We start from the raw sequence: 288,358 nt of genomic DNA on the forward strand, positions 1-288,358 counted from the left end.
TTTAGGGAATTTCCTCCTTCCAAATGTTTGTATTATCTTATATACATTGAGTCCAGTGATGTCACGTATATATAATTAATAATGCAAATTAGCATGGCCAGGTTTTTTTTTTTTAAAAGGTTGCAACCCTACTGTGTGTGTGTGTGTCAGTGTGCATGTATATCAGTGCATGTGTGTGTGTATATATATGTGCATGTGTGCCAGCGTAAATATATGTGTTTATATCTGTGTAGGGCATATACTAAGACCCTGCTTTGTCTCAGTACATCGTTTGACCACGTTGGAATTTCAGTGACATTTCAACATAGTAAACAAGCATTTAATTAAGGTTTTATCTTTAGAATTACTAATTAAGGGTTACACAGCCGGGAATATGCCATCGGATACAGTACATTTGTCTTCTCTCAACCAATGTACTTCCGGGTTCCTAAATCTTGCCTCCACTTCCTTAACAACCAGACATGGACGGTGTTAAAAATATATTTTATTTAATTACGTGGATTGCTTTGGCTGTTTTTTGGCTGTATGGTAGTGGGTTCTTGTTTATTATTTTCATGTTAGGATTTTTTGCATCGTTACTTATCTGCAACAAAAACCCGGAGGGCAATGGACATGTTTGTGTGCTGGTTCTGGGAGACTTGGGTCGCAGTCCACGGATGAATTATCATGCCTTATCACTGGCTCGACACGGCTTCAGCGTCACATTAACCGGATTCCTCGGTAAGAATACTATTGTTGCACGTAGAATTCACACAATTCCACGTTATTGGAGACCTTCGCGTATCCAGTCTTACTTTCGCATTGTGTCTCTGGTGGGTAGTACTCGTTAAGTTGTATGAGCGTCTCTGATGTTTAATACTCCATAAATGGTTGTAGTAGAGAATTTTATTTTGATGTTGCAACGTCATTAATTCGAAAATAAATACATAAACCATATTATTAAACAGTCTCAATTTCTAAATTGTAGTTGTCATTTGCGTGGAGTATTAAAATATTTTCGATCATTATGGTAATTCTACTGTTCGCATTCAATCGACTCTAAAGGTTTATTCACTTAACAATTAATAGAAAACTATTGAGTTCGATCTTTAGTTCACCACAATTAATTATTAAGAGAATAAACTTATTTTGAATGAAGAACTCACCTTTAGATACCTGGATGTTAACATTCATAATGTGTGTCCATAGATCATAATGTAGTATGTAGAAGACATGTAAGGGTTACTATATCCTCTATGAACACTTTTGCATTTAGAAGTGGTCATGGGGCAAGGAATCTGTATGAGCTGTGTTTCTACCTGAAACAATGCGCATATCGCGATATGAGCAGTTTTGTCCCCAGGGTCTAGTACAGACCTGCACAACTTGGCAGTTGGTAGGGCCAAAATTAGAAAAAAAAATTAAACGTTTTTGGTCCACAGATAGGTTTTTAGTGCCTCACTTTTCAAGTAAAGGTATAATTAAAGGGACACTATAGTCACCTCAACAACTACAGCTTAATGTAGTTGTTCAGGGGAGATCTATAGCTCCCTGCAGGCAATCTAATGTAAACACTGTATTTTCAGAGAAAATACAGTGTTTACATTGATTGATAGGAATACCTCCAGTGGCCGTCACTCAGACGGCCACCAGAGGGACTTCCTATCATGCAGGGCCCTAAAAAGGCCATGTACACGTCAGACGTATTAAAATACGTCTGACGTGTGCAGGAGAGAGAAGGCACTGTGTGCGCGCCTTCTCTCTCCAGCCTGTCCGCAGAGGAGGGGGGGTGGGCAAAGACCGCGAGCTGAGCTGTCAGTCAGCTCAGCTCGCGGCCGCGCACACCGCGCGCATGCGCGGTAGTGCACTCAGGACTTCAGAGGGCGGCATGAATGCACACAAGGGAGCAATGACGCTTCCAAATGGAAGCGTCTGATTGCTCCCTGCTCGCGCCCGCCTATTTCGTCATTTTGACGAAATAGGGGGCGCGGCTTCACGAGGCTCCCGGCGCTGGAACCAGGTGAGTAAAGAGGCTTGGCTGGAGAGTCCCTTTAATGAGTAAACTATTTTGCAAATAAACCATGTTATAAAAAAAATACTAAGCTTGAATAAGCTTTTCAGGTTTTCATACTGTTAATGAGTGGGAAAAGTTGAATGCTATTTTTTTAAGACGCATTACAGCAATCAATTTATCCTGCTCCGGAATCATGTTAGAAATCGATGTTTTCAAAATATCTTCCCCAGCCCCTCCATTTCTCTTTGTCCCCCCCCAGCCCCTCTGTATCTCTTTCCCCCAGCCCCTCTGTGTGTCTTTGCACCCAGCCCTTCTGTGCCCCTTTCCCACCCACCCCTTTTGTGCACCTCTGTCTCCCCTTCTTAACCTCTCTGTGTATCTTGTCCCCACAGCCAGGGCCGCCATCAGAAATTGTTGGGCCCCTAACACAGCTCATGGTTTGGGCCCCCGGATGCCCATCTCCAAATCCCGCCAACAGGAATACACACACACAGACACAAAAGGACACAGACACACACACAGAAAGAAACACACATACTAATAGACACATACAAAGACACATACACATGCATAAGGAGATACACACACTGACGTACATACATACTTACACACTGACACATACAGACATACATACATACATACACACGCATAAATACATACATACATAATGGCATACATACATATACATACTGACATGCAAACATACACACACACACACACACACATACAGATAGATATATAAATACACAGATACATACAGACATACTGACATATATACACACACACACACAGACATACACATATACATACTGATAGATATATACATACTGACATACACACACACAGACATACTACATACATACTGATACACACACACATATACATACATACATACATACTAGGGATCGACCGATATTTTTTTTAGAGCCGATACCGATAATCTGTGAACTTTCAGGCCGATAGCCGATAACTTGCCGATATTCCATACATTTACCATTTTGAAAAAATAAACTAATTCTAAAGGTAAAGGTACAAAATATACATGCCACATGTAGTGGATGAAGTGTGTTTAGACAGGGGAGCTGTGTGTGTTTGTGTAGTGTGTGTAGTGGATGCAGTGTGTATTTGTTTATTGTGTGTGTGTATATAATGAATGCAGAGTGTGTTTGTGTAATGTGTATAGTGAATGCAGAGTGTGGGTAAAGTGAATGCATTGTGTGTGTTTATGTAGTGTGTGTGTTTGTTGTGTGTGTATATAATGCAATGTTTGTGTAGTGTGTGTGTAGATAATGCAATGTTTGTGTAGTGTGTGTGTGTGTAGATAATGCAATGTTTGTGTAGTGTGTGTGTATATAATGCAGTGTTTGTGTAGTGTGTGTGTGTTTGTATAGTGTGTGTGTGTATATAATGCAGTGTGTGTGTTTGTATAGTGTGTGTGTGTGTATATAATGCAGTGTGTGTTTGTGTAGTGTGTATATAATGCAGTTTGTGTAGTGTGTGTGTATATAATGCAGTTTGTGTAGTGTGTGTATATAATGCAGTGTGTGTGTTTGTGTAGTGTGTGTATATAATGCAGTGTGTGTTTGTGTGTGTGTGTATAATGCAGTTTGTGTAGTGTGTGTGTGTATGTATAATGCAGTTTGTGTAGTGTGTGTGTGTGTGTATAATGCAGTGTGTGTGTGTTTGTGTAGTGTGTGTGTATATACATGCTGTGACTGGCAGTAGAGGAGTGCTCCCCTCCTGCTGGCAAAATAGATTCTAATAGTAGCACCGGCACTGGGACCTTACACACTGCATGGAAACTATTGCCAGGCTACATGTTGTGCAGGCCTGGTTTAGTAGTTGCACCTCTGGAACATGTGACTTAGGCAGTCGAGAATTCTATTCTTGGCTGCCTAATGTTAAATCTGTGCAAAAAGTACATCAGTTGTCAACGGGCATTGTGTGCTAGCTACATACTCAATGAGCTTCTATCCTTGCAGGCAGCTCTGGGAGCGTGCCAGGAAGGAGAAGCTTGAATCACCCTTTTCCTCAGACAATAAGATTCCAGCTTGCATGTAGGCTGGGGTTGAGGAGGGTAGCAGTGCCCTGTGGAACCTAGCTAAAAAGGCAAACTTGTCTAAACTGTTGAAGTGGTTATGGGGCTTGAGATTGTTCGTTTAGGACCTTTGACTTTTGAAAAGTCTTCATGTTCGGCATGGTGGCTGTGTGTAATATACGTGTGTGAATGCTGGGTGTCTGCAGTGGTACTGCTCTATATTTTGCCCCCTCTTGCATACTCTTCTGGAGGTAGGTAGCAATGATCCCCGGTCTTCCATTGGTGATCTATATTCCTGGTGATCTAACCGAGGTCTTCATTCCCTGATGGCCAGTGCTAGAGCGTGTGATGCAGCGTTTCTGGCAGGTATAGGCCCCAGTGATCGCACTTTCTGGACCTGGTACTCACAGGGTTATTCATTATAGTGAGCATTAAAAATGCATTTCAAAATTTAAGGTCTAAATAGGTAAACTAAATATATGATACCAATATACACCCCAAAAGTGCAAGGTGGAAAAGAAAAATATCAACTTCGCTTAAAGCGGCACTGTCATGCCGAACTTGCCTTTCCTCAATCTCTTCCTCTTCTCCCCCTTTCTCTGGATCTGTTATTCTTTTCTTCCTGTCTTCTTTAGTTTTCTTTAAAATCATAAGACAAAGGAGGGACTCTTTGCCTTATGGAGGATTCCTCCGCTTGACCAGCTCTGACCAGCGGAGGAGCAAAGTGTTCTTCATTTCCGCTGGTCAGAGCAATTTTCCCATGATCCCACAATGCTTCCTGTCAGTATTGCCGAACGTCCTGTCACTTAGACAGAACGCCGGCAAAACTGCCGAATTGCATCCTAACAGAATGAGAACAGTTTCTCCATTGGTGTTGGGATGCAATTCGGTACTTTGTTCGTATCGGAATTTCATTCTAATGAATGAAACTCCGATCCTATTCATTGCCGCGGCTGCATCTTGCAGCCGCTTAGTAGATAACTACCTAATTACCACGGTATCAGGGAGCTATCTACTAAAAGGCTGAAAGACCTAAATTGGTCTTTCAGCCAAATTTACTAATACTATGTAAAGATATTTGTCAATTTTACTTTAAGCAGTTGCATAACATTTCTACATGAAGTCCAGCATGAATTATAGCTGCAGGTTCCAGTGTTTGAAATATATCTAAAGGTCAAAGTGTATTGAGAATTAACGCTGATGTTAATTAACCCCTTAAGGACCAAACTTCACCCATGGGCCGAGGCCGGCAGGGGAGGATCTCCCCTGCCGGTCTATGCAGGACCGGCACTATCCGAGCGCCGGCCCCGCTGTTTTCCATGGCGGGCCGGTGAGGAGAACAAAGCTCTCCCTCACCGGCCCACTTAAATAGACCTGCGGCTGGGGAGGGAGAGGACCCGGCAGAGCTCTAACTTGCAGCTCCGCCGGGTTCCTCTCGCGAGATCCGGCACATTGCCATGGCAACGACCGGATCTCGCGAGAGTGAAGGCTAGAGTTCACTCACTCACTGGACGTGCCGGTCCCCCCTCCCACTCACCAGCGTGCCGGTCCCCCCTCCCACTCACCAGCGTGCCGGTTTCCCCCCTCCCACTCACCAGCGTGCCGGTCAATGCATGCTTAATTTTATTTTTATTTTTGTACCCCCCCAAACACACACAATCCCTTCTAATATTCACACATAGCACTCTCACACACAGCACTCTCACACCCATCACACACAGCACTCTCACACCCATCACACACAACACTCTCACACACAGCACTCTCACACACAGCACACTCAGCACTCTCACACCATCACACTCAGCACTCTCACACATAGCACTTGAACACACCCATCACACACAACACTCTCACACCCATCACACACAGCACTTTCACACACAACACTCTCACACACAACACTCTCACACATAGCACTCTCACACCCATCACACACAGCACTCTCACACATAGCACTCTCACACCCATCACACACAGCACTCTCACACATAGCACTCTCACACCCATCACACACAGCACTCACACCCATCACACTCAGCACTCACACCCATCACACACAACACTTACACCCATCACACATAGCACTCTCACACTCAGCACACTCACACCCATCACACACAGCACTCTCACACCCATCACACTCAGCACTCTCACACCCATCACACTCAGCACTCTCACACCCATCACACTCAGCACTCTCACACCCATCAAACACAACACTCACACCCATCACACACAGCACTCTCACACATAGCACTCTCACACCCATCACACACAGCACTCACACCCATCACACACAGCACTCTCACACATAGCACTCTCACACCCATCACACACAGCACTCTCACACCCATCACACACAGCACTCTCACACCCATCACACACAGCACACTCAGCACTCTCACACACAGCACTCTCGCACACATCATACTCAGCACTCACACCCATCACACACAGCACCCTAACACCCATCACACACAGCACTCTCACACCCAACACCTTTACACACATCATACACAGTGTGACGGTAGTAGAAAATATCCCCGTCAAGCATTCCCTTCTTCCCATAAAAGTAAAATCACCCAATATTCCACAAGTAGAAATATCCCTGGAATCGCCGAATAATCCACACATGAGCCAAAACTTAATGCTGGAACAAGACTGATTTACTGGCACACAGAACTCACAATTTATGCAACACAAAACTCCTCCTCTGGGCCAAGCTAGATAATTGAGTTTTAGCAATATACATAGCTCAATTATCTGCTGGCCAGAACATTTACAGTTTAACATACTTTTTACCTAACATTCATAACTCTAAAACCATACATCACATTCACATAAAATTGCATATTCACAATCAATCCATTCAGGGGAACAACATATTAAAAAATGGCATGAATCAGACCAGGGGTTCAAAAGTTAGTAAAAGTATATTTTGGTCCCTGGCTGGTAGCATGGCAATCTGTTTTAAGCAGGTTTTACAGAGGCCTCTATCCTGGAGACAAAGGGGAAAGTAATCCAATTATCCAGGGCTAGAGGCAGACTCCATTGAGCACATGGTTGCAAAAAGACATAAAACACTTTAAAATACATAAAGTCCCCTTTTACACATAACACACAGACATTTGGAACCGAACAATATAGACCTTAAAATAGCAGGGAGAGAATTAAACTGAAGCATATAGGCAATTGCATAAAAGTCCTTCACAATGGCCCCCCTTTTTCTCCCTGCTCCGGCAACTCGGTTGGACCTTTCCTGGTCCAGTAGGGTTGACGGGTTCAGAGCTTTTAGTCCGAGGTTAAATCCGTTTGGCGTGACAATCCATCGGCATTACCGTTTTGCTTGCCTGGGCGATAATGAATCGTAAAGTCATAGGGCTGTAAGGCCAAGCTCCAGTGTAGCAACCGGGCGTTGTCCCCTGAAACCCGGTTAAGCCACACAAAGGGGTTGTGATCGGTGATGAGAGTGAAAGCCCGGCCATAAAGGTAAGGTGTGAGTTTTTTGAGTGCCCATACTAAGGCCAAACACTCTTTTTCAATGGTGGCATAACTGACCTCCCTTGGTAACAGCTTCCGACTCAGGTATGCCACCGGGTGCTCTCCTCCATCCTCCCCGATCTAGCTTAGTACTGCCCCAAGTCCAAACATTGAAGCGTCTGTTTGGACAATAAATCTTTTGTTAGGATCTGGGGTAACCAACCCCGGAGCATTAACCAGAGCAGTCTTTAGTGCTTGGAAAGCCACCTCGCATTCCGGGGACCACAGGACTTGTCGGGGTAGCTTCTTTTTGGTCAAGTCGGTCAGAGGTTTGGCCAGGGCGCTATAGTCGGGTACAAAGCGTCTGTAATAGCCGACTGTGCCCAAGAAAGCCATGACTTGTGTCTTGGTGTGGGGAGTGGGCCAATTGGCAACGGCCTCGATCTTAGCCGGCTCCGGCCGTTGCTTACCACATCCTACTCGGTGGACCAAATATTGTACCTCCGCCATACCCAAATGACATTTGTCGGGTTTCAGGGTCAGCCCGGCGCCCCCCTGATCCTATCTAATACTACCCCTACGTGCTCTAGGTGCGCTTCCCATGTATCGCTGTGAATGGCGATGTCATCCAGGTAAGCGCATGCGAAGCTCTGGAGACCCCCAAGTAACTGATCCACCATCCGTTGGAAGGTGGCCGGGGCGTTCTTCATCCCGAACGGCATAACCCGGAATTAGTATAGACCGAACGGGGTGATGAAGGCCGACTTGGGTATGGCATCTTCTGATAGGGAAATCTGCCAATATCCCTTGCATAGGTCTATTGTGGTCAGATACTTCCCTGCAGAGATACGGTCAAGCAGCTCGTCCATCCGTGGCATCGGATAGGCGTCCGTACCTGTCTTGTCGTTGAGGCGCCGGTAGTCTACACAGAAGCGGGTTGTCCCATCCTTCTTTGGCACTAAGACTACCGGCGAGGCCCAAGGACTTTCTGAGGGTTCGATTACGCCTAGCCGAAGCATCTCATCTATTTCCTTCCGCATCCCTTCCCGGACTGCTTCGGGGATACGGTAGGGAGGCTGTCTCAGGGGTGCCTGTCCTGGAGTCTCTACCTTGTGTATGGCTAGGAGTGTGTATCCAGGCTCCTGAGAGAATGTGGCCTGTTTTGTTTTTAGTAAGCGGACAGCTTGAGCCCGCTCTTGCGGCTCCAGCTGTTCACCTAGTTGGACTTTCTCTATCTGGGTCATCCCTTTGTTACTGCCCAATAGGTCGGGAAGGGGTAGGGTCTCTGTGTCTTCTCCTGCTGGTGCACAGATAGCAGCTACCTCCTCTGCCCGTTCCTGATAGGCCTTGAGCATGTTGATGTGAAAGGTTCGTTTCACATCTTCATCCTCGCAGCTGGCTATCGTGTAGGTAGTGTCGCATATCTGTCCTATAACTTTATAGGGGCCCTGCCAGGCGGCCTGGATCTTGTCTGTTCGGACCGGCCTTAATACCATGACCTTTTGGCCTATCTGAAAGCTCCGGTGCCTAGCCCGTCGGTCATACCATACCTTCTGGCGCTGTTGGGCCGCCTGGAGGTTCTCTCGCACTGTCTGGGCTAATTCCTCCATGCGGTCCCTCAGCTCCAGGACATAAGGTACAACCGGGGTCCCCTCGATCTCTGTCCGCCCCTCCCAGTGATCCTTGATGAGATCTAAGGGCCCACTCACCCGCCTCCCATAGAGAAGTTCGAAGGGTGAGAATCCGGTCGATTCCTGCGGCATCTCTCGGTAGGCAAAGAGAAGGTGTGGCAGGAATCGCTCCCAATCCTTGTACGCCCCCGTGAACGACTTCAACATTTGCTTTAGTGTTCCGTTGAAGCGCTCGCACAGGCCGTTAGTCTGGGGGTGGTATGGGGAGCTAGTCAGGGATTTAACTCCACAGGTTTTCCATATCTGCTGGGTTATCTCGGCTGTGAATTGGGTACCTTGGTCGGACAGAACCTCCTTGGGAAAGCCTACTCGGGAAAATACTTTAACTAGGGCCTCTGCTACGGTCTCAGCCTGTATGTTCGAGAGAGCTACCGCTTCGGGGTAACGGGTGGCGTAGTCTACTATGGTGAGTATATACCGCCTGCCGGAACGGCTAGGTTGGGCCAGGGGCCCTATAATGTCCACGGCTACCCTTGTGAACGGTTTTTCAATAATGGGCATGGAAACTAGTTTAGCCTTTGGGTGGTCTCCCTTTTTACCTATACGTTGGCATACCTCGCACGTTTGACAATACGCCCTGACGTCGTCGGATACCCCAGGCCAGAAGAAGTTCTGGGTTATCCGATACCCTGTCTTGCGTATTCCCAAATGGCCTGCCAAGGGTACGTCGTGCCCAATCCTCAATAACTCCTGCCGGTATTTCCGGGGAACTACCAGCTGGCGTTTTTGCTTAGGCCCAGGTGCATTACCCCGGGTCTCGGTGAGCCTGTACAAGCGGCCTTTCTCCCAGATAAATTGCTCCTTCTCTAACCCCCCTTGGCCCCTCCTGGCTTTCTCTCGATACTTTCTGAGGGAAGGGTCTCTGGTCACCTCCCGCCCAAAGTCTTCTGGGGTGTCCCAGGGTAGGGGTTCTACAGTCAAGGGTAGGTTGGGTTGGCTTACCTGGGTCTCAGTAGGAAGTGGATGGCTCTCGGCAGCGCGATTTTGTGCTCTGGTGGTTACTGCGTGGGCCTCCTGAGCGGGGGTAGAGGCGAACGCCGAAGTCAGGGGGCCAATGTCGTTGCCCAAGATGACTTCAGAAGGTAAGTCTTTCATGACGCCCACATGAACATTGCCAGCTCCTGCACCCCAGTCTAGGTGTATCTGTGCAGTAGGAATACGGTATACTGCCCCCCCTGCCACTCTCACAGCAATTGATTTCCCCGGTCTCTCTGATGCCTTAATATGGTGTCTTTGTACCAACGTGATGGTCGCCCCACTGTCTCTTAATCCCCGGGCGTTTTTTCCGTTAACCATGACCAGCTGACAATGGTGTTTCCTGTTGTCCGTAATAACAGATTGTACCATGAGGGCTTCGTAAAGGGTGCCCAATGGTTCTTCCTGACCCAGCTCCTGGGGATCCCAAGCCGAGTCTACACAATGGGCTGCTGCTGGTGGGCGGTACCCAGGTCGAGACCAATTTGACCTGGTGTTGTTGTCCATGGAGCAATTCTGCTTGATGTGACCCAGCTGTTTGCACCGGAAGCAGCGTTGTTCCTTGTCCTCCTGGCGTGGATAGCGAGGGTTAGATGTCACCGGTCTGTTAGGAGGTTGGTATCTAGCGGCTGGTGGGTGGGAGGGCACCGTTGGTCGTAGAGGTTGTACCCGTGGTGTGACTGGGTTCGTCTTGCGGGTATCCGCATATTCATCCGCCAACTTAGCGGCCTTTAGTAGAGTCATGGGCCTGCGATCTCTCACCCAGTCTTTGACATCCGTCTGGATGTTATCGTAAAATTGCTCCAGGAGCATTAGTTGCAAAATGTCCTCTGTGGTGGTGGAATGGCTGCTGTTAACCTAGTTAGAGGCCGACAGGGATAACTGGCATGCCCATTCCACGTAAGAGTCTTTTGTGGTTTTGCGTGAGTCCCTGAACTTTTGTCGGTAGGACTCTGGGGTTACTGCATAACGAGCCAGGAGCACTTCTTTAACCCTGGCGTAGCTATGGATCTCCTGCTCTGGCACGGTCCGGAAAGCATCAGAAGCTTTGCCTGACAGTTTGACGGACAATATTGAAACCCACTCTCCTCTATCTATTCGGTGCAGGTTACATTGTCGCTCAAAATCTGCCAGGTAATTATCAATTTCACAGTCTTTTTCATTAAAAGCGCTAAACGGAATCTTCCTTGTGTCTGCTGTGCTGTACTCACTGTTTGGAGAATGTGTGGCTGCTTGTTGGACTGCTGCCAGTTTTAACTGTAGTTTTGCGTCTCTTATTTGTTTAGCCTCCTCCGCTAACAGGTTCATCACTTTCAGCACCACATCCGCCGTTGGGTTCGGACCGAACCATGCTAGCTTCTCTCTCATTGCCTTGTTGGCTGGTGATTCCTCCTCCTGAATCACTGGTGTCTCCATCTCTTGTACTGCTGGCGTTGCTGCAACCAAGTTCTCCTGGTCTAGCTCCATTAACTCTGCTATGATGACCCGCTTGGTTTTGTTGCTAGCAATCCTTCCACGGACTTCCAGTAGTTCTTTCAGTGTATTTCTTTTAAGCAGGGTGTACCAGCCTTCCATTCACTGTTCCCAGTGTCTGCTTGGAATCCTGGTGTAAAGGAAAGTAGAAGGGAAAATCCCGCCGCTGCCAACCAGTTGTGACGGTAGTAGAAAATATCCCCGTCAAGCATTCCCTTCTTCCCATAAAAGTAAAATCACCCAATATTCCACAAGTAGAAATATCCCTGGAATCGCCGAATAATCCACACATGAGCCAAAACTTAATGCTGGAACAAGACTGATTTACTGGCACACAGAACTCACAATTTATGCAACACAAAACTCCTCCTCTGGGCCAAGCTAGATAATTGAGTTTTAGCAATATACATAGCTCAATTATCTGCTGGCCAGAACATTTACAGTTTAACATACTTTTTACCTAACATTCATAACTCTAAAACCATACATCACATTCACATAAAATTGCATATTCACAATCAATCCATTCAGGGGAACAACATATTAAAAAATGGCATGAATCAGACCAGGGGTTCAAAAGTTAGTAAAAGTATATTTTGGTCCCTGGCTGGTAGCATGGCAATCTGTTTTAAGCAGGTTTTACAGAGGCCTCTATCCTGGAGACAAAGGGGAAAGTAATCCAATTATCCAGGGCTAGAGGCAGACTCCATTGAGCACATGGTTGCAAAAAGACATAAAACACTTTAAAATACATAAAGTCCCCTTTTACACATAACACACAGACATTTGGAACCGAACAATATAGACCTTAAAATAGCAGGGAGAGAATTAAACTGAAGCATATAGGCAATTGCATAAAAGTCCTTCACACACAGCACCCTCACACACAGCCCCCACACACACATCACACACAGCCCCCACACATCACGCACAGCACCCCTCAAACACAGCATCCATCGCACACACATACTGCACCCTTCACATACACACTACATCCCTCACAGACACCCACTGCACCAAACACACACAATACTTCCGAACATATTTATATTTTATATATATATACTACAGAACCCCTCACACACATAATGCACTCCTAAACATATTACGTTCCAGACACACACTAGATCCCTTACCCAACTCTGGATCATATACGCACACTAGATCCCTTTATACACTCTGAATCCGTTATATACACACTCACTCACTAGATCTCCTACACATTCTGGGTCCTTCAAACACACACACACTAGACTCCTGTATACACACACAATGCGCCATCTACACACATTCCTACAATACACACTCTGGATCCCTTATAAACACACTAGATTCATTGTAAACAAACACATACTACACCCCGAAACACACACACTCTACAACCCCTACAAACACTACATCACCTATATACATACACACACACACACACACACACACTATAGCCTGTATGCACACACTTACTACATCCCCTATACACACATTCTCTACAGCCCCTAGCCATATATGCATTACATTACACCAAAAACACAACACAACTAAAACCGACCTTATTACACAATACCACACCACAATCAGCTCACTCTACACACACACACACAATCCCACAAGCAGGCTCCAAACACATGCACAATACTCTTTCCTGGCCCTTTTGTCTCCGGGTATCCATTTTCTCTTGCTAGAGCTCTTTAGCAGAGTTCTGCGCATGGTCTGCCCTGGAAGAGCATTGAACCAACATGCTCACTTTGAGAGGGGGCGTGTTTGTCATTGGTGATGACGAAACACACCCTCTCTGCCCCTCCCCCTTCTTAGTGGGCCGCTGTGATAAAAAAATGCCCGGGTCTAATTTTTCTCCCAGTCCGGCCCTGTTTGCACACATAACAAGTTTGCACCGTTTGCACACATAGTTTTAACAAGTTTGCCCTGTTTGCACACATAGTTTTGTCCCACTCCTCTTTGCAGATTCTCTCCAAGTCAGGTATCGAGGCTGACGTTTTGCAACTCAAACATTCAGCTCCCTCCCTTGGACCTTAATGTGCTTCTTCTCGAGCCACTCCTTTGTTGCCTTGACTGTGTGTTTTGGGTCATTGTCATGCTGGAATAGCCATCCACGACCCATTTCCATTGCCCTGGCTGAGGGAAGGAGGTTCTCGCCCAAGATTTGACGGTACATGGCCTCATCTATCGTCCCTTTGATGCGGTGCAGTTGTCCTGTCCCCTTAGCAGAAAAACATCCCCAAATCATAATGTTTCCACCTCCATGTTTGACAGTGGGGATGGTATTCTTGGGGTCATGGGCAGCATTCTTCCTCCTCCAAACACAGCGAGTTGAGTTGATGCCAAAGAGCTTGATTTTGGTCTCATCTGACCACAACACTTTCACCCAGTTGTCCTCTGAATCATTCAGATGTTCATTTGCAAACTTCAGACAGGCCTGTACATGTGCTTTCTTGAGCAAGGGGACCTTGTGGGCGCTGCAGGATTTCAGTCCTTCACAGCGTAGTGTGTTACTAATTGTTTTCTTGGTGACTATGGTCCCAGCTGCCTTGAGATCATTAACAAGATCCTCCCTTGTGGTTCTGGGCTGATTCCTCACTGTTCTCATGATCATTGAAACTCCACGAAAAGAGATCTTGCATTGAGCACCAGACCGAGGGAGACTGAAAGTTATTTTGTGTTTTTTCCATTTGCGAATAATCACACCCACTGTTCCACCTGGAAGCTAGAAATCTTGCTAAGTGATAGGGGATCAAATACTTATTTCACTCATTGTCAGGATTCCCCCTATTATTTTCTGTCTGATCGGCGTTTACCTGTATGACTTCCGGGTTCTTACCGATCCAACTCCGCCTATGCGTCTGAAGTCACGCGTTCCATGGTAAAAGGAAGCCGTGGCCGATATCACATTGATCAATTAATTTGTTACCTAATTGTTGCCAATTACCGATGGAGCTCCTTCTTATGTTCATCCGTGTAACGAACCTCTCTTACCTGATCCTGGCTACGCTGACTTCTCCTCTCCCAGACTCGAAACAGACTTCACTACGATTTCCTCTAACCCTCAATATAGTTCAGGGAACCATAATCCTCACAATTTTGGAAAGGACCTCCATTCTCAACATCCATGGAAAGCAAGCTAAGTACTCCAGTTACTGGGATTAATAATTGGTTCATGCCTTCATACATTGTTACTGGAGTCTAAAAGACTGTGATATTTTTTTTACCAAATCAGGATCTACTTATTTTCAACATTTGTTGTTGAAATCTAAAGGACTGTGTAATATTCCTAAAACAGGAATTGCGTATTTTCTTATTCATTATTTGAAGTCTAATAGACTATATTATCTATTCCTAATTACCTTGTTTATTTATTTCTGCTGAACTCTATTTTCTGTGAAGCAATCCTAAACAAGATTTACCATTGCTTAAAGGGGGCTATTATTTTCAATGTATATTGCTGCAGAAGATTGTTAACCCCTTAAAACCGGAGGGCGTACTATTACGCCCTATTCTAAGCGGCTTTAAACGCCGCAGGGCGTAATAGTACGCCCTCCGTTTTTTTTTTTTTTTGTGGCAGGCTTGTGGCAGGCTTATGCAATGTATGATCATATAATGTAACTAAATCCCCATTATTGTTTTTGCCTAGATTAGGTGTTTTTAAAAAAACTTTTAAAAACTAATAAAATCTGTCAACATTGAAGTTGCTGTTTAGTAGATAGGAGAGTGCGCTGGATCTTGTGTATTGTTTATTGTAAAATATGGCCCCCAGCAGCACCCCATTTAAGCATGTTCAGGTGAGTGCAACCATCCCCCATGTTTCACACACATATATATATATATATATATATATATAGGAAACATGGGGGGATGGTTGCACTCACCTAAACATGATTACATGGGGTGCTGCTGGGGGCCATATTATACAATAAATACACAAGATCCAGCGCACTCTCCTATCTACTAAACAGCAATTTCAATGTTGACAGATTTTATTAGTTTGTAAAAGTTTTTTTAAAAAAGTTTTTTTAAAAAAGCTATATATATTTGGGAGTCTAGCCAACTCCTTGGTTCTGCACCCCTCCCTGTTACAGGTGCCTCATCTCAGGTCCCTATTTAGCCTTGTACTGCAGAGAGCCTCAGATGGAATATTTTCCCAAGTAAGTGGTTAATCTCATAAGAGCAGACATTAGACTGTGAGAGTAGGACCTGCCAAAGATGGGGTACATTGACGTTGTGGCAGGCTTATGCAATGTATGATCATATAATGTAACTAAATCCCCATTTTTTTTGCCTAGATTAGGTGTTTTTAAAAAAACTTTTTTAAAAAAACTTTTACAAACTAATAAAATCTGTCAACATTGAAATTGCTGTTTAGTAGATAGGAGAGTGCGCTGGATCTTGTGTATTTATTATATATATATATATATATATATATATATATATATATAATAAAAAAAATGTAAATACGTTAAAAAATAAAATAACACCTTAGCAGTATATTAGACCATTACCGAGTGAGAAATTCTCATAAATTCTAACCTATATCAGTTACCATCATCTTAAGTTTACTTTTATTTATGCGGTGACACAAACAATAAATATGCATCTTTTATCCTTCCGTTTGTTAAATCAAGTATATCTAACTATTTTTGGTAAAAAAAAAATAAAAAAACCCTAATACAAAATCAAGTGGCGATTATATTATCCAGACCTAAACCTCGTCTTATATCATAATTCTTATGTAATACTGTCGTTCCCAAAAATCATTAAAGATTCTTATTGTGTCCGATATCAGCTTATTATTTACCCATCACTTTATAAGAATACCATTTAGTGTAAATCTTATTAAATCGTAACCTAATTAGAAAATAAGTTATCGATATAATATAAGTTCCCCATAAGCCCATATATAAACCCACCCTAACTGTCTTAAAGAATAGTGATAAATTTACATTTCATAACGTGATAGATGTCTATCAATTTTTTGGATGTAAAGCGTAATACAAAATTGAGTGCAAATCTCATTATTAATACCCACAACACATCATATATCAACATCCTATACTCGTTATAGTGACTATAAAAAAAACAAAAAAAAACCCTAATACAAAAACAGGTACAGATCATATTATCCAGACCTAAACCTCGTCTTATATCATAATTCTTAAGTAATACTGTCGTTCCAAAAAAATCATTAAAGATTTTTTTTTTTCAATGTCTTGTTTTTATTGACATTTGTTTTAAGTCATACATAAAGTAACGGGGTACAGAAGGAAAAAGGGGGAGAGGGGAACATTTCAACGACATTGACAATTGACATCAATTTGTTTAGTAGACATAAAATTGACACGAAGTTGACGTTACAGTGCTCCCAAACCTGGCCCTACAAGCACCTGAATCTTTGTATGCCCGGCATTGACCGCTACTTACCCCCTGCATTAATACTTCTACCATTTCAGTTGGGTGGAAATATGGGGTTTTCTGATGGGTGGTTAGTTAGTTAGATGGTGAGATGTGTGGGTGACCTTGGCTAGAGATTTTGATTACCTCAGTGGTTACGGCCGGTCTGTTTAGACAACTTTGCCAGATTAGTGTGTGTTTTCCCATCTGTCCCTTGAGTTTGTATGCTAGCCTTTCATAATCACATGTCATGTGTACCTTATCTTTCACCTCTTGGATATTTGGCGAATACTTTTTTTTCCATCTTCCGGCTATACCGGATTTAGCGGCCATTAGTAGATGGCAGATAACCACCTTGTGTCGTGAGGACAGTAGCCCAGCGTATATGTGTAGTAGGCAGCTTTCTGGGCGATTTGGGATGTTCACTGCAGTTACTTTGAGGATCAGCTTCCTTACTTGTTGCCAGTAACGCTCTAGTCCTGTACATTCCCAAAATGTATGCAATAACGTGCCCTCCCCATCCCCGCATCTCCAACAGGAACGTGTTGTTGATGGATACATCTGGGCTAGTCTTGTGGGAACTAGGTACCACCTCATTAGAAGCTTGCAGTATGCCTCCCAATGTGCTAAATTATGAGAAGACGAGCGCGTAGTTTGCAGTGTATGCAGCCACATAGGGAGAGGGAATGTGGTGTGTACGTCAGTTTCCCATAGCAACATGTAGGGGTGTTTTTTGGCGCTGTCAACATTGTTGAATGCGTTATAACAAAGGGATAACGTTTTCTGTGTGTGGCTGGGGAGGATACACTGCTTGCCGAAGGCTGTCAGTTGGTCGACCTCGCAGTATTGTAACTTCATTGAAGCTAAGATGTGTTTAATCCGTAGATAGGAAAATATTTCCTTGGTGGGGAGTGCGTATTCAGTAATTAGCTCAGGGAATGGTTTTATGCCCTGTGGCCTGATCAGGTCATCTATGGTGGAAATCCCACTCGCTATCCATGCCTTTAACTGTAGATTGCTCGTTAGATCGAGTAGACGGGTGAGGGGGGCAAAGAATAGTGGATGTGCATGGCCGAACAAGGCCCCTGCCCACCTTCTCCAGCTAGTAAGCAGGAAGTTGGTGTTGGGCAGACCGGGTGAAGTTGACTTCCTTGGTACATTTGAGGACCACAAGTTTTTGCATAGCGTGTCAGGGTTGATGCATGCATCTTCCAGATGCATCCACACTGGTGATTTGGGGCGTGTCAGAACCTCTAGACCTTGTGCCAATACTGATGCTTTATAGTAGGTTTTAATGTCTGGGGTTCCTAGTCCCCCCTTTGACGGTGGGAGCCATGTGAGTCTACGTGGGATTCTGGGAGTTTTTTTCTTCCAGATATACGAGTTGAACGTGGATTGGAATTTTTTGAGTAAGGTATCTGGTAATGCAATAGGTAGTGTTCTGAACAGGTATAGGACGTGTAGGTATAGGACATTTCTCCAGTTGCGTCTGCAATTTGTGCAACATGGGAATGTGATTTTCCCTAGTTATTTTAGAATAAGAAGCTGTCAGGTTGACCCCCAGATATTTTAGTGATGATTTCCTCCAGTCAAAAGGGTAGTTGTCCTTCAGTTGTTGGACAATCCTGTCAGGTAGGTTGATTGGAAGCACCTGAGTTTTGTTGACGTTGTTTTTATAATAGGATACCTGGCCATATTGTGTTAGCAACGTTATCAGAGCCGGGATTGATTTGTCTGGGTGTGTGAGGAGTAAGATGATATCGTCCGCGAATAGGGCTAATTTTTGCGTGCCAGCTGGTGTATTTAGACCTAATATTCCTGTATGATTTTTGATGCTGTGAATTAATGGCTCTAGGCAGAGGATGAAAAGTATAGGCGACAGTGGGCATCCCTGCCTTGTACCATTACTTATTTCAAAAGGTTCCGATAGGAACCCTGTGTTAAATATTTTGGCAGTAGGAGCTTGGTATAGAGCCATAATCGCCCCCAAAAATGATTTGGAGAACCCCATCCTCAGCAGGGTAGCCTCAAGGTAGTTCCAATTTAGCCGATCGAATGCTTTTTCAGCATCGAGCCCCAGAAGCACGCCCTGCTGGAGTGTGGAGTTCGCCCAACTGACCCAATTCATGCAGTGTCTGGTATTATCACCCGCTTGTCTCCCTGGGACAAACCCGGCTTGTTCCGCCGAGATTAAGTGTGTGAGGAGTGGTTTTATACGGGAAGCTAGGAGTTTGGCGTACAGCTTAACATCCACATTTAGCAGCGATATAGGCCTTAAATTTTCACATTTTGAGGGAGGTTTACCTGGTTTGGGGAGCGTTATCACATGGGCTTCTAGCATTTCTTTTGGCATAATCCCAGTGACTTTGATGGTGTTAAACAACTTGGTGAGGAAGGGGGTCAAGATACTCATTAGTTTCAGGTAGTAGTATTTGGAGAATCCGTCTGGCCCAGGGGCTTTGTGTTTTGGAAGGGAAAGTATAGCCCTAGATACTTCTTCTTCTGTAAATGGACTGTCTAGTGAGTCTTTTTGCGTGCGTGAGAGATGCGGAAGCACTACCTTATCAAGAAATAGTTTTATAGAGTCATGTGATGGTTGGGGCGTAGTGGGATCGTCTTTCAGGTTGTATAATTTTGTGTAGTTGGTAGATAGTGTATTTACTATATCTGTAGGATTATAGATTTTTGTATTTTGTGGTGAATCAATATACGGGATTTTCGACTGCAGCCTTTGGGCCTTCAGTCTGCCGGCCATAAACTTGCCTGCCCTATGGCCCTGTGTGTAGTATGACAGTCGTAAGGCCCTCATTCTTTTTTCTATGACCTGTAATGAGAGTACATTCAGGTCTTTTTGAGTGCGGGTAATGAGTTTCGTTAATTTATTGGATGGGTTAGCTTTATTTTGCTCCTCCAGAACTGTGAGTTCATGGGTTAGACGAGCTGTGTCTTTGTTGTGTTTCCTTTTTTTGCGGGACCCTAATTGTATTAGAACCCCCCTGATTACCGTCTTATGTGCGGCCCATTGAGTTTGTATAGTGGTGTCTTCCGTTGCGTTTTCTTTAAAGTAATCAGTCGCAGTCTGAAGGATTTTTTGGAAAGCTACCTCGTCATCTAACAGTTCCTCATTTAGTCTCCATTTCCCCCTTCCTCTTGCTGGGTATAAGCTATTGAAGGTGGCTGTGACTGGTGCATGGTCCGACCAGGTCCGTAGACCTATTTCTGCATCAGCTAAGTTCGTAAGCGTGAGCTTGTCAACCATGATAAGATCGATACGGGAGTATGTGGAGTGTGTCGGTGAGAAGTATGTATAGTCCCTACCCGTCGGGAATTTATTTCGCCAAGTGTCATATAAATCTAGTTCAAACGCTAGAGAAGTCAGCGATTTACTATGCCCGCACGCGACAGCTGTGGGATTTTTGTTCCTTTCGCGTTTGATATCCAAACTGGGGTCTAGACTGCAGTTAAAGTCACCCCCAATGAGAACGTGGTCTTGTTTAATTGCGTCTATTTTCTTGAGCGCTTTCCGGAGAAAGTGTGTTTGCCCGTCGTTCGGAGCGTAAAACGACGCTACTGTCATAATGATGCCATTTAGCTTGCCCACCAGAATTAGGAGTCGCCCTGCGGTGCCGGCATATTGCGTGTCCAGCTGGAATACCCAGTCCGCGTGGAAGAGTATCGAGACCCGTTTTGGTTTGGGAGTAGGCGTGATAAGCTTGGGGATATTTTTTGGATGTGAACTTTGGAGGGTTGTGGGTGCAAAGGTGGGTCTCTTGGAGGCAGACGACTGCTGCTCGGGATTTGTGCTGCTCGGGATTGTGTCTCTGATGGCTAAACTTCGTTTATGCGGACTATTCAGGCCTTTGACGTTCAGGGATAGGACTTTAAAGGTAGATTGTGCCATGATTAGATTTATGTTTGTGACTGCATGAATGCAAACTATGGTTACTACTTTTGACGGGATCCTGTGTCAAAATTGTTGCGGTACTTGGATTTGGTCTTTGTGTCTGACGTCTGAGTTTAATATGCTTCCAGCGCTTGGAGAACTGTGACGTGAAATGTCGTGGGGGGTAGAGGGGTAGAGGGAATGGGAATAACTGGGGATCCCACAAAACTAGGGATGAAAACGAACTGTCTCTGCGTCCAGCAGAGTGTATTGCCGAGACAATGGTGAGGCTCATCCTCACACTGGCTCGGAAAGTGAGGTGTGGAGTAATTCCCACCAGTATAAGGCCCGTTACGTTCTTTCATTTCCCTGTCTGACTTATAGGTGAGTGAGTACTTGCTCTCCCTATAACTCTTATCTGCTGTTCTTGCCTGATTTACCAAGTCTCATGACTTGGACTAATATTATACCCTGATGTATTACCCCCTTCGGCTACTTGTTGTGCCGCCCGGGACTCCTTGTCCTAGTTTTAATGCTGTGGAGTTAGGGAAGTTACTTGCTCCTCGGTAATGCGCCTTGGGAGACGACAACCGACTGACTGTCCCTGAAATTCGCTATACCTAAAATACTTCTAACAAACAAACCAAAAAAAATCTTTTTTTTTTTTTTTTGTGTGTGTTTTGTTTTATCTTTTTCTCTATGCATTTCTCTCTCCCTTTTTTTTTTCTCTTTTTTGTGTGTTTTGTTTTATCTTTTTCTCTATGCATTTCTCTCTCCCTTTTTTTTTTCCTCCTGACTTTTGCTATATTTTCTCTTGTTTGCTGCTCAACCATAAGAATATTCGTCACATTGTACTTGGGATCTATGTGGATAGTGGGCCGCCTGAGGCCGCAGTAACAGGTCGGGGGATGGGAGATTAACTTGTGTGATGCACCCTAGGCTCGCGTCCATTCGAGGGGCTAGGAACTAGTGTAATGGCGGAGGAGGGTTCTCCCAGAATCCCCTTGCTAAAGCGGGTTGCCCCATTTCCTATCCTTATCATACATTCTCCCCCTTAGAAGCAGTCCCATTCTAAGTACACCTTATTCCAGTTTTGAAATTGACAATAAGTAATAAACATTAAACATGTAACCTGTATTCAGCTAATAGTATATACATTTCGCCGAAGCGGACTGCGTGAGGTCTTAGGTCTGTGGGCCAGCAGGGCCCTTGTGATAACGTTCGGATTAACTGAGTGCATTGGATCAAACCCTGCCAGGGAGCTGAGCGCTGCGTGGTGTGGGGGGTATCCCCTTCTAATGTGGCAGTGGACTTATGGTGTAATGGGTCTGATGGCCTGTCAACGGCCGCCCGTCCGGGCTACACACATAGCCCTCAATACCCCCACGCAGTCCCCCCAGCACTACTCTTATGGCAATGCTTCTACAACACATAGTTTTAACAGTCCCAACTGGAGTATCCCTACCCCTTCTCCGTAAAACAGAAAACATTAAAACATTTGTGATACTCAAGTGTTCGGTCGTTAGGCGGGCCCGGGCATGCCACAGACTAGTCCTGTGAGGTGGGTTCTTTGGCGGTCCCTGCCATCCTCCACTCCGGTAGCATTTTCAACGGCGAGGTGCGCGCAGGAAAGGCCTGGCCTCGAGCATGATCCAGGCCCCATTCCTTCAGTTTCGCCAGACCCACCTCCGGTTCCAGAATTTGTTCCTCTGTACCAAATCAGCAGTTTAGTGGGATAGCCCCACCGATAGGAGATGTTATTTCTCAAGGTTTTGGTGACATCTACGAATTCCCTCCTTCTTGCCATCGTTGCTGCTGAGAGATCCACGTAGATCTGTATATGCTGGTAAATATCTGGAAGGCTGGTGAGCTTTCTCGCTGCCGCGAGCAGTTGTTCTTTGGAGCTGTAGTAGTGGAAGCGGGCTATGGTGTCCTTGGGCGTGTCAGCAATGAAACGTGCCGGCCGCGGTAGTCTGTGAATCCGATCCAGTTCCCATGCGGAGTCCTCTAAGTCCGGGACCAGCGACTTACAGAGATTCTTAAGGTACATAGGGAGTTCGTCCGTGCTGACGGAGTCGCTGATACCTCTGAATCTTAAATTGTTGCGGCGCAAACGGTCCTCTATGTCAGCCAGCTTATGTTTTAGTGCAGTATGATCCTCTTCAAGCCTCTGCAGCTTATCGACCACATCATTGTGAGCCATACAGAGCTCCTCCGTCTTAGTTTCTAGGTGACTGGTGCGGCCGAGTAGATCCACTATTTCCTTTTTTAGGTCGCTAGTGAGCTGACGGAAATCAGAGCGTAGAGATGCCTTCAGGTCTTGGAGCATAATGTGTAGGCTTTTATTCGTGACCGGTACATCGTCTGGTACCTGTGGTTCACTGTCCGGGTCGCACTCCGGTGAGGGTGACATATCCACGTGGCCGTCGCCATCTTGGACCGGTTTTGCGCGGTCCTTTTTACTTTGGCGGACCGGGTCGGTAAGTTTGGTTTGTTTAGATGGTGCCATGGGGAGGTTGTAAAGACTCCTTTCTGTTATCTGCCGTGTTTTACGGGAAAATTGCAGCTCAATTGTCGCTAATGGGCCCGGCGGGTTACGGAGCTAACACAGCATGCGACTGTTCCCGTCGGCGGTTGGCCACGCCCCCCATTAAAGATTTTTAATGTATCCAACCTATATTCGTTATAGTGACTATAAATATAAAAAAATAAAGATTTTTAAATAAATAGATAAATAAATAAATTAAACCTTTTAGGCTACTTTTTAAAATCTGCTATAATATTTTCTTAATCTTCATCCATTCAACTAGATTTAAATTTGAATCAAAAGTCTCTCTTTTATCCTCATATGTCAAAGATAATTTTAAGGGGTATAACCACCTATATCTTATATGCAGGGGCGTATTTGCCGCGAGGCAAACAAGGCATTTGCCTTGGGCGGCATTTTCCAGGGGGCGGCAAAAAAAGCCGCCCCCAAACGCCCAGGGCAAATGCCTTGTTAGCCTTGCGGCTAACAGACATCCTGGGCTGGTGGCTGCTGGGCTGGTTGCTGGGCGGGCGGGCGGCTGGCGAGGGAGCCGCAGAGTGAGGCTGGGAGCCGGAATATGACGTCATATTCCGGCTCCGCCTCCCAGCCTCACTCTGCGGCGCGCGAGGGAGCTGAGCAGACAGCTCAGAGGAAGTGCTCCCTCGCCAGCCGCCCGCCCGCCCAGCAACCAGCCCAGCAGCCGGCAGCCCCACTAGACCCCAGGGAGAGGGAGAACCCCCCCAGCATTCCCAAAGGTAAGGAGGCTGGGGGGGTAAATAAAAAAAAATGAGTTAATGTGAGTGAGTGTGTCTGTTAGTGTGTGTGTGTCTGTTAGTGTGTGTGTGTCTGTTAGTGTGTGTGTGTGTGTCTGTTAGTGTGTGTGTGTGTGTCTGTTAGTGAGTGTGAGAGTGTGTGTGAGTGTGTCTGACTGTGTGTGTCTGTTAGTGTGTGTGTGTGTGTGTGTGAGAGTGTGTCTGTTAGAGTGTGTGTGTGTGTGTGTGTCTGACTGTGTGTGTCTGTTAGTGTGTGTATGTCAGTGTGTGTGAGTGTGTCTGTTAGTGAGTGTGTGAGTGTGTCTGTTAGTGAGTGTGTGAGTGTGTCTGTTAGCAGCTAACAGACACACTCACACACTCACTAACAGACACTCACACACACTGACATACACACACTAACAGACACACACTCACTAACAGACACACTCACACTCACTAACAGACACACTCACACACAGACACACTCACACACACACACTGACAGATACGCATCCATTAGCTAACAGTTAGCTAATGGATGCGTATCTGTCAGTGTGTGTGTATTTAGAAGGCGGGGGAAGGGTTGGGTGGGGGTGGCGGGTGGGGGTGAGGGGGGCGCCTGAGTTTTGTCCTGCCTAGGGCAGCACAAAACCAGGATACACCCCTGCTTATATGTATTCTTTAAACTCATATGAAAAAAGCAAGCAATGATATCCCTTGGCAGATCATTCTGAATAGGTTGGGGTTTAAACAACCTATGACCCCTTTCTATTATCTGGTCATGTGGATCGAAGGAAATTCCCAAGACTGCAAAAAAGTCCAGCAAAGTTTGTTTTAAGTCTTCTTGTGTGTCTTTCTCCGGTATATTTCTGAAACGTAAAAATTTTTCGGCGACTACGATCTTCCAGATCAATTAATTTGAGTAAGAGGGCCGAAATCTTACTATGGGCCTTCTGGCTTTCACCTGTAAGAAATTTTACTTGAAAATCCATTTCTTTAAATTGGCCTTCAATTCTCTGCATGTTAGCAGCAAGGACATTTATCTCTTGTTTGATTTCTGATTTAATTTCTGCTGCAATCGTAGCCAATTCAATCTTTATTTCTTCCAAGTTTGATCTTAGACTAGTATGCAGTATAGAAGACGTTATTTGATCCTTTTCAGTAGTAGTTTTCCCCTCGGCTTCCAGCGTATCAAGACTGGAATCGCTATCATTCGTTTTCTGTTTCAGGTTTTCATGGTGTTGAGGGGAGAAATAAATATTAATTGATTTATCTTGAGAGGCATCTTTTTATCATTTCTTGCTGAGGATTTAACATCATTGGGTTTTCTTGAAGCCAGAGTAAATAATGTTGTATTTCCAAACCCACATGTATTTAATTAAATTAGCCAATTTGGAATTATAAAGTCGGGTTTAGAGTTGAATTTGCACACTTATTTTTAGGCTTGCCCTTTAAATATGTCGGTAAACCAATTTTTCATGTGTGTCTAATAATATAAGAAATGTCTGGAAAACAAGAATATATAGATTTTCTTCTTGGTAAATACACAATTTTTGAGGATATGTTGTGTAGAAGTTAGTCTGATCTATATGCTTGAATTATCATACGAATTTTTAAATCTATAATATCAGATAAGTTGAAAACATCTTACGGATCCTTGAGAGACACGTGGGCAACGGCATCCATGAAGTCTCATAAAGTTTAGCGTGTCTCCCAGCAATCAAAATTTTCCTTCGATGAGATTGGTGGTCTATAAAAAACCGAGGTAGCACAAGGTATAATTCTACCGTCGAGGTTCTACCGTCGAGGGAACATTGAATCTATTTAGCAGTAAATGATAACCGCAGTAATCCCTCAAGGCTGGGACGGGAACAAAAACGGATCATCGGAGGACGGCTGCATCGAATCCCGCCATCGCAGGCGGCTGCCTCTCCTCTTCCGTCACAGCGGCGTCGCACGTAGGTGCGTCAGCACGTCATGACGCCCGTATTTTTTTTTTTTTGTTCATTCTCTGCGAACTCCGCTAGATTTAATTGTGAACCTCCAAGGTTGTGTCCTGTTTCCCTGGATGGTTAGCCCCTCTTTGTGTAGTGTTACTACACTGTTTCCGTCGATTTCTACGGAAATCCACGGTTTAATAGAACTATGTTCTTTCAAATTTGTTTAATGTTGTTCGTGAGCGTCGGATCTGTGCAGATCCATCTCCTCAATATTATGTGTAGTATGTTTGTTTTTCTGTTATTTTTTTTTCTTTTCACTTCAGAGCACAAGATACTTTTAGGAAACTGTTGACAATAATAGATGTTAAAATGTTTTTCTATAAATGTCCAGGGTTTAAATACAAATAAAAAAAGGAGTAGACTGTACAATTCCCTTATTGAACATAATATACAAGTGGCATTCTTACAAGAAACTCATTGGCTTAAAGATTCTAAACAAAGATGGGGGGGTGATAAATTTACAACTATTGTTCATGCTTCATTAATTGATAAAAAAAATAGAGGAGTTGCGATCATTTTCAATAGTAATATAAATCTTGAAATCCAACATATTGAATTAGATCTAGAAGCCAGATTTATAATTATGGTTTGTGCTATTGATAATACGATTTATACGTTAGTCAATGTTTATCTGCCTAATGTAGACCCTACGGCCAAACTCTTGACAATAATGGAGCGAGTTGATAAGGTATATAAGGGACATTTAATCGTAGCTGGCGACTTTAACTGTGTGACCCTATTTAATCGTAGCTGGCGACCCTGTGACCCTAAATTAGATAAGATGCATATATCTCATATTTCAATTGATAAAATAACTGTTAAGCAGGCTAAAAAAACTCATAATATTTGTTAACAATATATCTTCATGATATTTGGAGATAATTACATCCTTTGGATAAAGATTATTCTCATCAATCTTGTGCACATGGTTCATATGCACGGATTGATTTTTGTTTAGTTGATGCAAATTCGATTCCTTTATGCAATTCAATAAAAATTAAAGAGAGTTGATGGTCAGATCACAGCTTCATATTAATGGATCTCGGAAATAAATCTCCCCCGGCCCGTACGACTTGGAGATTAAATTATGCTCTTATTAATGATCTAAAGAGTAAGGATGAACTAACTCAATTACTTAAATATTTCTGGTTAGAAAATAGTTCTTCCGATACATCCCCAGCAAATAATTGGTGTACACATAAATCGGTTATGTGAGGGTATTTAATTAAATTAGATCATATAATGAGGATAAAGAATGGTAAGACTCTAATTGATCTGTATATTGAATTTTCTAATCTATCCAAATTAAATAAACAGAACCCCTCTGCAGAAATAAAAAACTATTTAAATGCTTTACAAAAACAAATTAATTTAAAAGTCGAACAAAAAATGTAATTAAATATTCACAAATTAAAATTAAAAAATGATTACACAGGAAACAGAGCAAATAAAAATTTGTCTAAAAGACTGCAAAATCAATATGCAAAAAACAGAGTGGAACAATTGATTGATGGTCAAAAGGTTTATTCAACACCTTCTTTAATAGGGGAGAGATTTAATCAATTTTATGAAGATTTGTATAATCTCAAATTGTCTCCCAATTTAATCGATATTCAAAATTATTTCGCTAATACGCAGATTCCAAAAGTCCCATGCCAGGATTTATTAACTCTAAATAAAAACATTTTGCCCGATGAAGTTCAATCTCAAATAAATAGACTACCCATTAATAAAACTACGAGTCCTGATGGCTTCTCGAATCTATATTCTAAACATATGCAGTCTTTATTAATCAATCCTCTAACAGAAATGTTTAATCAGATAGCATTAAATGAATCTTTTCCAAGTGAATTATTGCAATCTAATCTTATTCCAATATTGAAACAAAATAAAATCAGCTCTGATCCCAGTAATTATAGACCTATAGCGTTAATTAACGTGGATATGAAGATATATGCGGCTATCATTGCTGAGAGAATTTAGACTATTATACCGAATCTGATTCACCCGGATCAGATTGGGTTTGTCCCGGGTAGGCTAGCTTCTAATAATACTAGGAGAATAATAGATATTGTAGATTTGGCCAATAGAGACGGATTCCCCCTCCAGGCCCTGTCATCAGACGCTGAAAAAGCGTTCGACAGGGTCGGGTGGGGTTACTTGAGTGAGGTCCTAAATGCTTTTGGGTTTATAGGCTGGATACATAATGCTATGTACTCTTCTCTTTCCGCTCGAACCGTGGGTCCGAACATTACGGCGGGTTGGTTTGCACTTAAAAATGGTACGCGCCAAGGGTGCCCCCTCTCTCCTTTGTTGTATATTTTATCTATTGAGCCTTTGGCTATAAACATCGGGAACAATCCATTGATTAAAGGTGTTCATATGAAACTGGTGGATGTTAAAATATCACTTCATGCGGATGACGCGCTAGTTATTCTTACATCTCCAGAGTTTTCTTTACGATCTCTAATGTATGAAATCGATAGATATTCCAGTATTTCAAATTTTAAGTTCACTATTACTAAATCTACAGTATTGTTCTTGAACATGAACAATGACCAGATAAACACCCTATCCTAGACTTATAGATTTATATGGACAGACACAGAAATAAACTATTTAGGATTGGTTATAACTGCTAATGTTTCTAGTATTATGGAGAGGAATGTTTGGATTCTCATGAGAAATATGAATCTCAAACTTAAAAAGTGGAGAAATCTTGAAACTTCATGGCAAGGTAAAATAAATATTATTAATGCATATTTCCTTCCTAAGTGGTTATACTTGTTCTCCATGATTCCACTTAAGGTCCCTAGACCCTGGTTAGCAATGATTCAATCAAGCTTTAATAATTTTATTTGGAACGACAAAAAACCTAGAATCAGACAGAAGATTCTAACTAAAAAATTGACTAATGGTGGCCTAAACTTTCCTAGCATTATCTATAGTTATCAATCAAATATTATTAGGCATATATATACCTTGCAGGACCCTAAGCAGGTTTCCGAACCATGGTTTATTATTGAGTCTGAAGTGGCCCATATAGAAAAATTACAACATTATATTTGGACAGTTACAAGGAACATCTTAATGAACTCTTCTTTAACTAGTTTGACGACATTATCCCAAACTTTGGAAGAATGGTTAGAAATTAAGAAAAAATTAGGCCTTAATAATCTTATACCTAAGTCGTGTACACTCGATATATTAGAAATAATGATAAAAGACTTCTCGTTAAAGTACTGGGCCAATGCCGACAAATTAAAGATTGCAGATATTATGCAGGGAGACAATGTATTGCCTTTTTAGTGCATTACAGACACCCTTCATATTCCACGGAGAGAAATTTTCACCTATCTTCGGATAAAAAATTTTATTCATAAAAATTTTATTAACTCTTCTTCTATATTTGCTAAAAAATTAGAATTTATATTTAGTGACCAATCTATTAAAAAGATCACGTCTGTTGCAGCATCCATGTTGGAAGCCCTTAAAGGAACACTATAGTACCAGGAAAACATACTCGTTTTCTTGGCACTATAGTGCCCTGAGGGTGCCCTCACCCTCAGGGACCCCCTCCCGCCGGGCTCTGGAGAGAGGAAGGGGCTAAACACTTACCTTTCTCCAGCGCCGGGCGGGGAGCTTTCCTCCTCCTCTCCTCCTTCCTCGCGACGTCATTGGCTGAATGCACATGTGCGGCAGGAGCCGCGCGCAAATTCAGCCGGTCGCATAGGAAAGCATTTACAATATTTCTTTCAATATTTTTACGTCTATGACTGCAAACAGAATTACGGAAAATGCTGTCTCTGCTCTTTTGCACCTTAATTGGAAATTTAAATCACAAAAAGATATTTGTTTTGCCACTCATTGTTTAGTTGCTGTCAAAATTATTATTGCGAGACAATGGAAATCATCAAAGCCGTTTCATAAACGGTTATTGATTGATCAAATTATGTTTAAAATTTCGATGGAATATGAGTTGATCAATAATTTGATTTTTATCTCCAAGAAAAAAGAATGGCATTGTGAATGGTTAAAAAAATATAAGGGATTATTTGGACAGTCGTCTCCTTCGATAGATTCTCCTTATTAAACTAATACTGGACATATTTATTATCATATAAAATAATATTGATCTCTTGCTCTGAATATGGTGATGGGTCTTTTCATTTTATGCTATATTCTATGCTGGTCATTATGTGATCATGTTTTAATTACCGTATATACTCGAGTATAAGCCGGGTTTTTCAGCACATTTTTTGTGCTGAAAAACCCCAACTCGGCTTATACTCGAGTCAATAGTCTGTATTATGGCAATTTGCATTGCCATAATACAGACTGGGGCTGTGGGGGCTGTGAGAGAGCGTTACTTACCTCTCCTGCAGCTCCTGTCAGCTCTCTCCTCCTCCGCGCCGGTCAGTTCAGCACCTCGGTCAGCTCCCAGTGTAAGTCTCGCGAGAGCCGCGGCTCTCGCGAGACTTACACTGGGAGCTGACAGAAGAGCTGACCGGACGGCGCGGAGGAGGAGAGAGCTGACAGGAGCTGCAGGACAGGTAAGTTACAGCTCTGCCAGCCCCCCTCTCCCCCCACTGAACTACCAATGCTGGACCACCAGGGAAGGAGAGCCCCCCTCCCTGCCATGGATCAAGCAGGGAGGGGGGATGAAAAAAAATAAATTATAATAATAATACAATATTAAAAATAATAATAAAAAAAAATAATATAAAAAAAAATTAAAATAATAATTACTATACAATAAATAATATTATAACAAAACATGATCAAAATAATAATAAAATAACAATCAAAATGCCCACCCCCCACCAACACATACACAAACACACTCTGCATCACACACACTCACACTGCATTCATATACACACACTGCACTCACACACACACTGCACTCACACACACACTGCACTCATACACACACTGCACTCATACACACACTGCACTCATACACACACTGCACTCATACACACACTGCACTCATACACACACTGCACTCATACACACACTGCATTCACACACACATTGCACTCATACACACACTGCACACACACTGCACTCATACACACACACTGCATTCATACACACACACTGCATTCATTATATACACACACTGTAAATAAATATTCAATTAATATAATTTTTTTAGGATCTAATTTTATTTAGAAATTTACCAGTAGCTGCTGCATTTCCCGCCCTAGTCTTATACTCGAGTCAATAAGTTTTCCCAGTTTTTTGGGGTAGAATTAGGGGCCTCGGCTTATATTCGGGTCGGCTTATACTCGAGTATATACGGTACTCAGTACACAGTATTATGACATTGACAGTTAAAATGTCATGTAGAACTAAGAAATAACAACATTTCTTATTTTCTCCCATTTTTTCATATTAAATATTTGATATTAAATGAAAGCCCTGTTTCCCCTGAATAAAATGATATATAATAAGGGGGGTGCATTTAATATGAAAGAGGTGAATTACAGTTGGACAGACATGTAGCGCAAATGCCAGGTTTTGTTTACGTTTTGTTTTGTTCACAACGTGTACATTTGGCTCAGTCCTTAACCCCTTAACGCCGTTACGGCGTGCTATGCCGTCACGGGTTAAGTGGGCTTTAACGCCGTTATGACGGCATAGCACGCCGTAACGGCTTGCAGCCCCAGGAGGTAAGTTATACTTACCTCCGCCGCGATCCGCTTCGGGAGGACTGCCTCACAGCCCAGGCAGCCCTCCCACGGCAAATGAGGCCCCCGGGGGCCATGTGATCGCTCTCAAAGAGCGATCACATGGCCCCCTATAGCTGGCTGTGGATATGCCAGCAGGGGGACTGTTTGAAATATCAGACAGTCCCCCTGCTGGTGGGAAGAATTAAAAAAAATAATTAGACATGTGTAAAAATAAAAAAATGCATTTATATATATATATAATATGTATATATATTATATATATAATATATATACATATTATATATATGTAACGTCATACAAAGTGTATTTTAATATTAATATAAGTATATATATTAATATTAAAATACACTTAGAATGACATTACATATATATAATATGTATATATATTATATATATAATAGATGTACATATATATATTATATATAAATACGTATAATTAAAATAATAAATAAATTAAATAATAAAATAAATAAATAAAATATTGAAACAAAATTTAATATAAATTATATATGCATATGTAATTTCATTCTAACTGTATTTTGTTATTAATATATATATATCGGTAACAAAATACACTTAGAATGACATTCTATATATATCTATCTATATATAAAATGCAAATAACCGCAAATATATATATATAGATAAATACATATAATTACATAAAAGATTACATCAGTATACACGTAGAATTTAAATACCTATAAATGCATATATATTAAAATTCTACATGTATATTTAAATAATCTTTTAACGTAATTATGTGATTTGATTAATTAAAATTTGATTGACATGCATGACAACACAGGGAGAAAGTGCAGAGAATTTAATTTGCAAGCACTATATTTGACCCTGTAACTCTCCAAGACACCATAAAACCTGTACATAGGGGGTACTGTTTTACCCGGGAGACTTCGCTGAACTCAAATATTCGTGTTTCAAACTGGTAAATTGTATTACAACGATGATATTTTAAGTAAAAGTGACGTTTTTTGCATTTTTTACAAGCGAACTGCACTTTTATGGTCTATATTATTGTTGTAATATGTTTTACTGTTTTAAAACACTAATATTTGTGTTTAGTGAAGTCTCCCGAGAATAACAGTACCCCCCATGTACAGGTTTTATGGTGTTTTGGAACGTTAGAGAGTCACATATAAGGCTTGCATTTCATTTTTTTCACATTGAAATTTGCCAGATTGGTTATGTTGCCTTTGAGAGCGTATGGTATCCCAGGAATGAGAATTACCCCCATGATGGCATACCATTTGCAAAAGTAGACAACCCGAGGTATTGCAAGTGGGGTATGTCCAGTCTTTCTTAGTAGCCACTTAGTCACAAACACTGGCCAAATATTCATTTTTTGCTTTTTTCACACAAAAACAAATATGAACGCTAACTTTGGCCAGTGTTTGTGACTAAGTGGCTACTAAAAAAGACTAAACATACCCCACTTTCAATACCTTGGCTTGTCTACTTTTTCAAATGGTATGCCATTATGGGGGTAATTCTCATTCCTGGGCTACCACACCGTCTCAAAGGTAACATTACCAATCTGGCAAATTTCAATTTGAAAATGTAATGTTCTATATTTGACCCTGTAACTTTCCAAAACAACATAAAACCTGTTAATGGGGGGTACTGTTGTACTCGTGAGACATCGCTGATTACAAATATGTGCATTTTTTTTGCAGTAAAACCTAACAGTATTATGACATTCACAGTTAAAATGTCAGACGGAAATGCAAATTTAAAAAAAAATCTTATTTTCTCACATTTTTTTTACTTTTATTCATAATAAATGATGTTCCATATATGAATAGTTAATGATTGATTAAAGCCCTGTTTCTCCTGAACAAAATGATATATAATAAGTGTGGGTGCATATAATTTGAAAGAGGGGAACTACGGGTGAACAGACACATAGCGCAAATTCCAGTTTTTGTTTACGTTTTGTTTTGATCAGAACGTGCACTATTGACTCCGTCCTGAAGGGGTTAACCCCTTAAATCCGGAGGACGTACTATTACGCCCTGCAGGAACCGGCTCTAAACGCCGGCGGGCGTAATAGTATGTCCTCGCCATAATGGCCGCCCACGTGGCCGGCGCTAATCGCCCGCTGCAGATCGCGGTCTGGGGGGATGCCTGGCCCCCCAGGCAACCCCCCTGTGGCCGGTGACCGCGATCTGCAGTCTCTGATCGCAGTGACAGGCTGTCACTGCGACCAGTTTTCAGCATGTGTCAGCCGATTTCAAATCGGCTGACACATGCGGCCGGCGGCTTTCCCCTTCTGCAGATCGCGGTCGGGGGACTTACCTGGCCCCCCAGGCAGTCCCCCTGGGGTCAGTGACCGCGATCTGCTAGGTCTGAGATCGCAGTGACAGGCTGTCACTGCGATCTCAGAGCTCTCTGATCGCAGTGACAGCCTGTCACTGCGATCAGTGTTACATGTGTCAGCCTATTGGCTGACACATGTAACTGGCACAGTGATCCCCCTGCAGATTGGAAGGGGGGAGTGCTTGTACCACCCAGGCACTCCCCCCTGTGGTCAATTACCCAATCTGCAGGAGGTGATCACAGTGACAGGCAGTCACTGTGATCACTGATCCTGTGTGTCAGCCAGTGATGTGAAATCACTGGCTGACACTGTCATTGCCCCCTGTCCTGTAATAAAAATAAAATATTAGTTAAAAAAAGAAATAAAAAAAATTACAGTTACAAATAAAATATACTTAGATCATATATATTATGTATATATGATCTAAGTATATATATATACACATACACACACACACACATTTACACATACACGACGTGTATTTAAATATTAATAAATATATATATATATATATATATATATATTAATATCAAATTACACGTAGACTGATACTGATTAAATATATATATAATTATTGTTATATATATATTTATATATAATATATAAAAAATATATGTAAATACGTAAAAAAAATAAAATTAGAAAAATATTTAAAAATAAATAATTAAAAAATATATAGATGTGTTATTTCGTTCTAACTGTATTGTGATATTAATATATATATTTATATCAAAATACACGTAGAACAAAATAATATATATATCATAATATATATATCTATATACATAAATATATACGTATATATCACTATATATATACCTATAAAAAAATAAAAATATTTTAAAAAAATTATATATATATATATACGTATATATACACATATGTATATATATACATATATTAATTCTACACATATATTTATGTAATAATTTTACATAATTAGGTATCCTAATTAATTACAATTAGCGGGACCTGCCTGACAACCCATGCCGAAAGTATAGGGAATTTAATTTGCTAGCACTATATTTAACCCTATAACTTTCCAAGACACCATAAAACCTGTACATGGGGGGTACTGTTTTACTCGGGAGACTTTGCTGAACACAGATATTAGTGTTTCAAAACAGTAAAATGTATTACAACGATGATATTGCCAGTAAAAGTGACGTTTTCTGCATTTTTCACGCACAAACAGCACTTACACGGACGATATTATTGCTGCAATACTTTTTACTGTTTTGAAATACAAATATTTGTGTTGAGCGAAGTCTCCCGAGTACAACAGTACCCCACATGTACAGGTTTTATGGTGTTTTCAAAAGTTACAGCGTCAAATATAAGGCTTGTGTTTCATTTTTTTCACATTAAAATTCGCCAGATTGCTTACGTTGCCTTTGTGACCCTATGGTAGCCCAAGAATGAAAATTACCCCTATGATGGCATACCATTTGCAATAGTAGACAACCCAAGGTATTGCAAATGGGGTTTGTCCAGACTTTTTTAGTAGCCACTTAGTCACAAACACTGGCCAAAATTGGCGTTTTTTGCATTTTTCACACACAAACAAATACTAACGCTAACTTTGGCCAGTGTTTGTGATCAAATGGCTACTAAAAAAGACTGGACATACCCCATTTGCAATACCTTGGGTTTTCTACTATTGCAAATGGTATGCCATTATGGGTGTAAATTTAATTCCTGGGCTACTATACAGTCCCAAAGGCAACGTAACCAATATGGCGAATTTCAATTTCAAATGTAACACGCTATATTTGACCCTGTAACTTCCCAAAACACCATAAAACCTGTACATAGGGGGTACTGTTTTACACGTGAGACATCGCTGAATACAAATATGTGTATTGTATTGCAGTAAAAGCAAACAGTATTTTGACATCCACAGTTAAAATGTCACATAGAACTAAAAAAAATTAAAAAATTCTTTTTTTCTCCCATTTTTTAATATATTTTTTATATTAAATTATGTTCAATACCTAAATATTTGATGTTAAATGAAAGCCCTGTTTCCCCTGAATAAAATGATATATAATAAGGGGGGGTACATTTAATATGAAAGAGGTGAATTACGGTTGGACAGACATATAGCGCAAATGCCAGGTTTTGTTTACGTTTTGTTCTGTTCACAACTTGTACATTTGGCTGCGGTGTTAAGGGGTTAAGGGGTTAAAGTGACAATTCCTAAATTCAATAAATCAAACTTTCTTAAAGTGACAGTATCAAATTTATTGCTTCACTTGCAGTTGAGTTCCAAATTAAGTTTTTCTAAAAGTATTACACTCATTGATATGCAAATCAATAACTTTTTTGACATGCGTTTTTGTTTTGGATTTCTGGATCAAATACTTTTTTCCCTCACTGTATACCTACAGAATAAACAAAAGTTGGTAGCACTCACAGACTTTTAAAAGTAAAAAACTTTGCTTCATTTTTCAATCTCAAAAACATCACATTGTGTGCTTAAAAAAAAAAGTTGGTCAGTATTTCAATCCTAGCTTGAGACTTTCCTCAGGTCCCTGAAACCATTTCCTAAGTATGTCCGATACATGGCACCCAGGAATCTTAACTGTATATATATACATTGTGGTCAGGGAAGAAGGCCGTATACTGCAACTTATATCTATAAACATATTAGAATATACTAAGTCGGTTGAGGTGTGCCGAAACCGACGTACGGGTTGGCCTGTAAATAAAGAGGGCAAAAAGAGAATTTATATTCCACACTTTATTACGTATGCACATATATCATTAACAACGGATTCATCATTTAGCCAACTGTGTGAACGCAAGCCTCAATTCTTTCTCTGGTTGTGGTATGTAACGATGGTATGCCGAAGATTTCCACCGTCCAAGCCTTTTAATAATGTGAACTGGTATGTTTTGGCTGGAGGCGGATGTGGCTGCTCCGATACGAAATGAGTGGCCAGTATAGGCTGCAGGATCGAACCCGATTCTTGTGAATAGTAATCTAACGTATTTGACGAACTTTGAGGTAGTCAATGGTTGACCGTGTATGGTGAGGAGAGGAGCTTGTTTAGGCTGGTCCACTCTACCTGCCATGTATATATTGAACAAGTGTACGGGGCACCACTGATTGCCGGTTGGGTAGAACTGAATGTCAAGAGGTGGTCCTACTTGATTGGTTTTTGACTGTTTTAACGATAAGGTGTAGTGATCACCTATTTTATTTAGGTGTGATATCCGCAGCATTTTTTCCTTGTTATTGATATTATTAAGTGTGAGTTCGTTAGGACGCATAAACCCATAAAAGGCCAAGTATATGGCTGTTTTAAGTGTGTTGTTGGTTTGACTGTCGAAGGGTTTGGTGTCTAACATGTCTGATAAGGCCCTGAATTTTTCTGCGTCAATTGGTAACCGTGTAGTGGGTTTAGGGCTGTCTAGGCGTTGTATGCCTTTTAGCATGTTTTTTATGGGATGTGCGGACAGGAAGTTTTTTATACCAGGATATGTGTTACTTACATAATGCTGTATTCCTGTTAAATAAAGTTTTATGGTGTTGTGTGCCAGTTTCAAATTAAGATGGCAAAAAGAGGTGAATGCCACTAAGGTACTTAAACAGTAATGATTCGTGATACCATATTCGGAAATGAACTTATGCAGTAAGATTAAGGCACGGTTGTATGTGCGTCTGGTGTTTGGGGATAGTGAGGCTTGTATTAGTATTTCCCCATGTTCCATGATTGTTTTTAGTCCAGGATGAGGTCTCTGAACTGCGGTGCCTTGCTTGGCCAAACCTCCGCTGTTGGGTGTAGCTGTCTGAAGACCTGCAATTTTGAACGGGATAGTGCGTCAGCTGCTGTATTTTGGTGACCTGGTATGTGTATGCAAGTCAGGAAAAAATTGTGTGTGGCTGCCAACCATGTAAGTCTCCTGACCAGGCTCATGATGATCAGTGATGAAGACCTGCCTTTGTTCAGAATCTCGCAAGCCGCTGTATTGTCGGAGTAGCATTTGACAGCTTTACCACCCCATAAGTAGCCCCAGACTTTTGCTGCTGCCACTATGGGGTAGATTTCAAAAAGTGCCGAAGTTTTAGTAAATGCGGGTAAGCCTATTGCTTCGCTAGGCCAAGCATCCCTTAACCATCTATTCTCGAAGATGGCTGTGAACCCTGTTTGACCTGCGGCATCTGTCCATAACACTGAGGACTCTAATGTTAGTGGTGGGATGAACAAATTCCTCCCATTCCAGTCTGACAGGAAATGGTGCCACATAGTCAGATCTGCCCTAGCCTGACTGTCCAGTGTAACCCTGCTGTCATCGTTGGGTAAATCGGGTAATAACCTGAGGAGACGTGATATGAAGGCTCGTCCCTGTGGTATTATTCTCATGGCGAAGTTCAGAGAACCCAGGAGTGACTGAAGATCCTTCCTCGACGTTGTGCCGTTATCGAGAAATGACCCGATCTCTACCCGGATTCTCTGAACCTTGTCTGCTGGCAGGCTGGCTTGCATGGCTGCTGAATCTAAATCAATACCTAGGAAGGTTAACTTGGTGGTGGGTCCCACAGTCTTGTTCTCGGCCACGGGTACGCCTAATGTCTTGAATAATGCCACCGTCTTGTTAATGCTGTGTGGTATCGTGTCTTGTTTCTCTACTGTAAGGAAGTCGTCCAGATAGTGTATCACCACTGGACAACAGCAGATATTCAGCAGTAGCCAACACAGTGTCTCTGCAAAAACGTCAAATAATTTGGGGCTACTTTTAGCCCCAAATGTCAGTCGGTTAGCGAAATAGTATAATCCCTTCCACCAAACTCCATGCAAATGCCATAGAGAGGGGTGCAGAGGGAGCAGTTTAAATGCATTAGAAATGTCAGTTTTACTTAGCCACGCTGCCCTTCCTGCTCCCAGAATGGCCTGTATTGCATTATCGACTGTGGCGTACTGTAATGAAAACTCGGATGAAGGTATGAGTGAGTTTAGGCTTGGTGTGGTGCTTGAATGAGGTGCTGACAAATCAATAATCAAACGTGCTTTATTGTTGTATTTGCCCCGTGCCACGCCTATTGGGCTGGTTCTCCAACAAGTGAATGGTGGCCTCGTGAATGGCCCTAACATGAAACCATTCCCTACTTCGGCTTTCAACAGTTCGTCTACTGTTGTTGGATCTGTAGTGGCAGATTGTAAGTTCCGGCATTCGATAGTGCCTGAAGGCAGTGCTACCAACCCTGTGTGAAACCCTTCTGTGAAACCCGTGATTAGAAATTGTACCAAGTCCCTGGATGGATGTGAACTAAGGTAAAACGCCAGTGTATCTACATTAACCTCCGTCAGTCATTCCTTAGGGAATAAACGGTTGGGGCACATCGTTTTAGCGTGAGCTCTGTGGCAGATGGTGCAGACATGTAATAACCTGCAAGCGCTGAAGCTGCATCCACCAGCATTAAAGTTATTACATATCTGCGCCTTTCCTAGGAAAACTAATTTATCCTTGAATGTCCTTTGGTCCGTATTATTGGTACCTGGAGCTGCATAGCTGGTAGTAGGAAGACTTGGTTCGTTCGGGCACAAATTGGTGGAATGGGAACTGGATGCACAAATTGCACAAGACGGTGGGACGAGCCCAGCAAAATGACGGCAAAAAAGTTCCGTATCTAAATGCCTCCAGTCTGTCCTTATGTTGAACTGTACCAAAGCTGCCGCTGCTTTAGCCGAAAAGGACTTGTGGTACTCAAAGAAGGTATGGCCACCGTACTTGTGTCCCAGATCCACCAATTTGTGTAGATACAAGTCCAGTTCTTCCCTACGATGTGGAAAACTGGTGCATACCACATCTCTATAAATCCCGAAAGCTAGGACAAACTCCGGTATGGTTAATTTTTTACTTAGTCTGGGGTCTCTTGCTTTCATTACCACTGACAGATCCCCATAATTAAAGGTCTTATTCTCTATCACGTCTTGGGATGCTATAAGAAGGGAAATAAGGTTGACATCTTTCCCTTCTAAAATGTCTTTCCTAATGTTAGGAGGTACCAAGTGTGCTGGAGTGATGACATGAGTGGTAGGATTTTGTGCAACTTGTGCCCCTGCCACATTACCCTGTGCTGCTATGTGTTCAACCTCTGGCGTGAGATTGATGTCTGGTGCCAAGATAACTGGTTCGGGTGCTTCCAGCCTGTCCATTCTCTGGCTGATATTACTAATTGACGCTAGGATCGAAGTCATGGTGACTTGTAGTCCAGCTAAAGTTTCATTCATATTATCCTGTGAGCTGGATCCTGGTTGAGGGGCCTCTGGGGTTGTCATCATGATCCTATACAGTTCAGCTTTCCTTGCCGTGGCCGTGTATGGTACACCCCTACGTCTTAGTTCCGCCGCAATTTTCGGAATAGTCCATGACCTCAATGAACATGGACTGTCTGAGTTCTCGGCTGCTGCTGGGGCCATCAAAGGGGTGGGTGGCCTAACAGGCGTGCTGGGAGGAGAGACGTCTTCTGCTATGTCAGATGCGTGAGACATCCTATATAAATGACACAAGTGTTTGAAGCGACTTGTCAGTAACTAGTAGTAGCTACTGAAGCTGTTAACGTAATGTTACTTGCCGATGGGACGATTGGCCTGTTATTTAGCGTTTGTCGTATGTATGTGCCACCGAAGCGTTGTGGCAGGAAGGTGGGCCTCGTACGTCGTATTACGTGATCTGTGAGTGACTTGTGGGGCCCTCTCTGTACTTTGGGTTGAGTACCGTGGAATCTATCTAAGTGCTATGGCTAACGAAATTACCACCGTATTGAGTGTAATTTAGACGTTAATCGTCGTGAGGTTTATAAAATTATCAGTACATTATCTATACCCAACTATCGTGTTAGATTCTATATCGTGTAGTAGGTATAATATTTGACTAATACGTACCTGATGCGTTGATGTTTAGGTTACGGCTGTCCTTGTATATGCCTAGTTTGCTTGGCCTATGATGAAAATATTCAACGTAAAACACCCGTTTAAGCATACCCCTTCCCCTTATTGAAATAACCTGTAAATACCTGCTTATTACCTGTCTCGCACCTAAGCGTTTGGTCCTATTTATTACACCTATTCTGGCCAAGGTGTAATATGTACTACGATTCTGCCGACTCGTAATAACCAGCGTTGGTCTTGAAGATTCTGTAACGTATGAGGGTAATTTGTAACGCAGCGTCCCTTATAGGTTTGGCATAATTATCTTGAATATCTGGTGTGTAAACTTTAGGACAGTAATCCACTATTAATGTCACCAGAGTTATATTCCGTGAACGTACCGTATTTATCAGATTTCCTTAATACTGAGTCGCTCCCGTGTAGTAACTGTTAGCAACCCGCCTGAAAGGACATGATATTATCTAGTTTAAATTATTATTCCCGTTGTAATCGTATGTTGATGTATCCGTGCATTTATAACAATTATTACCATATGTCCCGTATTATATTTTAGTAATAATGAAAGGATTATGCATGGTGACATAATAACATATAAATCTATTTTATGTGACATACTATTAAAACTTCATTTAACCTTAACCTAGTTTAACATACCGTCATTTCACTTTTATTATTTACGTGGTGACTGGTGTGACATAAAAGGATTATGCATGGTGACCTAATAAAATATATCCATTTATATGACATACTTTAAATTTCCTTAACCTTAACCCAGTTTAAATACAAATTACATTATAAAGTTTTTTTTTTTTTTTTTTTCCATGTTATATCGCTGCCTGCCGCTAGATGGCAGTATTGAACCGTATTGACATTGCTGAATGAATTTGTGCGGTAGCCTGATTTATAACCCGTATGATTTGGTACCGTACTGTTGCTTGGGTCAGACAGTAATTGTACCCGCCGTATTGTATGCATTTTTAGTAATGTAATTATGCCCGTGCCCGTACTCACGATTTACCGGCCAGTTAACCCCGGAAGTGTAGTTAACCCCGGAAGTGTGACCCGTCTTTCCGGCAGTCGAGATGCCGACACCGCTCTGTTTACCCGCCGAAAAAGTTACTCCCGCCGAGTACCTGCTACCGCCGTTCAGTGTGAGTGGGACTCGCCGTCTGGACCGGAACCGGAAGTGACCAAGCGTTGTCAGCAAGGTATGAAGGTGAGTAGTGGATTTAAATAGGCCGGCTGCAACCCCTCCCACGACTCCAGGCTCCGCCTTCTCATTTACGCACACTTCTATACAAAAATGTTTTTAGTCAAATAGAAATTGTTATCTTTGTGCTAACTGTTCTGTAGATATTGTTATTGTCATTAAACTGAATCTATATGCACATTTGTTGATTATAACAATGTTGTCCTTGTGTTTTTAAGAAACCAATCCCCATCATAATGTCCTGAATCATGAGAAGATAAAGATTTGCCCCATTTCGAACATCAAAACATTGAAAGGTGAATTGTTTCTTTTCCATATTTCTATATTATTCAGCCAAAACCTTAACTTTAGTAACATAATGCATGTAGTAACAGAAGTATAAAAGCTTCCGAGCAAGTAAAACCCATTTGTGATGTAAATATAAACTGTAAAATGTGTTACCATTTTGTTAAAATGTCTTCTTCTTTCTTCAGTCTTCTAAACTGTTTAATAATTAGTCCACCAGAATGAATTAATCATTTATATTAGCACTCAGTTGCTGCTTAAAGGATCACTGGAGCGTTAAGAATACTACCCTCCTCCCCCGCAAGCATGAAAGGGTTAAAAAACCCTTTTAACACTTACCTCTTTCCAACACTGGGGTCTCATATTCCCCAATGTCATGCTGATGAAGAAACTAATGAGCATGGATCCACAAGACGCTGAAGGCCCTCATGCAAAGCGTGAGGATGTCCAACATCATTTCACAGAGCTGAACTGTGTTAGAGTCCAGGAATCGCCTCTAGAAGTCTGCGACTAGAGGTTGTCTTAACCCTGCAATGGAAGCATTGTGTTTCTCTGAAAATGCAATGTTTTACATTGCAGGGTTAAAGGGACAGGGGCACTTTACCCTGACCACTTCCCTGAGATTAAGTGGTCTGGGTACCTAAAGTGCTGGGGGGTAAGTGGGGCTTGGTCACCAATCGAGCAGATCACACGTATGGGGAGCTCCTGGGAAATCAACTGTTCATAAGCTTTTCATTTGAGCTAATTTAATATTTTTATCTTATGCCTGACTCTTATTACTGGGTGAATACCCTACTGTTGCCTGCTGGAAGTTTGCTGACATTGCCGGGCGGTTCCAGTAATCGTGCTGCTTGGGGTCTTCGGCGGCCTTTGCCTGGAGCCAAGCTATACCTGGTTTTCCCATTTATCCCCCCACTTTAGAACGACGGGGGTTATCCTGGTCCCCACCGGGGCAGTATTTACAGTTGTGCTTACTGCAGCTATTTATCCCAAGGCCTCATGGAGTTGCCAAGATGGCGTCTGCACAAGCTGAGAAGACCTTGCAGTAGTGGGCAGAAGAGTTCAACGCTAAATATTAAAGGACCACTATAGGCACCCAGACAACTTCAGCTTAATGAAGTGGTCTGGGTGCCAGGTCCACCTAGGATTAACCCTGCCTGCTGTAAACAAAACAGTTTCAGAGAAACTGCTATGTTTACATATAGGTTTATCCAGCCTCTAGTGGCTGTCTCTTGCCGCACATGCGCATTCAGCCGATTACATCAGAAGAGGGAGGAGAGTCCCCAGCGTCAAGGGAGCCCGGCGCTGGAGAAAGGTGAGTGTTTAAACCCCTTCCACCCCCACCACGAAATAGCTCAGTGGGCTAATGCATCAGCAGAATCTGTTCTAACCCTTGGGTCGCAGGTTCAAATCCCGGCAGGGTTGACTCAGCCCTTCATCCTTCCGAGGTAGATAAAATGAGTACCATTAAATTGGGTGATAGTAACAACCCCTGGATGTTGGGCTAAGGTAACATCCCCAGGACGTACTTGGAAACCAGAGTAATCTGAATGTACCTTTCCTGGTTAAATACTTTTTTATTATTATTATATAGAGTCTTAGATTTACGTCAATAACCAATACCATGGGTTACAAAGCCCTGATATTACAGCACTTAAATCATAAATCAAACATTCTCAATATAGTAATGGGCTAATGGTAATCTTTCTGCATGTAGAAGATTTATGGTAAAATAAGAGAAACAAGACAGAGCTAAAAAGTCGGGATATATTTTGTAGGTGAGAAGCAACACAGCACAATTTAAAAGTATAAGGAGACCCTCAAACATAAGAGGTGGGGCGTCAAATAGTAGGATAAGTGACAGCAAAATCTCGACACACAAGTACCAAGACATACTAAACAGAGGAACACGTCCCAACAGATATTGAGTTGTACAAAAGGCATACATATCTGTACCTTAAACATACTCAGTATGAGAAGCATTACTCTTTAGTATAATGGTGATAGAAATACAAAGGGTGAGCTATATTTTATTCAAAACCCCTCAAGGTAAATGGATATTTACCAGAATAGTAAAATAATAGAAAAATATTAATAAAAAAAAAAAAAAGAGTGACAGGACCAAAAAGTAAATCATGTGGAGCAATTACATTACCAAGGGCTACCTAATAACTATTTACAGTGTCTAATATGAACTTCTCATAGCTATGCCGTCCAGGTGATCGTGAGGTCCTCACAAGGACCTCACGATCACCAGGTAAGTGGGAAGGACGACGGGGACATGCTCTAGCACGCCCGCCGTCCTCAAGGGGTAAAACAACCATGTTGAAAGACACATCCCGTGGAAAAGATGTTAGTCTGTTTGAGAAGGGTCAAATCATTGACATGCATCAAGCAAAAAAACATCTAAGGAGATAGCAGAAACTACTAAAATTAGGTTAAGAACTGTTCAATGCATTATGAAAAACTGGAAGGTTAGTGGGGATTTACCCTGTTCCAGAGTAAGATGAAGTGATGCACCCATCATGCCTAGTGCCTACTGTACAAGACTGTGGGGGCAGTGCTATTATCTGGGGCTGCTGCAGTTGGCCAGGTCTAGGTTCAGCAACATTATGTGCCCAAAAAATGAGGTCAGCTGACTACCTGAATATACTGAATGATCAGATTATTCCTTTTTCTTCCCTGATGGCACGGGCATATTCCAAGATGACAATGCCAGGATTCATCGGCTCAAATTGTGAAAGAGTGGTTCAGGGAGCATGAGACATCATTTTTCACACATGGATTAGCCACCACAGACTCCAGACCTTAACCCCATTGAGAATATTTGGGATGTGCTGGATAAGGCTTTGCACAGTGGTCCGACTCTCCCATCATCCCCACAAGATCTTGGTGAAAAATTAATGCAACACTAGACGGAAAAAAATCTTGTGACATTGCAGAAGCTTAGTGAAATGTTCAATAAAGAGTAGAGTATCTCTGGTAAACTCAATATGACAAAGTCCATTTATATTAAGAGCAGGGCACAACAGCATGGAGTGAACTGCTTTTAATTCAGAAACTTTAAACAGAACTGATTTCAGAATTTAAATGATCCCTATAGTCAACATATAAAAGCAAGAAAGACAGGTCCCCTAGCCTTCTTCCTTGCTTTTATATGATCCTCCTCTTATTAAAAATTATTTTCGAGCCCTTTTTATGATATAAACTTACCTGCGTTCCAGCGCCGAGATCCCTGTCAGGCCGCGCCCCCTTTTTCGTCAAAATGACGAAGTAGCAGGGCTTAATCAGACGTTTCTCTTAGCGATCTGGTGCGCATTGGGCCATTGAATACCGCCCTATGAATGATCACTGAGCGCTCTACCGCGTCTATCTCTATATCTATTTCTTTCTATCTATCTGTCTTTTTCTTTCTATATATCTATTTCTCTCAATCTATTTATATCTATTTCTTTCTTTCTATCTATATCTACCTATCTATCTATCTGTCTATTTCTATTTATCTATTTCTATCTGTCTGTCTACTTATTTCTATCTATCTATCTATCTCTGTCTATTTTTTTCTATCACTCTATTCTCTCTCTCTCTCTCTCTCTCTCTCTCTCTATATATATATATATATATATCTATTTCTTTCTATCTCTCTTTCTAAATCTCACACTCACTCTCTCTCTATCACACTCAGTCTCTCACTAACTCACTCTTTCACACTCACTGTCTCTCTCACACTCACTGTCTCTCTCACACTCACAGTCTCTCTCACACTCACAGTCTCTCTCACACTCACAGTCTCTCTCACACTCACAGTCGGTCTCACACTCACAGTCTCTCTCTCACACTCACAGTCTCTCTCTCACACTCACAGTCTCTCTCTCACACTCTCACTCTCTCTCACACTCTCACTCTCTCTCACTCTCTCACTCTCTCTCACTCTCTCTCACACTCTCACTCTCTCTCACACTCACTGTCTAACTCAGTCTCTCTCACACTCACCATCTCTCTCACACTCAGTCTCTCTCTCACACTCAGTCTCTCTCACACTCAGTCTCTCTCACACTCACTGTCTCTCTCACACTCACTGTCTAACTCTCTCTCACACTCACTGTCTCTCTCAAACTCTCTCACTCACACAGTCTCACACCCACCCACCCACACTCACAGTCTCACTCACACTCTGTCACACGCACTGTCTAACTCACTCTCACTCATTGTCTCACTCACACTCACTGTCTCACTCAGTCTCACACCCTCCCACTCACTCACACTCTCACACTCACTGTCTAACTCACTCTCTCTCACACTTACTGTCTAAATCACTCTCTGACTCACTGTCTCACTATCTCACTCACTCTCGAACACTCACTCTCTCACTCATAGTCTCACATTCTCTCACACTCACACTCACTGTCTCTCTCACACTCATGGTCTCTCTCACACTCATGGTCTCTCTCACACTCATGGTCTCTCTCACACTCATGGTCTCTCTCACACTCATGGTCTCTCTCACACTCATGGTCTCACTCACACTCATGGTCTCACTCACACTCACTGTCTCACTCACAGTCTCTCACACTCACTGTCTCTCTCACACTCACTGTCTCCCTCACACACTCTCTCACACTCACTCTAAATTTTTAAAATAAGTGTCTTACTGTCTCTCTCACTGTCTCTCTAACACTCTTACACTCAGTCTCTCTCACATTCTCTCTCTCACACTCACTGTCTCTCTCACATTCACTGTCTCCCTCACACACTCTCTCACACTCACTCTAAATTTTTAAAATAAGTGTCTTACTGTCTCTCTCACTGTATCTCTCACACTCTTACACTCAGTCTCTCTCACATTCTCTCTCTCACACTCACTCTCTCAATCACACTCACTGTCTCTCTCACATTCACTGTCTCCCTCACACACTCTCTCACACTCACTCTAAATTTTTTAAATAAGTGTACTTACAGTTTGAAGTCAGGAGATCTCTGCATCCTCCTGCCTTCAGCCTGTCAGCTCGAACCGACTCCCACGCGATGCTGACAGCCTCAGGGAGACAGGATGCTCGTGCACAGTGCCCTGTCTGCTGACAGCACATCTGAGTGGATGGATGCGAATTACGCATCCATCAACTCGGAATTCCCTCTGGTGGCAGTCTGAGTGACTGCAACTAGAGGTGTTCCTAGCTTTCAATGTAAACTTTCAATGTAAACACTGTATTTTCTCAGAAAATACAGTGTTTACAGTGTTTACATGAGAAAGGCTGCAGGGAGCTATAGTTCTCAACTGAACAATCTCATTAAGCTGAAGTTGTTCAGGTGACTATAGTGTCCCTTTAAGTAACTTTCAATCTGCTCGTTATTTAATTCTTCCAATATGTTTGAAGGTAAAATATCTTCCGTTTTATATTTTTGGGAATAGAAGCCGTAGGTATATATTTGCAGAATGTGTAGTTTTATGTAACATAAAACAAACATAGAAAAGGAGTCTCGATTTAAAATGGTAACAAGTATCAATAAATGATACAATCATGCATTGTCGTAATCTGTTTTTGAAACATAAATATAAGAAACTTTAAACAATTATAGTAATATGGAAAAAACTGACGATCAATCAATCTAAAATGGTAAATATCATATACAGAAAATAAAATAAAATACGGATGGATACATCAGTTTACAAAAGGTGGAACTATCGATTTGTATACCGTAGCTAGCAAACTGTCACGTATTCATCTGCACATAAAAATGTGATTAATGGCATTTACTGTCCTGACAGGAAAAGTTGTGCCGACTAGCAATCAGTCCACAGGAGTGTTTGTGCTGAGCAGCAATCATGCAAATAGGAACCTGGTAACTGCCTTTCGGGTCAAAGGCCGGTTACAACCAATCAGATCCACAGGCGGGGTATTTAGGCCCAGTTTTCCTCTTGCTCTGTGCCCTGTTGTGGTTTCCCTTGTGGTTGTCCGAGAGCGCGTTATTGATTCTGTTTTTTCTGGTTATTTGACTTTGGCATTGATATTGACTTCCCTGTTTTCTGGCATCCCTGACCCCTGGCTTTTCCTTATCGTTGTATCGCTTTCTGTATCCCTTGACCGTGGCTATTTCTGACTATTCTTTGGTACGTTAGTCCGGCCATTCTAAGGTCCTGTATACTTTACCTATGAGTCCTCTGTGTTACACAATTCTACATGCTGGATCATACTGTAATGATCCTGTAGAATTGTGTAAGCTGCTTGTGAAAGGTAACTTGAGGATAATGATCACCGCATGGATCAATTTGCCCAGGCCTTCAGTACGCTTTTTACCCGAACAGCGCACCTGCAACCTGCGGCATCACCTCCACCTTATGTACCTCCACCTATAGTACACAAGGCACCTACTATCTCCCTTACTCCTCCCCTGCATTTTGATGGTAATATTCAAGAATGCCGGGGATTTCTTAACCAAATGGAGTTTGAGGCCTCATCGGGATCTTTTCCCACAGACAGAGCTGAAATTGGTTACCTGATGAATCAGTTAAAAGGTAAAGCTTTAGCTTGGGCCAATCCATTATGGGAGAGTAATAGGAGTGTGGCACACAATTACCAGGAGTTGCTTACGGAATTCAAACTTACGTTTGAACCGTTAGGCAGAGAGGATGGAACTGGTCTATCTCGGAATATGCCATAGAAATTCAAACCCTTGCCTTCCGAAGTAGACTGGACTAATAGTGGGTTAATCTCTGGATTTAAAAAGGGACTAACTGAAACTATGCTAGATGAGATTGCCGCCAAAGACTTACCCAAAATGCTTAATGAATTTATCACTTTTGTCATGCAGATTGATAATAGATTGAGAACCAGAGAGGCTACTCTCAACAAGAAACAAGACCAGACGCATGACTATGCCTTTAGCTCCCCGTTTCTCCAGACCTATTGTCCCTGAAATTCCTGTACAGTCCGAACCCGAACCCATGCAGTTGGGGGTCTCTAGACTGTCTGAGGCAGAAAGACAATATAGGAGAAGAGAAGGCCTATGTTTATACTGCGGTAAAAAGGGACATATGAGAAACAATTGTCCCATACGTCCGGAAAACTACCGCACCTAAGCACCTTAAGGGGACAGGTCTTAGGTATAATGGAGACGTCCTCTGGAAAGAATAAAAATAGATTGCTCCATGATATTTCTGTCGCCTTTGACAAAAATAACTTTTCATGCAAAGCCCTTCAGGTGCTGCTGGAAATTTCATTGACGTTCAATTTGTCAGGGGTAATACTATACCCATCAAGGAGAGACTATCACCCCTAGCTGTCGAAGCTATTGATGGGAGACCACTCTCACAACCAATGATAACGCATAAAACCTTCCCCATTAATATTTCCATTGGTGCCTTACATAAGGAAGAGATTACATTTCAGGTGATTGCATCTCCTTCTTGTCCTATCATATTAGGATTTCCATGGCTTAGCAAGCATAACCCTCACATTGACTGGGCTAATGTGGAGATATTAGAATGGGGTAAGGAGTGTAATGAAAGGTGTATATTTCATGTCACCAAAAGAGTGGGCACTATTGAATTACCCACTAGTACACCTCAAAATCCTGAGATCCCTATACAATACCGAGACATTAAAGAAGTATTCAGCAAGACTCAGTCTAATACTCTACCTCCTCACAGACCATATGACTGTTCCATTAACTTACTACCCGGCGCTATGCTACCTAAGGGAGCAGTCTATGCTTTATCTCTTCAGGAGAGTAGTGTAATGGAGGAATATATTAAGGATTCATGCGAAAAGGCCATATGCGAAAATCATCCTCGCCTGCTGTTGCAGGATTCTTTTTTTGCATCTAAAAAGGATGATGAGTTGCGCCCATGTATCGATTACAGGGCATTGAACAAAATCACCATTAAGGACGCCTACCCCATTCCTCTTATTGCTGAATTATTTGACAGACTCCAGGGCGCTGAAGTGTTTACTAAGCTTGACCTTAGTGAGAATCAAGGAAAACCACGAGTGGAAGACTGCATTTAATACCAGAAGTGGACACTATGAATATCTAGTGATGCCATTCGGGTTGTGTAACGCTCCAGCGAGTTTCCAAGATTTCATTAATGATGTACTCAGGGATTACATTTACTCGTTTGTCTTGGTCTATCTGGATGATATCCTTATTTATTCTCCTGACCTCCAGTCTCACCACTATCACATTAAACAAGTTCTGCAAACCTAGTTAAAAAAACAACTTTATTGTAAATTGGAAAATGTATCTTTGACCAGTCTGAAGTACAGTTTTTAGGATATAATATTTCTGCCTCAGGGTTTCAGATGGATCCTAAAAAAACTAGAGTCTGTTTTACAGTGGCCTTTACCCACTAGGTTGAAAGCCATTCAAAGGTTCATTGTTTTCGCCAGTTATTACAGAAGATTTATAAAGGGATTTTCTTCAGTAATAGCCCCCATCACCAATATGACACGCTAGGGAGCTAGTAGTACGATATGGTCTAAGGAGGCTATTGAAGCCTTTGAAACTCTCAAACAGCGGTTTGCCTCTGCCGACATATTGATACATCCTGACACCAGTAAGCCTTTCATACTGGAGGTTGATGCTTCAGAGACAGGGGTAGGGGCAGTTCTCTCCCAGAGGGCGAGCCAGGAAACTCTGTTACATCCTTGTGGTTATTTTTCTAGAAAGTTGTCTCCTGTTGAGCGCAATTAAGATATTAATAATAGAGAATTGTTGCCCATTATTTTAGCTCTCAAGGAGTGGCAACATCTCTTAGAGGGTTCCAAGGACCCCCTTTTGATCATTACTGATCACAAAAACCTGGCTTACATAGGAGATGCCAAACGATTATCTTCTAGACAAGCTAGGTGGTATTTCTTTTTTTGCTTTAATTTTCTTATCACTTATAGACCTGGCTCTAAAAATGTCAAGGCCGACGCCTTGTTCAATACTGAGGCTATACTAGAGCAAGAAACGTCCCATATCATTCCCCTGGAATGTATCATTGCGTCCACTGTCCTTTAATTGTCCTCTCCACTGCTTGGCTCCATCATGGAGGCTCAGTCTCACGCGCCCTGCGGTAAACCTCAGGACAAACTGTTCGTTCCATTGGGCGAAAGGGTTAATATCATGAAGGTGTTTCACGACAATGTGTCTGCTGGTCACCCAGGTATTAATAAATCCACTTCTGCTATCATGAGGTAATCTGGTGGGATTCCCTCAGGAAGGATGTTAAGGAGTATGTGCAGGCTTGTTCTGTTTGTGCGGTTTCCAAATTGCCTCATAAACTCCCTTGTGGGTTGTTGCAAACTTTTCCTATTCCTGAGGTCCCATGGTCCCACTTGTTCATGGACTTCATTGTTGAACTTCATAGTTCTAATGGTTATACCACGATTCTCATGGTTGTGGACCGTTTTTCTAAAATGGCTCATTTTTTTTCCTTTCAAGAAATCTCAAGACCTGGTAATAATCTTTATATGATAAATTGTCCATCTGCATTGCATTCCTTACAATATAGTATATGATAGAGGTTCTCCGTTCGTGTCCCGGTTTTGGAGGGCCTTCAATAAACAATTAGGGATTGAATTGTCTTTTTCATCCTCTTACCACCCCCAGACCAATGGTACAGCTGGGACTTAACGAAAGACTCCATCTGGATACCAATTAAAGATCATTACCATCTAGAGAAAAGATTGGTAATTATCTAAGTAAAAGGAACAAGACCTGATTTAACCTGATTTAAGACATGAGAGTAAATTAATTGACGGAGCTCCAGGTGAGAGTGTCCGTCAATTTTTTTAACGTGAGATCATATGGAGGTGTGAACCATATATACCATTTATACATATATATTTCGGTTCTATACCATCAACACTATGTTTTATTATCTATAGGTACCTATGGTGCTTTCTAAGTGTCACCTAAAGTATCAACACTACTATATTAAAGGTGATTATTATTCTGTTATTACCTTCTGTTTTAAAAGTGCTACATTTGGGGGCGGAGCCAAGCTACCATGCTGAGAGGTCGCACAGGAGACAAGCTCCGTGCAAAAATGCTCTAAATAAGCCAAAATTGGGGCAAAAACCACTAATAAGACGGTTGGGCGACCTGGGGAAATGAGTACCAAACCGTGGAGCCAAGACTCAGGTATCCCGACCGAAATCGGAGGCATCTAACCACGGATAGATCCGAGGCCTACTCAGACCAAACGAGGGAAGCGGCCGATCTCCACACCGCCTGCAGCCACGCACCTGGAGGTCTCCTGGTAAAATTCCTCCCCCCCCTGCCGGTGAGGGATATCCCGGTACCTAAATCTTCAAGCTTGAGACACAGCAGCAAATCCGAAACGGGATCTGCCCCACACAGCCGGACCAGCACCGGCAAATATTAGGCCACTGGGACGCAGCTAAGATGGCCGCCCAGCGAAGGCCCCAAAAGCGGAGCACGTACACCCAACCACCCACGCACCCCCTAGGGGAGTTCGACCGGCTCTGCAAGAGCCTTTGGACCATGCTACACAACCGTGGAATGACTTACCACCGGGCAGCAAGACTAGTGGCTACATGGATTCGGCCAGTGACCCGTCGGCGCCATTATAGGCACCCGCCACAGGCACCCAGAAAGGCCGCCAAACTACGCAATCACCGCCGTTCACACTTTAATGGGCGCGGGACAACTAAATCAGCCTGCCATGCCGGCTACACACCTGATCCGAGAAACGGCGCTCAGCAGAGCTCGACCCCATCCCTCCAAGATGCAACCGCAAACTGGGGTACCACACAGTCTCACAATCCACTGATTACTGGAGACAGACCTCAAAACAAGGCCCTGAACACGACTGCAAGGAGGAAGAGCAAGGCGACTGGGCAGCAAGGAGCCCCGACGCAAAGCTGGTGGAGATCAGCGACAAAGCTCACTAAGGAACAATCTTCCTGGCCACTGGGACTGTACCCGACGGGCATGGGCTGAACCACTGACTCTCCGCAACCTACCAGCCACATTGAATAGACTTCCACGGACACACCAAATCATTTCCGACCAGCGGTATTTCTCACTCCTCACGTTTTTTTTTTTTTTATATGCTATCTAAATTTTCTGGGCCCTGCATGCATGTATTACCGGCCCAAAGGCTGCCTCACGCTGAAAGGAGGGCTAACTTCCGACTATTCCCGACACCAGCTAATTGGACTCCGCAAACTCGCCAGACCCAAGAAGAGAAACAAGTTATTAACATGTTATATGCTACACCATATTCACTCTGTTTTACCTACTTAATGCATGATATTTTTTGTACCACACGAAACAGCCAATGCCAGCGAACTACCACACACACAACTCCCATCCCACCACTCGCTTACTCCATAATTGAGCTGTGCATCATATATACACACAATGAGAGCAACGACACTCACCTATGTTGTCTTTAATGTATATAGATTCCCCTTGCATGTACAGCAGGCTACGTGTTCCAAGCACCTTGCGTTAGTTACTGTTCTTAAGACAACCGGTTCCCAGTGGTTCTATATTATTTTAGTTCTATATTATTTTAGTTTTTATTGTGTTAGCTATATTTTGTCAGTGCAAATTATATATAGGCATCTTTATATACTCACTCATGTAAGGGAGCGACTGGAAGCTGGCTGCAATTAATCATATGATCCTAACCACCTAACATAGCAAACCCAGCAACGTTAAGCAATACCTGATCACACTTATTTCATGTATTTTCACTATGATGTTTAGGCTCTCTCACAATAGAGATGTAAAGCAACGATAACAGATATTGCTGCACAGGAGAATAAGCAACCTTAAACGTGACAATGCTGGCAATGTCAGAACCTAGAGTTAAAATGTATCTTATGTAACCTAATTTTGTTTCTACAAAAAAAAAAAAAGTGTAAGGTTTTTTGGAAGCTACACTATTATAATTGCATGTTTCCTTTATGTTCGCACCAGCTGTTGTGGCAGTGCAAATTTGTCTGTTTACTCTATGCACAACTAAAATAAAGAATTATAAAAAAAAAAAAAAAAAGTGCTACATTTTCTATTTATTTGTACAACTCAATAACAGTTTTATTGTCTCTGCAACTTATTTATTAGTGATGTAAACAGTAAGGCAACTCTTTTACCATATGCTTCTTTTTTAACTTTTCTGTTTTTTAAATTTTGTTTTTCAGTTGGACCACGTATTGGTCAGTATATTATAAAGGTGATCATTCAAGCTCTTCAGCTTTTTTACGTGTTGTTGAATATGGACACACCTTCCTATATTCTCCTTCAGGTGAGAAACGCTTATTAATGCATTCGCTTTTTAGAAGTAGAACATTTTGCACTTAAAGTAACTATTTTCCATATTCAACACTTTCAGTTTTATAAAATTTTATATTACTAGTGGAAGATTGCTGTGCGCAGTATGGCATGTGGCTAACCTCCAGGCAGACCTGAATTATCTTTTTGGGTCACTGCTGCCCCACTCAGTTTAACCCCTTAAGGACTGAGCCAAATCTACACATTGTGAACAAAACAAAACGTAAACAAAACCTGGCATTTGCACTATATGTCTGTCCAACCGTAATTCACCTCTTTCATATTAAATGCACCCACCCTTCTTATATATCATTTTATTCAGGGGAAACAGGGATTTCATTTAATATCATATATTTAGCTATGAAACATAATTTAATATGAAAAAAATGGGAGAAAATAAGATTTTTATTTATTTTTTTAGTTCTACATGACATTTTAACTGTCAATGTCATAAAACTGTTTGCTTTTACTGTAATAAAATACACAAATTTGTATTCAGCAAAGGCTCACGTGTAAAACAGTACCCCCTATGTACAGGTTTTATGGTGTTTTGGGAAGTTACAGGGTCAAATATAGCACGTTACATTTGAAATAGAAATTCGCCAGATTGGCTACGTTGCCTTTGAGACTGTATAGTAGCCCAGGAATTAAATTTACACCCATAATGGCATACCATTTGCAATAGTAGACAACCCAAGGTATTGCAAATGGGGTATGTCCAGTCTTTTTAGTAGCCATTTGGTCACAAACACTGGCCAAAGTTAGCGTTAGTATTTGTTTGTGTGTGAAAAATGCAAAAAACGCCAATTTTGGCCAGTGTTTGTGACCAAATGGCTACTAAAAAGACTGGACATACCCCATTTGCAATACCTTGGGTTGTCTACTATTGCAAATGGAATGCCATCATAGGGGTAATTTTCATTCTTATGGGCTACCATAGGGTCTCAAATGCAACGTAACCAATCTGGCGAATTTTAATGTGAAAAAAAATGAAACACAAGCCTTATATTTGACGCTGTAACTTTTGAAAACACCATCAAACCTGTACATGAGGGATACTGTTGCTGAACACAAATATTTGTGTTTCAAAACAGTAAAAAGTATTACAGCAATAATATCGTCCGTGTAAGTGCTGTTTGTGCGTGAAAAATGCAAAAAAAATTCTATTTTACTGGTGATATCATCGTTGTAATACATTTTACTGTTTTGAAACACTAATATTTGTGTTCAGTGAAGTCTCCCGAGTAAAACAGTACCCCCCATGTACAGGTTTTATGGTGTCTTGGAAAGTTATAGGGTTAAATACAGTGCTAGCAAATTAAATTCCCTATACTTTCGGCATGGGTTGTCAGGCAGGTCCCGCTAATTTTAATTAATTAAGATAACTAATTATGTAAAAATATTACATACCGTATATACTCGAGTATAAGCCGACCCGAATATAAGCCGAGGCCCCTAATTTTATCCCAAAAAACTGGGAAAACTTATTGACTCGAGTATAAGACTAGGGTGGGAAATGCAGCAGCTACTGGTAAATTTCTAAATAAAATTAGATCCTAAAAAAAATATATTAATTGAATATTTATTTACAGTGTGTGTATAATGAATGCAGTGTGTGCGTATGTGTGTGTGTATGAGTGCAGCGTGTGTGTATGAGTGCAGTGTGTGTATGAGTGCAGTGTGTGTGTGCATGAATGCAGTGTGTGAATGCAGTGTGTGCAGGACCGGTGCAAGGATATTTGCCGCCGTAGGCAAAAAAAAAATTGCCGCCCCCTCCCCCCCCATATGTCCTGACTTCCCCTCCTCCTCCCTCAGTGGTCCTTACCTCCCCACCCCCGTGTTCCTTCACTCCCCCCCCAGTGGTCCTGACTCACCCCTCCCCTAGTGGTCCTTACCCTCCCCTCCCCTAGTGGTCCTTACTTCCCCCTCCCCTCCCATAGTGGTCCTTATCCCACCCCCTCCCTCTCATAGTGGTCCTTATCCCCCTTCTCCCTCCCATAGTGTTCCTTATCCCCCCCCATCCCTCCCATAGTGGTCCATATACCCCCCCCTCCCTCCCATAATGGTCCTTATACCCCCCCTCCCTCCCATAGTGGTCCTTATCCCACCCCCTCCCATAGTGGTCCTTATACCCCCCTCCCTCCCATAGTGGTCCTTATACCCCCCTCCCTCCAATAGTGGTCCTTATCCCCCCCCTCCGTCCCATAGTGGTCCTTATCCCCCCTCCCTCCCATAGTGGCCCTTATACCCCCCTCCCTCCCATAGTGGTCCTTATCCCCCCTCCATCCCATAGTGGTCCTTATACCCCCCTCCCTCCCATAGTGGTCCTTATACCCCCCCTCCCTCCCATAGTGGTCCTTATACCCCCCCTCCCTCCCATAGCGGTCCTTATACCCCCCTCCCTCCCATAGTGGTCCTTAACCCACCCCCTCCCTCCCATAGTGGTCCTTATACCCCCCCCCTCCCATAGTGGTCCTTATACCCCCCTCCCTCCCATAGTGGTCCTTAACCCACTCCCTCCCTCCCATAGTGGTCCTTATACCCCCCCCCTCCCATAGTGGTCCTTATACCCCCCCTCCCCCCTCCCATAGTGGTCCTTATACCCCTTTTTTATTATTAATTTTTTTTTTATTATTTTATTTCTTATTTTATTTATATTTTATTTTTTTCGTCCCCCCTCCCTGCTTGATATATGGCAGGGAGGGGGGCTCTCCTTCCCTGGTGGTCCAGTGGCAGTTCAGTGGGGGGGAGAGGGGGGCTGGCAGAGCTGTACTTACCTGTCCTGCAGCTCCTGTCAGCTCTCTCCTCCTCTGCGCCGTCCGTTCTGCTCTTCTGTCAGCTCCCAGTGTAAATCTCGCGAGAGCCGCGGCTCTCGCGAGACTTACACTGGGAGCTGACCGAGGTGCTGAACGGACGGCGCGGAGGAGGAGAGAGCTGACAGGAGCTGCAGGACAGGTAAGTAGCCGCTCTGCCAGCCCCCCTCTCCCCCCAGTCTGTATTATGGCAATGCAAATTGCCATAATACAGACTCTGACTCGAGTATAAGCCGAGTTGGGGTTTTTCAGCCCAAAAAATGGGCTGAAAAACTCGGCTTATACTCGAGTATATACGGTAAATATTTATGTAGAATGAATGTGTGTGTGTATATATATATATATATATATATATATATATATATATATATATATATATATATATATATATATATAAAATGTTTAAAAAGTATTTTTATTTATATATAGGTATATATATATAGTGATATATACGTATATATTTATATATATAGGTATATATTATTTCGTTCTACGTGTATTTTGATATAAATATATATATATATATATTAATATCACAATACAGTTAGAACGAAATAACACATCTATATATTTTTTTATTATTTTTAATTATCTTTTTAATTTTATTTTTTAACGTACTGACATTTTTTTTTATATTATATATATATATATAGAATCCATTGGTGCCCTGCACACACACTTTCAAGTATATTTATTGATATAATGCCGGGTGCATCAAAGCCATAGCCAAAGATAATAATAGAATATACAAAAGGAAGGCTTGCACTCACGGTCTGTATAATTTAGCACTGCTAAACTGATCCTGATGAAAGCCACAATAGATGGCTGAAACGTCGATGACTTATATCATGTTTTAAAATTTTGGAATAAAGAAGATATTTCATTATACAGACCGTGAGTGCAAGCCTTCCTTTTGTATATTCTATATATATATATATATATATATATATATAACAATAATTATATATATAATCAGTATCAGTCTACGTGTAATTTGATATTTATTATATATATATTAATAGTAAAATACACCTAGACAGTGTATGTGTGTGTGTGTGTGTAAATATATATATATATATATATATATATATATATATATATGATCTAAGTATATTATTTTTATTTTTTTTTACACTTATTTAACTTTATTTTATTTTATTTTATTTCCAGCCAGCAGGGGGACTACCTGTCATTACAGGCAGTCCCCCTGCTGGCAATGCAGAAGGCAGCTAACCCGGCCATGTGATTGTGAGGTCCTTGCAAGGACCTCACTCTCACATGGCCGGGGGGGCTGCAGGAGGACGGATCTGGCGCGGGGGGCTCCCTGGGATTCCCCCCAAGTTAATGAGTCTGCCTGTCTATCTATATTGATTAGCAACAACATGAAAGCCACTGACAATGACAAAGGTGGGGAGGTGACCTATATTCAAAAATTATTCATGCTTCTATGGTTGATAGGAAAAAAAGGGGTGTCGCAATTATATTTAGGAATGATCTTAAATTGGAAGTTATTCACTGTGAATTGGACAAAGAAGCTAGATATATTATTCTAGTTTGTAATATTGACAATAAGATATACACGTTGGTGAATTTGTATTTGCCTAATGTTGACCCAATGACTACTTTCTCCCATATAATGACTAAGGTTGATAAAATCTCCAAGGGAATATTGATCATTGCTGGAGATTTTAATTGTGTACTAAATCCTACTTTGGATAAACAATCCCATGCACTGATCGGTATAGACCAAAAACTACACAAACAAGCTAAAAGATTTAGCAATATATGTAATTCGTACAATCTTTTTGATGTATGGCGTATTTATAAACCCTTTGAGAGAGATTACACTCATTACTCTAATATTCATGGTTCATTTTCAATAATTGATCTATGTCTAACGAACGCAAACTCCCTAAAAACTGTCCACACAGTTAAGATTAAGCAAAACTTATGGGCTGATCATAGCTTCATTATTATGGAAATTGTTGCCCATCCAGGAACCTCTACTTGGAGACTTAACAACCTACTAATTGAAAACGAAAAAAACAGAAGTGATCTATTGTCCTTAATAACCCTTTTTTTTTTTTTTAAGAAAATCATTCTCAGGATACTTCTTGTGCGACTAATTGGTTCACACAAAAAGCTGTGACAAGAGGTTACCTGATTAAAATGGGACATATTTTTTAAAAAAATAACGGACAATCTCTGGCAGACGTATACATAGAATTTTATAGGCTCTCAAATTTAAATAAAAAACAATCCTCTGTGGAATTAAGATCTTTATTAAAACTAACACAAAATCTAATTAATCTTAAAAAAGAACAGAGAATTCTAAACTAAACTAAAAGTGAATCATTATCATACGGGGAACAGAGACTCTAAAAATCTGACAAAAAGATTACAAATTCACCAAGCTAGAAATAGAGTGGAAAAATTAATTGATGGAGATAATATCTATACTACTCCATCTCAAATTGGAGAAAAATGTAATCAGTATTACAAACAACTATATAACCTAAAGGATATTCCTTCTCACATTGATGTCCAAAAATATCTTGAAAATATTCAGATTCCAAAAATCTCCTCATCAGAATTAGCGTTTTTCAATTCCCCATTTACTTATGAAGAAGTACAACAACAAATTGAAAAATTACCATGGAATAAAACTCCTGGCCCTGATGGCTTTACAAATGCTTTTTATAAATATATGATTTAATGGACATGTTTAATGAAATCATTGAAAATAATTAATTCCCCAAAGAACTTCTTCAATCTAATATAATTCCTATCTTTTTTTTTTTTTAATTCTTTATTTTTGTCGTGCAGGTGATAACAAAGCATAAACTTACGCCACAGCAGCGTATGTGAGTAGTTAAGCATAGGATTAACAGTGGCACGAGAGGTTTGCACATTTTTGTTTTGTTTTAACAGAAGAATAACTGACTTTTTAACAATATTATGATGGTATACACGCTAGGCTAAACAAGCTTAAAAACGGTTTTGTCTCGTTCAGGCTTTTGGTAAATGGTATGTCATATCTATGGTATCGTATGTCTGAGGAGGTTAAACGTTTACTCTTATACCAGATTTACAACTGTCTAGAATCTCTCTGGAGTAATGGGTCTAGAGGAGCTTGGCATGAAAGAAAAGACAGAGGAGAGACATAGAGTGGGAGCACTGCATTTGTAGACATCATAGCATAGGGCTACACTCGTTGTGTTACATACTCGGCTGTAGGAAAGTTAAAGCAGTGAGTTAACTGGCGGTTTCCCTCTACACTAGCAATTTACTAAACATTGGTATGCAATAGCTAATAACAAGTTAGGCTCATAGGTTGTGCTAGTTATTTCAGGCGGCATTATTTATACGGCATTCAACCTTGCGCTCTCGCTTTAAACTGTATAGGACGGGCCCTAGTGCACAATCTATAGTTTGCAGTACCATATTATGTGGTAGGGGTAGTCTGATACATCAAAAAATAATAAAAACAAGACATAATATAATAATAAAACATAATATACTAATAATAGCAGGTGCTGGCATGGGAGCCTAAACTGTGTGGAGTAAGCATTAGATCACTGTATCTGGGTGTCTAGGAGATGTGAGAGTTCAGGACAGTCCAGGCTAAGAATAGCCTTGTGGAGTGGTGTGGCTGGTGGTTCAGCCTATACCTAGTGCTGGTAAGTCCCATGTGCCATTACTGCTTATCGTTCCGCCATGGCCCCCCCAACCTGGGCGTCTCTGCTTCGGAGGTCTGCTTTGGTGTTGCTGTGCAGGGTGTATATCCTCACCGCCTCATGCGTTGCGGCGTATGCCGGGAGGATTTGGAGCTTGCTGCGTTTGGTGTCGGGGTGTTGGACGATGTGGGTACTCGTGTGCTTGGGTTGCTGAAAATACCTGGTGTCGCTTTCTTGCGGGTTGTAGCGTGCTCCCCAGAGGTATGGCGCCCTTTCCCGCCTCGAGGCCCGCTGGAGTCTGCATTGCCGGATGGCCTCCCTGGAGGCTCGTGGTAGTTGCACGTATTGGCTACGTCTCGTTGCCGGTCTTATCCACGAGGCCACCATGGTATACGCTTGGTGGGGGGTTGCTCCCCGGCTCTGCAGAGCATTCCTGAAGCCCGCGCAGAGCCGATCGAAGAGCTCCAGCGGGGACACGGGTGGCTGGGTGCGGGTTTTCCGCCTTCTTTGTTTGTGCCGGGCGGCCATTTTGGCTGTGTCCCATGTGCCTGGTAGTATAGCGTTTCGTGTAGCTGGCGTCTCTGCTTTCAAGACTGGTCGGTGTGTCCAGTGGGGACCGGGATTACCCCCAGAGGGGGGGGGGGGTAGGCTGATGCAAATCTGCTTGAGGACTCTTGCGCTGAGGGGAGTGGCCGTCTCCCCCCAGCTTCAGCCCCGGTAGGCCGCATTCGGATCTCCGCTTTCCTGGTCCTGACGGGCCTCGGGGTGGTATCGTTTGGTGCTGTGGGCCACCCCCTACGCGGGTGGTGCACCCTCGGGCGTCTTTGGGCTCTGAAACTGCCGCTTGTGTCCCGAAATCTGCCCGCCAGGCAGGAGCTCGTGGCAGACACGTTTGCACGGCTCAGCGGTCAGGCTCCGCCCATATAATTCCTATCTTAAAGCCCAATAAAGACCCTAACGATCCAAAAAATTATAGACCCATAGCCCTAATAAACGTGGACATGAAGATCTATTCCGCAATTATTGCTGCTAGAATAAAAACTGTTATCGATAATTTGATCCACCGAGATCAAATTGGGTTTGTACCTGGTCGCATGTCTTCTAATAATACTAGAAGAATAATAGACATATTGGATATGGCTAGTAGACATGATATTCCCCTCCTGACCCTGCCTTTAGACGCTGAGAAAGCGTTTGACAGGGTCGGTTGGGGATATCTGCTAATAGCGTTTGGTTTGCAGGGCAGAATTTGTAACGCAATTATTGCACTATATTCCAACCCTTTTGCTAGGACAGTGGGTCCTAACATTCTAGCTGGATGGTTTTTACTTAGAAATGGCACCAGACAGGAATGCCCACTATCCCCACTTTTATATATTCTAACTTTAGAGCCTTTGGCTATTAGTATAAGGAATAACCCTAACATTAAAGGATTCCCCATTGGACATACAGAAATAAAAATATCTCTGTATGCAGACGATGCTATGATTTCACTTACCTCCCCAGAAACATCTCTGCCCTTTCTTATGCAAGAAATCGATTCCTATAGTCTGGTCTCCAATTTCAAGTTGAATATTTCGAAATCGGTTGCCATGTATATCAATCTATCAAAGAATGTGGTTAAGAGACTATCGGACACATATAATTTTATTTGGTCCAACAAGGAAATAGGATATCTTGGGATTGACATACCTGCACGTATAGAGGATATAATGGAGATTACTATTCTTAGAATGATTAAAGATATGAATTATAAATTACAAAAATGTATTATCTTCAAGACCCACAATTCTTTGACGAACCTTGGTATATTCTGGAATCACAGGCCGTTATGCCTAACAAACTGAAATTCTTGATGTGGAAAGAACTACAGGGTAAATCTCAATTTTTACTCAGATTGAATCATATATACTTAGTCAATCATTAAATACTTGGCAAGAGATTAGAAAATTGTTGGGCTACGCAAACAAGATACCAAAGACTTGTTCTTTAGCTGTAATTGAACAGAATGTAACTGATTTATCGTTAAATACTTGGATCAATCATGGGATAAACAGTATATCTGATATTATGATTGATAATAGATTAATAACATTCCAACAGATCGTAAATACCTACAATCTACCATCTAGAGAAATCTTTACCTATCTACAGATTAAACATTATTTACACTCTTCTATTATTGATAATATATCCCCAATTTTTAATCACTTAGAAATTATATTTTGTAATAGATCTAAGAAAAAAGTTACATCATTAGCGAATGTCCTGCTAAAAGAAATAGGCCAGATACCTATTAAGAATATAGAGTTTTGGGAAAAAGAACTAGATATATTAATATCAGAAAAGGGATGGCGTTCTTCTATTTCCCATCTGACAAAATGTGTACATGGCTTAAATTTGGTTGAATGCCATTTTAAATTAATATATAAATGGTATTATACTCCTTCAAGACTAATCTTGATCTAATATGTTCCACATCTTCAGGATATATGCTGGAGATGTGGCTCTTCTGTTGGGTCATATATACATATATGGTGTGCCCGATTGTGAAAATATTATGGTCATGGACCTTTGATATTCTGTATAAATTGTCTGACAATAAATTGGAACAAAATCCAGTCTTAGCTCTACTACATTATAACTGGAATTTTGATACAGTAAAAACTAAATGTAAACTGAACTAAATGTATAGCATTGCACTGTTTTGTGGCCGTCAAAATTATAATCGCTAGAAACTGGAAATCATCTATTCCCTTTCAAAAAAGGCATCTTATTAACCAAATTAAATTCCAATTAGTGATGTAAAATAATCTTATAAGTAACATGCTCAAAAAAGGTATTTATAAATTGTGGTTTGATAAATTAATATCAATATATGAATGAGAATAGATGGTTCCCAAGTTTATGCCAACTGGAATGAATAGTGAAATGTGTCAAGGTTAACGAAATATGGGAAATTTTGACATACTCCTATCTCCCAATTTAAGCGAACTAAGAATTATGGGATTGTTTGCCATCTATTCTTCCACACCGGCTGATCCCCTGTACAGAAATATTGTTATATCATTGTGTAAGTAAAAGTTGTACATATTCATGATGTTATATAGGACAGGTTCACAATGGCATTTGCCTAAAGGTATGATCATCATAGATAATTCTTATTCTTAATCAAAAACAACTCAAGACTCAAAATGTTTAATTGATATTAGTGAGGGCTGTCTGTCTGAATACTTACTACTCATATTGAATTAACATTATGGATATGTTTTTTTCATGATATATATTTTTTTTTGGTTTATGACAATGTGCTGTGATGTATCTATCTCTCAGTCTGAATGTATGTATGATTGTATGGGTGTTATAAATATCTTTTGGAAGGCTAGCGATTGCATGATATATTGTGATTTCAACCGATATATTTATTATATTAGGGCAACACATTTATGAATTGATTATATTGTAAACTAAAAGCAAATTTTATGAATGTTTTTGTTATGTTTCTCAATTCCCTTCCAAGATATTGGTTGTCTGTAAAAACCAAATAATAAGAAAATAAAGATGATTATATAAAAAAAAAAGAAAGTCACTGACAGGTGAAGAGAATAACATTGATTATATTGTTACAATGGCAACTGTCAAGGGGTGGGATATATCAGGCAGCAAGTCCGTTCTTGAATTTCATGAGTTAGAAGCAGGAGAAATGGGCAAGCGAAAAGATATGATTGACAAAATATTGATGGCTAGACGACTGGATCAGAGCACCTACAAAGTTACAAGTCTTGTGGGATGTTCTCGGTATGCAGTGGTTAGTACCTACCAAAGATGTGCAAGGAAGAACAACCGGCGAATCCTTGTCAGGTTCATGGGTATCCAAAGCTCATCGATGTATACAGGAACAAAGGCTAGCCCATCTGGTCCGCTACTGTAGCTCAGATTGCTGAAAAACTTAATTCTGGCCATGATAGAAAGGTGATAGAAAGGTGTCAGAAAACGCAGTGCATTGCAGTTTTCTGCATTTGGGGCAGCCTAACCGAAGACCAATCAGACTATCCATGATGACCACTGTCATCACCAAAAGTGCCATCAATGGGTACTTGAGAGTCAGAACTGGACCATGGAGCATTGGAAGATGGTTGCCTGGTCTGATGAATCACATTTTCTTCTAGATCAGGCCGATGGACGGGTGCGTGTGTCATTTACCTGTGGAAAAGATGGCAGGAGCTGTCAGGTTAAGAGTATGAAACCTGACGTGCAGTACTTGCTGTGATAGACAAAATGAGTCCAAAGCATAAAACTCCAGAAAGGGCAAAGCAAAAGCAGTCCAAAGCTCATATATCCAGGCAGCAAAGGTTCAGAAGTGAAGAAGCAAGCCAAGGTCAGGTAACCCAGGAGAGTAAAACAATAACACAGGTAGTTGAAGGGAAGTAGCACAGAACAACTGAGCAATGATAGTTCAGCTGTTCACAGTTTAAATAGGGTGCCTAACTATTAACACATCTATTCTGACAGGCCTCCTGAGTACTCTATTGGTATATGGACTGTCAGTAGTCTGGGGTTGTCTGTGGAGGTAATATGTCATAGCTGCACCCACAGGGCTGTCCTACTATTGGTCCTATTGGTAAATGGCTGACATCACACAGGTATTCTGTTTTGCCAGGAGGTTAAGGGCTTCAGCTGTCTCATTGGTTATAATCGCAACCACCACCTGTAATCTTATGATGAGCATGTATATGGGGGTTCGGTAACCATAATTACCATCTTCAGCCCAGGTAGCAGGTCCATAGTAATTAATAATTTGCTGCGGTGGCCATTCATCATCTTCTCAATTACCTATATTTAATGGTTCTCGCTTCTTCCTAAGATTTACATCCTAGACCTTAACTCGCAAGGTTTCCTGTTTGGATTGGTAACAAAAAGAAGGATGGTTTGAGTATACCTAGCACACATTTCCCTGCCCAATCTTGTGGTAATTCTGAATATGCCTTCTTACCACAAATCCAGTATAATGTTTCTGGGGCTCTCCAGTTAGATGTAGCCGATAGATCAAACCATACCTCTCTGAAATTGGTGTAATTAACAAAAAGATTGGTAGGCTCTGAGACATTTGAAGCTGACCACCAGGTAGTATTATGGCTACTAGCATTATATGCTTTCCTCCCTAGACAAAACAACTCACATACAGGTGTGTTATACAGGGAGTGCAGAATTATTAGGCAAATGAGTATTTTGACCACATCATCCTCTTTATGCATGTTGTCTTACTCCAAGCTGTATAGGCTCGAAAGCCTACTACCAATTAAGCATATTAGGTGATGTGCATCTCTGTAATGAGAAGGGGTGTGGTCTAATGACATCAACACCCTATATCAGGTGTGCATAATTATTAGGCAACTTCCTTTCCTTTGGCAAAATGGGTCAAAAGAAGGACTTGACAGGCTCAGAAAAGTCGAAAATAGTGAGATATCTTGCAGAGGGATGCAGCACTCTTAAAATTGCAAAGCTTCTGAAGCGTGATCATCGAACAATCAAGCGTTTCATTCAAAATAGTCAACAGGGTCGCAAGAAGCGTGTGGAGAAACCAAGGCGCAAAATAACTGCCCATGAAATGAGAAAAGTCAAGCGTGCAGCTGCCAAGATGCCACTTGCCACCAGTTTGGCCATATTTCAGAGCTGCAACATCACTGGAGTGCCCAAAAGCACAAGGTATGCAATACTCAGAGACATGGCCAAGGTAAGAGAGGCTGAAAGACGACCACCACTGAACAAGACACACAAGCTGAAACGTGAAGACTGGGCCAAGAAATATCTCAAGACTGATTTTTCTAAGGTTTTATGGACTGATGAAATGAGAGTGAGTCTTGATGGGCCAAATGGATGGATTGGTAAAGGGCAGAGAGCTCCAGTCCGACTCAGACGCCAGCAAGGTGGAGGTGGAGTACTGGTTTGGGCTGGTATCATCAAAGATGAGCTTGTGGGGCCTTTTCGGGTTCAGGATGGAGTCAAGCTCAACTCCCAGTCCTACTGCCAGTTTCTGGAAGACACCTTCTTCAAGCAGTGGTACAGGAAGAAGTCTGCATCCTTCAAGAAAAACATGATTTTCATGCAGGACAATGCTCCATCACACGCGTCCAAGTACTCCACAGCGTGGCTGGCAAGAAAGGGTATAAAAGAAGAAAATCTAATGACATGGCCTCCTTGTTCACCTGATCTGAACCCCATTGAGAACCTGTGGTCCATCATCAATTGTGAGATTTACAAGGAGGGAAAACAGTACACCTCTCTGAACAGTGTCTGGGAGGCTGTGGTTGCTGTTGCACGCAATGTTGATGGTGAACAGATCAAAACACTGACAGAATCCATGGATGGCAGGCTTTTGAGTGTCCTTGAAAAGAAAGGTGGCTATATTGGTCACTGATTTGTTTTTGTTATGTTTTTGAATGTCAGAAATGTATATTTGTGAATGTTGAGATGTTATATTGGTTTCACTGGTAAAAATAAATAATTGAAATGGGTATATATTTGTTTTTTGTTAAGTTGCCTAATAATTATGCACAGTAATAGTCACCTGCACACACAGATATCCCCCTAAAATAGCTATAACTAAAAACAAACTAAAAACTACTTCCAAAAATATTCAGGTTTGATATTAATGAGTTTTTTGGGTTCATTGAGAACATGGTTGTTGTTCAATAATAAAATTAATCCTCAAAAATACAACTTGCCTAATAATTCTGCACTCCCTGTACATTGGGCTTCCCCTAGCTAAGCATACATGACCGATTATGGATGTTTTTAATTGCCATTCCGATTTTCACGTATGGTTGCTTGATTACTGGAGTGGGAAGGCATCTGTTGCTCATTTGTCTCAGAACCAGGGTACCATATTTCTCTTGCTTCCCATGGCCATTGGTCTCCCATATTTGTACCTCCACATACAAAGCAGTTAGTTATATTAAGACTACTTGCAAAACTCTCAGCCAGATCAATGAACAGGTTCTTAACAGTGTGGGGAACTATATCTTCAACACTCATCTCCTCATAAAAGGAATGGAATACCTGATGAGTTTGGGCATTCAGGGTCTCGGTTTCAATGCCTATATATAGGATGGCTCCTGGGTCTGTCCATGTAGCATATATTTGGTAACCGAAAAGATTCCTAAACTTATTAATAAATTGCTGTGGATTAGAAATTGTCATGTGTACAGGATACACTCCATTGATTTTAGAAGGAGGAGTAGTAGGTAACCTCTGAATTATCAGATCTTGGTCTACTGTTTTTCCCCGGGTCGCCCACCCTACACATGACCAATATGGGCAAAAGTTGAAGTTCCTATTTGGACAATCAGGGTCAATAGGTCTTCTACTAGGGCATAGATATTAATCATTAAACCCATAGGTTCATTCCCACTTAAGATTACCACATATGTTCCAAGGTTTTCCACTACCAGAAATTGCTTTGCATGCATCGAATAGTAGGATGCCTAAGGAAGAAGTGGTACTTAACAAAGTTTTATTTATCAATGCCCCCTGAGAGTAGCTATTTCGAAGAACCAGCCAGATTGTACAGGGTCAGAATTGGGGATCAAAGCACTTTGGTTCACCTGACACTGGCTGACACAAACTAGAATAAGTGTCTAAGTATCTACATTTAGACAAAGATCCTTTACATTCATAATGCGAGTGCCAAATAAGAGTTTGGGATATCTGGTTACCTGTTTTTGTAGTCGACTATCACAGCCTTGTATGCCGTCACCTTTGCATTCCGTATATATAATAAAAACACTAAAACACACAAAGAAATACATTATAATGGAAGTCTTCATCCACATTTTCAACCGTGCGACGGCACCTCAGCATCCCACTTGTGAAGGCTGCAAGGAATGTTGTTCATCTGATCCTCTCTTCCCTTCACAGAGGTCTCTGCAAGACACTCTGGCTAGGAAACGTTGGTAGGTGGTCAGGCTTTATTATGGCCGTCAAAACATCTACTTGCTGCTCTGTGCTATGTTTCTCAACCCACGGTTTTTGAAGATCGTCTCGTACTTCCTTATGTCACTTTAATCAAACTTCAGGTACTACTTCTTTCCCAGTAGCTCCTATTACAGTAACAGTTTTTTCCAGAGGGAGGGGCTACTAATTAGGTCACAACAGAGTGTTCAGCACCCGTATCAATCATGAAGGGACTTTTCTTTTCCCCTATTGTTACTTCGACCATAGACTCCGCTCGGCCAAGGGGGATGGAGCCTGGTATGTATCAATAGTCCTCCATGACTGTATCAGCCAGACCCACAAAGTCCCTGATACGGTTGCCTCCAGGCTGGCTGGAAGTTGGACCGTAGAATGGATGCTCCTAGCGCTCACCAAAGGACCACCAGCACCGTAGACACCATAACTACTGCGTAGCCACCATAAGTAATGCATACTCCACGAACCACCGCTGCTGGGCTGGTATCTCGCTGTCTACTCTGCGCCCTGGACCTATGACCAGGCTCCAGTAGGTGATACTCTTCCTTCTGTAGAGTGAAGCAGGATCAGGAACAAGAGCTCTTACAAGAGCTCAGTCGCTAAGGGAGTATGAAGAGCATAGCAATCCCTGTAGTGATTATAGCTGTCCCCTACAAACATGAGTCAAGGCTGCAAGTTAGAGGGTCAAGTCATTCTGTTTATTGGCACCTTCTTTTATGCAGGATCCCCTTAGATTGGACCACCCACAGGGTGTTACAAAATAACCAATCAAACTCGTACATTACCGAAAACACTCCCAGCAATTACACACAAAATCCTCCCCTCTGCCTGTGATATAATTATGTTAACATAATTATCACAGACAGTAAAAATACAGTTTTTACACATACCCTGTAACTTTAAAACCATACATCCAATCTCCATGAAAATTACATATTTAAACTCAGCATACTTTAAACATAAACACTCTCAAAAATCCTCCAGTGGATAAAAAGATAGACGGAAGTCCTTTATGACCGACCACCAGCACATTTTCCTGCCCAAAACAGTTCCATAGATTTGGGCTGTGCGGTCGGTCAATTTCATGCAGAAAAGCGACTAGTCCCATTCAAACGTGCGTTCAAATCTTCGAACGGGACTTAGTCTCTGCAGCTGAAAGTTCAGTAGGGGAGAAGGTAAGGGTCAGCGGTGTTCGCGGAAATGTGTAGCCGATTTTAGTTCCATGAATTTGGCTACACACACCGCTGACCTCGTTCGAATTAACAAAGACGGCTGCCGCCACATGTTCGTTTGCACGAACAGCGGCCACCCAGCAGTCGGCAATTAACCTGCAGCAACCTCACAGCCTGGGAGGTAAATTGCCTGCACACTTCCACTTCTGGGTGGTCTGCCTGTGTAATACTTGGTTCAGTAAACCCCTATTTACTGAACCAAGTGGGAGAAAGCCAGGAACACAGTATATTAAAGGTTTGGGGACACCGTCTTAAAGGGGCATTGTTCAGCAAAGTCACAATATGTCCCCAGACTGTTCTTAAAGGGCCATACACACCCAATAAAAGTCCATACGTTTTCAGGGGCACAATCTCCCAGGGGCCATAGTCATGAGGAAGGAGGCTGGCAAATAGGCTTCTCCACAACCCAGGGAAGCAGGGCAATTTTTCATTTAAAGGGCCAGTTTCAAATGACAGTTTGTAACAGTCCCTATCGTCCCTATCCCTTGGATACTATCTACCTTCCTGGACGTCTCCTCTGTTACTACTGTTGCTCCCTCCAAGACTTCCTTTTCTCCTATAGTCACCTCTATAACCATCTCGTCCCCTTTTCTCCTCTTGTCTAAATCATGCTTTATATCCCCTCTGTGGGCAGTCACTTTTCCAATGTCCTTCCCCTCTGCAATATGCACATTGATTTCTGCCTAATGGTAGCCTGTCAATCCTATTCTCACCTTCCCTTTTTATCTCCCTGTCTACCCACACCTGTAATAGCAACTACTAACATATCTACTTTCTTTTTCATCCTTCGTTCCTCCTCACGCTTCGTTTTAGCTTCCCTATTCATATAAACCCTGTTTGCGATTTTCATTAGCTGTGTTATGGACATCCCTGCAAATCCCTCTAACATTGCAATTTCCTTTTAATGTCACTCTGGGCCTGGCTGACGAATGCCAAATTAATCATATAAGAATTTTCAGGGGCTTTGGGATTAAAATGGGTATAAAGTCTGTAGGATTCAAGCAGTCTCTCATAAAAGGCACTAGGAGATTCATCAGTTTTTTGTAATACTTCAGCTGTTCTTGACATGTTTATAGCCTTTTCCCACCTGCTTTCATGCCTGTAATAATGGCTTGTTGGTAAGCTTTTAAATGAACCATATCAGCACCGTTTATATTCCATTTAGGATCCGTATTGGGAAAATGAGCAGTAGTCCAAGCTGCTGAATTTGCTTGGTTTTGGGTACGGGCAGTCTCCTCAAGAGCTTTAATGGCCGCTTGGTTAATACGGGTCCTTTCCTCAGAATTAAATAGAGTTAATAATAACTGCTGACAATCAGCCCAAGTACAGTTGTGGGTTTGTATGATCGATGTGACCAAATCAGTCATAGCTTGTGGTTTTTCCGTGTAGGAGGGGTTATGGGTTTTCCAACTAAATAAATCAGTTGTAGGAACGTATACAAATACAGGGTCTGCCAATTGCAACTGGCCCTTGCCATCAATGTGTGTTGGGCCAGGAGTAAGTCGGAAAGGCATCTGTAAATGCCGAGGTTGGAGGGTACCAGTCGTTATATGTGTTAAAATGGGACTGCGAACATTTATAGAGTGATGTGTTTTAACAGGTTCCGGTTGGGGAGTTGTCAGAAGGGTAGAAGAAGGTAAGTTAATCATGTCAGTCGGTAATTTCGTTAATAAAATATTTCAGACATGGCTGGGAGGAGCCTGACCAGTAACTAAAAAGGGTAAAAATGTATTCCATTCCATTTCGGATTTGAAATCACTGTTTAGTTAATAAGCAAGTGCACTGGTTTGTGTATTTTGTATTTTGGTCCCAGTAGCACCCTGTAATATATGCATGTTTAGGTGAGTGCAGCCCTTTTGAATATGCAGCCCTTTTAAGAGAGAGAGAGAGATATAGCCAGATATTATATCTATATAATATATATATACTATTGTAAAGTACAAATAATAAGTAAATACAAATAAATGAAAACATGTAAAAATACCGTATTTATCGGCGTATAACACGCACTTTTTCTCCCTGAAAATAGGGGGAAAATGATGGGTGTGTGTTATACGCCGATATCCCATATTTACTTACCCCTTACCCCTTGTCCCATAGTGCACTTTCCCTTGTCCCATAATTACTTACCTGTCTTGAAGCGTGGGCCGGTGTTCAGCGCGCATCGCGGTACTGGAACTTCAATTTCAGGTTCCGGTTTCCGGCGGGACTGAAAGGAAGTGTGCACACTTGTGCACACTTCCTTTCAGTCCCGCCGGAAACCGGAACCTGAAATTGAAGTTCCTGTACCGCGGTGCGCGCTGTGAAGCCGGCCCACGCTTCAAGACAGGTAAGTAATTATGGGACAAGGGAAAGTGCACAATGGGACAAGGGGGGGGGGGGAATACTATGGGAGGAGGGGGGAGAATACTATGGGAGGAGGGGGGAGAATACTATGGGAGGAGGGGGGAGAATACTATGGGAGGAGGGGGGAGAATACTATGGGAGGAGGGGGGAGAATACTATGGGAGGAGGGGGGAGAATACTATGGGAGGAGGGGGGAGAATACTATGGGAGGAGGGGGGAGAATACTATGGGAGGAGGGGGGAGAATACCATGGGAGGAGGGGGGAGAATACCATGGGAGGAGGGGGGAGAATACCATGGGAGGAGGGGGGAGAATACCATGGGTGGAGGGCTGGAGAATACCATGGGAGGAGGGGGGAGAATACCATGGGAGGGGGGGAGAGAATACCATGGGAGGAGGGGGGAGAATACCATGGGAGGAGGGGGGAGAATACCATGGGAGGAGGGGGGAGACTACTATGGGAGGAGGGGGGAGAATACCATGGGAGGAGGGGGGAGAATACCATGGGAGGAGGGGGGAGAATACCATGGGAGGAGGGGGGAGAATACCATGGGAGGAGGGGGGAGAATACTATGGGAGGGGGGGAGAATACTATGGAAAGGGGGGGGGGGCACTATGGGATGGGGGGGGGAATTTCCTGGAATTTCCTTCTTAAAATGAGGTGCGTGTTATACGCCGGTGCGTGTTATACGCCGATAAATACGGTAATTAAAAAAATATATAAATATATGTAATTTTATTCTAACTGTATTTTGATATTAATATATATATATATATCAATACACTTAGAAGGAAATTTTATATATATATATATATATATATATATATAAATAAAAATAATAAAATGTTATATGTATATATATATATATCCATGTACAAAATTACATAAATAAATTCAGAAATATACACGTAGATTTTAAATATATATATATATATATTCAAATTCTACTTGCATAGTCATGTAATATTTTTATATAATTAACCCCTTTTTGACAAAAGATGGAAAATTTCCATCATTTACTAAAGTTAACCCCAGATCGCCGCAATCCCTGCAGAAGTGAGCGCTCTGACAGGCTGTAATAAGTAAAAAAAAAAAAAAGGTTTAAAAACGAATTTTAAAAAGTAAAAAAAGTTTTACAAGTAAAAAAATCCTCATTACCACTACACTACCACTACATAATAGCGAAACAATGATCCCACGCTAAGGTTCAAAATAAGCCTTTTGAATTACCCCGGGGTGTATTCTTTAATAAATAGTATGTGTTTGTGGGGAAGTTTGAATAACCAGCCAGCTAAACTACTCCAAAATGGAACATGGACACAGGGTAAAACTTCAAAGGTAGAAAAAATTTGAATGGCTGCGTCTCAAATGTGCCCCATCAACATCCAGACAACATAACTGAGCAGCTTATGAAGTATTATACAGTCGTAGCACGCATAAGGTTTGCAAAATATACTGTGCAAACTCACTGTGTGTCAAAAAGGTAGAAAAATGCTTATTACCACTACACTTGGCACAAGCTAGCGGAAAAATGATCCCATGCTAAGGTTCAAAAACTGCCTGTTGAAATACCCTGGGATGTCTTCTTTAAGAAATGGTATGCCTGTATGGTGTAGTTTGATTATATAGCCTGCTCAAATACTCTGAAATGGGACATGGACACAGCTTACAAATTCAAAGTTTGAAAAAAACTGTAATGGCTGTGTCTCAAATGTGCCCCTTCAATGTCCACATATACCTGGCAAAGGTACATACGGGGATATTGCTGTACTCAGACGACATAACTGAGCAACATATGCAGTATTAAACAGTCGTAGCAAACATAATGTTTGCAAAATATACTGTGCAAACTTACTTTGTGTTTCAAAAAGGCAGAAATAATGCTTATTACCACTACACTTGGTACAAGCTAGCGAAAAAATGATCCCACGCTAAGGTTCGAAATATGCCTTTTGAAATACCCTGGGATGTCTTCTTTAAGAAATGGTATGCCTTTATGGTGTAGTTGGAATATGTAGCCTGCTCAAGTGCTCCAAAGTGGGACACGGACGCATCAAAACCCTCCATAAAAATTCACGCTTCAAAACCTGAACTTGTCACGTCTCTTTTACAGCACTGTAACTTCACAAACTAGTATCTAGGTCAAGCATTCCAAACTCAAAGTCTGGCAAGGGCCAAATAAACAAGGTTTAAAGGGACACTACAGGGAGTGCAGAATTATTAGGCAAGTTGTATTTTTGAGGATTAATTTTATTATTGAACAACAACCATGTTCTCAATGAACCCAAAAAACTAATTAATATCAAAGCTGAATATTTTTGGAAGTAGTTTTTAGTTTGTTTTTAGTTATAGCTATTTTAGGGGGATATCTGTGTGTGCAGGTGACTATTACTGTGCATAATTATTAGGCAACTTAACAAAAAACAAATATATACCCATTTCAATTATTTATTTTTACCAGTGAAACCAATATAACATCTCAACATTCACAAATATACATTTCTGACATTCAAAAACATAACAAAAACAAATCAGTGACCAATATAGCCACCTTTCTTTGCAAGGACACTCAAAAGCCTGCCATCCATGGATTCTGTCAGTGTTTTGATCTGTTCACCATCAACATTGCGTGCAGCAGCAACCACAGCCTCCCAGACACTGTTCAGAGAGGTGTACTGTTTTCCCTCCTTGTAAATCTCACATTTGATGATGGACCACAGGTTCTCAATGGGGTTCAGATCAGGTGAACAAGGAGGCCATGTCATTGGATTTTCTTCTTTTATACCCTTTCTTGCCAGCCACGCTGTGGAGTACTTGGACGCGTGTGATGGAGCATTGTCCTTCATGAAAATCATGTTTTTCTTGAAGGATGCAGACTTCTTCCTGTACCACTGCTTGAAGAAGGTGTCTTCCAGAAACTGGGAGTTGAGCTTGACTCCATCCTCAACTCGAAAAGGCCCCACAAGCTCATCTTTGATGATACCAGCCCAAACCAGTACTCCACCTCCACCTTGCTGGCGTCTGAGTCAGACTGGAGCTCTCTGCCCTTTACCAATCCATCCATCTGGCCCATCAAGACTCACTCTCATTTCATCAGTCCATAAAACCTTAGAAAAATCAGTCTTGAGATATTTCTTGGCCCAGTCTTGACGTTTGAGCTTGTGTGTCTTGTTCAGTGGTGGTCGTCTTTCAGCCTTTCTTACCTTGGCCATGTCTCTGAGTATTGCACACCTTGTGCTTTCGGGCACTCCAGTGATGTTGCAGCTCTGAAATATGGCCAAACTGGTGGCAAGTGGCATCTTGGCAGCTGCACGCTTGACTTTTCTCAGTTCATGGGCAGTTATTTTGCGCCTTGGTTTCTCCACACGCTTCTTGCGACCCTGTTGACTATTTTGAATGAAACGCTTGATTGTTCGATGATCACGCTTCAGAAGCTTTGCAATTTTAAGAGTGCTGCATCCCTCTGCAAGATATCTCACTATTTTAAACTTTTCTGAGCCTGTCAAGTCCTTCTTTTGACCCATTTTGCCAAAGGAAAGGAGGTTGCCTAATAATTATGCACACCTGATATAGGGTGTTGATGTCATTAGACCACACCCCTTCTCATTACAGAGATGCACATCACCTAATATGCTTAATTGGTAGTAGGCTTTCGAGCCTATACAGCTTGGAGTAAGACAACATGCATAAAGAGGATGATGTGGTCAAAATACTCATTTGCCTAATAATTCTGCACGCAGTGTATAGTCACCTGAACAACTTCAGCTTAATGAGGTTGTTCAGGTGAGTGCTACAGCTACCCGGAGCTTTTTTCTTGTAAGCACTGTATTTTCTGAGAAAATGCAGTGTTTACATTGAAAACTTGGAACACCTCTTGTTGCAGTCAATCAGACGGCCACCAGAGGGACTTCCGAGTTCAGAGGCCCTAAAAAGGCCTCTCGTCCGATGCATTCTGGGTGAATACATCAGACGGGCTATCAGCACACAAAGCACTCTGAACGCGCTTTGTGTGCTGATAGCCTGTCAGCACTGCTGTGGGCGTGGCTTCAGCTGACAGCTGAAGCCCGAACCCACAGGGACGCTTACTGTCCACAATAGTGGTTGAAGGGGGGGGAGACCTACTCTCCTTCCCCCCCCCGGCCCCCACCCCTGAGCGGCGGGTGGGGGCCCTAAAATTATCAATGAGGGGGGCGGGACCTACTGTCCCCCCCCGGCCCCCACCCCTGTGCGGCGGGTGGGGGCCCTAAAATTCTCAATAAGGGGGGGACCTATTGTCCCCCCCGGCCCCCACCCCTGAGCGGTGGGTGGGGGCCCTAAAATGATCAATAAGGGGGGGGACCTACTGTCCCCCCCCGGCCCCCACCCCTGTGCGGCGGGTGGGGGCCCTAAAATTATCAATAAGGGGGGACCTATTGTCCCCCCCGGCCCCCACCCCTGAGCGGTGGGTGGGGGCCCTAAAATGATCAATAAGGGGGGGGACCTACTGTCCCCCCCCCCCGGCCCCCACCCCTGTGCGGCGGGTGGGGGCCCTAAAATTATCAATGAGGGGGGGGGGACCTACTGTCCCCCCCCCGGCCCCCACCCCTGAGCGGTGGGTGGGGGCCCTAAAATGATCAATAAGGGGGGGACCTACTGTCCCCCCCGGCCCCCACCCCTGTGCGGCGGGTGGGGGCCCTAAAATGATCGATAAGGGGGGGGACCTACTGTCCCCCCCCGGCCCCCACCCCTGTGCGGCGGGTGGGGGCCCTAAAATTATCAATAAGGGGGGACCTATTGTCCCCCCGGCCCCCACCCCTGAGCGGTGGGTGGGGGCCCTAAAATGATCAATAAGGGGGGGGACCTACTGTCCCCCCCCCCGGCCCCCACCCCTGAGCGGTGGGTGGGGGCCCTAAAATGATCAATAAGGGGGGGGACCTACTGTCCCCCCCTGGCCCCCACCCCTGTGCGGCGGGTGGGGGCCCTAAAATTATCAATAAGGGGGGACCTATTGTCCCCCCCGGCCCCCACCCCTGAGCGGTGGGTGGGGGCCCTAAAATGATCAATAAGGGGGGGGACCTACTGTCCCCCCCCCCGGCCCCCACCCCTGTGCGGTGGGTGGGGGCCCTAAAATTATCAATGAGGGGGGGGGACAGTGTCCCCCCCCCGGCCCCCACTCCTGAGCGGTGGGTGGGGGCCCTAAAATGATCAATAAGGGGGGGACCTACTGTCCCCCCCGGCCCCCACCCCTGTGCGGCGGGTGGGGGCCCTAAAATTATCGATAAGGGGGGGACCTACTGTCCCCCCCGTCCCCCACACCTGAGCGGCGGGTGGGGGCCCTAAAATTATCGATAAGGGGGGACCTACTGTCCCCCCCCCCGGCCCCCACCCCTGTGCGGCGGGTGGGGGCCCTAAAATTCTCAATAAGGGGGGGACCTATTGTCCCCCCCGGCCCCCACCCCTGAGCGGTGGGTGGGGGCCCTAAAATGATCAATAAGGGGGGGGACCTACTGTCCCCCCCCGGCCCCCACCCCTGTGCGGCGGGTGGGGGCCCTAAAATTATCAATAAGGGGGGACCTATTGTCCCCCCGGCCCCCACCCCTGTGCGGCGGCTGGGGGCCCTAAAATTATCAATAAGGGGGGGACCTACTGTCCCCCCGGCCCCCACCCCTGTGCGGCGGGTGGGGGCCCTAAAATTATCAATGAGGGGGGGGACCTACTGTCCCGCCCCGGCCCCCACCCCTGTGCGGCGGGTGGGGGCCCTAAAATTATCAATAAGGGGGGACCTATTGTCCCCCCCGGCCCCCACCCCTGAGCGGTGGGTGGGGGCTCTAAAATGATCAATAAGGGGGGGGACCTACTGTCCCCCCCCGGCCCCCACCCCTGTGCGGCGGGTGGGGGCCCTAAAATTATCAATAAGGGGGGACCTATTGTCCCCCCGGCCCCCACCCCTGTGCGGCGGCTGGGGGCCCTAAAATTATCAATAAGGGGGGGACCTACTGTCCCCCCGGCCCCCACCCCTGTGCGGCGGGTGGGGGCCCTAAAATTATCAATGAGGGGGGGGACCTACTGTCCCGCCCCGGCCCCCACCCCTGTGCGGCGGGTGGGGGCCCTAAAATTATCAATAAGGGGGGACCTATTGTCCCCCCCGGCCCCCACCCCTGAGCGGTGGGTGGGGGCTCTAAAATGATCAATAAGGGGGGGACCTACTGTCCCCCCCCGGCCCCCACCCCTGTGCGGCGGGTGGGGGCCCTAAAATTCTCAATAAGGGGGGGACCTATTGTCCCCCCCCGGCCCCCACCCCTGAGCGGTGGGTGGGGGCCCTAAAATGATCAATAAGGGGGGGGACCTACTGTCCCCCCCCCCGGCCCTCACCCCTGTGCGGCGGGTGGGGGCCCTAAAATTATCAATAAGGGGGGGACCTATTGTCCCCCCCGGCCCCCACCCCTGAGCGGTGGGTGGGGGCCCTAAAATGATCCATAAGGGGGGGGACCTACTGTCCCGCCCCGGCCCCCACCCCTGTGCGGCGGGTGGGGGCCCTAAAATTATCAATAAGGGGGGACCTATTGTCCCCCCCGGCCCCCACCCCTGAGCGGTGGGTGGGGGCTCTAAAATGATCAATAAGGGGGGGGGGACCTACTGTCCCCCCCCCCGGCCCCCACCCCTGTGCGGCGGGTGGGGGCCCTAAAATTCTCAATAAGGGGGGGACCTATTGTCCCCCCCCGGCCCCCACCCCTGAGCGGTGGGTGGGGGCCCTAAAATGATCAATAAGGGGGGGGACCTACTGTCCCCCCCCCCGGCCCTCACCCCTGTGCGGCGGGTGGGGGCCCTAAAATTATCAATAAGGGGGGGACCTATTGTCCCCCCCGGCCCCCACCCCTGAGCGGTGGGTGGGGGCCCTAAAATGATCAATAAGGGGGGGCTACTGTCCCCCCCCCGGCCCCCACCCCTGTGCGGCGGGTGGGGGCCCTAAAATTATCAATAAGGGGGGGACCTATTGTCCCCCCCGGCCCCCACCCCTGTGCGGCGGGTGGGGGCCCTAAAATTATCAATAAGGGGGGGACCTATTGTCCCCCCCTGCCCCCACCCCTGAGCGGTGGGTGGGGGCCCTAAATACAAAGGGGGGGGACCCTAGTTAACCCTCCCCCCCCAAAAAAAAAAAATTATCTCCCTACCTACCCCCCTCACCCTAAAAATAATGAGGGGGGGAACATTAACTAAAAACCTGTAAAAAAAAAAAAATGAGATAAAAAAAACTTTCTTCTAAAATCGTCTTTCTTCTGCCCCAAAAAGGGCAAATAAAAATCCATAATAACCGACATCGCGATGACGCTTATCTGTGAGAAGCGTCCTATTGGGCCCCGCGATTTCGGCATTTTGACGAAAAAGGGGGCGCGGCCTAGCGGGGAGCTCGGCGCTGGAACGGAGGTAAGTTTTTAATATAAAAACACCTCGAAATTTTTTTTTAATGAATGAAAGTACATATAAAAGCAAGAAGTAAGGCTGGGGGACCTGTCTTTCTTGCTTTTATATGGTGACTATAGAGTCCCTTTAAGTTTATGTGGGCCGCAAAAAAAAAAAAATCTGAAATTTTCATTGAAACATAGGTTTATTTTGAAAAGTACAGTACAAAAAAAAAAGCATCCCACTCTACTAAACTACAGCACCCCCCATATACTAAATCCCAGTCCCCCCTCTACTAAATCTCAGCACCCCCCTCTAGCCAACAAGCAGACTCCACTCACATAGCCTCTACCAGTATGCGACTTCGGAGCCCAGCCTCTGGTATATCCCAAATGGTGCCGTCCGCACCCTGTGAAAAAGCGGTTCCTCCCGTTACTTCTTGACACTCTGTGAAGGTGGAGCACGTCAACTCCCGTTGGAATGTGACAGAAGATATAACTGAGCATAATTTGGGGGGTTTATGACAGTGGTACATATCAAGTGTAAGAAATACTCAGCAAAAATGCAACATATATGTAAAAATGCTATTTTTTTCCCCCTCACCACAAACATTGACATAAATTGATTAAAAAATGGTGACAAGTTAAGGCACAATATACACCATATAAGATACCCTGGGGTGTCTGCTTTATCAAATGAAAACCCTCTGTGGGGTTATTCGAACAGTCACACTGCTATAATATCCTAAAATGAGACATGGGCCCGTCAAATCCATCTACGAAAATTCTAACTATAGAAACTGAAATAGTTTGTCTATTATATAGCATTGTAGCTTTACAGAATAGTGCCAAAGGCAGATGTAGCTGAACACAATGTGGGGTTCTGTGCAGGAATAGCACACACCAGCTTTACGAAATAAACATTACAAAAACCTTGTGTAAATGCCAAAATAGAGAAAAACACAATTTTACTCCAATATTTAGCAGAGATTGGAGATTAAATGGTTACGTAAAAAGTGTCATACTAACCTTAGGTAAATAGCCTGTGATGTCTACTTTATATAAATATATACTTTTGTGTGGAAAATTTGTTTTCTGTGATGGCTACTAAACCTACAAGACAAACATACCAACTTCTAAAATTGATTTACATTAACATTTTATTTTAGTCCTTGCATTTTGTAAATAAAATTAGCTGAAATCCCATACATATTATGTATTCTATAAATCAAGACACATAAATCAATTTATTTTGAATTACTTTTTCTAAGCTGGGAATATAAGCCACACGCGATTATTGCCAAAACTGTAAAAACAATATATATATTTTTGGCATTTATTTTTTATAATTAATGAGAATTTATCTATGTATATGTGACATAAAATTAAAGCCCTGTTTGCCCACTGAAGAACAGTATATAATATGTGTTGGTGCACTATTTATTTATTTATTTATAAAATATTTTACCAGGAAAGATACATTGAGATTTCTCTCGTTTTCAAGTATGTCCTGGGTCCACAAATCATTGCATTGTTACAGTTAGTGTACAAAAAAATACAAAAACAATATTAATACACAATATATACAAAATGTAACATAGAACAGGTAGGAAATATATAATCAACCACGACAGGTGCATTCTGTTTTGAGGTATGTAGAGAGGGATCTCTTAAAGGACTTTAAGCTTAGGGGAGATTTTAAATTGCGCGGGAGGTCGTTCCACAATTGCGGTGCTCTGTAGGAGAAGGAGGATCGGGCTGCTTTCTTTTTGTATTGAGGTAGACTAAGTAAAGTGTTGGTACTGGATCAGAGGTTATAGGAAGTGGGAACAGCCGGGGAAAGCATTGTGTTCAGGTAGGGCGGGAGTTTCCCAGAAAAGCTCTTAAACACAAAGCTGGAAAGATGAAGGGTGCGTCTGGATTCCAGCGACAGCCAGTTTAGTTCTTTTAGCATGTCACAATGGTGGGTCCTGTAATTACATTGTAGCACAAATCGGCAGAACGAGTTATACAATGTGTTGAGTTTATTAATGTGGGTTTGGGATGCAGATGCATATACTACATCCCCATAATCAATGATTGGCATCAGCATTTGCTGTACAATCTTTTCCTTTACTGTAGGGCTTAGGCAGGATTTGTTTCTGTACAGGGCACCTAGTTTTGGATAAAGTTTAGATGCAAGCTTTTCTATGTGCAGGCCAAAAGATAGATTGGGGTCTAACATCATACCCAAGTATTTGAAAGAGTGGACTGCGGTCAGTGTGCCATTTGAAATTGTTTTGATGGATAGGTGGGAATTGTGTAATTTGTGTAATTTAGGTACTGTTCCAAAGATCATTGTGACAGTTTTGTCAGTGTTCAGGAAGAGTTTGTTTTTTTGAGATCCACTTTTCTACCTCTGTAAACTGGTCTTGGAGCACAGCCTCAAGCTGCGGTAGATTTGCTCGCATGGATTACCGTGTCATCTGCGTACATGTGTACATTTGAGGATTTGCAGACATTAGGCAGATCATTTATAAATAATGTAAATAGTAGGGGGCCGAGAATGGAACCTTGGGGAACACCACACGTGACTGGGAGAGGGAGGGAGTCGCTGTCAGAAATGGACACATATTGCGAGCGATCCGATACATACGATCGAAACCAGTTTAGCGAATGATCACCAATACCTTAGTTTTTGAGTTTGTGCAGTAGAATGTCGTGGTCTACTGTGTCAAATGCCTTAGCAAAATCAAGGAAAATAGCTCCAGTTAGGTCTCCTTGTTCCATGCCAGTTTGGATGTAATTGCAAACTTTTAAGAGGGCAGTTGTAGTGGAGTGATTCTGGCGAAAGCCCGATTGATCAGGGGTCAGATAGTTTGATTGTTGGTAATACTCACATAGTTGCGTATGGGCACATTTTTCTAAGGTTTTTGACAATACCGGGAGCAATGATATAGGGCGATAGTTAGAAACCAAAGTAGTGTCACCACTTTTATGGATAGGCACTACTCTCGCAGTCTTCCAAAGTTTGGGTATGTATCCAGACGAGAGAGTTGCGACGGGTTTAGCAATTGCCGGCGCACTGAGCTTTAACAGCATTGCTGGGATTTGGTCAGGTCCGGACTGGTTTTTAATTTTTAGATTATTAAGATGTTTTTCAATGACACTAACAGGTACAGGTCTAAAAATTAACTTGTCTATATTGGGACTTTGCAAATTTAGTGAGACCTGATCCACATTTGTAGTTTCAGGATGTGTGCCATTTATTAGCTTGGCAATCAGGGCAGTAGAGCATCTGACAAAATAATTGTTAAAGGCATTTGCTACATCTAAGGGAAGTTGCAGGGTTTGGTTATCCACTTTGACAGTGGAGGGTTGGGAGTGGATTAGGGGAGTTTGTAGTTGATTTATGACTTTCCAAAAGTTTCTAGGGTTTGAGATGTTATTGTTCAGATTTTCATAGAAATATTGGGCCTTGGCCAATTTTGTTTGTTTTGTGCATATATTTCGCCATTGTCTATACGCACAGTGATCATTCATAGAGCCAGTACGCTTAAACTTTGACCACAAAGAATCCCGAAACTGGTACATTTGGATGAGGTCAGCTGTGATCCAGTTCATATGTGCTCCTTTTACCCTCACCTTACGCAGCGGGGCATGCAAATTCCAAATTTGTAGGAGTTCAGACTGAAAGAATTCAACAGCACAGTCTAGATCTGGGATAATGTTAAATCTGTGCCATGGGAGGTTCTTGATGTCCTTTAGAAAGGATTCAAGATTAAATTTTTTTGAAGGACCTAGTTATTTTAACCTTGGGAGAGGATTTAATAGCCTTTATTTTGCGCACACAGTACACTAAACAGTGATCACTGAAAGTGTTTGGGAGAACACCGGCCTCCAGGAGAAGTGGAGAGAATCCAATCTAGCAGGGTATGGTTAAGGCTTTTAATGTTTATGCGAGTTGGGGAGGAGATTAATTGCGTTAGCTGCAAAGTCTTAAACAGTGTGCAAGAACTATTATTTTTAGGATTCAGCCAATCAATATTAAAATCTCCAAAGACCAACAGTTCACCTTTAGGGTTTTGAGCTATGGTTTCACTAAGGAGATGGGCTATGTCAGAAAGGGAATGCACAGGGGAGCTAGGTGGACGGTAGATTCCTGCAACAATAATTGATTTACTGCACGGGATCTCAATTGTGCCAGAAAAGAAATTAATGGTGGCAGGAGGGCTAAGGTTTTGTAAAGGGGTAAACTTTATGGAATTGTCAACATAAATAACAATGCCTCCTCCTCTCTTTGATCTGTCATTTCTAAAACATGAATACCCCTGTATTGCAATGGCGGTGTCTGGTATTTTAGTTGTTAACCAAGATTCTGAGAGCACAATGATTTTTGGTTTGTAATGGCTTGCAGTGCATCCAGTTTAGGGAGTAAACTACGGATGTTGCAGTGCACAAAAGAGAGGCCTTTTTTAGTGCGGAGATTAGGACTAGAATTAGCTGGGGGACCAGGGTTAGACTCCACATGATTTGCAAGGGCAAGTAACATAAGGAATAGGAATTTGGACATCATTTTTGTTTGGGCATATAGTGAATGGGATACTTTATAATTTTGTGAGGTTGGGATAGGAGGGCTATTTTTTAGAACTCTCCACCAGCACTCAGCAGATAAGTTACAGGAGCAGAGCATGCCATGGTGTATGATAATTTGTGTTCCAGTTTGAGGTGTGTGCTTATGCTGGTAGTGGTGTGAACAAAATTGGATTGAAAAAAGGGTTATTAAGAATATCAGTATGGTTAAATTTGGATTCATGTTAGTGGCATGAGGTGTGTAGTTGAAAATGAAACAGAAATTGTGAAAAACAAAAATTAAATAAAAAGTATATAGTATTGTTGTGTGATATATCTATTTGTAGGGAGAGAGGGTATGTGTTCTATAGGGTTAAGAGATTGGAAGGATGTGCTGATCAGTGTTTGCACCTTTCATTTCAGGAGATTGAAAGTTGTGTGGGAGACTATCTATAAATGAGGAATTAAGCATGGGGTAGGTGGGCGAGGGGCAGGGTGGGAGGGAACCGAGTCTTCCAGAAGGCTACCTGTTTCAAATGGCCATGGAACAGCTGATGGAGCTCTGAGTTCTATGCTGGACTGGGTATGTTTAAAAATCATACTGTGGGAGAGAGATGCATATTAGGGTCAGATGGGTTAAGAGATGGGGGGGGGGGTGCATAGATGGACATTTGATTTAATGAATGTGTATTAATATTGTTTTTGTATTTTGTATGTAAATGTGTATTAATATTTTTGTATTTTATTGTACACTAACTGTAACAATGCAATGATTTGTGGACCCAGGACATACTTGAAAACGAGAGAAATCTCAATGTATCTTTCCTGGTAAAATATTTTATAAATAAATAATAAATAATAAATGACAGAGATGCAAATTGCGTTTGAACCCAAACAGCAAAAAATGCAAAAATAGCTTGTGTCCTTAAGGGGTAATTTTATTGACTGCAATTTGAGGGACCTGTCTGACAACCCAGGCCGAAAGTCCAGAGAATTTAATTTGCTAGCACTGTATCTAACCCTGTAACTTTCTATGACACCCTAAAACCTGTAAATGGGGGGTACTCTGGAGGCTTCGCTGAACACAAATATTAGTGTTTCAAAACCGTAAAACATATCACAGTGATGATATTGTCAGTGAAAGTGATGTTTTTTTTTCATTTTTCACACACAAACCGCATTTTCACATTTTCACTGATGATATAATTGTTGTGATACGTTTTACTGTTTTGAAACACTAAGATTTCAGCGAAGTCTCCGGAGTATAACAGTACCCCCTATGTACAGGTTTTATAGTGTTTTTGAAAGTTACAGGGTCACATTTTTTCACATTGAAAATTGCCAGGTTAGTTATGTTGCCTTTGAGAGCGTATGGTAGCCCAGTAATGAGAATTACCCCCATGATGGCATACCATTTGCAAAAGAAGGCAACTACTAAAAAAGACTGGACATACCACATATTGAATACCCTGGGTTGTCTACTTTAAAAAATATGTGAGGTGTGATTCAGAGATTAATGACAGATAACAGTGTTACAATGTCACTATTGATACATTTAAAAAAATATATATTTTGAAACAGCAATATACTACTTGTACTTAAAGCCCTATAGTGTGCAAAAAAAAAAAAAAGCATAAAAGCACCTAAACACTGGGTGTTTTTAAACTCAGGACAACATTTTTAATCTATTTAGCAGTTTTTTTTTCATTAGCTTTTGTAGATAAGTAAAAGATTTTTCAAGTAAAAGTAAAAGAACATGTTTTTATTTCAATTTTTCACCATATTTTATTATTACTTTTTAAGTAAATTATATGACATGATACGAATAATGGTATGTAAAGAAAGCCCTTCTTGTCCTGAAAAAAACAATATATAATTTGTAAGGGAACAGTAAATGAGAGAGTAAAATTACAGCTAAACACAAACACCATAAAAGTGTTAAAACTGCTCTGATTCTTAACGTACAACATGGTCAAAACAGCCTGGTCCTGAAGGGGTTAAGGCAATGATTATACTCACCAGAGCAACTACATCATGCTGTAGTTCTTCTGGTGACTATAGTGTCCGTTTAATAAACAGACAGAAAAACCCCTGCAGTCAATCTGAAAATGTATTTAACAATCCACTTAAAAGCAATGCACAGAAGGAGCAGCAGACAAGCAGAAATGAACTTAAAACAAGAGTGTGGTTCCATCTTACACTGATGTCCATGACTTCTTCCTCCTCTCTCACTTGCTAGCTCAGGTCCTGTTAGCATCACATTTATCACATTCAATTCTTCTGTGAGTTATGCAAATGTTCAAATTGACTGCTATTGTTTTCTGTCCGTTTATTAAAGTTGAAAGTGGAAGTCCGGATCCACCATTCTCAAGGGGTTGATCCTCCCACAGTTTGAGTGGCAATCAGCCATTCATCTTTTTTGAGTTGATCTAAGGCTTTATATTAAGGGGAAGATTGACTTAATAGTGTTTAAGTTAGTATGTGCTATGTATGTAATTATTTTATGCGACCGATGGGGAAAAGTACAAATACCTGTATAAGTACTTATGTTGAAGAGTAGACAAAAGCCATGGAAGTATATTTTGCTCAACATATATTTTGTTATTGGTTTTCCGTTACTGTGGTTGGTGTTTGCACTATTTATGGTTGCTGCATTAAAAATATTGATTGCCCTATTTCTTACACATTAATCTGATTGTTTCAAGCATTTAATTGAGAAATAATTGTACATGCATTTTTTTAGCTTATTAACACTATATTTAGCACGTGTATTAAATAGCATTTTCTCAAATAGCACAAGTGCAGTTTATAATTACCACCTATGCATATCACCCATTGTACACATATTAAAATTCAGAAAGCTGCAAAACATGTATTTTCTTTTTACAAAGTAATTCAGATGAACTGCTATAAAATACTAAAAATGCATACAAGTTGTATTTATGCCTTATGTATATGTTTGTTCTTCTGGATAAATGCTCTTATATATGATTAATTACTATCTTTAGCACTCTATTCAGGTACTGGGCATTTTTATTTATGCAATGTAGTTGATCATGTATTTTTCTATTAAATCTTAGAATCCTCCAGGGCTGCCTAGCATTGCCGTTACCCGTCTCTTTTGCTTCCTGAGAAAGAGCCAACTAATAATTGACTGGCACAACTATGGATATTCAATTTTGAGTCTTACAAATGGACCAGAGAGCCCAGTTGTGCACATTTCAAAGTGGTTTGTATAATTTGAGCTGTAATTTCCATACTGGAAATTATATAGAATTGTAATGTTTTTTGTATTTTTTTCTTCTTGTTTGATAGTATTATTATTTTGGTGCACAAAAAGGCCCCTATGGCTATGTTTTTATTGAATCCGCCTTTATTCGTTTATTAATGTTTGAAATAAGTAGTAATCTTAGTACAATTATTTTTTTCTGGTACTGAACTAATGTCCAGTGTTATGTCCAACTTTGTAATTTATGTTACATGTTCATGTGATGATATACCCTGGCTCAGGTTACACCTACTAATAGTGTACAGGTCACCACAGGGATGTCGTGTTGTCCATATTGTAGAACATTTGCCATATAACTTGAAAGACTGCTAACTAGATACGTATGCTTGTAGTTTTGGATTGGAAATGGTAATCATTAAACCTCTTTTCCATGGATCGGGTCCTCATGCGTTTTAATATTGTTTATTACTAACCTGGGTAGTGCCTGGCACCTGTAGCAGTAGCCTCTGCTTCTGTTCTCTTCATTTAAGAGAATCCAGCTAGCTTTAATGAGCTAAGCAGGTCTACACATGACAACAGTGATTGTTGGCTCAGCCATAGAGAGCAGTCCTGTATTGTCCCGGGTTTACTCTGCTGTAACTTGCGGTTCTCCTGGAAACAGGAAAGACCAGATTCAGCATGGGCATCTGGGGTACAAGGTAAGATGTCAAACCATAAAAAAATGATTTGCCTTTTTTTGGACGCTGCCGGCTGTAGTGGTTATGCTGCTTGGAGAGTTCCTTTAAAGCTAAAGTATTTGCTAAAATATTTTAGGGATTAACAGAATTTCCCCTCTTTTACTCATTATAAAGAGAAATATGCACTTTTATGAAAGTGCTAGGTAATACAAATCTAGATATAGTTTAAAACACTCCAGTATAAAATCAATGCTTTTATTTGTAACTTAGGAGTGTTTCTATAATACATGCCTTGATTACATTCCTACTGATAACATTTATTGACTCCTTTTATCTGTTAGAATTTATTACATTACTACTGTTAAAGGCTTATAAAGAGGCAATAAATATTGCTTCAAATAATATTGATTTTGGAAAACTATTGAAAATAAATATTATACTTAGCTTTGAAAATATTAGATTTTGGGTGCATGGTCTGACTGCAGACCTGAATGGCTGCATAGTCTGAGAGTTCCTGCAAAATTTCGTAAGAAACAGCACTAGCCATAAGCATACGGTGATCAAGCCGTAAGCCACGAAAGAAAAACGCAGCTAACAGACACACTGTGGCAGAGATGTTTGCCGTCTTGAGTGCCTCACAGGCCTCCCAACATGATAGCTGACTTGAGCCTGGCTCATCATCCAGCAAACTGGAATCATCAGAGACTCATAGAGGAGAGACAAGCCAGATTCTCCATCAATTTACTGAAGTCAATTGAGTCACCATAATCCGCTTCCATTATTACAACACCAAGGAGGCCATAATGAAGTACACCTGGGAAGCTTACATCCGATACCAAGGCAAACAGATTTTCATTTTCCAAGAACTCTCGCCCACGACTCTGCAACATCTCAGGGAGTGGAAACCAGTCGTGGAACAGCTCAAGGCTCATTCCGATTCACATGAGGCCAACCCTTCAAAATAGTAGCTTTCAAAGATGGCTCATCCTGGGAGACAATCCTTGCAACTTTCTTGAGGGCTTTAGAGTAGCGATCATGGTGCCGTGATGCTGTGTCAAGAGGCATCAATGCTATCGTTCCTCCCTTTTTATGAGGTCAGAAACGGATTTGCAAGCCCGACATGAAGTGACATTTTCTGACACCACAAGGATCATTCCAGAGGTTCTGTAACCGACTCAATGGACAATTGTGCTCGCACTGGGAATCAAGATAGGTTCACTTACCCTTCCAGAGGACTGTACATATTACCCACTCTAGTTTAACTTCTCACCCCACAGGCCTGAAGGGTCCAGTGTTTGGCCAGCGAACTACCCAGCACTTCACACTGATAGCTTGAGGACTCTGGGTTAACCAAAACCCAACATTGGCCACAAGAAATCAGATTTTGATCTTTTGATTTGAGTTAACAGTATACAGTTGCCGCGGTAATCTCATACTCCGGACTGAATTAAGTACTGCCTCCTGAACTCCTGATCGGGAGGTGAATGCAGTTCAGCATTTTGATAAGTAGAGGACGCTCGCAGTGCCCTATTTATAATAAAATAACGCCTAGTGTAATTTCCGATATGGGCAGTGCCACATCATCTCTGTGACCCCATTCAAGCACTTTTTGTGGTTGCAGGGGTGCCATAACGTTTTAGCGCTATGTGTTATTACCCTGGCATGGTTTCCTCTTTGGTTTGTTATACGGACTCTTCTAACTTCTGTAATCCTGACTTGACTAGTTATATTGTATTTACATATTTCCGGTACCCTGATCTTGGCTTGTTTTCGCTCTCCCTAATTTTTTACCTTAAACTTGTCCATTCTAAGGGCTCCTAATAATTAGTTTCTGTATATTTATTCCTGACCTATACATGTACGTATATAGTTAACTTGGGTTTTTTATGTTTCTAACTATGCTACGAATAGGGCAGAAAATGTGTGTGGGGGCTGGGGGTACTGTTTATGTAGCCATGAGCACCACCTCACATTAAGAGTGGCATGCTTTAGGGGGAATATATTAAATGCTTCCAAATCAGTGATTTAATGTTCCCCATTTGTGAACAGGACTGTGAGTTTTCCAAAGCACAAAACATATACATTATGACAGCTAACTGCAATTGATGCACTCAGGATGCCACAACGATACATTCATACGAGATACTAGACCAAATTCTGATTAGATTTCTTCATGCGATCTTACGAATCAGACTACTTCACATATATAAAGCCCTATAGTAGGCACCCCCTAGTGCTCATACTCTGTGACAGTAGATAACAACACTGAGTTCATAAAATCAGAAGTGTTCCACACAACCCACCGATGACCTGGAAGGGAGAACATCAAAACACGTGACAGTGGTTGAAGTTACTACTATGGAACCAGCAATGGTCTCTAGGTACCATTGTCCTGCAAACCTATAGGTGCAATGCCAGTTCAAAAATATAGATATCTGCCAAGGTTACTTGTGTTTTTAAATGTTTGTTAACCAAATTTACATTACACCTTGACAACTAGTGTAGATGGGCAAGTGGCTATTCCTTTCTCTACTCCGTGGATTCTAGTTATCCAGTGAGAGAGGAGGACATGCCACTCTGGCAATGTGTAAGACCAGATTGTACTATTCAGATAATGTTTTAGTGTTTTTTTTGTTTTGTTTTTATTGTTTCCAATTTTGATTGTAATGCCAAGGGAAAAGGGCAGACCCACATACCAAACTGTCCCACTCCAAGAGATATATGAACCCATAATAAGAGCTAGAATACAACCATGATACCTATAGATCATAGATCTACCTATAGCACAATGTACCTATGTCATTCTAAATGGCCCTAAATGTTACCCCATTAAATGTTAAGAGGCTCAAAACCCCAAACAAAAGAAGACATCTGCTTAGAGAGCTTAAAAATGAAAAATTCAAGAGATGCACCTGCCCAGGCACTGCACCATGGTACAGGAGTTGCTATCCTTATACACAAACTCTTCCCACTGCAGATCAGAAACGGTCAGACTAACCAAGCTGGTAGATACAAACTCATCATCGGCACACTTTATAACACAACATACCTCTTTCTTAATGTTTATGCCTCAAACAACCCTGACCAAGGATACTGGGATTCCCTGGAGACAATACACTATCAAATGGAGTAGTACTGGTGGGGAGCAATTTCAACGAGGTTCCATATTCAGCAGTTGACAGGAGTTCCTGACCGGGGATGATGTGGTCGCATGGGATGGGAAGACAAGACACGCTTGTATATTGATTTATCCGATGTACAGGCGTTCTGAATGCATGGCAATTCCAACATGCCGATACGCTAGATTACTCATTCTACTCCGCACCACACTCCACCTATTAAATAATGTAATAATATGTATTTGCAAATGTGTTTTTTGTTTCTTTTTTTTTTTTAATACCAATTTATTTGTCACAGGTATGAGCACATTTTTGGAAGATTTTCAAAGTATAATTTTTGTGTGACAAATGCAATGAAGGAGGACTTGCTGGTCAACTGGAGAATTAAGTAAGAAAGTCACAAGTTACATTTTTATGGTTTGAGTACAAAATAAATACATTTCCTTGATAACAAAAAACAATTAAAGAGATTTGTATCTAGCAAGAATTGTCCATAATGTGCTATAGCAGGAGTGTAATAATGCATTTCTGCCTTACTAACTATCAGGTAACCTACTATAGAAAAAAACAAGATTTATTGCAATATTAAAAGAACATTATATGCACCACAACAACATTTAGCTCAATTAAGCAGGTTTGGTGTATAGATCATGCCCTGCTGTCTCACTACTCAATTATCTGCCATTTAGGAACGGCTAGGGCTTATTTTCAGGGTAGGGCTTATATTATGAGCATAACCCGAAAATAAGCTAGGACTTATTTTCGTGGGATGTCTTTTTGTCGGGGTAACACTGTATACATAAACATTATATTAGAAATCATGGGGAATTACAGCTTCCCTTTAAGATATAGTGATTTTTGTTCTTTGAGTTTCCTTTTAGACATATCAGATTGCCAAATGAATTCATGATGTCATGGCATATGAGGAAACTCTATACAAAAACATGCTTTCATTCAAACTCACAAACACAGCTCACAAATAATACCCTGCAGGGATGGGTAAATGGTAGATCTCCAGCTGGCATAGCATTGTGGGAGTTGTACGATAGCTGGTGATCTACCATTTGGCCACCCTTGTGCTAGAGAGGGGCCCAAAGCAATTGATATTAATTCTGCCACTAGTCTGACCAACACTTTGAACTTTCATTATAGCAAACATATTTTTTTTCAGTTTTTAAATGATATAGGATGCACCTATACGTACAGTTGCGCGGTAAAGTGAAATAAACAATAAAAAAAAAGGGGTAACTTATCCCGTGTACATATGAGTATGTGCAGAAGATGATATCCTTCACATACAAACAGAAAAAAACTGTTTACAGTGCAGATGGCAATGAACAACAATGGTGTATTTTTCTTTAAAATTAGTTCACTCACATGTAATGGAGCCTATATGTATTGGGCTGGTATGCTCTTAGGGCAGCATCACACCACTTCCTTATAAGGATATTCCCTCTGGTGGAGAGAAAAAAGAAAAAAAGCATCCAATGGGTAGTATATCTAATAAAAAAACTCTAAAATATGACTATTTTGCTCACCTTTTTAAATAGCCTTAAAATCCCGGCTCTAAGCTATATAGGTATGATGCCATTATAGAGGGGGTGACACTTCCCCAATAAAGACTAATGAGGCTTAAAAATACTATTATATTTATTAACAAAAAAATATACATGTATATATATAAAAAAAAGTATAAAAACATAAATTACTGTCCACAAATGTATAAAATAGGTCCTTGTAGCAGCCAAAACGGGTTTCACTCCTTTCCTGAGCTTCTTCAGTCAGCTGTGAATCAGTCTCAGAGAATCTTCCTTATTATGTGTGTTATGTAAATTCCTCTTGGATCCCATGTGCAGTTGAACCAACCAATCATGATGAATTTTGTCTTCCCGCCCCTTTAATTATGTATGTCCACCTGTTTAAGTGTAATACTGTTCATTGGCATTGTTCCCGCCATATTTTAACTTTAAATACATTAGTGGTTAGTGGTAACAGATACGGACCTGCGGCATTCATTCCGTGGTTGATGGAAGTGGCACAGCGGAATCTTTTTTTTTTTTTTTCAGTAGTAACACTGCTGAAGATCAAGAAACAGTGATTACCATTGGGGCGGAACCATTTTCTTATTCTGGCCAAGCATTGCCCAAATATAAAATTAATCTATTTATTTTTTTGTAATTGTAGGTGTTTCTAAAACAGCTTGCAAAAACTGCAGATGACCTTATCTGAAGCTTTAGCAAGCTCTCCACTTTGAACCCAGCCCACGTTTTCTGTGACTGTCAAATTACAAACCTCAGAATGCAGCTCAATGAGAAAGCTTTGCAAGGCAGGTGCAATTGCCTGCTTCTTGAGTTTAGCTCCACTGAGCTAAACTACTAAGACATAACTGGTCAGTTGTCTGATTGACAGCCAGGGGGTTAACTTTTAAAAAGCAAGCAGCGATGGAATATAAAAAACAAACAAATAATAGAGTACTATCACCACAAATACGTGAAGAATAGTATTCAATATACTTATCTAAACAAGTCAAGTAGGCAGCCTCCTTAAGATCACCTCCCAGGTGGTGATCCTATTAGACCAGAATATAAGCAACAAACATGTGTGAAACAGCTGTGATTCTAAAAAAGAACATAAACTTAACATAGTGTTATTAAGTTTAAACAATCAAATGTGCTCTGTTAATGGTTGCACTCATAAGATGTAGACGTATAAAGCGCTCAATGGGTGCCTCACCTGATGTAGTGGAGGGCTCTGAATCCCTTCTCCTTAGTCTGCAAATGTAGCAGGAGAACATGACTCCAGATGAGAATGTATAGAAAAATGGCTATTTTATTGTATAAAAATTGTGAAAAAAACACCAGAATAAATGCTATTAAAACAGCAATACTATTGAATCACAGCCGTTTCCCATATGTTTGTTGCTTATATAGTGATGTCCTGTAACGCCATACTTTTGTGCATAGAAATATGCACAGAATTGACATTAGCCAGCTTGGATTTCTTGTTCTATATGCAAAATGGGTAAACTCTGTATGTGCAGCTTTTCTTAGCAAAATACACACATACAGACTCCAAGCACCATGACCACTTCAAAATACTGAATTTGTCATGGTGCTTTGAGTAATCCTATGAGTGCATCACCTCGGTTTATAATTTTAAATGATTATTCAAAAAATATAGTTAGTTGAATTTGTCAGGAACTGGCTTATTTTTCACCACAGCTATTCATACTGACTACATTATTCAAGCTTTACCCAGATATTATCTTTTAATAATAATCTCCCACTGCAAATTTTAATTGATAGGTTTAAAATATTCAGGGTTTAACAAATAAACAATATAAATAAATATATAATATGTATCCTAAACTTGGAGATGGTGTTAACTTTCTATAAGCACCACTGTAGTTTTTGCACATGCACCCTGAGTCTCTATGAGAATCATTAGAATCCCTACAAAATCAGCAGTACCAGAGGTGGAGAAGAGGTTCGTCGAAGAGACCCTTTTGCCACTGGATTAGAACTGCTTCATTTTTAGTCCAGGGTATACTAAAGGGTCCATCAAACACTCCATTATAAATAAATGTAGTTATGTAAAGTGCTGGAGTGTTTTTTTAAAATGGCATTGGCTTGAACTCAGGAGTTACATAGTTACATAGCTGAAAAATGACTTGCGTCCATCAAGTTCAGCCTTCCTCACATATGTTTTTGCCGTTGATCCAAAAGAAGGCAAAAAAACTAGTTTTAAAGGACCACTCTAGGCACCCAGACCACTTCAGCTTAATGAAATGGTCTAGGTGCCTGGGCCTCTAGGATTAACCATTTTTTTTTTTTATAAACATAGCAGTTTCAGAGAAACTGCTATGTTTATACTGAGGGTTAATCCAGCCACCAGAGCCTCTAGTGGCTGTCTCATTGACAGCCGCTAGAGGTGCTTGCGTGCTTCTCACTGTGAAAATCACAGTGAGAAGACGCCAGCGTCCATAGGAAAGCATTGTAAATGCTTTCCTATGCGACCGGCTGAATGCGCGCGCGGCTCCTGCCGCGTATGCGCATTCAGCCGATGATGTCGCGAGGAAGGAGGAGAGGAGGAGGAAAGCTCCCCGCCCGGCGCTGGAGAAAGGCAAGTGTTTAACCCCTTCCTCTCTCCAGAGCCAGGCGGGAGGGGGTCCCTGAGGGTGGGTGCACCCTCAGTGCACTATAGTGCCAGGAAAACGAGTATGTTTTCTTGGCACTATAGGGGTACTACTACTTTAAGCGCTTCCAATTTTGCAACAAACTAGGGAAAAATTCCTTCTTGACCCCAAAATAACAGTCAGATGTCTCCTTGGATCAAGCAGCTATTACCCCACTAATTATATTTTCATCCCGAGAATTTATGCCCCTATTTATACATGACAAAACCTTAATGGTCTCAGCAACTGCAGATTTACATTGTATATTGCTGCCTGATTTGTTGTCTATAACAATTCCCAAATCCTTCTCATGTGTGGATATCACTAATTCACTAGCATTTAAGGTGTAAGGTGCTTGTGCATTCTTGACCCCGAAGTGCATAACTTTGCATTTCACTACGTTAAATTTCATCTGCCATTTTAGTGCCCAGTCCCCCAATCTATCCAAATCCCTTTGCAGCAAAGCAATATCCTGCTCACATGTTATTACTTTACAAAGTTTTGTGTCATCTGCAAACACTGAAATATGGCTTTCAATGCCTAGTTCAAGATCATTTATAAATATGTTAAATAGAAGTGGTCCCAAAACAGAACCCTGAGGGACACCACTTACCACTTTTGTCCAGCTTGACAATGACAACTCGTACTCTATCCTGAAGCCAATGTTCTACCCAAGAACAAGAATAATCATCTAGACCAGTGGTTCTCAACCTCTATTTCACTTAACTTATTTCACTTAAGTACCCCTTGGCAGCCCTTTTCCATAAATTGTACCCCTCACATGTTGTAATTAATATAGTTAATAGCAAAATGTTGTAATTAATATAGTTGCATTTATTTCAAAGTTATTCATTTTTCTCTGCCCTAGGCTCCCCCTGCTTCTCCTCCGCCCTCTGCTCTCCCTGCTTCTTCTCTGCCCCCTGCTCTCCCTGCTTCTTCTCCGCCCCATGCTCTCCCTGCTTCTCCTCTGCCCCATGCTCTCCCTGCTTCTTCTCTGTCTTACACTCTCCCTGCTTCTTCTCTGGCTTAGACACACAAACTGTCACACATGCAGACACACAGAAACCAACACTGACACACATATAGATACAGATACACAGACACACCCGCAGATATGCACACTGACACATACAGATGCACAGACACACAGATACAATGATACACAAACATACAGATACAAACACTGACACACATACAGATACAGACTGAATAAAACACTGACACACATACACACACACAGATACATATCCTGACACACAGATACATGTCCTGACACATAAGCAGATACAGTGAAACACAAATGTATACACTAACACACATGCAGATACACAGATACATATCCTGACACACACATGCATACACTGACACCCATACAGACAAAGATACCCACACTGACATACATATACGAACACTGACACACAGATACAAGCATTGACACACATGCAGATACAGACACTGACACAGATTTAGGCACTGACACACATGCAGATACTGACACAGATATATAGGCAATGACACACATGTAGATACATACCCCGACATACAGATACATACTCTGACACAAATGCAGATACACACACATATATACACTTAAGGATACACGCACTGACACACAGATACACACAGACACATATAAATACCCTGACACACAGACACACAGATAATTACCCTGACACTCTTTAGGATACATACCCTGACACACATGCAGATACACAGACACATACCCTGACACACATACAGACATACAAATACACTGACACACTTAAGGATTTATTCCCTGGCACACATATACACACCCTGACACTAAGATACATACCCTGCCACAAATTCAGATACAGTGAAACACAGATACATCCACTGGCACACATGCAGATATATAGATACAAACACTGACACACAAATGCATACACTGACACACATACAGAGAAAGATACCCACACTGACATACAGATACAGTGACACACATACAGATACATACACTGACACATATATAGGCACTGACACACATGCAGATACATACCCTGACACAGATATAGGCACTGACACACATGCAGATACATACCCTGACACAGATATAGGCACTGACACACATGCACTCACACACCCTGACACACATTTAGACGCATACCCTGACACACATACAGACGCATACCCTGACACACATACAGACACATACCCTGACACACATACAGACACATACCCTGACACACACAGAGACACATACCCTGACACACACAGAGACACATACCCTGATACACACAGAGACACATACCCTGATACACACAGAGACACATACCCTGACACACACATACAGACGCATACCCTGACACACATACAGACACATACCCTGACACACATACAGACACATACCCTGACACACACAGAGACACATACCCTGACACACACATACAGACGCATACCCTGACACACATACAGACGCATACCCTGACACACATACAGACGCATACCCTGACACACATACAGACGCATACCCTGACACACATACAGACGCATACCCTGACACACACATACAGATGCATACCCTGACACACACATGCAGACACATACCCTGACACACACATGCAGACACATACCCTGACACACACATACAGATGCATACCCTGACACACACATGCAGACACATACCCTGACACACACATACAGACGCATACCCTGACACACACATGCAGACACATACCCTGACACACACATACAGACGCATACCCTAACACACATACAGACGCATACCCTGACACACATACAGACGCATACCCTGACACACATAGAGACACATACCCTGACACACACATACAGATGCATACCCTGACACACATACAGACGCATACCCTGACACACATACAGACGCATACCCTGACACACATACAAATGCATACCCTGACACACACATACAAACGCATACCCTGACACACACATACAGATGCATACCCTGACACACACATACAGACGCATACCCTGACACACACATACAGACGCATACCCTGACACACACATACAGACGCATACCCTGACACACACATACAGACGCATACCCTGACACACACATACAGACGCATACCCTGACACACACATACAGACGCATACCCTGACACACACATACAGATGCATACCCTGACACACAGAAACACACTCTGACACACTTTCAGATACACACACACTCATTTACAAACATGCAGATACACACATACCCTGACACATATGCAGATATAGTGAAACACAGATACATCCACTGCCACACATGCAGATACAAAGATACAGTCACTGACACACACAATGACACACAAATGCATAGAGAAACACACTGACACATTTGCAGATACGGACACCCATGTAGATACACAGATGAAACACAGTGAAACACAGATACATCCACTGGCACACATGCAGATACATAGATACAGACACTGACACACATACAGACAAAGATACACACCCAACACTAATATACATACCCTGCCACAAATTCAGATACAGTGAAACACAGATACATCCACTGGCACACATGCAGATACATAGATACTGACACACAAATGCATACACTGACATACATACAGAGAAAGATACCCACACTGACATACAGATACAGACACTGGCGCACAGATACAGTGACACACATACAGATACAGACACTGACACATATATAGGCACTGACACACATGCAGATACATACCCTGACACAGATATAGGCACTGACACACATGCACTCACACACCCTGACACACATTTAGACGCATACCCTGACACACATACAGACGCATACCCTGACACACACTATGGCCCGGGAAGATGTGGCCCTTTAATTACAAGAGCTGGGCATTATGGATGGTGGATTATCTTACTGGCCCTTTAAGAACCAGCCAGGGACATTTAATATTGCAGGAACTTCTGACTATATAAAACTATACCACCCAGGACATTGAGCTGGCTAGCCAAATTCGTGTATTTTAAGATGCTTTCGTGTATTGCTATTTTTGTGTATTCGTCTGATTGTTCGGTAAAATCTATACTTCTACTCACTTCTTCATAGAATGCAATTAGGTTAGTTTGACATGACCTATGTTTCATAAAACCATGCTGATTATTGCAAATAACAAGGTTCTTCCCAATCCTCCGGTACAATACCTGACACAAAACAGTGTAATATTTATTAATCCCAAGCAGACCTTGACATATATGTCCTGATTTTAGCTTTGTTATTCATATAAAGAATATTTGCAGTCCAAATGAAAATCTAAAAAGGTAGTTAAAAAAAACAACATCTTCTTTGTTGCGGTCCAAAAATACTAAGTATAACATGTTATTAGTAGGAAAGCTAAATTAAAATATTTACTGACCAAGGGTTTGGGGAATTGATGCTTTCTTATCAGTACATTTTTTCATACATCTTTACTGTCTGCTACACGGTATATATTTTTGTGTTTTTGGATTACAATAAAGATGGATTTTTTTTTTTTTTACCGCCATTATGTAGTTCTCATTTAGAGTGCAATGATTCTTGTGAATGTCTGAAACTTTTGAAGAGGTTTTCTTGGATTACGCAGGTGATTTTTTGGTTTTAGTTCTGGTACTCGACTGCTGAAGTGGATCTGCCACTAAACTGATCTTGAAAAATAAACAACAAATCTTACTTTTGTCAAACAACTTTGTTGACTAATGTAACTACTTTTTTTGATTACTTTTATTTTTTGCAGAGCTACAACACTTTATGACAAGCCACCATCTATGTTTCAAGAGACTACACTGCAACTACAGCATAAATTATTTATGAAGCTTTCTGTGGATTACCCTCAATTTAAAGCTCCGTGAGTAATGTCAACTTTCAGTACACCAACTTTATTTTAGAACACACTGTTCATTAATATATTTCATTAGACAATTTTCCAAAGTGATCCTTAACAGCAAGTCTGCAGATCATAACCTATTTAGTTAGCATTAACATTGTATAATTAGTTTATCATTGTGTAAATTGGGAAGAAGAGAAGAAAAAAGTATTAAAAAGATGTTCTTCTGGAGAAAGGTGGGAGTTAAGATACTCTGAAATAAGTATGAAATGTATATTCGACACAATACAACAGGACACAACAGGACACACCAAGCAGCAAAACTTCTTTCTCCTCAAAACCTTCTTTCTCCTCAAAACACTTCCCTCAGTCCACCCTGCTTTAACTGCAGTTATATAGCTGCTCACAGTCCCTACAGGGGATGCTAATAATCTCGTTGGGCAGTGAGCCAGAACTCCTTAGAAAACCTGGGCTGGACTCATGCACAGCCACTCTGACAGTGGGTGGAGAATCGGCCTACCCTGCTCTTCCGAATACTTCACCACAGGGACCCAAATAACAACAGAGAAAAAACCTGGGCATTTAACCCCTTCAGGACCGCTGACGGTTCAGGATCGTCAGCGGTAAAACGTACGTTTGGACCGCTGACGGTCCTAAACCGTCATAGCGAAAAACGGGCTGCAGGAAGCGATCAAAGATCGCTTCCGCTAGTATAACGCTGTAACTATCTGCCAGACATCCCAGGCAGATAGTAACAGCCAATTGCGGCGTGTGAGCGATCCGTGATCGCTCACAATTGGCTGCTGTCAAAGTGGGTGTTACAAACACTCACTTTGACAGTGTTCTCTGCCCCTCTCTCCTCTGTAGCGTTTTGTGAGGCGAGAGAGACAGAGATCGTGATAGTTTGTTGCAGCAGAAGTGTTCCAGAGCTTTATACAGTATCTAAAGTGAATAAAAAATTATTTTTAATCCCTTCCCTGCCAGATCTGTTACAGCAGTGCATTTGTACTGTCTGTATTTTTTTTGCCCTTAAAGGGTTAAATTTGTTTTAAAAATCTGTGTCTTGGTCTGTCTTGGTCTGTCTTAGTCAGTCAGTTTCCTTCCCCCAAATCTCCATTAGATTTTTGTGACAGGAGTTAGTTTAGGGATTGCTGTTTAGTCTATTTTAGTAAAAAAAAAAAAAGTATAAAAAAAAAATTGTGTGTTTGTAATTTGTTTTAGTCGTGTGTAAAACACGCAGCGTATGTATAACTTGCAGGAGGCATTTGCCTTCCTGGCGTCAGGCTCTGACGCCACTGACACTGCGTCAGATTTTGACCCAGGTCAGTTTTCTGACACGTCTAGTCAAGACGAAATGTCATCTGTGTGTGAGCCGGCTGAAGAAAGAAGCTGTGCCCTGATTTATTTATATTTATTTATTGATAACTTAAAAAAATCTTAAAGCTTAAAGTCTGGGAAGCAATCTCCTCCCAGATGGTATCCCCTAAAAATAGTTCTACATACTGCATTGGGGAGAAGCCATCCACATTAACATTAATGCTTGCGTTGGCACTAAAAGGGGGGACGTTGGGCTCGGCTAACTGTGGAGGTATCCAGTCCTCCTCCACAATTCAGGATAAATTTTCGGATGTTTATATGCAGGATGTCAACATAACATATGGCCAACTGAAGATAGACCAAGCATACCTTTATATCAAATTGAAAAACTGACATGTATAAGTTCTGATTGTTGCCTTTTGGCCCCCAAACAGCCCAGCAACCCTATACATGGGGGGTATCACTGTACTCGGGAGATGTTGCTGAACATATTGGGCAGTGTTTGGCAATGACACATAACAGGATCTGTTAAATCATGCCTAAAGTACAATGTGTGTGACAAAGAAACAAAAAAGGATTACTACCCAAAAGTTTGACAAAGGCTGGTGGTAGAATTCAGTGCATGAAAAGTGTTAAAATACCACCATTTAAAATACCCTGAGTTTTCTACTTTTCAAAAATATATGGTTTGATGGGGGTAAAATACATTGGCTCAAATGGCACATAGGTGCAGGTTGATTACATGTCAAAATTCCAAGTTGGGAAACTGATGAGTGCACCTGCCAAACGTGGCCTTTTAGCCCCCATAGAAACCGACAAGCCTATGCATGGGTGGTATCACTGTATTCAGGAGATCTTGCTGAATACATATTGGGGTGTTGTTTGGCAGTGATACATAACAGGATCTTATAATTCATGCCTAAAGTACAATATGTGTGAAAAAAAACAGAAATAAAATTACTAACTCAATGTTTGACAAAGCCTGGTGGTAGAATTAGTGCATGGGAAGTGTTAAAATACCACCATGTGAAATACCCTAGGGTGTCTACTTTTCAAAAATATATGGTTTGATGGGGGTAAAATACATTGGCCGGCTTCAAAAATGTCCCAAATAGGATATGCATGCAGGTTGACAACATGTAAAAATTCCAAGCTGGGAAACTGATATGCGCACCTGCCAAAAGTGGCCTTTTAGCCCCCAAACAACCCAACACACCTATACATGGGGGGTATCCCTGTACTCGGGAGATGTTGCTGAACACATATTGGGGTGTTGTTTGGCAGTGACACATAACATGATCTGTTAATTCATGCCTAAAGTACAATGTGTGTGAAAAAAACAGAAACATTTTTACTAACTCTATGTTTGACAAAGCCTGGTGGTAGAATTAGTGCATGGAAAGTGTTAAAATACCACCATGTGAAATACCGTAGGGTTTCTACCTTTAAAAAATATATGGTTTGATGGAGGTAAAATACATTGGTCGGCTTCAAAAATGTCCCAAATAGGACATGCATGCAGGTTGACTACATGTCAAAATTCCAAGCTGGGAAACTGATATGCGCACCTGCAAAATGTGGCCTTTTAGCCCCCCAACAATCCGACACACCTACACATGGGGGGGTATCCCTGTACTCGGGAGATGTTGCTGAAGACATATTGGGGTGTTGTTTGGTAGTGACACCTAACAGAATCTGCAAATTTATACCTGAATTGCAATGTATGTGAAAAAAAATAAACGACCTATGCAAAGTTTGGCAAAGGTTTATGGTAAAATGGCTGCATAGAAAGTATCAAAATATTCTTAGAGGAATACCCTGAGTTATCTAGTTTAAGAAAAATAAATACATGCGGGGTGTTTTTTGGAGATTTATGACATAACAGTGTTACAATGTCACTATTGATACATTTGAAAAATGTACATTTTGAAACAGCAATTTCCTACTTGTACTTATAGCCCTATAACTTGCAAATTAAAGCAAAAAAACACATAAACATTGGGTGTTTTTAAACTCAGGACAACATTTTGAATCTATTTAGCAGTTTGTTTCATTCGATTTTGTAGATCAGTAAAAGATTTTTTAAGTAAAAGTCCAAAAAACATTTTTTTTAATTTTTCACCATATTTTATTATAATTTTTTTAATTAAATTATATGGCATGATGGGGGGTGGAGCCTGACCTTCAAGCGAGATGGATGTGGAATGCCGGAGCTCCCAACTTTACCGTGTAATCAAGCTCTTTAACCCAGCGGACACGGCTGACAAACGAACCCATGCGGGTGACTAAGGTCAGGGGGACCCAGGGAAGCTGATAGACACCGCACCCGAGCGTTTACCCTGCCTAGAACCTGGGATCCCTGCTGCGGCCTACCTGGAACGGGACCGGGGGGAAGCGGCCGATTCCCTTGTGCCCCGAGAAGGGGTTCAGATCCGTAGCACTCCTTCCCCCCCCCCCGGACCGGTGGGGGTCATCCCGGTCCCCCCAGAGATTACCCAATAGACTCGCACTCACCGGGCTGCTGGAGGAGGCTGCCTCCTTCCCGCCGACTAGCAATGGCAGATGCCAGTCACTCGCGACCACGTGGTGAGGGCCCAGTGCCAGGACAGCCGTGCGACTCCTCAGCAGACCCCCGGCTGAGGCTCGACAAGATCTTTCAGCGCTTCTGGCGGAAGTTACAGCGCCTATTCTCGGCTACCACAGCCGGTTCAGAGCCGGGGGGCGGGAGAACCCAAACTCGACCGAGTAAAGGGCCTTCTAACAGAAAAGCACAGACCGGGAAACCTGCACGCATCACAGCGCACCCAGCCTCAGAGCCGCGGCACACTACGGGCCTCAGCAAGCGCCGTCAACCCACGACGAAAACCTCCAAACCCGCAGAAAGACGACCTCTGAAGCACACAAGGAGAAGCGCAAAACGCCAAACTGGACCCACGCTACGGACCTTCAGGGCCCATCAGCCTCTACCACTGGGCCTGAATCGGAGCCTTAATGGGTCGCTGGCCCCCGTCGGGGGGATGCAGACTCTGCTAGGGATGCTCTGGTGGTCGACTGCTGCCTTCCCCCAAAGGGGCATTGGATGACTTTGCAAATGTCTCCCACTGGGACCCACGTTGCCCTACATGGGAGGCCTCCTGGGGACTACCTACATTGCGCAAGTTGGCATTACACATAGCAATCTTTATCAATCTTCTTAGGCTACGCTAATCACAAGACGGTACTCAGTTAACTTCACCTATGTGTTAATGACTAGACCTGTCTATTGCCTTATTTTGCATTAGGATACCTGTCTAGCTCCCCAGGGGCTATATTATGATATTTTGTTTTACTCTTTCGTGCATTCTGTCTAGCAATATAACACATTGATATCTTGCATACTGTTCTATTCAGCACCCTTGGGAATAACACCCATGGCGTACACATAAAGTTAATGTGTTCCTGTTATACGCACTAAGCCTACCGAGCCTGATATCTAGCAGGACCTTATAAGCATTCACAGGCAGTTCTAGCATCACCCTGTTTTACCTACAAATAGTCAAACCTGTTTCTCTTGCATTATCACCATTTATTTTTCTCTCTTACAAAACTAAAAATGTGCTGTATACTCAAATGCCACGTTATGTTTCAACTGTTCGCTACATCACTGCTTGTGACTGCTATTGTGGCTGAACAAACCTATTGTTATACCATGCACAACAAAAATAAAGAATTAAAAAAAAAAAAATTATAATTATATGGCATGATAAAAATGATAGTATGTAAAGAAAGCCCTTTTTGTCCTGAAAAAAAATATATATATAATTTGTATCGGAACAGTAAATGAGAGAGCGGAAAATTACAGCTAAACACAAACACCACAAAGGTGTTAAAATAGCTCTGGTCCTTAACGTACAAACATCGCAAAAACAGTCCGGTCCAGAAGGGGTTAAACTTAACTTTCCCTGGGGCTGCATGTGCTTAACCCCTTAAGACCGCAGGGCGTACTATCACGTCCTTTTTTAAGCGGCTCTAAACGCCGCAGGACGTAATAGTACACCCTCCGTTTTTTTTTTTACTTACCCGGTCGCCGGCGATCCCACGCCGGCGATCGCGGTTGGGGGGACTCTCAGGGAGCCCCCCGCGGCACGTCTGCCCTCTTCAGCCCCCCCGGGCCATGTGAGAGTGAGGTCCTTGCGAGGACCTCACAATCACATGGCCGGGATAGCTGCCTGGTGCATTGCCAGCAGGGGGACTAACTGTAATGACAGTCCCCCTGCTGGCTGAAAATCAAATTAAAATAAGTGTAAAAAAATATATATATATACTTAGATCATATATATATATTATATATATATATATGATCTAAGTATATATATACACATATACATACACACACATACACTGTCTAGGTGTATTTTAATATTAATATATATATAATTATATATATATTAATATCAAATTACACGTAGACTGATACTGATTAAATATATATATAATTATTGTTATATATATATTTATATATAATATAAAAAAATGTAAATACGTAAAAAATTAAATACAAATAATTAAGAATAAAATATAAAAAAATATATAGATGTGTTTTATTTTGTTCTAACTGTATTGTGATATTAATATATATATATATTTATATCAAAATACACGTAGAACAAAATAATATATATCTATATACATAAATATATACGTATATATCACTATATATATACCTATATATAAATAAAAATATTTTTAAAAAACTATATATACCGTATTTATCGGCGTATAACACGCACCGGCGTATAACACGCACCTCATTTTTAGAAGGAAATTCCAGGAAATTTCCCCCCTCCCATAGTATCCCCCCCCCCCCTCATCCCATAGTGTTGTCCCCCCCTTTCCATAGTATTCTCCCCCCCTTTCCATAGTATTCTCCACCCCCTCCCATAGTATTCTCCCCCCTCCCCCCCCATAGTATTCTTCTCCCTCCCATAGTATTCTCCCCCCCTCCCCTCCCATAGTATTCTCCCCCCCTCCCCTCCCATAGTATTCTCCCCCCTCCCCTCCCATAGTATTCTCCCCCTCTCCCCTCCCCTCTCATAGTATTCTCCCCCCTCCCCTCCCCTCTCATAGTATTCTCCCCCCCTCCCCTCCCATAGTATTCTCCCCCCTCCCCTCCCATCCCATAGTATTCTCCCCCCTCCCCTCCCATCCCATAGTATTCTCCCCCCCTCCCATCCCATAGTATTCTCCCCCCTCCCCTCCCATCCCATAGTATTCTCCCCCCTCCCCTCCCATCCCATAGTATTCTCTCCCCTCCCCTCCCATAGTATTCTCCCCCCTCCCCTCCCATAGTATTCTCCCCCCCTCCCCTCCCATAGTATTCTCCCCCCCTCCCCTCCCATAGTATTCTCCCCCCCTCCCCTCCCATAGTATTCTCCCCCCCTCCCCTCCCATAGTATTCTCCCCCCCCCTCCCCTCCCATAGTATTCTCCCCCCTCCCCTCCCATAGTATTCTCCCCCCTCCCCTCCCATAGTATTCTCCCCCCTCCCCTTCCCTCCCATAGTATTCGCCCCCCTCCCCTCCCATAGTATTCTCCCCCCCTCCCCTCCCCTCCCATAGTATTCCCCCCCCTCCCCTCCCATAGTATTCTCCCCCCTCCCCTCCCACCCATAGTATTCTCTCCCCTCCCCTCCCATAGTGTCCCCTAGTGTACTTTCCCTTGTCCCATAATTACTTACCTGTCTTCAAGCGTGGGCCGGCTTCACAGCGCGCACCGCGGTACAGGAACTTCAATTTCAGGTTCCGGTTTCCGGCAGGACTGAAAGGAAGTGTGCACAAGTGTGCACACTTCCTTTCAGTCCCGCCGGAAACCGGAACCTGAAATTGAAGTTCCAGTACCGGCGGGACTGAAAGGAAGTGTGCACACAATAGTGTGCACACTTCCTTTCAGTCCCGCCGGAAACCGGAACCTGAAATTTTAGTTCCAGTACCGCGGTGCGCGCTGAACACCGGCCCACGCTTCAAGACAGGTAAGTAATTATTGGATATCGGTATATAACACGCACCCACGATTTCCCCCCTATTTTTAGGGGGAAAAAGTGCGTGTTATACGCCGATAAATACGGTATATACGTATATATACACATATGTATATATATACATATATTAATTCTACACATATATTTATGTAATAATTTTACATAATTAGGTATCCTAATTAATTACAATTAGCGGGACCTGCCTGACAACCCATGCCGAAAGTATAGGGAATTTAATTTGCTAGCACTATATTTAACCCTATAACTTTCCAAGACACCATAAAACCTGTACATGGGGGTACTGTTTTACTCGGGAGACTTCGCTGAACACAAATATTAGTGTTTCAAAACAGTAAAATGTATTACAACGATGATATCGCCAGTAAAAGTGAAGTTTTTTGAATTTTTCACGCACAAACAGCACTTACACGGACGATATTATTGCTGCAATACTTTTTACTGTTTTGAAACACAAATATTTGTGTTCAGCGAAGTCTCCCGAGTACAACAGTACCCCTCATGTACAGGTTTTATGGTGTTTTCAAAAATTACAGCGTCAAATATTGTGTTTCATTTTTTTCACATTAAAATTCGCCAGATTGCTTACGTTGCCTTTATGACCCTATGGTAGCCCAATGAAAATTACCCCTATAATGGCATACTATTTGCAATAGTAGACAACCCAAGGTATTGCAAATGGGGTATGTCCAGTCTTTTTTAGTAGCCGCTTAGTCACAAACACTGGCCAAAATTGGCGTTTTTTGCATTTTTCACACACAAACAAATACTAACGCTAACTTTGGCCAGTGTTTGTGACCAAATGGCTACTAAAAAAGACTGGACATACCCCATTTGCAATACCTTGGGTCGTCTACTATTGCAAATGGTATGCCATTATGGGTGTAAATTTATTTCCTGGGCTACTATACAGTCTCAAAGGCAACGTAACCAATCTGGCGAATTTCAATTTCAAATGTAACACGCTATATTTGACCCTGTAACTTCCCAAAACACCATAAAACCTGTACATAGGGGGTACTGTTTTACACGTGAGACTTTGCTGAATACAAATATGTGTATTTTATTGCAGTAAAAGCAAACAGTATTATGACATTGACAGTTAAAATGTCATGTAGAACTAAAAAAATCAAAAAAAATCTTATTTTCTCCCATTTTTTTCATATTAAATTATGTTTCATAGCTAAATATTTGATATTAAATGAAAGCCCTGTTTCCCCTGAATAAAATGATATATAATAAGGGGGGGTGCATTTAATATGAAAGAGGTGAATTACGGTTGGACAGACATATAGCGCAAATGCCAGGTTTTGTTTACATTTTGTTTCGTTCACAACTTGTACATTTGGCTGCGGTCTTAAGGGGTTAACCACATGTCAGGATAGTGGCTGCGCACAAGTCTGGGTGCCAGATATACATCCTTGACCACCATCCTCAACACTTTGTCACAATATATATATATATATATATATATATATATACATACATATATATATATATACACACATATATATGCAGGACATTGTGTAAAGTGAAAGATATGTGCGTATGCATGGACAAATGATGATTTAATATAAATATAGGACTATCTATAGTGTTCAGATAAAGCCATAAAAGAGGCAGCACATTAAATAACAGGGGTGTTATGAAAATAAAGACACTGATAAAATAATTTATGATAAATGTAGATATGCAGGGTACTTGTATATTTATATGTATATAGGATATATGTACATTGTTAAATTTTTCATTGTTAATATATATATATATATATATATAAACCAGGGGACTGCACTCACCTGAACAGGCATAAAAGGATGCTGCTGGGGCCAATTCATACAATACACAAGATACCATGTTGTCCCCGAAAATAGTACAAAATGCTTCTAATATATGCCCTACCCTGAAAATAAGCCCTAGTCGTTCGCTAATCTATGTTCGGGGAATTTTCTTCAAACATAGATTCACAAGATTTAATTCGCGAGTGAACTATAGATTTGTGGTATTCTTTTAGTGAGTAAGCTAATCTATATTATGGAAAGTTTCCCTGAGCATAGATTTGCAGGGCTCCATGCCCTAGTGAATTGGTCTATGTTCGGGGGAATTCCCCCCAACGTAGACCTGCTTTCTAGCACAAGTTTTCCAGAAATAATACCTTCCTCGAAAATAAGCCCTAGTGCGTTTTTCATGGGAAAAATTAATATAAGACCCGGTCTTTTTTTCGGGGAAACACGGTAGGATTCACTTATCCACTAAACAGCAACTCCAAAGTTTACAGATTTTATTTTATTTTTTTTAAACAAAAGACACATAATCTTGCCCTCTTCCCCACACTGTCTCATTACCCTCCTACTCACACTGTCACACTGCCTCCTCACTCACACTGTCACACTGCCCCTTCCCCACACTGTCACTGGCCCACGCTAACACATCCCCCCTCTCACCCACACTGTCACACTGCCCCCTCACCCCCACCCTGTCACACCCCCCTCACCCACACTGTCACACTACCCTCTCACCCACACTGTCACACTGCCCCCTCACCCAAACTGTCACGTTGCCTTCTCCCCCACACTGTCACATTCCACCCTCACCCACACTGTCACATTCCACCCTCACCCACACTGTCACACTGCCCCTCACCCACAATGTCACACTGCCCCCTCACCCATTGTCACACTGCCCTCTCCCTCACACTGTCACATTGCTCCCTCACACACTGCCCTTCGCCCACACTGTCACATTCCCCCCTCACCCACATTGTCACACTGCCCCTTCACCCACACTGTCAATGGCCCACACTACCCCCTCATCCACACTATCACATTGCCCCCTCCCCACACTGTCACACTGCCCTCTTCCTCACACTGTCACACTGCCCCCTCACTCACACTGTCACATTGCCCTCTCCCTCACACTGTCACATAGCTCCTTCCCTTACACTGTCACATTGCTCCATCACCCACACTGTCACATTGCCCCCTCACTCATACTGTCACACTGCCCCCTCACTCACACTGTCTCATTGCCCCTCCCCCACACTGTCACACTGCCCACTCACCACACTGTCACTGGCCCACGCTAACACATCCCCCTCTCACCCACACTGCCCCCTCACACACACTGTCACATCCCCCCTCACCCACACTGTCACACTGCCCCTCACCTACACTGTCACACGGCCCCCTCACCCACATTGTCACACTGCCCCCTCACTCATTGTCACACTGCCCCCTCCCTCACACTGTCACATTGCCTCCTCACACACACTGTCACACTGCCTTCACCCATGTAGCGGAGAGCTGATTTCTCACAGCTTAACTCCACCAATATATCCAGAGGATGCAGGAACAAGTAATAAATCCAACAGGGTAACAAGCACAATCAGCAATATAATCCAAGGATATCCCATCACCTTTCCCAATAACTGGACGACACACACTATCAGGAGTAGAACTGGCATTTATTGGCAACATTCCTGCTTTTATGAGATTCTCCCATGCAAGGGAGGGATTTACAGTAATTACCCATTGCACCAATCATAGAGTCGTTACCTCCCACACATCTCCTCCCCTTGGCTTAACAGATGATATAATTATACTGTACATATTTTTCCCCACTTTCTGGACGTACCCCAAATATGTATGCTATACCTTTAAATATGGCACCCCCTGGTAGCCCTGATCTGGGTGAAAAACATATCCAAAAATCACCCAGATCAGACCAGGGGTTCGGGAGTTATACGAAGGTAAAGTTTTGACCGACCGCATGGAAAAAGATCCCGAAAATAGTTCCATAAAATCTGGCCCTGTGGTCGGTCTCTGTTCGTGCCCCAAAAGTCCTGAAATGCTATATCACACATAATGGGGTCGGTAACCAGATGAATCCCCTAGTTCGTGGGATTCATCCTACCAAACGACGGGCCGTTCGTGGGTTTCTTTCGGTACTTTGTGCCGTCCTGGAGGTCTTAGCGTTGTTCGGCTAGTCGAGTGTCCGTTTTGCGTTCCAGACACTCGACGACCAAACACCGCTGTTCGGGAGTTTAAGATGGCCGCCACTACGTTTTCGGCTAACGAAATAGGGGCCACTCAGGAGACATGCAGTACATTCGTATGAACCAGGGGAAATAAAAGAAACGAACAGGGAGGTAAACTACATGCATAATGTACATCAGGGTGGTCCGGGTGTTCGGTACTTTGTTCGTTTCCGAACAAAGTATGTCCATAGATAGTGCAATGTAACTCTGTGTGCTCCCGGCATGAAAAACCTCTGTAGTGCCAACAAATAAAACAATAGGGTGGACAGCAAAACAGGGGTTCCGCTACAACCCACACTGTCACTGGCCCACACTGTCACATTACCCCCTCACCCACACTGTCACACTGCCCCCTCACCCACACTGTCACTGGCCCACACTGTCACATTGCCCCCTCACCCACACTGTCAATGGACCACACTGTCACATTGCCCTCTTCCTCACACTGTCACACTGCCCCCTCACTCACACTGTCACATTGCTCCCTCTCCTACACTGTCACATTGCTCCCTCACCCACACTGTCACACTGCCCCCTCCCCCACACTGTCACACTGCCCCCTCCCCCACACTGTCACACTGCCCTTCACCCACACTGTCACTGGCCCACACTGTCACATCCCCCCGCCCCCACACTGTCACATACCCCCTCCCCACACTGTCACATACCCCCTCCCCACACTGTCACACTGCCCCCTCCCCCACACTGTCACACTACCCTCTTCCCCACACTGTCACACTGCCCCCTCACTCACACGGTCACATTGCCTTCCCCACACACTGTCACATTGCCCAATCACCTACAATGTCACAGTAAAACCACTTCCTTATTGTTCTTACAGTAAAAAAAAAACTTTCCTTTGCCTCAGACAAAATCATCTTTATTCCAGTCTAAACGCATGACCTTGTGTCCTATGTAAAGTCTGGTTTTTGAATAGATTTCCACACAATTCACTTTTACTGGTTTGTATTGGCCACAAATATATTTGTATAATGTTATCATATCCCCTCTCAGGCAACGTTTTTCTAAACTAAATAGGTTTTAATTTGTTAACCTTTCTTCATAGCTGATATGTTCCATTCCTTTTATTAATTTTATAACATGACAGGAGGCTTCGTATTTGCTTAAGTCACTCTTTACTAGAACTCCGCAGCAGCACAGAAAAAACAACCAATCAGAAAAAAGTTAGGTACTATAAAACTCCCCTCCCCATACATCATTTCCTCTTTCTTTGCTGCTCCGCAGTCAGTACAGGTAGTTTTTTCTGTGCTGCTGTGGAGTTCTAGTAAAGAGAGACTTAAGCAAATACTCGCCTCCTGTCATTAATAAAATTAAGATTATAGGTACACTAAAGCTAGCATAATCTATAATTTTGTAGCCTGCATCTGCACTTTTTCTAGTGCCAAAATATCCTTCTTTAGAACAGGTGCCCAAAATTGCACAGCATATTCAATATGTGGTCTTACCAGTGATTTATAAAGAGGCAAAGTGATATTCTCTTCCCGAGAATGAATGCCCTGTTTCATGCATGACAATACCTTACTGGCCTTAGCCACTGCTGATTGACATTGCACATTGTTGCATAGTTTGTTGTCTATAACAATTTCCAAGTCCTTTTCATGTGTTGTTATCCCTAATTCGCTTTCATTAAGGGTATACGTTGCTTGTGTATTCTTTACGCCGAAGTGCATAACTGTGCATTTTTCAACATTAAATTTCATCTGCCATTTGAGTGCCCAGTCGTCCCCCAGTCTATCTAAATCCCTCTGCAGCAAAGTAATATCTTGCTCTCATTGTATTATTTTACAGAGTTTTGTGTCATCTGCAGACACTGAAACATGACTTTCAATGCTTTTTTCAAGATCATTTATAAACACGTTAAATAGAAGGGGTCCCAGAACAGAACCCTGAGGGACACCACTTGCCACTCCTGTCCAGCTTGAAAATTTACCATTAATGACATCTCTTTGCGCTCTGTTTTTAAGCCAATGTTCTTCCCAAGAACAAGCATTTTCATCTCCTTGAGTTCCTTGAGTTTGAACACTAATTTCCTTCAGTGTGAACACTAATCTATTGTGTGGAACTGTATCAAATGCCTTGGCAAAATCCAAATAGATCACATCCACTGCAACACCCTATACTTCTACTTACTTCTTTGTAGAACGCAATCAAGTTAGTTTGACATGACCTGTGCTTCATAAAACCATGCTGATTTTTGCTGATAACCATGTTCTTCTCAAGGAATTCTTGAATATTATCCCTTAATAACCTTTCAAATATTTTCCCAGCCACAGAAGTTGATCTCACATGTCTATCATTTCCAGGCAAGGATTTCAAACCCTTTTTGAATATAGGAACCACATGTGCCTTCCTCTAAGCCTCCGGAACACTTCCTGAAAGAAAAGAATCTTGAAAGATTAAAAACAGATGTTCACTTAGTTCCTTAACTACTCGTGGATGGATACCGTCAGGCCCTGGAGCTTTGTTTATATTAACTTCCTTTAGTTGCTGCAGCACCTTGCCTTGAGTTAACCAATTACAATTATTCTGCATGTTTTTAGTAGCAGTCATTGTGCATGGGTTCTTCCTTAATATATACGGAGGAGAAATAGTTAATGAAGACCAGGAAAAGGCAGGAATTTTAAATAACTAACACCCCCATTTCAGTGTTAAGTGTACGTACACTTTCATTTTTTTTGTTTTTTTAGAATTTATGTACTTAAAGCGGCACTGTCATGGCCGCATTCTCTTTTTTTTTTTTTTTTTTTTTAAGCTGTTAACATTAATAAACCCTTAAGCTTCCCCTTAATGCCATTTAAATATTTCTAAATCCCTTTACTTACCTTTTTTGGAAGGTTTGCTGGTGATCCGGTTCTATTTCCAGTAGGTCGCCATCTTCCTCTCGCCGGATAACACGTGTCCGCGGCTCCTTCATCTTCCCATACTCACCCGCGCGGGAAATTCCTGCACATGCCCCTCGACGCTATGGTGTATTGCTGTTTCTTCATCCGTTAAAAAAACAACCGAATGAAGGAATAGCAATTTTAAACGAACGAGCAACAAATATTGTTCCTCGTTCATTTTTTACAAGGAGGGAGCTGCGTGTCGGGTGGGGGCCCTTGGCAGTAAGAAGGAGGGGAGACCTCTTGCCTCCCCCCTGGCCCCCACCCCTGAGTGGCAGGTGGGGGCCCTTTACAGTAAGAGGGGGGGAGACCTATTGTGTCCCTCCCCGCCCCCACCCCTAAGCGGCAGGTGGGGGCCCTTAGCAATAAGAGGTGGGAGAAAAACTATTGCCTCCCCCCTTGCCCCCACCCCTGAGCGGCAGGTGGGGCCCTTAACAGTAAGAGGGGGGGGGAGACCTATTGTGTTTGTCCCCCTGGCCCCCACCCCTAAGCGGCAGGTGGGGGCCCTTAACAGTAAGTAGTAAGTAGAAGTAAGTAGAAATATAGATCAGGGTGTTGCAGTGGATGTGATCTACTTGGATTTTGCCAAGGCATTTGATACGGTTCCTCACAATAGGTTAGTCTTCAAACTAAAAGAAATTGGTCTAGATGAATATTCTTGTTCTTGGGTAGAACATTGGCTTAAAGATAGAGTACAGCGAGTTGTCATAAATGGTACATTTTCAAGCTGGACAAAAGTGGTAAGTGGTGTCCCTCAGGGTTCTGTTTTGGGACCGCTTCTTTTTAACATATTTATAAATGATCTTGAAATGGGCATTGAAAGCCATGTATCAGTGTTTGCAGATGACACAAAACTTTGTAAAGTAATAAAATGTGAGCAGGATATTGCCTTGCTGCAGAGGGATTTGGATAGATTGGGGGACTGGGCACTAAAATAGCAGATGAAATTTAACGTAGAAAAATGCAAAGTTATGCAATTCGGGGTTAAGAATGCACAAGCAATTTACACCCTAAATGATAGTGAACTAGGGATAACCACACACGAGAAGGATTTGGGAATTGTTATAGACAACAAATTAGGTAGCAATATGCAATGTCAATCTGCCGTTGCTAAGGCCAGTAAGGTTTTGTCATGTATAAATAGGGGCATAAATTCTCGAGATGAAAATATAAATTTGCCTCTTTGTAAATCGCTGGTAAGACCACACCTTGAATATGCTGTGCAATTTTGGGCACCTGTTCTAAAGAAGGATATCATGGCACTAGAAAAAGTGCAGAGACGAGCTACAAAATTGATAAAAGGAATGGAGCATTTTAGTTATGAAGAAAGGTTAAAAAAATGTAAATCTCTTCAGTTTGGAAAAACTGCGCCTTAGAGGGGATATGATAACATTATACAAATATATTCGGGGCCAGTACAAACCATTATCTGGAAATCTATTCATAAACAGGGCTATACATAGGACACGAGGTCACACATGTAGGCTTGAAGAAAGGAGATTTCATCTAAGGCAAAGAAAAGGTTTTTTTACAGTAAGAGCAATAAGGATATGGAATTCATTGCCGGAAGAGGTGGTTTTGTCAGAGTCTATACAGATGTTTAAATTGCAATTGGATAAATACTTGCAAAAACAAAACATACAGGGATACAATTTCTAATTAGTGGGCTAATAGCTGCTTGATCCAAGGAGACATCTGACTGCTATTTTGGGGTCAAGAAGGAATTTTTTCCTAGTTTGTTGCAAAATTGGAAGCGCTTCAGACTGGGTTTTTTGCCTTCTTTTGGATCAACAGCAAAAGCATATGTGAGGAAGGCTGAACTTGATGGACGCAAGTCTCTTTTCAGCTATGTAACTATGTAACTATGTAACAGTAAGAGGGGGGAGACCTATTGCCTCCCCCCTTGGCCCCCACCCTGAGCGTCGGGTGGGGGCCGTTAAAAAAAAAAAAAAAAAAAGAAGTGGGGGGGGACCTATTGTCTCCTTCCCCTGTCCCCACCCCTGAGCAGCGCTAAGTATTAACACCCCTACCCCCCTTCCAATGACTAGGGGTCCCCGAGCCCCTAGTCACCTTCCTTCCCCAATAAAATGAAGCCCTACCTACCCCCCTCATCCTAATAATAGTGAGGGGGGAGTCAATAAAGCTAAAAACCTGTAAATAAATAAAAATAAACTTACCATTAGATGTCTTCTTTTTTTCTGAAATCTTCTTTCTTCAGCCCCCAAGAAGGCCAAATAAAAAGCCAATATAACCGTCGCACTTTGAGAGAAAAAAAAAAACGAGCGCAAAAAAAAATGAATCCTTGTTCACCCTTCGAGGGCACGCCGCGTACTGAGCTCCGCAGGGCGGGTCAAGGCTTATAAAGCCTTGCCCCGCCCTGCAATTAGGCTTAGAACACTCTGATTGGTTGGTTTAAGCCAATCAGAGTGCTCTGTGTCATTTTACACAGCGTGGGAAAATTCCAAAGAACTTTCCCACGCTGTGTAAAATGACACAGAGCACTCTGATTGGGTGGATTTCAAGCTCGTTTTTTTTTTTTCTTTTCAAAGTGCGACGGGTATGATGGCTTTTTATTTGGCCTTTTTGGGGGCTGAAGAAAGAAGATTTTAGAAAAAAGAAGACGTCAAATGGTAAGTTTAATTTTTCTTTACAGGTTAGTTATTGTATTCCCCCCTCACTATTTTTAGGGTGAGGGGGGTAGGTAGGGGATAGTTTGATTTGGGGGGGGGGGTGACTAGGGTCTTGAGACCCCTAGTCACCTTGATTGGGGGCGTGTTTCAATTAGGGCCCTCACCCGCCGCTCAGGGGTGGGGGCCGGAGGGGTCAGTAGGTCCCCCACCTTATTGTTTTTTTAGGGCCCCCACCCACCGTGCAGGGGTGGGGTCAGGACAGTAGCCCCCCCTAATTGTTATTTAGGGGCCCCCACCAGCTGCACAGGGGGGGTGTTATTAGGTTGTTTTTTTTTGTTTTGTTTATTTACAGTGAGCAGCCATAGGCTGCTCACTGCTTACTAGACATGCCCCTACTCGCGATATAACGAGTAGGGGCATATTATTTACTAATACTAAGTAATCTTTACTTAGTATTATTAAGTGGGGCTGAAAGACCAATTTAGGTCTTTCAGCCTTTTAGTAGATAGCTCCCTAATACCGTGGGAATTAGGGAGTTATCTACTAAGCGGCTGCAAGATGCAGCCACAGCATGAATTGAATCGAGTTTCATTCATTAGAATGAAATTCCGACACAACAAAGTGCCGAATTGCGTCCTAAAACAAACTAACATACTGTTCTCATTCAGTTAGAACGCAATTCGGCAGTTTCGTCTAAAAATGACAGGAAGCATCGTGGGAACAGGGAGGAAAGGTAAGGATCGTGGGAAAATTGCTCTGACGAGTGGAAATGAAGCACACTTTGCTCCTCCGCTGGTCAGAGCTGGTCAAGCGGAGGAATCCTCCATAAGGCAAAGAGTCCCTACTTTGTCTTATGATTTTACAGAAAACTAAAGAAGACAGGAAGTAAAGAATAACCGATCCCGAGTGAGGGGGAGAAGAGGAAGAGATTGAGGAAAGGTAAGTTCAGCATGACAGTGCCGCTTTAAAGAATGCTTTGGGGTTGGTTTTGCTCTCTTTGGCTATCATTTTTTCATTTTGAATTTTTGCAAATCTAATCGCCTTTTTGCACGGATTATTGGCTTCCTTATATATTTTATAGGATGCATCTGATTTGTCCGATTTAAATGCTTTAAATGCCCTTTTCTTATTTTTAATCTCTTGTTTTACTTCTCTACTAAGCCACATTGGTTTTAATTTGTTTCTTTTATATTTATTACCCAGTGGTACATACTGAGAAATGTACCTTTCTAATATTTGTTGGAAGATGTTCAATTTATCCTCAGTGTTTTTTTCACTAAAGAGTTTATACCAGTCAATATATTGTAAAGCTGCCCTTAACTTATAGAAATTAGCCTTTTTAAAATTATATGTTTTATTATACCCCATGTGCTTTTGCTTTTTTGAGTTTATTTCAAAGGACACTATATTGTGATCACTATTTCCCATGTGCTCACCTACTTGAATATTGGGCCAAAAGATCGACGTTGTTTGTTAAAACCAGGTCCAGACAAGCGTCCTTTCTAGTTGGTGCTTGTACAAGTTGTGACATGAAGGTGTCATTTAACAAATTTAAAAACTTAATTCCCTTTGCTGAGCTATTAGTCCCTCTGTCCCAATTTATGTCTGGGTAAATAAAATCTCCAATAATTAAAGTGTTACCCAGATTTGCAGCTTTCTCAATTTGCTCAAACAGCTGTTCTTCCTCATCAATATTAACATTAGGTGGTTTATAACATATCCCAACCAATAGTTGATTTTCCTTCTTTTCCCCCAAGCAGATATTTACCCATAAAGCTTCCACATTTTCCTCATCACATTCCACTTGCTTAAAATTTGTCTTTAACTCATGGTGGACATACACACATACCCTACCACCCTTCTTGTTTTTCCTATCCTTCCTAAACCACAAACACATGTCAACCATAAGGAAGAGGCAAGGAGGATAGCAACATCCAAGTACCTCCAAAGAGTAAGACAGGTCCTGAAGTCCCAGCTCAATGGCAAGAACAAGATCCAAGCCATCAACACATATGCCCTACCGGTAATCAGGTACCCAGCTGGACTAATAACCTGGCCAAGTGAAGAACTGGTCACCATGGATGTCAAGACCAGGAAACTACTCGCTATGAATGGAGGATACCACCCGAAATCCAGCACCCAGAGACTGTACACCTGCCGGAAGGAAGGAGGTCGGGGCTTGATGCGTGTCAAGGCCACAGTCCTGGATAAAAACGCAAAGCATCCACCAGTACATCATGAAGATGGCTCCCAAAGATGAACTGCTAAGGGAATGCCTGAGACTTCCACAGATCGAAGATGCAGACAAAGAGGAGGTTCTTTGGCAAGACAAACCTCTCCATGGGGTGTCCCACTGGCAGCTAGTGGATGTGGCTCACATGACAAAATCCTACCAGTGGTTAGAAAAGGTAGGACTGAAAGACAGCACTGAGGCACTAATCCTAGCAGCACAGGAGCAGGCACTCCGCACCAGATCAATAGAAGCTGGAGTCTACCACACCAGGCAAGACCCAAGGTGCAGACTGTTCAAAGAGGCCTCTGAGACAGTCCAGAAGCTAGTAGCCAGATGCAAGTTGTTGGCAGGAAAAGCATACACGGAGAGACACAACCAGGTTGCTGGGATTGTGTACCGAAACATTTGCACAGAATATGGATTGACTGAAAGAAGAACTAGAAAGGATGTGGAAAGTGAAGGCAGTAGTAGTCCTAGTTGTGATAGGAGCACTCTGGACTGTGACTCCCAAGTTGGGGGAGTGGCTTCAACAGATTCCAGGTGGGATATCTGAGATCGCTGTCCAGTAGAGTGCAGTTCTAGGAACAGCTAAGATACTGCGCAAAACCCTCAAATTCCCAGGCCTCTGGTAGAGGACCCGAGAATGAGGACTAAACAAACCACCCAGGAGGGGTGAGAAAATATTTTTTTTATATACATATATGCTATGCCGTCCATGTGATCGTGAGGTCCTCACAAGGACCTCGCGATCACATGGCCCAGGGGGGCCGAAGAGGACGGAGGGGGACTCCCTGGCTCCAGGTAAGTACAAAGGACGGTTTGGGCATTCTATGCCGCCCTCCGGAGTTTAGAGCCGGTTCCCTAAGGACTGCATAGCCGTCCTTAAAGGGTTAAACACATTTATTGATACATAGACATAATACAATCTAAATACTTTAAGAGGACATTTTATCAAAGCTTTACGCATCTCTTGTATTGGTTGAGGAATGTAGGTTGTATAAGCTGATGACTTCCAGCGACTTAGCGGTTTAATGATATGAACTGGAACACCCTGGCTGGATGCCGTAAATGCGGCCCCTATTCTAAATGAGTGTCCTGAATAACTGCTAGAGTTCAGGCCAAGCCTTATTAACAATAAGCGGATATAAAACCTGAATTTGGATGTAGTGAGGATAGCCCCGTGCAGTGACAGAAGCGGCAGTGTGGCGTGATTTTGTAGGGTGAGAAGGTAGGAATCGAAAACTTTTACTGGGCACCAGGAATTGTTCGTGGGGTAATAAGGAATGTGGACAGGTTGGCCTAGCTGGCTCGTTTTGGTCACGGGTAGAGTGAGTATGTAATGATCTAGGTGGTTCCTTAAATATGAGACGCGGAGGCAGAGTTGTGCGTTATGTTGTCCACTTATGGTGAACTCCCGTGGTCTCAGGAAGCCGTAAAAGGCCAGGTATATGGCGGTTTTAATGACTGAGTTAGTCTGGGGTTCAAACGGGGCTGAATCTAGTACCTCTGACATGTCTTTGTTGATGGGTAGCCTTTGTTGTGGGGTAGAACCGTCATCCTTGGATATGCCCTTACTAGAGTTATTGGGGTAGGCGGTGTACATATGGTATTGTATGCCTGTCTGGTATAACTTAATTGTTTTGTGTGATAACCTTAACTTGAGGTGGCAAAAAGTGGTGAATGCCACCAGGGAGATAATATCAAACAAGTTATCTAGTTGATGGTCCGCCATAAATTTCCTGTATAAGGAAAATGCTCTGTTATAGGTAGTACGAGTGTTGGCGGATAGGGCCAGTTTTGTTAGAGTCTGGCTGTGGCATAGTAACTCGTCTAGTCCATAATTAGTTCTTGGACCAGGGGAGCTGTTGTGGCCAGACGTGAGGTAGTGGGTAGGGATTCTCAGAAAGCCTGAAATTGAAAGCGAGACAATCAATCAGCTGCAGTATTTAAAACTCCTGACACATGGCAGCACACTAAGTAAAACTAATTGCAGGCTGCCAGACAAGTTAGGCTTTTGATGAACCTCATTATGATCAGAGAATCCGAGCGGCCTTTGTCAATAATGTGGCAAATTGTCTGAAAAGCACTGTACCATTTTGCCTGACCACAAATAGCCCCATGTTAGATAGTTACATAGCTGAAAAGAGACTTGCGTCCATCAAGTTCAGCCTTCCTCACATTTGTTTTTTGCTGTTGATTCAAAAGAAGGCAAAAAAATCCAGTTTGAAGCACAATTTTGCAACAGAGAAAACAGGGAAAAACTGAACTGTCCAGTGACCACAGCAATAATTAAAATATAACTTTTAATAAATGTTAATATAAAAAGAACTGGAAAAATATCCAGAGCTAAGCGAACAAACACCAAAGAGGAAGAGAAAAGAGAAAGGGAGAGAGACCCTAAATAAAGGGTAGTATAAATCCCTAAGCACTCAATGAAGTAATCAAACGAAAATTCTCCTAAGGAGTAGAAAACAGGGAGAATAATCAGATATAGATAAAGTAAAGTCTAAGAATCTCCTACCGGTATGACAGAGATAGCTAGATGAAATAACCTGCATGAAAGATACAAAGTTTCTACACGGAGAGAAAAAGGGCTGTTTAGGTAGAAATAAATAAATAGGAGAAAAGATACATCTAGGAAGTAACAGCAAAGCTGTTACAATAGTAGCAATCAATAGGAGAGAGAGAAAAAATGAGTGCTTAATAGTCACGTATACCTAGTCTAGCGAAAAATCCCTGCTGTGACTACAATCTGTGATTCATCGAGTAGGCACTAAGCTTAGCTAGCAATCCCTAGACAGAACACATAGTCCTTAAGAAGCACAGTAGCTAAATCGTGGCTTCTAACTGTCTAATAGGTACTGGTCCGCGGTAACTATCCCCCTAATGTCGGACCTAGTCTTTTACAGGAACAGACAGACACACGAAAATATCTGACTAATGCTTTTCCAGGACTAGCTAACTAAAGGTGCAGCTTTCCGACGAACAAACCCCTTCAAACCCCTTGAAAAGCCGCTCACAGGCGAAACGCGCGCCGGGGCTGTCTGACGTGTACCTTGACTCTCTGTTCGTCGGAAAGCTGCACCTTTAGTTAGCTAGTCCTGGTAACTCAGCATTAGTCAGAATCTTTGATATTTTCGTGTGTCTGTCTGTTCCTGTAAAAGACTAGGTCCGACACAGTGGCGTACATACCAGGGGCAACCCGGTATGTACGCTCTGGGCCAGCCTCTTCTCCTGGGGGGCCCAGGAGCCGGCCACCTCCGGGCCCCCCCGAGGTTGGCCCTGCTTACACCCGGCGGGCAGGCAGGCTGGCCGGTGCGCGAGGGTGCACTCTCCCCTGAGTGCTTCCTCTTCAGCTCCCTCGCGCACCGCACTGATACCGGCGCCGGAAGATGACGTCATCTTCCTGCGCCAGTATCAGTACGCGGCGCGCAAGGGAGCTGAAGAGGAAGCACTCAGGGGAGAGTGCTCCCTCGCGCGCCCGCCAGCCTGCCCGCCTGCCCGCCGGGTGACCGGCCCCCCAAGAGCCCAGCAGCACCACTGGACCCCAGGGAATCCCCTCAGCACTCAAAAAGGTAAGGAGGCTGGGGGGGTTAAATTTTAAAAAAAATGTGTTAGTGTGTGTGTGTGTGTTAGTGTTATTCTGAGTGTTAGTGTGTGTGTTAGTGTTACTGTGTGTGTTAGTGTGTGTGTTAGTGTTACTGTGAGTGTTAGTGTGTGTGTTACTGTGAGTGTTAGTGTTAGTGTTACTGTGAATGTTAGTGTGTGTGTTAGTGTTACTGTGTGTGTTACTGTTACTGTGAGTGTTAGTGTGTGTGTTACTGTTACTGTGAGTGTTAGTGTGTGTGTTAGTGTTACTGTGAGTGTTAGTGTGTGTGTTACTGTGTGTGTTAGTGTTACTGTGAGTGTTAGTGTGTGTGTTAGTGTTAGTGTCAGTAAGTGTGTGTCTGCTAGTGAGTATGTTACTGTGTGTCTGTTACTGAGTGTGTTTGTGTTAGTGAGTCTGTTTGATGTGTTTGTCAGTGAGAGTGTATGTTTTGTAAGTGAGTGTGTATGTATGTCTGTCGCTGAGTGTGTCTCTGTCAGTAAATGTGTGTGTCTGTTAGCTAGTGTGTATGCGTCTGTTCGTGAGAGTGTGTGTGTGTCTTCAGCACTTAACTTTCTCCAGCGCCGGACTCCCTTGGCGCTGGGGATCCCTCCGCCGCTCAGCTCTGAATGCGCATGCACGGCAAGAGCCGTGCGCGCATTCAAACCGCCCATAGGAAAGCATTACTCAATGCTTTCCTATGGACGTTCAGTGTCTTAGAATCGCGGAAGCTCCTCTAGCGGCTGTCAGTGAGACAGCCGCTAGAGGCTGGATTAACCCTCAGTGAAACATAGCAGTTTCTCTGAAACTGCTATGCTTTTAGCTGCAGGGTTAAAACTAGAGGGACCTGACACCCAGACCACTTCATTGAGCTGATGTGATCTGGGTGTCTGTAGTGGTCCTTTAAGTGTGTGTGCATCTCCATGCACTGGTGTACATACTGCGGTCGCAGGGGTCGCAACCCTGCAACCCCTGCGACCAGGTGCCCGCCGCCTTGTGTTGCGGCCCCGGCCTGCGCAGAGTAAGCTTGCGGGGGGGGGGGGGGAGGGGGCCACGGATCAATTTTCGCACCGGGGCCCCATAGGTCATGTGTACGCCACTGGTCCGACATTAGGGGGATAGTTACTGCGGAACAGTACCTAGAAACTCAGTAGATTGACCATAAGGGCAGTCCAGATCTGGAATGCTGCAAGTTCCCTCGGCACAAGAGATACAGCAACCCTGATTGTTTCAGCCTTCCTTGGGACTCGTTAGCGAGGTGTAGCTGATACACCTCTAGACACAGTGAGCACAGGGTCCACACCTGAATTATTCTTTCAACTTAAGTAGAACCTAAGCAAATGCAGTTTAGCAAAAACAGAGAAAACTCTCAGAATGGACACAAATTAAGACAACCTTAATAGCTTTTCCCTTCAGTTAATAACAAGTCTGAAAATAGTTATATCGTTTTTGTTTGCTCATGTTTTTAGTTTGGATCCTTCCGACTTCAACATAGAAAAATCGGCTTTTACTGAACTGAACAAGAAAAATGGAATTGTTATTCACACTAAGGGAAGACCAGCCCTACTAATAAGCAGCACAAGCTGGACAGGTTAGGCTTTTGTTCTAAGAAATTCAAAACAGTTTTTTAATAAATTAAATATTTACTGAAATTTAACAAAAAGTATGTATGTGTATTATGTGGCTTTTTTATTTTGGCTTTATTTTTGTTAAATCAATCATGACAGTGCAATATTTCATGTGTTATTGTTCATCTGAGGTTGTTTTTACCTAATGTTAAGACCTGTTAAAGAACAGATGACTGTTATTATGATATGTAAAACCATAGAATTCATAGAGGGTGTACTTTCTTTTCCCCATGAGTCTATCTATCTATCTATCTATCTGGGCTCAAAATTTTGCTGCGACTAGTAGAAATTCACCCCTGGTGATCATGTTTTGACTTGCAGTGGCGTCATTTTAAAGGGCTCCCTAGTAGTATAGGAATTAAAATTTAAAGCAGTATGTGAGTGTTTGTATGGGCACTCAATGAACCTTTGAAAATTAAAATGGTGCGCGACAATGAAGTTTTGGACCTCTCAGGTTCTTGAGAAAGGATCCTGTGAGGTCGTTAATATTGATGCTGCACACCATTATGTACTCAACTTCACTTGTTTTTTCCAGTAATGTACTCAGTAGAATGTGTTTGTTTTTATTTATATCTTTAACTACATTCGTTCATAAAATGAACATATCTGATTTAGATTTTTGTTTTTTTGCTTCCACCTCACAGAAGATGAAGATTTTACAGTGTTGTTGAGAGCATTGCAAGGCAAGTTTATTAATGCCCGTTTATGTGTGTATAGAAGTATTACACTGCTACTTGAGAGGGGGGAGATCTTTACATAATTCACTGGAACTTTAATTACATATTGTGATATTTAAAAAAAAAAACGACAATAGGTGCACTATATCTTGAAGTGCAAAACTATTAAAGCAGCACACAATATATAAAATGACAGTGCAGTGGCATACAGTGCTAAATGTTTTGGAAAAAACACTTATACACACTTGTAACAATCTGTGTAAACCTTCATATAAAGTGCTTCAATCCAGTGAAAATCACTAATATATATATATATATATATTTCCACTGGCTGGGGTGAAGATCTACTTACTAAGGCTGTCATAGTTAGAGCAGACTCATTTGCTCTGCGTTTGTGAGTTCATTACTTACCTCACTTATATTTTCATATTTCATAAGTGTTTTTCACAATATTTAGCACTGTATGCCATTGCACTGCCATTTTATATATTGTGCTGCTTTAATAGAATTGCACTTCAAGATATAGCGCACCTATTGTCGTTTGTTTTTTTTATGGTTTTAGGAGTGTTCTTTTGGGCTACACTTTTTTTAGGTGCTGCTTTCACCTTTTTAGTTTTTCTAATTTTTTTATAATTAGAGCGCCATCTATTCACTTGTTTGTGTTTGTACGCTGATATTTTTTTAAAACTACAGTATTTAGACAGTTTACATTTCTAGCTTCCTGGTCTGCAATAAAAAGAACCACAACCATTCTTCCAATGTAAACTGGTTTGCTCCTTAGTTATTGTCATAGTAAAATGTAAAACACCAAGTAAGGTTTGTTTCCTTAATTTTAATATAAATTCCATGTTGTGTATATTTATACTCATGCTCTTAATATCTTAAAGGAAAACTGTTAAATTTGTTATTTAAAATAAAAGCTTGCAATGATAGTCTCTCTACGCATTATTTTGTAATCATACATAATTTTGGTGTCTCTCATGAGTTACCCTTGCTATATGGAGGCAGCCACCTTTAATCCAAGTTTCAGTAAAGGGGCATAAGATGAAAGGAGCTCGAGATCAGGTTTTGTGCAGCCATTGCCTTAGTGATTAGTTTTGAACCCGACTGAAAAACCTAAATTTTTGTTTCCTACAAAAACAAACAAGGAGAGAAATCTAATTTAATAAACTTGACATCAGAATTATGAAGTCTGGTATGCCTTTGATTTACTGTTTGCCTGATTTTATTTTTTATTAGATTATGAAGAGTTAATCAGAAATGGAATTAAACTTCCACCTTTGGTCTGCGTTATAACAGGTAACACTAGTATTTAGATGCATTTTGTTAGAAGCAGAACATACATATACATATTTGTTGAATATTGTGTTAGGCAAAGGTTTGTGTGTGTGTATATACAGTGCTGCACAAAATTACCTTTCAGAAATCTTGCTAATTATATCATAAATATTTATTAATCCTGATTGTGGGAATAATTTTTTTGTTTGTTTAATTCTTTATTTTTGCGTGTTGCAAACCCACAATAGGTTTACCATATGCATAATAGCAGGTATTAACAGATTTCAACAAAGATTATACAATGCATGTGTCAGAGCTTAGCACTAATTTTTCTTTTAGTTATAACAAGCAGATAATCCTAGGTGGTGAATAAGGTTTAGACTATGTGTAGCTAACGTATGAGATTGTGGTTTTGTTACCTAGGTAATAGGTCGGTTGCGGAGGTCTGGCCCAGTGTTAGTGTTATCAGCGGGCTGGTCGTGGTTCTGGTTCCTTGCTTGGGCCAGTATGGGTTTGGTAGATGTTGCAATGCTGGTTGTTGAGTCCTGTTCAGTATGCTCTACCTCTCGGTAGAGGTGTAGTTGGCTTGAGCTCAATAGAGGGCTGTCGGGGGTGTGTGTTCCGTCTTGTGCCGTGATACGTGTTCTGTGGACGCGGTATTGTGTGTCAGTGCCTTCTCTAGCAGGCTCTTATAATAAGCATTAAACTAGTGTCGTAACTTGTGTAACAATAACAAGTATGCGTGTGCAGTAAATGGTATATAGGCATTTTATAACATGGACATTTTGTATCGCCTTTGAACAGGCAGGGGTAGGAGACTTCTCCCCCCCTAGCTGTCAGGTGGCCTGTGTGTCCAGTCTTTGCCTTCTTGGAATTAATATTTCTGCGGTTGCTGGGTTCCAGGCTTGGGCGGTGTTTTGGTCGGGTTTGTTCGGTAGGCCCAGCTTCGTTAGAAGTGAGGGTGCTTCAGTCCCCGAGGAGAGTTTGTGTGTGGTCCCTTTGTGGGTGACTAGTAAGGAGCGTGGGTTACCCCAGTGGTATGGTATCCCTGCTGAACGCAGCTGACTGGTGAGTTCTCCATTGGAGAGTGGTTTTGGTTAAGTCCTGATAGAAGGTTAGTTGGGACTCTTCGAAATCCAGTGGAGTCTTGCCTTTGATCACATTCATGATGTGCCCCTTGTCTTGGGGTAGGACAAAGCGGACGATGACATCTCCAGCAAGCGTGGTGGCGGCTCTGGGAGGTGTTGGTAAGCGGTATATCCCCGCGAATGTGAGCTTCCTTGCCGTTGCGGGTGGTGGTAGTGATTGCATGAGTCTCCTAATATAGTGTGGTAGGTCCTCTTTGTTTACTGAGGCGGGTATGCCTCTGATTTTGATGTGATTCGGTGATAGGTTTTTATCCTCTTGTGCTGCCACTTGTACTGTCAGGAGTTGGTGGCTGTGTTGCAGCTGGAGGAATGACTCCTTCAGCGTGGAGATTTCTCCCTGGAACATTCTAACTTCACTCTCTGTATTGACTTTCTCTGTGATCTGTTGCATGCTCGTTTTGAGCGCAGGTAAGTCTGCTGCCAGCAAGCGTTGTATGTCCTGCAGCATGGTTTGCAGTTGCTGCAGGTCCTGCTTGGTAGCCAGATCTGTGGTTCCCTGCTGGGGTGTGGGTTTGGGCAGCGTGGTTTGTTTAGGTTGCATGGCCCCTTGTGTGACTCCCTGGGAGGTTTGATCTGTGGGGGTAGCCGTGTGTGGGAGGTCTGGGCCTTGTTCGGCCGCCATTTTGGAGGGTGCCTGTCGTTGGAATAGGGTGCCTATGTCAGGCTGTGCTGTGGCAGTACCTTGATGTGATCTGCATCCTATCTCCGTGCTTTCGTACTCTGAGTCCTGTTGCAGCTCTCCCCCGGCGTTCCAGGCGTCCTCTCCGCCCAGCAGGTAGTCCAGGCCACGGCTGCTCGGTGTGTAGTAGGCCCAAACTTTGCTTTTCGGCTTGGCCTGCCTTGGGGTAAACCGGAAGGGCATCGGGTGATGCGGGATGGTCTCCCCTGTTCAGTGCTGTGGGTTTTGTGCCTGGATGGCATTTAGTTTTTGCGATATCGAGCGGATTGTGTTTGTATTTTCAGGAGCTGCCAGATATGGCATCTGGCCTGTTTCACTGCTAGGCTCCGCCCCCCGGGAATATTTTGTATTTCATTTCTGTTTTGGAAATTGTATGGCAGATATTACAAGGAGTGTGTTATTATTTTAAAGGTGAAGTTAGCTAAATTTAGTATGCTAAGACTGTATGTTTAATATAAGTCAACAAATCCAAAGGTGCTGCACAAGTAAGTGTGACAAAGAGTTCAGCCCATCCTAACCCTATATATAGCGCTCTCCCGAGTACCCATACACCTCTTTCACACTGTTAACTTTCTTCTCTGCCTTTGCAACACACTTCACTGAGAAGATTTCTGTGATCAGGAAAGAGGTCTCTAATCTCTCTTCTACCTCTGCCATTACTTCAATCTCACAACCTCCTCTGTTTTATGCTCACTCGCACCCGCTACACCAGCAGCCCTGACCCTCACTAGAATATCTCTCCCTCTAATCTAGCATATTATCTTCACCCATCAAGCATGCAATCATCACCTAAATTCTAAAAAAACTAAATCTTGACCCCAACTCCCCATCCTACTATTGCCCTATTTATCTACTACCATTTGCCTCCAAGATCCTTGAGAGAGTTGTGAATGCTAGATTGACCGAATTCCAACTCTCTGTTCGACCTGCTTCATTCTCGATTCTGTGCTTATCACTCTGTCTAAACGACCTTGACCAAAGTATCCAACAACTTGATTGCTGCTATGTATCTAATGGTCGCTACTCTCACCTAATTATCATTGACCTGTTGATCAACAGCTTCTTCTCAATCTCAGTAATCTTGGCCTATGAGACTCTGCACTTTCCTGGTTTCCTCCAACCTCTCCCAACACCCATTCAGTGTTTCTTTATCTGGCTCTTCCTCTCCTCCGCAACCCCTCTCTGTCCTTGGTCCCCTACTGTTTTCCATCAATACTGCCTCCCTTGGTAAACTCATCAGCTGTCTTGGCTTACAATATCATGTCTATGTGAATGACACACAAGTCTATCTGCCCTCTCCTGATCTGTCTCTGTTCCTCCTGATTCTTGTCACTGACGGCCTCTCTGCATTTTCATATTGGATGGCTGCTCATTTTTTTTAAACATAAACTGTCCAGAATAGAGCTTCTCATCTTTACTCCCTCGAGTGTTGCTACTCCTGTGTCTCTCTCCCTCCAAGTCAATGGCATTACCATCAGCTCTACCTCACTGTCTAGATGTTCTCTTTGACTCTGACTTCTCCTTCACCCCTGCAGTCCATTCACTTGCCAATCCTGCCACTTCTATCTCAAAAACATAGCTCACATCCCCACCTATATAATGCTGGATGTGGCCAAGCTGCTGGTCCATGTCGCTTTCATCTCTCGCCTTGACTACTGCAATCTGCTTATCAGTGGTCTTGCATGTTTCCAGCTGACCACGTTACAGTCTATAATTAATAAGGCATGGAGGCTCATCTTCCTGACCGCCTGTCCAGGGCCCTATGCTCTGTCGAAGATTTGCATCTATTACCTGTTCGTACTCGCACCTTTGACGCCCACCATCAAGACGTGAGCTGTGCCATTTCTATGAAACTCTCTTCCCTGCTCTATTTGACTCTCACTAAGTCTCAGCGCTTTTAAAAGATCAAAAAAAACTGTTAATAGCTTTACTTCCCCGCACCTTTGTTACCCACCCTGCTTAATCTCCTGCAACTGTGCCATCCAAAAAACTAATTCTTCCCTTACCTCTTGCACAACTTTACCCTACTCCCTCTAGAACATAAGCTGGTTTGAGCAGGGCCCTCAACACCCTCTGTTTATGTGCGTCCAGCTCGTCATGTTGCAAATACATGTCTGTTAATCCACCTATTGTACAGCGCTACACTAATAGTAATAATATTGTGGATGTATACCTTAAATCACAGGCAATGTTCAGTGTTTAAGAGAGAAATAAAGGCATATATAGATTCAGTATGTGAATATAATTAAACCATACATTTTAAAACATTAATTAAGCTTGTTGGAACAAAAAAAGTCACAATTGTAATAGCTTGATTTATTAAAATGTTTTTTAAATTGAAAATTACATAATTTAACCCCTTCAATACCAAAATTGAATATTAACATCTTTCTTTTCATTTATTTTGAAGTAAGATATCTGGTCTATAAAGCCTCACTTAGCCTCATTTATATATATCATTACCATTCTGTAAACGTACAAATTACGGAAACTACTAGTCATTATTATTATGCCTGCAAATATGCTGAAAATGTTTGCTCATCCTCTGCTTTTAAACAGTGCAGGAAGTTTCAATGGATCATTTTATCTCTACAGTCACGGAGGGGGTAGGAGTGAGTAAACTCCACCATTTCACTTCTGGCATGACATTAACAGTTCGGAGATTGATAAAGATTGGTATAGACGTTTTAAACACATTTTTAATAGAAATATATGATTTTACTGTATGTGCGCATTATGCTCAAATGCAGACATACTTTTTTTCATTCTGTTGCTATTTTTTAGTAAGTCATACTGCTAGTAATGACTTCATGGTCCTTGTAAATACCTTAAGCAAATAATTTTTTTTGTATATTTTTGTCACATCTGCTGTATGTAAGAGAAATATTTTTGCTTTTATACTAAAATGTTAAAACCTGTGTAAAATATTGAAAGATAAAGGACACTGGATACTGTCTAAAGCTTTTTATAAAGTGTGAATGAATGATTAAGTGAAAAACAAATTTTTTTTACAGTTGTCTGCAAAGCAAGCCAAACGCAAAATTGCTGCTTTATGATATGCTTATATGCTATCTTTGCATACCTTACTTCAAAATATTATGTTTAAAAAAAAAAAATGTGGTGAAGGGGGTAATCCCTATGTTTTGCAAATCCAGTGTTGTTTTGTTGAAAAGTTTGTGCTTTGTAGGCTACTTATAAATGTGAGTTGTACTTTGCTGCTATGAACAAAAAGAAAAAAATGGTAAACCATGATTAATCTATGTAGATATTTTTTCTAATCTGTTCATTTTGTAATGGATCATTTACTGACCTCTTAAGTGCCTGGTTTTCACTAAGGAATTGCAGATATTTGGCCAAAATTGCTGTGTTGCAAACATGAATGAGACTTACAGGGTTATTTACTAAAGTCAGGAATTCAAAGTGAGTTTCAAATTTAGGGCAAAAAAAGTTAATTTGGAAAAATTCTGCAAGCCACTTATCCTTCCAGGCTGGTCTAAACTGTGAAATTCCCTTTTTCAGCAGTTTTCACTTTAGTGAATAACAGTGTTAGAGATTTTTGTCCAGCAAAATATGCAATTCCACAGCAAATAATTCTGTGAGGGACAAAGAGAAAAATGAAAAATAGTTTTTGTATATACAGGGAGTGCAGAATTATTAGGCAAATGAGTATTTTGACCACATCATCCTCTTTATGCATGTTGTCTTACTCCAAGCTGTATAGACTCGAAAGCCTACTACCAATTAAGCATATTAGGTGATGTGCATCTCTGTAATGAGAAGGGGTGTGGTCTAATGACATCAACACCCTATATCAGGTGTGCATAATTATTAGGCAACTTCCTTTCCTTTGGCAAAATGGGTCAAAAGAAGGACTTGACAGGCTCAGAAAAGTCAAAAATAGTGAGATATCTTGCAGAGGGATGCAGCACTCTTAAAATTGCAAAGCTTCTGAAGCGTGATCATCGAACAATCAAGCGTTTCATTCAAAATAGTCAACAGGGTCGCAAGAAGCGTGTGGAAAAACCAAGGCGCAAAATAACTGCCCACTGAGAAAAGTCAAGCGTGCAGCTGCCAAGATGCCACTTGCCACCAGTTTGGCCATATTTCAGAGCTGCAACAATACTGGAGTGCCCAAAAGCACAAGGTGTGCAATACTCAGAGACATGGCCAAGGTAAGAAAGGCTGAAAGACGACCACCACTGAACAAGACACACAAGCTGAAACGTCAAGACTGGGCCAAGAAATATCTCAAGACTGATTTTTATAAGGTTTTATGGACTGATGAAATGAGAGTGAGTCTTGATGGGCCAGATGGATGGGCCGTGGCTGGATTGGTAAAGGGCAGAGAGCTTCAGTCCGACTCAGACGCCAGCAAGGTGGAGGTGGAGTACTGGTTTGGGCTGGTATCATCAAAGATGAGCTTGTGGGGCCTTTTCGGGTTGAGGATGGAGTCAAGCTCAACTCCCAGTCCTACTGCCAGTTTCTGGAAGACACCTTCTTCAAGCAGTGGTACAGGAAGAAGTCTGCATCCTTCAAGAAAAACATGATTTTCATGCAGGACAATGCTCCATCACACGCGTCCAAGTACTCCACAGCGTGGCTGGCAAGAAAGGGTATAAAAGAAGAAAATCGAATGACATGGCCTCCTTGTTCACCTGATCTGAACCCCATTGAGAACCTGTGGTCCATCATCAAATGTGAGATTTACAAGGAGGGAAAACAGTACACCTCTCTGAACAGTGTCTGGGAGGCTGTGGTTGCTTCTGCACACAATGTTGATGGTGAACAGATCAAAACACTGACAGAATCCATGGATGGCAGGCTTTTGAGTGTCCTTGCAAAGAAAGGTGGCTATATTGGTCACTGATTTGTTTTGTTTTGTTTTTGAATGTCAGAAATGTATATTTGTGAATGTTGAGATATTATATTGGTTTCACTGGTAAAAATAAATAATTGAAATGGGTATATATTTGTTTTTTGTTAAGTTGCCTAATAATTATGCACAGTAATAGTCACCTGCACACACAGATATCCCCCTAAAATAGCTAAAACTAAAAACAAACTAAAAACTACTTCCAAAAATATTCAGCTTTGATATTAATTAGTTTTTTGGGTTCATTGAGAACATGGTTGTTGTTCAATAATAAAATTAATCCTCAAAAATACAACTTGCCTAATAATTCTGCACTCCCTGTATATATATGCTCCTTTTTCTATATTGATTTAAGATCAAATGCATTTTTCTTTCTACATTTGCAGGCAAAGGCCCATTAAAAAAATATTATACTCAGTTAATGGAGGAGATGCACTTTAATCACATCCAAATTTGTACACCATGGTTGGAAGCTGAAGATTATCCACTTTTGCTAGGTAATATAAACAGTGAAGAACACTGTGTAGTCAAAAGAATGTCACGTATATTTCAGTCATAATCGGGTTAATTTATTGCCATATATAGATGCATTTAATCCAGTCTTTTATGCCTAGGTTGCCATTTGATCAACTTAAATTGGTTTTGGTGTATAGGTCATGCTCCTGCTGTCTCACCGCTCAATTCTCTGCCGTTTCAGAGTTAAATCAGCCCTTGCCTCCCATAGCCTCCCGATTACACAACCCCCCTACACACTTCCTTTAAAGAAATTTAAAATTTTTAAACTTCCTTTATTGGACAGTGTGTTTATTTTAGAATTTATTTTGTGCTCTGGTTATCATTTGCTAGAGCTTGTACATTTAAAAACAATTAACAGTAAAGGAGATAAGAACATATAAAGTAAATAAACCGTGCTGTAAGATCTGATTGGAAGTTAAACCTTTTTTTTTTTATTGTTGGCTGTGTGAGTCTCAGCCGGAGGAGGTGGCTAGTGCAGCAGGACCAAAGCGATTTAACTACATGGTGGCAGAGAATTGTGCAGTGAGGACGCAGGAGCATGATCTATAGACAAAAAAAATAATTGCATTAAACTTTAACCCCTTAAGGACCAGACTGTTTTTGCGATGTTGTACATTTGCGACCAGGCATCTTTTTACACTTTTGTGGTGTTTGTGTTTAGCTGTAATTTTCCGCTCTCTCATTTACTGTTCCCATACAAATTATATATTGTTTTTTTTTCAGGACAAAAGGGGCTTTCTTTACATACCATTATTTATATAATCTCATGTAATTTAATTTTTTTTTAAAATGAAAAAATATGATGTTTTTTGACTTTTATGTGAAAAATCTTTTACTCATCTACAAAAGTGAATGAAAAAAACTGCTAAATAGATTCAAAATTTTGTCCTGAGTTTAAAAATACCCAGTGTTTACATGCTTTTTGCAATTTTTTTGCATGTTATAGGGCTATAAGTACAAGTAGGATATTGCGGTTTCAAAACATACATTTTTAAAATGTATCAATAGTGACATTGTAACACTATTATCTGTCATAAATCGCTGAATAACACCCCACATGTACATATTTTTTTTAAAGTAGACAACCCAGGGTATTCAATATGGAGTATGTCCAGACTTTTTTAGTAGCCACTTAGTCGCAAACACTGGCCAAAGTTAGCGTTCATATTTGTTTGTGTGTGAAAAAAGTAAAAAACTAAATTGAACGCTAATTTTGGCCAGTGTTTGTGACTAAGTGGTTACTAAAAAAGACTGGACATACCCCATTTGCAATACCTTGGGTTGTCTTCTTTTGCAAATGGTATGCCATCATGGGGGTAATTCTCATTCCTGGGCTACCATACGCTCTCAAAGGCAACGTAACCAACCTGGCCATTTTCAATGTAAAAATATTTGACCCATATATTTGACCCTGTAACTTTCAAAAACGCTATAAAACCTGTACATGGGGGTACTGTTATACTCAGGAGACTTTGCTGAACACAAATATTAGTGTTTCAAAACTGGAAAATGTATCACAACAATTATATCATCAGTAAAAGTGCTGTTTGTGTGTGAAAAATGCAAAAAAAGTCACTTTCACTGACAATATCATCGCTGTGATATGTTTTACTGTTTTGAATCACTAATATTTGTGTTCAGGAAAGTCTCCCGAGTAAAACAGTACCCCCCCATGTACAGGTTTTAGGGTGTCGTAGAACGTTACAGGGTAAAATACAGTGATAGCAAATTAAATTCTCTGGACTTTCGGCCTGGGTTGGCAGGCAGGTCCCTTAACCCCTTAAGGACATATGACATGTGTGACATGTCATGATTCCCTTTTATTCAAGAAGTTTGGTCTTTAAGGGGTTAAATTGCAATCAATAAAATAACTTAATTATGTAAAAATATTACATAAATACGCACGTAGAATTTAAATATATATGCATATTTATATATTTGAAGTCTACGTGTATATTTATATAATTATTTATGTAATTTTGTATATGGACATATGAATAGTTCGTATTCTTTTTATTTACCGGTATTTATATATACATAGATATATATACAATTTCATTCTAAGTGTATTTTGATATAAATATATATATATTAATATCAAAATACAGTTAGAATAAAATTTCGTATAGATATATAATTTTTTTTTTTTTATTATTATTTTTACATGTTTAATTTAATTTAAATTACTTATTATTTGTATTTTATAATAATATATATATACAATATATATAGTTATTATATATATTATATATATACGTGTGTAATTTAATTATAAGTGTATTTTTATATTAATATATGTACATATTAATATAAAAATACACTTAGCATGACATTATATATATGATATATAGACGTATATTATATAGGTATAATATATGTCTATATATCATATATATATACACATATATAATAATAATTTTTTTTTATTCACTTTAACTTTACATTTTGTTTATGATTTTACAGCAGCAGGGAGACTGCCTGTCAGCACAGACAGTCCCCCTGCAGGCAGACACTAGGACACCTATTGTGACCATGTGGCCGCCCAGTTGGGCGATCACATGGCCACAGGGGTCCTAATCCGCCATGGGGAGACTGTCTGGGCTGCAGGCAGTCTCCCCACAACGGGAGCACCGCCGATCGCCGCCAGGGGAACGACGGCGATCGGGTAAGTACATCTTAAATTTAGGACGGTTCAGGACCGTCGTCGGTCGGCAATGGAAAAATGCCGATGACGGTCCTGAACCGCCCAGCGTCCTTAAGGGGTTAAGTACTGTAATGGTAACTCTGTGAACATAACAAACTTTTTCAACTGCTGTGTTTGACATTGAGAAAAAAAAAATAAGTGTGTTTTGCTCAGAAAGCATACATTCTCAGTTAAAGTTTTCTTTTTAGTTCTGCTTTATTTTTTCATTTCGGACTTTTTAAGTTTATTTTCTTGATTCATTTTTTTGCCATCTCAAAGGGAGGTTGGACATATTTGACATTGATGTGGAAGTGTGGAAGAGGACATCTGTTTGTTGTTTCCATTTCACATTCATGTTCCACTTTGTGGACAAAATAAACTATGGTATAGTTTCAATTGACTCTCTGCAACATAAACACTACACTGAAGTAGTGGTTATGATACATGGAGTGCCACTTTAAATATACTCTGCAATTTTGGACCCTAGTTTGAATGAATATAATGGGACTGAAAAATACAACAATCGATAATATTATAGCTAGATTTTGTCACTGGTCTGCACAAATGCAGACTATTTATTTTATTTCTTGGTGATAATCTCCTAAAAATGCACAATTGCGTATTTTTCACTATATTTTTTTAAATTTCAGGATCAGCAGATCTAGGAGTTTGTCTACATAAATCATCCAGTGGTTTGGACTTACCTATGAAAGTAGTTGATATGTTTGGTTGTTGCCTTCCTGTGTGTGCAGTTAATTTTAAGTGGTAAGGCTCATCATATATCTTAAAATGTTTTATACAAAGCAATGTATGTGTTGCATGCTAAACATTATTGCTTCTTTGGGTTAATAGTGTACTCTACAAGTCCCCAGGTGCTCACCCCACATCCGATCTTGTCCTGCAAGAGTTGTCTGCACTGTGCTAAGCTTGATTATTTCAGTAATGTGCTCATTGGCTAAGAAAGTCCAGCTGACACTATTGGCCAATAAGCACATCCTTTTTTAGCTCAGTGTAGCTCACTGGATGTCCCGTACTACCATGTTAAATTTCCAAAATGTTGGAAAACAGTTTTCAAAATTATACTGGGAGGGTGGAAAGCCACTCACTCCGACCACCAAAATCCATACAATGGACTTTAGTGAGTATGGTGGTTGGATTGTTCCTTTAAGATTTGTACATGTGAGACTGCTTTTGATGAATGTATTCTATTGAAACATGGAGTCTCCTGGTATTATAATATTTAGGCCATTTGTGCAATTAAAGATGAGGGATGAAGATATTTTCAGATGTCTAGTGGTTATTCTTGAATGGTTACGTGTAACAAAATATTTCAGAATGATAACACGTTTTACTAAAGCGTGTTTATATGTATACAACACAGAAATGGGGAAGAGAAATCAAAATCAGGGTGGTTAAAAAAACAGAATTATTCATCTTTGACCAAGGAGTTTAGCATTTAGCCCTTGAAGATTTGTCCTTCTGCTTTGACATCCAAGCCACTTTTTTTTGTGTGTGTGCCAATCGAGATATCAGCACAGTTTTTAAATATATAAACAAGTTTAACCCCTTAAGGACACATGACATGTGTGACATGTCATGATTCCCTTTTATACCAGAAGATTTTTCCTTAAGGGGTTAAACAAGATAAAGAATACGTCCGTAAACATTATAGAAATGGCTTAACTTTCTGCACAGCCTGTGCCTTATCTGCAGAGCCACAGGAGTTGCATGCAAGTGTCCAGTAATGCCAGAACCAGAACAAGGTTTAGGAAGGTGAGTGTTGTAATTCCACTCTGCAAGTATCCTGGCTGCACAAACTCGGCGGCGTCAGCAAGGCAGAGGAAGGAAAAGTAAATGGCTAATGTATAGTCGTCAGCCTGGTGATCTTCTACTGCGACCATCTGCATAAACAATGGAGCAGCAAGCTTGTCAGTCAGTTCTTCAGACTCCAGAGAGTCAGTTGTCGATAGTCCGATTGGGATTTTCTCTCGTTCAACAACAGGTAATGTATGGGCAGTGAGGGGCTCCGGTGTCTCTCTGGTAGTCGAGCCATTAAGACTGTAAAGATTTCTTGCAGCTGCTGGAAAGTAGACCGTAGCTGGGCCACTTCAGGAGGCCTGACAGTGATTGCTGCCATAGCAGGGGCAGATCTATGCTGGTGTTGCTGACCTTGGGATGGTCTCCAGGGACCGGGATGACCCCCCCCACTGGTCCATAGTTGGGAGCAATCCAGATTCAAGATTTCAGACAGTTGTGGCAACGGGAGAACAGCCACCTCCCCTGCATCAGTCATGCTTGTAGGCCTCAGATGACAATCAGATGATTCTTGCAAAAGTGGTGACTTATTTGGTGTCATTGTGCACGTCGTTATCACCTCACACCAAGTGGCCAGGTATGTTGAGTTATAGCTGATTTTCGGTAATTTACCGTTTCATTAGCGGTGCCCCTTCATTTGCAGTGTTAAGCCGGAGTAGCAATGCTAGCCTCTGTACAGCTCGTTGGTCAGGCCCCGCCCCCTATTTTAAATGTATTTATTTTATTAAAATTTACTAGGAATTCTGCTATCACCCTGTATGGATGAAACTTTAAAATAAATGCAAACTGTATTTTAAATTTAAGTCACACTGGAAAAATTCTCTAAGTCAGCTATGTTTCCAGTTTGAGTACCTGGGCCTTAAATTTGAAATTCACTTACAGTGTTATTCACTAAAGTTCAAATTTAAAGCCAGAGTGGCTTTAGCTTAGCCTGCATTAAATCAAAATGGTTTCACTTTCAATCAGATTTAGCTTACTTTAAATATTTTTATTTCCTGCTCTGTAAATTGAACAGTAATTACAAACAGAAGGTTCCTGCAAGGCGTAGTAAGCTATTAGTGTGCACTCTGGAACGCCCGCTCCATCTGCAGAAATATAAAATTAACAGCCATACAGGACCTCTTCATATGAAATTCTTTCACACTTCTTGCTCTCACTCCTGACTGTCCCCCTCTGATACTGCTACTCCTGCTTCCTTATGTTATGGTGGGTTACAATTCTCCCACACTCCCAGACCAAGAAACTGTAAAGGAGGTGGTGTAATCATCCTTTTTTCTCCTCAATATACCTTTCAACCTATCCTCCCTGCCCTATCCTTTACTTCTTAAATTTAAATCCACTCCTCTAAGAATTGCCATTATTTATCACCCTCCCCAGTTATCCTAGGCTATTTATTGAACACTTTTATTCCTGGCTACACTATTTCCACTCCTCTTGCACTCCTTCCCTCATTTTTGGGGACTTTAATATCCCAATAAACAACCCTAACTGCTCTGATGCCTCTCGTCTGCTCTCTATAACCTCCTAACACAGTGGTCTAATTCATCAACTCGTAGAGCAGAAAACACTCTTGACCTCATCTTCACCAATCACTGTGCCACCTCTAATCTCTCCAATGTTCAATTTCCTCTATCTGACCACCATCTGATGTCCATTGACATCCGCATACCCTGTACCCAAAGTACCTCAACATCACCTCATCAGTTTTGCAGAAACCTCCATTGTCTTGACCTACAGCAATTATCCACCAACCTCCAAAGTCTCCTTTTACCAATCTCAAATCTCACCTGCCCTAACAGGTCCACTCTCTCCTCTTAACTAGACATCATGGCACCTCCTACACTTAAATGCACTAAGCGTCTCCAATTACAGGCCTGGCACACCAAGCTGACCCGATACCTCCAAAAATGTTCCAGAATTGCTGAACGCTGCTGGAGAAAGTCTCATTCTGCGTCTGACTTCCTGCACTATAAACTTATGCTGCGCTCCTTCGGTCTGTCTCTTTCCTCTTCAAAAGAAAATACTTCAATACACTCATAACCACACTCTCCGATGAGCCCAAACAACTGTTTCATGCGTTTAACTCTCTTCTGCACCCTGTCGTGCCTCCTCCTCCTACCAACTTGACTGCTACAAACTTTGCAACTCACTGCACTGAGAAGATTTCTAGAATCAGGGAAGATATCTCTCATCTTTCTCCACTACCAACTTTTCCCCTAACCACACTGCCTCAGCTGTCCTATGCTCATTTGCACCCTCTACAGCAGAAGAGGTTTCCTACCACACCACTTATTCCTTTGTTCCTATTGCCTCGTATCTCGTACCTCGTATCCACACTTTGTCTCCTTTTCTTGCACTGCCTCTCACTAAAATTAAAAAAAATTCCATCTCCTCTGGCACATTTCCTCTACCCTTCAAATATGCAACTGTAACCCCGATTCTGTAAAAGCCCAACCTTTACCCTAATTCCCTATCCAACTACCGCCCCATCTTGCTACTGCCGTTTGTCTCTAGGATCCTTGAGCTTCATTAAGCTAAAGTTGTTTTGGTGACTATAGTGTCCCTTTAAGTTAACGTTGTTTTGGTGACTTTTGTGTCCCATTAAATTTGGAATTCACTTTGAATTTACCTTGAATTCTCACTTCAGTGGGTTCCCTGAAAACTTTGCAATCTACAGGCAAATTGATAAAGAACTAGGACTTGATATTAAGGACTTTTACCACTGCTCAATTAAGTATCTGGTGCCACACCTGGCCATTGTTACAAAGTACACTGCAGTAAATTAAGACTGTGAAAGAAAAATATACCTCATCCTTGTGACCATTAAAGTAGACCATATAATACAATAGTATTCCATTTGCATTTTTATGGGTCATCATTTACAACTTTTTATACTATTCTATTGCTGATCAGGTTGTTTAAAGGGCTATCCAATATTTAAAGTACTGCTGCCATGTATAAGTATATTCTTAGCGTATTAATTCCTTTGTCTTTAACAGATACCTCTAATGTTTGCATATTTATAGTTACAAAAAAAACACATCTAAAAACTTTGTTTGATTTACAGTTTACACGAACTTGTAAAACATGAAGAAAATGGATTTATATTTGAAGATTCAAAAGAACTTGCTGAACAGTTACAGGTAATGGTACTGCTTATGGCAAGGGTAGGTAAATACATATCCCTTAATGCACTTACAGACATAATGCTGTCAACATGTAAATGTAGTCCACACCATCTGGAGTTGCAAAGGTTGCCTACCCATAGCTTATGGCAATATTATGCCATGTTGGAGACGGAAAAACTGAGAGATGATGCTGTCTTTATGATCAGGGCCCTTATGAACAGTCACGGTTGTCAAAGTTGCCAGTCTAGGTTGCCAGGTGATCCTGGGAAACCTTGGCTGTTCGCAAAGACAAAGTCTCTCTTTCATCATGTAATGTGCCTCCACTGGAGGTGACACATGCAAGCATGTAAAGGTTTTATGCTGGGGGAATGGCTGCGAGGGGGAGACAGATTTGTATTCCTAACACTATAGAATCTCTTTAATACTGCTGCACTTCTACATTACCTGTTATTTCATCTGGAATCATTTTGTTGATCATGATCTAATTGTTATTTTGCAGGTATTATTTTCAGATTTCCAGAGTGATTCATGCAAATTAAACAGATTTCGTCAAAATCTACGTGAATCAAAACAAATGCGCTGGGATGAGAGCTGGGATCAGACTGTACTTCCAATCATTGGAGGATGTTCCAAAGCACGATGATAGCCAAGTTACTGTTAATTTCCTATTTAAATAAGGTTGTTGTTTTTTGTATAAATATGTTTAAATCCAAATGCAATAGTTTGTCTTGTGTTTTATGAAACAAGTGTTCTATAATACATACACCAATCTATTATATTGATTGTTATCAACACTGGATAAAGAAAAAAAATTACATGTATATCTCGCTGTATCTATCAATCACGCTCTCTCTCTCTATATATATATCCTTCTCTCTATCTATCTCTCTCTCTCTCTCTCTCTATATATATATATATATATATATATATATATATATATACACAAATAGATATATCAAAACAACCAAAGAAAGATTCAAAAACCACACCACAATAACAGAAAAGTAAAGCAATCACCTACATGTGGTTATGCATATAAATGGGTATATTAGACCATTAGATAGAGATCTCTATATAAAACACAATATCAACATTTGGAAAATAACAATATATATAAAAAAATAATAGTGCAATATGCCAAAAAACCACGCATACTTTCTAGAGCTGTTGGAAGCTCATGTGTTATCAGCATGGATACAATCCCGTCTCAGGATATCCTGCAGTTTGGGACACCAGATGTCTGAACCTAAAGTGATTAGACTTGATATATAGCTGATGTAGCTCTTTGCTTCCTGAATAAGGCATATATAGTCATGGAAGCGATCGTCATCTCGAAGTGATGTATCGCAAGTATGGAAGGTACATATTGATGATGTTCTAATCGATTACTCCCTGGAAATGGCATATCACATAAAATGTCTGTAAGAAGTGCAGCCAACATCTTGGTGCTGGGCAAATATAAAAAAGTCCATGTACAGACAATAATATTAATTTTAACCCCTTAAGGACACATGACATGTGTGACATGTCATGATTCCCTTTTATTCCAGAAGTTTGGTCCTTAAGGGGTTAAAGGCTATGAGGATGGATTATGGGGAACAAAAGGAAGTGATACATGAAAAGCCTTAAATTAAAAAAAAAGAAATGGTTGAATTAAAAAGGAAGTAGAACAAAATAGTAAAAATACAAATGATTATAAAGGAAAAAAAATTCACACTTACCGTAATTTTCTTTTCCTGGTCATAGGCCGTGGCAGCACAACAAATCTCTTATTAGACAGAAACTAATTAAAATGAAGGTAAATATATATATATATATATATATATATATCCCCTCCTACTCTTAGTCTTGTTTTCCAGCAATATCCCTGGGCGGGATCTTTGTGCTGCCATGGCCTATGACCAGGAAAATATAATTATGGTAAGTATGGATACATTTTCCTTTTTCTTGGCCATATCCATGGCAGCACAACAATGGGTAATACCCAAACATTAACACAGGGAGGAAAATAAACATACCAATCTAAGTGTTGTGTGGATATTTATGGGGTGATATATTAAAAATTATATTTTCATAAAAATTATCAAAAATGTATACATTTTTATTATATCAAAAATGTATATATTGGCACTGTTTCCCCGATTATATTAATGTAAAGCTGAGACACTATTTTAATTCTAATAGATCCGGAGTAAGTTTCATTAGAAGATTTTATCTCACACATTAATCACAAATTCATTATAAAAATATAATTTATTGCGACAATAATAATATAATATGTAACATGCGTGATAATATCAGTGAATATTTAGGTATAACATAAGTATACAATATGGCAGTGATTTCACACAATTACAGACCGCTAAATAGCAACAGTTATATCGACATGTATGCAGTTTTCAACAAGATTTACAATAGGACACTTTACTTTGAAATCAACATAGAACACAGCATCTTACAACAGCACAGCATAATAAAGTCATACTAAATGCCCAGTGCCCAAAATGCCAGATGCGCGTTTCGGTGCCTATGTATTGCACCTTCGCCTGGCCCCTGATGAAGGTGCAATACATAGGCACCGAAACGCGCGTCGGGCATTTTGGGCACTGGGCATTTTTTTGTTTTGAGCACTCTTAATTGCAAATATGCTTTAAATATAAATCTTTAATTATCTTTCTACCACTATACCTGTCTAGCTAGTTTAATAGAGAGCGAGGCTTAATAAAGTTTATTGTCAGTTTATTTTAAACTGACTTTCATTTCATTTTTTTCTCTCTCCCTTGCATCTATCTATTACTCTGCTTGTATTAGTAGTATCCCTGGAATATTCTTATACCTAGGGATTCTACCCCCTATTAGGAGTCTAAGTACTAGGGCTCCATAGGGGTATGCTTGGGACCCTGTACAACTTTGGATTGGAGATTTTGCACTCCATGAGGTTCCAACCTTCTGCTTGGCAGAGTGCTGTTTAGATATAGGGGCACTAGGGGGATGGACACTTATGTTCTAGCCTTTTCTTAATAAAGCTTTATTATTTTTGATGTCTTGGATCCCTCAGGCTATTTAGAAGTGTTTTCTCCCCTATATCTTACTTGGTGGTATAGGAGGTATTAGTTACATTTGTATATACCTTATTTTCTTTCTTTTTATTATTTACCTAGCCTCACCATCTGTGGGTCTGTCTAGCTAGCATTTATTTGCATTACAGTTTCCTACGTGGCTATACTTATATCCAGGCGATGCACGGGGTCTCAAGCCCTTTTTTTTAGATTGAGACTCCTTAGCATCTCTCCCTCTCTTTTGTGTTCTCTATAATCATTATTATCATTGTAAATAGTTTTCCTTTGAAAAAATTTTTTGGGAGTAACATACGGCAGGAGTAGGAAACCTTCTGCACTCCATATGTTGTGGACTACATTTCCCACACTGCTCTTACAGCCATAATGCTGGCAAGGCATCATGGAAGATGTACTTCAAAACATCTGGAGTGCCGAAGGTTGCCTATCCCTGACATACGGTATGGCCAATAAAAAGCAAATCTCCATGCGTTCAGGATCAATTAAGAGAGGTAGAGCACTCCCCATCTCATAGGCCAGATTTAATTGCATAGGCTCAATTGTATCTCCATCCACATTGGCAAGCCACATTGGCAATCCACATTGCATCCACCTTGGATACAAAATACAGAGGCATGCGTCCCCCTGCCAATTCAATCATTCCGGTTTGCACTTCTTTAAGAACAGCAAGTGTGTGGAATAATATTGGATCATGCAGATATAGAAGTTCACGCTTAAATAAGTTGTGACTTTGGTGCAATTCAGTGGACTTGGCAATTAACTCTGAATGCAAATTTGTTGTAACAACTGTGTCTTCCACAATAGTTAACACGTCCTGGTTCTTTGCTGTTTTATCGCCCGATGAATGTTAATGTGCTGCTTTAGCGCAGTGATTTCCATATCCAGTTTTTGGACAGAAATAGAGTTGGCTGCAGACATTCCAGTTGTGACAACTGCACCAACAGTGGCACAAACCAATGCAACAATTATAGCGGTGAGGAACCTTTTGGGTCGGTTGCTGGCTTCCGGGCTTGCTCCAAGATGTTTTGCACACAATCCTGCACTCTTTGGATGTGCATCTGGTACCAGGTTTGTAACTCAGGAAGCTGCATTGGTGAAATGTTATACGCCTTCTCGATGGAAATCTTGGGGTCCAAGCTGACGAACACACTTTGGGTTAGGATCCTCTTCTCTGTAAAGATGAACCCTGGTGTCTCCTGAATCAGGATGCCGGAGGATGGTCCCATCTCTGCGATCGGATCGGTCTGTAGCTCTTGGCACAGGAGCAGTACGATCCAGAAACATGCCACATCCTTCTTATACATCTTTCGACAGTCACGAATCAGGAACTTGTCTCAGACTTATCTACTAATGATTCAAGGGTTGTTAAGCATACAATCTTATAACAGTGTGACATCACTTGGCCTAGGACAACACATTATTTATGATTCATCAACGTTATGCATTCTGTCTATTTATATTTTCACTACATTTATTACTGGCTCCTCAGTAATTCACCTATAGCAGCTAAACAAGCTAGTAACCTGCTTCAAAAATATAGTTATTGGATGGCAAGGAAATGGTTAATGACCTAAACATACATAAGATCATGGCACATTACAACAGGTGATTCAATCATACATCCAGGTTAGTCGTTCACTCTTCTGCATCCGAATCCACACCTACAATCCTTAATTGAGATTTAGGATGACAAGTACGCAACTGGTTAATGTGAATCCACTTTTCAATAAAATCACCATCCTTAGGAATTTTTATCTTGTAAGCTACTGGGGAAATTTTGTCAATTATGACATATGGCCCTTTCCAAGAAGGTAAAAAAATATTTTCCTTGACTTGATTTTGCGCAAAGTTATACAGATATACTAGATCTGTTTTTAAATTGTGGTTTAAAAATTGTGGTTTTTAAATCATAATGGATCTTGACCCCTGTCGCTGCTTTTTCTAGATTCTTTTGGGCAAAAGCAAACTCATGCTGTAAGTGCTTGCGCAAATTTTTGATGTACTGATGTGTAGTAGCAGCATTGATCAAGTTATGATCAGATGTACGATATAGTAATGCTGTGGTAAAACCATCTTTCTTCCTGTCATCAATTCAAAAGGTGACAATTTGGTAGCAGTGCTAGGTGTAGCTCTAATCGCCATTAAAACTAAGGGCAATTTAATGTCCCAGTCTTTCCCAGACTCCTTAACATACTTTTTCAGAATATTAACGATAGACTGGTTGTTACGCTCAAGCCTCTTCCCCCCTCCCCCGCGCTAGATGCAGCACGGTATGCAATATGTAGCTTTCGTTTAACGCCTAGGATTTTCCACATCTTAGCCATTACTTTGCTGGTAAAATGACTACCTCTATCTGCCTCAATTCTTTAAGGCAGACCAAACCTGGAAAAAGACATGGTTAATCAACAAAGTGGCACACACCGTACTTGTGTTTTCTTTGCAAGGCAAACATTCGATCCACTTTATGTACATACATGTAACTGTTAACATGTATTTGTTCTCTTGAAAATATCGTTACAGGACCTATAATGTCAATTTGAATATCAGACGAGGGTAATCTTCTGAAGTGGTGCACGATGGGTTGGACCATGGGGTTGTTATTGAGGACAAATCAAACATCCCTTACAGTATGTCTTTACATCTCTTAATATGTGTGGAAAATATGCATAATCATGTAATATCTCATATGTGATCTTGTCATCACAGTACACAGATGTAGGTGCATCATGTGCGTGTTGTAGCATTATCCCTCGGTATACAGTTGGGACTACCCATTGTTGTATGCCATGTTTAGAAGTTCTGATAAGCAACCCATCCATGATACTAAATTGGACTTTATATCTTATCAAGATTCGTAAATCTTCATTATCTTTGCAATCCTCATCTGTGGTGGGATTGGCAGTAGGGTCTTCTATAGGTCTGTAGAAGATGCCTAGAACGGATCAGTCTTTTGACTGGTGATCAGGTCCTCACTAGGAGATTCTTAACTCCATTACACGACATTTAAGTCGGCATTATCTCTAGCCTGTCATCTAGTTATGGCATCAACATGAATTGAACCCATAAGATCGTCAATGTTTAGGGTTTCACCATTGATGGCTACTTGTTTTGCCAGTGAATCGGCTAAGTCGTTACCTTCCTTGTCAATACCTTGTATTTTAGAATGGCCTTCGGTTTTATTCCAATATATGGTTAAACCGCTTAACCAGTTCATCGATCTTACAAGACAATTTCCCATGTTTAACAGGTTTGTTATTGCTTTTCAGCATTTGGTTACGTTTCCAGCTAGGCAGATATTCGACAATACTGTTGCGAACATAGTTGGAATAAGTTATGATAACAAAGTCTTTGATACCATATTCTATTGCCATTTGTATGGTCTTATAAATTGCACAGAGTTCGGCTATCTGACTGCTTTTGGGACAAAATTGTATCCTATAGATACATTAGGATAATCACGAGTGCAGGCGATTCCAATACCTGCAACTAACATCCGTTCATTACCAACAGTGTGGTGATATGAACAACCACCAATGTATACCCACGGTAGTGGTCGACAGTATTCCTCATCATAAACTTTATAAGGGGATAGCAATCGTTCTTCTAGGAAGTCATCTCCAATGTCATTATCATCCAGAGATGGAGCAGTACAGTCATGTAATTCTGCTAAACCTTGGGCAACTGGGCTTCTCTTATTATGTTTATAACTTCTAACCGCCATCCCTTTAAGGATAGAGTCCATGCAGTAATCCGACTGTTCGAGAGATTATCGTCTCTGATTCTTTCACTCTGCAGATACTCTAGAGGTTGGTGAGCAGTTTCTACAATTATTTTCTCACCTTGGATATAGCTATGAAAAATTTGTAGTGCCCAAACAGTCGACAATAACGCCTTCTCACACGTGTTGAATTTAACTTCAACCGGTGACAAAGTCTTGCTAGCATAAGCAATAACTTTGTTTAGACTGTCCTACTTCTGATACAGAACAGCACTTATGCTTAAATAGGTGTATCCTGTCTCCAGATAGAAAGGTTTATCCCCCTCTGGGTATGCTAAACAAGGTGCCTGAGTGAGCTTCCTCCTCAGTTGACTTACCGCTTGGACCTGAGGCTCCCCCAGTTCCAGGTAGTTTCCTTTTTAAATGTGTAGAAATAAGGAAAAAGGGATGCAGCTAAGAGCTAAAATAAAAAAGAAAACAAACAACACATAGTGATGTACAGTTGGGTTAGATAACACACTGCGATAATGGTTGCACTCACAAGATTTGAATGAAGGGATATTTCTGGACTGCTTCCACTGGAGAATGGTGGATAGTAAGCAGACTCAAAAGACTCAGGATACAATCAGGAACCAAATTTTGAAGAAAAAAAAAGAGATTTATTTAGGCACGATTAGCTGAAACTAAAAGTCGTAAATATAGAAGAGATAAAGATGACAAAATTAATAATGTGTTTGCCACTGTGAATAAACTAGCACATAGAAGGCGACCAACTAACCGCTACAGAAAGAGAAAGGTATCTCCCAAATCCATTAGGAACTCTAACTTCACTAACTATCAGGGATCTACCCGTGTTGAGAGACCATATACCACCAGGTCCCCTCTAATTAATTCCTCTAAACAAAATGGAAGGAGACAACAAGATCTTACCAACTGCCCAAAAGTGAATACTTATCATAGACAAGATACCCATGTCAGAGAGAACAGGGGAAAAGGTATCACCAATAAGAGATCCTATGCTGAGGCTGTTAGAAATCAGACCCCACCAAGGGATCCGACCTCCCCTACCCATACTAGGAATTTTTTAGACAAAGGCACGATTCACAAAGAACAGAGGATTACAAATTATTTTTTACCCAGAAGAACATCCTGGGAACATCCGAATCGTTTTTCACAACTTACCACCAAATCCCGCTCCAAGAGACAAAGAATGGAGGAGGAAACCGTCAGCCCTCACAGGGGGGGAAAGATTCTACCATTAAGGGAATGGGATAAAGGTATTTTCAATTTAACCTCTATACCCCTCACTAAGCTAGAAATTCAGGTATTAGAGAGGGGTTTAAAGTTTGCACCGGCACAAAAAGCAGATGATTTTACTTTGTTTATTGATTTTAAAAAATTTGTCAGATCTCTTACAGTGCAAAGACATTTTATAAAAAAATCCAATCACAAACTAAACAGTTCAACCACTTGGGGGCATCAGTTGTGAATTACATTCATACAATAATAATTTTGATTTATTTAAACCGAAATCAAAGTTCTATCCAGTTTTCAGTAGAGGCCCCTATCTGGAGACTTTAGAAAAAATGGTCAATGAGGAATTTAAAAAAAATCAACAACAGCCACAAACAGCCCTATTACCATTATTATCAGCATCTTGGGCTCCCCAACGAGATAAAAAGCAACAAGTAAGACGATGGGACAAAAAACCAAAAAAATCAAGATGGCCGTCTACATGGACAACTATTCAGAGATGTCCGACGACTTCTCCTCGGGAGAAGAGGCGGTGGACCTCACCCCGGTGCAAAAGCAGAAATCGGCCACCCCGACAGCGGATGCCTCTCCGGTGACTACGGCGGTACTGAAGACGCTCCTTGCGGACCTTCAGAAAACCATCCAAGCCGACGTCGCTACGATCCGCAATTAAATACAAGGCCTGACAGGCCGCATGGGAGCGTTAGAGATTACCACTGGTGCCTGCTCCGACCAACTGACCTCTCTCTAGCAAGTGGTCCAGGAGCTTCAACGGCAGAATGAGGCACATGAATTCCGCTTCACGGCTCTGGAAGACACACGCCGGGCCAACAATGTAAAGATTAGGGGTATCCCGGAGGCCACTCAACAGGCCGAGATACCGCACCTGCTCAGACGCCTTCTAACAGCCCTGCTACCGACAAGGCAAACTAAAGCAGTTGCCCTAGATGGCTTCTTTAGAGTTCCGAAACCAGCCTCGGCACCCACCACAGCACCACGAGACCTAATCGTGAGGTTCCAGCATTATTCGACCAAAACCGCAGTACTAGCGGCGACCAGGGACTGCTTCCCGTATACATTTGAAGAGATGGAGCTGTCTTTCTATACTGACCTCACTGGGGGCACCTTGGCATGGCGGAGGTCGCTCCGACCTTTCACAACGCTGCTACAGAAACGGGGAATCACCTACAAATGGCACCAAACCCGCACACTGAGGATACTGCACAGAGAGACTGAACACAAGGTACGAGACCTTCAGGAAGCCAAAGCCTTGTTGCCAACACTGGGACTCTCACTGGACGCTCTGACTAATGAGGAGCCCCAAGGAGCGAGCAAGCTGCAGAGCAGATGGAACCCAGACAGGGTTACATCCTTTGTTCCCCGAAGACATGCTGTAAACATGACTGGAACTGAGCCCACCTGAAGCCCCCAGATTGCCCCATTGCTTCACCGCAATATAACAGAACTCCTTAACACCAAGTTACCTGTTTAACGGTTCAAAAGTTAGAGCATATCTCAAGTTGCATGCTATTCTCCGCAGGAAGGGGCAATTGACCTTACTACCCCCCCCCCCCCCCCGTTCCTCCCCCCCCCCGCACTAGCCTCCCAACGTGCATTGACCTAACCCAGACACGCTCAGGCGTGCCCACTAACGGCACTGAATGTACCTAGCCCTAACCAGTAAGCCTGGGAGTATCGCACGGCAAAACATATAAAACCCCTGTTAAGCCGTTTGTATTTTTTCATAGCAATATAATCAGAAATATATTAATTTTTCATTTTAACTCATATTAGTCAGCAAAGAACACAGACTGAGGCAATGCATATTGTGACTAGAGTATGACATGTTCAAACTATGCGGAACATCTTTTCTACGCATGACTCCATGATATATAATGCTTTGAACATTAATCTTGATAGCACGACACCCATTTTAATTGCAAATGTTAGCAATGATGTTTTACGTGTTATGTTATGTTCTATATATCTTTACGTTATCTCAGGCTACACTAGAACACCCGCCTTGTACGATCTACACATACACCGAACACTTCAGTAGCGTTATGCTTAGCGGTACAACCATTCTAGCAAGCAACATGCGACACAGCGACACAGATCACAATGACCTATATTGTACCCTAACACCCATTGCAGCAATCACACGCCACACTCCACATGAATCTTTTGCGAGCATGGAACTAAATTCACAGGCATCACTTTTATTAAAAAGCGCAGAACAAACCTGTAAATATCGATGTTATAAGTATCCAATACTGTCTCTAGATATGTGTAAGCTTTTATATATAAAAAATATGCTTTGTTTCAACGCCATAACTGTATCATAACGATGATATGCTTAGGCTTGCAAACGCTGTTGTGGCGAGGTAAGCTGTCTTGTAACCTTCATGCACGCAAAAATAAAGAATTAAAAAAAAAAAAAAATCAATACAAACAATATAATCTAACTACAGATGAAAATAGTTGCCTAAAAAATTTAACTAAAAGAGAAGACATTGTGATTAAGGAGGCGGATAAGGGGGGAGGCATTGTCATCATGACCTCCCATTATTACCATCAAGAATCCTTAAATATATTGAGTAAATCAGATACCTATATTTTATTGCCCAACGATCCTACAAGATCATATAATTCCGAATTAAAAGTAATATTGTCTGAGACATTACATGAGGAAATTATCACAGAAAAAAATGTCAAGTTCCTATTTAATGACCATCCAGTTATCCCTATTTTTTATTTTTTGCCCAAACTACATAAAAATTTGTTTTTTCCCCCTGGACGTCCTAATATTAGTGTAATTAATTCCATTACAGCCAATTTATCGGCTTTCCTTGATGCATGTCTCCAAAAATACACTCATAGCGCCCCTTCTTAAATCAAAGATACTAAAGCCATATTACAAGAGTTGGATAATATCGAATGGCAAAGTGATTACAGTTGGGCAACCTTGGACATAACATCCCTTAATACGGTTATCCATCATAATTTAGGCATTGAGGCAGTCCAATTCTTTATAGATCAGGATCAAGAGGTACCTGTTGTATTCAAAAAATGTATCCTCACTGCTATTCAGTTTATTCTTGAACACAACTCATTTTTTTATGAAGGGAATTTTTATCTTCAAGTGGCGGGGACCGCCATGGGAACCAGGTTCGCCCCCAGTTATGCCAACATCTATATGAGAAGGTGGGAAGACCTTTTCGTGTGGTGCGGGCATGACTGGAGGGCGAGCCTCGTCCTATGGCGGAGATACATCGATGATGTAATCATAATTTGGAAGGGTTCACAGGAATCTTTCATGTCTTTTGTTCAACATCTTAATATTAATACATTTAATTTAAAATTCACACCAGAATGGAATCAACATACCATACATTTTTTGACCTTTCCCTTTTCCATAGAGGAGAACAAGTACAATCCAAATGATTTTTTCAAGAAAACAGATGGTAACAGTTACATACATACTAAGTCTTGCCACCATAAACCATGGTTGAGAGGCATTGCCAAAAGTCAGCTTACCAGGGTAAGACGTAACTGTTCTAGTTTACAAGATTTTAAAACTCAAGCTGATCACATAAAGAAAAAATTAACGAGCAAGGGATACAATAAAAATAATATTGAAAGGGAGATTAGCTCCCAGCTATCCAAAGAAAATTAATATCAATACAAATAGCACATGTCGACATAAGGGATTTAAAGGATGTTCAATGTGCAAAGCATGTTATAGGATGAACTTGGGTGAATCCTTTAATTTGACCAGTTTCATTACCCAAACTAGTTTCTCCATTAAATAAGTATTGGATGCCACATGGACTATGTTGTGTATGTACTGCAGTGTCCGTGTGGCAAACAATATGTGGGAAAAACTAAAAGACTCCTTAAGATTCGTCTCATGGAGCATATTAACAACATCAGAAAAGGTATGACCACCCATTCCGTACCGGTCCATTGCAATTCGTGCCCTTCTTTCAATTGGAGAGATTTTAAAGGCGTGGGCATTGAACAAATATCACCCTATTGGAGAGGAGAGGACCGAGATCTTAAATTGTCTCAAAGAGAAACATATTGGATCTATCGATTAGATTCCTTAGAGCCAATGTGGATGAATGTATATAGATCTAGCTTGTTTTATGACATGATACTGTCCTCTCTTTTCTTTCTAGATAACATTCATTATAAGGAAACTGATTGTTAAAATTTACTTGATTTTTTGGAAAAGATTTGCATCTCTCCTCTAAAAGGAATTTTTTCTTTTTCTATTTTTATTTATTTTCTCATATTTATATTTATACATTTTTTGTATCCATAGGAGAAAACCTAGTTTCTATTGATTAATCAAATTTATAATCACTAAATAGTTTTCATATGCTCCGCTATCACATTTTCAGGGTCTCTGTTTGATTTACAAAAAGTTTTTTTAATACAAAATACTTTTTCTAATATAAAAGACTTTTTTCTTAATCTGAATAACTATATGTTTAGTTTACATTACATTTTTAAATATTACATTTTTATTTTTTTCATAAATTGGGAATCTTTAATAGATGGTAGCATAAACAATTTCAGTATTTTCATTAAGTATAAATATTCACTTTATTTCTGTGTAATGATATATAACAAATACACATGAAACATATAATTTAAAAAAAACTTTATTAAAACCTTTATGACGAGAGATGCATTGTTTTTCTTTTCCCATTGTATTTAATTTTTATGTAATTTATTATTCTATTCAATATGAAATATACATATATTGTTAATGCATATATATATAACCAACTTTATTATATTCAATCTTTTTACATCTGCAATACTAATACTCTTCGAGCAACAAATGCTCGTCATAGCACGTTTCCAAATTCACAGTTGGAACGCATAGACGTTCAGGACGTTTCAACCGGAACCGGAAATGATGCGCTAAACCGGAAGGAGGAAGTGGAACGCACACACGGTCCGGTGGAACGCAAGCCGAATGGACCCGCGGAAATCTACACCGGCAATTATACACATTAGCTGGTGTTATTACTAGGTCCAATGAAGATCGATCTACTTCTCTGCCCACCAATGAAAGTCCTTTGGAGTCCAGGCACACCTGATTGATCTTCAATCAACTCCTACGATATGTATTTAATGTGACTGGGAGGATGCATGCTTGTTTCATGTACCATTGCTGAATTTGTTCTTATCTCTGATGAAGTCCACTGTGTTAGACGAAACACATTAGATTTTATTTGATTTTTTCAAAATTTGGTTCCTGACTGTATCCTGTCTTTTGAGTCTGCTTACTATCCGCCATCCTCCAGTGGAAGCGGTCCAGAAATATCCCTTAGTGGATCTCAAGGCGCATTTTTCATTCATTCAAATCTTGTGAGTGCAACCATTATCGCAACGTGTTATCTAACCCAACTGTACATCATAGGATAACGTTCCTCTCTCGAGTGTGTCAGGCATAGCTTTATGCATGAACACAGCGAATTCATGACCAGAGTTTATGTAACCGAAAGGCATACGGGTCCAGGTATACTGCTGTTTTCCAAAAGTGAAGGCCAATTTATATTGGTCTTCATCATGGACTGGTACAGTCCAATATACCTGCGCACAGTGGAAGTGAATATTTTGGATCCCTGCATTTGTACCAAACATTGATCTATATATGGCACTGGCCAACCAGAAATATACAGTCCAATATACCTGCGCACAGTGGAAGTGAATATTTTGGATCCCTGCATTTGTACCAAACATTGATCTATATATGGCACTGGCCAACCAGACATATACACATGTTTTTATAGCTGTCGTAAGTCAGCGCTGTGGCGAAAGCCACTTTGCCACTGTTTTTTTGAGAGGACTCATGGGCAGCCTTTTACCTTGGGATTATGGTCCCTCTGACTTATTTGGTTTTAAGGCACTGTTTCTGCCCCTTTGGATTTGTAACTGGAACAGATTCAAACATGTGGCGGCGGCCATCTTAAATTGTCCAGCAGTGTTTTGTCGTCGAGTGTATGGAACTGTTTTGGGTATGGGACCATGTACACGACTTCCAGGACATTCCTGAACCCCTGAACCGATCTGGGTAATTTTTGGATATGTTGTTCACCCAGAGTGGGGCTATCAGGGGATGTGGGGATATGTTGTATTTTGGGGTAATTTTTGGGGTTTGTAAAAATGTATGTTTTTTTCTGCTTAGAGTTAATTGAGTTAGTCCATTGTCTTCGTTAATTGTATCACAGGCAGAGGGGATGGATTGTGTACACTGTATGGGAGTACAAACACAAAGATAAAGCACCACGCTTACAGCAGCAGTAGCTTAGTATCCAACAGCTTAAAATACATAGTAAATACAAAGAGAACGTTACCTGCGCTCTGGCCTAAAATCCCCATGTACATTTAAACAAAATGGAGGCTCTTTAGTTTTATTCCAATAGCCATTTGAATATATAAGCTCACCTGCCACGAGGCTTGCCTTGACGTGACTGTATGGGAGTGTTTGAATGTAAACCTCTGTTTTTATTGGCTTGTATGTTTTGTGTTTGCTGCCCAATTAGGTCCACATGTGGAGAGAGACATTCTGGATTCTCTCTGGAGCGACTCTTACGGATTGCATAATTTACCTGCAGGATAGTCACGTCAGGTGACTAACTATTCCTAAAATGTACCTCAATAGAGTCAGGTCTTTCTTCTATTCAGATTGAACATGTGATTTCTCATAGGTTATGGGAACCTTAGCTTGTGTCACCTTTGCTGTGAAAACTGTATAAAAGGCCAGTGTATTCAATAAACCTTCTGTTCTACTTCACCCTCAATACTGAGTTTTGTCTCTTATTGGGGGAAACTGCTACAAGGGATTGCTATGGTCTTCATACTCCCTTGAATAATCACTAGCTCTTCTAAGAGTTGTTACTGCTTCGCTCTCTGAAGGAAGAGATGTTCACCCACTGGAACCAGGAGCATTGTTGTAGGTCCAGGGTGGGTAGGAGACGGCGAGACCCCAACCAAGCTGCGGTGGTTTGTGGGGTCTGCAGTGTTTATGGTGTACGGTGCAGTGCTGATGGTCCTTGGTGAACACTAGGAGCATCCGTCGACAGAGGTACCCAACCGGGGTACAGGAAGCTCTGTTACAAGCGCATAAATGCCGTTGTCCATTAGGTTTCAGAATTCCCAAGATCGGATTATTATACGAACTGTGCACCGGACGTACAATTCCCCTTTCCTTTAAATTCTGAATGATGTCTTGTAGACCATCGTATAAAGCCAATGGGAGTCTATATTGTTTGATAAATACAGGTTGTAAATTTAGATCAGTTCGTATTCTGGCTACGTGGAGTTTAGTTGACCCACAGTCGTAGGAATCTTTGGCAAACATATCTTGGAATTCCATAAGAATTTCCCTTAGCTGTGTCCGCTCAGCATCGTTGGAGCAACCGTCAGCTAAAGATATTTGCTCTTCAAGCCATTCCTGAAATCCTGGAAAGATTTCAGGCTGGCCTATCTCATAGGCTTCTTCAAGCCTAGAAGTTAGTTCAGTTCGGTATTGACTTACCTTTTCTCTTTGGTCGTGATATTCTTGTGATTCCTGCTCATCGAGCGGTTGGTCGAAGGTTATCGATGCGTCTTCGATTTTACACAAGCCTTCTTCGATGTTAAAGGGATATACAGATAGGATAGTAAATAATCCTTCTGGGGAGGAATGGAATATTTGATTGACAATTTCGTCCTCAATTAAGTGCTCTTCAGGGATGAGGCCTATATACTGGTTTTGGAAACAGATTGTATAGTACTCAGCATCCAATGCTAGACCTAATAATGTTACTTTTGGTAAAGTAAAACTATTGGGTGTAACATTGTTGCCTATTACATACTTACCATTGGTGTAGGTATCACCACCATCCCTAATTGTTGTATCCTATTGGATAAACAGATTAGGGTGGCAGAGTTTTTCAATCGCTGACCCTTCTTTAACTGTATGGGTAAAAGAAAGTTACTTGTCCCTTGTGGGATGGTTATATCATCAGGTACTTGGATACTTACAGCGCATGGTAGTATTTGTCCTGATTTCAGGGCATTTTCCTTGTGTCGGTATCCACAAAGATTACCTTTTAACCTTGTCCACAAGTTGTAGTTGATCAGGTCAAGGTGTATGGCAGAGCGATGTATTGCCTATGTAAACCTGATAGCGAGGTTCGTCTATCACTAGGAATAAATGTTTAGCATCTTATTTCCAATGGAAATGGATAGTAAACATTTTGCTATCACATTGTGACTCTCCGATTCGCCATCCATGTTCTGGATCCACCTGTAATGTGGGGAAGTGTACCTGATCATTTTAGAATTAGCTATCTGTTTTAACAGACTTCTGCTAATATAGCTGTTTTCACTCTGTTCTCACCAGCTTTGCATTCCTACTTCTTCCTAAGTCATTTATTTGAATAGGAAAGAATAAGTTGTTATTAAGCCTTTCAATTCTGGCAAGAAACTGAGCATGACCTGCCAGGTCAACAGATTCAACATAGTCCCTGTGGAGAGAGACATTCTGGATTCTCTCTGGAGCGACTCTTACGGATTGCATCATTCACCTGCAGGATAGTCATGTCAGGTGACTAACTACTACCTAAAATGTACTGTGACGAAGTGCCCTTCGCCACTTGTGCCTGGAGGGGACTACTGGCTAGCCTGCTGCCTGTCAGGGTACCTGAAGTCTCTACCTCCGAGAGAGGTAGAGACTTAGACGTCCATCCGTCCGGACGGGCTGTTTCCTCTGTTCCTCGCGGTCCATCCGGTCACGTAAACGCCGGCCGCGAGGGACTCACTTCCTTTTCTAGCATGACGTCCGGAAACCGACGTCATGACGCCAACCCGGAACGACCTGTCACTCAATCCTTCAGAGACTAATCAGGACTCGTCGGAGGCGTGTCTACCCTTCCGAGCCAGGGTATTTAAACTTGCTTCTCCCATTTGCTCATTGCCCTGTCGTGGTTCTAGTCTGCCTAGTCACACAGTGCTCTTGTATTTCTGTTATCCCTTTGGTTCTGACCCGGCTTGTTTGACTTACTCTGTTTATCTCTGTTACCCTTGACCCGGCTTGTTCCTCGCTTACCTGTCTTCTCGTTCCCTCGACCTCGGCTTGTCTTTGACTATTCTCTATTTTCTCCGTACGTTAGTCCGGCCATTCTAAGGTCCGGTATACGTATCCTGTACCTGTTTGTACTCTGCGTGTTGGATCCCTGTCCCGATCCTGACATTACGACAGGGCCAATGGATCCTGCAAGTACAAACAGTCAGCTTGGTCCTTCTGATCCTAGGTTCGAAGCCATGGAGCACAGAATGGATCAGATGGCGCTAGCACTACAGGCGTTATTGTCTCATGCTAATAACCCGCCAGAGGAGACGCGTACTACTTCTATTTCTCCTGTGAGCTCAGGCCTAGAGGTAGCCACGGTAGGTGCCTCTTCCCGTATTACACCACCAGTACGTTATGGTGGCTCACCTGAGAAGTGTCGTGGTTTCCTTAACCAGATCAGTATCCACTTTGAATTACAACCTCGCTCCTATCCTACAGATAGGGCGAAGGTTGGATTTATTATCACCTTACTCATTGAGAAAGCTCTGAGATGGGCCAACCCATTATGGGAGAATGATAACCCTTTGGTATATAATTATAATGCCTTTGTAGCTGCCTTTAGAAGAACTTTTGACCCTCCTGGTAGAAAGGTCAATGCAGCTAGATTACTGTTGCGCCTGAGACAAGAGAACCGAACTCTTGTGGATTATGCACTAGAGTTCAGGTCTTTGGCGGCAGAAGTTAAGTGGAACGAGCAGGCATATATAGATGTATTTTTGAATGGGCTATCAGATGTAATCCTCGACGAGGTTGCTACTAGAGAGCTTCCTGAAAATTTGGAGGATTTAATTTCATTCATTTCTCGTATTGATGAGCGTTTAAGAGAGAGACAGAACACTCGAGAGAGGAACCTTAGACCTTCATTTAAATTAGCTCCCGCATTTCAAAGTCCTGATTCCACTACCTCACTATGTCCTGAACCTATGCAGATAGGCAATACTCGCCTCTCAGAGGAGGAGAGGCAGTACAGGAGAAGGGAGGGATTATGCATGTATTGTGGAGTCAGAGGTCACCTACGCCTGAATTGTCCTAATCGTTCGGGAAACGCTCGCACCTAAGTTTCTCTAGAGGACAGGCCTTGGGTGTTTCTATTTTGTCCTCTACGCATAATTATAAAGATCACAGGCTTCTGCTACCAGTTTCTTTAACTTGGGAAAGGGGAGTACTAAGGACCATGGCTTTGATAGATTCCAGTGCTGCTGAGAATTTTATCGATCAAGCCTTTGCTACTAAACACACTATCCCATCCCAGTTAAGGGATACACCCTTGGCCGTTGAGGCCATAGATGGTAGACCTTTACTTGAGCCTGTTATCTCTCGTGAGACCATCCCAGTTAGCTTAACTGTTGGTATCTTACACGAGGAAAACTTATCGCTTATGCTTATTTCATCCCCTTCTGTTCCCATAGTCCTGGGTTACCCATGGTTAAAAAGACATAACCCTATTATTGATTGGGAGTTAGGGGAGATACTCTCATGGGGCCAGGGTTGCCAGGAGAATTGTTTACGGAGGGTTTCCCCATTGGGTGTAATTAACACACCAGGTAGTTCTACCCAGTCTACAGAGATACAGATACCTCCCCTGTACCTAGACTTAAAAGCAGTATTCGACAAAAAGAATGCTGATACTCTACCTCCACACAGGACCTTTGATTGTAAAATTAACTTACTACCTGGTACCATGCCTCCGAGGGGCAATGTATACCCCCTATCCACTAAGGAGAATTCAGTTCTAGAGGAGTATATTCGGGAGAATCTAGACAAGGGATTCATTAGGAGATCTTCTTCTCCTGCCGGGGCTGGTTTTTTTTTTGTTAAAAAGAAGGATGGTTCACTAAGACCTTGCATTGATTACCGAGGTTTGAATAAGATAACCATCAGAAATGCCTATCCGATTCCCTTGATTACCGAGCTGTTTGATCGTCTGAAAGGCTCTAAAATTTTCACCAAGTTGGACCTCAGAGGGGCATATAACTTGGTGAGAATCCAGCAAGGACACGAGTGGATGACAGCGTTCAATACCCGTTATGGGCATTATGAATACACGGTCATGCCTTTTGGTCTTTGTAACGCACCTGCAGTATTTCAGGATTTGATTAATGAGGTTCTTAGGGAATTTCAACATGATTGTGTTATTGTATACCTGGATGACATACTGATACACTCTAGAGAGGTTGAGACCCACCACAGACAGGTCAGAAAGGTATTACACAAACTCCTGCAACATGGCTTATACTGTAAATTGGAGAAATGTAGCTTTGACCAGTCTCAGATAGACTTTCTTGGATACGTGATTTCTGGGGAAGACTTTAAGATGGACCCTGACAAACTCCAGTCCATTTTAGAGTGGCCTTTGCCTAAGGGACTCAAGGCTATTCAGAGGTTTATTGGTTTCTCCAATTATTATAGGCGCTTCATTAAGGGATACTCTTCTATTATTGCACCTATTACCAATATGACCAGACAGGGGGTTGACACTAAGACTTGGTCTAATGAAGCTCTCGCTGCTTTCAAGACTCTCAAGGATCTTTTTGCTTCTGCTCCAATTCTAGTCCATCCTGATACGACTCTGCCGTTCCTACTCGAGGTCGATGCCTCTGAGACAGGCGTAGGGGCTGTTCTGTCGCAAAGGTTAGGGGTGGATAAACCACTACACCCTTGTGGTTTTTTTTCTAAGAAACTGTCTGGTCCTGAAAGTAGATATGACATTGGCGACAGGGAACTCTTAGCGGTCATTATGGCCTTAAAGGAGTGGAGACATTTATTGGAGGGGACCTTACATCCTGTTACTATTTTAACGGATCACAAGAACTTGTCTTATATTGGGGAAGCTAAGCGACTGTCCGCCAGACAAGCTCGTTGGTCCTTATTCCTGACCCACTTCAATTATGTGCTTACTTATAGACCTGGTTCTAAGAACTCCAAAGCCGATGCTTTGTCTCGCCAATATGAACCTTCTACTATATCTGAACCGGTTCTTTCCTCTATAGTTCCGAAATGCAATATTATCGCCAACACGAATCTCAGGATTCACTCTCCGTTACTTGCCGAGATCATTAAACTGCAACATCTAGCTCCTAAACAGACTCCTGAAGGTCGACGTTTCGTTCCTCCTGTTCTACAACTGGAACTGTTGCAATGTTTCCACAACAGCAAGGTGGCTGGACATCCTGGTATTCGCAAGACATGTGCTTTGATCTCTAAGGACTTCTGGTGGCCTGATTTACGGAAGGATATTAAAGATTTCATTGGTGCATGTGAGGTTTGTACTAAGACCAAGCAACCTCATACCCTTCCCTGTGGATTTCTGCACCCCTTAGAGGTTCCAGAGAAGCCATGGTCCTGTTTGGCTATGGACTTTATTGTCGATTTACCTATCTCTAAAAAACAGACTGTTATCCTCACCGTGGTTGACAGATTCACCAAGATGGCTCACTTCGTTCCTCTGCCTAAACTCCCGTCTTCTCCCGAATTGGCGGAGATATTCGCAAGGGAGATTTTTCGATTACATGGGATACCCTCCCAAATTGTATCTGACAGAGGTTCCCAATTTGTTTCCCGTTTTTGGAGGTCCTTCTGCTCTCAACTGGGTATCAAATTGAATTTCTCTTCTGCCTATCATCCTCAGTCTAACGGAGCTGCTGAACGTACTAACCAAAAGATTGAGCAATATCTACGTTGTTTTGTTTCCGAACACCAGGACGATTGGGTTGGTTTGATTCCTTGGGCGGAGTTTGCACACAACAATCTCGTTTGTGATTCTACTCGTTCAAGCCCCTTCTTCATGAATTATGGCTTTCATCCATCTCTTCTCCCTTCGGCTTCTTCTTCCCAGGGGGTGCCGTCGGTTGATGTTCATGTTGCCAATTTGAGGAAGTTGTGGGATCAGACTCGACAGATTCTTCTGCACAATTCTATGCTGGTTAAGAAACACGCTGATAAACGTAGAAGGGCGGCTCCGGTGTTTGTTCCAGGTGATAGAGTATGGTTGAGTACAAGAAACATCCGTTTAAAAGTGCCTTCCATGAAGTTCGCTCCTCGTTATATTGGACCTTACAGGGTGCTAACTCGCATTAACCCAGTTGCGTATCGTCTAGCTCTTCCAACTGCCTTACGCATCCCTAACTCATTTCATGTTTCATTGTTGAAACCACTAGTCTGTAACAGATTTTCCTCCACATCATCCTCTCCTCGCTCTGTTCAGGTGGAGGGTCAGGAGGAGTATGAGGTTAACTCTATTATCGATTCTCGAATCTCCCGGGGGAGAGTACAATATCTGGTCGATTGGAAGGGATATGGTCCTGAGGAGAGGAGTTGGGTACCTCAGAAGGATGTTCATGCTCCTCGTCTCCGCAGGGCGTTTCACTCCCGCTTCCCATCTCGTCCCGGTTCCTTCCGCCCGGTGGGCGTATCTGAGAGGGGGGGTACTGTCAGGGTACCTGAAGTCTCTACCTCCGAGAGAGGTAGAGACTTAGACGTCCATCCGTCCGGACGGGCTGTTTCCTCTGTTCCTCGCGGTCCATCCGGTCACGTAAACGCCGGCCGCGAGGGACTCACTTCCTTTTCTAGCATGACGTCCGGAAACCGACGTCATGACGCCAACCCGGAACGACCTGTCACTCAATCCTTCAGAGACTAATCAGGACTCGTCGGAGGCGTGTCTACCCTTCCGAGCCAGGGTATTTAAACTTGCTTCTCCCATTTGCTCATTGCCCTGTCGTGGTTCTAGTCTGCCTAGTCACACAGTGCTCTTGTATTTCTGTTATCCCTTTGGTTCTGACCCGGCTTGTTTGACTTACTCTGTTTATCTCTGTTACCCTGACCCGGCTTGTTCCTCGCTTACCTGTCTTCTCGTTCCCTCGACCTCGGCTTGTCTTTGACTATTCTCTATTTTCTCCGTACGTTAGTCCGGCCATTCTAAGGTCCGGTATACGTATCCTGTACCTGTTTGTACTCTGCGTGTTGGATCCCTGTCCCGATCCTGACACTGCCTTCCGACTATGGCCCCTGTGCTGATAGCTGTATTTTCCCCCTGCAGAAAGGTTTATTTGTGTATTTCTGCATATTTCTGACTTTCAGTATGTGAGTAGTGCTACCCCAGATAGCTATGCCATGGAGCCTATTCGTGTAACAAAAGACTATGGAAAAGACTTTGGCACCATGGCAATTGAACTGTATGTATGTGATCTGAGCGCCATTCGGTAATAATGTGCACTCAGATCTAAGCTATCTGGGGATATGTTGCATGTATATGTTTTATGTAACATTGTGTCATTTTATGTATGTTTGCAACCATGTGGTTAATGGAGTCTTGCCTCTGTCCTGGGAGATAATTTAATTACTTCCCAATTATCTCCAGGATAGAGAGGAGGGATTGTGATGTCACTGTGGGAGTGTTTTGTTTGTATTGTCTGTGATTGGCTAATATCCAATACGTGTCCCATTGTTCCATCAGGTCCCCTAGGGGAGTGCCCACCTGGTGGACACTTGCATAAATACAGGGCAGGTAGCCCTCAATAAACCAGACCTACTTGCACCTTTCTTGAAGCCTTGGCTCATGCTTGGTGGAAGGTATACCTACACTCTGGGGATTGCTATAATCACTTACTCCCCAGAGTAAGCTCTTGTAATAGCTTGATTTGTTCCTGCTACGCTCTCTGGATTTAGGAGAGGTTCACCCACTGGGAGCTGGATCTTGGTCGTGGATCCAGGGTGGGTGAGAGACGGCGGGTCTCAGCTGCATCGCTGGAAGTGGGGTCCGCAGTGCTGATGGTGTCGGTTGGAGTGCTCAGAGTCCTCGGCAAGCGCTAGGAGCATCGATTGGCGGAGGTACTCGGTCGGAGTGCCAGCATTCCGTCACATTTGGTGGCAGCGGCGGGATGACGTCCTAGTGCGAGGACCAGCAGCTCGGAGACACCGGTAACATGTGGAGTTATGGATTTATAATTGAGGGCAACGCTAGTACTTGTGCAGTGCCCCTGTCTATAGAGGCACTCGAGGGAATGGAGCGACCTAGCGACCGTGCAGCGTCCCCATCTGAAGAGGAGTTTCTCTGGAGATTGCAGCAACACTTGGCCCAGCACGATGGGCCTGTATCAGAGGAGGGCATACTGGACTGGAGAGATACCACTCGGAAGGAGCTGTGGTATGAGGTCTTAGAGGAGGTACAGCGGCGGAGAGAGAGCTTTCCCAGTGACGAACAGCGGTTTCAGGTACTTGTGGCCCTGCGGTCACATTTCCTAGGGGAGCAACCCCTGGATGAGTGGGTAATGGAACTGTGGGACCTGATTTGGAAGGAGTTGTGGCTGGATGGAGCTTACCGGGCACTAAAGTGGTACGCCACCCAGCGCAACCCCTGGATGACTAACCACTATCTGCCGGAAGGAGAGGATTATAATGGCCCGGGCTTACTGTGGGAGGCCTTTGAGGAGGGCGATGACTTTGGATGCCCCGCAGAATGTCGGCTCTGGGACATCCACAACATCAGGGAAACTCTGCTGGATCTTCCCCGAGTGGACGACCTGGGGCCAGACCTGATTCATCTGGTCACAATGGAGTGGGAGCTGGAGCAGAGCTACCAACATCTGTTCAGCTTAGCACAGCAACCAAGTATACTACCAGGAGTAGGGACAGTCTGTCCTGCTCCCCAGTGGCAGTATACTTTGCAGGGAGAGGAGACAACCGGTCTCCCTCCCAGCGGCGGCCTGAGTTCCAGGTGGAGGTGATGGTCGATCCCTCCACCGTACAGCAGCCAGCGTCCTGGAGAGGGGAGGCAACCGGCCTCCCTCTCCAACAGCAGCCAGAAGTACCAGGGGTGAGGGACCTCATAGACTTGGCCTGGGAAGACTCACAGATGGCAGGCGGAGATGGGACCGAGGTCTCTCTGCCGGCCCTACAGGGATGCTGGGCAGCTGGCCCAGATCCCCAGTAGCAGTATACTTTGCCGGGAGAGAATACAACTGGTCTGTCCCTCCACCTTACAGCAACCAGCGTCCTGGGGAGTGGGGGCAACCGGCCTCCCCCTCCAACAGCAGCCAGAGATACTGGGAGAGGGGGAAGACAACCCTAACCACACTGGCGCAGATGGGACCGCGGTATCTGTGCCAGTCCTACAGGGATGCTGGACAGGCGGTCCAGATCCCCAACCAACCCCACAGGGATGCCAGAAGGAGGAGGTAAGCAAAACTTCCCCTCCCCAGCTACATCCCAACCGGGTCATGGGGACAGTGGATGAGCCTGCGATACCCACTGACCCCCTCCCAGCAGCAGAGCTGGCATCCCCCTTTTTCCCCTGGTCCAGAGCCTGACTTACCACGGGTTACCCCAGCGGAAGAGCTGGCCTCTGCCCCCCCAAGCAACACCAGCAGTTTGCCTAGCTGCACCAGAGAGACCGAGACTGCTGCGCTGTCCCACTACAAACTTGAACCTACAGGCCAGTACCATTCATTGTGAGGGGGTTACTCTGCTTATTTTTCTTTGTGGGTGGGCTGCCCGACTAACCTAAGTACTGACCGGCAGAAGGTCAGGTACCTGTTTAGTCTTCCCCCCAGAGGGAAGATGTGTGATGAAGTGCCTTCGCCACTTGTGCCTGGAGGGGACTACTGGCTAGCCTCCTGCCTTCCGACTATGGCCTCTGTGCTGATAGCTGTATTTTCCCCTGCAGAAAGGTTTGTTCGTGTATTTCTGCATATTTCTGACTTTCAGTATGTGAGTAGTGCTACCCCAGATAGCTATGCCATGGAGCCTATTCGTGTCACAAAAGACTATGGAAAAGACTTTGGCTCCATGGCAATTGAACTGTATGTATGTGATCTGAGCACCATTCGGTAATAATGTGCACTCAGATCTAAGCTATCTGGGGATATTTTGCATGTATATGTTTTATGTAGTAATTGTAACATTGTGTAATTTTATGTCTTTTTGCAACCATGTGGTTAATGGAGTCTTGCCTCTGTCCTGTGAGATAATTTGATTACTTCCCAATTATCTCCAGGATAATGAGGAGGGATTGTGATATCACCGTGGGAGTGTTTTGTTTGTATTGTCTGTGATTGGCTAATATCCAATATGTGTCCCATTGTTCCATCAGGTCCCCTAGGGGAGTGTCCACCTGGTGGAAATTTGCATAAATACATGGTAGGTAGCCCTCAATAAACCAGACCTACTTGCACCTTTCTTGAAGCCTTGGCTCATGCTTGGGGGAAGGGATACCTACACTCTGGGGATTGATATAGTCACTTACTCCTCAGAGTAAGCTCTTGTAAGAGCTTGATTTGTTCCTGCTATGCTCTCTGGATTTAGGAGAGGTTCACCCACTGGGAGCTGGATCCTGGTCGTGGATCCAGGGTGGGTGAGAGATGGCGAGACCCTGGCGCAGCTGCATCGCTGGAAGTGGGGTCCGCTGTGCTGATGGTGTCGGTTGGAGTGCTCAGAGTCCTCGGCAAGCGCTAGGAGCATCAATTGGCGGAGGTACTCGGTCGGAGTGCCAGCGTTCCGTCACATGTACCTCAATAGAGTCAGGTCTTTCTTCTATCACATGGCAGTTACGTTCAGATTGAACATGTGATTTCTCATAGGTTATGGGAATCTTAGCTTGTGACCATACAATTCCATTCACACAGTCAAAAATTATGTTAAGTCTTCTGAGTAGGTCTATACCCAGAATCAGTCAGTCATAGAGGAGATCTACCGCTATTATCGGGTGTCTAAAGGCTAACCGGGTATTGCCAATAACATGAAGGGCATTTCCTCCTACACTCAACAGAGCATTGGGGAAATCTCTTAGCTTTGTCTTATCTGTTGCGAGGTCTATTACTTGCTGGCTGGCTGGTGAACTAGTATCTATTAACCATTAGGGAACCCTGTATTTCTACATACATGTAGTACCTTTCTTCATGTTCTTCTAATTCACATAAGAATTTAGAATGTGTCAACATATCACTCGTTACCTATTTTACCTGTCACAGCAGTAGTTTCTACCTGTACTGAGGTCTTACCCACTGGTCCATCCTTCTTAGGAATATCTTGAATTATCAAGCGGGAACTAGTGGCTGGCATCTCATCAGTTAACCCTTTCAAGGCTGGATCCTGGAAACTAGAGGCTGCTAGGGATATTTTAGCCTTTGGCTGAAATGAAAAAACAAAGGGAAACGTTGTGCCTCCTTCACCTGAAAGTGAAGTGACTGGGCAGGCAATAGTTTTTCTAATACAACTATTGTTTGTCTGACTGTATGAATCTAGAAAGGAAACAGGGTTAGACATTACATCTATTTACAAACAAGCCTGTTTACTAGGCATGTGCATGGGAAAAAAATTTGGTTCGGTTCGGCATTCTGAAATTTGGAACTTCGCCACTTCGGAATTTCGGTAACTTCGGAACTTCAACACTTCGGAACTTCGGAATTTCAGAACTTCTCTTGCAGCCGCTTGGTAGATAACTCCCTAATTCCCACGGTATTAGGGAGTTTTCTACCAAAAGGATGAAAGACCTTAATTGGTCTTTGGTGTGGCTGCTCACTGTTAAAAAATATATATTTTTAAAAAGGGTACCCTCTCCCGAGCACCCACCCCTAAGCGGCGGGTGGGGGCCCTAAAATAGAATAAGGGGGGACCTATTGTCCTCCCCCCAGGCCCCCACCCCTGAGCGGTGGGTGGGGGCCCTAAATACTAATTAGGGAGGGGCCCTAATGTCCTCCCCCCTGGCCCCCACCCCTGAACGGTGGGTGGGGGCCCTAAATACTAATTGGGGGGACCTAATGTCCTCCCCCCTGGCCCCCACCCCTGAGCGGTGGGTGGGGGCCCTAAAATAGAATGAGGGGGGCCTAATGTCCTCCCCCCTGGCCCCCACCCCAGAGCAGTGGGTGGGGGCCCTAAATTAGAATGAGGGGGGACCTAATGTCCTCCCCCTGGCCCCCACCTCTGAGTGGTGGGTGGGGGCCCTAAATACTAATGGGGGGACCTAATGTCCTCCCCCCTGGCCCCCACCCTGAGCGGTGGGTGGGGGCCCTAAATTAAAATGAGGGGGGAGGACATTAGGTCCCCCCCAATTAGTATTTAGGGCCCCCACCCGCCTTCAGGTTAGGAGGGGGAGGGGGGACCTATTGTCTATTAAACAGGCTGCTCACTGTTTAATAGACATGCCCCTACTCGCGGTATAGCGAGCAGGGGCATAATTTACTAATACTAAGTAATCTTTACTTAGTATTAGTAAATTTGGCTGAAAGAGCAATTTAGGTCTTTCAGCCTTTTAGTAGATAGCTCCCTAATACTGTAGGAATTAGGGAGTTATCTACTTATTCATTCCTGTCATTACATTGACTGGCCAATTAACTTACATTTTATATGAATGTGTGTTACTTGATTATTGTAAGTGTTGGAAATGCTTACAGCTGAATCCTGGCTACGTTTGTATACTTTTTATTTAAAATTGTATACAGTGTAATATTCTTCTTCTTCCACTGGGTAAGTATAATAGTACTTAGGCAATACTGTGCTTCGGAACTTCGACACTTCGGAAATTCAGTCATTTCAGAACCTCAGTTATTCGACACTTGGGCAATTCAGCACTTCGGCTATTCGGACATTCGGAAGTACCCGAATTTCCTGAAATTCGTCCGAATTCATATTTGGCCCGAAACGAATTGCACATGTCTACTGTTTACTCACAGTGGCTGTTATTGCGGCGGCACATGTGGTTGCTGTTGCAGTTGAATAGGTAGCTCTTCAATTGGGGCTGTCCCTAAAAAAGGAGTTCTGGCAAAGACTTGGTTAATCTTTGTAATTTCTTCCATTAATTTGCCCATCTGGTCGGTCAGTTGACCAACCTGATGACTCAATTTATTTCTGCCATTGCCGTTTCATAATTTTCTTGGTGCTCCGATATGTTTCCTGAACTTCTAGAAAATTGTGGGACTGTCTCTTTAACCCCTTAAGGACCAAACTTCTGGAATAAAAGGGAATCATGACATGTCACACATGTCATGTGTCCTTAACCCCTTAAGGACACATGACATGTGTGACATGTCATGATTCCCTTTTATTCCAGAAGTTTGGTCCTTAAGGGGTTAAGGGGTTAATGAACTTAATTATCTTAGGAGTTTCATAGACAGGAGTAATTGATTTATGGCTCTTGTTTCTATTTTCCCTGCTTTTAGGTAAACATCTGTGTGATCTAGCTGATGAATAGGGATCTTGTGGAATGATCCTTAAGTCCCTTTCGGAGCTGGTACTCTTGAAGCTTTATAAGCTTGAATGATTGGCCCCCTTAAAAAAAAAAAAAAAAAAAATGTGTCTTCACTTGTATGTCTTGTAAACCCCCTTTTGATTTTCTTAACCTCTTTAGAGTATTTTTTCCCCCTTTTACTATGCCTTACACCCTCTTGTTTGTTTCTTATAACCCATTTGTGTATCTTTCCCCAGCACCTTTCTGTGGCTCTTTCCCCCCACTGCATTTTATGTCTTTTTCCATGCGATATAGACTTAGATATATATATATATATATATATATATATATATATATATCCTTAAATATCTATAAAATATATATGTATATATACACTTAAGACCGTCATGATGTAAAGTGCCTACTGAGCCTTTTCACCATATCACCTTGTCTCCAATCACTGATGAATGTGGCAATACCCATACACTTTAGAACACTGGGATCATATTATGAAAGTTAAAAAGGTTAGATCCTAAATGGTTTTTGTTTCCTTTTTCTGTATTATGATAATGTTCTGTATGACCTATTTCTAGGGGTCTAGTGGTTCTTCCTATGTATTGAAATTAAAAACATAGAGACTCTATTGAGAACAGTAAAGTCAGTGATTGTTCATTTCAGACACAACCGGAAGGCAGAAAGTTACCATTTTTGATTTGGGTCTCAGGGTACAAAAGGGTATTATAATACTGGGACACATATATGTTATAACTCTCTATAACACAACTACAAGAAGAGTTAAAATCGAATGAAATAAGGGTAATAAAAAGTCTCTATCTGGAGCAGGGGTATAGTTAACATCTCGGATGAAATGATGTAACGTCCATATATAATATACATTGGGGGGGAGTAAGAACGCGTACTAAATGCTTAATATGAGAGGCTATAATATAGCAGGAATGTGGACTAAGACCGTGTAGGTCGAAACGTTGCAGTGGGTTCAATAAATTTGCCTTTTTGTATCCTGAGAGTGACTGGACTTCTATTTTTTCTCACTAATATGAGAGGCTGTGACAAGAGAAAATATGTATAAATACAGTATATGTGTGAAAAAATAAATCTTTCTTTGAGGTTTAAAAGTTATAACGGGACCCAAAGAAAATAATAATAGTGGCATACCGAAACAGTAATAGTGGAAAGAATATTAGCATATTACATGTGTACACATAAGTACAGTACACACAGTATCCGTGCACAAGCACACACACACACACACACACACACACATATATATATATATATATATATATATATTTATAGATAGATATATAGATGTTAAAAAACAACAAATACAAATTTGTATATTGTAATACCTTTTTTATTGGACAAACAGAATTTTGTAATGATAAGCTTTTGGGAGAACCTCCCTTTCTCAAGTCTAAAGCATTTCAGAGCAAAGAAGACACATAAAATTCAAAGCTGAGTTGTGATACAGGGGTTAAAGCGACATGAGTGCAGATAAGACACAGGTTTGATAGACTATAGAATATATATATATATATATATATATATATATATATATATATACAGGGTTCCCAAAAGTGTGGGTCGCGGCCAATGCCTCCAGGGCTGCCGGGGACCTAAGAGACAAGCAGGCAGACTGATTAGTAGACATGTGCAATTCAGATACTTCTGAATAGCTGAATTGCCGAAGTCACATGAGCTTTTATTAGTGTAGGGAGAGGATGCTGCAGCTGTGAGGGACAGATTAGGAAATAATTCTGGTGTTGAATCTGCAAACTACAGCGATTAATTTTGTGGGTGCTATACTACATTTTTGTACCCTGCCCTGAGCCCAGTGCCACATAGAAATAAGCAATCAGTCTGTTTGTTAGGTGGGCACTTGCAACTGCAAGGCACATTACTTTAATCCTGTTCTGCTAGCTCAGTGGACAACATCTAGGCATTTTTAAATACTGCTGTGACATTGCAGTTTGACAAATTTATATTTTTTAGGTGCTGAAAAGTAAATTTGGGCGTGCACTTCATATCTGAGAGTCAAATAGAACTGTCAAATACTGTGGTTACATCACAGTTTGACCAATTCAAATTGTTTTGGTGCTAAATATTACATTTGCTGCCTGCGGTGCACTTCATATCTGAGAGTCAAATAGAGCCGTCAAATACTGCGGTTACATCACACTTTTAAAAATGCAAATTTGACTGGTGCTAAAAAGTAAATTTGGGGCATGCACTTCATATCTGAGAGTCAAATAGAACCATCAAATACTGTGGTTACATCGCAGTTTGAAAAATTCTAAATTTTTTGGTGCTAAACAGTACATTTGCTGCCTGCGGTGCACTTCATATCTGAGAGTCAAATAGAACCGTCAAATACTGTGGTTACATTGCAGTTTGAAAAATTCAAATGTTTTTGGTGCTAAATAGTAGATTTGCTGCCTGCGGTGCACTTCATATCTGAGAGTCAAATAGAACCGTCAAATACTGTGGTTACATCGCACTTTGAAAAATTCAAATTTTTTTGGGTGCTAAATAGAACATTTGTGGCGTGCACTTCATATCTGATAGTCAAATAGAACCGTCAAATACTGTGGTTACATCGCACGTGGAAAAATTCAAATTGTTTTGGTGCTAAAAAGTACATTTGCTGCCTGCGATGCACTTCATATCTGAGAGTCAAGTAGAGCCATCAAATACTGTGGTTACATCACACTTTTAAAAATTGGTGCTAAAAAGTAAATTTGGGGTGTGCACTTCATATCCCCCATTCAACTTCTGGGTCTCCAAATTGGGCACATGGCCTGAGCTTGCCCTTTATACCTTGGAGGTGCTGGCCTGCCCTGCAGCCAGTGTATTGTCTGAACGTGTGTTTAGCACAGCAGGGGGCGTTATCACAGACAAGCGCAGCCGCCTGTCCACAGCCAATGTGGACAAGCTCACGTTTATTAAAAATTAACCAGGCATGGATCCCACCAGACTTGTCTGTACCTTGTGCAGAATAGACATTTATGCCGGCCTCACCCAGCCATTGTTATACTTAAGTGCACTTATTCTTTGTTTTCTTTTTTTATGTGTCCCAATATTTTGGGGACTACCCCAATTTAAAATAAATAAATAAACAAAACAAATAAAAAACAGTGTTGGCTACCTCCTCCGCCAGAACTGCCGCTTCCACCTACACCGCCACGGTCACCGCCTCCTCAACCTCTTACTCCACATCCACCTCCTCCTCCTAGTTCAAGATTATTATTTTTAATTTTTATGTATTTTATGTTATTTTAAGTTATTTCCCTATCCACATTTGTTTGCAGGGCACTTGTCCTACTCTTACCCCCATTTCACTTCCTTTTGCAGCCCTCTAGCCCTTTCCAGGACTCTTTTAGAGCCATTTTAGTGCCCAAAAGTTCAGGTCCCCATTGACTTCAATGGGGTTCGTGTTCGGGTCAAGTTCGAGTCCGAACCCAAACATCCAGGTGTCTGCTCAACTCTATCTCCTATTCAGAAGATAAGTTCAACTGTTGTTTCTTATACTGGGGGGTCTTGTTGTCTTGGGTCTCCGTATGTGCATGAGAAGAAATAGAGAAAAACCTAATAGTGCAGTAAGCCAGGGCTAAATAGGCCTGTCATAAAATAATAGTTTTGCACTCACATTTGAGAGAGCTATTGCCATCTCTAGTATGAATCGCCTATAGTGGTATAATCCCCACTATTTAGGATATGATGGTGGTGGGTCTTGACTGGTAGTTGTCTGGATGCTCAAAGACACAAAAATAAAAAAAGCCACAGATAGTGCTCTCAGCAAGACAGCGGTAATTGGAAGTAATTAAAGGAGGAGACCATATTTAAAAGAAGAAAAACTACCACAAGAAGAGGACATAGTCTTAAATTAGAGGGGCAAAGGTTTAAAAATAATATCAGCAAGTATTACTTTACTGAGAGGGTAGTGGATGCATGGAATAGTGGTAGAGGTTAATACAGTGAAGGAGTTTAAGCATGCGTGGGATAGATATAAGGCTATCTTAGATATAAGAGACTAATGAAAGTATTTTAGAAAATTGGGCAGACTAGATGGGCTGAATGGTTCTTATCTGCCATCACATTCTATGTATGAATATGAAAGTTCTACTGACAGACATAGAGCAGGCTCACTGCTCTGTGGTGCCAGCGTTGGTGGTATAATCTCCACCTATGAATGTACTTGGGAATAGTAGTAGGAGGTGAATAAAAGCAAAAAATGGATAAATAAAATTAAATAAAATAATTAGTTTTTGTTAAAAAGCCAGGGAGACTATATGAGTAAAAGGTATTGGTACAATAAAAATGTTGTAAAACCAAAGTCCTTTATTATTTCAGATTAAAAAAATATATATATATCCATAGCGTGTATCGTCAACAAACATTTTCAAATGGATTAAAACGTACATCCTGGCTTGTGGGCTTTAAATAGGGGTAGGGACATTTAAAAATGGCACCAAAATGTGCACCAATCGGGGCGGGGCCTGACTCTCGAACTGGCCGGACGTGTTTGCTTGGAGCTCCGGCAACCCTGAGACTATTTGAAGGGAATTGTGCGTTATGTAAGTGGGTACCCAAGGGAGACATACCCACAGCCACACGGACCCCGATAAGCGTGTTAGCGCTCCGACCGGCAAACCATGTCCCAAGCCTGGCGACACTTAAAGGCGCGGCCTGTTGTCTGGGGGAGGCGGCCGATCCCCCAGCGGAGAAAACATGCTCAAAGCGCCATTGGAGCCCCGTCACCCCCCCTCAGGACCGGTGGGGGATATCCCGGTCCCCACTGGAATTAAGCATCACCATGCAGCAACAGACCTATCTCCAGCGGATCCTGAGCGGCACAGAAACAGCAAGCATGGCGATACCAAAATGGCCGCCGAGCTGCAACCAAAGAAGAGTAACCCGGGCCCAACGGCTCAAAAGTGGAGAGAAGCTTTTGAAAGCAAATTTGACGCAATCTGCCAAGCGTTCTGGCACAGACTTGAAGTAAAATCTCTACCACCAGCATCTCCTGCCAAGAGGGTACCCAAAGCGACTATCCAGACTGCCCCATACTCTTCTGGGCTGGAAGCCTACCAGGAGTCTACTCCATGCCGTACATACACCCGTGGGGACGCCCAGAATGAAGAGAACTCGCGGGCCCACAAGCCGACCACCGAGATTGGGAGGCTTCATGGACAAAAGGCAAGGGCTCTCATAAAGGCCCGGAGCCGAAGAGGCGGGAAACCGAGACACAGCGGGAACACCTGAAATAAACGGCGAACCCACCAAAGCAAAGCATGCCCCTTACACCCCTGCGGCCATCGAACACAAGCCCTGGCTGGGGAACACAGCAACGACCCGAGGGCAACACCTTCAAGCACCGCCGAAAATGCCACTCTGGGGAACAAAGCCATAACAGCTGCTGGCGTGGGCTAAGAGACACTCTGGGACACTTAGGTAACACAGCTTGTTTCATTGTTCCGCAATTACACACTTACCCCCTTTTAACCAGTGAACGAGCTAACAAGTTACAATTGTATGTTCCTGCTTTTACTATGTGTGCATTTAACTCTCCAATCCTTAGCATGTTAACAGTATTGGCACCCCAGGCTCCACTTTACTGGCCATACAGCTTAACTTAGATTTAACTCTTACCTCTATCTGTTTCAAGTCCTGAAACCACTGCTCAGCGAGTAAACTTTGCTGTCTGATCATATCGTCAGTTAGTAAGACGCACTTTGCCTAGACTAGACCATAGGTCAGAGAGGGAACAGTTATTCTGACTAAACATGTCAATCTACAGCTACTAAAGTCACAGTTTTCCATTTAGTAACATGAAGCTAGACCCTCATGCAAGATAGCTAGCTGGACCCTGCGTAATAACTATAGATGTACCTGACGAGCAAGTATTGATCTACATTCCTTAAAACAAAAAGTGCAAGATATCTGTATACCATGACATTGTTATCTCATGTATGTTATAATGTTGGTTTGTACCGCTGTCGTGGCGCAACAAACTCATATTGTTCACGTTATGCACAACAAAAATAAAGAATAAAAAAAAAAAATGTGCACCAATCAGAGTTTAGAATAATAATAACAACATAAAATGAATAAGTATTGCATTTACACTTCAGTATATACGCATAATAAATATTAGGTACTAAAAAAATAAAATAAAAAACGAGCGTGTGGGAGTGTGTAAATGACGATATCAGAGTGATCATGTGATTTGCGTCACTTTGCCGCTGGGAAATGTAGTTCCTAGTGGCTTAGTAGTGGTTTGAGACATTGTGGGCGTGTGCAGCTGCCGGGATGATAGGCGGTACACACGTGGGCAAATTGCATGGTGTGGTCACGACTAATTAGCCTCTAGAGGTGTGGACTTAATGTGGGTGGGTGGGATTAATGGGCGGTATGCCCTAAACGAGTGGCGGTACTTCACCGCATTGAATATACAAATGTGGGCGTGTGTGGTCGCTGAAAAGGTGGGCGTGGCACACAGGGTTATGGGAGGTGGTGATAAGTGGTGTTAAGCCGCTTGAGGATAGGTTAGGATAAACGTAGAAGTAGTGATGGGCAAGGGGCAGCCATAGGGGGATAGAAAGGTAGGGGGTGATGAATGTGGTGACGATGAGGGGCGTGTGTGTGCACAGGCGGTGTAGCTGAATCACACACATTCACTAACGGACACGCATACACTCTCACTAACAGACACACACATAGTAACACACTCCCTAACAGACACACTCCCTAGCAGATACACTCCCTGACATAAACACACTCACTAACAGACACACACACACACACGCCCACTAACAGACACACACACACTCACTCTAGCACACACAAACATACACACAAACACACTAACAGACACACACACACTCACATTAACACACTCACTTTTTTTTTTAAATTCAACCCCCCTTACCTTTGGGAATGCTGGGTGGGGGGTTCTCCCTTTCCCTGGGGTCCAGTGGCTGCTGGGCTACCGGCGCTGGCGAGGGAGCACTGATTAGTGAGCTCTCTGCCCTTGCGCGCCGCAGAGTGATGCCAGGAGCCGGAATATGACGCCCAACCGACCGCCCGCCTGGCTTGTCAGTTAGCCGCAAGGCTAACAAGACATTTGTCCTAGGCATCTGGGGGTGGCTGTTTTTGCCGCCCCCTGGAAAATGCCGCCCAAGGCAAATGCCTTGTTTGCCTCGCGGCTAATAAGTCCTTGTCTGTCAGTGAGTATGTGTGTGTGTGTGTCTGTCAGTGTGTGTGTGTTTAGGAGTGTCAGTGTGCCTGTGAGTATGTGTGTGTGTGTCAGTGTGTCTGTCAGTGAATATGTGTGTGTCAGCAGGAGGATCAGATTTGGCACAGGTTTGTAGAGGGGGGTGCTGTGGTTTAGTAGGAAGGGTCTAGGATTTAGTAGAGGGGATGCTGTGGTTTAGTAGAGGGGGATGCTGGGAGTTTTGTATACTGTATTTTTTTAAATAAACCAATGTTTCTATGAACATTTACGGTATTATTTTTTTTGCGCCCCACATTAACTTAAACCTTGTTTTTGTGGCCCTATCCAGACTTAGTGTAAGGTATTCACCACTCTGCACTATCTCTTGCTTGTATATATCCTTATCCTCTGTATATATTTTTCCTATCCCCTGTATCCCTGAGTTTTAAGGTTACGGAACCTTTTTAACCATATCTATTAAATGTTAAATTTTAAGTGTCTAGTTTATTTAGGCAGATTTTGTTCTCTTATTCTGAATATTCAGATTTCACACCAAGGCAGAATGGAAAAAACTATTTTACAGTTTGTATGGTAAATTATCTTTATAGAAATAAATATGGACCCCTTGGTTTGAGTACTTTGAAGAGTTATGAAATCCCCTATAGGAGAGTGCCTCGAATGAAGAACAAACTTAGGTTTGCTGACGATTCCTTGAGAATTTAGAGTTAGAAAGAATAAAATCCTCCACACAAGGAAGTTCCAGGTAGATTGTACAAACAGTCATACTTATTTTTTTTTCTCTTTTCCTTTTAGTGAAGATAACTCCTCCTTTGTATTTATCAAGTTGAATTATGACAAATGTATGGGAGTAATCGGAAAGAGAAGTGATGAGGGAAAGAAAAGAAATTAAGAAAATAAGACACAGAAAATGTATTTCAATCCATAGGATTTTAATATTTGTTATATGTAGAATTTTTTGTTTGTGTTCTGTAATTAAGAAAAATAATAAAAATTAATATATATAAAAAAAATGTTTGTGTGTCAGGGTTTCCAAAATGGCAATTGATGAAAATGATGCCTGGATTAACGAGATATTGCCACCTATATTAATTATTGTACCCTGTAATATTCTCTCCCCCCCCCCCCCCTAAAAATAAAAAAATAACTCAGATTGTTTTTGAAAAGTCTTTGCAAAATCTGATAGAATGATCTCTTTAGGCAAAGAATACACAGGTGCCTAAAATGATAAATAAGACAAAGTTTCATCACGCAAAAAATCACCCTTTTTATGCATGAAAGTACCCTTTTGACATTTGCAACTGTTTACTGGCCTATGTCCTTCATCTTAACTATTATCCCAACTTAACCCTATTGAGAGTTTAATATGCTTGTGAGTTCCTCATCCCATATTGCATAACTTTGCACTTTTCTACTTTGACATGGTTTTTGTGACAGAGCTCCTGTACTCCAATCGAGTACCTCCGCTCAATCCACTTCCTAGTCATTGGGGAGGGAGCCTAGGACACCTCATCCCCAGTCGTCGGCGCTTGACTAGGATCTCTGTGGAGCTTTTCCACTCGACCAGGCTCCAGCTCTCCTTCCAAGCAGGTATCGTCCCCTCTGCCTATTGCACTGCAGCCCTTCTTCCAGGCAGGTATCCACCTCTGCCTGCAATGTGATTTATATTGCTTTTACAAAGGTACTTGCGGCTCTCAGCCCTAGCTCTTTTAATTTACTAGAGAAATCTTGCAACTAACAAACAGGTATGACAACTCTGTGGCTGGGATCCCTTAAATTCCACAGAGGACACAGTTCCAAATTGAACTAACATATATACCAACATACATATTTTACTTGTTCATTACATCGACCTTGCTGTGACAAACTCAATAAAATACAATTAACCAAATCATATCAGGAACTTATAATAACATAACAACATATGTATAAAAGTGTGGGGAGACAATAATTAACACAAAATATCTCTCCTGCCTGCAAAAAAAGCAATATGCAAATCTGCCCAAATATGCAAATTAACAAGCCTTGCTATTCAGGTAGTGCATATAGCTGTTGCTACCAACAGAGGGCACTCTACAGTCTGCATAGCCAAATCCACCTAGTAGGTAGCAAGCATCAGCGGGGCAGGAGAGCACACAAAACAATTAACAATACACAAATACATATACACAGTCTGCACCCATAATAAGCACAGGGTGACTTGGACATAGGCATAGTCCAGGGACCTATATAAAGTGTTGGTCTGCTCCCAGTGATTGTGACTACTGTCACAGTTATTTACTAATGTGAGGATTCAAAGTCAATTCCAAATTAAAAGCACATAGTAGCCAAACTGAAAGCATAGCTGGCTTAGAGAATTTTTGCAGTACATTGATTTTTACCTTTAAATTTGAAATTCACGTTGAGACCCAGTAAATGTCATATGTCACTTGCCTGACAAGACTCATAATATACCAGATCCTTATGAAGAGAAGTACTGTTCAGAATGGAAACACACCTAGTTTTGTATCATCTTCAACACTGGCAAATGTCTTTCAAAGTCCACTTCCTGATCACTCATAAACAGTTTATAGAGAAGTGGACATAGGACAGAACCATGAGGCACTCCATTTGTCCACCTTTAAAATTTTCCATTAACAACTACTGTCTGTAGTCTTTTTTAAGCCAATATTAAATCCTAGAACCAAAACTTTAACCTAAACCAATTTCTTTCAACTTTCTTGCAGTAACCTTCTGTATGTAACTATATCAAATGTATTGAAAAATATAAATTGATCACATCTACTGCAATGCCCTGATCTATATTTATTTTCACTTCTTCACAGAAAGCAGGTTAGTATGGGAGGATGTGCTATATAAAAAGCCATGCTGATTCCTAGTGATAACATTATTTTTCAAAAGTAACTCGTAAAAATGATCAGTTAACACCCTAAAATAATTTTACAACCACAAGCATTAAGCAGGCAGCTCTGTGGTTTCCAGACTTTGGGATTTAGATAATTTTTTAAATATGGGCACCACATCTGCTTTATGTCAATCATTTGGTACAATTCCTTAAAGACTACAGAAAAATTAGAAACAATGATTTGGATATTAGCAGACTAACCTCTTTAACCCCTTAAGGACCAAACTTATGGAATAAAAGGGAATCCTGACATGTCACGTGTCCTTAAGTACTCATGGGTGAGTGTCACCTGGCCCTGAGGACTTGTCGCTGGATGGAGAGTATTTTTCTTTAGGTGCCTAGCCAGGGCCGTCTTTAAGATTGAATGGACCCCAGACAAGCATTTGCCTGGGTCTCCTACCAATCACGCCCTCCACCCCAACACAGTGGCATAACTAAAGTATAAAGGGCCCTGGTGCAATACCAGTTTACCATGCTTGCATGGTTGAATATATATGGGGGTGGGGTGGTGGTGTGTGTGTATATAGATATATATATCTAAGTGTCATGATCTTGAGCAGGTCAGAGAGGAGACATATGCCAGGGTTGACTTCAGGTACTTTATTTGTGCGATACCACCCATGTATAGGTGTGTCGGGTTCTCTGGGGGCTAAAAGACCTTATTTGGAGGGTGCGCACTCCAGTTTTCCAAATTTGAATTTTCACAGTAAATCATCATGCACCCATGTCCCATTTGAGACATTTTTGAAACCGGACAATATAATATACCCCCATCACACCATATATTTTTAAAAAAGTAGACACCCTAGGGTATTTCAAATGGTGGTATTTTAACACTTTCCATGGACTAATTCTACCACCAGTCTCTGTCAAACGTTTGGGTAGTCATTTTTTTTGTGTTATTTTTCACACACATTCTACTTTAGGCATGGATTATCAGTTCCTATTAGTTGTTACTGCCAAGGAACACCCCAATATGTGTTCAGCAACATCTCCCGAGTACAGCGATACCACCCATGTATAGGTGTGTCGGGTTCTCTGGGGGTTAAAATACCTTATTTGGAGGGTGCGCATTCCAGTTTTCCAACTTGGAATTTTAACAGTTGGTCATTATGCACCCATGTCCCATATGGGACATATTTGAAGCCAGACAATATAATTTACCACCATCACACTATATATTTTTAAAAAAGTAGACACCCTAGGGTATTTCATATGGTGGTATTTTAACATTTTCCATGCACTAATTCTACCACCAGCCTTTATCCAATTTTTGGATAGTCATTTTTTTTTTATGTTATTTTTATCTCACATTATACTTTAGGCATGGATTTTTAGTTCCCTTTATGTGTTACTGAAATGTATTTTGTGTTCAACGAAGTCTCCCGGGTATAACAATACCCCCCATGTACAGGTTTTATGGTGTTTTGGAAAGTTACAGAGTCAATATAGGGCTTGCCCGATCTAGTTTGCCAGATTGGTTTGCTGGACCTTAGTTGCCTTTTGAGACCATCATGGCATACTATTTTCAAATGTAGACAACCCAGGGTATTCCAAATGGGGTATTTCCAGTCTTTTGTTGTAGCCACTTAGTCACAAACGCTGGCCACAAAAAAAAAGTTAGCAGTCTTATTGGTTTTTGTATAAAATGTTTTGTTTTTTAATTTATATATATATGTATATACATACACACTTATTTCCTATACGTGTATAATATATTATAATTAAATCATTTTATAATATATTATACATATATAATGCATCTATGATTTCATCATAAGTGTATTTTGAGATATATATCAAAGTACACTTATAAATGAATCGTATAGATGCATTATATGTGTATAATATATTATAAAATGATTTAATTATTGTATAATATATTACACATATATAATATAGACACTCCTCACTTATCGACCGGGTTCCCTTCCTAACACACACAGGGAAGTAAGATGGTCAAAGTATATAAATGTCTGATATTTATGTCCGACATGTTTGTGCATTGTTTTTAATTCCGATATATTTGTCTGTAATGTTGCATTGTGATTACCTCATTTTGGCGCCAAAATTCAAAATACTGGTCTGTTTATTCTTATATAAACCCTTGTCTGGCAGGCTCACCATTTATTTCTATTTGATAAAACCTTTTGATTGGTGAAACGCATTGTAGAAGACTTAATTTATTTTATTAAAAAAGGACTATTGGCTATTTCTATACTACTATTGTGCCATTCTCCTTTTATTTTATTTTATACTTTTTATCCACTGCCTGGCATCCTGACCATCAACTCCAGTGAGAATATCACCAAGAATTTAGGGTGGGGATCATATCACCTGCACCTTGTACATCGATCAGTGAGTCTGCTCGACAAAATGTGAGTACAATACTTATACCTTATTACTCCTAGATTTTGACATAGAGAGAGCACTATTTTCTCCCATTTTATGTTTTATACTACCTTGGACTCCATCAACGACACTACGCTGAGAGACCTTCAAGAATTCCACCTACCCATACATCCTAGAAGGGGGGAATAATACCATTACAGACTGTTTATACCAGAGCTGGCTTTAGCTCTGGTAAATGTGAGTAGGACCTATTTATTATTTGCACAGTTCTAAAAATTTAGAATATACTACACCATTGGATTTTTAAAATTTTGTTCTCTCTACATATGCACGCTTGGATTATGAGCCATACGTGACCCAGAATCCTATACCAATCATCTATCTCTATCAAGATTTGGCTGTTCACATACCAGCGGTATCTGATTACATTTACATTTTTAACTGGACGTTTTTTTACTGTGGACTTTTTGTATTTATATTTATTACTGTTCATATATTACCTTTTTAGTATACACTTTTATATTTATTTAAAATTTTGGCGCTACCTTCTTCCTAGCTTTCTGTTTGTTACCATAACTGTGTAGGGTTTGAGAGGGAAACCCGATCCCTTTAGGTGTGCTGCCCTTAAAAATTATCCTTTGTTATTTGTGTTAGCGCTGATCCTTTGTCTTCTGTTATACCTATTTTTATAAACCGCTCAACTTGTTGTTCTATATATTTTGAGATTTTTGCCATCAAACATACTACACTATTGGTACTTTTGTACTTGTTTTTACTCACTTGTGTTTCATTTCATATTGAGCATCTCCATACTCAAGAGCAGTAAGTGAGAAAGGTGAACTAGATGGGTGCAAGTCTTTTTTCAGCCTATAGAACTATGTGAGGGTATATAATATATATGTTGTCACATGAAAAGATGAGGGGTGTACTCACTTTTGTGAGATTTTATACATATATATATATATATATATATATATATATATATATGCGTAGCCTGTAATTGCGGGAGGGGTTATCCAGCTATAAAAACTCAGGCCCCCTTCATGAACCCCGCTAGGTTCATTCAGAACCCTAGACTTCCGGTTCACTCACCCAAGGCTTCTTTCCTACATTGTCTCCAAACAAGTCAAGATTGCCCGGCAAATGGCTACCCAACCTGCAACCACTGTTGCTCAGCCAGTCGGTCTACTCACCTTGCAGATCCCAGCCTCACTGCACTCCACTCACCTTGTTACAGCTGCTGATCTCCAGCTGCACGCTCCGCTCTATTCCCCATTCCGGTCGGAGCCCGCCGGAATTAGCATCAGATGACCTCTTACGCCCTCTGTTCGGTCCATGAACCGTGAGTTTTTTTCCTGAAAGGTTCATACGTACGCTATGTTTGGCCGCTGCATGGCTCCCATTCTTGCGAACAAAACCCCTTTTGTGTCCTTGTTCGTGCCAGTCCAACCATATGTTCTGTTCTATGTTTAATGGTCACGTTCAGTGCCATCCGTTCGTATTAATTTATCCAAACTCAATGCTCTAGTTGGTCTACTTGCGACCTCTAGTGACCACACTTCATTATGACAGTTGGAGTATTTCTTCATTATGACAGTTGGAGTATGTCAAACAGTTTCGTTCACATGTATTCACTTGTTTAAATTAGACAAATTTAGTCGATTTTATGAGAACTGCATCCTAGGTTAAGCGTTAATATTGCAATATGTTTGTATAAAAGTACGCATTTCATATGTAGATGTCAGGATTGCCAACGTCCTTTTAGACAATCTTAATAATAATTTAGCCAATTGATATTCCTAAGTAATCGGAAACCCGGTGTAACCTTTTTCTAGCACACCTAGGTGCAAATCCTTGCAGTATATCGTATTTCCACTATGCATGCATAAGAATCACCACATGTTCCCTTAAGTTTCTGTCCATACTCTACCCTTCTCTGTACTTAGGAGAATTCATTGGATTCCTTACTCCACTCAAGTTAAGTTTTACTCAAAAATACAATACCAAACAGACCAGGCCCAACTACGACCTAATCTCCCACATGTCCTTTTTTCATGTTCTCAAGTAGTCATCCTTGTCATAAGAGAATATTATCTGTATATTAAGCTGGGTACGTCTCCATTTTACATCGTACTTCTTTTCCGTTATATGCTAGGGTAAGTCAACTGGCTATTTAGTCACTTAAGTTGTCCCTAGCTTACTGTAAATAATCTACTCCCGTGAGACCAACACCCATCCTCTTCGGAGGTATACGCCCCTCGGCCCACCGCGTAGTTAGAGCCTCAAATTAGCCCTGCCGGTTACTATTCAGGGCACCACCAAGTCCCGCCCACATATATTATGTCGTTACAAGTCACCGAGAGGTAAACATTCCCGCCACATCATTCAGTGACCCCCCCGTCCACTCGGCACTCCTCATAAATAGAGCCTCTCTGCTCTTGGTGCTAACAGGGCCAAGCCCTTCCTTGTAGTCCTAATAATTTTTCACCTCAGACTTCGCTAGAGCCAGATGACACAGGCAATCGCTCGTAAACAAAAAAGGCCTCATCTCTACCAATGTTTTTTTTTAATATTTAATCTTTATTGAGAGTTTTTCCCTTTTTTCCCCTCCTAACTCTTGTACATTAAAAAGAAGGTTTTCACATAAAATAATACATGAAGGGAAAGGTTACACCATATATAAGATATATAATAAAGCATTTATCGTTCATTATAATTCATTAAAATGTATTAATTTGTATAGCAAAAGGGGAATGAAGATTTTTTAATATATTCAATTAATCATAAGAATCCTCTTTATTTCATATTATCTCTTTCTTTATATAAGTAGATTCTTTAATGAGTTTTCCTATCTTTCTTTATTTTCCTTACCCCCCTTATTTTCTCTCTTGTTTTGCCTGATCATTTCCCTTTCTTTTTCCCATTTTCTCCTATTTCCTTCTATACATATAGCCAAATCTTACAATCAATCATAGGACAATATACAAAAAAAAAATAAAACATAACCAAACATAGCCTCTTGCTGAGAGTGAATCGCTTATCACTTTTGAGAACCTAAAGGAGAAGAAATTAATATTCACTCTTTCTACTAGTCAGGTTCCCCTTTGCTGTGTCCCTCTTGGGAGTTTACGCACAGATATCACTAGCCCAACTTTAGTTCACCCGTCCTATAGAGCCTAGTAAAAGCTAATTCTCATTTCTTCTTCCTAGTATTATAATCCATTTCTGCCAAGATTCAATACGTGGATTAAAATAATTATCTTGTCTCAGTATCCCCATCTCCATTTTACAATTATTCAGCACCTGCTGTTTTATCATCTCCCAGCACGGGGAATCTGGATTTTTCCAGTATCTTGCAAGAGTAGCTTTAGTTTCTGTTGGGATGTGGATAATTAATTCTTTTTTATCCTTTGTAATTATGGGCCATCCAAGATGTAATATCATAGAGCTACAAGTAAAATCTAAATCCACTTCTATTTCTTCCCTACAGAATTTTGCTACCTTTTGCCATAATTGGAATATATACGGACATGACCACCATATGTGGACATAATCTGCTCTAGAGGAAGCACATCGCCAGCAGAGATATTGCGTATCTGGGTATAACTTTGCTAGCTTAGCTGGAACATCGTGCCATCTGTTAATAATTTTTTAATGGCTTTCTGATAGCTTTAGACAGTGTGAGGCTTTAATTACTGCTCTTTTAGCCTTAAGCCATTCATTTCTCGTGATTCTCATTTGTAAATCCTTTTCCCAAGCTTTTACTGCTGGAAATTCAGGGATTAACTTAAATCTATCGCATAATTTGGAACATTTTGAGATTACATTTTTACTATGTTTACTATTTAATAAATCAATGAAAGTTTGTAATTCCTCCGAGATGTCCACTAATCTGTGACCCATTAAAAAGTGTTTTATCCTCAGATAAGTAAAATTTTCTCTGTAAGGAAGGGAGAAGGCATGTTTAATTTCTTCAAAAGATCTAATCTGCTGTTGATGGAATAACTGATTTATTCTATTAATGCCTTTACCTATCTATGATTTAAGATTAAGGTCCTCAATATTAATAGATAAAACATTCAGGGGTAAGTCTATAATAATTTTATCTGTAATTTTAAATCTCCTTTTCCAGTTTTTCCACTGGGCCAATAGATTATCCAAAATTAGACCCGTATCTTTTTCCTCCCCCCTTTGTATTTTCCAGAATAGGACCGATAAATCTGGGACCTTCGCTCTTCTTGCCTCAATGTTTGCCCATGATTCTCCCCTAGAACTCTTTCATAGAGGATACAATATGCGCCATTGAACATGATTAATATATCTCTTTAATATCAGGAATTCCCAACCCTCCTAGTTTAGGCTTTAAATTAAGAATTTTTTTATTGACCCTAGGCTTTTTCCCTAGCCATATATATTTTTCTAGAGCTGATTGTATCATCGTAAGCCAAGGTCTAGGCATTTTCAAAGGCAACATACGGAAAACATAACTCCATCTGGGAATCAAATAAGCCTTTACAACATTGATTCTACCTATCCATGATATTTCTGCAGTTCTTATATTTTTCAGTTGTTTATTAATTTGCATAATTAAGGGCATAACATTATATTCAAAAATCCTGGCCGGATTGCTAGGAATCTTCATGCCCAGATAATTAATAAAAATTTTTGCCCATTCAAAAGTATGTTTCGCTCTAATATATGATTTCTCCTCTTTATTTATGTTTTTAGCCAAAATAATTGTCTTATCTAAATTTAACTTAAAATTAGAATATTGTCCATATTCATGAATCACACTCAGCAATTCATCTATGGATGTTAAAGGATCTGAGATGGTAACTAAGACATCATCTGCATATAGTAACGTTCTCTTGATCTATTGTAATTCCCTTAATATTCTCATTAAATCTGATGTCACAAATCAGGAGTTATATATATATATATCAAATACAGCAACGGGGACAGGGGACATCCCTGTCTTGTCCCGTTGCTTATATTGAACCATTCTGAGATTATGCCCTTCCCGATTGTTCTAGCCATCGGGGAGCTGTATAGAACCATAATGGCATTCAGAATCCAGCCTTCAAAACCAAAAGCTTTCAGGTCTTCCCTAAGGAAGTCCCAGCTGACCCTGTCAAAGGCCTTTTCCGCGTCCAATGACAGGGCCAGCAATGGGGTACCTGATTTGTGAGTATAGTCTAAGATATCAATCATAGTTCTTAGACTATTATTTGATTGTCTATCCTTCATAAAACCAACCTGATCTCGATGAATTAAGGACGGAAGGACTTTTTGTAATCTATTTGCCAGAATACTTGCATAGATGTTTATATCTGAATTTAGCAAGGATATAGGGCGATAATTCTTTACATATTCCATAGGTTTGTCTGGCTTTTGTATGGGAATTATATTTGCATATAAGATTTCTTTAGGTATATTTTTTTCTCTAACTATATTATTGAAAAGATCTTTAAGATGTAATACCAACACATCCTTAAATTGTTGATAGAATATATTTGGATATCCATCCGGCCCTGGTGTTTTTTTTTTTTTTTAGGGAATCAATTGCACTCATAATTTCAGTTTCTAAAAAGGGTTCATTCATAAATTTCAACTGTACCTCTGAAAGTTTTTTTAGGCATGTATTTTGGAAATATATTTCTGGATTATGGAGTTGATTAGGAAGATTATACAATTTTTGCTAAAATGAATTAAATGCTTTGCCTATTTTTTCCGGTGATAATTGTGTCCCTTCCTCTGTAATGATTTTTTGTATTGACTTATTCAATTTCTCACCTTTAACTTTATTTGTGAGCATTTTATTTGCTCTATTTCCTCCATACCATTTTATTCTTAAATATTCCAATTTTTTGAGGTTTGCTGAAGTAAAATTTCATTAATTTTATTTTTTGTTGTTACTATTTTGTCGCTTAGATCCATAGTTGGATTATTTTTATTAGATTATAGAGAGATATATGTAAATCTGTCAGAGTAGCTTCTTTATGTTTTTTTCTTAATTGATCCTAATTTAATAAGGTGGCCCCTTAATACTGCCTTATATGTGCACCAAACTATAGCGTCTGATGTCCCTTTATTTTTGTTCTCAGTAAAGAAGCGATTTGTAAGATCTTTTATGGTATTTATATCTTGAGCCTCCTTTAGCAGAAATTCGTTAAGTCTCCAGTTATTCCTAATTTTAATGTCTGATGACAAGGTAAGATCAAGTATTAATGGATTATGATCTGACCAGGTTACTTCCTGTATCAGTACCTTTTTAATCTTATATGTAATTTCTATAGACCCTAAAAATAGATCTAGTCTAGAGTATGTATAATGTGCCTTGGAGAAACACATACAATCTTTTTCTAATGGATGATTAATCCTCCATAAATCTAGAAGTCCATACTTATTGATCACGTTAAGGAATTGATTTGATAACTTCTTTCCTCTTTTATCTTGATTAACCCCTGTTAATGAAATTCTATCCACCATAGCATCCAGGATACAGTTGAAATCACCCCCAATAATAATCTTGCCCTTTTTGATTTTTTCCAATTTAGTCAATACTTTTTGTATAAACTGAACAGGGTTTAATGTTGGGAGCGTATATATTGGCAATAGTGAATTCTTTATCTTGTATTTTACATATGGCTAAGATAAACTTTCCATTTTTATCTATATTTTGGTATGTAACTTGGGCATCTAAGTCATCAGTTACCAAGAAGGCCACTCCACATTTATTTTTCTCCTCCAATGAGGAGCAGAGTTGGATTTTAAATTTTTTTGGAATGAAGCGCTTTATATCTCGCTTTAGCCAATGAGTTTCTTGTAATAATATAATTTTTGCACCCTCCTTTTTAATATATTGAAATACTATGGCTCTTTCAGTTGGGTTATTTAGTCCCTGTGCGTTTAGTGTCATAAACGTAACCATATTATATCAATCTGTAACTCACGATTATCATTCCCAGCAAGAGGCAGAAAACACAAATTAAAAAAAACATATACAACCCTTACATACATATGAACTCATGTATATCAAGCATGAGACAATCCACATCAAGAAAAACAATAAAAATTTCCATCTCCATACCCACAAAATGTAAGATGAAAGATACATTCTAATACCCTGGGAATGCATCCCAAACTCCAGAAATGTATGGAGTTATTTGGAGAGAGTGAAGAGCACTCTCCTTGAGAGTGTCGCGGGTGGATCAATATTATCCTTATGAGAGAAAAAAAAACAAAAAACAAAAAAAAAAACTTACATTATGATTCTTTCAATTCCTTGTATATCATCTTTACCCATAATCAGTATGTGCAAACTATTTAACCAAATGAGTAAGTAACTTGCATGCAGTTTCAAATTAGTACCAAATTTCCCTTAATATCTTACAAACACAAAAGATTAGTGTTCAAACTCAAGGAAATCGGTCTCGATGAAAATGCTTGTTCTTGGGTAGAACATTGGCTTAAAAACAGAATACAAAGAGTTGTCGTTAATGGTAAATTTTCAAGCTGGACAGAGGTGGCAAGTGGTGTCCCTCAGGGGTCTGTTCTGGGACCCCTTCTATTTAACATTTTTATAAATGATCTTGAAGACAGCATTGAAAGTCATGTTTCAGTGTTTGCAGATGACACAAAACTTTGTAAAATAATACAATGTGAGCAAGATATTACTTTGCTGCAGAAGGATTTAGATAGACTGGAGGACTGGGCACTCAAATGGCAGATGAAATTTAATGTTGAAAAATGCAAAGTTATGCACTTCGGCGTAAAGAATACACAAGCAACGTATACCCTTAATGGAAGCGAATTAGGGATAACAACACACGAAAAGGACTTGGGAATTGTTATAGACAACAAACTATGCAACAATGTGCAATGTCAATCAGCAGTGGCCAAGGCCAGTAAGGTATTGTCATGCATGAAAAAGGGCATTCATTCTCGGGACGAGAATATCATTTTGCCTCTCTATAAATCACTGGTAAGACCACATATTGAATATGCTGTGCAATTTTGGGCACCTGTTCTAAAGAAGGATATCATGGCACTAGAAAAAGTGCAGAGGCGGGCTACAAAATTAATAAAAGGAATGGAACATATCAGCTATGAAGAAAGGTTAACAAATTTAAACCTATTTAGTTTAGAAAAACGTCGCCTGAGAGGGGATATGATAACATTATACAAATATATTCGGGGCCAATACAAACCATTGTGTGGAAATCTATTCACAAACCGGACTTTACATAGGACACGAGGCCATGCGTTTAGACTGGAAGAAAGAAGATTTCGTCTAAGGCAAAGGAAAGGTTTTTTTACTGTAAGAACAATCAGGATGTGGAATTCTCTGCCTGAAGAAGTGGTTTTATCAGAGTCCATACAGATGTTCAAACAGCTACTAGATGCATACTTGCAAAGACAGAATATTCAAGGATATAATCTTTCAATGTAGGGTAATAACTGCTTGATTCAAGGATAAATCTGACTGCCATTCTGGGGTCAATAAGGAATTTTTGGTCCTAGCTTGTTGCAAAATTGTGCTTCAAACTGGGGTTTTTTTTTTTTTTTTTTTTTTTTCTCTTTTGGATCAACAGCAAAAAACAGGTGTGAGGAAGGCTGAACTTGATGGACGCAAGTCTCTTTTCAGCTATCTAACTATGTAATCTAACTATGTAATCTACATTGTAGCTATTTCAATTCCTTATATACCATCTTAACCTAAGATTAGTCTGTAGAGACTATATATTTTCCAAATAAGTAAATGCCATGCATGTAATTCACACTATGCTCAATTCCATTATTTGAGTAACACCAAAACGTGTAAAGAAGAGAAAAAATATAATTTAATATAATTTTAAATATAAGCAAATTACCTTGTGATTGTTTCAAATTCTTATATACCATATTTAGATCAATAGAATCACTCTATTCCATAATGCATAACCAATAACGTTATACATTTCCATAATTTAAATTACATTATAGATTTCACTTCAGTGTATGCCATCTTTATATTAATAAAATCAATTCTGTGCAGTCTGTGCATTTTCCAAAGAAATATAATGTAAATCGTAACACTCAATTCTACTATTTAAATTGCACCAAAAAGTGTAAAAAAAATTACATTATAATTTGATTATTTCAATTCCTTGTATATCATCTTTACCCAAGATCAGTCTGTGCAACCTATATAACCAAATGAATAAATAACTTGTATGCAGATTCGAGTTAGTATCGTTTCCCTAAAGAATAAATATCTTACATTATAGTAATTTCAATTCCCTATATACCATCTTAACCTAAGATCAGTATGTAGAGACTATATATTTTCCAAGTAAGTAGATACCATACATGTAATTCACCCTATGCTCAATTCCCTTATTTAAGTAACACCATAGCGTGAAAACAAAAACAAAAAAAAAAAATTATCAAACTTAAAACTACATATGGACTTCTTGTAACCAAATCTTGGCTGAATCTGTATTATCAAACACCAGAGTCTTTGCCTCAAAAATAATTATAAGTTTTGCTGGAAAAGACCAAAAGTGCTTGACATTATTTTTTCTTAAAGTCTCCAATACTGGTGCAAAAAGGCGTCTTTTCTTCCTTGTTTCATAGGATAGATCTGGGAGGACTTTGATATTCAAATATTCTTCCTTTTTACTACCTTGCTTTAATGCTTTTCTTAGTTCTTCTCTAAATACATAAGAGTTACAGCAAATCATAATGTCTCTAGGGGAGTCCATTGATAGATTTTTTGGCTTTGGGATTCTATGACAGCGTTCTAGAAATGTTTCTCATCCTTCTGGATGCCCAGCTTCAAGAAATACAAATCCAGGAAGTTTTTAATTTTTTCTTGTGTAATACTTTCTGGAATATTCCTTAATCTCCAATTGTTTTGCCTTGATCTATCTTCACTGTTGCTTATCTTTAATTCTAACTCTTGAATTTTCTGGTGTAATTCCCCCTGTATCTGTTGTTGGTTTTTAATTATGGCATCAGTTAGATCCAATTTTTTTTCAGCTTGGTTAATCCTATGGTCAATCTCTTTTATATCCTTTTTAATTCAGCATTATTGTTATAAATTTCTTGTTTTATTGCTAAAAGTTGCTGGTCAAAGCAACTTTTTAGGAACTCTGGTGAGACCAGCGTGTTATCCATTTGTGATGTTTCTAATTGGATTATTTGTTTCTCACCTGTCGTCAGGTTAGTTTCTTTTACAGATATTTCTGCTAGTGGTTTATCCGTTTGGGGAGTAAAGAAGTTAGAAAGTCTTTTTTCTATTTTGGTATCTTTTCTTTCAGTCTTCTCCTTTTGCTCTTTATCTTTGTCTTTACTGAGAATCGATTTATTTTCTTAGTTTCTTCTAGTTGACATAATTTATAAAAAGCCTATCAATTTGTATCCTTGACAGGGCTAATCAGATAGTCAATTAATTAGACCATACTCCTATTCCTTTAATAGCCTTTCATTTGTATGCCACGTTCCTCCCTAAAATTAATTAGATTAGATTTAATTAAATTTTGTAAGGCTATATATATATATATATATATATATATATATATATATATATATATATATATATATATATATATATATCTTTCTTTAGGCGGATTCTTATCCCTTCATTCCAGCCTGTATATAAAAGAACTGCAGGGGTCTTAAGAAGATAAGAGAACAAAATATACCACAGTAGATGATGCCATTCATGCTATATTGAAGGTAGGTGTAGGAGCCTGGTTAGAGAAAACTGATATTTCCAACGCCTTCAAGTTTTTACCCATACATCCGTCACTCTGTCACGTACATGGCATACTGTGGAAGAACAAATACTACTTTGCCACAAGATTGACTTTTGGTGCTAAGAGTAGTCCAAAATTATTCAACGTGTTTGCTGACACGTTATGTTGGCTACTCCTCAACATTTCCAAATGCCCATCAGTCATACATTATCTAGATGACTTACTCACTATAGAAAGCCTCAGTGCACACCTATTAGCATTTATAAGACAATGGCTCTATTTCAACTATAGGTGTCACACTTCTCAGGACAAACAAATGGCCCTCCGACTAACCTTACTTTCGCAGGAGTTCATCTAGACTCAATCTTGTTACAAGCCATACTGACTAGAGTTTGGTTCCCCTAGATACACGCTAAAGCAGACCTATGCACGTGGCTTAGTTTTCTATCTGTTGATGCATTGTCTAGTTCTAATTTTCAGGATTTCTTCAGAACACACCCTACAGCCAACATCAGTCCGGTCAGCACTTACTCATACCAAGACTTAATCCTGCACTAAATGGCCTCGTGGCTCACAACACCTTAACTTGCCACCTTAACCTAAGATTAGCATTTAAAGATTTAGCTTTGTAAATATATGTGTGATAAAGGTTATATGTATAAATCAACTTTTCGCCCTCTTTTACTACAGGCCTACCCCATATGTCGGTTCCGGCAAACCACAACTGACTGGTGCTTTCTTCTACTTATATTGCATTATTACGGCTTAAATGTCCCCGACTACAAATATAAAGGCGTAGCCTGTAATTGTGGGAGGGGTTACCCGGCTATAAAAACTCAGGCCCCCTCCATGACAGAACAGTCACCGCTGGGTTCATCCCTCCCACCTCTCCCCTTTAGCACAATTCATGGGTAGGCCCTCTTTTATTACAGGCCTACCCATACATTGGTTCCGGCACACCACAACCAAATGGTGCTTTCTTCTACTTATATTGAAATATTATTAATGTCTTAATGTCCCCGACTACAAATATATATATATGTATATTTATATATAATGATCTGAGGAAATCTTGGAGTTATACCTGTAGGAAGTAGTGATTTGAGTGATCTACATATTTTTTGTTTAGTGGCGCATCCATTAATTTCTTAACTTTTGTTCTGGTTTAGTGGATATTGAGGAATTTCAAGATTAAAATTTTGCTGCCCTTCGGTGCACACAATTATTATATTGTGCTCTGTAAACTACTGCATACCATTGTGTTTTGTTTTATTTATAGAGCACTTACTTAAATGGTATAACTACATATAGAGTATGATTCCCACTTATCGTGCTTCGAGTGTTCCTTTGAGAAATGTTTTACATCATCACCAGTGTTGTTTTATACTCTACTTAGTAACAGACATTTTACAAGATCCATTATTAAAACACTTTAATATATCATTAACAAATCATAATCATTTTACAACTGATGTGATTTTCAAGATTTCTACACAGTAGTTTGAATCTTGTGATAATGAAGTCTTCTCATGACCAAGAACTACTTCCCAACTCAGACCATGTTCATCTAATTCAAAAACAAAACAAATGTGTTGAACAAGCATTCAATATTTCATTACCAAACTACACCATACAATTGATGCTTCAATTTTAGTTAGTCCCTTAAATGGTTTTTCAGATACTTATTCTGCTACCACCAGTGCTAAATTTGAAATATATGGCATAAGCGTTGCCTTTTATGATTCATGTTCTGAGATGCTTTACACACAAACAGTGCTGCAGGATTCTGTGTTGTAAACTGGAGGAGTGAGGAAATCACAGTGAGAATCGCAGAAGCGCCTCTAGCGGCTGTCAGTGAGACAGCCACTAGAGGCTGGATTAACCCTCAGTGACACATAACAGTTTCTCTGAAAAACTGCAAGGTTTTCAGCTGCAGGGTTAAAACTAGAGGGACCTGACACCCAGACCACTTCATTGAGCTGAAGTGGTCTGGGTGCCTATAGTAGTCCTTTAACTCTAGTGTTCGGAATAGGTTTGTTCCTTTAAGAGTGTTGTATGTGAGTATTAGTATCTTGAATTGAATTCTAGAGGTTCATAAAGCCAGTGTAATGATTACAAAAGAAGAAAGGAGTGAGAGGAGAGATGAAAAATAAGCTTGGAAGCAGCATTCATTTTCGACTGTACAGAGAGAACTGTAGCAACTGATCCAGGAAATTATGAACAAGCTCTTTAGTAGCATCATTAGTCAGAAAAAAAGGCATAAATAAGGGCCATGTTTAATAGGGTAAAAATTACAGGATTTGGTGACAGACTGGATATAAAGTGTAACAGTGAGACCAAATAATAGCAAAGCAAAAAGCTTGCAATAATGGGTTGATTTGCAGGAAGAGTGACAGAGGAAGATTAATATTATAAAAAGGGAAAATGAGAAGCTTTGTTTTAGAAAGATTGAGCTTTAGAAGGTAGGAGGACATCCATTTTGAGATGGGAAGAGGCAGCTGGTGACATGTTCCAGAGAGAGGGAGTCATCAGCATAAAGGTGGCACTAGAATTCAAAAGAATGGACGTGTGCCTAGAGAGGCAGTACAGCGAGGAAAAAAAAAAAAAAAAAGAGGGGGCAGAAGCCTTGAGGGCCTCCAACTGACACAGGTCAATAGGAGGAGGTGTTATAATTAAAACAGAAACTTTAATTACCGTCCACCAGAATGGAACTACAAAAAAAAAAAAAAAAAGTTTCTGCCCAAGCCTTTATAAGAAACGCTTTATGAGTTAGTGGGCTGGAGATCAAGTAAAATTATTAAGTCTACCCTTTGCTTCCAATGTTAAAGCTGGAGAAGTAGCTCAATAACAGTCTACTCTCAATGATTTTTACTGCTGCTTTACATAAAGGAAAATTGGTTATATTTAGTTTTGCTTACAACCTTTAGTGGGTTATTTGGAGAGAGATAAAGAGAGAGAATAAAACATAAAAAGCATTACTAGTGTTATTGCATACATTACTTACCAAGGGAGGTTTTAAAAAAACTATATGTTTCAGGATTTCGAATTGTAGACGCTATAAACACTTCCAGAACCCTTCCATTTTTCATGCACATGAACAATTTGTTTAAGAATTTGGATAAAGATATAATTATCTCTGGATCATAAATCACATCTGGAAAGACAAAAGTGGAATACACAAGCATTAAACGCACATGTCAGACATGCAAAAAAAAAAAAAAAAAAAACTGCAATCATGTGAATAATGTGTAAAACCATTACTACACTATGCATTGCTTGTTCATAGAAACATACAGCAAGCCAGTCAAAAGCAGATTTATTGTTAGAAATATTTTGTGCCCCAATATATATGTATGGCTAGGAAAGTGGGCTGTTTTTTCCAAAAAAGTGAAATAAAATAATTTTTTTATCTCTGCAAGCTTGTTTGCGGCATATATATATGCCCATCGTATTTCTGTCTACTCTGTACATGCTTCCGTTTCACTGCCAATTTAATTTCCCCACCATTCCAAATTTCAGATCATTCACTCTATGCCTCTTCCCTTTTTAATAACATGTAATTATCTGATGTAAATATATCACATGGTTTCTAACCACCTCTTCTAATCAAATCCCTCTCTTTCCCATTTTATTTGCTTCACTAGTCTGGTCACATTGCCCTCTTTCTTTACCTTCCTTCACTGTTTTCATCTCCTCTCTCCCTCTCCTATATCCTGCTTTCTGCCCAACATCCATACTGTACCATGGTATTTATGCCCTTTTGACTCTTCCTATCCTCCTCCACAAAGATGGTGGTCTAGCACTTGGTCTAAGAAGTGTGTTCATGTCGGAGAAAACCCATCAATCCAGTCCCTTACAATGAAACCTGTGCTTGACAGGTTATAAAGTCAAATACCTTCTGTCAATACAGAATGTAAGAAAACATTGAGAATGGATACAATAAAGTACAGTAATAGCTAGCCCTATGTGATAAGGTTACAACTTTTAGCTCACTTGTGTCATTACAGGGTTAACTATTCCAATTTCAGACTAATCTCATTCACAAAGACAGTCATAACCAAAATTTTAGATGGACATATTCCATCAGTGGAAAACCAGGAGTGGCGTGTTCCAGCAGAGCCTGCTTTCTGTTTTGCATTTTAGGATGCTGGGTTGGCAAGATTAAATACTTACATCTCCCCATTTACAACACAGCTCTCCTCATAGACCAACAGCCATTAAAACATCTTTGTCACTTGAGTTGACAGACCCGCCCTTCTGTCCCAAGAGACAGATCACTTACCACCTTTGCTTTTGAAGCAGAGAGCTCAAGAGGCTGTGCAGCTCTCACTACTGTGCCTCCTTTCTCCTCCACACCTGCAGACCTTCATTCACAACTAAGCAGCAAGGGGAGCTACATTTTTATTCACTAGTGAGAATTCAAAGTCAATTTGAAATTCAAAATAATTAAATATAACTGGCTTAGAGAATGTTTTCAGTTCGGCAACTTTTATCTTAAACTTTGAATTCTCACTTTACTAGAATGTTCTAGTGAACCCCCTCCAATAATACTGATAAGGTTCCCACAGTTCCACTCCACATTTTGGTTATTCTCACTACTATGTCCTAGGTAAAACCAGTGCTGTTCAAAGAGACTCGCTGGGGTCTTACAGGACATGTACAGCAGTTGCCACACTAATAGAAGCACTGCCTCCCACATTGCCACATCGAACAAGCACTCAAAACAAGTAAGGAAGAGTGCCCAGTTTGTTGCCGACTGCTGGGAGGGTGCACATTTTTAGAACTTTTTTTTTTTAATACAATTTACATTGTTTATAACATTTTGTTTAAAAAAAACAACAACAAATAAACACTTGGAAATAGTGAATGAGTTACTTTTCATTATTTGCACAAACTTATTGGAAAAGGATAAAAAGAGACCATGAATAAGGCATCCAGTATTGATGGGGCAAAAAAATGATGACTCTAAAAGTGTGGGATTTAGAGTCTCTTTACTAATGTGGAGGAAATAGAGCAAGCGGTACAGATGTAAAAAAAAAGAAACTGGTATTGGTGATATGGCAGTTATTGTGGGAGTTAGTGGACTGATGCATGTACAGGTACCGGAAGATTTAAGCAGAAATGTCTGGTATGGAAGTAAGAGCCAGATGATGCAGGGACAGAGGAAAAGGTAAGAAAAACACACAAAAAGAACTTAACTTGAGACAGTAGGCAGTAACTAAATCCACAAATTTGTTTGCTGAGATAGGCAATTTTAAGTGGCCTAATAAAATTTAAAGCTGTATTTTTGTGTGTGCGCTGTTCCTTAATCTATATATTTTTTACATATACGTATGATAGCCCATGTGAGTGCTCCTTACTTGACTGCATCTTGTTTCAGACTTTACCATCTTATGGCTTACATTAACTATTGAACAGTTCCAAGAGGAAACCCAGGTTTATGTATTCCAGACAGATGTCCTTGATGATGTGCCACAAATTATTTCTTGTTCTATTGTGCATATCATTGCATATTTTGCCAAAGCATATATTATTCTAGTCTTATGTCCAAAACAATAGCCACATGTCCTGTTGTATGACTTTGGCTGTTAAGAGTTTGAAATGCCTAGCTTAAACATGCTTAAGACACTATGCATAACATATTAATTAGCAACCTCGAACTTAAAGACTCTACCTAACACCACTACATACTCATATTTTTGATGTTGCCTGGGGATGGTCAATGTCCCTTATTCACTAAAACCTGTGTGCTTGAAGGTTCTTAGTCAAAGATAATTTGTATCTGTCCAATAATGGCAAAATTGATAAGTGGGTTCTACGGACTTACCTATTCATCAAAATAACTATTTTCTATGCTCAAAAGACGACCTATCCTTTGCATGGTGTGGTTTTTCCATAGATTTATTCTTCGGGGGCTAATGCTCTCTTTTTCATCTTTGCACACTGGTGTATTTTTCTGTTTACTGGTTATCCGGGTTACTGGGAGATGTTTCTCAATGCACGTATCACCAAGTCTCTATTTCAAAGATTTAACCCCCAGTTTTGTTTTCTTGGCTTTATTAAGTGGTCATTGTACCTTATGTTACAAGAAAAATCCATGCATGGGACTGAAACCTTGACTATGGATTAAATGTGCAAAAAAAAAACATTGTTATTCCCGCTTAAACAAATGCATTGAGTGCTTTCCCATTTTGCTGCTTAGTTTTTGGCTGGATTTAGCACTGCAGCAAGTATTCTACATATAGTTGTCAAGTGCAGAATTCTTGGGTATTGTACACAGACACATACACACACTATCAAACGGTTACGGTGTATAGTTACCTGACGCAATAACCACATCCACATCAGTTTGGATGTGTAAAAATTGTTTTTCTGTAACCGATTCCCAATGAAGATCGATAACTGATATTTTAACATTGTCTGCAGATTTCCCATGTTCAGTATCTGAAAGGAATTGCTCTTTAGATTGGGACTTTTGTTCTTCACTTAGTTGGAAGCCATTCAAACAGATGTTCTCGGTTAGTTGTTTCAAAACTCGATGGTGACAGTCACTAAATACATATTTCTTTGGAATACAGCTCTTGCATACTGCAATTCCAGTGAGGCCAACACCACTTCCCAGCTCTAAAATAGTTCTAAAAATGTAATAAAATGAAAATGTTACACAGAATTTAGAAACATATTCTTAAAGGAACACTATAGAGTCAAAAACACAAACATGTATTTCTGACTCTATAGTGAAATATAGTAAAATCTTACCTTTATTACAATCTGCTGGTGCTGATTCTGCCCCTGATCTGCTTCCTTGGCTGATATCAGAAGTGATGATCTTAGCCAATCACAATGCTTTCCCATTGAGATAGTCAATTCTGATTATCTCAGCCATGGGGGTGTGTCGATGGAGGAGCCAAATGCCACCCTGGCCAATCAGTATCTCTAGGCTGCAATGCAAACACTGTCTTTTCTCTGTAAAGACATTGTTTACTGCAAAAAGGCTGCAGGGAAAGGCTATACTCTTGAGAACAAATACATTAAGCGGTAGTTGTTCTGGTGACTATAGTGTCCCTTTAACAATATATCAGGTCTGGCAGCATGTATTTGAATGAGACCATGGGCTAGTCACTGTTAACCCCTTAAGGACCAAACTTCTGGAATAAAAGGGAATCATGACATGTCACACATGTCATGTGTCTTTAAGGGGTTAAAGGGACACCATAGTCACCTGCACAACTTTAGCTTAATGAAGCAGTATTGGTGTATAGAACATGCCCCTGCAGCCTCACTGCTCAATCCTCTGCCATTTAGGAGTTAAATCCCTTTGTTTATGAACCCTAGTCACACCTCCCTGCATGTGACTTGCACAGCCTTCCATAAACACTTCCTGTAAAGAGAACCCTATTTAGGCTTTCTTTATTGCAAGTTCTGTTTAATTAAGATTTTCTTATTCCCTGCTATGTTAATAGCTTGCTAGACCCTGCAAGAGCCTCCTGTATGTGATTAAAGTTCAATTTAGAGATTAAGATACAATTATTTAAGGTAAATTACATCTGTTTGAAAGTGAAACCAGTTTTTTTTTTCATGCAGGCTCTGTCAATCATAGCCAGGGGAGGTGTGGCTAGGGCTGCATAAACAGAAACAAAGTGATTTAACTCCTAAATGACAGTGAATTGAGCAGTGAAATTGCAGGGGAATGATCTATACACTAAAACTGCTTTATTTAGCTAAAGTAATTTAGGTGACTATAGTGTTCCTTTAATGATTTAAAAAAGGAATTTATGGGGGCGGGGCCTGACCGCTGAGCAGACTGGTCGCACTACACCGGAGCTCGTGAGAAAAACCTGCAAACAAGCGACTATTAATCAATAACTCACACTGAGCTTCCTAATCTGGCACAACAGAGCAGCGGTGACAACCGGGGACTTATCTGGCCGGACCACCGGACTCAGAGAGACACTCCGAAGCAGACGCAGATTTGCAGCCTACCAGTGCGTGCTGGCGTGGGAGAGGCGGCCGACCTCCCCGCCGACGGACCAGCGGGAAAATATTGCAACGCTCGAAATCCCCCCCCTCGCCGGTGAGGGATATCCCGGCACAAGCAATAAATCAAGTGACAAAAAAACTAGCAGACCCCGCAGGGGGATGAATAAGCTTTCAACCAAACAAGACCTACTGGGCCCAGCAAAGATGGCGGCATGGATGCAGCCCAGGACCAAGCACACACTAATTAAACCGCCCAAGCACGCACTGGAGTACATAAACCAACTAAGTACCTACCTGTGGGCGAGACTCAAGACCCAGAGACAGCTATACAGGATAGCTATGAGAGAGGTGACGGCATGGATCCACCCGGCCACTCGGCGCAGCCTGCAGGGTAACCCACACCGCGACTCCAGAGCGGCCCTCAGATTGCAACGGAGCCGAAACTCAAAAGGGCGGGCACAAGCACCGGGTCCCCCACACAAAGCTACAAACGATCTCATGCCCCTGAACAGAACCCAACCTGCCCATCACTCAGCAGCCCCAGCAACAAACGACCAGCACCTAGCGGCGGAACAGCCATACACTCCCGCAGAAAGCAGATCGCAGCAATAAATCACTGCTTACAACCCGCCTTTTGAACGGTGCACTCCTGGTGGCAACGATCACGAGGAATACCCAGACCGGCCCGGGGCCGGTTAAGGGACTCTGCTGCTCGTCTGGCGGCGGGATGCAGGAGCACGCAGGCATTCGTGGCTGGCAGCGACCGCACACACTGAAAGGTGGACTTATGTTTTCAGGGGCTAGCAGCCTGCCATTAATGGGCATTGGCTAAGCAAACCCATGCACTGGACCATTCAATGCAAAGTTTATTTTAACTCTGAAAGGCAAAATTTACACTAGCTCATTCTTACTCGCGCTCTGTCTGATCCCATGTGGTTGCCATCTTGCATTACTTAATCTGCAAGCAGCTCATGATATTATTTAGATATAAACCACTTTTTTAATCCCTATCTAAGATGGCTCAGTTGGGCAACACTGTCTCTAGCTCCAGCGGGAACCTGTATTTTCAGCTTTTTGCTGTTTTTATTTAGTTACTATAAAACTTTAGTTGCATGCCTTTAAAGTTAATCTCACATACTACATAAAGCACACAACTAATCAATACTGTATATTGTAGATTTAATATGTTAGATCTCTTTCAGTTACCGTTATATGATGACCTAAACATGTTTATTATGATGACTATAAAACTGTGCTCCAACGTTGCAATGCCATACTCTAATTGACCGCTATGTATGACGTCAGGTAACCTGTTACCCCACGACAAATTTTTATAATATGCATGCGGTAATTATATAGATAGATGGGACAGGGCGGGCTCCTTCCCCTGGAGGCACCTCTCCATGGTCATACCAGCCTAACTAAACACTGTACCTAACATGCTTCATGCCTTTAGCTTTTTATAAAATATAAAATTGTGCATCTTTCTTCGATAACGCCAAATGTTGAGCGGAACTTCGATGATCCCACGCAGGCAAACAAAGTCTTACTTAATGTACCTGTATGGCTGATGCTCGCTGTTGTACTGTCCACCAGGGCTACTAATTTACCTACTATGTTTATGTTTTTCAGCCACATTATTTTAAACTACTCAGATCGCCTATATCTAAAATGACTTCTTGGTTTACTCGTCATTGCTATATTATGTTTAACTGCTTAACTAACTACAATACCTTCAATATAAAAATTCGTGCTAACCCCTCAAATGATGCAAAGTAATGTCTTTAACAGTTTTCAATGCTACTCAACATGTATCATTAAATGTACTGCAACCCTCGCATTCGCTGTTGTGGCGATGCAGGATCCACTGTAACTTTATGCACAAGCAAAAATAAAGAATAAAAAAAAAAAAGAATTTATTGGAAAGGTCCATGGATTCTCCCACATTTTTATTATATGAAGATTTTTTTTTTTCAAAGGATTGTTTCTCAAAGGTTTGTCATTTGTAAGAACTTCTGCAGGCAGAAAACAGCTAATCTGGATGAAGGGAGCAGGTTTCAAATGAACTATTCCGCACTAGGATATCATAAAAATTTTAAATCCTCAAACTGCCAACTATTTCACATGTGACACCCCTTAAGGGCAGATGAAGAAAGTTATTATTTTTTTTAAAACTATATTAAAATTAGCATATATTTATTATACATTAATGTCAACATAAAAGGAATATTTTCATATTATTGACCTGTAAATGATATTGTATTAAACTGTTAAAATGTCCTACCCTACTAAAAATAAAACCATTTAGTGGACTTTATATGGTGGATGTTTACTTTACTTTAAAGGGATGATATAGGCATCAAAACAACTTAAGCGTAATTTTGGTGTATAGATCGTGTCCCATGGAGTCCCACTGCTCAATTGTCTGACATTTAGGAGTTAAATAATTTTGTTAATATAGCCCTATTTGCATATACCTGCACATGGCTTACAGAGACTTCCTAAACACTTCCTGTAAATAGTGCGCTGCATCCTCCAGTGCGTGGGCAATTTACAGAGCAGGATATAAAATCTTTTTTTTATTATTCATTTTCATTATGCTTTTACAAGTTTTACAAGTATCAAAGAAATATTAAACAAATGAGTTCAACATCATCCTTCATATACAAACCAAATTAACGTGTCAAAATGTCACCTTATAGTTCGTTTCTCGATTTGATTTTTTTACAGATTAAATCAAGCATTAATATATATTTTTAGTTATGCTCTTTTTTCAACACTTAAGTAGTCACATAATATATATATAAAATACAAAAACATAAATAAAACCTACAACTTAGAAACATGAAAGACTTGGGGTCGACTATCGAGATCAAGGGAAGTGGACAGAGTCTGTATCACTCTTTAATATATTAATTCATTGATTAGATCTAGAGCCAATTTTGGAAAGACATTATTAGGAATTTGCCCTAAAAGAGTATCTATGCAAGAGTATCTATGCCAGGGTTTGTTGGTTCTACTAAGATATGGGTATTCTATTCTTTATAGCAATCGAACCATTTTGTCCATATCTTATTATAAGAACCAATATTATTATCTTTAAAATAGACTGCCTTTTCCATTAGGCCTTGGTATTGAATCTGGATTTTAATCTCTGTTATAGAAGGAGATATAACAAAAAATGGTTCCCAAAAGAGGAACCCAAAATGTTGGATAATCTTATTAATTACAGAGCTTGACATAAAATACCAGCAAAAGAAAGGGAAAAAAACCCCCAGAAATAACTATTAAAATTGTAGTAGCAATTAAGCAAGTAATCTAAAATGTCATGCCCTCACCTGTAACCAGTGCTAGGGGAAATCCTTTATTAATTGCTAGGTATATATATAGTGGGGCATGTCTTGTAAATATCTAACAGTAGGGGCAGACTTGTCTCTATATCAGGATGTAATAACCCCATATGCATCGCTTACTGCGAGAAGAGGCAAGAACCTTAAGGATCTCTTAGTACCAAGCCACCTTTCACCACAAAAACCTACCAGGACTTGGCTAAAAAATATGCTTAAAGGCACTTACCAATGCGGTAAGTGCACCGCTTGTAAGTTCATCCTACGAGATTCAAAAACCATCATAGACAGTCCTGGGGATTATGGTATTCCAATTAAGGATTTATTTAATTGTAATACAATGGGGGTCGTCTATCTCTTAACATGTGTTTGTGGCAAGAGATAGGTTTGAAAAACCTTAAGGCGCTTCAAATTACGGATTTTAGAACACATCCGCTCCATGAGATACAAGAATGAAACGCCAGTAGCCAGACATCTATGGGAACATCACTCTGGTCGATCCCAGGACTTACGTTTTGCAGTGATCGAACATGTGAGACTTGACCAAAGAGGGGGGGGACCTAGACCGCCTCCTGAAACAGAGTGAGTGCTTTTGGATTTTCAGATTAAAGACTCCTTGGCTTAAATGAAGGGTTTATATACACTCCATTTTTACATTAGGCGTCTCATTCATCGATTACTTTTGTTTGTGCACCTTTTTCCCTTTCCTGCTTTGAAGAATAAGAGAAAGTTTGTGATTGTGGGGTAGCCTCTGTACACCCATTCTGTATGTATATATGTAAATACTTTTATCTAATTGTTACTATTCCCAAAGTTGTTTTGTACATATATTGAGCTTGTTAACATGTCATCAATAGGATTCCCGTAAATAACTTTTCTTGTATTTACTTGTAATTATCTCATCCCCTCTTCCCCACCCCCCCCTTCCTCCAGCAGCCATTGTGCAGAGTATACTCTATGTGCTCTCCGACTGATTAGGACCTTTTTGACCTTTCCTAAGGACTCTTTTTAGACCGGACAAAGGTTTTAAGGGTCCTTAGTAATTCAATTTTACAGCTACTCATGCTAGCTTTGTGCCTCCTGACGTTGTAGCTAGATTTAATGAATTACAGATAGGTATTCCAGTGCTAAGGTCTTTATCAGTGAGGAAAAAGGCCTTTTATAAGGTCTACAAGGGACAGAAAACGTTAAGAAATGTTCTATTACAATACATTTATAAGGATCGGACTCGAAAGCATAATTGTCAGTATATTACTGGGCAAATTAGGCATTTACTATAACCCCCAGATGAGAGAGGGGGAAATTTTCGGGGCAAGACCTTTGGGGTCTTACTCACTCACTCTCTGGTTAGACTGATCGTAGTAGTGTTAAAGTTCTCCATCGAGGGACACTTATATCCCCTCACTGTATATATTAGTTTCACGATCTAGAGGTGAAGCACATCTTTATCAAAGGGAGAATACTTAGTTAGGTTGCTGATTTAGTTACAATGTGCCTGTTCACGGCACAAATCTGAAGTAAGGATAGACAACACATTTTCCAAATCATATTTGGCGCCAGCTTTTAAAAAGCTCCATTATGGGGGGCCTCTTTTTACTAGCCCCAGACGAAGGCTCACTGAGCTGCGCCGAAAGGCGCGTTGGGTGTTTTATACGCTTTTTTCTTTATTTTATTTGGTGTGGTGTGGGGTGTTAATATGTGGGACTCTATTAGGACTTGTTAGTTATCTTCTGTAGGAGGCAGCTAGCAGTTAGTGGCTACGGACGGATGATTTTTTGTTTACGTTATGTCCTTCTAGCCATACAAGTGTATGAAGTCTCTGAAGGCATCGCTGTGTGTGTGGTGCACCGACTGAACCAAGCAGCTTTTGTAATTAGCTGGGGTTGGGGTGTCTTTACCTGCTAGCAACATAAGGAGTGTTGTGTGCATGATGATGATTAATATCGCACCCTTCATACCTCCGATAACGTCTCAATTTTGATCTATTTTCAGGGACATTATTGTTATATTGTTGCTACCTAAATAAGAGAGGTTACCACTATTAGTAACATCTTTTGTTCTAATGTGGATTTAGGTAGATTCCCTTTATCCACTCCTGATATAGAGACAAGTCGGCCCCTACTGTTAGATAATTAGGGGACATGCCCCACTATATATCTAGCAATTAATAAAGGATTTCCCCTAGCACTGGTTACAGGTGAGTGCATGGCCTTTTAGTTTACTAGCTTAATTCCTCCTACAATTTTAATAGTTATTTCCGTTTTTCTTTTTTTACTTTCTTTTGCTGGCATTTTATTTCAAGCTCTGTAGTTAATAAGATTTTCCAACAGTTTGGGTTCCTCCTTTGGGAACCATTTTTTTGTTATTACAATCAGAATAAGGCCCTCCTAGTTGGATGGTTAATTAAGGGACCTATTCCTTTTTTCTTTTTAGCAGGAGATATATTCTGTTTCCATTTTCTGGCGATGCAGAATTTAACAGCCATCAAGACATGTATGGTCAAGTACAGAGATGATTTATCAATTTTGGGCAATTCTAGGTGGAATAAGAATTCTGGGGATAAAGTAATATTCAATTTTACATCAACAAAAAGTTTAGAAACTTCTTATTTAAGGGTGTCCAAACCAATACAATCCCACCAAATATGTTTAAATGAGCCACACTCGTTGTTACAATGCCAACAGACATTTGAGGAATTTGTATGAAATTTACATGTTTTTGTAGGGACCATACACCATCTATGGATAATTTTGAGAAATGTTTCCTGCATATTTATACAATGGATCATTTCCCTTAATGTTTCAAATGAATTTAACCAGTCTTGACAGGAAAAAGATTTATTTAACTCAATTTCCCATCTAGAGATAGTATTATGTTTTACCTCCTGGTTCAATACCTCCAACGATCTTCTTACTATTGAGGATTTATTTTTAGCCTCTCCAAAGAGAATCTAGTCGAAGGGTGAATCCTTAATTATAGTTGTCTTATGAAGAAAATCTCTTGTTCTTAGATAAAGAGACACTAGTCACCAGAACAACTACAGCTTATTTAATTTGTTTTGGTGAGTAGAATTATTACCTTCAGGCTTTTTGCTGTAAACACTGTCTTTTCAGAGAAAATGCAGTGTTAACATTACAGCCTAGTCATAACTTCACTGGCCACTCCTCAGATAGCTGTTAGAGATCCTTCCTGGGTCATGGCTGCCTAAAATGCATCCAAACATTCAGTATCTCCCTCTGTATGCAGACACTGAACTTTCCTCATAGAGATTAAATGATTCAAATCATCTCTATGAGGAGATGCTGATTGGCCAGGGCTGTCTTTGAATCATGATGGCTCTGCCCCTGATCTGCCTCTTTGTCAGTCTCAGCCAATTCTATGGGGAAGCATTGTGATTGGATCAGGCTACTACTTCTGATGATGTCAGCAGACAGCTTGTTTTTCTGAGGCAAACAGCATGCAGACCTATAGCTTCAGGCTTGAATACAGTAAGATTTTTCTATATTTATAAAGACATGAGGGGCCCAGGGGGGCTAGATGGTGGTTTTAATACTATAGGGTCAGGAATACATGTTTGTGTTCCTGACCCTATAGTGATCCTTTAAGCTAAAGTTGTTTTGATGCCTATAGCATCCCTTTAAGATTTGTATTTGTCTTTAGATACATTGGTTACAAACAAATATAACAAAAAGCTATGTGATAATCATTTCCCCATTTCTCTATAATTTTCATAAAACTAAAGTGTATTGTATATCAAATATTTCCTTTCGCTCCTATAAACGTAACAGAGCTCCATGACGTTCAACCTTCTAAGAAAAGGTAATACTATATAACTGGGGAATTTCTTGTGTGAGGCTCTACCTCTCCAGTTGAGGGTTATACAACAGTGCTCCCCAACCTTTTTATCGCCGCGGACCGGTAAACGTTTGATAATTTTTGCGTGGCCCGCTTGTTTTGATTTAATAAGACAAAAAAAAACAGTCACATATATTAAAAAAAACACGCAGACACATACATAGTCAGAAAATCACAAACACAGTCACATAAAGACATAGACTCAAAATTGTGTGTATGTGTGTGTGAACGGTGCAGTGTGTATGTGAGGGTGGCAGTGTGTGTGAGAGTTGCAGTGTGTGTGTGGGGGGCAGTGTTTGTGGGGCAGTGTGTGTAGTGTGTGTATGGGGGAAATGTTTGTGGGGCAGTGTGTGCAGTGTGTGTATGGGGGCAATGTTTGTGGGGCAGTGTGTGTATGGGGGCAGTGTTTGTGGGGCAGTGTGTGTAGTGTGTGTATGGGGTAGTGTGTGTATGGGGTAGTGTGTGTATGGGGCAGTGTGTGTATGGGGCAGTGTGTGTATGGGGCAGTGTGTGTATGGGGCAATGTGTGTAGTGTGTTTGTGGGGCAGTGTGTGCAGTCTGTGTATGGGGCAGTGTTTGTGGGGCAGTGTGTGCAGTCTGTGTATGGGGCAGTGTTTGTAGTGTGTGTATGGGGCAATGTGTGTAGTGTGTGTGTGGGGCAGTGTGTGTATGGGGACAGTGTTTGTGGGGCAGTGTGTGTAGTGTGTGTATGGGGCAGTGTTTGTGGGGCAGTGTGTGTAGTGTGTGCATGGGGGCAGTGTTTGTAGTGTGTGTATGGGGCAGTGTTTGTAGTGTGTGTATGGGGCAATGTGTGTAGTGTGTGTATGGGGCAGTGTTTGTGGGGCAGTGTGTGTATGGGGGCAGTGTTTGTGGGGCAGTGTGTGTAGTGTGTGTATGGGGCAATGTGTGTAGTGTGTATGGGGCAGTGTTTGTGGGGCAATGTGTGTAGTGTGTGTATGGGGCAGTGTGTGTAGGGCAGTGTGTGTAGTGTGTGCATGGGGGCAGTGTTTGTGGGGCAGTGTGTGTAGTGTGTGCGTGGGGGCAGTGTTTGTGGGGCAGTGTGTGTAGTGTGTGCATGGGGGCAGTGTTTGTGGGGCAGTGTGTGCATGGGGGCAGTGTTTGTGGGGCAGTGTGTGCATGGGGGCAGTGTTTGTGGGGCAATGTGTGTAGTGTGTGTATGGGGCAGTGTGTAGTGTGTGTATGGGGCAGTGTGTGTAGTGTGTTTATGGGGCAATGTGTGTAGTGTGTGTGTGGGGGCAGTGTGTGTAGTGTGTTTATGGGGCAGTGTGTGTATGGGGGGTAAGGAGGCTTTTTTAAAATTTATTTAATTAAAATTAAGATATTCATGTCCCCCCTCCCTTCTTACCTTTACTGGGAGGAGGGGGGACATTTCTTAGTCCCTGGTGGTCCGGTGGGGATTCCCTGGTGGTCCGGTGGTGGTGAGGTGAACTCTAGCCCAGTTACAGGGCTAGAGTTCACTCTCGCGAGATTTGGAGCGTTGCCGTGGTTACCGCGGCAACGCTCCAAATCTCGCGAGAGGAGGACCCGGAGGAGCTGCAGGTAAGAGCTCCCGGGTCCTCTCTCACTCCCTCCCCTGCCGGCTGCCAGCACAGTGCCTGCAGACCGGGGAGGGAGATCTCTGATCTCCCCTCCGGTCCGCAGGCACATTGCAGGGCTGGCACTTGGGCAATGCCAGCCCTGCATTAGCCGGCAGGCTCGCACACCCCACACCCCTGGGCGGCCCGGTACCGTTTGATCCACGGACCGGTACCGGTCCGCGGCCCGGGGGTTGGGGAACACTGTTATACAATATTCAACAAGTAATAGATTTTCACTGGTTTTGGCAACATTAAAATGTAAATTCCTATGCTTTGATTCTATGGCATATATAAGTACTTATGCAATTGCAACAGTTTGTGATGAGGCAACTTTGATACAAAAAAATATCATAAAAGTATCATAGCATAATATACCATGCTTAAAACTAGTGTGCAGAGTTACAAGCATGCAGATGATAATTAGAGAAAAAAAGTCTTGGTACCGGTTTTTGAATATATCCATGTGTGCAATAGACCATTCTGCCAATGTAAGAGCTGCCTCCCAAGTCACCAGGCCTGTTGTTCCTTCTGAGACAAATGCTACATTTTCTGAGAGTGTAACAGTTTCCCCAGAGGGCTAAAAAAAAAAAAAAAAAAAAAAAGTCAGACAATTCCTGGACAGTAGATCTAACTAAGAGATTTCTTTTTTACTGTTACAGGTAAGATTCATCTGTAGGAAAAGGTTACTGATTGCACAAGGTTTGATTTCCTGTTGGTAAGATTCATCTGTAGGAAAAGGTTACTGATTGCACAAGGTTTGATTTCCTGTTGATAATTAGAAGGCATTTGATTTGATTACCGTATATACTCGAGTATAAGCCGACCCGAATAGAAGCCGAGGCCCCTAATTTTATCCCAAAAAAACTGGGAAAACTTATTAACTCGAGTATAAGACTAGGGTGGGAAATGCAGCAGCTACTGGTAAATTTCTAAATAAAATTAGATCCTAAAAAAAATATATTAATTGAATATTTATTTACAGTGTGTGTATAATGAATGCAGTGTGTGCGTGTGTGTGTGTATGAGTGCAGCGTGTGTGTATGAGTGCAGCGTGTGTGTATGAGTGCAGCGTGTGTATGAGTGCAGTGTGTGTGTGCATGAGTGCAGTGTGTGTGTGCATGAATGCAGTGTGTGTGTGCATGAATGCAGTGTGTGTGTGCATGAATGCAGTGTGTGTGTGTATGAATGAATGCAGTGTGTGAATGCAGTGTGTGCAGGGCCGGTGCAAGGATATTTGCCGCCCCCTCCCCCCCCCATATGTCCTGACTTCCCCTCCTCCTCCCTCAGTGGTCCTTACCTCCCCACCCCCGTGTTCCTTCACCCCCCCCCCAGTGGTCCTGACTCACCCCTCCCCTAGTGGTCCTTATCCCCCCCCATCCCTCCCATAGTGGTCCATATACCCCCCCCTCCCTCCCATAGTGGTTCTTATCCCACCCCCTCCCTCCCATAGTGGTCCTTATACCCCCCCCTCCCTCCCATAGTGGTCCTTATACCCCCCTCCCTCCCATAGTGGTCCTTATACCCCCCTCCCTCCCATAGTGGTCCTTATACCCCCCCTCCCTCCCATAGTGGTCCTTATACCCCCCCTCCCTCCCATAGTGGTCCTTATCCCACCCCCTCCCTCCCATAGTGGTCCTTATACCCCCCCTCCCTCCCATAGTGGTCCTTATACCCCCCCTCCCTCCCATAGTGGTCCTTATACCCCCCTCCCTCCAATAGTGGTCCTTATCCCCCCCTCCCTCCCATAGTGGTCCTTATCCCCCCCTCCCTCCCATAGTGGTCCTTATACCCCCCTCCCTCCCATAGTGGTCCTTATCCCCCCCCTCCCTCCCATAGTGGTCCTTATACCCCCCCTCCCTCCCATAGCGGTCCTTATACCCCCCCCTCCCATAGTGGTCCTTATCCCCCCCTCCCTCCCATAGCGGTCCTTATACCCCCCTCCCTCCCATAGTGTTCCTTATCCCCCCCCCATCCCTCCCATAGTGTTCCTTATCCCCCCCCCATCCCTCCCATAGTGGTCCATATACCCCCCCTCCCTCCCATAGTGGTCCATATACCCCCCCCTCCCTCCCATAGTGGTCCATATACCCCCCCCTCCCTCCCATAGTGGTCCTTATACCCCCCCTCCCATAGTGGTCCTTATCCCCCCCTCCCTCCCATAGTGGTCCTTATACCCCCCCTCCCTCCCATAGTGGTCCTTATACCCCCCTCCCTCCCATAGTGGTCCTTATACCCCCCCTCCCTCCCATAGTGGTCCTTATACCCCCCCTCCCTCCCATAGTGGTCCTTATACCCCCCTCCCTCCCATAGTGTTCCTTATCCCCCCCCATCCCTCCCATAGTGGTCCATATACCCCCCCTCCCTCCCATAGTGGTCCTTATACCCCCCCTCCCTCCCATAGTGGTCCTTATACCCCCCCTCCCTCCCATAGTGGTCCTTATACCCCCCCTCCCTCCCATAGTGGTCCTTATCCCCCCCCTCCCTCCCATAGTGGTCCTTATACCCCCCCTCCCTCCCATAGTGGTCCTTATACCCCCCCTCCCTCCCATAGTGGTCCTTATCCCCCCCCCTCCCTCCCATAGTGGTCCTTATCCCCCCCCTCCCTCCCATAGTGGTCCTTATCCCCCCCCCTCCCTCTCATAGTGGTCCTTATACCCCCCCTCCCTCCCATAGTGGTCCTTATACCCCCCTCCCTCCCATAGTGGTCCTTATACCCCCCCTCCCTCCCATAGTGGTCCTTATACCCCCCTCCCTCCCATAGTGGTCCTTATACCCCCCCCCCCTCCCATAGTGGTCCTTATACCCCTTTTTTTTGTTATTATTAATTTTTTTTTATTATTATTTTATTTTATTTATATATTTTTTTTTTTCGTCCCCCCTCCCTGCTTGATATATGGCAGGGAGGGGGGCTCTCCTTCCCTGGTGGTCCAGTGGCAGTTCAGTGGGGGGGAGAGGGGGGCTGGCAGAGCTGTAACTTACCTGTTCTGCAGCTCCTGTCAGCTCTCTCCTCCTCTGCGCCGTCCGTTCTGCTCTTCTGTCAGCTTACACTGTAAGTCTCGCGAGAGCCGCGGCTCTCGCGAGATTTACACTGGGAGCTGACCGAGGTGCTGACCGGACGGCGCAGAGGAGGAGAGAGCTGACAGGAGCTGCAGAACAGGTAAGTTACAGCTCTGCCAGCCCCCCTCTCCCCCCAGTCTGTATTATGGTAATGCAAATTGCCATAATACAGACTATGACTCGAGTATAAGCCGAGTTGGGGTTTTTCAGCCCAAAAAATGGGCTGAAAAACTCGGCTTATACTCGAGTATATACGGTAGTTAGCTACTTGCTATTGATTGCTGTTTAAATGAGCTATTGTTTGCAAATACGCAGAGGCCTACCCAGGTGTTAAACATTCCTAGTGGTTGGTGATTTTAGGAGTATATAAGGGTTGTTGTCATTAGCTTGGCTGCTTCATCTAAGTGTTGCTTCTAAGTGTGTGTGGTTGGAGATATTCTGGAGAGTGTTGCTTCTAAGTGTGTGTGGTTGGAGATATTCTGGAGAGTGTTGCTTCTAAGTGTGTGTGGTTGGAGATATTCTGGAGAGTAAATATGGATGGAGAGTGTGTATCAAAAACCACATAAGGAGTGATAGTCCCAAAAACAAGTGTAAAGGTGATAGATAATCATAAAATACAACCTGAACATAGGCAGCTGGCAGAATGTTATCTACAAAATATAAATACAGAACATAACATAGTGTATACTGTGTAATACAAATGTATGCTGAATAAAGATGGACTGCCACTCACATTTGGCAGAGCCGTACCAGGCTCTGTATAATAGGCTCAAGGGTGCCAATTCAGGCTGACGAAACTCCAAGAAATGACTGGAAAGGTTCCGTAGTAAAAAACGTATATTTATTTAAAGATAAAAATATAAAGCAAACTCCTGGTTATAAGGAAGTGGAACCCAAATACAAATAATATAAAAAGTGGGGTATCCACTTACCCAAGCAGTATTAACCTTTGGAGTAGTATAAAACAAATATATAAAATACAAACAAATATTGGAAAAAAATTTTTGTTTGTATTTTATATATTTGTTTTATACTACTCCAAAGGTTAATACTGCTTGGGTAAGTGGATACCCCCCTTTTTATATTATTTGTATTTGGGTTCCACAGTATACACTATGTATACAGTATACACTATGTTATGTTCTGTATTTATATTTTGTAGATAACATTCTGCCAGCTGCCTATGTTCAGGTTGTATTTTATGATTATCTATCCCCTTTACACTTGTTTTTGGGACTATCACTCCTTATGTGGTTTTTGATACACACTCTCCATCCATATTTACTCTGATTTAGTGTCTGGGAAACACTGTTGTATCAATTACTGTTGTATATTCACTTTTACTCCATTTTGGGAAGCGCCTACTCACTATCGTCTACCTTATATTCTGGAGAGTGTTGCTTCTAAGTGTATGTGGTTGGAGATATTCTGGAGAGTGTTGCTTCTAAGTGTGTGTGGTTGGAGATATTCTGGAGAGTGTTGCTTCTAAGTGTGTGTGGTTGGAGATATTCTGGAGAGTGTTGCTTCTAAGTGTATGTGGTTGGAGATATTCTGGAGATAAACTGGAGGTAATCTGAGTTATTCAGGAGGGTAAATAAAAAGTTAAAATCCGTTTGATTTAAATTATTCACCTCATTGGAATGGCAGACTTAGTTCAGTGTAATAGTTGCTATGCATTTGTTTCACGTTCCACTTTTTGGAGGTTTGGTTGTTGTCTAATCTGTAGACAGTTCTCTATCTTGCAGCAGGAGATTGTATTTTTGAAGTGAGATTTGTAAATCATCTGGTAAACAAACTCAGGCTGGAACTGCTGCAAAGCCACTGCCGCAGAGACATAATAGGAATGGCAGATGGATCACTGTAGGATCTGGGGAAACAAAAAAGGAGGCGTATACCACTTCTGAAGAAGCCTATCAGGCGAAACGCGTTAAGTGGACTTTATATTTTATATTTTACCTTTTATTACTCTGTTTGTTTATATTAAAGTATACTTTTAAAGTTACTTTTATTCATTATTTTTTATCATTTCCTGGTATCCTGATTATCCGTGGTGGGGATTATACCACCTAAGCTGTTTACACTAGAGCAGGTCACATGCTCTGGAAAGTGTAAGTACAATACTATTTATTACCTTTTTACAATATTGGTACTTACTTCACCATATTGCTGCTATCTTTCCTTTATATCAACTACGCATATTGCACTTTGGAAACATCCGTGGAGACCACTACAAATCCATAGACGGGGATCGTACCGTCCAGGCGCTTCACAGCAGAGCTCTGTTATAGCTCATCTAAATGTGAGTGGATTGCATATAGCTACCAACTATTTTTAAGACTTAACTTACTGTATTGCACTATTATTTTTTTTTATTCTTTTCCGAGGTTACGATTTATTGGATAATTCAAAGACCCATGTATGTATTTTCTACATATGTAAATTACTAGGCGCGGTATACGCCTCCTTTTTTGTTTCTCTACTACACACTCACAAGGTTGGGGAATCCTTGTTTTGTATACTGCTGCCTGATCACTATAGTGAGCGCCTATTACTTCCTTTTTTCCACTGTAGGATCTGGTAGACTTAGAGTTGTGGATAAAGGGCATATTGCACAGTCTGTAGCTCTACATAATTCATTTTCTGCACTTTCAGAGTGTAATGGTGTTGTGGAGACAGGCGCCGAGGCTAGTGGTGTTGTGGAGACAGGCGCCGAGGCTAGTGGTGTTGTGGAGACAGGCGCCGAGGCTAGTGGTGTTGTGGAGACAGGCGCCGAGGCTAGTGGTGTTGTGGAGACAGGCGCCGAGGCTAGTGGTGTTGTGGAGACAGGCGCCGAGGCTAGTGGTGTTGTGGAGAGAGGCGCCGAGGCTAGTGGTGTTGTGGAGAGAGGCGCCGAGGCTAGTGGTGTTGTGGAGAGAGGCGCCGAGGCTAGTGGTGTTGTGGAGAGAGGCGCCGAGGCTAGTGGTGTTGTGGAGAGAGGCGCCGAGGCTAGTGGTGTTGTGGAGAGAGGCGCCGAGGCTAGTGGTGTTGTGGAGAGAGGCGCCGAGGCTAGTGGTGTTGTGGAGAGAGGCGCCGAGGCTAGTGGTGTTGTGGAGAGAGGCGCCGAGGCTAGTGGTGTTGTGGAGAGAGGCGCCGAGGCTAGTGGTGTTGTGGAGAGAGGCGCCGAGGCTAGTGGTGTTGTGGAGAGAGGCGCCGAGGCTAGTGGTGTTGTGGAGAGAGGCGCCGAGGCTAGTGGTGTTGTGGAGAGAGGCGCCGAGGCTAGTGGTGTTGTGGAGAGAGGCGCCGAGGCTAGTGGTGTTGTGGAGAGAGGCGCCGAGGCTAGTGGTGTTGTGGAGAGAGGCGCCGAGGCTAGTGGTGTTGTGGAGAGAGGCGCCGAGGCTAGTGGTGTTGTGGAGAGAGGCGCCGAGGCTAGTGGTGTTGTGGAGAGAGGCGCCGAGGCTAGTGGTGTTGTGGAGAGAGGCGCCGAGGCTAGTGGTGTTGTGGAGAGAGGCGCCGAGGCTAGTGGTGTTGTGGAGAGAGGCGCCGAGGCTAGTGGTGTTGTGGAGAGAGGCGCCGAGGCTAGTGGTGTTGTGGAGAGAGGCGCCGAGGCTAGTGGTGTTGTGGAGAGAGGCGCCGAGGCTAGTGGTGTTGTGGAGAGAGGCGCCGAGGCTAGTGGTGTTGTGGAGAGAGGCGCCGAGGCTAGTGGTGTTGTGGAGAGAGGCACCGAGGCTAGTGGTGTTGTGGAGAGAGGCACCGAGGCTAGTGGTGTTGTGGAGAGAGGCACCGAGGCTAGTGGTGTTGTGGAGAGAGGCACCGAGGCTAGTGGTGTTGTGGAGAGAGGCTTGGAGACTATGGTGAGGCCTAATAGAAAGCAGTTGTTGGTGGGGGATTCCATCATAAGAGGTGTGGAGATGGACAATGGTGTCCTTGTGAGGTGTCTTCCCGGAGCTACTGCTCACAGAGACAGGAGACGTATCTGTAATATTGTTAAGCGAGCAAAGCAGGAAGGGGAATTGGATGTACTTGTCCATCTAGGGACAAATGACTTGGCTTGCAATGAGGTTTCAGAGGTTAAGGAAGTTTTTAGTGTTTTTGCCAATGATATACGGCAGGTTGCTTCCACACTGTCATTCTCTGAAGTTTTGCCTGTGCATAACACTCAGAACGACAGGCGGATGCGTATTAGGGACTTTAACTTGTGGCCTGGTGAATGGTGTCAGGAGCAAGGATTTGGCTTTATTTCTCATGGTAGCTATGTTTGGAATGGAAATAAAATGTACATAAAAGATGGTTTGCATCTTTCTCAAAAGGGAACAAATGTTCTCAGTGAGCAGTTCAGAGGTTTTTCTAGGATGTATTTAAACTAGGAGGGGGGGGGGGGGCAAAAAGGTGATAAAACATCAATCCAATTGTCCCCCAAAACAAGGACAGAAGGTGCCTGAAGCAAGTGTGTTAAAAAATGATAAGCTTAGAGTCATGTCTACAAATGCTTGCAGTTTAGGGAATAAGATCCATGAACTTGTGGCAATAATGGCAACTGATAATGTAGATTTAGTCGCTGTTACTGAGACATGGTATAATGAGAAAAATGACTGGGACATAGCAATACCAGAGTACTCTTTATATAGAAATTCAGGGAAGGCAGGAAAGGGGGAGGGGTGGCCCTGTATGTAAAGGATAGCATAAAATCGAGCATAATAAAAGTTAGTGAGGTGAACATAGAGTCCGTTTGGGTTACGTTACAATTTAGTAAGCATACAGTAATTCGTGTAGGTGTGATTTATAGGCCCCCAGGACAAATTGAAGAGTTAGATAATCTACTAGTTGAGGAAATAGCTAAAATGACAATGAAGGGGGAAGTTATCATCATGGGTGACTTTAACCCCTTAAGGACCAAACTTCTGGAATAAAAGGGAATCATGACATGTCACACATGCCATGTGTCCTTAAGGGGTTAATCTTCCTGATTAATTAATCTTCCTTTATTACACGTGAGTTTACAGAGGAAGAGGTTCTATTTCAACTGTCAAAAGTAAAGACAAATAAGTCAATGGGGCCTGGTGGAATACATCCAAAGCTATTAAAAGAGCTTAGTGGTGTACTAGCAAAACCATTAACAGATTTATTTAACCAATCATTGTTAACAGGAGTAGTCCCAGAAGATTGGAAGTTGGCGAATGTTGTGCCCATTCACAAGAAAGGTAATAGGGCGGAGTCGGGCAACTATAAGCCAGTAAGCCTTACTTCAATAGTGGGGAAAGTGATGGAAACCATGTTAAAGGATAGGATTGTTGAACATCTAATAACACATGGATTTCAAGATCAGAGACAACATGGGTTTACTTCAGGAAGATCATGCCAAACTAATCTTATTGATTTTTTTGATTGGGTAACTAAAATTATAGATCAGGGTGGAGCAGTAGACATTGCTTACCTAGATTTCAGTAAGGCCTTTGACACTGTTGCACATAGAAGGCTCATCAATAAACTGCAATCTTTAAGTTTGGATTCCAATATTGTTGAATGGGTGAGGCAGTGGCTGAGTGACAGGCAACAGAGGGTTGTAGTCAATGGAGTATATTCGAAGCTTGGGCTTGTAACTAGTGGGGTACCTCAGAGATCTGTACTTGGACCCATTCTCTTTAATATTTTTATTAGTGATATGGCAGAAGGTCTTGATGGTAAGGTATGTCTTTTTGCTGATGATACTAAGATATGTAACAGGGTTGATGTTCCAGGAGGGATAAGCCAAATGGCAAATGATTTAGGTAAACTAGAAAAATGGTCAGAGTTGTGGCAACTGACATTTAATGTGGATAAGTGCAAGGGCAGAGTACAGAATATTTGATAGAGTCCTAACCTCAACATCTGAGGAAAGGGATTTAGGGGTGATTATTTCTAATGACTTAAAGGTAGGCAGACAATGTAATAGAGCAGCAGAAAATGCTAGCAGAATGCTTGGTTGTATAGGGAGAGGCATTAGCAGTAGAAAGAGGGAAGTGCTCATGCCATTGTACAGAACACTGGTGAGACCTCACTTGCAGTATTGTACGCAGTACTGGAGACCGTATCTTCAGAAGGATATTGATACCTTAGAGAGAGTTCAGAGAAGGGCTACTAAACTGGTTCATGGATTGCAGGATAAAACGTACCAGGAAAGGTTAAAGGATCTTAACATGTATAGCTTGGAGGAAAGACGAGACAGGGGGGATATGATAGAAACATTTAAATACATAAAGGGAATCAACACAGTAAAGGAGGAGACTATATTTAAAAGAAGAAAAACTACCACAACAAGAGGATATAGCCTTAAATTAGAGGGACAAAGGTTTAAAAATATCAGGAAGTATTACCTTTACTGAGAGGGTAGTGGATGCATGGAATAGCCTTCCAGCTGAAGTGGTAGAGGTTAACACAGTAAAGGAGTTTAAGCATGTGTGGGATAGACATAAGGCTATCCTAACTATAAGATAAGACCAGGGACTAATGAAAGAATTTAGAAAATTGGGCAGACTAGATGGGCCGAATGGTTCTTATCTGCCGTCACATTCTATGTTTCTATGTTTAAATGGTATGTCACTGTAACATACATATCAACAACAATAAAAGCACACAGAACACAGTTCAGTTTAGAGCACTAAGAAATAGCCTGTAAATTTGTGCACCTGTCACCAAATGAACAGACCACAAGGTAAAGTTTTAAAACAAAAAACAACACACCGGTCAAGATGTTAGTATTCTTGTGATTCTAAAGATTACTTCTTAAAGAACTGCCAAGGAACGCATAGGTAGGTAGTTAGAACCACATAACAGCTGCTTTCATTATAATGTACGTATATAAAGCATCTGTTGTTTGCATCGTTCCTGTAACACCAAAGCACATAGGACCATATAAAATGAAAAATCTAACTGAATATGTGATGCTTGATGCAGAGTGGAAGGTCCATTGAAAGGAGAATAAACATGACTTTAAGGGTTACTCTAAGCATCATAACCATTACAGTCTGTTCTACTTGTTATGAAAGTAATGGGGCAAACTGTTTGATAAATGTTTGCTCGCTTACCTGGGTCTCATTGGGCACTGGGTCTCTTATGCAGCAGCCTTGCAACATCCAGTTTTTGCAGAGTTTCAGATGTTGATCCAGTCAAACATTCACTGGCTGAGAGAGTCAACTAAGTGCTCTCAGCCAATGAATACTATCTGTGCAGAGAAACATTTACAAAATTTACATTAGCCAGCCCAGAACTTTTGTTCCATGCTAGCTAATGACTCCCCAATGATGCTGCTTTCAGTGGAGTTACTCCTTTGACTACAGAGGTTTAACTCACGAAGTGAAGTGTTTCATAACAAAATGCACATATAGACTCCAAGCATCATGACCACTTAAAATCACTTAAGTGGTCATGGTGCTTGGAGTAAGTGCATTTAAAAGGAAACTTTTGAACAGCTTTAGCATAATTAAGTGGTTTTGGTGTATAGATCATGCCACTGCGATTTCACCATTCAGTAATTTTGGAGTAAATAGAGAAAATTTATGACAAACTTACCGTGATTTTATTTTCCTGGCTATTTCTCATGGCAGCATCACTTATGGGTAGCTCCTCCCTTAGCAGTCACAGGACAGGAATTAATTAGATAAAAAAAATTAGACTGATAGGTATAAAGAGTCCCTCCTCCCCTTACACCTCAGTCCAATTATAAAGCTGAAATAAAATAAAATAAGAGAATGGGCGGGAACCCTGATGCTGCCATGAGAAATAGCCAAGAAAAGAAAATTACAGTAAGTTTGTCATAAATTTTCTCTATTCCTGGCTAATCATGGCAGCATCACTTATGGGTAATACCCAAGCTCACTAATTATAGGGTGGGAATATTAAACTCGAGAAAAGACACTAAACAGACTCAATGCCGCAAACATTTTTAATATCAGCGGGATAAAGAAACCGTAGACAGGACACTCTTCCCAAAGGAAGTGGAAGGAGTATCCACATCCAACTTGTAGTGTTTCAAGAAAGTCATCGGGGAAGACCAGGTGGCTGCCCTACAAATATCAACCTCTGCCCAATTAGCCCATGAAGTCGACAATGCTCTGGTAGAATGAGTTCTTATCTTCATTGGAGGAGATTGATCACTAGTGCAATCCAACGTTTTAATGTAGATAAGGAGGCCGCCTCATCTCTCCTGGCTCCCGAAGGTAAAATGAAGAGTTGGTCAGTTTTTCTGTAAGACTCAGAACGCTGAAGGTACATAGACAGGCAGTTCATGACATCCAGACGTTGCCACCTAACCTCCTCTTGCGAAGAAGGATTTGGGTAGAATGCTGGAAGAACCACTTCTTGAGAGAGATGAAACTGAGAGACCACTTTAGGAAGAAACTCGGGTTTTGGCTTCAGGCACACCCTATCATGACAGAAATGTAGACAAGAAGATCAGGTAGAAAAAGCTTTAATCTCAGAAACTCTTCTTGCGGAAGTAATTGCCACCAAAAACAAAGTTTTATACGTCAGGAGGGTAGCATCTAAACTCTCAAGAGGAACGAACAGATCCTCAGTCAGGTAATCGAGCACCAGAGGAAGGTCCCAAGGAGGGGTAGTAGATCTGGAAGGAGGTCTCAACCTGAAAGCTGCCTTGAAGAACCTGGAGATCAAAGGATCTGAAGTCCATGAGATGTTGCATAAAGCTGAAAGGGCCGAAGACAGACCCTCTTGCATGAACTCCAAGATTTCAGTATTGCGAGGATACAGGAAGTCAACGTGTTTGGCCGAAGCCCATTCCCGGAACACATCCCAGATCCTATGGTAGCATGAGGAAGTAGAAGCTTTTCTTGATTGCAAAAGGGTATTGACCACTGCTTCTGAAAGACCTAGTCGTTGAAGTATTTCTTTTTCAAGACCCATACCCCCAATTTGAGGCGTTCCGGATGAGGATGGAATATTTGGCCCTGCGATAGCAGATCTTCCATAACAGGAAGAGGCCAAGGGGGAACCAAGGTCTCCGAGGCCAAATCGGAATTATGGCAATAACCTTCTTTTCTTCCGTCCAAACTTTCTGCAGGAACCTGGGTATCATGGGTAGGGGAGGGAACGCATACCCCAGATCGAATGACCAAGGACGAGAGAGAGCATCCTGGCCCATTGCCTGACCGTCCGGGTGGAGAGAGAAGTAAGTCTCTACCTGATGATTCTGGGAGGACGCCATCAGGTCGATCTGGGGCACGCCCACCGACGGACAATCCATGCAGACTGCCGGGTGAAGTTTCCATTCTCCCGGAAGAATTTCCTTCCTGCTGAGGAAGTCCGCAGTCACGTTCTCCGAACCTGGGAGATAGATCACCTTCAGACCCTGAAGATTGGTCATGGCGATTGTCATCAAGGGAGCCAGTTCCTTTAAGAGCAATCTGCTTCTCGTGCCCCCTTGATTGTTCGCATATGAAGCAACCGCCCTGTTGTCTGTCTTGATTAGCACCCAAGAATGTAAGATCTGTGGCAGGAACACCAAGATGGCCTTGGTAACCGCTCTCAGCTCTCTCAGGTTTGAGTGTAGCTGACTCTCTTCTCGGGTCCACTTCCCTTGAGTCCAAGTGGAATTGAAGTGGGCACCCTATCCAAAAGAACTGTCATCTGTTGTAATATCCTTTCAAGGAGGTTCTTCCAACGGGAAGCCTTTTGCCAAATTCTTCTTGTTCTTCCACCAGTTCAACCCTTTCCTCACGGGCAGGTGTAGAGAGATTTTTTGCTCCCAATCTGTTCCCACTCTGTCGAACTGGAGAAGGAAGCAATTCTGGACCGGCCGGAACTTCCACTGGGCCCATTTTACCAACCCAATAGTTGATGTCAAGGAGCCCAGGAGACTCATGACCTCTCTTGCAGAGGCAGTTTCGAGACCTTGTAGCTTCCCTGCTTTGTCTCTGATTTTCATGACCCTTTCTGGAGACAGGAACACATGGGCAGATACGGTGTTTATCACTGCTCTGAGGAATACGATCGTCTGAGAAGGAATCAGGGAGCTCTTCTCTACGTTCAGAAGCCAACCGTGGTCTTGAAGAACGTTCATAGCCACCAACGTATGATGAGCCACCATCCTTTGGGATGGACCTACGATAAGGATGTCGTCCAGGTAATGAAAGACCTCGATTCCTTTCTCCCTTATGAAGGCTATCAAAGTGACAAGAACTTTCGAGAATGTTCTTGGCGCCAAACTGAGGCCAAACGGAAGCCCCCTGAACTGAAAGTGCCTTCCTAGCGCCCAGAATCTGAGAAACTGCATATGATCTTGGTGTATGGGGATTTGGTAGTAGGCGTCCCTCAAGTATATGGAGGTCATCCAGTCTCCTCTTTTGACGCTCTTCAAGATGGTCTGTAACGATTCCATTTTGAATGTTCTTACATCGAGCATGGAGTTTACCCACGTCAAGTTCAAGGTGAGATGCCATTTTCCCTGGGGCTTTGGGGCCAAGAACACTGTGGAGTAAACCCCAAGGAACCTTTCCTGTCTTGGAACTTCCTACACCACTTTTTGTTCCAGAAGAGTAGAAATGCAGGTCCTCATGGCCCTTCGTTTGGTGCCTGCAAACACCCTGGATTTTTTTTAAGAAACCCTCCTTTATGATGGAAGTGACCCAGACGTCCGAAATATGTTTGGCACACACAGGGTAGAAGAACTTCAGTCTTCCTCCCACAGTCCTTGAGTGGGCCTGAAGACCTTCAGAAGCTCTTCCCAGAGGTTCTAGCTCATCTTCCTCTGGAAGCCTTATTGGAAGAAGAGTGTGAGAAGGATTTCCATGAAGAATTCCTGGAATACTCCCTTCCCGGTTTATAGCTTCTGCTGTCCCGAAAGGACCGATCCTTGAAGCGCTTATTCTTCCAGGAGGAGGGAAAGCTCTTTCTGCTCACCTGAGGCAAAAACACTTTTTTCCCATCAGCAGCTTTTTGAATAGCGTCCTCCAGAATTTTGCCAAATAGGAGATCCCCCTGGAATGGAAGGCCACACAAGGACACCTTAGAGGCATAGTCCGCTCCCCACGAATGAAGCCACAAGGCCCTTCTAGAAGCCACAGACAGGGCCATACTCTTGGCAATCATGCGAGTGATGTCCAGGGAGGCTTCTGAACAGAATTTCGTGGCAAGGCTAAAGTCCTTGAGGCTCTCCAAAAGATGTTCCCTACGGACAACCCGATCAATGTATAGCGAGCCACACTCTTAAGGCCCTGGAGAGAGTGGTCAGAGCCACTACCGGATGAAGGGCGGAGCCCAGTGCCAAGTAGGCTTTAATCAAATCTCCATCCATACGCTTTTCCATAGGCTCTCTGAGATACGCCATGGAGTCAATTTTCTTAGCCACATGAATCACCGCAGCGTCAATCTTAGGAACTGAATTCCACAGGCAGCAGTCCACAGCAGAGAAAGGATAAATCCTCGTGAATTTATTTTTCAAGGTGGATTTCCTTTCTGGCTTATTCCATTCTTGAAGGATCATGTCCCTGATCGAGGAATGCACCGGGAAAGTAGGTCTATTTGGTTTTAGGTCTTCAAAGAACCTGTCAGCCTCTCTCACTACAGACTTTTCTTCCGTGAGACTAAGAGTGTCTCTGAGAAGGGTAATAAGTCTATCAATAGACTTTGAGTCGAGAGACCTGGAGGTATATTCAACTTCCTCCTCACCATCATCTGAGACCTCCCACACATCAGGGTCTTCTCCAGAGCTGGAAGACTGAGGTTCCGCTCTGCAACTCTTACTCAGGCCACAAGATACCGTGGTAGATTTAAAGCCCTCAGCAATAGCTTGGGAAATCCAGCGTTTAAGGTCATCCTGTGGGGAACCCCCACTGGGGGCATCTGCCGCTTCCAATAAGCATTCCCTGCAAAGGTTCCTTCCATGGGGAGCAGGTGACGAACAATTAATGCATTTATTGGACTTTTCCTTTGATTTCCATGCTGGTGAATCCAGATGCTTGCTGGGGCTGAAATAAAGCCATATATAACATATATTACAGGCTTAATTTGGCACTCTTTTAACAACCCCCCATAGAAAAAATTAATGGCTCACCTATGTTTTCTAGAGAGGGACCTTGCAGAGGCAGAGGGAGAATCCATACTGAAAAGGAGAATCAAAGGAAATTCAATACACAATTCCCAAGGAGGCAGAGGCAAACTGACAAGAAAGAATAAAACTCCCAAATCAGCAGCATAAGAGAGTTAAAATCCTACCTCAATGACAGAGAAATTCCTCCAGGCAGCCAGGAAATAACAGCCAAGGCAGAAACTGCAGAGAACTCAGGACCGAAAAGCCAGCTTACAAACAGCTGATACAGCGCAAGCTGTGTCACTGAGTTTAATTAAATAGAGCCGGGAAGCGTCCGGTTCGTGCATGCGCAGACCGCTGGAACGCACGCTATGCGTTCCAAACGCTCGCGACCAGCCTGAAACTCACTTCCGGGTTCGCCGGATCCGGCCGCGACCACCAGGCAGTCTGCTGGAGCGCACACTGCATTCCAGCTACTACACCCGAACCCCCAGGGGGCCACAGGCAGCCGGGAAAGTGCCTCCCCGTCGCAGAAAGGCACCAGCACGCCCAGAAATTTCAGGAGACCACTCAATCCATCAGATCAAAACAACATAGAGCAATATCACCCTACAGGGGACTCCCTCAGTATGGATTCAAAGGAACTGCCCTCAAGGTATGGGGGGGATTTGGGACCCCAATTAATAGGGGCAAGCTGACAACAAGGGGATTTTTTAAGGATAGCCAACCCCACAGCCTCAGATTACCAGTAGCCGTGTTTCCCTCAGAACACCAAATCCCACGCAGCAGTTCAGTACTTACACTGAACCTGACCCAGTTAGTCCTGCTCATGCAGGCTGTTTACTGGGTCCTTCAAATGAAGAGAGGCTGAACTTCATTTGGAACGAACCCACGACAAACGCAGGAAGGCGGCCATAAAATAAAATGTAAAAAGTCCTGTAGAAACTTGCTAAGGACAGGAAAAAAGACTGAGGTGTAAGAGGAGGAGGGACTCTTTATAACTATCAGTCTAATTAATTAATCTAATTAATTCCTGTTCTGTGACTGCTAAGGGAGAAGCTACCCATAAGTGATGCTGCCATGATTAGCAAGGAAATCATTTTTACTAGATTTGTGCAAATATTTTTCAGTCAGTTCGTCCAAACCATATTCCTTTTAATCCACACCTAAACCAGCACCTGTGGTGATATTTGCACAGTCTTTCTACAACATTATTGAAAAAGAGTTTCAAAATTTCCCTTACTGCGAGGGGAGGCTTGGCTAGGGTTGCATAAACAGAAACAATCGTGATTTAACCCCTTAACAACATTAGGTGTTTCCAGGCTGTCCTCCACGGATTTGACTTTAATGTGGTTAGGATTGCATGCAAGTATTGGTGTGAGCAAAATGAAAACCATGCTCACACCCGGTAGACCCAAGTATCAATAGATTAGTTAATTTAGTGCAGATTGCCTTTATCTTTAAGGGGTTAACTCCTAAATGGTAGAGAATAAAAACTATATCAATGTAAAAAAGATATCACTATATCAAAATAATTAATAATTTTATGTTTATCGAAAAATATTAAATAAAAGGCCTTAGTTGGGGTTGGTGGTAGTTAGTGGGAGATTGAGGAATGTACAGTTAAGTTAGCTAGAGACAAAAGTTTATAAAAAAAAAAAAAAAAAAAGAAAAGTTTGCATTATTTAGTTGGTGGCGAAAATGACCTTGCCACTGTTTTTTGGAGGGGCCTCTTTGCTTGCCTCCTACCCTGTGACTATGGGCCCTGCAATATACCTTGCCCAATACACTTTAAAAGGCTCCTCTGCCTGTCTTACTGTTCTCCACAAAGAAAGACCGACCGTTGGCCCTTATTCCCTGGAACTCTTTTGGGCATAGGACCATGTGCACGGTCAGGGCCGGCCTTAGGCCATTAGGCGCCCTGTGCAAAAAGTCTTCACGGCACCCCCCCCCCAACCAAGTTGCCTATATACAGTCACACAAACAGTTACAAGCAGACAGTCAGACACGCTCAGTTACAGGCAGACAATCACACACACACACACACACACACACAGTTACAGGCAGACAGTCACACATGCTCAGTTACAGGCAGACAGTCACAGAGCCAAACACACAGTTAAAGGCAGACAGTCACACAGTTACAGGCACACAATCACAAACAGTTACAGCCAAACACACAGTTAAAGGCAGACAGTCACACAGTTACAGGCACACAATCACAAACAGTTACAGGCACACACACAGTTACAGACACACAGACACACACACAGTCACAAACAGACAGTCACACATACTCCATTACAAGCAGTCATACACTATCGGTCACAGGTATGCAGACACTCACACACGCTGATAGGCACAAACACACTCAGTTAAAGGCAGATAGTCACACACACAGGCAGACTGTCATACACAGGCAGGCAAACAGTCACACACACAGACAGCCTCACATACACACACACACACACACACACAGGCAGGCAGTCACACACACAGGCAAACAGTCACAAACAGCAAAGGCACACACAGACTTAGCTCTTTCCATTATGACTGGAAGGGGGAGTGGATGCAGTTCCTGTGCAGCAGTTACATGGGGCTTCGGGTAGGTATTGGCTCTGCCTCCGCTGCTCGTTAAGCCCCGCCGCTCGTTAAGCCCCGCTCCCACTGCCGCCATTTAAAAACAATTTTAATAGACCCGGGTGGAGAATAATGAAATCCTCCACCCGGGTACCTGTTGAAGCAGTGGAGATGTGAAGCAGTGGCGCTGGTGCATCTGAAGGAGATATTGGAAGCAGCAGAGAGGGGTATGCAGGGCCGGCCTGACACTGGGCATGTGTGAGCTGTGTCGGCCACAGTGAGCTGTGTCGGCTCGCACAACACTAAGGCCGGCTCTGTGCACGGTCCCCACCCTCAGGGTCCCCCTACCGTGGCGCTAAAGGGGTTAAAACCCCTTCAGTAGCTTACCTTATAACAGCGCCGGGCTCCTGGTGACCTCTCCTCCCCCGCTGATGACAGCTAAGCCGAATGCGCATGCGCGGCAAGTGCCGCGAGCGCATTCAAAGTGTCCATAGGAAAGCATTTCTCAATGCTTTCTTATGGACGCTCTGCGCGATGGAGGCATAATATAACTCCAGCGTCGCAGATGCACCTCTAGTGGCTGTCCGTAAGCCACTAGAGGCTGGCTTAACCCCAAATGTAAACATAGCAGTTTCTTTGAAGAGAAGGCGCAAATGCGCATGTGTGGCAAGTGCCGGGCGCGCACTAGGTCCTCCCCACAGGAAAACATTGAATCAATGCTTTCCTATTGGAAAATAGCTGACGCTGCTATGCAGAAAGTGAGGACGTCCAGCGTCAATTACCAGACCAAAAGTCCGGTAACAGCAAGGAATCGCCTCCAGTAGTAGTCTGGTAGACAGCCACTGAAGGCAGACTTAGTGCTACAATGTAAACATTGCAGTTCTTCTCTAAGTACTATAGGGACACTGTACTCACTGTACAATGAGCTGAAATGGTCTGGGTGCCTTTATGCCTCGTTTCCACTGAGCGGATCGGTTCGGGTTGGTACAGTTTGGAAGGTTTAGAATGGACCAGCCCATTCTGGTGAGCGTTTCCACTGCAAGTCAGACCTTCAGGGCCATGCAGGGTTTAGAAAAAATGCTCTTCCTGTCCACCAATCAATGGATTGTATAGTAGATCCGCCCTAACCGAACCGTTCCATTTTCTATGGCCCTACATCTGAAGCAGGGCCCTGAATGGATCGGTACGGTTCGCTTGTATGGACCACTTTCATAATGGAAACACCCAAAATAGCGAACCGTACCGAACCGAACCGATCCGCTCAGTGGAAACGAGGCAATAGTGTCCCTTTAAATATATTTTATGGATACTAAATAGTGAATTATGTATGCATGCATGGTATCACAAATGATAAATAGAAAAAAAATAAGCTTGGCCCAATACGTTTATGCTCCAGGCTGGCTAATGAAAGCAACATAAAATATCTAAGTATATGCAGTGTTTCTTACTAAAAAAAAAATGCACATTGAAGGTATTGTACTCTGACTCCGTCAAAACACTTACATGGTCATGGTACTATTGATCCTTTAAATTACTCAATTTAACCCATTTACACAATTTACATTTCTTTGTTTACAATAAAGAATCACTTACTAGAAAATAGGTTTTATGACACATGGTATCCTCATCTGTGTTTAGTACATCAGCAAATGCATCATACAACACATCCGGAGGATCAGCTCCAGTAGATTCATGCTGAAAAAAATAATTCAATCAAACATTGGGTACATATTGCAAATTTGTTAATTTAATATAGTACACTACACTTTTAGTGGTTAGTCTTACCAGTAAATATACGACACCTTTTAAAAAATCATTTGCTTTTTTTCTATCCTTTCAGGTGGCTCAGGGTGGCATGTCTGAGTGTGAGGAAACAGCAAATCTAATTTACTCATTGCAGTTGTGAGACATTTCATAAACATGTGAATGGTAAGATAAAAATCTATAAAGCAATCAATATCCAAAAGCGATGCAAATAAAAAAAATATTAAGGAGGAAAAATTAAATATGAAAGGGTTACTCCAACCACCATGCCCACTTCAGTGATTTCAAGTGGTCATGGTGGTCGGAGTCTGTATGTGCAGTGTTTCTGCTTGAAACACTGCACATGCAGAATTGTATGCTGGGGCTAGTTGCACCGCCAGCACATAAGACTTAAGCAGGTCAGAACTCTGTGCTGGGCTGCCTAATATCAATTCAGGGTACTCCTGGAATGCGTTACCTTTTAATTCTATGCACAGTTGGCAAAGGATGCAGGCAACATACAACAAATGGCAGCATGGACCATATGCTTTGCTGCCCAAGTCCTCAGATGAGCCCTTTCGTACAGGATTTCCCACCCACTCCAGCAAGGGAGAGTGATGTCGCTGGAGAAACATTGGGGGGGGGGGGGGGGGGGGGGGGTTGCATGCCAGTAAGGGTTTCATTGTCCAAAACAGTGTTTTATTAAAATTTTATAATTTATAAATTTTATAATTTGAGCTTTTCTAAAAACATTGAAAAGTGTTCAATGGGAGTACAGTATATGGGGACAGGCTGATCAATTCAGACGTATATTCATCCATGTCAGATGCCATCTTGAAGAAAACCCTAAGTCTGCTGCATAGCAGAGTGTTCCCTGTGACTATATGGACCTCTGAAGCAGCCTTCCTCCAGGTGTACCATACATGATCATCACAGAGACTGGGGTCAGATCAGTGGCTTACTCTACAACAGGTCTTGACCCCTCTGCCTGTCTTACTTCTCCCAGGCAGGTATTTACTTTTCAGCCTGTTTTCCTTCTAGGCAAGTATCACTTGATCTGCCTTGATTTCTCTGCGCAAAGGCTCTTGAGGCTCACAGGTCAAGTCATTACCTAGCTCAATGCTGCAGATGCAAAGATGTTGCCACAACCTTCCATAGGAAGGGACACCAAACCCTGGGGAAGACTAACTCCTGAAAGGTCCCCAAGTAACAGGCAATAGTGCATTTAGAAAGCAAGTCCGAAGACTCTGCTACTGGAATCCCTGAACAAATCAGACAGCTCCCAACATAACTACCACAGAGTACTTTAGTTTGAACAAGTACAAGCCACCAAAGGCATGTGGTGAAAACCACTTAAATACATATATACATAGGAATGTAATTCTTTAAAATAAAAATGAGATATACAGTAAGATATACCGTATTTATCGGCGTATAACACGCACCTCATTTTAAGAAGGAAATTCCAGGAAATTTCCCCCCCCTCATCCCATAGTGCCCCCCCCCCCTTTCCATAGTATTCTCCACCCCCTTTCCATAGTATTCTCCACCCCCTCCCATAGTATCCCCCCCCCCTCATCCCATAGTGTTCCCCCCCTCATCCCATAGTATTCTCCACCCCCTCCCATAGTGTCCCCCCCCTCATCCCATAGTGTTCCCCCCCTTTCCATATTAAAGAATAAAGATCCTGGGTTCCACAGCAATGTTCTTCTATTGCCACCCATTGCGGATTATATCTCTGTGGGTTAATAGAAGCTATGTTGGTTAAAATTGCAGCATGATAATACATTTTCAAATTCGGAAACCCCATGCCCCCGCACTTCACTTGTCTCATTATTAAACCTTTTGGGACTCGGGGATGCTTCCCTCCCCAGCTAAAACGTAGCAATATCGCTTGTAAAGATGTAATAAATGTTTGTGGAACCTTAATCTGTAAGGATCTGAATAGGTAAAGTATTTTTGGTAAGATTTGCATCTTGATTGCAGATATTTTACCTATCCATGATAATAATACATTTCCCCAAGCTTTCAATTGGTTTTCGGTATCTTTAAATAATTTTTTATAATTAGCTGAAAATAGGTCTTTCTTTTTTTGTAAATCTAATTCCCAAATACAGTAAGTAATCTTCCCTCCAGTCATAATGATAGTCTAATTTAAGTCTATTTTCTTGAGAATTAGGGATATTAAGGCACATTGCTTGCGATTTGCTTATATTGAGCTTATAGTACGAGTTTTGACTATACAACAATAGTTCTTTCTTTAGGTTTGGTAAGGAAATATGTGGTTGAGTGATTGTTAACAAAATGTCATCTGCGTAAGCGTTAAGTTTATATTCGCTCTGCCCTATTTGCACTCCCTGTATATATATATCTTTGTTTTGCCGTATTGCTGTGAGTAAAGGTTCTAAAGCAAGAACATAAAGCATCGGCGATAAAGGACAACCCTGGCGTGTTCCATTAGTAATATTGAACGGTTTTGAACAAAATCCTGAGGTCAATACTGTCGCTGTAGGATTACTATAAAGAGCTTTAATGATTGAAAGAAAGGCAGGAGGGAATTTGTATGCGTTTAAGGTTTCACATAAAAAAGTCCAATTCAAACGGTCAAAAGCTTTTTCAGCATCTAAAGATAATACCACGCTTTCCTGCTTAGATGATTTTACAAAATGATAAATGTCTAATACCTTCCGTGTATTATCTGTCCCCTGTCTGCCTGACACAAATCCCACTTGGTCTGTATGAATTAAAGTAGGTAAAATAAACTTTAGTCTTTCCGCATATATTTTTGCATATATTTTAGCGTCTATATTCAATAATGAAATTGGTCTATAATTTTGACAAGCCGTAGAGGGTTTCCCTAATTTCGGGATGGTAATTATTTGTGCCGCTAAAAATTCTGTAGGGAATTTCCCTGCCTTAGTGCCTTCATTAAAAAAATGAGTCAATGGTTCGGCCAGGGATTCCTTAAACAGGGTGTAGTACAGGTCGGAAAAGCCATCAGGTCCTGGTGCTTTCCCTTTGGCCATTCTCTTTATTTGTTCAATTATTTCTTCCTTTGTAATAGGAGCTATAAGCTGTGCCGTTTGCGAATCTTTTAGGGTAGATAGATTTAATTTATCCAAATATTGACCTATTCCTCTAGAAGTTGGTTTTGCTAGATTTTTTTGGTCTTTTAGGTTATACAATAGCGCATAAAAAGCTGCAAATTCCTCACAAATCAATTTTGGTTGAATAATTTTTTGTCCTGTCTTAGAGAGTATAAATGGAATTCTAGATTGAGTTTGTTTATCGCGGAGTTTCTGTGCAAGTACTCTGGTAGCTTTATTACCCATAGAGTATGATGTCGCCTTAAGTTTTTTCAAAGCAATGTTGGTTTGTCGTTGGTGAATTTCATCAATATCGTTTTGTATTTGTTGTACCCCCCTTTCCATAGTATTCTCCACCCCCTCCCATAGTGTCCCCTAGTGCACTTTCCCTCCCCTTGTCCCATATTTACTTACCTGTCTTGAAGCGTGGGCCGGCTTCACAGCGCGCACCGCAGTACTGGAACTTCAATTTCAGGTTCCGGTTTCCAGCGGGACTGAAAGGAAGTGTGCACACTTCCTTTCAGTCCCGCCGGAAACCGGAACCTGAAATTGAAGTTCCAGTACCGCGGTGCGCGCTGAACACCGGCCCACGCTTCAAGACAGGTAAGTAAATATGGTATATCGGCGTATAACACACACCCATCATTTCCCCCCTATTTTCAGGGAGAAAAAGGGCGTGTTATACGCCGATAAATACGGTATATACATATGCAATTGCTTATTTAGTAGCATGAATTTGCATGCCATCATTACAAAAACTAAAAGAGGCAAGAGGGTTGAACTAAATTATAAAAATCACAGGGTGCTGACTGAGTATGGGTCAGTATACCCCCATAGGACATGAATCAATGAAACAATATCAGGCACTCACTGTGATAAATTAAGCAGCTTTAATGGACACTGCAATGTTTTGACCCGTACACAGGTCTTTATCAAGCTTGATAAAAAAAAAATATATATTCTTGATCATTACAAAATGGACACATTTCTATTTGGTCAAAAGAGGATGCTGCAGAGTAATCACACTACAAATGAAAAATTGGTAAATGCTAGCAATACAACGCAAGCGAGAACACAATTGGGGTTCCGCCAAAATTTTTGCAAAATAAAATGGCCGTGGGCAACAACGGAGCAGTGATCTCCCTGCTCAGCTCCTTCTCACGCACAGCAGTGATGCTGGAGCCGGAATATGACGTCACCACGGCTCCGGCCTCACTAAGAAGCACACGAGGGAGCTGAGCAGGGAGATCACTGCTCCCTCGCTGCTTGCATGCCAGCTGCTCAGCAGCCCCACTGGACCCCAGGGACCGCACGCTCAGCCCAGAGACATAGAGACTCCATGCCAGCACTCCCAAAGATAGTGGGGGTGGGTGGAGTAAAATGTAAAACAAAAAATACATAAATTGTATGTGTGTCTGTTAGGGAGTTTGTACGTGTTTGTGTGTCTGTCAAAGAGTATATGTGTGTTTGTCAGTGAGAGTGCATGTGTGCTTGTCAGTGAGAGTGTATAGGTGTTTGTATGTGTAAAAGAGTATGTGTGTCTGTCAAAGAGTGTGTGTTGGTCAGTGAGCGTGTATATGTGTCTGTCAAAGAGTATGTGTGTATCTGTGTGTCAAGGTTTGTGTATGTGTCCCTGTGTGTATCTAAGTGTGTATGTCAGTATGTGTGTGTGTGTATGTGTCAGTGTGTATCATTGTGCGTATGTGTATATGTCAGTGTGTATCTGAGTGTGTCAGTAAGTGTATATGTGTCAATGTGTGTATCTGAGTGTGTGTGTATGTGCCAGTGTGTGTATATGTCACTGTGTGTATCTGAGTGTGTGTATTTGTGAGTCAAGATGTGTGTATCTGTGTGCCACTATGTGCCAGTGTGTGTATATCTGTGTGTCAGATACATATACATACATACATACATACACACACGGATTACACACAATGGCACATACAAACACAGTTACACACACTTTGACACATAGATACACACAACTTGACACACAGATACATACACACACAGATACACACTGTGTGTCAAGGCGTGTGTATCTGTGTCAGTGTGTGTATCTGTGTGCCACTATGTGCCAGGGTGTGTGTATCTGTGTGTCAGTTTTATACACACTGGCACATACAAACACAGACACACAGACACACAGACACACAGACACACAGACACACAGACACACAGACACACAGATACATACACGCACACAGCTACATGCTGTGTGTATCTGTGTGCCACTATGTGCCGTGTGTGTGTGTCAGATACATACACACAGACACACACCGGCACATACAAAAAAAACGGTGCAATTTTTCAACAATGTTGATACACTATGTCTAAGGGTTCCACGGGAAAAAATAATTGGGAACCCCTGAGCTAGGCAATAATTTGCAATGTTAAAGGGACACTATAGGCACTCAGACCACTTAAGCTCATTGAAGTGGTCTGGGTGCAGTGTTCCATTACCCTTAACTCTGAGCATGTAATTATTGCAGTTTTTAAGAAACTGCAATAATTACCTGCTAGGGTTAACTTCTCCTCTAGTGGCTGTCTACCAGACCTATTGGGAAACCTTTTAGGGAGACCCAATGTGCATGCGTGGCCATTGCCGTGCATGCGCATTAGGTCTCCCCCGCAGGCTGACGTCGGCAGTAAAGGAGTAAAGGTGGACCCAAGCCAGCGCCAAGAGACTTACCTAAGTAAGTGACCTAAGTAAGTGACAGAAGGAGTTATTAACCCCTTCTGTACCATGGGGAAGGGGGCTATGACAGAGCGGGAAGCTATAGTGCCTATTGTTTTCCTGGCACTATAGTTTCCCTTTAATTAGGCCAGTAAGGAATTGTTGTGTATAAAAAGAGGCATTAATTCTCAGGATAAAAATATTATTTTTGCCTCTTTATAAATCGCTGGTAAGACCACACCTTGAATATGCTGTACGATTTTGGGCACTTGCTCTACTGAGGGATATTATGGCACTAAAAAAAAGGCAGAAGTGGGCTACATAATTAATAAAATGAGTGGAAAATTTTAGCCATTAAGAAAGGTTAACAAATTTAAATCTGTTTAATTTAGAAAAACGGCACCTCAAACAAATATATTTGGGGCCTATATAAACTAAACTATTGTCTGGAAATATATTTACTAAAAGGACTATACATAGGACACAAGGTCACATATTTACACTGTAAGAAAGGAGATTTAGTCTAAGGCGAAGGAAAGGTATTTTGACTGTAAGAACAATAAGGATGTGGAACTTTTGCCTGAAGATGTGGTTTTTCATTGGTCTTTACAGAGGTTCAAACAGCAAATGGATGAATACTGGCAAAAACACAATATTCAGGGATATTATATTTAATTTGTGGGGTTACAGCTTCTTGATTCAAGGAGAGATCTGATAGGCATTCTTGTGTGAAGAAGGAATGTTTTCATAGTTTGTTGCAAAATTGGACAGCGCTTCAAGTTTTTTTCCTTCTTTTGGATCAACAGCAAAAACATCCAACAAAGGCTGACCTTCTAGGTAAAATGAGCATGGGAACTATGTCTGGATTACCCATTTAACTTAGAGAAACCCTAAGTCAGGGATTTACATCTTTGTTTTGACTCTAGGAGCGAGCTTTAAAAGTTAGGACATTTTTTCAACGATAAAAATACAATTCTTAATGGCACACTATAGTCACCAAAACCACTTCAGGTTAATGTAGTGGCTCTGGTGTCTATAGCCTTCTCCTGCAGGCTTTTTAATGTAAACTCTGCCTTTTCAGAAAAAAAGGCAGTGTTTACATTGCTGCCTAGTAACACCTCTAGTGGAAGTCACTCAAACGCCACTAAAGTGTAACTTATCCCATTGGTGCACAACTTGCAGCACCTACATTCAGCGTAAAACTGAACGTTTCCCATAGAGGTGCACTGATTTACTGCATGTCTATGAGGAGATGCTGAATGGTGCAGCATGCTGTGCATGCTGAATAGCTTCCCAATGCTTTCCTACGCTTTCCCAATGCTTTCCTAAAGATTGATAATCTCAGCTATGGAAGCGGGACAGCCGCTGCAAGACTGGCACGGCGTTGGAAAAAAGGCGAGTAGAAATACCATTCCCTTGTGTTTGGAGGGCGTTTGGTAACCTAAACATACACATTCACTGACAGACACCAGGACTGATAGACAAACACACATTCACTGACATACACACAAAGTTTTTTTTATTTGTATTATTTGATACACTCCAACAGATACACACAGACAAATACACATACAAAACATACACACAACAGATATATACACACTGTCACAGATACACACACAGAAATAATGAAAAAACAAACAAACAAAAAAAGCCACCCTTTGGTTTCCCACCTTTTTGGCACAGGCTTCCCTGGGGTCCAGTGGGACTGGGCAGCAACAGGTGACATTGGATGGCTGCTGCTGATGGGAGTAGGTTGCAGCTGGTCTAGACTACCTCCCTCTCTATCCCTGTGCAACTCTCTGTGCGCGGGAGGAAGTGAAGGGAACTGTAAGTACTTTCTCCTGGTGCCAAGGCTGTGGAGGGGAATGGGTGGGTGGCCAGCTTTGTGGAATGGGGGCAGGGGACGAGTGGAGCCATCTTTAACTGGTGACTTGCCAGCTTTCCATTCCCCTCCTTGGCCTTAGCACTGGGAAGTAATTATTGTTCACTTCCTCTTGATACACTGGTGCACAGAGAGCTGCACAGGGATAGAAAAAGGAGGCGGAGGGACAAATCCCAGACGTCAGGACAAAATTCGTAGTCGCCATGGCGACCTGGGATTTGTCAAGCCCTGCCCTAAGCAAATGCATTAAAGCAAATTGAAACAGATATCAAACCACTGATAATATTGCAATGTACATAGGTTTCAGTGATTTAGCAAGAACAACGTAAAAAAAACTTTTAAGGCATCTAAGAAAATCCATTTTTAAAAGGGTATTGTACGCAACATAACCACTTCAACAGACGTATGTGATTGTGATGCTTAAAGCAGGCCCTGCATAGTAAATGGTTTACTCACTGCTTAGTCTCCAATCACGATATCACTAAGGTGAAGTTATGGTCAGCCACATGCCATACCAATTCATATCAGGGATTGCTTTCAGTAATGGGTTAAATGTGCACAGCTGACAATCTCAGCCTATCACTGCTTGCTACCCCTGATATAAAGAAAGTAGGAGCATAATTAAAAAAATTTCCGTAAGATTATTGGGGGTTGGGCTGCAGGCTGCGGGCTGCAGGCTGCGGGCTGCAGCCTGCATTGTACCAAACATCAAACTGCTTAATTGTGAGTAAACTGTTAACCATTGATGTAAAACCCAGAATCCACCTGTGGATTCAGGGACCATAACAACACCAACCACTTGACGTGCTTGTGGTGCCTACAGTGTCCCTTTAACCAAAAGCTTTAAATTCTAAAAATAATATTGCTACCATAAAAAGTGTTACCTTTTTTATCAACTCTGACAAGAAAAGTCTTCTGTACCGCAGTGCTGGTGGGTATTTTTGGCACAAAGGATGAAAAAAGGTCTAAAACAAAAAAATAGCACAAAACAATTAATCCCAAAAACTAATTAGATACTAAAAAGCATCATTCATTAGTACTATGTCAAAAATATAGGTCAATGAAAAAGAGAGTTATCTAAACAATAATACAATAACTTGAATTGCCCAAACATTTTCTAAAATGGAAACACAAATTTGGAAATGAAATACCGTATGTACACACACGAGTATAAGACGATTTTTTTTCAGCACATTTTTTGTGCTGAAAAACCCCCACTCGTCTTATACTCGAGTGAGTGTCTGTATTATGGCAATTTAAATTGCCATAATACAGACAGGACACCCGGGCTCATTACAAGCCCGGCGGTCCTGTTGGGGGCTGGCAGGAAGCTGTAACTTACTTTCACAGCAGCTCTTGTCAGCTCCCTTCTCTCTCCTCCGGTCGGCTCCCTCTGCAAGTCTCGCGAGAGCCGTGGGGTCAGAGCCTTGCCACGGGTTATCGTGGCAACAAAACTTGCAAGGGGACTGACCGGAGGAGAGAGAAGGGAGCTGCTGTGAAGGTAAGTTACAGCTTCCTGCCAGCCCCCCTCCTACAGCCCATCCACTGGACCACCAGGGAGTGAGAGCCCCCCTCCCTGGCCAGCTAACAAGCAGGGAGGGTGGACAAATAAAATATAAATAAAAATTTAAATAAAATAAAAATAATATTAAAAAATAATAATAATATAAAAATAAAATGTAATAAATATATATATATATATATATATATATATAAAAAAATTTAATATTAAAATAATAATAATTAAAAGAAAATAATAAAGATGCCCACCCCCCACCAAGGCTCTGCATCAGACACACAAACACACTCTGCATCACACACACAAACACACACACACACACTGCATTCATACAAACACACACACTGCATTAATTATATACACACACTGTAAATAAATATTCAATTAATATAATTTTATTTAGAAATTTACCAGTAACTGCTGCATTTCCCACCCTAGTCTTATACTCGAGTCAGCCAGTTTTTTGGGGTAAAATTAGGGGTCTCGACTTATACTCGAGTATATACGGTAATCAAAAATATTCAAAAAGAAAACCAGAGTTAAATTTCATAAATATAGGAGTTATGTGGAAAACACTTTAGTTATTTACAAAGGGTCACTCAAAGCACTATCACAATTGCACATAACTGCAAGATTATGGTGAAGGGAGTTCATTGCCTCACCCTCTAAGAATGGATAGGAAGTGCAGTAAAAAAAAAACAAAGAAACAAAATAAAAACACAAACATACCAAGTCCCTGGGTCTTCTGCATGTCAGGATAGGACATAACCCAACACGCTGAACTAAGTCACACCTCCCAAGGTAGAATAGAAAAAAAAACTGGATAGTTATGTATACCTGGGCCTTAGTGTTGTTAAATGTTGTCTCCACTCTTGTCCCTCTTTAATCCAAAGCAGGTTAAAAGCACCTTTCAAATAGAGTTTGGTAAAGATTGTTGCTCCCTTAAAGGGACACTATAAGCACCAAAACATCTTTAGCTAAATGTTCAATTCTCTGCCATTTAGGTACTATATCACTTTGTTTATACAGCCCTAATCACACCTCTTCCGCATATGACCTACACAGTCTCCCTAGACATTTTTATGTAAGGAGAGATTTAATGTTTAAACTTCCTTTATTGCACAGTTTGTTTAATTTAGAATTTTGTATCTCCTACTCTATTAATAGAAGCCTCCTGTGTGTGGTTAAAATTCATTTAACAGAGCAGTAGATAAAAACATCTAAAGTAAACACAATGGGCTATCACATCTGATTGAAAGTAAAACCATTTTTCATGTAGGCTGTGTGACTCAAAGTCAATGGAGGTGAGACAAAGGCTGCTTACACAGAAACATAAGTGATTTAAATCCTAAATGGCAGAGAAGTGAGAGTGCAGGGGCATGATCTAAACACTAAAGCTGCTTTAGTAAGCTAAAGTTGCTTTTGTGCTTAGTCTTTCTTTAGGCTTATCAAAAGGTTATATAATGAGAGGTACTGGATATACATTTTTCAGATAGTTATTTTATTCAGCCCCAGGGAGTCAGCAAGGTCTTAACCCTCTTTTTTAGAGACAAAACAGAAAGCAACATGCACAGGTGAAGTGGATCTACAAATAGGAACCCTTGGCTAAGGCATCTTAAATGTACTCCTCCATAGTAAAGTTCTCCATACGATGTAAGGAGAAAGCATATTAGCAGTGAGTAGCATTATAGCTCAATTGTAGGGCCTATGTGGTGGCAGTGTATGCTTGTCAAATAATTCTTTCAGATCAAAGTATTGAGGAGGCACATCAGTGAACAAAGGAGCAGCTGTAGGAACATTGAGGGAATAACCATAGTGAGATAAGTATCGGTATACTCCAACTCCCATGAAAGGAATTATGCCTCTTTAAAGTCAATGTGGGGATTGTGTAGACATAGCCATGGATACCCCAAAAACACATCACAGAATGTAAAAGATTACTTGGAATGTAATACACTTGCTATGCAGTGCTAGTATAGTCAAGGATACTAGGCATGTTTCTTTAGTAATGTAAGGAGTCTAAAGAGGTCTACCATCTAAGGGTTTTGTTCTTTTTATTGCTAGAACATATGAACGTATGTGGCAGGCGGGACATTTTTCTTTTCTTATGTCTCAAACTAGGAACAAATGGTCATTTTTTTCCAAAGCAAATAAAGTCTTATTTTTGTAACAATCCCATGAATATGAAGTCAACGGTGTAGCCATTATTTGCAGATATGATATGATATGAAGATATGAAGGTACCTTTTGTAAAATTGTCAGCACAAAGGAGGGCTCTGATTGAAGTAATTCCTGAAGTTCCTGAAAAACAATAAAAAATATGTAACTAAAGTGATAATAGTTTATAAAGTATTTTCCTCATGGCTGTTTTGAAATACGATTTGTATTTTGCCTTGGTGATTGCCAGAAGCATACCAGATTTTAAAATCAGGCTGAGCAACTATGAAGTGCCACTACATAAGCTTAAAAGAACACACCACATTGCAAATGCCTTGAAATAAACAAAAATTTCAACAAAAAAAAATCACTGTTCAGTAGTTAAATTCCAAATGAATACTTGCATACGTTTTTCAGTATGAGTGTAACAAAAAAAAAATCTTGCAAAAGCGGATGTTCTGATGAACTACAACCTTTGCAAGCTCTCCACCTTTTATCCACGGCATAGTTATATAGTTACATAGCTGAAAACATAGACATAGAATACCTACACGCCGCATTCTGTGCTGAGCGGCGAGAAATACGGCAGCCATCTTGGACCAGTCGCCGCTCTACTGAAGCAATTAAAGAACCCTTGGAAAGTCCATCTCACTAAAGGTAAGTGAAGGACTTGGGGGCACTTATAGCCCTAAATAAATGCCCCTACCCCTTAAAACCCCAACCCCTACCACATGTCATTAATGCCCCTACCCCTAATACTTAATACCCCTACACACACACACAGTGTTAATACCCCTATCCCAGCACACATAGTCCTTAATACCCCTACCCCAGCACAGGGGTATTGACACTGTAGGGATAGGGGTATTAACACTGTGTGTGTAGGGGTATTAAGGATTAGGGATAGGGGCATTAATGACATGGGGTAGGGGTTGGGGTATTAAGGGGTAGGGGCATTAAGGGCTATAAGTGCCCCCAAGTCCTTCACTTACCTTTAGTGAGATGGGCTTTCCAAGGGTTCTTCAATTGCTTCAGTAGAGCGGCGACCGGTCAAAGATGGCTGCCGCATTTCTCGACGCTCAGCACAGAATGCCATAGACGTGCGGCGTCTATGTATTCTACGTCTATGGCTGAAAAGAGACTGTCAATCAAGTTCAGCCTTCCTCACATATGTTTTGATGCTGATCCAAAAGAAGGCAAAAAACCTTGGATCAAGCAGCTATTATTACCCCACTAATTAGAAATTATATCCCTGTATGTTATGTTTTTGCAAGTTTTTATCCAATTGCAGTTTAAACATCTGTATGAACTTGGATAAAAACCAACTCTTCAGGCAGATAATTCCATATCCTTATTGCTCTTACTGTAAAAAAAAAAAACAACCTTTTCTTTGCCTTACATGAAATCTCCTTTCTTCCATCCTAAACGTGTGACCTTGTGTCCTATGTATAGCTCTGTTTAGGAATAGATTTCCAGATAATGGTTTGTACTGGCCCTGAATATATTTGTATAATATTATCATATCCCCTCTCAGGCGCCGTTTTTCCAAACTAAAGAGATTTACATTTTATAACCTTTCTTCGTAACTAAAATGCTCCATTCCTTTTATCAATTTTGTAGCTCATCTCTGCAGTTTTTCTAGTGCCATGATCTGTCTTTATAAAAGGTGCGCAAAATTACACAGCATATTCAAGGTGTGGTCTTACCAGCGATTTATAAAGAGACAAAATTATATTTTCATCCCGAGAATTTATGCCACTATTTATAAATGACAAAACCTTACTGGCCTTAGCAACTGCAGATTGACAATGCTGCCTAATTTGTGGTCTATAACAATTCCCAAATCCTTCTTGTGTGTGGTTATCCCTAATTCCCTAAGTTGCTTGTGCATTCTTGACCCCGAAGTGCATAACTTTGCATTTCTCTACGTTAAATTTCAGCTGCCATTTTAGTGCCCAGTCCCCTAATCTATCCAAATCCCTCTGCAGCAAAGCAATGTCCTGCTCACATTTTATTACTTTACAAAGTTTTGTGTCATCTGCAAACAGTGAAACATAGCTTTCAATGCCTATTTCAAGATCATTTATAAATATGTTAAATAGAAGTGGTCCCAAAACAGAACCCTGAGGGACACCACTAACCACTTTTGTCAAGCCTGAAAATGTACCATTAATGCCAACTCGTTGTACTCTATCCTTAAGCCAATGTTCTACCCAAGAACAAGAATATTCATCTAGACCAATTTCTTTTAGTTTGAAGACTAACCTATTGTGAGGAACCATATCAAATGCCTTAGCAAAATCCAAGTAGATCACATCCACTGCAGCACCCTGATCTATACTTCTACTTACTTCTTCGTAGAATGCAATTAGGTTAGTTTGACATAACCTATGTTTCTTAAAACCATGATGATTATTGCTAATAACAAAGTTCTTCACAATGAATTTCTGAATATTATCCCTTAATAGCCCTTCAAATATTTTACCAGTCACAGAAGTTAAGCTCACAGGTCTATAATTTCCAGGCAAGGATTTTTAACCCTTTTTAAATATAGGCTCTCTTTTGAAAGATTCAGTCTCTTTGGTTCTGCCCTTGACTGCCTAAGAATGTAGCAGCTGATGGCCCCAGCTCCACAGGCTGTGTGGCCTGTGTAAGTTTTGAATTGTACCATGCAATTCCATTGAAACATGTTAGCAACTGTTCTAGCCTTTTGAAAGTAATATGTTGTAGTTTTGTATTGTATAATTATTGTAGTAAATTGACATTCTGCTAGCATGTTTACTTATTATAGTTATATTAAATATACATTTAATATTATAACGTTTTGCATATTTTCTATCCACATATTCGACCATAATACCACAAACTATACAAAATATTAATGTTGTTACTTATTGCTTAATTATTATATATGAATTAAAACAGGGCTCGACAAATCCCAGGCGCCAGGTCGCCACGGCGACTAAAAATTTCGCCCTGGCATGTGGGATGTGCCAGCTCTCTAATCAGTGTGGCGGCAGCCGTCACAGGGAATATTGCAGGCGGCCGCCCGCAGGAGCATTGTGGACAGCGCGCGAGGGAGTACTACTCTGTAGCTCCTCTCTGCTCCCTCGCGCTGTGCAATGATGACAAGCATGACGTCATTCCAGCCCCAGCATCGCTGAAAGGAGCTACAAGCAGAGTACTGCTCCCTCGCACACAGGATTAGTGCAGCCCCACTGGACCCCAGGAAAGACCCACTCAGCTCTCCCAAAGGTAGGGAGGCTGAGTGGGTTTTTAATTAAAACAAAAATGAGTGTGTGAGAGAGAGCCTGTCATAGTGTGAGTGTGTGAGCCAGTCAGACTGTGTGTGTGTGAGAGATCATGTCAGAGTGTGTGTGTGTGAGAGAGATCATGTCAGAGTGTGTGTGTGTGTGTCTGTAAGCCTGTTAGTGTGTGTGTGAGAGCCTGTAAGTGTGTCTGTGTGTGTGAGCCTGTAAGTGTCTGTATGTATGTGTGTGTGTGTGTGTGTGTAAACCTGTGAGTGTGTATGAGCCTGTCAATGTCCGTGTGTGTTTGCAAGCCTCTCAGAATGTGTGTATATATGTGTGTGTGTGTGTGTAAGTCTGTCAGAGTGTGTGCGTGCAAGCCTGTTGTCAGCTTAAGCGTGTGTGTGTGTGTGTCAAGAGTTTGTGCGTGCAAGCCTGTTGTCAGCGTGAGTGTGTATGTGAGCCTGTCAGTGTGTGTGCGCATTTAGGTACCTGCCCCCTCCGATAGTTATTTTTTTTTTTGGAATTCTTTCTTTTATTGAGACATTTAGTTATGCGGTACAGAATGTGAACAAAAATAAAGGAGTTGGCGCAAAAGTCAAGATGTTAATGAAACAGTTAAACAGTATGCTCCTGGTGGATCTGTCTAATTTTTTTAAAATAAACAAGCTAGTCTAGTCTAATATCATATAGTGCAGTAAAACAAACAATAGGTAAGTCAACATAAGTAATATACAGCTTTTTGGTTATATCCCTATTGTTGTGGTATATTGGATCCAGGCTAGTAAAAGTAGAGTAGATTAATATATGCCAGATTTAGTTTCTATGTAAGATTGGGTAATGTCTACATAGTCTAGTTTTTAGTAAGGGAAACATGCTATGCTTTGGCAGGAGGCCGGATAAATGCAGTAGGGCATATGAATGTACTGTGGACTGCCGGGTATTTATATCGGCAGACATTTTGTGCTATGATAGAAATTAAAATGTATATTGTCAGAATCACTCTGAACAGAGCAGACTCCATTTTGTTATTTTCAAGCTAACAAAAGACAAAGATTTCTATCCTTTCTGTAACGCTAACTACTGAGCTGGGAGCTTAGGAATGTTTGTATATACAAACCAAGTGATGAGAAATGAGAACGGGGGATGGATTCTCTGTCTAGATGCTAATGGAATAGAAGTAATTCTAAACCCAGACATTAGTGACAGAGAAGATTAGTAAATAATTTTACAAGATTCCCATTGTAAGTGAAAGGTGAGACTAAGTTTCTAACTGTCATTTTAGAAATTACAGCAGGAATTGGAGACACTGTCTGAGGAAAATTCAAAGACACTGTTTCAAAAAAAAAAAAATTCAAGAACTGAAAGAAAACTTAAGTTATAGGTAACTATAAAGATAAGCTAAATTACGTCAAAATCGTCACCAGGAAAAGTTAACTCTTTCCTGGATAGGTATGTTTAGTGGGACGAGACTGCCCTCTATAGACCAAATACTTAAATTGCTATCTGGAAGGTAACCACACCTCCAGTTTCCCTATTGGTCTGTCACCTAGTGACGAACAGAGAATCTTTCCCTTTAAAAAGTTAAGACAAAGGCAAGAGAGAGGTAAGCAAGAGAGTGAGCAGTCGGGGCCAAGGCAGTCGGAAGCAGGCTAAGTCAAAGAGTCGGAGTTGAAGTGAGTTGGAGTTTGGGTTTCAGATTCGGCCATGCAGAGAAATCCATAACAGATATCCACTCCAGGGCACTCAGAATTTCTTACACACCAATCACACATCCATTCAGTTCCTGAGACTACCTACTCATCTGATGAGAATGTCTACTCAACTGGTAATTATACTGGTTTCATTTAATTAATCTAAATTAATTAAAACATTTCTAATAGCATGATATATGACTGGATAAATCACGATAAGATTTCAATATTTAGAAATCTTAGTTACTAAAGAATATATAGTTATAGCATCCCATTCTGCAGGTGGGAAAATAATAATTACCGTATATACTAGAGTATAAGCCGACCCGAATATAAGCCGAGGCCCCTAATTTTACCCCAAAAAACTGGGAAAACTTATTGACTTGAGTATAAGACTAGGGTGGGAAATGCAGCAGCTGCTGGTAAATTTCTAAATAAAATTAGATCCTTAAAAAATTATATTAATTGAATATTTATTTACAGTGTGTGTATATAATGAATGCAGTGTGTGTATGAGAATGCAGTGTTTGTGTATGAGAATGTAGTGTTTGTATGAGTGCAGTGTGTATATGAGTGCAGTGTGTATATGAGTGCAGTGTGTATAGGAATGCAGTGTGTATAGGAATGCAGTGTGTATAGGAATGCAGTGTGTATAGGAATGCAGTGTGTATAGGAATGCAGTGTGTGTATATGAATGCAGTGTGTGTGTGTATGAGTGCAGTGTGTGTATGATTGCAGTGTGTGTGTGTATGAATGCAGTGTGTGTGTGTATGAATGCAGTGTGTGTGTATGAATGCAGTGTGTGTGTATGAATGCAGTGTGTGTGTATGAATGCAGTGTGTGTGTGTATGAATGCAGTGTGTGTGTGTGTATGAATGCAGTGTGTGTGTATGAGAATGCTGTGTGTGTGTATGAGAATGCTGTGTGTGTATGAGAATGCTGTGTGTGTATGAGAATGCTGTGTGTGTATGAGAATGCTGTGTGTGTATGAGAATGCTGTGTGTGTATGAGAATGCTGTGTGTGTATGAGAATGCTGTGTGTGTATGAGAATGCTGTGTGTATGAGTGCAGTGTGTGTGTGTGTGTGTATGAATGCAGTGTGTGTGTGTATGAATGCAGTGTGTGTGTGTATGAATGCAGTGTGTGTGTATGAATGCAGTGTGTGTGTATGAATGCAGTGTGTATGAGTGCAGTGTGTGTATGTGTGTGTGTAATGCAGAGTGTGATGCAGAGCCTTGGTGGGGGGTGGGCATTTTTATTTTTTAATTATTTTAATATTTTTTTTTGTTTCATTACATTTTTTATTTTATTATTATTTTTTATTTTATTTTTATTTTATTATTTTTATTTTTTTTTATTATTATTAATATACATACATTTTTTTTGTCCCCCCTCCCTACTTGCTAGCTGGCCAGGGAAGGGGGCTCTCCTTCCCTGGTGGTCCAGTGGATGGGCACTGTGTAGGAGGGGGCTGTGGGGGCTGCAGAGAGATGTTACTTACCTCTCCTGCAGCTCCTGTCAGCTCTCTCCTCCTCCGCCGGTCCGTTCAGCACCTCGGTCAGCTCCCAGTGTAGCTCTCGCGAGATTTACACTGTGAGCTGACAGAAGAGCTGAACGGACCGGCGGAGGAGAAGAGAGCTGACAGGAGCTGCAGGAAAGGTAAGTAACATCTCTCTGCAGCCCCCACAGCCCCTGTCTGTATTATGGCAATGCAAATTGCCATAATACAGACTGACTCGAGTATAAGCCGAGTTGGGGTTTTTCAGCACAAAAAATGTGCTGAAAAACTCTGCTTATACTCGAGTATATACGGTATATATTAATGTGGTTACAATCACATGTTAGCATATCGTGATATTTATCCAGGTGTATTGATTTGCTCTAAAATAAGATAAAATATCTGTTTAGGCAAGTTAAAATTCTGCTTATAGAACATGGTAGATTACTATTATTGGATGGTTCTAGGAAATTACTAATGAGCTGGTTTAGAGGTTGTTTTAATTAAAATTACATGAAATAGGATAATATATGCCCAGAAATATCTAACCAGCATTGAAAGGGTTACTGAGTTATTTAGTTCGCAAAACTGCTAGCAAAAGTTTTATGGCCTTAAGCTGCAAGCTGTGTGAAAGAAAGCTTTTCTATGTGTGTAAGTTTCACTTTCGTTCTATGTGAACTACCGTCATAAATCTTGTCTTGACAATTGACTGTGTTAACCATTGGAATGTGTATTGCCACTGTGATTATTATCACGCATGTTACATATTATTTAATTTGTCACAATAAATTGTATCTATTTTTATAACAAATTGTGATTTTATTTATATGGAATACATTTCACTTACACAATAACGATCTTTGGGATCTGAGAATTGAAATAGTCGGCAATTCTCAACTGTTTACTATTATTATCATCCCTTAACCCCTTAAGGACAGAGCTTCAGAAGCTTGTCCTTCACTTTATGACAACGGCATTTTTTGCTGTTTGCGTTCAACTGCAATTTGCATTTGACTAATTTTTTTGCACCGACTCATATTATATACCGTTTTTTAAAGGACAGAAAGGGCTTTAATTTGATGTTATATATATATATATATATATATATATATATATATATATATATATATATATATATATATATATATATATATATATACACACACGCTTATTTATTATAAAAAAAATACAGAAAAATGCAAAAAAAATGAAAAATGAAAAAGTTTGTGTTTTTTTATACAGTTTTTGCAATAATAATAATAATAATAATGTGTGCACAATTAGTGCAGGTTAAGGAAAGTAATTAAAAATAAATTCATTTAGTTGTTCTGATTTACATAATATATAATGTGTCTGGGATTTTAAGTTTATTTTGGTAGTTACAGGTCACAAAGCACAAGGAGTAAAATAAACTTTTAATGTGGAGCGATTTTAGAATTTGGTATGTTTGTCTTGTAGCTTAATAGCCATAAAAGAAAACAAAATTGCCACACAAAAATATATATTTATATAAAGTAGACACCACAGGCTATTTACCTAAGGTTGTTTTGACACTTTCTACGTAGCCATTTTACCGCCAACCTCTGCTAAATATTGGAGTAAAATTGTGTTTTTTTGGGGTTTTCGCACACAAACTTATAACAAAGAACTTCTCATGTGTATTTTGTAAAGTTGGTATGTGCTATTCCTGTACAAAGTTTTATTATGTGTTCAGTTACTTCTGCTGAGTACAACGGTACCCCCATTGTATGTCTTTGGCACTATTTCGTGAAGCTACAGTGCCATATAGGAGACCTGTCTTTTTCAGTATTCACAGTAGAATTTTGAGAGACGGATTTAATGAGCCTATGCTTCCATTTGGGGTATTATAACAGTTTGACTGTTCAAAAAAAAAACAAACCCACAAAGGCCTACCATTTGTAAAAGTAGACACTCCAGCGTATCTCATAAGGTGCATATTGTGCCTTAACATGCCCCCATTTTTTTACCATTACATGCCAAAGTATGTGGTAAAAAATAATTTGGGGCATTTATTTTTTACATACGGATTGCATTTTTGCTGGGCATTTTGTATATTTCATATGTGCCACTAAGTTCAAAACCCCCAAATTATGCTCAGCTAAGTCTTCTGAGTAAAAAGACATCCCCAATGAATGTCTTTGGCACTATTTTGTGAAGTTACAGAGCCATATTGGAGACCAAGCCATATCAGTTTTTACAGAATTTTGACGCTGGGCCTATGTGCAATTTCCAAGCATCTTCGCAGGTTTTAAATTAAAACTACCCCACAAAGGCCTACCATTTCTTAAAGTAGACACCCCAGGGTATTTCAAAAGGCATATTTTGAACCTTAGCGTGGGATAATTTTTCCGCTAGCTTGTACCAGGTGTAGTGGTAATACGCGTTTTTTCTGCCTTTTTGACACACAAAGTGAGTTTGCACAGTATATTTTGCAAACCTTATGTGTGCTACGACTGTATAATACTTCATATGTTGCTCAGCTATGTCAGCTGAGTACAAAAATACCCCGTATGTACCTTTGCCAGGTATATGTGGACATCGGAGGGGCACATTTGAGACGCAGCCACAGTTTTTTTCTAACTTTGAAGTTTTACGCTGTGTCCATGTTCCAATTTTGAGTAGTTTAGATGGTTGGTTATTGAAACTTCCCCACAAACACATACTATTTATTAAAAAATACACCCTGGGTATTTTTGAAAGGCATATTTTGAACCTTAGCGTGGGATAATTTTTTCTCTAGTTTGTTCTGGGTGTAGTGGTAATGAGCGTTTTTAAATGTATTTTTTAACTTTTTTTTTAACTTTTTAAAACTATTTTTTAAACTTTTGTTTTGCTTATTACATTTTTTTAAACTTTCATAAACTTTCTTAAAATTTTAATTTTTTACAGATTTAACATTTTTCTAAGCTGTTTTTTTACCGTTAACCCCTAACTAGCAGTAAGCAGCACTAACTGTAAATTCCCAATTTCCCCATAACTCCCACCCACCCCACCTAGAAATTTTTTTTAATTATACAATATTTAAATTAGTTAATTAAATAATTAGATCACAGTATAATACTGTGATCTATGTTTTGATCACTGTAGGCCGTGATCGACTGGCAAGGAAGGGGTTAATTTTTATTTGGACTGGGTACGCTTGTAAAATGACACAGAGCACTGTGATTGGATGGCTTGAAATCCATCCAATCACAGTGCTCTGTGTCATTTTACAAGCGTGGGAAAATTCCAAAGAACTTTCCCACGCTTGTAAAATGACAAAGAGCACTCTGATTGGCTTAAACCCACCAATCAGAGTGTTCTTAGGCTAATTGCAGGGCGGGGCAAGGCTTTATAAGCCTTGCCCCGCCCTGTGGAGCTCAGTCTGCGCGGAGCCCTCCATGGGTGAAGATGGATTATTTTTTTGTGCGCTCGGGTTTTTTCTTTTTCGTCGGGTTTTTTTTTTGCGCTCGGGTTTTTTATTTTATTTTTAGTTCGACGGCTATGATGGTTTTTTATTTGGCCTTTTTTGGGGCTGAAAAATGAAGATTTTAGAAAAAAGAAGACGTCGAATGGTAAGTTTAATTTTACTTTACAGGTTAGGAATTTTATTCCCCCCTCACTATTTTTTAGGGTGAGGGGGGTAGGTAGGGGCATTTTTTATTTGGGTGGGGGGTGGGTGACTAGGGGGTTACTATGATGGCCCCCACCTGCCGCCCAGGGGTGGGGGCCGGGGGGGGGGAGGACAGTAGGTCCCCCCCCCCTCTTATTACTATGATGGCCCCAGCCCGCCGCCCAGGGGTGGGGGCCGGGGGTTATTACCATTATGGTCCCCACCCGCCGGCCAGGGGTGGGGGCCGGGGGGGGGAGGACAGTAGGTCCCCCCCCCCTACTACTATTATGGCCCCCACCCGCCGCCCAGGGGTGGGGGCCTGGGGGGGGAGGACAGTAGGTCCCCCCCCCTATTACTATTATGGCCCCCACCCGCCGGCCAGGGGTGGGGGCCGGGGGGGAGGACAGTAGGTCCCCCCCCCTCCTACTACTATTATGGCCCCCACCCGCCGCCCAGGGGTGGGGGCCGGGGGGGAGGACAGTAGGTCCCCCCCCTCATTATCTTTATGGCCCCCACCCACCGCTCAGGGGTGGGGGCCGGGGGGGGGACAATAGGTCTCCCTCCCTTATTTTACTTTACGGCCCCCACCCGTCATTTAGGGGTGGGGGGCAATATTTTTTTTATTTTTTTTCTACAGTGAGCAGCCACAGGCTGCTCACTGCTTACTAGACATGCCCCTACTCGCGGTATAGCGAGTAGGGGCATATTATTTACTAATACCAAGTCATTTTTACTTGGTGTTAGTAAATTTGGCTGAAAGACCAATTTAGGTCTTTCAGCCTTTTAGTAGATAGCTCCCTGATACCGTGGGAATTAGGGAGTTATCTACTAAGCGGCTGCAAGATGCACCCACAGCAATGAATAGGATCGGAGTTTCATTCATTTGAATGAAATTCCGATCCGAACAAAGTACCGAATTGCATCCTAACACCAATGGAGAAACTCTTCTCATTCTGTTAGGATGCAATTCGGCAGTTTTGCCGGCGTTCTGTCTAAGTGACAGGACTTTCGGCAATACTGACAGGAAGCATTGTGGGAACTGGGAGGAAAGCTAGGGATCATGGGAAAATTGCTCTGACCAGCGGAAATGAAGCACACTTTGCTCCTCCGCTGGTCAGAGCTGGTCAAGCGGAGGAATCCTCCATAAGACAGAGTCCCTACTTTGTCTTATGATTTTAAAGAAAACTAAAGAAGAATGGAAGAAAAGAATAACAGATCCCGAGAGAGGGGGAGAAGAGGAAGAGATTGAGGAAAGGTAAGTTCGGCATGACAGTGCCGCTTTAAATTGGGGCTGCTGGGGGCCAATAAGTACAGTAAAAATGAAAATCCAGCACACTCACTTATCAGTTATTATAGTGCTGAACAGTTTTGTTAGTTTTATTAAAAACTTCTAATCTAGGCAAAAAATAATGGGGGTTTAGTTACAGTATATGATCATACATTGCATAAGCCTGCCACAACGCCAATGTACCCCATCTTTGGCAGGTTCTACTCTGTCTGCTAAATGAGCTACTCACTTGAGGAAATCCTTCCATCTCGAGTTCTCTGCCTCATCGCAGGACCCTATTTAAGCCTTGTACTGCAGAGAACTCGAGATGGAAGGCTTTTCCCAAGTGAGTAGCTCATTTAGCAGACAGAGTAGGACCTGCCAAAGATGGGGTACATTGGCATTGTGGAAGGCTTATGCAATGTATGAGATTAGGTGTTTTTAATAAAACTAACAAAATTGTTCAGCACTAAAATAACTGTTTGGTAGATAAGTGAGTGCGCTGGATTTTCATTTTTATAGAGTGGACAATACTTACCTAGAAGAAGGACAGGTAGAGTGGCTGATACATGTCAAGGAGTCGGAAAATAGGCAGAGGGGTTCATACCTGCCTAGGAGAAGAAAAACAGGCAGAGAGGTCGCTACCTCTCAGAGGGTAGGTACAGAGCCCCTTTCTCGAGTGGGCTCTGTGCCTACCCTGCCCTGGACACATCTTTCTACCATTTTCCACCTACTGCCACTTCAGCCTTGATTCATTAATATTCCCCTACAGAGACCAAAAACCTGGGGAAGATATAATCATTGATTTGACCCTTAGTGACAATGCCTTCTGAATGATACACCTGGAGGAGAGACTGCTCCAGGTGTCCGTATCCTCACTTGTTGTAGTAACCCTTTAATGTAATGCATAGATCTCGTGCAATAAATTGACGGCTGAAAGACATGCACATATAGAAATAAGTAGGGACCGTCAAACACATAGAAAATGTATGGCAGGGGCGGAGTCTGACCGCCGAGGCGAACAGACGTGCGGGGAAGGAGCTCCCGACGGGCGAGGGAAACAAAGGCAATATTGGCAGCTATATGGCCCACCGACCCCCCAAGGTGTGCTACCCACGTTGGGGGCACATCAGGGAAACGGGAGATACCCGTCTGAAGTTGATCGGGGCACACGACCCAAAAAGCGATTTGAGGCCTGCAGGAGCCGAGACCGGGGAGAGGCGGCCGCTCTCTCCGGCGCCGGACACCCCAGCAACCACAACTGACCTCCAAACCCCCCCCGGACTGGGGGTCATCCCGGTCCCCGCAAGACAAGCGGATAAGCGACAACAACAGAGCAGGTACACAAACCTGAAAACACCACGAGTCAGGCGGAACGCGTCCAAGATGGCCGCCAGGCGCAGCTCACAGACAGGAGCCACGAGCAACCATCCACAGCCTCCCTCCCTAGAGGTCCTGGACCGGCTTTGCACAGCCTTCTTCGAAATGCAGCACAGCAGGGGCATGCCCAACCTTCAAGCAGTACGGGCGGTGGCCGGGTGGATCCGACCGACGACCCGCAGACGCCACTATGGTGTCCCCCTACAGGTATTTCAGGCGGGCATCTGTCCACACAAGCACCGACATGTGCGCGCCAACCCAGGCGCAGGCTCCTGCGCTCACTCAAGCGACAAGGAAAATGCCGGACAACCCCAGGGCCCCAGCAGCACTCCAGAGCACTGCACGTCTGTCTGTCTGACCACCGAGCGCCAAACAGCAACACACGAGACAACCAGGCTGCACGGAGCAGGGAGCAGCCGCCATACTGGGCAGAAGGCCAGATGGGTTAACTCCCGAAAGCATCACCCACTCCAACGGAGGCTCAAACGCCGCAGGAAGAAGCATGACATCAGATCTCCCGTTACCCCCACATGGGGAGAATTGCCGGTCTGTAGTAAGGGCCGACTGTGCGATCAAGCGACGCAGACCTACCTACCAGCCTGGGGCACGGAGGATACCCTCATGAGGCCTGATGAATCAGCGACCTCCCGCGGACCACTAGTGGGCTCCGACATACTCCCATCAAAAGGCGTTGGTTGAAAGAGACACTGACACAGGTTCATCGAGTCCTCATAGCTCCAGTAATGCACAACCATTGCAGCAGAGCTGTCTGGAAGGACGAGAACTATTCAGACTCAAGGGTGGACTATCCTGCTTCATCACTGTTCCGGCAAGCTGTTTATATCACTGTTTATCTGTTATTGGTTTCTAGATGTCACATCTGACTTGAATGTTTTACAAGTGCCTAAGACGACAACACAATCTGACAGGTTACAAGTTAAGCTTACATACACTGTTAGATTGCAAAGCGATGCTGCTTTATTTAACAGCATGACATAGCAATATTTCTTACTCTTCGGAGCCCTGTAGCCTATGTAGGTACAGCATACCATACCTATCACTAGCCCAGCAGGCCCTACACAAGCGAGACACACGATCACTCTACCGTCACAAAACACTAGACATGCAACCTAATGCTTTCTTTATACCATATGCACGACAAGCTAACCCTGTTTAACCCCTTAAAGACACATGACGTGCCTGACACGTCATGATTCCCTTTTATTCCAGAAGTTTGGTCCTTAAGGGGTTAAACCCACACTACTCGTGAACCTGCTTAGTTACAATCTTATATAAGCCCGAGGAAACTACTGATTGTTTAATCTATATGCATAACCTTATTAACTTGCGCCTATCTCATGTACTTATTTTTTGGCATAAACTAGTCGCAATAGAACTGATCCTGCATTATTATATAAAAAGGTGCAAGTATTCCATGTACCCCTCTGTTATTACTGTCGTTGATACTCATGTGGAATGCCTGAAGCGCTGTCATATCTTTCTGCACCACAAAAATAAAGAATTAAAAAAAAAAAAAAAAAATGTATGGCAGAGAGGCTAACACAAAGAAAAAAAATATATAGAGGGAGCCAGATGTACTGGCCGATTGACTTACAAAGAGACAAAATGACCGGTAGCTCTGTTACTAGGAATACTACTCTGAAATGCCTGCAGTTCAAATATGAATGCACATCTTTCAGTTGTCCTTATTTAGGTAAAATAAAAATGACATGTTTATATAATTTAGGGAGATGGGGCATGGTCAGACTTCAGAAGGATGCATGCCAAACTTACAGAGATATGCAATAAATTACAAACTTTAGAGACTTTAAATATTAATAACGAAATGTATACATTTAAATAGCTGATTTGGATAAATTCTAACTCATGTACAGTCACAATGCATAGCCCGGTGACAACTTGGTATACAGATTCAACAATGTATTAGTGGGAACCGCAGAGAGAGAGAAGACCCTAAACACACATAGCCAAGAGCCAAAGTTCTTGGGCAGAACTGGAACATAAACCACAGAGCAGGTGATCTGTGCATTATTCTCCATGTATTACGGAAATAATAGCACAAACCATCTCTACCAGTGCAATTCTAGAATGCAGTCTGTCTTTTGAATTAACAGGTATATCGTGAAATAAAAAAATACACATCTGGTTATATTGGGAAGTCTTATGAACCCAATTACGGGGGATTATTGCAAGATTTCAATAACACATTGTTTCATGGAATGCCATTTCTGCTGCTTCTTGAATTAATAAGAAAATATGGCTGATCACTCTCTGTGCAGTTGTTATGAAAACCAATGCTCATCGTTCTCATGTTACTCCTTTTCTGACAATACCGGTAGGTGTTTCGCGAAAGCACTCACATTTAAGAACAAGTAACAATGTAGCTAAATTCAAACCCACCTTCCATGGCAGTGACGAAAGACGTCGGCAACTTAAAAAATATCGCTGGAACAAATCAGACAAAACATCTTTGTCCATAGCGCTAATTTGTTTAAATGTCAAAGTTCTAAAACATGTTGCATGAGTTTAAAACAAGGCTGCTTCCTGTCCAGCTAAACGACCTGTGACGTTACAGGAACCATGTGACTGCCGAAATCGCGTGGTACAGACAGAAACAGGAAACAGAAAGCATCATACTCAAAGCTATAGGAAGTAGTCTGGTGATGAACTCATGTGCACTATTTCACCATTTCTATCTCTTTCCCATAAACTTACTCTCTTCTGCAGATTCACTCACTGTCTCTCATTCTCGCTCTCTCACTGTCATGTGTGTGCTTTCACTCTCTTGCATACTCACTATCTCCCTCCTGCTCACACCCTCTTTATCTCTCTTTCTCACACACTCTCTCCCTCGCTGTTTTTCCTCCCTCTCCCCTACTCTCCCCCTCGATGTCTTCCACCTCCTCACCATTTATTTATTTCCGCTTCGCTGTCTATTCCCTGTCTGTCTCTCTTCCACTCCCTGTCTCTTGCGCTTGCACTCACTGTCACCCTCTATCTTTCCCCCCAACTACTCCTTTCTACCCTTCTATTTCTCTTGTTCTCCTACTTTTTCCATTGCTGTCTCTCATTCTCTCTCCTTGCTGTCCCTTTCTCCCTCTTCTACTCGCCGGTCAGTTTCTCCCCCTCTGTCTCTTCAGTGCACTTTTGCTCTCTCTCCGTTGTCCACTTTCTTTCTCTCTCCCTCGCACATCAATTCTCTCCCTTACCCTTGCGCCCTCTTGCTGTTTCTCCACTTTTCCGCCTCTCCCCCCTCTTTCCTGACTCACCATCTCGATCACTTTTGCTTTCAGTGTCCCTAGTTCTCTCTTCCCCCATGCTCTTGTTCTCTCTCTGTCACACCACACTCTCTGTCTGTTACCAATACACATACTACAGTAAATAGTGGCACCCTGTCGCTTGGATGCTCTCTGTCTCTCTTCCACACACTCTATTATTGTAAATGTTATAGGAACACTACAAGCACCATAATCACTACAGGCTCTGTAGTAGTTATAAGTAAGGGAGGTCAAAACTCCGACCCTCCAGATGTTGCTGAACTACAACTTCCATGATTCTCTGGCTATGTATTCCATTCAAAGAATCATGGGAGTTGTAGTTTAGCAACGTCTGGAGGATCGGAGTTTGGACATCCCTGTTATAAGTAGTCAATTCTTTTAAAGTGATTTTGCTTCTTACCTGAGATATACCAAATGCCGCTTCCTTTTATTACTTCTTCCACCAGAGAGGTAGAAGCTCTCTGTCCTGGCTAAGCCTATTAATACTTAGCTATTTAGCTTCAGGACTAAGCTCTTTAGTTATTATTATTATTATTATTGCCATTTATATAGCACCAACAGATTCCGTAGCGCTTTACAATATTATGAGAGGGGGCTTTAACTATAAATAGGACAATTACAAAAAACTTACAGGAATGATAGGTTGAAGAGGACCCTGCTCAAACGAGCTTACATTCTATAGGAGGTGGGGTGTAAACACAATAGAACAGGAATTTGCTATCAAATAAGGTGGGAGTGAGGCAGAGCTGGAAGAGAGAGTAGAGCGCTGCCCTTTAGGAAAGAGCAAGAGACAGGTATGTGAGGTAGAGGTTAGTTTGGGAGGCCTTAAGCTTTCCTAAAGAGATGGGTTTTAAGGCACTTCTTAAAAGATGCAAGACTAGGGCAGAGTCTGATGGCGGTAGGCAGGCTATTCCAATGGAAGGGAGCCGCCCGCAAGAAGTCCTGCAAGTGTGAGTTGGCCGTACGGGTGCGAACAACGGACAGGAGGTGGTCACGGGCAGAGCAGAGAGACCGAGAAGGGACATACCTATGGATCTGTGAAGAGATATAAGAGGGGCTAGAATTGTTCAGTGCTTTATAGGTGTGAATTAGTACATTGAATTGACTCCTATAGCATACAGGAAGCCAATGTAAGATCTGACAGAGGAGTGAGGTGTGGGAGAACCGACTAGAGAGAAAAAAAATCAGTCTGGCGGCAGCGTTCATTACGGACTGTAGCGGTGCAGTACGGCTTTTGGGAAGACCAATCAGGAGAGGGTTACAATAATCCATGCGGGAAATTACTAGAGCTCCTTGGTAGCATCTTGCGTAAGAAAGGGACGGATGCGGGCTATGTTTTTAAGATGGAATCTACAGGATTTGGCAACATACTGGATGTGAGGCTCAAAGGTGAGGCCAGAATGAAGTATGACGCCAAGACAGCGCGCTTGCAAGGATGGACTTATGTGGGTACCACTAACTTGAAGAGAGAGCGAAAGAGGAGGATTGGTATTAGGAGAAGGAAAAACAAGGAGCTCAATTTTAGAGAGATTGAGTTTCAGAAAGTGGGAGGACATCCAGTCAGAGATGGAAGAAAGGCAAGCAGTGACACGTTGCAGGACGGCAGGAGAGAATTCCGGGGAGTAGAGATATATCTGGGTGTCATCAGCGTACAGGTGGTAGTGGAAAAGAGGTAATAAGTTTTCCAAGAGAGGCAGTATAAAGAGAAAATAGAAGGTAACCAAGTACAGAGCCTTGGGGGACTCCAACCGAGACAGGACGAGGGGAGGAGGTGTCATTAGAAAAGACGACACTGAATGAGCGTTGGGAGAGATAAGAGGAAAACCACGAGAGGACAGAGTCACAGAGACCAATCGATTGAAGAGTTTGAAGAAGGAGAGCATGATCAACGGTGTCAAAGGCAGCAGAGAGGTCAAGAAGAATTAGTATGGAGTAGTGGCCTTTGGGTTTAGCTGCGATTAGGTTGTTAGTAACTTTGATAAGTGCAGTCTCAGTAGAGTGGAGAGGGCAGAAGCCAGATTGAAGAGGGTCAAGGAGAGAGTTGGAATTGAGGAAATGGGACACACGGGTAAAGACAAATCTTTCCAGAAGCTTTGAGGAAAAAAGGAGCGGAGATATAGGACAATAGTTAGAGGGGGAGGACGGGTCAAGAGATGTTTTCTTCAGGATAGGTACTACAGTGGCATGTTTAAGGTACGTAGGGAAAATGCCAGAAGTGAGAGAGCAGTTGAAGATGTGCGTTAAGGAAGGCACGAGACAAGTGGAGAGAGATCTGATAAGGTGAGATGGGACAGGATCAAGCGGGCAAGTGGCGGGGCGAGAGAAAAAGAGAAGAGCAGCCACCTCTTGGTCAGTAGCCGGGGAGAACGTCTAAAGGGTAGGAAAGGCATGATCTATGTGTGGTTGAGAAAGAGAACGGCAAGGAGGGGAGAATTCTTTCCTTAGCTGTTCAATCTTGTCGGTAAAGTAACATGCAAAGCTATCGACAATAAGGTTAGTTTGGGGGGTGGCCCCAGCAGGACGAAGAAGAGAATTAAAGGTGTCAAAGAGACGCCTGGGATTGCGGGAGCATGAACTAATGAGAGAGGAATAGTATGACTGTTTGGCGAGGGCAAGGGCTGCGCTGTATGAACACAATATGAATCTATAATGGAGAAAGTCTGACTGGGTGCGAGACTTCCTCCAGGAGCGTTCAGCACAACGGCCGCATCTTTCCAGGCAGCATGTTGATTTAATATGCCATGGTTGGGGGCGTGTCCTCCTCCAGGTGCTTATTTGGAGCGGTGTTGCAGCGTTCAAGGCAGAGGTGAGGGTAGTGTTATATGCGGAGATGGCCAGTGAAGGACAGGAGAGGGAAGGGATGGATAGCAGTTGTGAATTAATATCAGCTGATAGGTGCTGGAGATCAAGAGAATTAAGGTTCCTCCTGAGTTGAGGGAGGTTAGGCTGAGGTTATTGGGTGAGGGGGTACACGAGAGGAAACGATAGGAGGTGGTGATCAGAGAGAGAAAATGAAGTGTTGCATATATTAGATACTGTACATGCATAAGAGAAGATTAGGTCAAGGGTATTGCCAGCTACATGAGTGGTAGAATTCGCCCACTGCGATAGCCCAAGAGAGGAAGTAATTGAAAGTAGTTTGGAGGCTGCTGAGGTCAAAGGTGGGTTAATGCGAATATTTGAGTCCCCGAGAACCTATTAATACTTTAGTGCCAGGAAAACAAGTTTGATTTCCTGGCACTTGTCAGGATCGGGACAGGGATCCAACACGCAAAGTACAAACAGGAGGTAGGTACGTATACCGGACCTTAGAATGGCCGGACTAACGTAAGGAGTAAGCAAAGAATGGTCTAGAGACAAGCCGAGGTCGAGGGAACGAGAGAGCAGATAAGCGAGAGACAAGCCGAGTCAAAGGGTAATAGAGGTAAGCAGGGTAGAACAAACAAGCCGGGTCAAAACCAAAGAGACAAATAGAAAACAAGAGCACTGAGTGACTAGACAAGCTAGAACCACGACAGGGCAATGAGCAAATGCATAAAGCCCTACTTTATACCCTGGTTCTAGATAGGTAATCACGCCCCCGACGAGTCCTGATTCGTGGTCGGGACTTGATTGACAGGTCGGAACGGATTGTTGTCATGACGTCGGCTACTGAGCGCCGCGTCATAAAAGGAAGCGGGTCCCTCGCGGCCGGCGTGTAAACGGCCGAGAGAACTGCGAGGAACGAGTGAGTCAACCCCTCTGAGAGGATGAACGTCTAAGTATCTCACCTCCTCTGAGGTAGAGACAACAGGTACCCTGACAGTACCCCCCCTCTCAGAAACGCCCACCGGGCGGAAGGAACCGGGGCGAGATGGAAAACGAGAGTGAAAAGCCCTGCGGAGGCGAGGAGCATGCACATCCTCCTGAGATACCCAAGTCCTCTCCTCAGGACCATATCCCTTCCAGCCAACAAGATATTGTAACCTCCCCCGAGAGATTCGAGAATCGAGGATGGAGTTGACCTCATACTCCTCCTGACCCTCAACCTGAACAGCGCGAGGAGAGGATACAGCGGAGGAAAACTTGTTACATACTAGAGGCTTCAACAAGGAAACATGAAAGGAGTTAGGAATGCGTAAGGCAGATGGAAGGGCCAGACGATACGCAACTGGGTTAATTCGAGTCAGAACCCTGTAAGGGCCAATGTAACGAGGGGCGAATTTCATAGAAGGAACCTTCAAGCGAATGTTTCTGGTACTCAACCATACCCTATCACCTGGAACAAAAGCCGGAGCCGCCCTTCTACGCTTATCAGCGTGTTTCTTGAACAACGCGGAATTATGCAGGAGAATTTGTCGAGTTTGATCCCACAACTTCCTCAAATTGGCAACATGAACGTCAACCGACGGTACCCCTTGGGAAGGAGAAACCGAGGGAAGAATGGAAGGATGAAAGCCATAATTCATGAAAAAGGGTCTAGAACGAGTAGAATCACAAACGAGATTGTTGTGTGCAAACTCCGCCCAAGGAATCAGACCGACCCAATCGTCCTGGTGTTCGGAAACAAAACAACGTAAATATTGTTCAATCTTTTGGTTGGTGCGTTCAGCAGCTCCGTTAGACTGGGGATGATAGGCAGAAGAGAAATTCAATTTGATGCCCAGTTGAGAACAGAAGGATTTCCAAAAACGGGAAACAAATTGGGAACCTCTATCAGAAACAATTTCGGAGGGTATCCCATGTAAACGAAAAATCTCTCTCGCGAATATTTCAGCCAATTCGGGAGAAGATGGCAGTTTAGGTAAGGGCACGAAATGAGCCATCTTAGTAAACCTGTCAACCACCGTGAGGATAACAGTCTGTTTTTTAGAAACAGGCAAATCGACAATGAAGTCCATAGCCAGACAGGACCACGGTCTCTCGGGAATTTCCAAGGGATGCAAAAGCCCACATGGAAGCGTATGAGGTTGTTTAGTCTTCATACAGACCTCACATGCTCCGACGAAATCCCTAATATCCTTACGTAGTGAAGGCCACCAGAAATCTTTGGAAATCAAGGCACACGTCTTGCGAATGCCAGGATGCCCAGCCACCTTACTGTTGTGAAAGCACTGTAACAGTTCCAGTTGGAGTTCAGGAGGAACGAAATACCTTGCCCCAGGACCCTGTCTAGGAGCCAGATGCTGTAACTTCATGATCTCGGCCAGCAACGGAGAATGAATCCTGAGACTCGTGTTGGCGATAATATTGCACTTGGGAACTATAGAAGACAAAACCGCCTCAGATATAGTAGAAGGTTCATGTTGGCGAGACAAAGCATCGGCTTTAGAGTTCTTAGAACCAGGTCTATAAGTGAGCACGTAATTGAAATGAGTGAGGAACAAGGACCAACGAGCTTGCCTGGCGGACAAGCGCTTGGCCTCCCCAATATAGGACAAGTTCTTGTGATCCGTCAAAATAGTAACAGGATGCAAGGTCCCTTCCAATAAATGTCTCCACTCCTTTAAAGCCATGATGACCGCCAGTAGTTCCCTGTCACCAATGTCATATCTGCTTTCAGGCCCCGATAATTTATTGGAAAAAAAACCACATGGATGTAACGGTTTATCCACACCTAACCTTTGAGACAAGATAGCGCCTACCCCTGTCTCTGAGGCGTCTACCTCGAGTAGAAAAGGCAAAGTCGTATCAGGGTGAACTAAAATTGGTGCAGAAGCAAAAAGTTCCTTGAGTGTCTTGAAAGCAACGAGAGCTTCAGTAGACCAAGTCTTAGTGTCAGCCCCCTGTCTGGTCATATTGGTAATAGGAGCAATAATAGAAGAGTATCCTTTAATGAAACGCCTGTAATAATTGGAGAATCCAATAAACCTCTGAATGGCTTTGAGACCCCTGGGTAATGGCCAATCTAAAATAGACTGGAGTTTATCCGGATCCATTTTAAACCCGTCCCCAGAAATCACGTAACCAAGAAAGTTTATCTGAGATTGGTCAAAACTACATTTCTCCAATTTGCAGTACAACCCATGTTGTAGAAGTTTGCGCAATACCCTTCTGACTTGTCTGTGGTGGGTCTCAATTTCTCTAGAGTGTATTAGTATATCATCCAAATATACAATAACGCAATCCTGTTGAAATTCCCTAAGAACTTCATTGATCAGGTCCTGAAATACTGCCGGTACATTACAGAGCCCAAAAGGCATTACCGTGTACTCATAGTGCCCATATCGGGTATTGAACGCTGTTTTCCACTCGTCACCCTGCTGAATTCTCACCAAGTTATACGCCCCTCTGAGATCTAACTTGGTGAAAATCTTGGAGCCTTTTAGACGATCAAAGAGCTCAGTAATCAAAGGAATCGGGTAGGCATTTCTAATCGTTATTTTATTCAAGCCTCGATAATCAATGCAAGGCCTTAACGTACCATCCTTCTTATTCACAAAAAAAAAAAACCAGCCCCGGCAGGGGAGGAGGATCTCCTAATGAATCCTTTGTCTAGGTTCTCACGAATATACTCCTCTAAGACTAAGTTCTCCTTAGTGGATAAAGGGTATACCGTACCCCTCGGAGGCATGGTCCCAGGCAGGAGTCTGATCTTGCAGTCAAAGGGCCTGTGTGGAGGTAAAGTGTCAGCATTCTTTTTGTCAAAGACTGCCTTTAAATCCAGGTCTTTCTGTAAGCACCTGCTCTGGCAACCCTGACCCCATGAGACTATCTCCCCTAGTTCCCAATCAATAATAGGGTTATGTTTCTTTAACCACGGATACCCCAGGACTATAGGAACAGAAGGAGACGAAATAAGCATAAGAGATATACCTTCCTCGTGTAGGATACCAACAGTTAAGTTAACAGGTATGGTCTCACGAAAAATAACAGGTTCAGATAATGGTCTACCATCTATGGCCTCAACGGCCAAGGGTGTATCCCTTAGCTGGGATGGAATAGAGTGTTTAGTAACAAAAACTTGGTCAATAAAGCTCTCAGCAGCTCCGGAATCTACCAACGCCATGTGATCTTTATAATTATGTATAGAGGACAAAATAGAAACACCCAAGGCCTGTCCTCTAGAGAAACTTAGGTGCGAGCGTTTCCCGGGCGATTAGGACAATTTAGGCATAGGTGCCCTCTTACTCCACAATACATACACAACCCCTCCCTTCTCCTGTACTGTCTATCTTCTTCTGAGAGGCGAGTATTGCCTATCTGCATAGGTTCTGGAAAAGCTGAGGTTGTGGATTCAGGACTTTGAAATGAGGGAGCTAGTTTAAAGGAAGGTCTACGGGTTCTATCTCGAGTGTTCTGCCTCTCTCTTAAACGTTCATCAATACGAGAAATAAAAGAAATTAAATCCTCCAAATTTTCAGGAAGCTCTCTTGTAGCAACCTCGTCTAGAATTTCATCTGATAGTCCGTTTAAAAATACGTCTATATAAGCCTGTTCATTCCACTTAACTTCTGCCGCCAAGGACCTGAACTCTAGTGCATAATCCACAAGGGTTCGGTTATCTTGTCTAAGGCGCAACAATAATCTAGCTGCATTGACCTTTCGACCTGGAGGGTCAAAAGTTCTTCTAAAAGCAGCGACAAAGGCATTATAATTATAGACTAACGGGTTATCATTCTCCCACAATGGATTGGCCCATCTCAGAGCCTTATCAATGAGTAGTGTGATAATGAATCCAACCTTCGCCCTATCTGTAGGGTAGGAGCGGGGTTGTAATTCGAAATGAATACCTATCTGGTTTAAAAAACCACGACACTTATCCTGAGAGCCACCATAACGTACAGGAGGAGTAATACGGGAAGAAGCACCTACTGTGGCTACCTCTAGACCTGAACTTACAGGGGAGATGGATGTAGTACGCATCTCTTCTGGTTGATTATTAGAACGAGATAATAAAGCCTGCAGCGCTAGAGCCATCTGATCCATTCTATGATCCATGGCCTCAAATCTAGAGTCGGAAGAACCAACCTGAGTGTTTGTACCTGCAGGATCCATTGGCCCTGTCGTAATGTCAGGATCGGGACAGGGATCCAACACGCAAAGTACAAACAGGAGGTAGGTACGTATACCGGACCTTAGAATGGCCGGACTAACGTAAGGAGTAAGCAAAGAATGGTCTAGAGACAAGCCGAGGTCGAGGGAACGAGAGAGCAGATAAGCGAGAGACAAGCCGAGTCAAAGGGTAATAGAGGTAAGCAGGGTAGAACAAACAAGCCGGGTCAAAACCAAAGAGACAAATAGAAAACAAGAGCACTGAGTGACTAGACAAGCTAGAACCACGACAGGGCAATGAGCAAATGCATAAAGCCCTACTTTATACCCTGGTTCTAGATAGGTAATCACGCCCCCTGATTCGTGGTCGGGACTTGATTGACAGGTCGGAACGGATTGTCGTCATGACGTCGGCTACTGAGCGCCGCGTCATAAAAGGAAGCGGGTCCCTCGCGGCCGGCGTGTAAACGGCCCGAGAGAACTGCGAGGAACGAGTGAGTCAACCCCTCTGAGAGGATGAACGTCTAAGTATCTCACCTCCTCTGAGGTAGAGACAACAGGTACCCTGACAGCACTATAGTGGTCCTTTTAAGGCTAGTAAATCTATTGAACGAGAGATGAAGAAGTCATGGACAGCAGTGGATTTTGTAATATTGCAAACAGAGCGTGCATTCCAGAGGGCATTATTGAAGGAGGAATTAGAGGAACATGAGATAGTTGAGAGCAAACACTTTACTTTATTTGTTACTGATATTGGTACAGGTTTGTTTGTGTTTCTGTTTCTGCAACTTTGTTTAATTCCTATGATGGGTGTTTTTTTTTCCCCGTCCCCACCCATATTTTCATAAGAGAACAATAAAAAATATTTTTTTTTTTAAAAACAGTATAATTCTTCATTAGTGAACTAATGAGAGAGGAATAGTATGACTGTTTGGCGAGGGCAAGGGCTGCGCTGTATGAACACAATATGAATCTATAATGGAGAAAGTCTGACTGGGTGCGAGACTTCCTCCAGGAGCATTCAGCACAGCGGCCACATCTTTCCAGGCAGCATGTTGATTTAATATGCCACGGTTGGGGGCGTGTCCTCCTCCAGGTGCTTATTTGGAGCGGTGTTGCAGCGTTCAAGGCAGAGGTGAGGGTAGTGTTATATGCGGAGATGGCCAGTGAAGGACAGGAGAGGGAAGGGATGGATAGCAGTTGTGAATTAATATCAGCTGATAGGTGCTGGAGATCAAGAGAATTAAGGTTCCTCCTGAGTTGAGGGAGGTTAGGCTGAGGTTATTGGGTGAGGGGGTACACGAGAGGAAACGATAGGAGGTGGTGATCAGAGAGAGAAAATGAAGTGTTGCATATATTAGATACTGTACATGCATAAGAGAAGATTAGGTCAAGGGTATTGCCAGCTACAGGTAGAATTCGCCCACTGCGATAGCCCAAGAGAGGAAGTAATTGAAAGTAGTTTGGAGGCTGCTGAGGTCAAAGGTGGGTTAATGCAAATATTTGAGTCCCCGAGAACCTATTAATACTTTAGTGCCAGGAAAACAAGTTTGATTTCCTGGCACTATAGTGGTCCTTTTAAGGCTAGTAAATCTATTGAACGAGAGATGAAGAAGTCATGGACAGCAGTGGATTTTGTAATATTGTAAACAGAGCGTGCATTCCAGAGGGCATTATTGAAGGAGGAATTAGAGGAACATGAGATAGTTGAGAGCAAACACTTTACTTTATTTGTTACTGATATTGGTACAGGTTTGTTTGTGTTTCTGTTTCTGCAACTTTGTTTAATTCCTATGATGGGTGTTTTTTTTTCCCCGTCCCCACCCATATTTTCATAAGAGAACATTAAAAAAAAAAGTTTTTTTTTTGTTTTTTTAAACCGTATAATTCTTCATTAGTGATGTCCCGAACTGTTCGCTGGCGAATAGTTCCTGGCGAACATAGCGTGTTCGCGTTCGCCACGGTGGGCGAACACATGCGCGGTTCGATCCGCCCCCTATTCATCATCATTGAGTAAACTTTGACCCTTTGCCTCACGGTCAGCAGACACATTCCAACAAATTAGCAGCAGACCCTCCCTTCCAGACCATCCCACCTCCTGTACAGCATCCATTTTAGATTCATTTTGAAGCTGCATTCTTAGATAGAGGAGGGAAAGTGTAGCTGCTGCTCATTTTATAGGGAAATTGATAGCTAGGCTAGGGTATTCAGTGTCCACTACAGTCCTGAAGGACTCATCTGATCTCTGCTGTAAGGACAGCACCCCAAAAAGCCCTTTTTTGGGCTAGAACATCAGTCTGCTTTTTTTTTTCTGTGTAATGTAATTGCAGTTGCCTTCCTGCCAGCTTCTGTGTCAGGCTCACAGTGGATACTGTGCCCACTTGCCCAGTGCCACCACTCATATCTGGTGTCACAATAGCTTAAGCTTGACATTTAAAAACAAAAAAATGTTTTTTCACTGTAATAGATTGAATAGCAGTTAGTTGTCTGCCAGCTTCTGTGTCAGGCTCACAGTGGTACTGTGCCCACTTGCCCAGTGCCACCACTCATATCTGGTGTCACAATAGCTTAAGCTTGACATTTAAAAAAAAAAAAAATAATTCACTGTAATAGATTGAATAGCAGTTAGTTGTCTGCCAGCTTCTGTGTCAGGCTCACAGTGGATACTGTGCCCACTTGCCCAGTGCCACCACTCATATCTGGTGTCACAATAGCTTAAGCTTGACATTTAAAAACAAAAAAATGTTTTTTCACTGTAATAGATTGAATAGCAGTTAGTTGTCTGCCAGCTTCTGTGTCAGGCTCACAGTGGATACTGTGCCCACTTGCCCAGTGCCACCACTCATATCTGGTGTCACAAAAGCTTAAGCTTGACATTTAAAAAAAAAATAATAATAATTCACTGTAATAGATTGAATAGCAGTTAGTTGTCTGCCAGCTTCTGTGTCAGGCTCACAGTGGATACTGTGCCCACTTGCCCAGTGCCACCACTCATATCTGGTGTCACAATAGCTTAAGCTTGACATTTAAATTTTTTTTTTCACTGTAATAGATTGAATAGCCGTTAATTGTCTGCCAGCTTCTGTGTCAGGCTCACAGTGGATACTGTGCCCACTTGCCCAGTGCCACCACTCATATCTGGTGTCACAATAGCTTAAGCTTGATATTTAAAAACAAAAAAATGTTTTTTCACTGTAATAGATTGAATAGCAGTTAGTTGTCTGCCAGCTTCTGTGTCAGGCTCACAGTGGTACTGTGCCCACTTGCCCAGTGCCACCACTCATATCTGGTATCACAATAGCTTAAGCTTGACATTTAAAAAAAAATAAATAATTCATTGTAATAGATTGAATAGCAGTTAGTTGTCTGCCAGCTTCTGTGTCAGGCTCACAGTGGATACTGTGCCCACTTGCCCAGTGCCACCACTCATATCTGGTGTCACAATAGCTTAAGCTTGACATTTAAAAACAAAAAAATGTTTTTTCACTGTAATAGATTGAATAGCAGTTAGTTGTCTGCCAGCTTCTGTGTCAGGCTCACAGTGGATACTGTGCCCACTTGCCCAGTGCCACCACTCATATCTGGTGTCACAAAAGCTTAAGCTTGACATTTAAAAAAAATAATAATTCACTGTAATAGATTGAATAGCAGTTAGTTGTCTGCCAACTTCTGTGTCAGGCTCACAGTGGATACTGTGCCCACTTGCCCAGTGCCACCACTCATATCTGGTGTCACAATAGCTTAAGCTTGACATTTAAAAAAATTTTTTCACTGTAATAGATTGAATAGCAGTTAATTGTCTGCCAGCTTCTGTGTCAGGCTCACAGTGGATACTGTGCCCACTTGCCCAGTGCCACCACTCATATCTGGTGTCACAATAGCTTAGGCTTGACATTTAAAAACAAATAAAAAATTTTTTCACTGTAATAGATTGAATAGCAGTTAGTTGTCTGCCAGCTTCTGTGTCAGGCTCACAGTGGATACTGTGCCCACTTGCCCAGTGCCACCACTCATATCTGGTGTCACAATAGCTTAAGCTTGCATTTAAAAACAAAAACATTTTTTTCACTGTAATAGATTGAATAGCAGTTAGTTGTCTGCAAGCGTCTGGGTGTCAGGCCTTCAGCGTGTACTCTGCCAACCTCTGCAAGTGCACTTTGCCACTCAAATCTGGTGTGACTATAGCGTGCCTTTAAAAAGAAAAAAAAGTTTTTCACTGTAAGCTAATAGCAGTCAGTGTCCTTCAAGCTGGTGTGTCAGGCCTTCAGCGTGTACTCTGCCAACCTCTGCCAGTCCACTTTGCCACTCATATCAGGTGTGACAATAGCGTGCCTTTAAAAAGAAAAACGTTTTTCCACTGTTATAGATTGAATAGCAGTCAGTGTCCTTCAAGCGAGTGTCAGGCCTTCAGCGTGTACTCTGCCAACCTCTGCCAGTCCACTTTGCAACTCATATCTGGTGTGACAATAGCGTGCCTTTTAAAAGAAAAAAAGTTTTTCACTGTAAGCTAATAGCAGTCAGTGTCCTTCAAGCTGGTGTGTCAGGCCTTCAGCGTGTACTCTGCCAACCTCTGCCAGTCCACTTTGCCACTCATATCTGGTGTGACTATAGCGTGCCTTTAAAAAGAAAAAAAGTTTTTCACTGTAAGCTAATAGCAGTCAGTGTCCTTAAAGTGGGTGTCAGACCTTCAGCGTGTGTTCTGCCAACCTCTGCCAGTCCACTTTGCCACTCATATCAGATGTGACAACAGCGTGCCTTTAAAAAGAAAAAAGTTTTTCCACTGTTATAGATTGAATAGCAGTTAGTTGTCTTCAAGCGGGTGTCAGGCCTACAGCGTGTACTCTGCCAACCTCTGCCAGTCCACTTTGCCACTCATATCAGGTGTGACAATAGCGTGCCTTTAAAAAAAAAAAAAAAATTCACTGTAAGCTAATAGCAGTCAGTGTCCTTCAAGCTGGTGTGTCAGGCCTTCAGCGTGTACTCTGCCAACCTCTGCCAGTCCACTTTGCCACTCATATCTGGTGTCACAATAGCGTGCATTTAAAACCAAAAAACTTTTTCCGCTGTTATAGATTGAATAGTCGTTACCTTTCTTCAAGCGGGTGTGTCAGGCCAACAGCGTGTACTCTGCCAACCTCTGCCAGTGCACATTGCCACTCATATCTGGTGTCACAATAGCGTGCATTTAAAAACAAAAAACTTTTTTCACTGTTATAGATTGAATAGCAGTTAGTTGTCTGCAAGCGTCTGTGTGTCAGGCCAACAGCGTGTATTCTGCCAACCTCTGCCTGTGCACATTGCCACTCATATCTGGTGTCACAATAGCGTGCATTTAAAACCCCAAAACTTTTTTCACTGTTATAGATTGAAAAGCAGTTAGTTGTCTTCAAGCGGGTGTGTCAGGCCTACAGCGTGTACTCTGCCAACCTCTGCCACTGCACCGTGCCACTCATATCTGGTCTCACAGTAGCTTGCACGCATAGTACCACTAATCCCCAAAAAAATGACAGGCAGAGGCAGGCCACCCCGCAGGGGCCATCGTGGTCGTGGTGCTGTGATTCCCTTTGGCCCTAGAATAATGCCCAGTTTTCAGAGGCCACGTACCCTGAACTTGAAAAGTTCTGAGGACATAGTTGACTGGCTAACACAGGAACCCAATCTTCTACAGCTTCCGCTCGGAACCTTGACGCACCATCCTCCTCCAGCTTAGCTTCGGGCACCTCTCAAGTTACCACTCGCCCGCCTGCCGCCACCACCAACACTAGCACCACAGCCGCTTCACTTGGTATGTTAGAGGAGTTATTCACACATCCGTTTGAAGAAATGAGTGATGCTCAACCATTATTGCCAGAGGATGTAGATAACAGGGATATGTCTCAGGCAGGCAGCATTACACACATGGATGTACGGTGTGATGATGATGTTGTACCCGCTGCTGACAGCTGGCTTGACTGAACTCTTAGCCCGCCAGCGTTTACCATACAAGCTGGTGGAGTCTGAGGCGTTCAAAAAATTTGTAGCTATTGGGACACCACAGTGGAAGGTACCCGGCAGAAATTTCTTTGCACAAAAGGCAATCCCCAACCTGTACTCGATTGTACAAAAGGAAGTAAATGGCATGTCTGGCACACAGTGTTGGGGCAAGATTCCATCTGACCACTGATACCTGGTCTGCAAAGCATGGTCAGGGCAGGTATATCACCTACACTGTGCATTGGGTAAACCTGCTGACGGCTGCCAAGCATGGAATGCGTGGCTCTGCAGAGGAGTTGGTGACACCACCACGACTTGCAGGCAGGCCTGCTGCCACCTCCTCTACGCCTCCTACTCCATCCTCTTCCATAGCCTCCTCGGCTGAGTCCTCTTCTGCTGCTGCGTCTTGCTCCACATCAACGGCACCTCCCCAGCTCCCCAGGTACTATTCCACATCCTGGATACAGCAGTGTCACTTGCCTGAAAGCAGAGAGTCACACCGGACCAGCACTCCTGTCCTCCCTGAACGCACAGGTGGATCAGTGGCTGACTCCGCACCAACTGGAGATCGGCAAAGAAATTTGTTGGTGGCATTGCATTTGGGCAAGTTGACACATATGCCGTGCATGGCACATGTGTGTAATCTGATCGTACAACGCTTTGTGCTTAAGTACCCAGGCTTACAGGACGTCCTGAAGCAGGCCAGGAAGGTGTGTGGCCTGGGACCTGGTAGACAGGGGATAATACCAGACATTTTGTGAACTTGGCGGAATGGGCAAATACTTCATCACAACAAGGATTAATTTTAGCATTAGACGCTGAGAAAGCGTTTGATCGCTTGCATTGGGGGTATATGTCACTTACGCTTACTAAAATGGGCTTCCCATTAACTTTTCAAGCAAGTATATTAGCATTATATCAAAATCCGTCCGCAAGAGTGCTTAACACTGGCTTCTTTTCTGATAAAATAAGAATAGGTAATGGTTCTCGTCAAGGCCCTTTCCCCTCTTATTTTTATTATATGAATGGAACCTGTAGTAAGGATTATTAAACATGATACTAGTATTAAAGAGCTGATTACACCAGGGGGCATTAAAAAAATTGCGCTGTTTGCGGATGATATTCTGCTCTTTATTAAAGATCCAGAGTCTTCCCTACCAGTACTGATCAAATTGTTAATAGAATATGGGCAGGTATCGTACTATAAAAATAATGTAACTAAAACACAGGCGCTACCTATTAAATTACAACAAACCCTAATAGATAAATTAAAGTTACAATATCATTTTGATTGGCGTACCTCATTTATAAAATATTTGGGAGTTAAACTCCCAAAAGCAGCTAAAACATTAACTAAAGTAAATCATTACCCAATGCTTCAACAATTTAAAAATACAATGGCAAAATGGGAGGGTCTGGAGACTTCATGGCTGGGACGCATAAATCTCATTAAAATGATGATATTACCTCAGATACTATATATTTTTAGAACATTACCTATAGCACTTTCTAACAAATTACTTAAGCAAATTCAGAGTACCATAAATGCTCATATTTGGAAGAGGAAACCCCCGAGAGTGGAACGAGGGAGTTCAGGTCTTTCATATGTAAAAAGTGGTCTGGGAATGCCAGATATTAAAATATATTATAGGGCATCTTTTTTAGTAGAAGGGATTAGATCACTCAGATTGAGGAAAATCTCTCAATACCCAATTTGGCTAACATTTGAAAATGCATGTTTAGATGCAAATAATATAACATACTATTTATGGACATGCTCGGTTCCCCAGTCTCCTTTAAAACCTATGTTACAAGGTACAAAACTCTTACTAAGTTTATGGAAAAAACGGTGTCCATATGTAATAAATTTAATTTTGATGTTCAAAGCTGCACCAATAACAGCATTAGCGGCCCTCTCTTTGGACCTTCAGATGAGAAGGTGGCAAGAGAAGGGGCCAAGACAAATAGGCAATCTAATGATTGGGCCACAAGTAAAGCTATTTCCTGATCTTCAAAAAGAATTACATTTAGAAGCTAAAGACTTGTTTGTATACTTAAGGATTAAGAATATAATAAATGCACATACTTTGGATAATCCAGAAAATGAGGTAAATACCTTACCCACACCAGAATTTATTTTGTCACACAAATCTATTAAACCCTTTTCTTGGTGTTATAATGCACTGACGGAAAGTGCTGCACCAGATAAATTAAAATATATGATTAAATGGGAGAATGAAATTGGGCATCAATTTTCTAGCAAAGACTGGCATTTAGCTATGCTCGATACCAAGCAAGCCTTACGTAGTTTATCGCTATGGGAGGCGTATTGTAAGGTGACAATGAGGTGGTACTTGGTACTGCAAAAATTAGCACGTATGTATGCGGATTCATTAGGGTTATGTTGGAGGTGTGAGAAGAAGAAGGTTCTATGCTGCATATTTTTTGGGGGTGTCGACATTTAAGAGAGTTTTGGAAACAAATTCAGAATATGATTTATGATAAGACAAAGCTTTTGATTCCACTGCATGCGGAAAAATTCGAACTTCATATTGTTCCAGGGATTAATAATCAGGCCCATAGAAAGGTTATTTTAAATATCCTTACGGTAGCAAAAATAGCTTTAGCAAGCAATTGGAAGCAGAAAGTCATGCCCTCAGATGAGGTAGTATATGCTAAGCTGAATAAGATAAGCTCATATGAAAAGATGGCCACTATGGGAGAGGAGGGGGGGAGAATACTATGGGAGGGGAGGGGGGGAGAATACTATGGGAGGGGAGGGGGGGAGAATACTATGGGAGGGGAGGGGGGGGAGAATACTATGGGAGGGGGGAGGGGGGGAATACTATGGGAGGGGGGGGAGAATACTATGGAAAGGGGGGGACACTATGGGATGAGGGGGGAATACTATGGGATGAGGGGGGGAATACTATGGGAGGGGGGGAAATTTCCTGGAATTTCTTTCTAAAAATTAGGTGCGTGTTATACGCCGGTGCGTGTTATACGCCGATAAATACGGTATTATTATTATTATTCAATTTTTGTTTGGTTTTGTTTCGTTTTGTTTATGTTAAGGAAATTATAAATTAATATTGCAACGGATTAATAAAGGAGTATACCACAATTGTAAGCTAGCTGAGAATAAGATAAATTAGAAGGGAAGGTTCTTAATAAATTGAAGTATTAATAAGGCAACATGGAAACGTTTCTATATAATATGAATATAAATGTTTACAATGTTAATGAATGTTATAAAGGTGCTAATGTAATGTAATGAGTTGAAGGAAAGGGATTTCCTTTTCTCCTTTCTATTTTTGATGAAAAAATATGTAAATCAATTGTGATGTACTGCTTGTTTCTATTCTTTTTGGAACCAATAAAAAACAAAAAACTTCAAAGTAACCACAAGATTAAGTGCTCTCACTGGGTGGCCACCATTCTTATAGTTGGACAACACGTGCGCTGGAAAATGGTGGCCATTTTGTCTATCAAAAGCAGGCAGCGGGACTTGGTCATCGAGTGTTTGGAACTATAAGTTGGACACTGGTGATTTTATACGATCGTCTGCTTCTATTTGTTACAAACCAGGAGAGGGCTATTCGGTGAAAAGGCACCCACAAACATGAGGAACAATCGTTACCTATTAGCCAAGGGAAACATTCTGTATTTTTTTTGGTTTGGGACTCTTGAAAGTGACTGACCACTGCTACTTTTCTCATGGAACTATTTTGGACACTCAAAACTTTACCCCGGTGGCGATTAGGCTATATTCATTGGATCTGAGCGATATTTGGACATGTTAGGCGCTTAGATCCAGGCTATCCGAGGATATAGGATTTATGGGGGTCTCTATTAATATTGTGTTTATTTTATGATGTTTTATATTTTATATTTTGTACAGCTAGTTCATGGGAGATAATTAGTTTAAGCAAAGTACACTCAATTATCTCTCAGACACAGACGCCTGGGCGTGTTTTACTATGTTTTTGCTGGAGACCCCATGCTGGGGGTCTGTGTATAAAATTGGACCATCTGTCCATAATATAACATTTCAGTTGTACCCTTCATCAAGTTTTGACTGACCTGATGACCTCACCCCTTTTTTTCTATTATATTGGGGTTACCATGGTTAAAGGCATGGTATCCTACACATACCCTCATTGTGAAACAAATTGCTTACCCAACAGAACTCCAGAAGTACATATCAATACCATCCATTGTACTTCTTCCTTCTGCTTACATGGATTATAATTAAGTATTCAATGAGAAAGAGGTTGACTCACTGCCCCCACATCGGACTTATGACTGTCCTGTTGACCTGTTACCAGGAGCACCTATCCCTTTTGGACTCATATATCCTCTACCAGAACCTGAATTAAAATACAGAAATAGTATCTGAAATAGAACCTAGAGAAAGGATTAATTCATCCTTCACCTTCTCCTGCGGGTGTTGGTATATTTTTAGTTGTAAACAAAAGACGGGGGTCTTCGTCCTTGTGTGGATTACCGAGAACTGCATTACAGTAAAGAACCGATACTCGTTTCCTCTAATACCTGAACTCATGGAATGTCTGAAATCTGCCTCTATCTACACAAAGCTAGATCTCTGAGGTGCCTACAACTTACTCAGAGTCAGAAGTGGGGATGAATGCGCGCATACTTAAATTATCTGATCCTATAAAAACACATCAACTAGAGGTTGATGCTTCAGAAATCGCCACTGGGGCTGTATTATCACAATGGAATGAAAAAGACGACCATTTACACCCAGCAGCCTTTTAATCTAAATGATTAAGTCTTGCCGAAGCAAATTATGATATAGGAGATAAAGAACTCCTAGCCATCAAACGTGCTCTAGAAGAATGGAGGCATCTACTAGAAGGTACCCCAAATCCTATAACCATTTATACGGATCACCGTAACCTTGAAGATCCTAGATCTGCTTGAAGACAGTCCCAGGCAAGCAAGATGGGCTCTGTTCTTTTCTCATTTCCTGTTCCACATTACATATAGACAGGGTTCAAAGAACAGCAAAGCAGATGCCTTATCATGTATACCTTGCCCAACGGATACTCCAGTGTAGACTCCTGGAACCATACTCCAAGAAGGACATTTTTTTGGCAACCCAGTCTCTATTACTAAACAAAATAAAGAGGTTGTCTCATACATTGTCTCCTTCACACCTACTAACCAACAATCTACTCTACGTTCCAGAAACAGTCAGACATGAAGTCCTGCAACAATGTCATGACTCTCCGATGGCTGGTCGTAGAGGACAAAAACAAACCTATGATCTAGTCCAGAGAACTTTCTGGTGGCCCTCCATGCAAAAAGACATACATGACTATGTCAAAGCATTTCCCATATGTTTCTGTTCCAAAGAACCTCCTGCTCGTCCTTTTTTTTTTTGCTACTGTAAGAAATGTTAGAGTATAAATTAAATGTAAGAAATAGAATATAAATCAAATTAGAAGGTAAATCAGATGTAAGAAATAGACTGTAAATCTGTATGATTGACTTTTGGGCCTTTAATATCAAAAGGAGATGTTACAAGTGCCATGCAAATCAGGAAAACATAGAAACATAGAATGTGACGGCAGATAAGAACCATTCGGCCCATCTAGTCTGCCCAGTTTTCAAAATACTTTCATTAGTCCCTGGCATTATCTTATAGTTAGGATAGCCTTATGCCTATCCCACGCATGCTTAAACTCCTTTACTGTGTTAACCTCTACCACTTTAGCTGGAAGGCTATTCCATGCATCCACTACCCTCTCAGTAAAGTAATACTTCCTGATATTATTTTAAAAACCTTTGTCCCTCTAATTTAAGACTATGTCCTCTTATTGTGGTAGTTTTTCTTCTTTTAAATATAGTCTCCTCCTTTACTGTGTTGATTCCCTTTATGTATTTAAATGTTTCTATCATATCCCCCCCTGTCTCATCTTTCCTCCAAGATATACATGTTAAGATCCTTTAACCTTTCCTGGTAAGTTTTATCCTGCAATCCATGAACCAGTTTAGTAGCCCTTCTTTGAACTCTCTCTAAGGTATCAATATCCTTCTGAAGATATGGTCTCCAGTACTGTGTACAGTACTCCAAGTGAGGTCTCACCAGTGTTCTGTACAATGGCATGAGCACTTCCCTCTTTCTACTGCTAATACCTCTCCCTTTACAACCAAGCATTCTGCTAGCATTTCCTGCTGCTCTATTACATTGTCTGCCTACCTTTAAGTCATCAGAAATAATCACCCCTAAATCCCTTTCCTCAGATGTTGAGGTTAGGACTCTATCAAATATTCTGTACTCTGCCCTTGGGTTTTTACGTCCAAGATGCATTATCTTGCACTTATCCACATTAAATGTCAGTTGCCACAACTCTGACTATTTTTCTAGTTTACCTAAATCATTTGCAATTTGGCTTATCCCTCCTGGAACCTCAACCCTGTTACATATCTTAGTATCATCCGCACAAAGACACACCTTACCATCAATACCTTCTGCAATATCACTAATAAAAATATTAAAGAGAATGGGTCCAAAAACAAGGTGGTGTAATTTCCAGGACAAACAGTCTTTGATCTCACTGTTAATTTAGATGGGACAGTTGGGGTGATCAATTCTAAAATCAAAGGCCTTTTGTCTAACTGTTAACACAGCATACCTTAGAACAGGTTATTGGACCAGTTTTTTCATCCTGAGTTTATCTCATTTCGTGTTATCAATAGGGTGTTTATGAGTTTTTCCCAACTTAGATTTAAATGGTAAATAGCTGTTTACTCCCATTGGTAACTACTTACATCAAACAAGAAATAAGGAATTTATTGCTGAGCTTTTGATCCTCCTTAACCCATCACATGCCCCCAAGATAATTTAGGTAGATGGAGGGAAGATATGGGTAAAGAGGGAAAAACTTCAAAGAGAAAAGCTGTATAAATGTAGGTCCAAAATGGCTAGAGACAGGGCAGGTCTGGTAGGAACTTCAAGGAGTGACTACCAATCAGAGGTCCAAGGGAGACCTCAATATACAGATCTACACTCTGTTGGTAACTATATTTGACTGTGATACTTAGTTGATTCATGTGCTAGTTGTGGTGCTACATTGTTTTTATATAATTGTGTGTTGTTTGGTTTAACCTCACTATATTTGCTGTGTATTAGATTATAGAGCAGGTGGAGTTATTGCATTATATATTTGTGGTGTATTATACTATAGAGACGATAGTTAATGCATTTATTGCTGAGTGCTACATGTTTATGACTGGTCTTGTTTTGTAGCCAAATGTAGATAGTGGAAGTGCACTCAACCCTCCGTCCTGAAATCCTGGGTGCTAAACTGGAGAAGTCCCAGTACCAGACACGACCAAATATAGAATTTGAATATAGAAAATAATCCAGGCACTCCAACGAATTCCAAAAAGAGGCAGTTTTATTGGATCCAAGAACCAGCAAGCAACGTACGTCCAATAAAACTGCCTCTTTTTGGAATTTGTTGGAGTGCCTGGATTATTTTCTATGGTCTTGTTTTGTAGTCAACTGTTTATTATTACAATGCAATATGCATTGTGGTTGCTTTAATTGATTGCTATTTGAGATATTGTATTTGTGGCAAGTGTTGTGATTATTCCATCCTTCTGTGATACACTGTGACTTGTATGTTATCAATTGTTGATGTTTCTATGTTTAATACCTTTTTATTAAACCTGATGTATTATCAGTAATTTTTTTATCTTTGCATCTAATACATTTCTTATTACACTTGTCCATGTGTTTTATTTGTTGCACCTTCCTCAAAGAACAGGGACCCTGTGTGGAAGGGTAAACTGTAATTTCTTACACTACAACCTCGTCCCATTCATTCTCGCCCCTGGTCTCATATCTCTGTCAACTTTATTGTCCGGCTTCCCTTGGATTTTCCACTATAATGGTGGTAGTCAATAGACTAACCAAGATGTCTCACTTCATCACAGCAAGAGGAACCTCCACAGCTTAACAAACAGCAGACAGACAAACGGTCAAACAGAACAAATCAGACGTTGGAACAGTACCTCAGATGTTATACCACTTACCTGAAAAATACTGGTATGAGCTCCTACCCACCGCAGAGTTCGCCTACAATACTCATTTACTAGTTCCCATCGTATGGCTCCCTTTTGCGTGCATTATGGATTTAACCCTCTCATGCTGCCTGATCAGCCAATATCTTGTCCTTTGCCTGATGTTGAACTGTTTATGTTTTTCTACATGCCCTATCTATTCTGCAAGAGACACGACGTAAATATAAAGACTATGCCGACAAAAATGGAGACCCGCTCATGCTTATTAAGTAAGGCAGAGAGTGTGGTTATCTACAAAAAATCTTAGACTATACTGTCCTAGTAAGAAGCTGGGTCTGAATTATTGGGTCCTACACATTCATCCTGTCTTCCATGTGTCATTGTTGAAACCTCATGTACCGGACAGATTCTCCTATCAGAATCATCTTCATCCAGGTCCCATCCAAGTTGACGGTGAGGAAGAATATGAGGTGGAAAAGATTCTTGATTACCAGGTCCACAGAGGATTACGGTAGGAGAATCAATCCGGTACAGATTCCCCACATCTCCAATATCTCATTCATTGGAAAGGTTATGGCCCAGAAGAAAGGTCATGCTTCTAGTTCATGCTCCTGGTTTGATATGTTCCTTTCATCTGAACCATGCTGGATGTCCTGCTCCTCTACACCTCTGTAGGATGTGTTTTAGGAAGGGGGTGTTGTCACGACTTACCTCCACAGCCTCCCTTCCCTCACTGCTCCAACGGAGGTACGTGCGTGAATGCAGGGGGCGGAGGGCGACCTGTGAACGCCCATCACGTCACACCTCCCAGGCAACGATAGACGTCTGGGAGGCGTAGGCTGCCGCTAGACAGTGTGGCTGGATTTAATTAAGACATAGTCCCCTCCATGTTACACCCCAGCAGATTGACAGCCCCATACACCAATGGGGTGTTATGGAGGATTGTTAAGTACTTTTGTACTTTTGTAAGTGACTTTTGTATTGTACCCTGTTTAAACCTTGAACAGCTCAGCTTTCATTGCTCAGTTGTTCTGTGCTACCTGATATTACCTGTATTCCTGATATCCTGAATATCTGTTTTACCTGACCTTGGACTGCCTATTCGTTATTGAACCTCTGCTGCTTGGATTTTAAACTTTTTGGATTGTCTGACCATGCCCCTATTGGACTATTTGCATTGGCCGTTGCATACTGCATACACACACACACACACACACACACACACACACACACACACAGCACCCTTCACACATATACTGCAACCCTCACACATACATAATTCACACTCACACTGCACTTCTCACACACACACACACACACACACACACACTGCACCCCTCAAACACATACTGCACCAATTTCACACAACCACACACTGCACCACTCATGCACACATTGCACCCATCTCACACTGCACCCCTCAAACACACACATTCTGCACCCCTCATACACATTCTGCACCCATTTCACTCACACATACTGCATCACACACACACACACACTGCCCCACTCACACTGCACCCATCACACACACTGCATCCATCACACACACCGTAGATCACCTTTACAACTCTGTATCCTGTACACATACACACACTAGAACCCTTATTCACACTCTGGGTTCTACACACTGCATCCTTCATACATATACTGCACTCACACATAATTCACAATCACACACACACTGCACCCCTTACACACACATACTGTATCCCTCACACACACACACACACACTGCTCCCCTCATTCACACACTGCACCTATCACACACACACTAGATTACCTATACAACTCTGCATCCTACACATACAGTTCCTTGCAAAAGTATTCACCCCCTTGACTTTTTACCCATTAAGTTCAATGTTTTATTAATCTGAATTTTATGTGATGGATCAGAACACAATAGTCTAAGTTGGTGAAATGAAATGAGAAAAATATATACATAAAACTATTTTTTTAGACATATAGACAGAAAAATATAGACAAACTATTTTAACCTGCCAAGAGACGGCCACCCACCAAAACTCACGGACCGGGCAAGGAGGGCATTAATCAGAGAGGCAGCACAGAGACTTATGGTAACCCTGGAGGAGCTGCAGAGTTCCACAGCAGAGACTGGAGTATCTGTACATAGGACGACAATAAGCCGTACGCTCCATAGAGTTGGGCTTTATGGCAGAGTGGCCAGAAGAAAGCCATTACTTTCAGCAAAAAACAAAATGGCACGTTTTGAGTTTGCGAAAAGGCATGTGGGAGACTCCCAAAATGAATGGAGGAAGGTGCTCTGGTCTGCTGAGACTAAAATTTAACTTTTCGGCCACCAAAAAAAGGGTATGTCTGGCGCAAACCCAACACATCATATCACCCAAAGAACACCATCCCCACAGTGAAACATGGTGGTGGCAGCATCATGCTGTGGGGATGTTTTTCAGCAGCCGGGACTGTGAAACTGTTCAGAGTTGAGGGAAAGATGGATGGTGCTAAATACAGGTATGTTCTTGAGCAAAACCTGTACCACTCTGTGCGTGATTTGAGGCTAGGATGGAGCCCAAACACACTGCTAAAGCAACACTTGAGTGGTTTAAGGGGAAACATGTAAATGTGTTGGAATGGCCTAGTCAAAGCCCAGACCTCAATCCAATAGAAAATCTGTGGTCAGACTTAACGATTGCTGTTCACAAGCGCAAACCATCCAACTTGAAGGAGCTGGAGCAGTTTTGCAAGGAGGAATGGGCAAAAATCCCAGTGGTAAGATGTGGCAAGCTCATAGAGACTTATCCAAAGCGACTTGGAGCTGTGATCGCAGCAAAAGGTGGCTCTACAAAGTATTGACTTTAGGGGGGTGAATAGTTATGCACATTGACTTTTTATGTTATTTTGTCCTATTTTTTGTTTGCTTCACAATAAAAAAAAAATCTTCAAAGTTGTGGGCATGTTCTGTAAATTAAATTATGCAAATCCTCAACAATCCATGTTAATTCCAGGTTGTAAGGCAACAAAACACAAAAAATGAATACTTTTGCAAGGCACTGTACACACACTAGAACCCGTATACACACTCAGGGTATATCACAGGGGTCAAGTCCTGGGTAAAAAAGTGCAGGAACTCACCCAAGATCCACTCCCCGCCCCCTCCCCCCCCCCCAAAAAAAAAAATGATACGCTTGTATGCAGGGGCTGAGTAAGGGCACGGGGCTGAGGAGGGGGACAGGAGCTGAGGAAGATGGACAGGAGCTTAGGAGGAGGGGGGCATGGGCTGAGGAAGGGGCCATGGACTGAGGAGGGGGACAGAGGCTGAAGAAGGGGGCAGGGGCTGATGAAGGGAGCAGGGGCTGAGGAGGGGGACAGGGCCTGAGTAAGAAGACAGGGACTGAGGAGGGAGACAGGGACTGAGTAAGGGGACAGGGCTTGAGGAGGGGGACAGAGACTGAGGAAAGGGACAGGGACTGAGGAGGGAGACAGGGCTTGAGGAGGGGGGCAGGTACTGAGGAGGGAGACAGGGACTGAGGAAGGGGACAGGACTTGAGGAGAGGGCAGGGACTGAGGAAAGGGACAGGGACTGAGGAGGGAGACAGGGACTGAGTAACGGGACAGGGCCTTAAATAGGGGGACAGGGACTCGGGAAAGGACTTAGGAGGGGGACAGGGACTGAGGAGGGAGACAGGGACTGAGGAGGGAGACAGGGCCTGAGTAGAAGACAGGGACTGAGTAAGGGGACAGGGCTTGAGAAGAGGGACAGAGACTGAGAAAAGGGGCAGGGACTGAGGAGGGGGGCAGGGACTGAGGAGGGGGGCAGGGACTGAGTAACGGGACATGGCTTGAGGAGGGGGGCAGGGACTGAGGAGGGAGACAGGGACTGAGGAGGGAGACAGGGACTGAGGAGGGAGACAGGGACTGATGAAGGGGGCAGGGACTGAGGAAGGGGAACAGGGCCTTAAATAGGGGGACAGGGACTCAGGAAAGGGACAGGGCCTGAGGATGGGGCAGGGACTGAGGAGGGGGACAGGGACTGAGTAAGGGAACAGGGCTTGAGGAGGGGGACAGGGACTGGGGAAAGGGCAGGGACCAGGGCCGGTGCAAGGATTTTTGGGTACATAGGTGAAGATGTATTTTTCCGCCCCCCCTCCCCTCCCCATTCAAAAATAACATCTTCACCTATGTGCCTCTTAACCAGCCCCTCTCCCCATTCATTATTGGTCCCCTCCCTTCCCTGTCCCTTAGTGTTCTTCTGACAGTCACACACACTCAATGACAAACACAGAGACTCACTGATCTGACACACACACACTGATTGACACTCATTGACAGACACACTGATAGTCACACACAGACTCAATGACAAAGATACTCTCACTGATTTGACAGACACTCACAAACACACACTGACAGACACACACATACACTGACACACTCATACAATCACTCACAGACACACATACACTCACTCACGCACACACTCACAGTCACTCACAGACACATACACTCACTCACGCACACACTCACAGACACACATACACTCACTCACTCACACACACAGTCACTCACAGACACACAGTCACTCATAGTAACACATACACTCACTCACGCACACACACACACGCACACACACACACAGACACATACTCACATACACTCACTCACGCACACACACACAGACACATACTCACAGACACTCACACACAGACACACACTCACAGAAACTCACACACAGACACTCACACACAGACACACATTCACAGACACACACTCACAGACACTCACTCACACAGAGACACACACACTCACAGACACTCACTCACACACACTCACTCACAGACACTCACACACACACACACACACACAGAGACACATACTCACTCACAGACACATACACACACAGACACTCACACAGACACATCACATACATTCACAAATTATTTTAATAAATAAATAATATCCACCCAGCCTCCCTACCTGGAGAGCTGGTGTGGATCATTCCCTGGGGTCCAGTGGGGTTGCTGGGCGGCGTGCGGCAGGGCTGCGATCAGGCGCTGCGAGGGAGCTCTAACCTCTCTGCTCTGCTCCCTCGCGGGCTGTCTGCTGATGCCGCGGGAGCCGGAATATGACGTCATATTCTGACTCCCGCGGCATCAGCAGACAGCACGCGAGGGAGCAGAGCTGAGAGGTTAGAGCTCCCTCGCAGCGCCTGATCGCAGCTCTGCCGCACTGGGGGCGGAGATGGTGGCCGGCAGGAGGGAGAGCTTCCCTCCTGCCGGTCACTGAAATCTTGCGCCCCCGGAGCCGGTGCGCCCTAAGGCGGCCGCCTGTGCCGCCTTATGGACGCGCCGGCCCTGGCAGGGACTGAGGAGGGAGACAGGAACTGAGGAGGGAGACAGGAACTGAGGAGGGAGACAGGGACTGAGGAGGGGGACAGGGACTGAGGAAAGGGACAGGGACTGAGGAAAGGGACAGGGCCTGAGGAAGGGGGACAGGGCCTGAGGAAGGGGGACAGGGCCTGAGGAAGGGGGACAGGGCCTGGGGAAGGGGGACAGGGCCTGAGGAAGGGGGACAGGGCCTGAGGAAGGGGGACAGGGCCTGAGGAAGGGGGACAGGGCCTGGGGAAGGGGGACAGGGCCTGAGGAGGGAGACAGGGCCTGAGGAGGGGGGCAGGAACTGAGGAAGGGGAACAGGGCCTTAAATAGGGGGACAGGGACTCAGGAAAGGGACAGGCCTGAGGATGGGGGCAGGGACTGAGCAGGGGGACAGGGACTGAGAAGAGGGACAGAGACTGAGAAAAGGGGCAGGGACTGAGGAGGGGGGCAGGGACTGAGGAGGGGGCAGGGACTAAGTAAGGGGACATGGCTTGAGGAGGGTGGCAGGGACTGAGGAGGGAGACAGGGACTGAGGTGGGAGACAGGGACTGAGGAGGGAGACAGGGACTGAGGAAGGGGGCAGGGACTGAGGAAGGGGAACAGGGCCTTAAATAGGGGGACAGGGACTCAGGAAAGGGACAGGGCCTGAGGATGGGGGCAGGGACTGAGGAGGGGGACAGGGACTGAGTAAGGGGACAGGGCTTGAGGAGGGGGACAGGGACTGGGGAAAGGGACAGGGACTGAGGAGGGAGACAGGAACTGAGGAGGGAGACAGGAACTGAGGAGGGAGACAGGGACTGAGGAGGGGGACAGGGACTGAGGAAAGGGACAGGGACTGAGGAAAGGGATAGGGGCTGAGGAAAGGGACAGGGACTGAGGAAGGGGGACAGGGCCTGAGGAAGGGCGACAGGGCCTGAGGAAGGGGGACAGGGCCTGGGGAAGGGGGACAGGGCCTGAGGAGGGAGACAGGGCCTGAGGAGGGGGGCAGGAACTGAGGAAGGGGAACAGGGCATTAAATAGGGGGACAGGGACTCAGGAAAGGGACAGGCCTGAGGATGGGGGCAGGGACTGAGCAGGGGGACAGGGATTGAGTAAGGGGATAGGGCTTGAGGAGGGGGGCAGGGACTGGGGAAAGGGACTAAGGAGGGAGACAGGGACTGAGGAGGGGGGACAGGGCCTTAAATAGGGGTACAGGGACTGAGGAGGGGGGCAGGAACTGAGGAGGGGGGGACAGGGCCTTAAAAAGGGGGACAGGGACTGGGGAGGGGGACAGGAACTGAGGAGGGGGGACAGGGCCTTAAATAGGGGGACAGGGACTGAGGAGGGGGGACGGGGCCTTAAATAGGGGGTCAGGAACTGAGGAGGGGGGCAGGAACTGAGGAGGGGGGACAGGGCCTTAAATAGGGGGACAGGGACTGAGGAGGGGGACAGGGACTGGGGAAAGGGACTAAGGAGGGGGGCAAGAACTGAGGAGGGGGGACAGGGCCTTAAATAGGGGGACAGGGACTGAGGAAAGGGATAAAAAGAAAACAAAAAAAAACTAAAGTGCCTTCCCCCCTCCCTGAGGCTTAGCTTGGGCCAGGAGGGGTGGGACATGATCTGGAACCTGCAGTCTGCAGTCAGTGGAGTCGTCCGGCCTCTCCTGATGATGTCCTCTGCTCCCCAGTGGTCCTGTGAAAAGAGCAGAGAAAGTCACGCCCCCTCCTACTGACATTATCAGGAGAGGCTGGACGACTCCACTGACTGCAGGGGGAGAGGTGAGTTTAAAAATCTGAGTCCCCAGTCAGAGGCAGGGGATTCGGATTTGTCCTCCCCCCTGCTCTGGCAGCCGCTTGTGCCAGCCCTGGGTCCTGCAGGACTAGTAATGGGAACGGCGTTCCTGCTGTGGAAAAAGTGCAGGAACGCCGTTCCCATGCGTTCCTGGTGGACTCGAGCACTGGTATATCACCTCTACACAATAGATTCCCCATAGGCACACAATGCACTACCTAAACACACACTATATTTATTTTAATCCCCTATGCACACAGTAGATCCTCTGTAAGCAAACACACTACATTACCTCTCTTTACAATCCCTACACACACTACATCACCTAACCACATATACACTATAGCCCCAATGCACACACTTGCTAAATTCCCTATACACACTTTGCCCCTATACAAGCACTCTCTCTCACTCTCTGCAACACCTAGCCACACATATTACAACACAAACACAGCAGAACTGAAACTGACCTGTTTACACAAAACACCACAATCAGCTCACTCTACACATACAATCCCACAAGCAGGCTCAAAACACATGCACAATATGCTTTCCTGGCCCTTTTGTCCTCTGGTATCCCACTTAAGCAGACACCAGAGACAAGTCACAAGCAAACACAGTGCAAGAACGTTAATACATTTGCTTGTGCTGTGCAGATCAAATACAGAGCCTTTTTTCTCATGTGAGAGCTCTTCAGCAGTGCTCTGCACATTGAAACAATATGCTTACTTTGAGAGGGGGCGTGTTTGTCATCAGTGATGACAAACACCCTCCCCTCTAGCTTCAGCCCCTTATCAGTGGGCCGCTGTGAAATGCCAAAAATGCCTAGGAAAAATTTTGTTCCCAGCCCGGCCCTGGACACAGATGCAAACATTGACACACATACAGTTGCACAGTTACACTGATACACACACTGACACAAATACAAATGCTCAGACACAAAGATGCAAACAATGACACACATACAGATGTTCAGACTCACAGATACAAACATTGACACACATGAAGAAACATAGATAAACATACAGATACACACACTGACACAAACAAATACACAAACTGACACACATACAGGTACACACACTGTAATAAAGTATACCCTATCCTACCGTAGGATAGGGTACACTCTGCCGCCTGGATCCTTACGGTGTTTGATAATAATGCATATGAAATTTGTGCACTTGATGTTTTTGAATATTTTTTATGCTTTATTAGTATGCATTATAAACTTGTGATTAATGTGTTGTGTGATCGATCATCTATGTCTTGATATGCACTTTGTCAATTGTTAAATTGATTATCCTTTATAAAGGATATCAATACACTTGTGGTTAGCTTTACAAAGGCAATTGTGTAATTGCCTGTAATTTAGAATATTCACGTTGTAATACAGATATATTAAAATTATTAGACTTATCTCTATTAGTTACCTGTAGTTGAATAACAGGCAGGAATTATTTAAAAAGTTAGATATCATAATTTTGTGATGCTATGCTAATTTGTATTAAATGGTTAATAATGCATAGCCGAAAAGATAGGTTCTAAATGTATTGCTGCTTACCAAACAATTATTATTGTTATATTGTTATAATTATCATTGATTGTGTTTATTTTTAGAACAATTACATTTGTAAAATGAAGAAATATAATTGTTATTGCGATATGATGTATGTATATGTAAAATGCAAACATTAAATAGCATGTATCCGAAATTGTTTCTTTGTTAATTAATTTGAGCAATATAGACCAATCTTGTTTTTTTAAAACGATGCTATTGGCATAGATTGGTTCTTCTTAGATTCATTTGTCTGTTCTTCACGTTCTTGGTTTTTCTTCCTACTGTGAAAAAGAAAACAGAGCACATTATAGCACATTCAGTTAACTACAACTTTAAAGAACACTCAACACACTGGGCACCAGTACAACTTTATTGCATTTTTTTTTTTTATAAATCTTTATTTGATTTTAGACGAAAAATAATTTACAAATATCTCATACAAGAATAAAAACAAAAACCACAATAAATATCTTACATTCAATCTCTACACTTACTTCTAACATACATCATTCATAAACATAGAGAGTGGGATAAGGA

At 42.0% G+C, this 288,358-nt stretch overlaps 3 protein-coding genes across 4 annotated transcripts in view; 1 reads left to right on the forward strand and 2 right to left on the reverse strand.

Moving 5' to 3' along the window:
- The first annotated feature begins 429 nt into the window (after positions 1–429).
- ALG1 (ALG1 chitobiosyldiphosphodolichol beta-mannosyltransferase) lies at positions 430–142,848 on the forward strand. Its single transcript, XM_063428825.1, has 13 exons — positions 430–720; positions 42,577–42,654; positions 54,802–54,905; positions 87,979–88,127; positions 92,222–92,311; positions 100,807–100,917; positions 125,104–125,225; positions 125,907–125,945; positions 127,179–127,238; positions 134,304–134,414; positions 137,767–137,881; positions 141,999–142,074; positions 142,559–142,848. The coding sequence occupies exons 1-13, from the start codon at positions 462–464 to the stop codon at positions 142,700–142,702; spliced, it is 1,458 nt and encodes a 485-aa protein (XP_063284895.1). The 5' UTR covers positions 430–461; the 3' UTR covers positions 142,703–142,848.
- Positions 142,849–195,073: 52,225 nt separating this feature from the next.
- Positions 195,074–256,442, reverse strand: EEF2KMT (eukaryotic elongation factor 2 lysine methyltransferase). Of its 2 annotated transcripts, XM_063428826.1 has the most exons (8): positions 256,260–256,442; positions 241,226–241,282; positions 238,347–238,427; positions 229,665–229,766; positions 210,880–211,013; positions 199,978–200,291; positions 196,661–196,810; positions 195,074–195,223 (listed from the first exon to the last, which is right to left on the reverse strand). In XM_063428826.1, exons 1-8 carry the CDS (start codon positions 256,335–256,337, stop codon positions 195,114–195,116), a joined length of 1,026 nt encoding a protein of 341 aa, XP_063284896.1. In that variant the 5' UTR covers positions 256,338–256,442; the 3' UTR covers positions 195,074–195,113. The 2 variants fall into 2 exon arrangements, with proteins under 2 accessions (XP_063284896.1, XP_063284897.1); XM_063428827.1 differs by lacking the exon at positions 241,226–241,282.
- Positions 256,443–288,023: 31,581 nt separating this feature from the next.
- LOC134571292 (ectonucleotide pyrophosphatase/phosphodiesterase family member 7-like) overlaps positions 288,024–288,358 on the reverse strand; it is a 253,094-nt gene continuing 252,759 nt past the window's right edge. The window contains exon 6 of the mRNA XM_063429466.1: positions 288,024–288,102. Coding sequence (XP_063285536.1) covers positions 288,024–288,102 — 79 coding nt within the window. The remainder of the gene's footprint in view (positions 288,103–288,358) is intronic.

Source organism: Pelobates fuscus, chromosome 8, assembly GCF_036172605.1.
Source record: "Pelobates fuscus isolate aPelFus1 chromosome 8, aPelFus1.pri, whole genome shotgun sequence".
Classification (NCBI taxonomy): Eukaryota; Metazoa; Chordata; class Amphibia; order Anura; family Pelobatidae; genus Pelobates; species Pelobates fuscus.

Bases quoted from the DNA above. Each gene is read 5' to 3' on its own strand.
- EEF2KMT (XM_063428826.1), bottom strand. From the start codon at position 256,337: ATGGACAAAGATGTTTTGTCTGATTTGTTCCAGCGATATTTTTTAAGT. The intron at 238,428-241,225 runs GTACCTTCATAT...TTTTTGTTTTAG, and splicing joins TGCTGACAATTTTACAAAAG to ACCTTTTTTCATCCTTTGTG. The intron at 211,014-229,664 runs GTAAGTGATTCT...TTTTTTTTTTAG, and splicing joins GTCATAAAACCTATTTTCTA to CCCTCTGGGGAAACTGTTAC.
- ALG1 (XM_063428825.1), top strand. From the start codon at position 462: ATGGACGGTGTTAAAAATATATTTTATTTAATTACGTGGATTGCTTTG. The intron at 42,655-54,801 runs GTGAATTGTTTC...TTTGTTTTTCAG, and splicing joins GAACATCAAAACATTGAAAG to TTGGACCACGTATTGGTCAG. The intron at 54,906-87,978 runs GTGAGAAACGCT...ATTAAATCTTAG, and splicing joins CTTCCTATATTCTCCTTCAG to AATCCTCCAGGGCTGCCTAG.